At 44.8% G+C, this 288358-nt stretch overlaps 3 protein-coding genes across 19 annotated transcripts in view; 1 reads left to right on the top strand and 2 right to left on the bottom strand.

Annotated features, from left to right (window-relative positions):
- The window catches only part of PKMYT1 (protein kinase, membrane associated tyrosine/threonine 1), a 105883-nt gene extending 25179 nt beyond the window's left edge, over nucleotides 1–80704 (bottom strand). Inside the window, exons 1-5 of one of the 8 annotated variants that reach the window (XM_033946892.1) lie at nucleotides 80614–80704; nucleotides 46320–46770; nucleotides 45343–45833; nucleotides 7975–8081; nucleotides 1738–1910 (exon numbers count right to left, since the gene is read on the bottom strand). In XM_033946892.1, coding sequence (XP_033802783.1) covers nucleotides 1738–1910; nucleotides 7975–8081; nucleotides 45343–45833; nucleotides 46320–46676 — 1128 coding nt within the window. In that variant the 5' untranslated portion in view covers nucleotides 46677–46770; nucleotides 80614–80704. Of the gene's footprint in view, nucleotides 1–1737; nucleotides 1911–7974; nucleotides 8082–45342; nucleotides 45834–46319; nucleotides 46771–78671; nucleotides 78692–78857; nucleotides 78984–79537; nucleotides 79717–79744; nucleotides 79859–80350; nucleotides 80585–80613 lie in introns of those variants that run through there. The other 7 variants (XM_033946893.1, XM_033946890.1, XM_033946888.1 and 4 more) reach the window with 7 other exon arrangements.
- A 33708-nt stretch (nucleotides 80705–114412) lies between these two features.
- MEFV (MEFV innate immuity regulator, pyrin) lies at nucleotides 114413–239569 on the bottom strand. 6 transcript variants are annotated; one of them, XM_033947305.1, is made up of 10 exons: nucleotides 239470–239569; nucleotides 238647–238987; nucleotides 192334–192429; nucleotides 178591–178821; nucleotides 178319–178341; nucleotides 173872–173981; nucleotides 154119–154469; nucleotides 144122–144151; nucleotides 115268–115790; nucleotides 114413–114990 (listed from the first exon to the last, which is right to left on the bottom strand). In XM_033947305.1, the coding sequence occupies exons 1-10, from the start codon at nucleotides 239498–239500 to the stop codon at nucleotides 114984–114986; spliced, it is 1743 nt and encodes a 580-aa protein (XP_033803196.1). In that variant the 5' UTR covers nucleotides 239501–239569; the 3' UTR covers nucleotides 114413–114983. The 6 variants fall into 6 exon arrangements, with proteins under 6 accessions (XP_033803196.1, XP_033803195.1, XP_033803200.1 ...); XM_033947304.1 differs by lacking the exon at nucleotides 239470–239569 and having other exon boundaries at nucleotides 238647–239121; XM_033947309.1 differs by lacking the exons at nucleotides 238647–238987; nucleotides 239470–239569 and adding an exon at nucleotides 231257–231500.
- Nucleotides 239570–275557: 35988 nt separating this feature from the next.
- ELOB (elongin B) overlaps nucleotides 275558–288358 on the top strand; it is a 21436-nt gene continuing 8635 nt past the window's right edge. Inside the window, exons 1-3 of one of the 5 annotated variants that reach the window (XM_033945024.1) lie at nucleotides 275558–275694; nucleotides 281034–281168; nucleotides 281306–281414. In XM_033945024.1, the coding sequence (XP_033800915.1) occupies nucleotides 275692–275694; nucleotides 281034–281168; nucleotides 281306–281414 (247 nt within the window). In that variant the 5' untranslated portion in view covers nucleotides 275558–275691. The other 4 variants (XM_033945023.1, XM_033945022.1, XM_033945027.1 and 1 more) reach the window with 4 other exon arrangements.

Genomic DNA, 288358 nt, shown 5'->3' with positions numbered 1-288358 from the left:
ATTTGTTGCATAAATTTAGTGAAAGACAGCTTTTTGGTGGGAGAAGTAGCTCTAGCTGGAGAATGTTCGATGCAGGAGTCATCAGCTTCGGTAATAGATGGAGACGGATCAGGGTCAGAGTCTTCTTGCAATTAAGAGTCCTGCAACAGAGAAGGAGAATGGTGCTTGGACTGGTGCTGTTCCGGTATCGGGGTGTCAGAATGTTTTCTCTTTTGAGACACCTTCCCAGACTTGATGGGGCTCCTGTCAGAGTGCCTGGAAGAGGACATATGATGTTGAGCAGATGGGGAATGATGCTTGGAAAACTGATGCTTCAGTGCCAGAGAGGCAGAGCTGGATCAACGTGTCGAATCCCAGGGACGCACCGATGAAGCATCGATGGTGCCGGGGTTCCTGGCAGTGTGAAGCTCAGGCTGGATCGGTACTGGAAGAGTCTGTCAGGAGCCTCTAGTGAAATTGGTCCCCAAGCTCCTCTCGAAGCAAACCATCGAGCTTCTGCCTCAAAGTAAGCACCGGTACGTGGGGTCTTGTCGCCGGTATCATAAGTGCTGCAACACATTCCGGAGAGGATGACTCTGATGATGAAGCACCCCTCGATAATGGAACTGGTTGCCGTAGGGATTTGCGCTTGGTCAGAATGAATTGGCACGATGCCTTCATGACCTACGTCCCTGATGGGGAAGGGGATAGCTTCTTAGCCGGATTACTCAAGGGCGCGATGTGCTGCAACACCGGAGATGATGTTGGTGCCGAATCTTCGATGCCGGTGACTTCGATGTAGATGGTGTCGTCGGTGCATCTCCCTCCATGTTGACACCAACATGGAGACTTGGGGGTAATCGTCAGTGAGGACATGAAGTCTGCCAATCAAGTGGAGCAGGCTTCGTCCAAGGCAAGACAAATCATGGGCTGCATACGAAGGGGTTTCGTCAGTCGTAAGGCGGAAGTCATTATGCCATTGTATAGATCCATGGTGAGGCCCCACCTGGAATACTGTGTGCAATTCTGGAGGCCGCATTATCGCAAGGATGTGCTGAGACTGGAGTCGGTGCAAAGAATGGCCACCCGGATGGTCTCGGGACTCAAGGATCTACCATACGAAAAATGGCTTGACAAATTACAGCTATACTCGCTCGAGGAGCGCAGAGAGAGGGGGGACATGATTGAGACGTTCAAGTATCTTACGGGCCGCATCGAGGCGGAGGAAGATATCTTCTTTTTCAAGGGTCCCACGACAACAAGAGGGCATCCGTTGAAAATCAGGGGCGGGAAACTACGAGGTGACACCAGGAAATTCTTTTTCACTGAAAGAGTGGTTGATCGCTGGAATAGTCTTCCACTACAGGTGATTGAGGCCAGCAGCGTGCCTGATTTTAAGGCCAAATGGGATCGGCACATGGGATCTATTCACAGGGCAAAGGTAGGAGAGGGACATTAAGGTGGACAGACTAGATGGGCCGTGGGTCCTTATCTGCCGTCTATTTCTATGTTTCTATGTTTCAAAGAGTTTCTCTTGTTGAAGAATACGATTTTTGATGGTACGTTTTTGTAAGGAAGAGCAGTGCTTACAAGTTTGAACACAGTGTTTGGGACCCAAACACTGTAGGCACCAGCTATGAGGGTCATAAGAACATAAGAAAATAAAAATTGCCGCTGCTGGGTCCATCGTGTCCAGCAGTCTGCTCACGCGGCAGTCCTTAGGTCAAAGACCAGTGCCCTAACTGAGACTAGCCTTACCTGACAGACTGAGAGGGCCCTGTTGATTCCTGCCTGGCTGTTCAGTATGAAGCTACGCCACATAGCTACTCTGCGCAGGACTGGGGAGGACAGCAGGCTATCTACAGTTGCCCTCTTCTTGTGATCAGGTTCCAGCATCGCAGTGAGGACACTCAGCAGCTCTGGGGACAGGCCTTGAACAGCAAAACAAAGACAGAAAAAAATGGACATAAGGTTAAGGAAAGGTAATAAAATCAGCAATTTTTTCACAACATATCAATGAAATTGGGTCATCCATTTCTAGAAAATCTCTCAAGTCTCCAAGAAACACATCTGAATACTCCTTAATTCAGTCCTGTGAAACTCAGTATTGGACTCATGCAAATGTAACTGCATGTCAAACATACAACATGAGAAGTTTTAATGCAAGTTATTGACGTTAAATCAGAAATATAAATTACCTTTTGTACAGTGTAATTCTACTAGATAGCACAGTTACTTACCGTAACAGGTGTTATCCAGGGACAGCAGGCAGATATTCTTGACTGATGGGTGACGGCACCTACGGAGCCCCGGTACGGACAATTTTAGAGTGATTGCACTCTAAGAACTTGGAAAGTTCTAGCAGGCCGCACCGCGCACGCGCGAGTGCCCTCCCGCCCGACAGAGGCGCGCGGTCCCCAGTTAGGATAAGCCAGCTAAGAAGCCAACCCGGGGAGGTGGGTGGGACGCAAGAATATCTGCCTGCTGTCCCTGGATAACACCTGTTACGGTAAGTAACTGTGCTTTATCCCAGGACAAGCAGGCAGTATATTCTTGACTGATGGGTGACCTCCAAGCTAACAAAAAGAGGGATGGAGGGTAGGTTGGCCATTAGGAAAACAAATTTTGCAAAACAGGTTGGCCGAAGTGTCCATCCCGTCTGGAGAATGCATCCAGACAATAGTGAGATGTAAAAGTATGAACTGAGGACCAAGTAGCAGCCTTGCAGATTTCCTCAATGGAAGTGGAGCGGAGGAAAGCTACAGACGCTGCCATAGCTCTAACTTTGTGGCCCGTGACAGAACCTTCCAGTGTCAGGCCCGACTGAGCATAACAGAATGAAACGCAAGCAGCAAGCCAATTGGATAGAGTGCGTTTAGATACAGGATGACCCAACTTGTTAGAATCAAAGGACAAAAACAGTTGAGGAGATGATCTGTGAGGTTTAGTGCGTTCAAGATAGTAAGCCAAAGCACGTTTACAGTCCAAGGTATGCAAAGCCTGTTCACCTGGATGAGAATGAGGCTTTGGAAAAAATACAGGTAGGACAATGGACTGATTAAAATGAAAGTCAGACACAACCTTAGGGAGAAACTTTGGATGTGTACGGAGAACCACCTTATCATGGTGAAAATCAGTGAAAGGTGGATCGGCCACTAGTGCATGCAACTCACTGACCCTCCTGGCAGAAGTGAGAGCTATAAGGAAGACCACTTTCCAAGTAAGAAATCTGAAATGTGCTGTGGCCAAAGGTTCAAAAGGAGGCTTCATTAAAGCGGAAAGAACCACATTGAGATCCCAGACCACAGGAGGGGGCTTGAGAGGTGGTTTCACATTGAAAAGGCCCCTCATGAACCTAGAAACCAAAGGATGAGCCGAGAGGGGTTTTCCATGAATTGGCTCATGAAAGGCAGCAATGGCACTAAGATGAACTCTGATAGAAGTAGATTTGAGACCAGAGTCAGACAAGGAAAGAAGATAGTCCAACACCAGTCCCACTGCTAGAGATATGGGATTATGGTGATGTAAGAGGCACCAGGAAGAAAACCGAGACCACTTCTGTTGATAACACTGAAGCGTGGCCGGTTTCCTGGAAGCATCAATGATAGAACGGACAGGCTGAGAAAGGAGTGAGTGAGCCGAAGTCAGCCCGAGAGATACCAAGCTGTCAGGTGCAGAGACTGTAAGTTGGGATGCAGTAGGGTCTGCTGATGCTGAGTAAGCAGAGAAGGAAACAGTGGAAGAAGTATGGGTTCCCTGGAACTGAGTTGAAGTAGAAGGGAGAACCAATGTTGCCTGGGCCACCGTGGAGCGATGAGAATCATGGTGACTTGTTCCCTCCTGAGCTTGAACAATGTCCGCAGCATGAGCGGTAGAGGAGGAAATGCATATAGGAAGAGATTGGTCCAATCCAGGAGAAATGCATCGGGTGCCAGACGGTGAGGAGAGTAGAGTCTGGAGCAAAACAGGGGCAGCTGATGATTGCGAGGAGCTGCAAAAAGGTCCACTTGAGGAGTGCCCCATTGAGCGAAAATGGACTGGAGAGTCAAGGGGTCGAGAGTCTATTCGTGAGGTTGGAGAATTCTGCTGAGATTGTCTGCCAAGGAATTCTGCTCCCCTTGAATGTAGACAGCCTTCAGGAATAAATGACGAGCTGTCGCCCAAGACCAAATCCGTTGGGCTTCCTGACACAACAGGCGAGAGCCCGTCCCTCCCTGTTTGTTGATGTAGTACATTGCAACTTGATTGTTTGTGCAAATGAGTAGTACTTGAGGAAAGAGAAGATGTTGAAATGCCTTGAGGGCATAAAACATTGCTCGGAGTTCCAGGAAATTGATGTGGTGTTTCTTTTTCTGGGCAGTCCAAAACCCCTGAGTTTGGAATTTGTTCAAGTGAGCTCCCCAGGCATAAGGGGATGCGTCTGTGGTGGTCACAAAATGATGAGGAGGTAGATGGAACAGCAGACCTTGGGATAGATTTGAAGATGTCAACCACCAAAGAAGCGACTGTCGAAGAGACGAGGTCACAGATATGTGTTGTGAGCAAGGATCCGTCGCTTGTGACCACTGGGTTGCTAGAGTCCATTGAGGAGTACGCAGGTGGAGACGTGTGAAGGGGATGACATGTACTGTGGAAGCCATGTGCCCCAAGAGCACCATCATGTGATTGGCAGAGATGGTAATCTGTTGAAACACCTGCCGACAGAGATGAAGGAAGGTCTAAAGGCAGTTGGATGGAAGATACGCCCTCATCAGAACAGTGTCCAGAATGGCTCCAATGAATTGAAGTCGCTGGGTTGGAATGAGGTGCGACTTGGGTAGATTGATTTAGAAACCCAACAGTTGAAGGAAGTGAATGGTCTGGTTGGTGGCAAGCAGAACCGCCTGAGGAGAATGAGCCTTGATCAGCCAGTCGTCCAAATAAGGGAAGACTTGAAAATTGTGAGAGCGGAGATAGGCTGCTACCACAATCAGACACTTGGTGAATACCCTGGGCGAGGAGGCCAGACCGAAGGGTAGCACCTTGTACTGATAATGATTTTGATTGATGAGAAAGCGTAGATATTGCCTGGACGTCAGATGGATAGGAATATGTGTGTAAGCCTCTTTTAGATCGAGGGAGCATAGTCAGTCACCCTGAGTGAGAAGAGGGTAGAGGGTGGCAAGAGAGAGCATTTTGAACTTCTCCTTGACCAAACATTTGTTGAGATCTCTGAGATCTAATATAGGCCTGAGGTCTCCGGTCTTTTTGGGAACTAGAAAGTACCTAGAATAAAATCCCTGACCTCGCTGATCTTGAGGAACTTCTTCGATGGCATTGAGAAGAAGGAGGGATTGAACCTCTTGAGCGAGAAGGAGGGACTGAGACTTGTTGGAAGCAGACTCTTTTGGCAGGCCTAACAGCGGAGGAGTCTGAAAATTGAGGGAGTAGCCGTGGGCGATGATAGAGAGCACCCACTGGTCGGTGGTGATTACTGCCCATTGAGTCAGAAAAATGTTTAGTCGACCTCCTATGGGCTGTGGAAGAGGACATGAGGGAGGAAGACTGGCAATGCCCTGGAGAAGTGAGTCAAAAGGGCTGAGTCGGTTTAGGCTGAGCAACAGGCTTTATGGCAGGCGGCTGTTGTTGGCGAGCTTGTTGTTGCTGTTGCTGTTGCCTCCGAGGCTGAGGAGGATGAGGCTGAATTGGCCGAGCAGAAAAACGCCTCTGATATGACATCTGCTGTCTAAAAGGGCGAGGAGGAGGGGGTTTCTTTTTGTTTTTCAATAAGGTATCCCACCTCGTCTCATGGGCAGAAAGCTTCTGAGTGGTGGTATCCAGAGATTCACCAAACAGCTCATCACCCAGGCAGGGAGCATTGGCAAGGCGGTCCTGGTGGTTCACATCAAGGTCTGAGACGCGAAGCCATGCCAATCGTCTCATCGCTACAGACATAGCAGTAGCTCGGGATGTCAGTTCAAAAGTGTCATAGATGGAACGGACCATAAACTTCCTGAGCTGCAAGAGACTGGCAGTGCATTGGTGAAAAGCAGAAAGCTTGCGGTCAGGAATATATTTTTGAAAAGTGGCCATGTGCTCTGGCTTACTAGTAGGATCCTGCACCGATGGGTCAACCTCATCCGATGAAAAATCCTCCTCGGTACCGAGGGGATCATCGGAGTCATCCCATAAATCAGGGTCACATACCGATGGAAGACGGCCCTGAGATAGAGGAGTAGAGGATTCGGTATGCCTGGTTTTGCGTACCGATTTGCCTGAACGCATCGACACCGTACCCGGTGACTGTAAAGCGGGACGGGTGTCAGAGAGCGGTACCGGATCAGAGGCCGAGTGAGCCGTATGTCGAAGAGACTTTGGCTCTGCCGATAAAATAGGCATAGAGATGGAAGAGGCAGATTTAAGCGGTGCCGATAACGTCGATACCGACAACATAGGCTGGTCGACGATCGGTACCGCAGGCTCAGTGGGAACCGACACCGGAAGGTTCGGAGTTAGCAGAGCCGGGAGCAGGTGTTGTAATTGCTCCTTAAGCTGGACCTGAAGGATGGATGCTATACGCTCATCAAGAGACAGTCCTGATGGCACCGGTACCGCTTTTTTCTTGCTCAGTACCTGCGGTGCAGCTCGACGCTCAGGCGAAGTCGATGCCGATGAAGAGGCAGTGACTTCTATGGGAGCGGAGCGTTTGCGGGGCCGGCGCGCAGTCTGCAGGACTTGGCTCACTGCTTGTTCGACTGGCGGGCCAAGAACAGTAGGGGATGGCTTCTTAGCCGGCTTACCTACAGGGTGCGACACCGACGATAAATCTTGTGGTGTCGAAACCACCGGTGTTGATTTAGAGGAAGTTGCCGGAGTTGTTCGGAGTTAGCAGAGCCGGGAGCAGGTGTTGTAATTGCTCCTTAAGCTGGACCTGAAGGATGGATGCTATACGCTCATCCAGAGACGGTCCCGATGGCACCGGTACCGCTTTTTTCTTGCTCAGTACCTGCGGTGTAGCTCGACGCTCAGGCGAAGTCGATGCCGATGAAGAGGCAGTGACTTCTATGGGAGCGGAGCGTTTGTGGGGCCGGCGCGCAGTCTGCAGGACTTGGCTCACTGCTTGTTCAACTGGCGGGCCAAGAACAGTAGGGGATGGCTTCTTAGCCGGCTTACCTACAGGGTGCGACACCGACGATAAATCTTGTGGTGTCGAAACCACCGGTGTTGATTTAGAGGAAGTTGCCGGAGTCGATGCCGGTGGGACTTCCATAGCGGCACCGAAAAGAATCCGCTGTTGAATTTGTCGATTCTTCAAAGTTCTCTTTTGAAGAGAACTACAGCGGGTGCACGTTTCTGCTCTATGGTCCGGACCCAAACACTGAAGGCACCACTTGTGCGGGTCGGATAAAGAACTAGGGCGTGCACACCGCTGACACTTTTTAAAACCCGGTGAAGGGGGCATGAAGGGAAAAACGGCCGTAGCAAAATCGAAGCCCAAGGCTTCGATGGTACCAACAGGCCCTGCCAGGGCCGACCGAAAAAAGTAAAAAGAAATAGACTTTTTTTTTTAAAGAAAATAATAAAACGTGAAAAAATTCACGAGAAAAAATACGCGAGCGGGAAGGCGAAAAAAGAGTATCCAACAGCCGTTGGAAACACGCGTCTTCTTAGCTCCGCGGAAACTAAGAAACTGGGGACCGCGCGCCTTCGTCGGGCGGGAAGGCACTTGCGCACGCGCGGTGCGGCCTAGCTAGAACTTTCTAAGTTCTTAGAGTGCAATCACTCTAAAATTGTCCGTACCGGGGCTCCGTCTGTGCCGTCACCCATCAGTCAAGAATATGCTGCCTGCTTGTCCTGGGATAAAAAATGAACATACTGTATAGTACCCTATTTATCACAAGATTGTATAAAGTAAATCAAAAACTCAAAAATTATCTAAGCGATAAAACTACTTCACACCAACATTGTATCTCAAAAATACCACAAGCCTAGGCAAAGGATAGATGGGTTTCTTACTGGCAGTGAATTCAGGTGGCAGATACCCTTGACGGAGCTGCTGCCAACCTTCTCCACCCTTTGGCAATTCCATGTTACAGGCGATTTCTAGGATACTCATCCCCAGGCTATATGAATGACAGAGAAAACAAAGTTGCTTACCTATAAAAAGAGATTAGATTCTTACTTTGCTAATATCAAGTTTCAAGTTTAATAAGATTTGTTATCCACGCAGTATCATATATTTCAATGCGTATAACAATTTTCCAATGCATAAAAAATATAAAAAGGGTGGACAAAATATGACATTACATACAAATCATATAAGTTCTAATACAAAAAGGGTAAATAGGATGGACTACAGTCTTTTCTAGTAGATAGGTGTGTCATTATGGATGGACAGGTAATATCCTCATGCTCGCAAACCATGCAGAAGGAATCTACTTCAGCTTTTGAATCCTTCCTCCTTCACTAGAAGACTCTGCTGCCTCTTTTAGTTTGTACCAAAGCAGGCAACGGCCTCATATAGAAACACATGTGAAGGAGGGGTATGGGGAAGCTCCCCGAACTATAACTCTGTTCTGCTCTGCATTTATAACAAAACCAAAGGAAACTGCAGACGAACGTACAAGATGCAGGCTATGTTTATTATATAAGTTGTTAATTGCGGTTAATGTTACAACCTTTTTACAAACCAAGGGACCCGACATGGTCCGTGTTTCGGTTAACACGACTTCATCAGGAGTTCCTAGTTGACAAGGTATCAAAATAAACCGCAAACATACATGAGCCTGTGTAAAACGAGGGTGATCGCTGACCAGAAGTCATGTTTGTTTGCGGTAACAAAAATCATATGCACAAATACAAGATGTCCGGTGCTGTACTCGGAGAGAGCCCCCAGGAAAGAGACTTGGGAGTACTTGTAGACAATGAAACCGTCCCCGCAATGTGAGGTGGCAAAAAGGGCGAACAGAATGCTAGGAATGATTAAGAAGGGGATCACAAACAGATCAGAGAAGGTTATCATGGCTGCTGTAGCAGGCCATGGTGCGCCCCCACCTGGAATATTGCGTCCAACACTTCCTCACTGTAGATTGTGTTGGATTTTTTCTTTTGTTTTTCGTTCTGCATTTATAACAAACATGTTAAACATTGCCATAGGACAATCAAAACATTGAAGTAATCATATTGTACAGAAACATTTATGGAGCTCAAACATTACCCCAACGTGTTATAGCAATAGATTATTCTTCATACCCTAAAGGTCTTATTGACATTCAAATTTCATTTTAGAATCAAACTCTCTAATTGAGATAGTAGGTAGGCACAGGAGATAACTGACAGTGTGGGACTCCAGAATGACACACCTATCTACTAGAAAATATATTAGCAAGGTAAGAACCTAATCTCTTTTTCTAGTGCAACAGGTGCGTCATTTTGGACAGACAGCAACATACAAAGCAGTTCTAGGAATCTAGGGTGGGACTACTGCACTGGCCTATAACACTGAGGACTCTAAGGTGGAGTCCTCCTTTGCTGACACGAAGTCTTCTTTCCGACGTCGGAGAGAACGTTCTGGGCCAGCCAGGCAGCGATTGGCTGGCCCAGAATGTTCTCTCCGACGTCAGAATTGACGTCGGAAAGAAGACTTCCTGTCGGCTTTAGCAGCAGCAGCAATCTTGCCGGCCCTGCGCGGACCGGCAGAAATTTCCTGCGGACCAGCAGTTGAAGAACAGTGCCATACTTCTTTAGCTGCCCACAGTAAAGATTGAGATAACCTGGGAGGTTTTCGCTGCCAGATGAAACTGCGAAGCTCCTTCCCCAGCCCACGTAGCTCCCCTGGAGGCACTGGCAGCGTTTGAAAGAGGAACAGCAACCAGGGAAGCACATTCATCTTCATAATGGCTATCCTGCCCCACCAGGACAGCCATAGGCCATTCCAACGCTTTAGGTCAGATCTTATGCGGCGATAAATAGGCAGGTAATTCTCCTCATACAGCCAAGAAAGATCCCTAGAGATATAAATGCCCAAGTACTTGATTCCATGGGCAGCCCATCTAGAAGGGAAACGCCCCCTAAGCCCATCCACCTCCATTGGCGTCAGGGTCAAATTCAAAATTTCTGTCTTATCCAAATTTATCTTAATCCCCGAGACTTTCCCACAAGTTTCAAAGAGCTGTAATATATGTGGTATAGACCTCAGGCTGTCCTACATATAATAAAATATCTTCTGCAAAAAGCACTACACGATGTTCCTCCCCATTCTGCAAGAACCCAACCAGGTCGGGTTGATTTCGAATAGCCAAAGCCAAAGGTTCTATAGACATAACAAATAACAAAGGTGATAGCGAGCAGCCCTGTCTAGTCCCACGGTAGATGGAGAAAAAATCCGTATAGGATTGATTAATCCGCAGGCAAGCCCGTGGAAAGTCATACAGGGCTCGAACCCATGCTTTAAAGGTACCCCCCCCCCCCCAAATCCATATGGCCCATCACGTCCCAAAGGAACCCCCACAAGACCCGATCAAAGGCCTTTTCAGTGTCTACAGCCATCAGGACTGTTTGTTCAGGGCGGGATCCAGTCTCCCATAGCAAATTAAGGGTTCACCTAATGTTATCACTCACTTGTCTACGCTGTATAAACCCAGCTTGGTCCTGATGGATCAAGCAAGGCAATACCTTTCCCAACCGCGTGGCCAGAACCTTAGCCAGAATCTTAGCATCCAAATTTAGCAATGAAATAGGATGATAGGACCCATAAGTTCAAGGTCAAGGTTTATTAACATTTGATTTATCGCTAAATCTGTTTACAAAGCGATGTACATAAGTAAAACATAAAATATGGAAATACAAAATTAAAACTCAGTAACATAAGTTTAAGACAAGACAAACTTGAGATGGAGGGAAAGAAAGGGCAAAGATTACATCTGTTTTAGTTAGGAAAACAAATACGGGAAAAACATAAGGGAAAGGGTTTGGATGAAAAATTAAAATGCTAAGAAAAGAATATATAATATTAAGAATTAAAAGCGTCTTTAAAAAGGTGTGTTTTCAAAGATTTTTAAAAGAATGCAAATCTCTTTCAATTGTAATATATTGTGGAAGAGAATTCCACCATTGTGGGCCCATGACAGAAAACATGTCTGCTCTTCTTATTTCTATTGTTTTAAGGGAGGGTATGACTAATAAATTTTGGGAGGATGATCTTAGTGAGCGAATGGGATTGTAAGGAATTAACATTCTTGATATAAACTGAGGCTCATTATAAACTAAGCATTTAAATATAAGCAGCAATACTTTGTATAAAATACGGTGGCTTATAGGAAGCCAGTGAGCATCGATAAATAGGGGCGTAACGTGATCAAATTTCTTTGCATTATAAATCAATTTAATGGCGGTGTTTTGAATAATTTGAAGACGTCGTTTTTCTTTTTGAGAGATGTTAAGTAATAAAGAATTACAATAATCAATCTTTGTTATGACTAATGAATGGATCAGAATATTACGTGATTTAGGTTCCAAAAATTTGGTGATCGATCTTATTAGTCGAAGTTTGTAGAAACAAGATTTAACTATATTATTAATATGTTCATGGAAAATCAGTTTATCATCGATTATAACTCCCAAAATTTTTAGATTGTGAACAATCTCTATAGAATTATTATTTAGGATAAATGGGGTCCCTCCCCGGTTTCAAAAGTATTGCCACTCCAGCTTCACCCATCGTTTTCGGTAGATTACCCCCTTGTGGGATTCCATTAGCTACCCGGACCAATAGGGGCCCCAATTGTTCTGAAAATTGTTTATAATATCGACTAGTGTACCTGTCCAACCCCGGGGATTTGCCATTTTTCAATACCCTGATCACCCCCAGAACCTCGGACAACTTAATAGGTTCCTGCAGGAACTCTTGATTCGAGATTGACAGCTCAAGGAGCAGTAGCAGGAATCTAGTTTGAGCCACCTCATCCATCTGCCCAGGAGGACCATAGAGCTGGGAATAAAATTTCAAGAACTCCTGCTGAATCGCCGAGTCTGTAACCTTCGGCACTCCTCCTGCTGCACCCTGCATCCGAACTATAGTGGTCCGAGTCTGTTTGATCCGAATGTACCTAGCAAATTGTGCACTAGCCTTATTACTGTGTTCATAGATGTTAATTTGAAAACGTTCACACATTCGATCCGTTTCCGCCACTTGAAGCTGATAAAGTTCATCTTCCACCCACTGCAATTGGGCCAGTGTCTGAGCATCCCTCTGAACCTGGTGAACCGTTTCCAGTTGGAGCAAATGTTCACGTAACTGGAGGAAATTTTGGGTTCGCTGGCACTTGTATCTAGCCTCCCATTTAATAAGTTCCCCTCGAACCACCACTTTTAGTGCATCCCACAATGTAGCATCAGAGCAGTGGCGTACCTAGCATATGTGACACTCGGGGCCCATCATTTTTTGACACCTCCCCAACTATATGAAAAATATGATTTTTAGTAACAATCCACATATCGCATAAGAGTGTACCTAGGAAAAGGCAGCATCTTAAACACTGCAGTAAGCACTAGAACACCAACACATACATTGTAAAACTAAACAAGCCAGATCCCGCACAGTCAATTGATCCTGTAGTCAATGACAACTGAAAACTATGTTCTTTTCATACACACAGAACAGAGATACACTCTCGCCCAATATGGAATAATCACAAACTAAAAATAGAAATATGTAGACAAAAGTTAAACTGAACCGCCAAGAAACCAGACCCTGGATACAATGCAACACCACAAAAACAGTAACACATGTCCTCTAATACAGTGCAAAATATAAAGACAGTAGATGTAAATTTGAAAAAACTGATACATAACAATCACCACTTTACAAATTAACAAATAAAAATAAAACAAATAATGAGAAATAAAAAAATACATTTTATTGGACTAATCCCCGTAAGCTCGGTCCTCATCCCCACAAACCACCTGATTCCATCCACACAAGTCTTGAATTGTTTTATATTGAACTTATTATATTAAAGTATAAAAAGAAACAATATTCTGTACAATTGTCAATTTATAAATCAGCGTCTTCTCCCCACTCTCTCTTCCCCATTTCCCTTCAGCATCCTCAGCCCACTCTCTCTCCACTTTCCTTCAGCGCACGCACATAAAAACAAGCAAGTAATTTTATATCATTTTCATTCTATTCATTCATAGAAATTAAAGTCTAAATAATGCCAGTCACATAACAAAACATGATTTTACAAAAATAATTCCCTGCACATTCAAGCCTGCAAGGATTACTAGATGTCTTTCAGCAGCTCCCCTCCCTTACCTTTGTGGCCAAGTCAAAATGATCTACCAACAATAAAATTTTAAAAACACAAAGCACACTGTATGCAGAGAAAATGTTAATTATCATTTATATTCCGCGGGTTTTCAAAGAGGTCAAGGCAGATGACTTTATACAATGTCACCTCAGTAAAACTATACAAAAATAGACAAATATACCCCCTCCCTTTTTACTAAACTGGGATAGTGGTTTTTAGCGCAGAGAGCTGCGCTGAATGCCCCACGCTGCTCTCGACGCTCATAGGCTCCCTGCGCTAAAAACCGCTATTGCGGTTTAGTAAAAGGGGGCCATAGTGCAAAATATAGACAGCATATATAAATTCTCAAAACGGACACATTTTGATCACTAAATTGAAAATAAAATCATTTTTCCTACCTTTGGTAATTTTATCAGTCTCTGGTTGCACTTTATTCTTCTGACTGTGCATTCAATATTTCTTCCCTTCTTTCAGCCTCCTGTATGCTTCCTCTCCTCCAGACCTCATTCCCTTCCCAAACTTTTTCTTTGTTTCACCATGCCCCTTCTTTCTTTTTCTCTCTCCATACCCACTTTCTTTCTGTATGTCTGTCTTTCTCTCTCTCTCCGTGCCTCAATTCTCTCTTTGTTTCACCCTGCCCCCTTCTTTCTTTCTCTCTCTCTCTCTCCATGCCCTCTTTCATTCTGTATGTCTGTCTTCCTCTCTCTCTCTGTGCCCCATTTTTCTTTGTTTCACCCTGCACCCTTTCTTTCTTTCTGGCTCCCTTCCCCCCCTTTCTTTCTTTTTCCCTGCCTTCCCCTCCCCCATGCCACCACCATTGGAAAAATGCTGCCACCGCCGCTGGGGAATAGGCTGCCACTGCCGCCATCGGGAACAGGCCGGCGCCAAGTTCACCCTGCTTCTCTTCCCTGCGGGGCCGACCAACTCTCGCCGCCCGACGTCAATTCTAACGTCGGAGAGGACGTTCTGGGCCAGCCAGGCAGCGATTGGCTGGCCCAGAATGTCCTCTCCGACGTCAGAATTGACGTGGGCGGCGAGAATTGGTCAGCCCCACAGGGAAAAGCAGGGAGAACCCGGCGCCGGCCTGTTCCCGATGGCGGCGGTGGCACTCAAGTGGCTAAAGAGCTGCAGTTTGCTGGCCTAGGGAGAACACTGGAGGGTGGCCAGCTGTGCACCCCCTTGGGGCGTAAACCCGGGGCGGACCGCCCCCCCACCCACCCCCACCTTGGTATGCCGCTGTCTGTACCTCACTCCCTCCCTATGACCAAAAATTTTCCTTTCTTCCATTCCCCGTGTACACAACCATCTCTTTCCCTCCCTTCCTCTCTCCCAAGTCCATGCCTTCTGTGTCCAAAAACGCACTCCCTCCCCCACCTCTTTCCCTCCCTTCCTCCATCCTCTCTCCCAAGTTCATGCCTTCTGTGTCCAAAAACGCATTCCCTCCCCCACCTCTGCATCTCTTTCCTTCCCTTTCTCTCTCCCAAGTTCATGCCTTGTGTCCAAAAATACATTCCCTCCCCCACCTCAGCATCTCTTTCCCTCCCTTCCTCTCTCCCAAGTCCATGCCTTCTGTGTCCAAAAACGCACTCCCTCCCCCACCTCTGCATCTCTTTCTTTCCCTTCCTCTCTCCCAAGTCCATGCCTTCTGTGTCCAAAAACGCATTCTCTCCCCCACCTCTGCATCTCTTTCCTTCCCTTCCTCTCTCCCAAGTTCATGCCTTCTGTGTCCAAAAATACATTCCCTCCCCCACCTCAGCATCTCTTTCCCTCCCTTCCTCTCTCCCAAGTTCATGCCTTCTGTGTCCAAAAACGCATTCCCTCCCCCACCTCTGCATCTCTTTCCTTCCCTTCCTCTCTCCCAAGTTCATGCCTTCTGTGTCCAAAAATACATTCCCTCCCTCACCCCTCTTCCTCTCTTCCTACATCCTCTCTCCCAAGTTCATGCCTTGTGTCCAAAAATGCACTCCTTCCCCCTTTTGTGTTTCACGTTTGCCTCCTAGCCCTCATCTTAGCAACTTTCTCAGCCAAATACAACTCGAGCCGCGAAGCTCATCTTCTGTTCTTACCTGCCCTGCCGCGCACACATAGCCGACCGGAGGTCTTCCCCGATGTCAGCGCTAACAATGGAGGGAGGGCTTAAGCAAAGCCTGCCCTCTGACATCAGCGCTGACATCAGGGAAGACATCCGGTCGGCTCTGTGTGCGCGGCAGGGCAGGTAGGAACAGAAGACGAGCCTCGCAGCTCGAGTTGTATTTAACCCCGCGGGTCAACCGTCATTCCCGTTCAGCTCTCTCCGGCACCCCCTTGGGGCGTGCACCCGGGGCGGACCGCACCCCCCCCCCCCCCGCGGTACGCCACTGCATCAGAGACCTCCACATTATCATTCATATCCAAATATTCCCTCATAGTTCTTTCTACAGCCAGTGTTCTCCCTAGCGTGTTTTAGCCGGGCGCTGCGCACAGCTAATTTAGGTGAGCGCCTGGCTGTCATCTTGCAACCGCACCACCAGCATCAAAGCTGCACTCCAATCCTCTTCCCTGTCCTTACTCCAGGGATGTCCAACCCGCAGCCCGACAAGAAGTTTTGTGCGGCCCATCTTCTCTCTCCCTCCGGCGGGTAGTTTTCTGGCCGGCTCCCTTCTGCAGTCCACTGTGGGTGGCGTCGGCTCCTCGCGCGGCGATCTGTGGCTGTGTCAGAAGCGTTCCCTCTGACGTCAGAGAGAAGGCTTCCGAATCAGCCATGAATCGCGCACGAGGAGCCGACGCCACCCGCAGCCGACTGCAGAAGGCAGCCGGCCAGAAAACTACCGCTGGAGGGAGAGAGAAGCTGGGCCGCACAAAAAGCACAGTTACTTACCGTAACAGGTGTTATCCAGGGACAGCAGGCATATATTCTCACATGTGGGTGACGTCATCTACGGAGCCCCGATGCGGAAGCATTTTCAAGCAAACTTGATTGAAGATTTAAGTTTGCTCTGCTGCTCCACACATGCATGCCTTCCTGCTCCACTAGGGGGTGCATCCCCTCGTGGTCTCCAGTTCACTTAACTAGCCAAGAAGCCAACCTCGGGGAGGTGGGCGGGTTGTGAGAATATATGCCTGCTGTCCCTGGATAAAGCACAGTTACTTACCGTAACAGGTGTTATCCAGGGACAGCAGGCAGATATTCCCACATATGGGGTGACGTCACCGACGGAGCCCCGCAGCGGACAGCCTCGAAAGCAAACTTGCTTGAAGATCTCGAACTTTCGAGTGCCGCACCGCGCCTGCGCGCGTGCCTTCCCGCCCGAACTAGGGGGCGCATCTCCTGAGAGGATCCTCAGTTCAGATACCTAGCCAAGAAGCCAACCAGGGGAGGTGGGAGGGTTGTGGGAATATCTGCCTGCTGTCCCTGGATAACAACTGTTACGGTAAGTAACTGTGCTTTATCCCAGGACAAGCAGGCAGCATATTCCCACATATGGGTGACCTCCAAGCTAAGTAAAAAGGGATGGAGGGAAGTTGGCAATTTACGAAAAAAGATTTTGCAAAACAGATTGGCCAAAATGGCCATCCCTCCTGGATAAAGTATCCAGACAATAATGAGAGGTGAAAGTATGAACCGAGGACCAAGTGGCAGCCTTGCAGATTTCCTCAATAGGAGTTGAACGGAGGAAAGCTACAGATGCCGCCATAGCTCTAACTTTATGGCCCGTCACTCGACCTTGTAGAGGAAGACCAGCCTGAGCATAGCAGAAAGAAATGCAAGCAGCCATCCAGTTGGAGATGGTACGCTTCGATATAGGAAGACCCAACCTGTTTGGATCAAAGGATATGAAAAGTTGAGGAGACGTTCTGTGAAGCTGAGTGCGTTGCAGGTAGAAAGCCAAAGCACGTTTACAATCCAAAGTATGAAGAGCCGCCTCTCCTGGGTGAGAATGAGGCTTTGGAAAAAATACAGGTAGAACAATAGACTGATTGATGTGAAATTCTGAAACAACTTTAGGCAAGAATTTAGGATGAGTACGGAGAACAACCTTGTCATGGTGAAAAACAGTGAAAGGTGGATCAGCCACTAGCGCTTGTAACTCACTGACACGACGAGCAGAAGTGAGGGCGATCAGGAACACAGCTTTCCAAGTAAGATACTTGAGATGAGCTTTGTCAAGTGGTTCAAAAGGAGATTTCATAAGTTGAGCTAAAACAACATTGAGATCCCAAACCACAGGAGGTGGTTTAAGAGGAGGATGAAGATTGAGAAGTCCTTTCATAAAACGAGAAATCATAGGATGTGCAGAAAGGGATTTTCCATCCAAAGGCTGATGAAAAGCAGCTATAGCACTAAGATGGACTCGGATAGATGTAGTCTGAAGTCCAGATTGTGATAAATGAAGTAAATAGTCCAGAACTGAAGTCAATGAAGCAGATCTGGGTGGTAAATTATGTGTAGAACACCAAGCAGAGAATCTTGTCCACTTTTGACCATAACATTGCCTAGTGGATGGTTTTCTGGAAGCAAGTAAAATATCCTGTACAGACGGAGAGAATTGAGAAAAGTCTGTTAAAGAGAAAGGTACCAAGCTGTCAAATGTAGAGACTGTAGATTGGGATGAAGCAAAGATCCTTGATTCTGCGTGAGTAGAGAAGGAAATATTGGTAGAAGTAGAGGCTCCCTGGTGCTGAGTTGAAGTAGAAGGGAGAACCAAGGTTGCCTGGGCCACCGAGGAGCTATCAGAATCATGGTGGCATGGTCTGATTTCAACTTGACCAGAGTCTTGAGAATCAGAGGAAATGGAGGAAAAGCATAAAGGAACTGATTCCTCCAGTCCAGTAGAAACGCATCCGCTTCGAGACGTTGAGGAGTATAGATGCGGGAGCAAAATTGAGGCAGTTTGAAGTTGAGAGGGGACGCAAACAGATCTATCTGCGGAGTCCCCCAACGAGCAAAAATTTGGCGAAGAGTAGGAGAATTGAGTGTCCATTCGTGAGGTTGTAGAAGACGACTCAATTTGTCCGCCAAATAGTTGTGTTGACCCTGAATGTAAACTGCTCTGAGGAAGATGTTGTGGAGAATCGCCCACTGCCACAATTTCAGAGCTTCTTGACAGAGGGAGTGAGATCCCGTCCCTCCCTGTTTGTTTACATAATACATGGCTACTTGGTTGTCGGTACGTACTAGAATCACCATGTCGTGAAGAAGATGCTGAAAAGCTTTGAGAGCATAGAATATCGCTCTGAGTTCCAACAGATTTATAGGACACCTCCGGTCTGCTTGGGTCCAGAGCCCTTGAGTGCAAAGACCGTCCACATGGGCTCCCCATGCATACATTGACGAGTCGGTTGTGAGGACCTTCTGATGAGGAAGAGGGTAAAACAGTAAACCTCTTGAAAGATTCAAAGAGAGCATCCACCAACGGAGAGACTTCTTTAATGAAGGAGTGATGGAAATTAGTCGAGTTGGTGGATCCACTGATTGTTGCCATTGAGATGCCAGTGTCCATTGAGGAATGCGAAGATGAAGCCTGGCAAAAGGAACCACATGAACTGTAGAAGCCATGTGACCGAGCAGAACCATCATTTTCCTTGCTGGAACAGTGGAAAGTTGGAAGAATTGTTGAGAAATTTGAAGGAGTGCATCCTGACGTGGTTGTGGAAGGTATGCTCTCAAATTGATAGTGTCCAGAGTTGCTCCTATGAACTGGAGAGACTGAGAAGGAGTCAGTTGAGATTTGAGAAAATTGATGTGAAATCCCAGACTTTGAAGAAAAAGAATAGTCTGTTGGGTCGCTACAATAACCTCTGACAAAGAGGGAGCCTTGATGAGCCAGTCGTCTAGGTATGGAAATACTTGAAGACCCTGGTTGCGAAGAGCTGCAGCTACAACCACTAGGCATTTGGTGAAAACTCTGGGGGAAGAAGCCAGTCCGAAGGGGAGAACTCTGTACTGAAGATGAAGATTTCCTACTTGGAATCTGAGGTACTTGCGAAATGCTGGATGAATGGGGATATGAGTATAGGCCTCTTTGAGATCGAGGGAGCACATCCAATCCCCTTGATCCATCAAGGAATATAGAGTTGGCAGAGTGAGCATTCGAAATTTCTCTTTGACTAGATATTTGTTGAGAGCTCTGAGATCCAAAATCGGTCGCAAATCCCCCGTCTTTTTGGGAACTAGAAAATAACGGGAGTAAAATCCCGAGTTCCTTTGGGAGAGAGGAACTTCCTCCACTGCTCGCAGGAGAAGAAGAGCCCGAGCTTCTTGAAGAAGAAGAGGCAGATGCGACTGATTTGAAAGACACTCTCTTGGATGGCGATCTGGAGGCACCTGAAGGAGTCGAAGAGAGTATCCCTCTCGTATGATGGTAAGAACCCAGATATCTGATGTTATGAGCTCCCATTGGTGATAAAATGTGGACAGGCGACCCCCTATGGGGAGGGGAGAATTTGGAAACAGAGAAATTTGAATGCTCAGGTCGAGATTGTCAAAAAGACTGAGCAGGCTTGGTGGCAGCAGGAGTCTGAGACTTTTGTTGTCGTTGTTGTGGAGGAGGCCGACGAGCAGGAGGTCTAGAAAAAGCAGGAGTTGATTTCTGCGGATAGCGACGTGGAGTTTGTTTGAAACCTCTAGTTGGTACAGGTTTAGATTTTGGACGAATGAGGGAAGCAAAAGAGCGTTCATGTTCTGAAAGACGCTTTGTAGCTGCCTCAATAGAGTCATCGAATAATTCATTACCTTGACAAGGAAGATTAGCCAATCTATCCTGAAGGTTAGGATCCATGTCCACTATCCGTAACCATGCTAATCTACGCATGGCTACTGCAAATGCCGAGACTCTAGAAGAGAGTTCAAAGGCATCATAGGAAGCTTGTAGCATGAAAAGTCTCAACTGGGAAAGAGTCTTAAGGATATTTTTAAATTCTGATAGACGATTGGTAGAGATGTCCGGGTAAAAGGAAGACAAAATCTTTAAAAAATGATTGAAATAGGACGTAAAAATGTAATTATAATTCAGAACTCTATTTGCCATCATAGAATTCTGGTATAAACGTCGACTAAATTTATCCATGGTACGGCCTTCCCTACCAGGGGGAACTGAAGCGTAAATTTTGGAGGGATGTGCTTTCTTTAATGATGACTCTACCACTAGAGATTGATGAGAAAGTTGAGACTTTTCATATCCTTTAGATGGAACCGTTCTGTAACGAGATTCCAATTTAGATGGGATAGCAGTGATCGAATAAGGAGTTTCCATATTGCGAGTGAAGGTCTGTTGGAGAACAGGAGTCATCGGCAATCTGAGTGACTCTTTAGGAGGATGGGGAAGCTCCATATCCGCCAAGTATTCAGGAGTATATTTAGAGTCTGAATGAAGGTCTAGCTTGAGAGCTTAGCCCATATCAAAAATAAATTTGGCAAAAGAAACTGATTTTGGGTCAGATGATTCCTCAGGAGAGCCACTGCGAGATTTAGGTTGAACTGAGTAGGATGGAGAATTTTCTCTAGAGTATGTGGAAAGGTCCGATTCCATACGCATAGTGGCAGAAGAAGCTGTACTGTGAAGTGGAGTAAGAGAATGTTTCCTCTTCAGACTCCTGGATGGAGAAGTACCCGGTGTACGTGGCACAGAATGAGTCGAGGTGTGTGGAGAACTATCCCGACGGACTGGCTTCGATGGGGTTCTGGATCGAGAAGGGCTTCGAGTGGAGGCTCGATGTCGAGATCCCTGCTTCGTCTTCGAAGAACGAGACAAAGAAGCCTCGGTATCCAAGGTCGAAGACTCCCTCCGAAGCTTGGAGGCAACATGCTTCGACCGATGCTTCGGAGGAGGTGAGCCCGTAGACGACTCCGATGAAGAAATGTTCTTCGGTGTTCGGGATCGGCTTCGGGAGACTGGAAGCTCCGGTTGAGTAACAGGCTGGTCAGCCCGAGGCAAGGTCGAGGACGGGACCAGTTGAGCCACTAAAGAAGTAATCTGATTGGTAAGGATAGATTTTAACATTTCCTCCAGCATCGGCACCGAGACAGAAGATTCTGACCTCGTATGTGCAGCAGTACGCTCCGAAGAGGGCGACCTCGAAGGTGAGTATTCCCTTATCTTGGAGGTACGCTTTGAAAGTGGGCGCGCCGAGGACTCTGGTGGCTTTTTGGATACGGCACCTGAAAGGGAACTCGGAGACTTACCCCCCGTAGAAGGCTTCGTGGAAGACGTCGTCTTCGAGGCAACCAAAGTAGAAGAGGTCGAGGCCTTCGAGACCGAAACTCCAGCCGGAGTCTGGGTCGAGGCCTTCGAGACCACAGGTGTCGAGGTCGTCGGAGTCGAGGCCTTCGAGACCGGTGCAGCAGCCACGGTCGAGGCCGGCTCCGAAGATTGCTCCATACCGAAAAGTTGAAAAAATTGAGCACAACGCCGCCGAAAAGCTCGTGGAGTGAGGGTAAAGCAGCGATGACAATCTTCTGGGGAATGAGAAGAACCCAGGCACTGTAAACAACGGCAGTGGGGATCGGTGACCGAAATCACGCGATTACACTGTCGACAACGTTTAAACCCGGTAAGAGGCCGGGACATGGAAAAAATAAAGTCCGTGTCGAACGAAGGAGCCTAGGCCTAGGCCCAAAGCTCGACGGCCGAACTGAAAAGGAAAAAAGTATATACTTTTTTTTTTTTTTGAAACGAAAAAGAAAAGAATAAAGATAAAATGAACACAGCGACCGACTTTAAAATAAAAGAAAACAGCCGCGGTGATGAGAAGGCAATGCTGCAGAGAAAGAAAACGTGTCTTCTTGTCTCCGCGGAAATAAACGAACTGAGGATCCTCTCAGGAGATGCGCCCCCTAGTTCGGGCGGGAAGGCACGCGCGCAGGCGCGGTGCGGCACTCGAAAGTTCGAGATCTTCAAGCAAGTTTGCTTTCGAGGCTGTCCGCTGCGGGGCTCCGTCGGTGACGTCACCCCATATGTGGGAATATGCTGCCTGCTTGTCCTGGGATAACACCTGTTACGGTAAGTAACTGTGCTTTATCCCAGGACAAGCAGGCATGATATTCTCACATGTGGGTGACCTCCAAGCTAACTGAAAAGGGATGGAGGGAAGTTGGCAATTTAAGCAAATAGATTTCGCAATACCGATTGGCCGAACCGGCCATCGCTTCTGGACAGTGAGTCCAGACAGTAGTGGGAGGTGAAGGTATGAACCGAAGACCACGTGGCAGCCTTGCAGATTTCCTCAATAGGTGTGGACCTGAGGAATGCTACGGAGGCTGCCATCGCTCGGACCTTGTGTCCCGTTACTCGACCATGCAGCGCGAGACCAGCCTGAGCGTAGCAAAAGGAGATGCAATCGGCCAACCAGTTGGACAAGGTGCGTTTGGAAACTGGGTGACCTAACCGGTTTGGGTCGAAGGACAAAAACAGTTGTGGGACTTTCCGGTGTGACTGAGTGCGTTGGAGGTAAAAGGCCAACGCTCTCTTGCAGTCAAGAGTGTGGAGCGCCACTTCTCCGGGGTGAGAGTGGGGCTTGGGAAAAAACACAGGCAAGACAATGGACTGATTGAGATGAAAATCAGACACTACTTTAGGTAAGAACTTTGGATGGGTGCGGAGCACCACCTTGTCGTGATGGAATACCGTGAAGGGTGGGTCCGCTACCAGAGCTTGTAACTCACTAACCCGCCGGGCGGAAGTGAGCGCGAGCAGGAAAATCACCTTCCAAGTGAGGAATTTTGGATGGCATTTGTCTAGGGGCTCAAATGGAGGTTTCATTAGTTGAGCCAGAACCACGTTAAGGTCCCGGAGGGTGGACGTTCAGAAGACCCTTCATGAAGCGAGAGACTAAGGGATGGAGCGAGAGGGCTTTCCCTTCCAGGGGCTGATGAAAGGCCGCAATCACACTGAGGTGTACTCGAATGGAGTTGGTCTTTAGGCCGGAATGAGATAATTGAAGTAAATAGTCAAGGACCAGAGGGACGGGGACTGACACCGGGTCCTGGCTGTGGGAGGAGCACCAGGTTGAGAATCTGGTCCACTTTTGGGAGTAGCAGGTTCTCGTCGAGGTCTTTCTAGAGGCCTCCAATATCTCCTTGACTGATTGAGACACGGGGAGAGCAGTCAGGGGGAGAGAAACCAAGCATTCAGATGAAGAGATTGAAGATTGTGATGTAACAGCAAACCCTGACCCTGTGATAGTAGAGAGGGAAACAGAGGCAGAGGCAGTGGATCTCTGACACTGAGTTGAAGTAGAAGGGAAAACCACGGCTGGTGTGGCCAGCGAGGGGCAATCAGGATCAGGGTGGCTTGTACTGTTTTCAGGTGGACAAGCGTCCGCAGTATCAGAGGAAACGGCGGGAACGCGTACAGGAACCTTCCCTCCCAGTCGAGGAGGAAGGCGTCGGCCTCGAGCCGGTCCGGGGAGTATATCCGGGAGCAGAAGAGAGGCAGCTTGTGGTTGTGGGGGGATGCAAATAGATCTATTTGAGGCATCCCCCACTTTTCGAACACCTGTCGTAGGATCTGAGAGTGCAGTGACCACTCGTGTGGCTGGAGGAGGCGGCTGAGTCTGTCCGCCAGACAGTTTTGTTCTCCTTGTATGTACACCGCTCGAAGGAAGGTGTTGTTGGAGATTGCCCATTTCCAGAGGCGCAGGGCTTCCCGGCAAAGGGACCAAGACCCTGTTCCCCCTTGTTTGTTTACGTAATACATTGCTACTTGGTTGTCGGTTCGGATGAGAACCACTCGGTCATGGAGCAGATGTTGAAAAGCTACAGCTGCGAGATAGATGGCCCGAAGCTCTAGCACGTTGATGTGGCAGCGACGGTCTTCTGCTGACCACATCCCTTGAGTGCGTAGGCCGTCTAGATGGGCTCCCCAAGCGTACTCCGACGAGTCCGTGGTGAGTATCTTGCTGTGAGGTGGGGTGAGGAAGAGCAAACCTTTGGAAAGATTTGAAGAGTCGGCCCACCAGTGGAGCGATCGTTGCAAAGAAGGCGTCACTGTCGCGGGGCGGTCGATCGGGTCCCGATCTTGACGCCATTGAGAGGCCAAGGTCCATTGAGGAATTCTCAGATGGAGGCGGGCGAAGGGTGTGACGTGGACGGTGGAGGCCATGTGGCCCAGAAGAGTCATCATCTGCCGAGCTGATACCGAGGTCAGCAGGGAAAACCTTCGACTCAGACTTACTAACGCCTCTAGACGTGGAGGGGGGAGGAAGGAACGGAGGCGAACCGTGTCCAGCGTGGCCCCGATGAACTGCAGGGACTGGGAGGGGCGTAGTTGGGATTTTGGGAAGTTTATCTCGAACCCCAGACTTTGTAGGTAGGTAATAGTCTGTTGGGTCGCTGAGATAACCGCTTCCCTGGACGGGGCTTTGATCAGCCAGTCGTCCAGGTAGGGGAATACCTGGAGGCCCTGGGAGCGTAAGCTTGCTGCGACTACCACTAGGCACTTGGTGAAGACCCGAGGTGACGATGCTAGGCCGAAGGGGAGGACACGGTATTGTAGGTGCCAGTCCCCTACCTGAAAACGCAAGAACTTGCGGTGAGCGGGGTGCACTGGGACATGCGTGTACGCCTCCTTCAGATCGAGGGAGCAGAGCCAGTCGCCCTCGTCGATCAGGGGGTAGAGGGTCGGTAGGGAAAGCATCCAAAATTTTTCCCGTACCAGAAATTTGTTGAGGCGTCTCAAGTCTAGTATTGGGCGTAGGTCTCCCGTTTTTTTCGGTACCAGGAAGTAACGGGAGTAGAAGCCCTTCCCCCGTTGGTCGGGGGGAACCTCCTCCACTGCTCTCAGGCGAAGCAGGTCTCGAGCTTCGGAGAGGAGTAGGGGTAGCTGCGTCCGGTTGGGAGGGCAATTCCTTGGGGGGTTGTCCGGAGGAATGGCCCGAAAGTTGAGAGAGTATCCTGATGAGATCACGCCAAGGACCCATGCGTCCGACGTGACTTGTTCCCAGCGAGGGTAAAAGGCTTTGAGGCGACCCCCGATGGGAAGGAGGCCTGGGACTATGGTGGAGGGGGCCCGCCCCCTTCCGTGTATCCCGTAAAAAGGACGGGGATGGTTTGGTAGTCGCAGGCGGTTGGGACTTGGGCATGGCCCGGTGGTGGGCTTGCGGACGCCTGGGTGGAGGCCGCGAGAAGGCAGGGGTGGATTTTTGTGGGTAGCGGCGCGGAGGGGCCCTGTACGGCCTGGACTCGGGCGGTTTAGGCTTTTGCCGGACGAGGGAGGCGAACGAGCGTTCGTGTTCGGAGAGGCGTTTTGTAGCCGCCTCGATAGTGTCATCGAACAGTTCTTTTCCCACGCAGGGGAGGTTAGCCAACCGGTCCTGCAAGTTGGGGTCCATGTCGACCAGGCGCAGCCAAGCTAGTCGGCGCATGGCGATAGCAAAGGCTGCCTCTCTGGAGGAGAGTTCGAAGCCATCGTATGCCGCGTGGAATAGATGGAGGCGCAGGTTGGAGAGGGACTCTAAAAGCAGGCCAAACGCTCCTTGCCGGGAGGCCGATAGGTCAGTCTCAAAGGCTCTCAATAGTCCAATGAGGTGTTTGAGGTAGGATGTGAAGGTGAAAGTGTAGCTTTGCACCCTAGAGGCCATCATTGCATTTTGATATAGTCTCCTGCCGAACTTGTCCAGGGTTCGGCCTTCTCGGCCTGGGGGGACCGCAGCTGAGACCCGGGATGGGTGAGCCTTTTTCAAGGAGGATTCTACTAGCAGCGACTGGTGGGAGAGCTGTGGTTGTTCGAAATCCGGGTAGGGTACTGTGCGGTACTTGGCCTCCATTTTGGAGGGTACGGCTGTGACCATGTAGGGGGTCTCCAGGTTCCTGAAGAAGGCCTGTTGGAGTACCGGTTTAGGTGGTAAGCGAAGGGACTCTCTGGGCAGTGATGGCATATCCAGCTCCGCTAGGTACTCCTTAGAGTATCTGGAGTCGGACTGGAGGTCTACGTCCAAAGCGTGGCCCATGTCCTGGACAAAGCGAGTGAAGGATGGGCGGGATGTTCCCGGGGCCCCGTGTGGGGTCGGTGAACGAGACCTCCGTCGGGTGGAGAAGGATGGGGAGGCTTCCCTCGAGTATCTAGGTTCCTGCTCCAATCCACGCTCCGAGACCGGGGAAGCACTGTGAGAGTGTTCCGGGGTCGTCGACCTTCGGCGTCTCGAGGAGCCCCTCGGAGACGATGCCGGGGTTCGGGGTACCGATCGATGTCGAATCGGTGACCTCGACCCGGACTCCCTCGGAGAATACCTGCAACCTCGGGTCGGGGTCCCGGTCCGAGAGGGAGTTCGGAGGATGTGCGGGTTGGAGAGTGATAACTCAGCCACCCTTAGTGGTCCCGTACGAGGTGTAGGAGAACGGCCTCGTAGAGTTGGTGAACCTCGGGCCTTCTTGGAGGTACGGCAGTTCGAGGTTTCTGTCGTTTTAGCACGACGTTTTGCCCCGTGGCGGTCTGCGGAGGGAGAGCGTCTCGGACGCCTCGGCGAGGAGTCCGAGGAGGATGGGATGCGGCGAAGCTTGCGCACTTTTCCCCGAGGTTGCTCGATGCGAGGCTCAGGCTGGTCTGGCACCTGCGGGGTCGAGGTCGAGGTCCATTGTAACTGGGCCATTGCAGCGGACAGCTCCGACGAGATCATCGCTCGGAGTAGGTCCTGGAAGACGGGCACGGACAGCATCGAAGGCATGTCCACTGCCTCGGTGCACTCCACCGGGGGCGACCTCGTATCAGAGTATTCCCGTGTGGTGGAGGCACGGCCCGAAGGCTTGGAGGGCTTAGCCGAGGCTGTAAGCATGGGGCTTCCGCCATGCGTCGACGGTGTCCCCGAGGCTGGCTTCTTCGATGTTACGGAACCTGAAGAAGGAAGAGGGGACTTACCTGGGGCCGAGGCTTTCTGCTGTCCCGAGGGCTTCGGATTCGGGTCTCGGGGCGATGCCAAGGTATTCGGGGCCGAGGTCAAGGCCGGGGCCGACCTCGAGGCCGAGGTAGAGGGTTGGTCCGGAGCAAAAAGATCCGCCATGCGGGCTTTTCTTCGACAGAGGGCCCGGTTCTGGAAAGTAGCGCACTGAGGGCAGGAGTCGGTTGGATGAGCCGCCCCCAGGCAGAGGATGCGGGTCTGTGATGGAAAGAAGCCGATCACACCGGGTGCACTTTTTAAAGCCGGTCAAAGGCCGGGACATAGAATCGAAAGTAGCCGCGGCTCAAGTAGCCACACGGCCACGGGGACCCGGAAGACTCCGGGTCGTCAAAAACGAAGCAGGAATCAAGTTGAAAAGTAAAGAATTCGCGCACAGCGACTTAATCGAGAAAAAACAAGAAAAAATCGCGGTGCTAGAAGGCAGTTGGGGCAGAGCCTGAAAAACACGACTTCTAGGCTCAGCGGAAAATTTTTGAACTGGAGACCACGAGGGGATGCACCCCCTAGTGGAGTAGGAAGGCACGCATGCGTGGAGCAGCAGAGCAAACTTAAATCTTCAATCAAGTTTGCTTGAAAATGCTTCCGCATCGGGGCTCCGTAGATGAAGTCACCCACATGTGAGAATATCATGCCTGCTTGTCCTGGGATAACTCCTTGTCAGGCCACGGGTTGGACACCCCTGGAGTAGAGACAGGGAAGAGGATTGGTGCGCGGCTTGCAAAAAAAATGTGTCCCAAGAACCAAAGTGGTTGTAGGAGTCCTGAGACTGGAGTTTCTGAATTATTAATTGGTGAGTGTTTTGCGGTATTTCATATATGTGGTCTTGAATAAACTTAGAACTTTGTATAAGGGATTGAAACCTTCATACACAGTACAAAATGGGAACAGACCAAAATAACGACCCATTTCTTTAAATTTATTTCTAATTTCTGCACTGGCAGCTATGACTGTTTGAATGACAATCACTTTATCCAAAAGGAAGAAGACTAAAAATTATTCCCAGAGGATAGTTCCTCATGTAGAGGGATAAAAGTTCACTGCACACAGCTGGTGGAAATGCCCAAAACCATGTGCTCTAGAGCAGTATTCTTCAACCGCCAGTCTGTGGAACGGTGCCAGTCTGCAGAAATTTTCTGCCGGTTCACAGGGCTGGCACGTCCATCGGGCCCAAGACAGCGTTCTTCAGCCGCCAGTCCACGGTGCGATCAACGCGGCGTCTTCGGGCCAGCTTCCTGAGTGCTGCAGTGCACAAAGCCAAGGGAAAAGGCTCCTCCACGTGGCCTGCGCTTGAACCGGAAGCCTTCTACTTACCCCTGTTTCCTTATGTTTTTTCCCGTATTTGTTTTTCTATACATAACAGATGTAATCTTTCCCCTATTTTTCCTCCCAATTCAAGTTTGTCTTGTTTTAAAACTGTTGTTACTGAGTTTTAATTTGTATCTTTATATTTTATTCTTTTATTTATGTACATCGCTTTGTAAACAGATTTAGCGATAAATCAAATTAATAATAAACCTTGAACCTTTAAACCTTCTCTCTGACATCGCAACGTCAGAGGGAAGGCTTCCAGATAAGGCGTGGGATGTGAACGGACACGTATCAGAACTTTAGTAAGTGTCCTTAGGCATATGTTGTTTAAAGATGCAAAGGTAGGCCCTGTTTATCTTTCCCTTCTTTGAAGATGGTACAAGGACATCTATGTTTGTCTTTCTTTCTTTGACATGAATGTTTAAACAGAGTTGTAGTGAAGTGAATTCAATTGTTTTGTTAAGCCGTATTTACAGACAGATTTAGATTAGGGGCTCTGCTGGTTAAGGCTTTTTCTGACCCTCTGTGGACTTCAATCTCCAGATAGGAAAAATGCTGATGTGTTTAAAGTTTCATGTGACCTTCCATATATGGTTTGTATTTACGTCACATGCTGACACATGCTGGCAAACCTGATTCGTATAAAAGATGTGAAACTCATAATAAACTTTGGACATGTTTTGGAAGACGATTTCTGGTCTTTAAGATGTGTCCCCAGGTACCTGACTTACAAATGACAGAGACAGAGAAAGTATGGGGCAGGAATTGGGACCTGAATCCTTTTCAGTTGGGGGCTTGTCCGCGATGGGCAGATGATATCACCGGTATTTTGTGAGTATTTCTGAATTTTTTCTGTTCTTTAATACTCACTGGGTAGTGGTGACCTGTACCCACCCTTTATTTTAAGTTCAAGCTTTGGGTTCTATTATGGAGTTTTTTTGGGAAAAATCTAGGGGTACTTTCGGTAAGCACCCCTCGTAAATATAAGCAGCTGCCATTCTTTCGGGAAGAATGAAATTATTTATAGAACCCCCCTGCCCACTCTGTCATTTGTAAGGTTAAAACTTTTATAGAGTATAAGATTTTATTGTCTCTTATTACTGTACCTCGCTTATAAGGTAAGATAAGCGAATATTTTTGCATTGTTATATTGGGTTTTGTAATGAGTCATAAAGGCACTTACTCCTAGACAAATGAGACTTGTACGGCTGTGTGTGTGTATGACATTTTTCCTTCAGCTCACATCTTTCTATGTCACCAATGTTTAATACTGAGGTAGGACATGCTGTTATGTGGAATGAAGTGAAAGCGCTGTTTGAATCAGTCTAAGATCTTTCCCTTGTAGTTTGTACACAAGCACTATTTCTTGTCTTCCTTTTGATCCTAATTTTGTGCGTTTCTTCTACGGATGCTTCCTTTGTGTTCTGTGCTGGATCATAAACAAAAAGAAACAAGAAAAAGAAAAAATTCCGTTTTAGAGGTTTTCTTTTTTGTGCAGAGCAAAGCTAATCTGTTCTTTGCTTTCATTATCAGGGTCTGTGCATGAATGTTTTTGTCCCTTCCCCCAGACTTCTCTGTTTGGGCTTCCACTGACCCCCTATAGTGTTTCTTTGAAGTTACTCATTCTTGGTTTTATCAAGCAGTAAGGTGAGATTCCACTGCTTGTCTCTTGACTTTTCTCCGGCATTATCAAAACCACCATCTCTTTTTATAATACGCCCATCGCTCTTGTTGTCAAAGCTGATGGCATTCCCTGTTTCGTCCTAGATTTAGGGCTGTTAGTGTTTTGGTAATTCTCATTGCACTTATGTTTCTTCCACCATTCCATCGGCAGCCAATGATTTTTTTTCTGTCATTGTCCTAAAGAATGTTTTATTTTTAGTCCCTTTGGTGAGGCTGCTTTCACCTTTAAGCAACAGTATACCTAGTGTGGAATGTCCTTCGGGCTATTCTACAAGTCATGCACTGCCCCTCATGGTCCTATTCTCATTTTGTACAACTTTTTGTGTTCCATAATTCAGGAGACCTGTCAGGCTGATAGTTTGCACCTTTTATAATGGTTGTCTGTGTGTGGTCACAAGGTGTCACGAAATAAACTGCACTGGTGTAAATCTGAAGTGAAATACCTGGGTTTTGTCCTGTCTCATGGTCAGAGGAAAATCTGCACTTTCTGCATTGCTGCTATTCTGGGTCTGCCCCGCCCAGCTACCAAGAAAGACATGCTTCTTTTCTTGCTATGATTGGTCACTGCCGCCAATGGATCTCTGCTTGTTCCTTCTATGACCAGATTTTGAGACAGACCCTGGTTTCTGAAATGACTGCTCTTATCAGATGGACTTATGAAATGTTGGACATTTAAGATGTGCTTTGGTTTCTAGCTCAAGTTTGGGTTTTCCTGCTTATGCCCACATGTTTTATCTCTTTGTTTGGGACTATTGTAACACCATGAAGGGAGAACATGGCGGTAAATTACGCTCTGTTGCCTTTTTTTTATAGTCACTCCTGTTCAAGAAAGCCCTGGCTGCTTGTGCTATGGTGGTAGAGATGGTTACTTCTCTGACCCTAGGTCACCCCATTACCCTTCACACTCTTCACGATGTTCAAGCCCTTCTTTTAAATGGGCTTTTGGGTCTCATGGGTGAACAGGATTCTCTTCCTCTCTTTTTTCACAGCTTCCTCTGAATTTGATGCCTGGCGTTTGGCAGGTGCCCAAAGCCGCCCTTTTGGACGGACTTTGGTGCAAAGAGGGGAAACCCTGGATACCAGCTGCTAGCTCTTCCTTATTCATTGCCCAATATCATGGTATTGGTTATCGTAGTGCTCGCTCGACATTTTAACTTCTTGCTAGTGATATTTTCATTCTTGACCTTTTGCTCCTTGATACAGATATATATAGCTCAATAATTACAGCTGGCACGGTTGTGAATTGAAAATAAATTGGAAAATACAATTCCTTTCTATTGTTTTAGCTGAAATTAGGATGTCGCTAATTTAAAATGTTTTGTCCGGATTTATACATAGCCATCCCAGATCAGTTTTGGCACAGATATTTCTAATGTTTTCCACGGGTCCTCTTTATCACTGCAGAGATAGAGACGCTCCAAAGAGACATTAGCTTTATGCCTTTTTTCAAATATGAGATGGTTATGATATACATTATTTGTTGTTTTGGTTTTTTTTATATCAATGTGTTTATTTGCAGAGTTAAATTCAGCCCTGCACACTTGACAGATGGAGTAATAGCTCCACGCTTAAAACTTTATGTTTTGTCTGTTTCATGTCTACTTGTTTTAGTTTAGTGGGTACCCCAGGATACATAATATTGGCCATTTCTAGAGCTCTTTTTCCACTTCTTACTAGCCTAACTGCGCAATGTTCTTTTACTTATAGCTTTTATATTCTGAATATAGTTTAGTTAGGGGTTATAAGAAAAAGTTTTACTTTATGCAGCGTTTATTTCGTGGTGTTCCCTACATATGATCCATTCAGTATACATTTCTGAATACATTCAGTACATCAGTATGGTCTCTCTGAAGTGCATAATAGTTATATGCAGCACACAAAAACATATCTTTTTGGATTGTTCAATTAAGAACCTTAAGCAAGTGAGTATTGTCTCTCTTTTGCCATGGCTATGCTAAGTGAATGAATTGGTATTGTTACATGTTGCCACATTCAGTACAGGCAACATGGTTTCTCTTGTTTTCTATCTCTTATTTGGATCACATTGGAGTACAGCTGCTGAATGATATTTGGAATGCTTTCCAAGCATCTCTTTTCAAGTATCTCTTTCTGTATGCACAGACATCTGGCTGCTCTCCCTTTGAGGTTCTCACGGGATGACCTTTCTCCGCCCCATGGGTAGATTTTCCCTTGATACAGGAGGAATAGCTAATTGAAATATTAGGGCTTGTTCAAAGAAACGTGTCTTGCACTTATCCTTTTCTCTCCACAGATTCCTACCCATTTTTTTCCAGCCTGGTGATTATCCAGAAGCTTTCCAAGGATCGGAAGCAGACGGATTTCCCCTTTGGCCTTCCCACTACTGTGATCGCTGTGACCAGGCCCGCTGCACTCACTGAGGAGTTTCCTGTTTGGATCCACACAAGTCGCTTGAAGAGGGTTAACCTAAAACCCCAGAAGCAAGTCTTCCCTGCGCAGATTTCACCTCCTCCAGTGGAACAACATGATGATTTCATTGCAGCATTCTACCAACTTTATCATTCTCTTACTGGCACCGCTGCTGCTAGTTTTTCTCCCTGTATGGATCATTTCTAACTGGGTCTACAGGGATGATGTGTTCTGGGTCCACGACACTTTCTGCCCATACCCATCTGTAAATGACACTCCTGCTGTAAACAGCACCCCCGACACCTCTTTGCGAACACGATATCAAGCTGGACTACTCCCTCGCAAAGGCTGTCCTTCAATTGGAATCCAGAAAAGACCGATGCTACCCTTTGGTATAATTCCAGCAGTGTGCAAGTTGCCACCTTCTCCTTTGAGTATTGTGACATTGCGGACTGTTCATCAATTGATATCCCAAGGCTGTGCCATTGGTCCTCAGAGATTCCTAAAACTAAAGACATATATATATATATATGTTACTGACTCACGTTGGGGGGTTAAGTGTGCATTCTGGGGAGTGGTAGGGTGGAATATTGATACTGACTGGGTTTATAAACTAGAAAATACCCTGAAAAACAGTGAACCACTGTTATAGGAAAAGTGTTCCTGCACAAATTATTAAGCTTTCTCTTACTATTGACAACCCTAGACCTACTGATGAAGGTATGTACATTATGGACATGTGGTTTAAGGGTGGGTCTAGCTATCCGACCCATCAGTTTTCTTATGGGATCTATCTACCTCCACTCATCTTCTCCCGCCATTTTGTGGGGGCCCCAAAAAATACTAACCCACTGGCCCCTACATTCAATAAACTTACTGACATGATGGCTATTGCCAATCCCACTTTTGAAGATATTGTGGCTGTTAAGGTAGGGTTTTCAGAACCTAACCTTTGGTTAGAATGGATGAAATTCACTGCTGATCAACATAATAAGAGTAATTGTTACATATGTGCTCAAGCTAGACCCCATCTAGGAACCGTACCTCTGGACCTCCCTCCTGGTATCCAACCATGCTTTTTTGGGTTATTTACCTATCCCCTTTGTGCACTGCAGTGTTCTAAATACCCTTTGTTGCCAGGACAGCAAAAGCTTGATATTGCCGTTACCATCTATAAGGGCAATTACACATGTCATGTTTCTAATCTGACACAGGGTAGTTTTGTAGGTAATTTACCCCCAGGTTATTGTTCTGTCTTGGCTCATAGGTATGCCCCATTGTTGCTGCATCAGATTTGATATTTACTGGCTTTATGGAGACTTTTGGCTCCCTGTTAAGCTACCCAGCCAGTGGATAGGCCAGTGCACTTTAATTAAGGTTACCATGCTTCTGCATATTTTTCTGAAAGGCATCCTTCCTAATCACATGGTTTTTCCTTTTATTTGTCTTGATATAAATCTGATCACATGTATACATAAGATGCTATAGGGGTCCCAAGAGGGGTCCCAGATGACTTTAAGGCCCGAGCTCAGGTTAAGGCTGGGTTTGAGTTCCTTATTCCCTTTATTACTATTAATAAGAATGTTGATCGGATTAGTTAAAATTATTATAATCAGCAACGCTTTGTGAACTATTCTAGGGACGCCTTGCAAGGTATTACTGATCAATTAGGCTCCACTTCTCAGATGGTTCTCAAAATCATATGGCCCTAGATATGATTCTAGCTGAGAATTCTGTTAAATTCTCCTCAGTATTTTATGCTGTTGTACTTTTCTTTCTGACAATATAGGTCCTACTATGGACATTCAGAAATTAGCAGACCTCTTTGCTGAGTTCAAATGTAACTCTGATTTATCTAATTCTTGGGATCAGCACTTTAGTTGAATGAAGGGTTGGGAAAAAAAAACCTTTTTATTGTTATAATCTCTTATTATTTGCACTCTTATCTTGACTGCTCATGTACTGTGTTATTCGTATTACAGCTCCTAAAAAACCCCTCCTTGAGAGACATATCTAGAGTATCACTCCCTTCCAGCTCATGCTGTGTATTTGTGACGTCATTTACATGACGTAAGAGGGGAATTGAACGGACACGTATCAGAACTTTAGTAAGTGTCCTTAGGCATATGTTGTTTAAAGATGCAAAGGTAGGCCCTGTTTATCTTTCCCTTCTTTGAAGATGGTACAAGGACATCTATGTTTGTCTTTCTTTCTTTGACATGAATGTTTAAACAGAGTTGTAGTGAAGTGAATTCAATTGTTTTGTTAAGCCGTATTTACAGACAGATTTAGATTAGGGGCTCTGCTGGTTAAGGCTTTTTCTGACCCTCTGTGGACTTCAATCTCCAGATAGGAAAAATGCTGATGTGTTTAAAGTTTCATGTGACCTTCCATATATGGTTTGTATTTACGTCACATGCTGACACATGCTGGCAAACCTGATTCGTATAAAAGATGTGAAACTCATAATAAACTTTGGACATGTTTTGGAAGACGATTTCTGGTCTTTAAGATGTGTCCCCAGGTACCTGACTTACAAATGACAGAGACAGAGAAAGTATGGGGCAGGAATTGGGACCTGAATCCTTTTCAGGATGCATGCGAGGAGCTGCTGCCCACAGCTTTGTGCAATGCAGCACTCAGGGAGCCAGCCCGAAGATGCTGCATTGATCGCAAAGTGGACTGGCCCAAAGATAACACCGGGGGGCAGGCCAGAAGGCAAGGCACATGGAGGGAGAGAGACAACAACGGTAGGGGAAATGCTTTTATTTTTTTTAATTTAGTGATTGATTTGTCTGTTCAGGAAGAAATGCATTTGTTTCTTTTCCTCTGAGGTTGTACTGCTTGCAGAGCCTTGCATCTTAGGGTTTGTAAATATTAGTACTTTTAATTTTTGGTCCTGCATTTGCATGGGGTTATCTGTTTTATAGTAGGAATTAATGTTAAAAAGCATATGGTGTGCTTTGTGTGTTTTAATTTTGTGGTTAAGCATTATGTGCTGTTAATACAATTATATTGTATATTTATATGAAAAATGAATGGAACAAATGGTGTTACAATTAGTATTATTATGGGGGCGGGGTTTGGGGCAGAGATTGAGTGGAGATGGGCATGACTTATCCAAGTGTTCTTCAACTGCCGGTCCGTGGACTGGTGCCGGTGCCCAAATAATTATTTTATTTCTGCCGGTCCATAGGTGTCAAAAGGTTGAGGAACACTGCTCTAGAGATCCAGATCAATTGTAGATACATTTGATAACTCTTCAAAAGCATTCTAGAAATGGTCTAGTTCATTGTTCCTGCATAATCCTGATACCCTGCACAGAATTTATAGCATTGGTGTGGAGGAAGAGGGAAAGAGATATTTGAAGGGAGAACTGTTGGGAAGAGAAAGGAAGAAATGGTGGACCTGGGGAAGGGAGGCAGGCAGGCAGGGGGAGAGATGGGATAGGGTCAGTTGGGAAGAGAAAGGGAAGTTGGATCTTCGGATGGGAAGGAGGGAGAAATGTTAGGTATGTGGATGGAAGGCAGAGATGCAGCATCTCTCTTTTTCCCCCCTCCATTTCATTGTTCAGCATCAAAGGGGGAGGGAAGAAGAAAACAGAAAAGAGAGGGAGCAAAATGTTGGACCATGGAGATAGAGGAAGAGAGATGGACCCATGGGAGGGCAGGAGGGAAGAGAGCTGGATAAGAAGATGCTAGGCAGGAGATGGAAAGAAAGGGACAGGGAGTTACAACCTGACCAGTGGAGAGAGGGAGGGGATTCTGAAAGTGGTGAGCCATGTGGATGAGGTCAAAAGGGAGATGACAAGATGAGTGAGAGAGGAGTGAGTACAGTGGTAGAAATGTGGTAATGGGGAGTAGATAGAAGGAAATAGTCTGTGAAAGGAGTGAGATGGGAAATGGGAGAGCTAGGGACTGAGAGAAGATGGAGAATTGAGAGGTAGTTGAACATTTATAAAGAAGAAGGGTAAGAAAGAAGGCAAGATTTGAGTGGACAGAGGCAAAAAAGAGAAAAAGTTAAGAAGGCTGAAAGGGAAAAATCAATACATTGGAGACAGGCATAAGGAAAGAATGGAGCAGTATTGAGAGGAGAAAAACTGGACAGCAAACATTGGAAAGAGAATTGGTAGAAGATCGACAAAAAGCAGAAAGAGAAACTGGGACCAAGATGATGGAAAAACAAAACATCCAGACAATAAGGTAGAAAAAATTGTTTTATTATGAATTTATTAACTGGAATATGTTAGCTATGGGATATGTGCATCACAATTATTTTTGTATTCAGTGGCGTAGTCATATACAGCTGATTTGGAAGAGGGACTGGAGCCCAAAATTAGTGGAGGGGCACCAAAGTTTCTCCCTGCCTGAGTGCAATTTATAAATACTTGAGCTAGTGGGGATTCCCAAGCCCTGCCAACTGAAGACATCTTCCTCAAAATCTCCAAGCTTTGCAGCCAAAGGCAATATCCTCAAGCTGCCCCTGCTTTCATGCATACATGAAAACCAAGGGGGGGGGCAGGGAAGAGGCCCAAAAAAGCAGTAATATTTACCCTGATTAAACGATCCTCCACGTGCGCTGCTCACAGCTGATTCAGCATCCCCGCTCTGATGAGGCTCACCTCTGAAGAGGCTCACCATAGCTGTAATAGAAGTGAATGGGGGAACCAGGAACGCGCATCCCTGCTCATCAGAGTGGGGATGCGGAAGCCTGTGGCTGCTCCCACTGTCAGCAGTGTACGTGGAGGATCACTCAGTCAGGGTAAGAATTACTGCTTTTTTGGGTTCTTCTCCACAGTGTCCCTTTAATGAAGGTTTATTATTAGATACGTACATCTTCTATATTAGTGATTGCAAATTTGGGACCTGCTCAGCCTTTTTTTTTTTGCTCATCAGCTTGTGTTAGTGTTGGTGTTTGTGCGGCCCCAGGGAAGCCAAAAGGTTGGACACCTTCACCGTGAGCAGGGAGGGGTAACTTTCATAGCATTCCAGGTCGTGGGCCAACCCTCTTCCCCACTCCTACTCCTTCACTGTAAGCAGGGAGGGTTAATTTGCATAGCATCAAATTTGCACCAACATATATCCCCGTCCCGCCCCACCCGGCTATTTTTTCGTGCCACCCGGCTAGAAAAAATTTCTGGGGAGAACACTGACAGCTGCAACTACCTGTGGGAACTCAATAGAGACTCATTAAGTCTCCAATACCTGCGTCCCCCCTGGTCTAACATAGCTGTACAGGCTACCCAGACAGGAGCATAATCTGAGATATGCATCGTCTCTATTTCTGCCCGTTGTAACCCTCCCATCTGATTCCTATGAATCCATAACCCATCCAATCTAGTATATGTATTCTGGGCATGGTAGTAGAAGGTGAATGTCCTCTGGGAGCCATGAAGCAAGCGCCAACAGTCCACTAAGCTTAGCGCTTTAGCAGGGCTCTGTAATGATCTACGCCCTCCCCCCGAGTGATCTAAAATGGGATCCGGTGGGACATTTAAATCCCCTCCTAGGTATACTGCTCCATGTACAAAATTGCCCAATTCCGACTGAAGACCCCTAAAGAAGGCAGCCTGGGCAGAATTAGGTCCATAAATATTGATAATAGTCAGTTGACGACCCTGCAATATACCCTTCAAGGCCAAACACCTTCCTGCTTTATCCCTATAAATCTGTTCCACTTGCAGCCCCAAGCCTTTGCGCACCAAAATGGCCAACCCTCCCACTCTTTAAGTAGCTCCTTCTCCTTGATGTGTCCATATCAAGTCAAATTATGGTCTTTGAAGGAGACCGACATCTCTGGGTCTCAAATGGGTCTCTTGTAACAAGCAAATATCCCAGTTCATACGTTTTAAATCTCAAAAAACCATGCTCCTCTTGCCAGGACTATTCAGCCCATTTACATTCCAGGACCCTATGACAACCTCTGGGTCCTCCTTGCCACATCTCCCCTTGCCCACCTCTCATCGTCTGCCAGATCCCACTCCACCTCTACCCCCCTCCCCCCCACCCCCCTCCAAGTAGCTGATTCTGCGGACTTTGAATCAGCCAGGTTGAGAAAAATGAGTTATTTTGAAGAGGCTCATATACTTCCCAGTTTCTTTCTCTGCAATCTTTCAGTTCATCCATTCCCTCCCCCCCAGCGTCCATTCTGTACACTCATCTCACCAGACATACAAACACAGCAAAGCAAAGCACCAAAGCACTAAGCTAGTCGTTATTGCACACTGAGGTGTAGTGCTGAATCCTCAACAGAGCATATAACTATAAACCATGGAAAAACTACAACAGTAAGTATAACAGTGTAAACATTCTAAAACACAGCTGCATGGAGACAAATAAGATATTCCCCAATATGGGCAGTTATCAAGTAAAGACAGACGCAAATGAAGATGAAACAGTTCAGGTGCCCGATGTTGAAGGCTGGTTAAGCTCGGTCGGAACTCTCAAGCCCCTGCTAAACGACTCAGCAGTAGTGCCAGGGGAGCTCCGCTCTTGCTGGTCTACTGGCATTCAGCAGCCCAGTTCTTTCAAGGCCATCCAGGCATTTGCCTCAGTGTCCACTTTACGATGTTTCCCATTAACAGTGTATAACAATCCAAACGGAAAGAGCCATCTGTAACGGTATCCTTCAGCTCACAGCAGTTGAGTAACTTCCCGAAAAGAGCACCATTTTTGCAGGGTTGCAGTAGCCAGGTCCTGATACACCCCGACTGCTATCCCTTGCCAGATAAAGTTGGGACAGTGCCGGGCTGCTTGGAGAATCTGTTCTTTCACTAAAAAATCTCCAAAACAAGCGACTATATCTCTGTTCCCAGCCCCACGAGCTTGTCCCAAACTTCTATGAGCCCACTTGCAGGGCAATAGGACACCGATCTGCCCGCTCCTCCTCCGAAAGCAAATGGTTGCAAAATTTCTGCACCACTTCCCATGCATCTTTATACCGGTCGGTTTCAGGAATACCCTTAAAATGCAAATTATTGCATCTCAAGCGGTTCTCCAAGTCCTCAACTTGCCGCTTTAATTCATCAAACTGCGTCACTGCCGTGTCCATCGCAGTAGAAGTCTCCTGCAGAGAAGTTTCCACGTGGTCAAGCCGTCCCTCAGAAGTCGAAACTCTGCTGCCCAAATCGCTCACCTCTGCCCTTATCTCTGCTTGGGCTGCCTTAACATCTGAGCATAGACCCACCATTTCATCTTTAATTTCCCGGAACCATCGTTCAAGGTTCCTCTCCACCAGCCGCTCACCCGACAAAGAATTGGCCTGAAATGAGCGAGATCGCAGGCTGCTGCGCCATCTTGTGCGGAACCGTCGGGGAGCTATGAACCTGCGATCGGGTTTTCACACTCGCGGCGCCCGGGTACTGGAATTTGTCTAACTTTTTCTTGCTCGCCATACACTCAACGAATGTAGGCACCAGAGATGGGCTCGCACCTCGCAGTAGAAAGTGTTTATAAATCGAAATAGCTTGAGCCCCAACGGAGCTCAGAAATTAAGCAGCCATACTTCTTGATGACATCACTTCCCACCCAGATGAAGCTGTGTTTGCTGTGTTGAAGAAGACTCCCAGGTATTCCAGGCACTGGGATGGAATCAGTTGGCTCTTTCAGAAATTCACTATCCAGACCAGGCTCTGCAGAACCATAACCACGTGGGCAACCACTTGTTCTCCCTTCCAAGAATGACAGAGTTCCAATTAGCCAGTCATCTAGGTATGGGTGAACCTGCAAGCCCGCAACTTGCATAAATGGGCAACTAACATCGCCATCACCTTGGAGAAGGTGTTAGGAGCTGTCGCCAGCCCAAAGGGAAGAGTCATGAACTGGTAATGGTTTTCCAGGACATGAAATATCAGGAACTTAGGCCTCCGTCAAATCCAGGGAGGCCAGAAATCTTCCCATGCCGCCACCACTATGACTGATTGAACTGTCTCCATGCGAAAGCACAGCACTTTCAACGCTGCATTGACTTGTGTAAGAAACTTAGGACAAAATATCTGTAGGACTGTTCCTCAGCTACAAAGACTTGTGCTGTCTGGACCTAAGGAGAGACTAATCCTGGGAATTCAAGGCTTCACACAGTGTGTTCCCTGAATCCTGATCTGTCGGGATGTGGCGGCATGAGTGCGCATGCGCTAGATGGCGCGGAGTGAGGGGCCGGCAAAGGAGAGCAGGTACGGGATTCAGCCAGCCCCGGAAGGCAAGACCCCCCTTCCCCGCCACACCCAGACCTCGGCGGTCCCCGCCGGCAGAGAAGGAAAGACAGCTCGGTGGCGGGTTGGCGTGACAGCGCTAAGGTGGCTTGAAGCGCCGCCGCAGCTGTCGGAAAATGCAAGCTGTGGCAGCTTGAGGCGCCTGAAGGACGTGGCGGCTTGAGGCACCTGCAGGACGCGGCGGCTGTCGGTGGAGGGCAAGGGGGGAAGAGACACTGAAGGGAGAAAGACGAAGACATGCTGGATCTGCAAGGGGGAAGAGGAGGTGATGCAGAAGGGAAAAAGCTGGACTTAGAGGGGAGGAGGAGGTGAAGAGACACAGAAGAGAGAAACATTGGACCTCCAGAAGGAAAGAGGAGAAACAAAGAGGAGAACTCTTGGAGCAGCAGCAACAACGACAATGCAAGGGGAGGGGAGAGAAGGAGAAATGCTGGAACTGAGGGGGAGAAGGTGAGGAAAAAAAGAGAGGAAATGCTGGCCCCATGGGGCGGGAGGGGGTAGAGGCGACCTGGCTTGGCCACCGTTAGATCGGGCTACTAGGCTGGATGGTTTGACCCAGTCAGGCTGTTCTTTGACTACTGGCGCTTCTGGGCCGAGGACTGTGAAGCCTGGAGATGGGGGGAAGCGCCTTTGGTGTGGAAAGAGGGCGCCGGGAAGGTGAGTGTGGCCGTTAGTTCCTGTCGGAGTCGGACCTTAACGGCCCCGCCTGGCTTCTGAAGCGCGCTTTAACGGGCATTCTTTGACGTGCGCGCTCAGGACCCCCCTCTGGCCACAGCTCTGTAGGCGTGCCCAAAATCGGTCGGGAAACACATCAAAATCGCCGCCCGCACCAGCAACCCCTGGCGTCCGCCCCAGAGCGCAGCTCCGAAGGACAGACGGGGGGGGGGGGGGGGCGGGGCGACAGCGGGAAAGCACGCCGTGGCAGTTGTGCGCATGCGAAGGGGCTGCTCGAGCCATGGCCGGGAAGGCGAGGACACGGATGAGCGTGGCGCACGAGGTAAGAGTGACGTCCTGTTCCTAACAGCAAGTTCCCGCCAACACAGCACTTCTTAAAGAAAGACAGACAGGGGGAAGGGAGAGCGACAGAAAGACAGACAGTCAGGGGGCAAGGGAAAGAGACAGAAAGATAGACAGAAAGAAAGAAAGGGGGCAGGGAGAGAGACAAAAAGAAAGAAAGAAATGCCTAAGTCTCCACATCTATTCTAGCACCCGTTAATGTAACGGGCTAAAAAACTAGTGTGTGTGTGTGTGTATATATATATATATATATATATATATATATATACACACACGTACACATATTTTCTATAGATATATTTTATTGCTGGTTGTGCACTATCATTAGCACACATTACCTACTTAGGAGGTAGTAAGTGTTCCTGCATCAGCTCTACTTAAGAGGTGTTAACTGCTCCAGCATTAACTCTGCATTTAGCCAGTTAGCCAGTAAGTATAATGCGCTAGCTAGTTAATGCTTCCATGCCTATTCTATGCCCATGTCAAGTTACAAACCAACTCTGGACCCCCCTCAAAAGAGGAATGGTGGATGATTTGCCTATGCTACACAAACACCTCTGTTGTGCCCATATTTTTGTTTTAATGGCGAATAATGACAGTTTGACCCACTCAGGCTACAGCACAGGCACTATCTGAGAAGAAAAAATGAGATCAGAAAAGAACGCAATACCTCTCCAGGACCAGTACCCTCTTCCCCCCACAGAAAAAGAATCAGTTGCAGCAGACAGAACCTGGTCCCAATTCTCACCTATTCAATGGTCAGACTTCAACAAACTATATAATAAATACAGCCACGCAGCCTGCAACTTCAACCACTGCCCCCATACCTATTGAAAGCCTCAAGCACACTATTCCGCTCCCTGCTCCTACAATGGATACAATCTCTTCTCACAGATAGACATTTCCCACAAGACCTCAGCAAAATCATCATAACTCCGATACTAAAAGACCCCAAAGGAACAACGGACCAACCATCCAACTACAGACCCATAGTCTCAATCCCACTGTAGGTCAAGCTGATGGAAGGCCTAGTAGCCAAAACCTTAACCTCTTACCTGGAAAACCACAACTTACTCCACCCCACACAGTCTGGCTTCAGAACCAACTACAGCAGAGACCCTACTAGGAACACTAATGGACACAGCTAGACAACATCTCTGTACAGACAAGAAAATCATGCTCATACAACTAGACCTCTCTGCAGCTTTTGATCTGGTAGACCATAACATCCTCCTACAAACGCTAGACTCCATAGGAATCTCAGGCAAGGTTCTCTCATGGTTTAAAGGCTTCCTACAATCCAGAACCTACAGGGTTAAAACAAATAAAGAAAAATCAGAATTATGGTCCAACCTGTGCGGAGTTCCCCAAGGTTCATCTCTATCTCCCACACTATTCAACCTATACATAGCCTCCCTCAGCTCCTGCCTAGACGAACATGGAATAACCTCATACAGCTACGCAGATGACATCACCATTCTCCTCCCCCTCGACCACCCAGAACTCACCATGACAAGCACAATACACAGAATACTTGAAACAGTAGCAACATGGATGACTGAACACAAACTAAAACTAAACTCTGACAAAACAAATTTCATCCTCCTAGAAAACAACAAAATTTCAACCTTAACAAACCTAATAATACACTCGATCTCATACCCCATTCAACCCACACTAAAACTTCTTGGAGTACTGATTGACAGAGGCTGTACCATGCAACCTCAAATAAACAAAATAATAAAATCATCATTCATGACTATGAGAAACCTAAGACTAATCCGGAAATTCTTCGACAGGAAACAATTCCAACTTTTGGTACAATCTCTTATCCTTGGACTAATTGACTACTGCAACATACTATACCTTCCCTGCCCAGTGACCATGATAAAGCAATTACAAACAATACAAAATACAGCCTTAAGACTCATCTACTCATTGAAAATATATGACCACATCACAGAAGCATAACACGACTCACATTGGCTCCCAATACAAGCAAATTCTACTGCCTACTTTTCAAAGCTATTAATGGAGAAAGCCCATCCTACTGGAACAACTGACTAACTCAATCCACCTCAACCAGGCACAGAAGAACCCACTCACTATTCACACACCCACCAACCAAAAATGTCAAACGTAGAAAACTATATGACAATCTAATGGTCACCAAAGCAGCAAAACTAGACAGACAAATCACCAATCTGCTGTATTCGACCACAGACCACAAAACCTTCAAAAAAGAAACTAAAACGCTGCTCTTCAAAAAATACATAAAACCTACTTAACACGACCAGTTCCTTCCCAATCTCCACCTACTACACTTTCTACCCCTGTCAAATCTAAAATGTATCTAATTACCCAACAGGTATCACATCAAGTTCCCTTCAATTCTTATGTAATTCCTATGCAATTCTTATGACAATTCTTATGTAAAGTTACAATTCTTGTAACCTTCTGAGAAATCTTATGTAATCCGCCTTGAACTGCAAAGTAAAGGCGGAATAGAAATCACTAATGTAATGTCTATTAGAATCACCCCTTTTCAAGCATTGTCCCTATGTCTAGCATTCCTTCTATGCTCGTCTCAAGGCTCTCTCCTATCATTTCTTCCCATTGCCAGCATTGGTTCAGAGTCTGTCTCTACACTTAGGGCCTGTTTACAAAGCCGCGCTGAAGCCCATAGAGATTTAAAGGGCTTCGGGGCTGTTGCCCTGCGGCTTTGTAAAACAGGCCCTTAGTCCATATCTAGGATCTCTTCTCTATGATTCTGTGCCTGTGTGCAGGATCACCCATCGAGCCAGCATCTCTCTCACCCCTGTCCCCCCCACCCATCGAGCCACAATCTCTTTCACTCATGTCCCCCCACCCGTCGAGCTAGCATCTCTCTCACCCATGTCCTCCCACCTGTCGAGCCAGAATCTCTCTCACCCCTGTCCCCCCACCCGTCAAGCCAGAATTTCTCTCACCCCTGTCCTCTACTTGTTGAGCTGTATTTCTTACTCATTTCCCCCTCCGACCCAGCAACTCACTATCACTTGTTCCCCCAAGCTAGCACTTCACTCTCTCTCCTATCCTCCTCCAGCTAGCACTTCTCTCCCCCATCCTCCCAGTTACCCTGAACCAGCACCTCACTCTCTCCCAATCCTCCCCAATCCACCATATCTCCCCCTCAAGACAGCATTTCTTGTTTTCCCCTATCCCAAAGCCAGCATCTCTGAAAGTCCCTCTTTCTAAGGCTCCCCTGTGAACCTCAGCAATGCTGATGTTCATAGGTAAAATGCACCAGCTCTGTAAGCTTCCCTGTAAGCTTCTGTAAGTTTCCACCCTCTATGTCACTTCCTCTTTCTTCAGAGATGGGACTGTAGAAGAGGAAAGCCTGCAGAGCTGGCAGCGATTCTTACAGATGCAGGAGAGGAAGAGAGGGACTGCTGCTGAGACCAAATTCTGCACAGAAATAAGTGATTCTGAGTGCCTGGTGAATTCTGCACAATTCTGCATTGCACAGTTGTGCAGAATTCCATCAGAATAATATTCAAGCTTAACAATGCTTAATTATTTAGCCCATGTATATACAGCCCTATTCCATGTAAATCTCACCTGAAAACATCGGCAGCTTTTGTGTATTCTCCATCAAGGAGCTCAGGAGCCATGTACCGGGGGTCCCCCTCCTGTGCATCACTCAGGCTACCGCAGCCCAACTCCAACATCAGCCCAAAATCACCAAGTTTACAGGTACTGTGAGAGGACAGGAAGATGTTGGCAGGCTTAATGTCCATGTGCAACAAGTGGCGCTGATGCAGGTGATGCAGACCACGCAGCAGGTCACAGAGGAATGCCCACACCTTGCTCTCAGGTAGGGGCCCATACTCCTCACAATGCTGCTGCAAGCTTGCCTCACAGAGCTCTGTTTGGATGTACAGCCTTCGTTTCTCCTCCCAGGCCTGTACAAAGCGTACAAGGTTTGGGTGACAACCCACCCGTTCATGCTTCTGCACTTCTGCTAACTTACGCTGTCGGTCTGATTCACCCCTGAAGTGTTCCATAGAGCGCTTAACTGCATAAAGTCGGCCGTCTTCCCGGCTTCTGACCTAGAAATGTAGAATAAACAAATTACACTATATTTTAAGAACTGTTATGCGATAATTCCTATACTAATGTCTGTTCCCTAATGAGTGCTGGATAAAGAATAATATGAGAGACTATGAATAAGAGCTCCCTAATCAAACCTAGAGGTAGAAAGAGGAGGTGCATGACAGATGATTCAAGAATGAGTAATCTGAACAGCTATAGGAAATAGCTCCTTGACAAGAGCCAAGTAGAACAGAAAACACAACGAAATTATGCAAAACTATGATGAAAGAATAAGATGGGACCCATAAGGCCTCAAAATTGGACAGAGCAAGGAAAGAAATCTCAAGTGATGAGAGGAAGGAATGGTGCATACAGATTCTTTAAATGAGGGCTCAATATTGACAGAGAACATAAGACAGAAGCTGTGCACAAAATGTCTATTTAATGAGAGTAACAGAGCACAATAGATTCCAAACAGAAGCCAGATAGCATCTTCTCCTTACCTTATAAACCTCCCCAAAGGAGCCTCGGCCTAGCTTGCAAATTCTCTGGAAACACTGCTCAAAGAACAGCTCCCTCCTGCTCTCATCATAGAGTCGGCTATGCAGTGGCTGTTGCTCTGGACTACGGAAGGATACGCTCTGTGGCCGAGGCTGACTCCAAGACTGGTAGCGATGTGGGAAGATGCGACTGATAGGTGGGACACTCTTGGCTGGTGGGCGTGGAGGCAGTGTATAACAGAAGGGACGCCCTTGCCGTTTCCTTGAGAAACTGCACTCTGCATCCTTGAAAAAGGCTGGCACAGGAATTGGGGTACGACTGAGAGGAGAATCCCCCATGGCATCCTGGGGTAATGGCATGGTGGGCCTTGCACACCCTAACAACAGTTGACAAGAGACTCATTCAGTTCCATCCTGGCTTTAAGTATCTTCCACCATAAGCTCTGGAAATTCTCTATATCAAATGAAAAAAAGGCATAAAAAGCACAGTCACCATAAATATTTATTTAGATTTATATTCCATCCTCCAAGAAAGTTTAGAAGGAAAAATTATGTTCTTACCTGTTAATTTTCTTTCCTTTAGACGCAGCAGATGAATCCAGAGACCAATGGGATAGCACACATCTACCAGCAGGTGGAGATAGAGAAACTGACTAACAGGTGGTCCTATGGGCTGCCACACCTCCTGCATCTTCAGTATTGCTCCTTGCCCAAGCATCGGTAACCATCAATATGCTTAGCATGTAAAAAACTTATTTCCCATAACAAATTTCAAAAAGTAATAATACAGAATACAACTATCAAGAATAACAGACTTCGAAAGTTGCAAAAGAAAAAACCGACAGTCAATATCCAGAAAGGGTGGGGCTCTGGATTCATCTGCTGCGTCTAAAGGAAAGAAAATTAACAGGTAAGAACATAATTTTCCTTCCTTAGCAACAGCAGCAGATGAATCCAGAGACCAATGTGATGTAGCAAAGCAATCCTCAATCTGGATGGGAAGCAAACACTGCCTCCGCAACAACCGAAGCACTAAACGCTGCCTCCACATGCGCCCCCACATCCACCGGTAATGCTGAGATAAAGTATTCTTGGAAGACCAAGTAGCCGCATGACAAAACTCCTCCAAGGAAAAAATCCTGTGGACTATGTCCAAGTAGCTAAGAAGCCAGAAACCATGCTACTTCTCCCCTGGATGTTTTATTTTCTTTTTTTTTCTGTCTTTTCTGATTTTTTCATTAACATACAGATTTTACATATTATAACCTCAACACCCCTCTCTATACATATTTATACATTAATTACATATTTACAACTTATTACATGCTACTTACATTTTTTTGTTTTTTGTTACCTTTTTTCCTCCGTTTTCTGCCATTTTTTTTCCCTCTTGTTTCCTCTCCTGCTCATACCTTAAATATGCATATGAATTATGGATATGTTCCACACTTCCATGGGATTCGCCAGTCTGTTAATCTGAGAACAGACTCCACCTTTTGTTCAACACCCCAAGAGAAAACCGTGTCCGCCAAAGTTTCATGTGAAAACACCAATGAGCGTGGAGTGCGCATAGTCCCTGTTCGGGTGTCAATTGAGCATGGATAATGAGACACCAGCGCACTCATAAAGCTGCAGTTGCCAATTAAGCTGCTAGCTTTCACTCAAGGTGTGCAAAATAACAAAAACATGGAAATGACGCATAACACAAAGTTTACCAAAATAATTATTTATTGCTTTTATTTTTCCATCATGGACCTCAAAAGGCTAGTTGCGTTAGCGGGAGGTCGTTATTTTTATTTATTTATTTAGATTTTTATCCCGTCCTCCCAATAGCTCAGAACGGTTTACAAATGAACATACACAGTGCGGAGTAACTAGACATATAAGTGGTACAACAGGTTTAGTGATTGGATTTATAGTTTTTGGAGAGAATTAAATACAGGGAGATTAAGCAGAGAGAGAGAAGGGGGAAATACAGTAGTTTAATTAAGGAAAGTTATAAGCGTATAGGTGCAATTTGTTAGTGGGTAGAGTAAGAGAGGGTCATACTGGAATTTCGGGAAGGAGATAGGAGAGTGGAGGGTGGGGCCTAAGGGGGGGAGAGACAGAGGAGATCTTTAATTGAAGAGGAGGGTCTTTACCGATTTACGGAATGTTAATAATGAGTTCTGTTGTCTAAGTTGGGGGGGAAGTTGGTTCCAGAGGTGTGGAATGAAGTGGCTGTAGGATCGTTTGTGGGCAGTTTCTGTGAGCAGGGATCTTCCGGGGGGGACGCATAGGCGTATCTCTGACTTTGAGCGGAGGGTGCGAGTGGGGTTGTAGATGGGAAGTTTGGATTTTATGTAGGAGGGGGTGGTGGAGTAGATTCTCTTGTGGGCAATTGTCAGGGCTTTGAAAGTACAGCGTTGGCTAATTGGGAGCCAGTGTTCAGCATGGAGTGCCGGGGAGATGGAATCGCGGTAGTTGAGGTTGTGTAGGAGGCGGATGGCTGCATTTTGGACCCGTTGGAGGCGTTTGATATTATTTTTGGTTAGTCCGTTAAATAGCGAGTTACAATAATCCATTCTGGAGAGGACATATGCGTATAGGAGTTGGGCGAGGTCTGGTGTGGAGATGTAGGGTTTGATCCTTTTCAGTTGGCGAAGGTAGTAGAAGGAGGTGGAGACTATTTGGGATATGTGGTTGGATAAGGATAGGTGTCCGTCTAGGGTTACTCCCAGGCTGCGAACTTGATCTGCTGCCGTTAGTCGAGTGGAATCCCATGTTAGTGTAGGTCGTAGGTATTTGGTGTTTTTGTTTCTGATCCATAGGAGTTCGGTTTTGGAGGCGTTAAGTTGAAGCTTGTTGTTTGACATCCAAGTTTTCATGTCAGTGAGGCAGAGTTCGAGGTTAGCAATTTGGGATGGCCGGTTTTCGCCTAAGGGAAGGAGCAGCTGGATGTCATCTGCATAAGAGTGGATTTTGATTTTATATTTTTGCGCTATGTCGATGACGGGTTTGATGTAGAGATTGAATAGGAGGGGGGATAGAAGGGCGCCTTGAGGAACGCCATATTTGATAGGCTTAGGGTTAGATTTATGTGTCCCTAGTAGGACTGTTTGGGTCCTTTGGTGAAGGAAGGAGGTGATCCATTGGAGGGCTGTGTCTTTGATTCCGAGGTCGTGGAGCCTAGATGTGAGTAGGTGGTGGTCAACTGTGTCGAAGGCAGCGCTAAGGTCAAGTAGGACTAGTAGGGCGTCGTTGCCTTTGTCCAGTATTGACCAGCTGTCGTCGATGATATCAATGAGAACTGATTCTGTGCTGTGGCCCTTACGGAAGCCGGATTGGACTGGGGATAGGGCAGCTTGTTCTTCAATGAAAGGGTGTAGGCGGTGGAGTACAATTCGTTCAAGGGGTTTGGAGACAATTGGGAGGTTGGAGACTGGGCGATAGTTGCCAGGTTCATTAGGATCAAGGGAGGGTTTTTTGAGAGTGGGCTTGATAATAGCAGATTTCCAGGTGAGGGGGACAGTTCCAGTAGTTAGAGAGGTGTTAATGATGGGGAGGATGGATTCTGCCATGGCGTCTCCGGCAGCCAGCAGGAGGCTGGATGGGCAGGGGTCGAGGATGGTGTTGGAGGGTTTGAGTTCTCTCAGGGTTTCGAGGACCTCCGCATGAGTAGCTAGATGAAATTGGGAGAGAGTGGCGGAAGGAGGGGTATATGGAGTTGGTTGGATCTGAGTAGGAGTGGGTTTGGTGTTGAGGTCGAGGTTAGTTTGGATGTTTTGTACTTTGGACTGGAAGAAGTCCGAGAGAGTTTCGCTATCGAGTTCTGTTTGGTTGATTTGATTATTCCTTTGGGCGTTGGTGAAGAGATGGTTGGTGAGGGTGAATAGTTGTTTTGATCTGGAAGGGGCTTGTTGTAGGAGACGAGAGTAGTAGGTCTTTTTTGCTTCTAGTTGCCAAAATGCTTGCCTTCTGATAACGATCTCAACCCGATACTTCGAAGCTCCCCAATATATACCTTCAGTCCAGTTTGACATCATTGGCCATCAGCCAATCAACTAACGGAGGCTGTACTTAAATTTGGACAAAGAAAATTCCTTTACATGTTTAAAAGTTTCAGAAATCATATTTGTTTGTTTACATTCATCCTTGAATATACATTAATATTTTATAACATATCCAATATTCTTTTTGTCTTTTTAAAAACTTATTTCAGACAGTTTGTCTATGTATCAGGCAAGCTGCTGAAATGTTCTCAGCCTTATCTTGGAGGAGGGGTACTCCCTCCTCCTGCTTTGAACAACTGACAGTTTCAAATTACACTGATACTTACACAGAAGCCTTTCTAAGAGTGGGCTTCATGTGCCCCCCTTTCTATGCTAGAGACTGCTACAGGTCTCTGATTCTAACTTAACCATTTCCAGATGCTATGTTCAGGATTTTTCCTTAGTGTTCTTTATATAAACCATTTCATTTTTAGTACATCTTCTTTCATATATATTTTCCATACATCCATCCACACTTGCTTGGGGCCCCACATCCATACCATGTATTTCATTCATATTTAATGCATGTTATATCTCAGATTGGGATACGTAATCTAATATGCTCTTCCTAACCAGCCTAAGGCACATCTGGTATCAATTAGACCATGAGGGAAGCTCAAGGCTGGCAAAAACCTGAACAAAGACTAGGGATATAGGCTGAACACAAAATGGAGTAAAGCCAAGCAGAAGACATAGACAAACAGAGATGGAGTTCATGTATATCCTGATTTCTTCTATGATCTAGCTTAATAGCAAAGTACATAAAAAGAATATTATTATGCTTTTCCTTAATATTAATCTGTAGTGTGTTTTTCTGGCCTTGGCTACATCCATATTCAGATTTTTATTCACCAACTTTTCATACACTTCTATTGGGCGTGGCCTTAACTAACATATGCTTGTATCTAACTAGTTACCCAGAATCATACGAAAAGCAGGCGCTTTTGTAGAAAACTCCACAAAATACTGCACCATCATGTCCTGACGCCCATTCCATTACCGTCCCATAGACATCGTCCCCTACTGGCCATGAGCCACTATTCCTCAGTAACCGCCATTGCTTTGGCTGAATGGTCATGAAGTTCTTCCACCAAGTAAGCGTAAAGAATGTCCTCCTGGACCCTTCAAGTGATGGAGGCTTTGGATGCTGCCATACGTTAGTCGCATCCCTTGAAAAAGAGGTGATCTAAATGACTAAAAGTCGTTAGAAACCTACAGATGCGGAGAATGCTATGCACTTTTACAAAATGCGGTGATGAAAAGCTTACCTCCCCATTCCTCCTCCCAGGAAGAAGGAAGGAAAAGTGAGAGCGGCATAAAAGAAAGGATGATACCACCTTAGAAAGAAATTGTGGTATCAGAAATAAGAATCCCCGCTGCACAAGGCCTGCAACCCAGAAAACCACTGAGCTGAAGCCATGGCCACAAGAAACATCGTGTTCAACGTCACAGCCTTTTAGAGTCTCAAAAGACAAGGTTGAAACGAAGCCTTCTGTAAACTGCGAATAAGTATCTTAAGACTGTACTCTGGACAGGGCTTCTTAAGAGGTGTACAAATATACTGTACTCCTTTTAGGAACTGAACTACTTGAAGCTGAGAAGTAAGCGAAGAGCGAGATACCTAGCCCTTGTAACAAGCTAAGATTGCCACTTGAAGCTGAAGGGAATTGAATGCTAAGCCCTTGGCAATACGCTTGTGCCAAAAAAGAAAGAATATAAATCATAGAACTCTGGAAGGGTGTCAATGTTGAGAAGTACCCAAGAAAAGAAAAGCCTCCAAACGGAAGAATAAGCCACAGGTGAAGACGTCTGTATCGCATGGAGAAGAGAAGAAATAACCTGCTTCGCATAAACCTTACACATCAGCCATGACTTTTCAAAAGCTAAGTCATAATACCAAAATAGGACGAATATCCATGTTGGTTGGACCCTAGGCGAGTAAATCTGGAGATACCAGGAATCTCAACAGTTCGGCCATCGAAAGACTCATCAAATCCGCATAGCAAGGATGGCACAGCCAATCCGGAGATTCTCTAATTACTGTGCACTGAAAGCGAGCTTGAAATGGCAAATCCATCCAATCATCAGCCAGGGGAAAACACTTAAAAGAGAAACCAGAGGCGAGAAAGAAGCAACGCTGACTGCCACTACCCCCTCTGACTGCCACTCCCTGCGTCTGCTGAAGAAGCTAGGAAGCTTTGAATTTCGAGATGAGGCCATGAGGTCTAATTCTAGGAGATCTCATCTTTATACAAAGAGTTGAACGCCTGAGCAAATAGTTCTCAATTTCCAGGATGTAGAAGATTTCACTATTACTAACGTTTACACTTTCTAGAGCAGTGGTCTCAAACTCAAACACTTTGCAGGGCCACATTTTGAATTTGTAGGTACTTGGAGGGCCTCAGAAAAAAATAGAATTCAGGAGCTAGTTGCGTAGCGACCATCACCTGCTGGGAGATAGCGCATACTGAAGATGCAGGAGGTGTGCCAGCCAATAGGACCATCTGTTAATCAGTTTCTCTATCTCCACCTGCTGGTAGATGTGTGCTATCCCATTGGTCTCTGGATTCATCTGCTGCTGTTGCTAAGGAATGGGTTACAAGTTAACATGCATATTTTTGGGAACAAGGTGGAACATAGCAACATCATGGAGGGCGAGGTACACATATCTCACAGGAAATCTTAAGTTTCATATTCATTAGCACACTAGAACATACAATTTACTAAAATTCACTTAAATCTGGGCTTATTACATGGTAACCCAGAATTTTACCACACACACAGCTTTTTGAGAGAATTTTTAAAATATATTTTATAATATGCCAACTGTTTTGATTTTTTTTTCACAGTTCTTCTCTTATCCAGTGAATATTGTCTCAAAATAAGACATTTAACTAATTTACAGTTCTTGACTATAAATTCAACACAAAAAAGACTTTTGAATTCACCTATAATAGAGGAAGTCAGTTGGACAATAAGGAGAAAAGGAGATTACAGATTATTCAGAACATTGCCGTAAAATTAGTTTATAATGCAAAAAAGTATGACCATGTCTCACCTCTTTTGAAGGATGCACACTGGTTACCCATTGGGCATAGGATCATGTTTAAAATAATGTTTCTTATTTTTAAAACATTAGCTTTTAATGAACCGCAGTTCATATCTAAGTTATTAATTCCATACAAGCCAAAACGCTCGTTAAGATCATCGGAACAGAGTCTCCTTTCAGTACCATCTTTAAAGGTTATTGGAACCAGAAGACTAGATATTTTTACAGTTATGGGCCCTCAATGGTGGAATATGTTACCACAGTATATTAGATCTGAACCTGATTCTGTTAAATTCAAATCACTTTTAAAGACTTATTTATTTAAAGATGCCTATGATTTTTAACACAGCTTTTTTAATTCTTTTTTACATTGTGCTCTGGTTTTATAAATACCCTCCCTATTGTTCTTTCCTTTTTTTTAACAATACCCTATTATTGTAACTTTTTCCCCTCTCTCCCTAAACTCATGTATGTATCATTTGTATCTTGTATTTTTGAATTATCTTGTAAGTTTCTTATATTAAAATTGTAACATGTACATCGCCTAGAATTAATAATAGGCGATTCATCAAAAACTGAATAAACTTGAACTTGAACTTGGACAATCTCTCAGTGTACAATTCATAAGGCGCCTGGTGTATATAGCACAGTTACTTACTGTAACAGATGTTATCCAAGGACAGTAGGCAGATATTCTCACATGTGGGTGATGTCATCCACGGAGCCCTGGTATGAACACTTTAAAAGTGCATTGCTACTTCAAGAAATTTAAGAAAGTTTGCAATAGCCCGCACCGCACATGTACGAGTGCTTTCCCTCTCGACGTAGGCATGTGGCTCCTCAGTTCAGTAAGCCAGCTAATAAGCCAACCAGGGGAGATGGGTGGGTTGTGAGACTATCTGCCTGCTGTCCCTGGATAACACCTGTTATGGTAAGTAACTGTGCTTTATCCCAGGACAAGCAGGCAGCATATTATCACATGTGGCTGACCTGCAAGCTAATCAGAATGGGATGGTGGGAGTGTTGGCCTTTTAGGAAAATAAATTTTGTAATACTGACTGGCCAAAGTGCCCATCCCGTCTGGAAAAAGATTCCAGACAATAATGTGAGGTGAACGTATGAACCGAGGACCAAGTAGCAGCTTTGCAAATTTCATCAATCGGAGCTGAGAGAAGAAAAGCTACTGAAGCTGCCATAGCTTGAACTTTATGGGCTGTGAACTGCCTCTCCAGTTGCAGCCCAGCCTGAGCACAACAGAACAATATGTAGGAAGCCAATCAGTTGGAAATTGTTCTCTTGGAAACAGGATGCCCCAACTTGTTAGGATCAAAGGAGACAAAAAGTTGAGGAGTTGTTCTATGTGGCTTTGCTCTGTTGAGATAATAGGCCAAAGCCCGCTTGCAATCCAGAGTGTGATGAGCCGTTTCTCCTGGATGAGAATGAGGTTTAGTAAAGGGGGGGGGGGGGGGGTTAAAGAGATAGATTAAAAATTAACTCCTCCCTGGACTAAATCACTCTATTACTCTATCTGGTACAACCCAAATATATTAATAGATTTTAAAAAATGATTTCTTCATTTTTTAAAAATCTATTAATATATTTGGGTTGTACCAGATATTTGGCAATCTTCTAATATATGGGACTTAAATGACCTTCTCATAAAACAAATCCTATAAATAATATCAATCCTACATGAAAATCATTTGCTGAACTACAATCTATTTTTAACCTCCTTGATACTCAATTTTATAAATTAATTCAATTACATTTGCTAAAAAAGTTAACACAGAAATTAAAAGGCTCAAACGCTTTTCCTTCATTGTTTATTGTAAATGATTTATGGCTAAGGTCATTTAGGATTTCAATTTTACAAGTTAATGAAGTCTTTACTTTCTGAAAATCTAACGGATTACAACATAAATGGAAGGAAGATTTACAATCCAATTTATCTAATAGTGACAGGGAAAAATTTTGGAATGTAACCTTTTCATCAAGGTCAGCAACTATTACACAAAAAAATGTTTTATATAGCTCATAAATCATGTTGGATACCAATTAAGTCACATTATATCAATCCATCATTTTCTCATTCCTGTTGGTCTTGTAAAAATTGCTTTAGATACAAAAAAAACCATGTTTGAATGTAAATCTGTTCGCTGACACTGGAAAGAAATATGGAATAGTTTGCTCAATATTTAATTTGACAAGCAGACATACAGATATATTATCTTGCAATCTGTATGTTTCAAACTTATCCTAACTCAGCAACAATGCCTGTTGTTCTCTTTGTTATCCATTGCTTTAAAAAAATGATCTTAAACTCTTGGAAAGATTTTATCCAAATTAAACTAAATTCCACCATTGCATATAGTGTAACATATCAACATGAAACTTACTTAACCAAAAAATCCTTACTTAACAAAAAAATCCTTATTACATTCCAAAAACACTGATATTGACTAATTAGAATCTTCTTCCATGAACATCACTTCGCCATGCTGACACAGATGCTTTTACTGTATTATCCCAACTTGACAACTGTAACTCTCTCTTTCCTGGCTTCAACTCAATTCTTATGCACAAATTGCAATTGATCCAAAACACAGTACTGAGATTAATATTTAAATGAAAAAATATGATTCCATCCCACCTTATAAAAGCAAATTACACTGGTTATCAATCAGTGCTCGAATCATCTTTAAACTATCATCCGCTATAATAAAACCCTTAGCGCGCATGCGCACTTCAAACTCTGTGCGTCCATGCCACTGCATGCGTAGTACAGTAGAACCACCCAGCAGGGAAGCGGGGCTGAAGGAGAGAAGACGCAGGAAGTAACCGCCAAGCAGGGAAGCATCCGCTGAGGTGGCCCGAGGGTGTGAAAGTAACAGCATTATATGCCGGGAAGGGGAGAGGCAGAGATGGCCAGAAGGAAAAATTATGTTCTTACCTGTTAATTTTATTTCCCTTAGACGCAGCAGATGAATCCAGAGACCAATGGGATAGCACACATCTACCAGCAGGCAGAGATAGAGAAACTGATTAACAGGTGGTCCCATTGGCTGGCACTCCTCCTGTATCTCCAGTATAGCTCCTTGCCCAAGCATCCGTAAACATCAATAGGCATAGCATGGAAAAAAAAAACTTCTTTCCCATAACAAATCTCAAAAGGCAATAATACAGAATACAACCCTCAATAATAACAAACTTCGAAAGTTGCAAAAGAAAAAAACGACAGACAATATCCAGAAAGGGTGGGGCTCTGAATTCATCTGCTGCGTCTAAGGGAAAGAAAATTAACAGGTAAGAACATAATTTTTCCTTCCCTAGCAACAGCAGCAGATGAATCCAGAGACCAATGGGATGTAGCAAAGCAATTCTCAATCTGGGTGGGAAGCAAACACCGCCTCCGCAACAACCGACTCACTAAACGCATCTACTGCATGCGCCCCCACATCCAACCAGTAATGCTGAGAGAAAGCACTCTTGGAAGACCAAGTAGCCGTGAGACAAAACTCCTCCAAGGAAAAAAACCTCTGGACCGAGTCCAAGAAGTAGCTATCACTCTGATGGAATGTCATGAAGTTCTTTCGCCAACCACTTCCCTGCCATCAAGCAAGCGTACAGAATGTCCTCCTGGACCCATCAAGCGATGGAGGCTTTGGACACTGCCATATGTTTGAGGCGTCCCTTGAAGAATACAAAAAGGTGATCTAAACAACTAAAAGTCATTAGAAACCTTGCTCGCGGAGAACGCTACGCACTTTCAAAAAATGCAGTGAATAAAAGCACGTCTACCCATTTCTCCTCCCAGGAAGAAGGAAGGAAAAGTGAGCGTGTCATAAAAGAAAGGATGACACCTCCTTAGAAAGAATTGTGGTACCATCCAAACTGATACCCCAGATTTTGGAAATCAGAAATAGGAATCCCCGCTGAACAAGGCCTGCAACTCGGAAAACTGCAGAGCCGAAACCATGGCCACAAGAAACCCCGTGTTCAACGACACAAGGAGGAAATGAAGCCTTCGGTAAACTGCAAAGAAGTACCTGAAGATTGTACTCCAGACAGGGCTTTCTAAGAGGTGTACAAATATACTGTACTCCGTTTAGGAACTGAACTACATGAAGCTGAGAAGTAATCGAAGAGCAATATACCTAGCCCTTGTAACAAGCTAAGAATGGCACTTGAAGCTGAAGGGAATTGAACGCTAAGCCCTCGGCAATACACCTGTGCCAAAAAGGAACTCTGGAAGGGTGCAAATGTTGAGAAGTATCCAAGAAAGTAAAAACCTCCACAGGTGAAGACGTCTGTAGCGCCTGGATAAGAGAAGAAATAACCTGCTTCGCATAACCTTACACATCAGTCATGACTTCTCAAAAGCTAGGTCGTAATACCAAAGTAGTACGAATATCCATGTTGATCAGACCCTAGGTGAGCAAATCCGGAAATACCAGGAAACTTAGTCCGGCTGTCGAAATCCGCATCAGATCCGCATAGCAAGGATGGCACAGCCAAGCCAGAGATTCTACAAATACTGTGCCCGGAAAGCGAGCTTGAGATGGCAAATCCAAGCCATCATCAGCCAGGGGAAAACAATGAAAAAAAAGAGAAACCAGAGGTGAGAAAGAAGCCACGCTGTTACCCCCTCTAACTCCCACTCTCTGTGCCCGCCGAAGAAGCTAGGAAGCATTGAATTGTGAGACGAGGCCATGAGGTCTAGTTCCAGGCGATCTCACTTCCATAAAAAGAGCTGGAACGCCTGAGCCAAAATTCCCAATAACCAGGATGTAGAAGATTTCACTATTACTAACGTTTACACTTTCTAGAGCAGTGGTCTCAAACTCAAACCCTTTGCAGGGCCACATTTTGGATTTGTAGGTACTTGGAGGGCCTCAGAAAAAAAATAGTTAATGTCTTATTAAAGCAATAACAATTTTGCAGAGGTAAAACTCATTATAGTTTATAAATCTTTCCTTTTGGCTAAGTCTTAATAATAATATTGTCATTTATAGCTATAGAGACATATGATCAAGAAACTGTTTTATTTTACTTTTGTGATTATGATAAACTTACCGAGGGCCTCAAAATAGTACCTGATGGGCCGCATGTGACCCCCGGGCTGCGAGTTTGAGACCATTGTTCTAGAGCGTACACAGTGCTGTACACTGTAACATACAATAAATAGGCCATGCTCAGATTTCACGGAGAGAAAGTCTATCCAAACTCTTTTCCTGACCCTTAAAATGATCTGCCAACAGAAGAGGAAGATGAGGGTCCACCTATTGAAGTAGAACAACAACTGTACCTGGCAACTGAGTACATCACCTACTGCCCAAGCTGTAGAGAAATACCCCCATCATAATACTGACTGAAAGGACCCTCAGCGGCATTCCGGAAGAATGGTCTGAAGCTCCAGAAAGGTAGCCTGACCATGCTCAAGAGTAGAAGAATGAACAAGTATTGAGTCGCCTCTTAAGACCAGACTTCTGGAGCTGAGGATGAAAGGCACCGAGCCCCCCAACCCAACAGCCCGGGATGTTTGGTGGCCATGAGCTAATCCAGCAAAGACCGAGGCATGCCTTTGAAAAGAGAAATCTCACTGAGCCACCAAATCATACAGAGCGATGCATGAGGAGCCTACCAAATAATTGGAGCCTCGAGATACTGGGAACCACCAGAACAAAAGCGACTGCTGTAGCGTTATAATGGGAAAGCAAGCCGAAGTTCCCAGTGGAGTCAGCAACATGGATCCTATAACCTGTACAGAATCCCATACTCTGGGTCATGGTGACCAAAGAAGAATGCAAACCTGAGACTGTGACCCATCGCCCTAGTCTCTGGGACGAAACACTTTTCTCTCCTATATGAATAAAAACATCTCCCCGATATACCTATAAATAGTACAGGAGAAAAGAGCGCTGTGCAAATTTGAAGATTCACGTCCAAAGAACTGAGGAAAAGAAACCAGAAGAACGGCCCACAGTGCCGGAAAAAATATGTCCCATCTCATGCGTGCTGCTATAAACCAGCACCTGCACAATCAGCTGCACATAGCCGTGACAAACACCGATGAAAGAGAGCCTCAGAATAAACAGGACTACTACTGCTACACTGAAACCCAACAATGAGAACAAGTGCGAGCATGAAATCGCACCGCTACTGCCGCGCTGTAACCAACAAGGAAACCAAGCGCTTGCATGCAAAGGGCGGGAAGTCCCGGCTCCCTCCACGGATTTCTAGTCATAAAACTTAGCCTCAATAAAATATCCATTCCTTAAACATACGTTGACCGAACCCACATTACTAAGACTCCCAAATAGAACCTGAAGTTCAACCAACATTAAAAAACAGAGACATACTCACAAGCTTGTTGTTAGGGCCGGTTGAAGCCAGTTAAAGCTGGTTGAGCAGCAGTAAGAGCAGAATATAGCAACTGTGGTCTCTCTTTTTTTTTTTTTTTTACAGAGAAGAGAAAGAAGAAAAAAATTGAGACCCAGTCAGACCCTCTAGCAATGGAGGGAGGGTGAGGCAGGGACCTGGGGGGGGGGGGGTCCAGGTGTAACCCCTAAAGCCGGCACCGTTCAGCCGGACACTCCTGTCTCACTGAAGAGAAAATCTCAACAGAAGAAACAGAATGGCAGTCTCACTGAAGAGAAACCTCAACAAGAGAAAATAAAGTTCCAGTCACAGCCAGAATTCAGGAGCTAGTTGAATAGCGACCATTTCCTGCTGGGAGATAGAGAATACTGGAGTTACAGGAGGAGTGCCAACCGATGGGACCACCTGTTAATCAGGTTATCTCCCCCTGCTGGTAGATGTGTGCTATCCCATTGGTCTCTGGATTCATCTGCTGCTGTTGCTAGGGAAGCAAAATCTCACTCCCTTGACGGAGGGGACAGGAAAGGGAAAGATGGTAAAAGGAGGACGATGAGATTGGAGAGCTCCGCAGAGGCAGGAGGTGCTGGATTCGAGTGGAAGGAGTAGGAGAAGGGAGAGATGTTGGAGTCAAGTGAGGAAAGAAGAGAGAGAGAGAGAGAGAGACTCAGGGATGGTGTAAGGGAGAGAGCGATGTCAGATTTGGGAGCTGGATGAGAAGGACAGAGGGGCTACAAGAGGGACAGGAAGAGATGGTAGGGGATAGGGAGAGATAGACTTCAGGGAGGATGGAGAAGGCAGGAGAGAGACATCTTTGGGTAAGGATGGAGGGGACAGGAAAGGGAAAGATGGCAAAAGGGTGAAACAGGATCAGAGAGAAATGGTAGAGGGTGTGAAAGGGGGAAGGGAGAGATGGAAATGGTAGGACCGCTGCTGCTTTGGGGAAATGAGGGAGGAGGGGTTGGTACGTCAGGACAGCTTCTGGCGCCTCGGGTAGGTAATGGGGGTTCAGGAGACCAGATGGAGGGGCACGGGTGGGGTTAGGGTATAGGTGGGGCTATTCTAATAACTGTTACTGTAACAAATGTAACATAGTAAATGACAGCAGATAAAAGACCTGAGCAGTCCATCCAGTCTGCCCAATAGTCACACTCAATATACATTCATGGCTAAAAGCACAGTTACTTACCGTAACAGGTGTTATCCAGGGACAGCAGGCATATATTCTCACACATGGGTGACGTCATCTACGGAGCCCCAGCGCGGACAGCTTTTCAAGCAAACTTGATTGAAGTTTCAAGTTTGCACACTGCACCACGCATGTGCTAGCCTTCTTGCCCACTAGAGGGCGCATCCCCACCTCGTGGTCCTCAGTTCCATAGCAAGCAAAGAAGCCATCCCCGGGGAGGTGGGCGGGTTGTGAGAATATATGCCTGCTGTCCCTGGATAACACCTGTTACGGTAAGTAACTGTGCTTTATCCCAGGACAAGCAGGCATGATATTCTCACACATGGGTGACCTCCAAGCCAACCAAAAAAGGGCCGGTGGGAGGATGGCAATTCATGAAAACAGGTTACGTAACACCGACTGGCCAAACCGGCCGTCGCTTCTGGACAAAGTGTCCAGACAGTAGTGGGAGGTGAACGTATGAACCGAAGACCAAGTGGCAGCTTTACATATGTCCTCCATAGGAGTGGATCGGAGGAAAGCAACCGAAGCTGCCATCGCTCGGACCTTATGCCCCGTGACTCGACCCGAGAGCGGGAGACCAGCCTGAGCGTAGCAAAAGGAAATACAAGCAGCTAACCAGTTGGACAAGGTGCGCTTGGAAACAGGATGTCCCACCCGATTAGGATCAAAGGACAAAAACAATTGAGGAACCTTCCGATGAGACTTAGTACGTTGGAGATAAAAAGCCAACGCCCTCTTACAGTCAAGCGTGTGAAGCGCCGCCTCACCAGGATGAGAGTGGGGCTTCGGGAAAAATACCGGAAGAACAATGGACTGATTGAGGTGGAAATCAGACACAACCTTAGGCAAAAATTTAGGATGGGTGCGGAGAACCACCTTGTCATGATGGAACACCGTGAAAGGGGGATCCGCAACCAAAGCCTTCAGCTCGCTTATCCGACGAGCGGAGGTAAGCGCAATCAAAAAGACCACTTTCCAAGTGAGAAACTTAAGGAGAGATTTGTCTATGGGCTCAAAAGGCGGCTTCATCAGTTGAGCCAAGACCACATTAAGATCCCACACTACAGGAGGAGGTTTCAGAGGAGGATGGACATTCACAAGACCCCTCATGAAACGAGAAACCAGAGGATGTAAAGAGAGGGGACGACCCTCGAGATGTTGATGGAATGCTGCGATAGCGCTAAGATGTACTCGAATGGAAGTCGTCTTCAGACCAGAATTCGACAGATGCAACAGATATTCCAGCACCGAAGACACGGGCACCGAACTCGGGTCCAGGTGGTTCGAGAAGCACCAGGATGAAAATCTGGTCCACTTCTGGGAATAACAAAGTCTAGTCGAGACCTTCCGCGAGGCCTCCAGAATTTCCCGTACTGACTGAGAAACAGGAACCGAAGTCAAGGGGAAAGGAACCAAGCCGTCAGATGTAAAGACTGAAGATTGGGATGCAACAGCGAACCCTGACTCTGAGACAGCAGAGAGGGAAAGACAGGCAGAAGCAGAGGTTCCCGGACACTGAGTTGAAGCAGCAGGGAAAACCAGTGCTGTCTGGGCCAACGAGGCGCAATGAGAATCATAGTGGCTCCGGTTAATTTGAGATGCACCAGCATTCTCAAGATCAGGGGAAACGGAGGGAACGCATAAAGGAACCTCCCTTCCCAGTCGAGAAGAAATGCATCGGCCTCGAGGCGTTCCCGGGAAAACATCCGAGAACAGTAGAGCGGTAGTTTGTGAGTCTCGGGTGAGGCAAACAGATCCACCTGAGGAGTCCCCCAACGGTCGAAGACCTCGCGTAGAACCCGGGAGTTCAGCGACCACTCGTGCGGCTGGAGAAGACGACTGAGCTTGTCTGCCAGACAATTCATCTCTCCCTGAATGTAAACCGCACGCAAGAAAATGTTCTGAGAGACTGCCCAAGTCCACAGGCGCAGGGCTTCCTGGCACAGAGGCCAAGAGCCCGTGCCCCCTTGTTTGTTTACATAATACATGGCCACTTGGTTGTCCGTCCTGACGAGCACTATTTGATTGCGCAGGAGATGCCCGAAAGCTCGAGCAGCCAGGTAAATAGCACGCAGCTCCAACACATTGATGTGACACCGACGGTCCGCGGCCGACCATAGGCCCTGTGTGCGAAGACCGTCGACATGTGCCCCCCACGCATACTCCGAAGAGTCCGTGGTCAGGACTGTGCGATGCGGAGGAACGCGAAAGAGCAAACCCCCGGAAAGATTGGAAGAGTTGGTCCACCAACGGAGCGAGCGTCTCAAAGAAGGAGTCACCGTTATTAGACGAGACACCGGGTCGCGATCCTGGCGCCACTGCGAGGCCAACGTCCACTGAGGGAGCCTCAGATGCAAGCGGGCGAACGGAGTCACCTGGACCGTCGAAGCCATGTGACCCAGAAGCACCATCATGCGCTGAGCCGACACGACAGGCCTCAGCGAGATCTGCCGACCCAAGCGCAGCAGAGCCTCCAACCGAGGAGTTGGGAGGAACGCTCGGAGGAGAACCGTGTCCAGCACGGCTCCTATAAACTGCAGCGACTGAGTCGGGCACAATTGAGACTTGGGAAAGTTCACTTCGAACCCTAGACCCTGAAGAAGTGAAATAGTCTGTTGGGTCGCTGAAATAACTCCCTCCCTGGTCGGGGCTTTGATGAGCCAATCGTCCAGATAGGGAAAGACCTGCAACCCCCGGGAGCGCAGGGCAGCCGCGGCCACCACCATGCACTTCGTGAACACCCGAGGGGACGAAGCCAGGCCGAAAGGGAGGACCCGGTACTGAAGGTGCCACTCCCCCACTTGAAATCTCAAGAATTTGCGAAAGTCGGGATGCACCGGAACATGGGTATACGCTTCCTTCAAGTCCAGGGAGCACATCCAATCCCCCTCCTCCAGGAGGGGATACAGAATCGGAAGCGATAACATACGGAACTTCTCCCGGACCAGGAACTTGTTGAGCTTCCGAAGGTCCAAAATGGGACGCAAGTCCCCGGTCTTTTTTGGGACCAAAAAGTAACGGGAGTAAAACCCCCGACCCCTCTGGTCGCAAGGAACCAGTTCGACTGCTCGGAGGCTCAACAAGGACCTGGCTTCCTCCTGGAGAAGGGCCAACTGGCTCCGATTGGGCGGGCAAGCCCCGGGAGGCATGTCCGGAGGCTGCCTGGAGAAGTTGAGCGAATAGCCCTCTGAGATGGTCCGGAGCACCCATGCGTCTGACGTAACTTCCGTCCAAGCTCGGGCAAAAGCCGAGAGTCGACCCCCGATGGGAAGGGAATGTGGCAGAGTTGCGGTGAGGGCCCGCCCCCAACCGCTCATCCCGTCAAAAGGACGGTGCGGGCTTGGACGCAGCCTGCGTAGCGGGCTTGGAGGGACCTCCCCTACCCTGCTGGGGTGGTCGTCGGGGCGGAGGCCTAGAAAAGGCTGGTGTCGTCTTCTGAGGATACCGCCTCGGAGGCTGCCGAAAAGGCCTTTGTTGCGAGGCCCTAGGCTTGGGGCGGACAAGGGACGCAAGCGAACGCTCCTGATCAGACAGCCTCTTAGTCGCCGCCTCCAAGGAGTCGTCGAACAACTCCGACCCCACGCAGGGCAAATTTGCCAATCGCTCCTGCAGGTTGGAGTCCATCTCGAGGGTACGCAGCCACGCCAGGCGACGCATCGCCACCGCGCAGGCCGATACCCTCGAGGCGAGCTCAAAGGCGTCGAATACCGCATGAAAGAGGTAGAGGCGCAGCTGTGAAAGGTTCGACATAAAGGTGGCGAACCTGTCCTTGTGCGAAGCCGGGATCACCCCCTGGAATTCAGGCATGTCCTTGACCATAGACCTTAAATAGGACGAGTATGAAAAGGCATAATTAAGGACCCGCGTCGCCATGAGTGAATTAGCATAGAGGCGACGGCCAAACTTATCGAGGGTCCTACCTTCCCTCCCAGGGGGGACCGCAGCAGACACCCGAGAGGGTTGCGACCTCTTAAGGGCCGACTCCACCAGGATTGATTGGTGCGAGAGTTGCCCCTTCTCGAACCCCTTAGGCGGAATTGTCCGGTATTTCGCCTCCATCTTGGTGGGCACGACCGTGACTGTAAGAGGAGCCTCCAAGTTTTTCAGCAAGGTCTGATGTAAGACCTTGTTCAGCGGGAGGCGAGGAGATTCCCTCTGGGGAGTGGGAAGGTCCTGCTCCTCCAAATATTCCTTGGAATGGTGGGAACCCGCCGATAAGTCCACCCCTAACGCCCCCGCCATGTCATGGACGAACTTCGTAAAAGACGAAGTTCTGGCGGGAGGAGAAGGAGTCCTAGATCTCCCCGCCGAGGCAAAGGGAGAAGCCTCGCGGGAGTACCTCGGCTCCCTGGCAGATCCCGAACCCCACGAGGCACGGTCCCGTGACCTCGAGGGGGTCGGGGACCCAGCCCGCTGGAACGAGCCCCTGGGGGAACCCCCCGGGGTGCGGGGAATCGAGGTCCGTCCCTTCCGCCCCGTCGAGGAGGCACGGGAACCCTCTCTGCACGGGGACCGAAAAAGTTTTGGATTATCCATTCGGAGCTCCTCGACTCGCAAGGACTCGCCCTCGGGAGGCGATGAGCGCCCGCGTCCGCGAGGCGAGACCCGAGACCGCTTGGCTCTCCTCGATCGGCGCCTCGCCCGAGGCCTACCCGAAGGCGAGGAGCCCCGCGAGGACCTCGAGGACGAGGTAGAGGAGATCCGCCGCACTCGGCGCAGCTTGTCCTTGGGCCTGACGCTACGCTCAGGCTGTCCCATCGAGGCCCGGTCCGAGGCCAAAGCCGAGGTCGAGGCGGCAGGCGCCTCGGCGGCCGAAGCCCCGGTACCCGAGGCCGAGGTCGCCAACTGCGGGGCAGTCGAGGCCGAGGCAGTCGAGGCCGAAGCCTGCTGCAGGTGCTCAATGGCCCCGGACAGCTCCGAGGCGATCAAAGCCCGGAGCAAGTCCTGAAACACAGGGATGGACATACCCTGGGGCAGCACCTGTCGATGCTCCACAGAGGGCGACCTCGGTCTCGAGTATTCCCTCGGGGCTATCGATTTAGACACCCTGGGCTGGGCGGAGGCAGACCCAACCGCCGATGAGGCGCCCGAGGGTGGCTTCTTGGATCCAGGAGCTGAGGAGGGAAGTGGAGACTTACCCGAGGCCTTGCTGGACGAGGCAACCTGCTTCGAGGGCACCGAGGGTCGAGGCGAGGCAGGAGGGCCCGATGTCGAGGTCGAGGCCGAGGTCGAGGCCGGGGCCGAAGCCGAGGCCGAGCTCGAGGCCATCCCCGTCGGGACGTCGGGAGAAAAAAGTTCCGCCATGCGGGCAATGCGACGCGTGAGAGCCCTTTTTTGAAAGGTCCCACACTTCAAACAGGAGTCGGTCGGGTGATGGGGCCCCAAGCACCGCAGACAACGCCTGTGGGGATCTGTGATCGACAACAGCCGGTCACAAGTGCCGCACTTTTTGAATCCCGTAACGGGCCGGGACATAGGCCCAAAAAGGGGCCGGGAACGAACGAGGTTCCTCGGCCGTGGCTACCGGGAGCCCCCGGAGCGCAAAAAATATAACACGTTTTTTTTTTTTTTTTTTTTTGAAAATCAAAGAAAAGCAAATAAAAGAAGAGAAAAAACGCAGCGACCGCGTCAAAAAAACCTACACAGCCGCGGCGACAGAAGGCAAAAGAGCACTAAAAAATCCACAGGGCTTCTGGCTCCGCGGATGAATTAGAACTGAGGACCACGAGGTGGGGATGCGCCCTCTAGTGGGCAAGAAGGCTAGCACATGCGTGGTGCAGTGTGCAAACTTGAAACTTCAATCAAGTTTGCTTGAAAAGCTGTCCGCGCTGGGGCTCCGTAGATGACGTCACCCATGTGTGAGAATATCATGCCTGCTTGTCCTGGGATAAGAAACATTATACACCTTACCTGATAATGTTCATTCCTGTAGTCATAGCAGATGAATCCAGACGAGTGGGTTAAGTCCACCTACCAGCAGGCGGAGATAGAGAGCACAGAGTTGAGCTCTGGCACATATGTAATGCGTCTGCTCACTGGAATTCCAGTATTCCTCAAAACAAGAGTAGGATCAATTGAATATGCCACTTAACTGAGGACACCCTCCTCACAGCAGTTGAATCCACATGAATGTTGGCCACCACCGAGTCAACGCCTATGAGGCAAAAGAATAGAGAACGCAACAAAAAGGTTGGGACTCTGGATTCATCTGCTGTGACTAAAGCAGTGTATTGCAAATCGTGTGCGATTCCAGGTGTGCCAGCGCCAGTTGACTACTTGCAGGACATGACTCTCACAGCAAGAGGCAAGTCCAGTAGGCAGTCAGCCGGTGCCGATGACTCTCCTCTTCGCCGGCATCTCTCCTTCTCTCCCTGCAGCTCCCCTCTTCCAGAATTCTCCACCAGCGAAGTGAAAGGTTCAGGGTCGCAGCCAGAGGGCCTCCGTGCATGCGCGTGATATCATCGCACTTCCAGATGCCTTCTGGCCGCGGCAATGGATTTAGTGTGCCACGGCGCTGAAAAGTTTGAGAGACATTGGCCTAAAGGAACTAACATTATCAGGTAAGATGTATAATGTTTCTTTCCTTGTCATCAGCAGCAGATGAATCCAGACGAGTGGGATGTAACAAAGCAATCCATAGTAGAGTGGGACTGAGAGCAGTGCAGAGAAAGAATGAGACTAAAACCCGGACTCAGAACCCCAGAAAAGGGAAAGGATGGGCTAAGAGAAATTCATGGCCACCATATTCTGCAAGGGAGTACGCCAACTCCAGGCTACAACAGAGGAAAGGAACTGAGGTCAAGAAGAAGAAGAGCACCTAGACCACCAACCAGCAAGGTCATGTCGGAGAAGCCAAGGTGCATGCACTCGCATTCTACAGAAGGAAAGATGAGAGCGGGAGAAGGGAGCTCAACCTGATAAAGGAGCTCAACAGCCTGACATAATATAAGAACATAAGAATTGCTGCTGCTGGGTCAGACCAGTGGTCCATCACGCCCAGCAGTCCGCTTACATGGCGGCCCCCAGGTCAAAGACCAATGCTGTATATGAGTCCAACCTCACCTGACAGGAAGATGTGAGAAGAGAACAACCAACGCCGCACTGCGCATCAGAAGTTGGTGGCCCACAAAGCAGGCATGCAGCGTAGCAGGATATCTTGGAAGATGGAGCTGCACTAAGTTGGCATCCAAAGCGGCGAGCCATACCCAAAGATGGATATGCATGAAGTGGGCATCCAAAGTAGCAGTGGACGTGCTAGGCAAGCATCCAAAGTGGCTGGTGACAACCAAAGCCACTCTAGGCAGGCATCCAAAGCGTCAGTAGACAAGCCAGGCAGGCATCCAAAGATGGAGACAAGTACGGCAGGCATCCAAAGTGGCAGTCCACATCCAAAGATGGAGACAAGTCGGGCAGGCATCCAAAGCGGTAGTCCACATCCAAAGATGGAGACAAGTTGGGCAAGCATCCAAAGCGGCAGTCCACATCGAAAGGTGGAGACAAGTCATGCAGGAATCAACAGTGGCAGTCTACATCCGAAGATGGAGACCCAAGAGGCAGTAAAAGACGCAAAATACACTGAAGGGCAACCTTGTACCAATTGGAAAGAGAAGCCTCGTTCTGCATCCAAAGATGTTGGTGATCCCAAGAACGATGTGTAGATGAGCTAAGTCATAGACCGCCTGCCAAGCACAACTGCCAAGAACTGACGCAAGCCTGCAGAGCCAAAAGAGGCTACTATACTACTATTATTTATTTATCTATTGCTACCACACAAGTCTCTACCCGTTTGGGTTTTTAGGTTTGTTTTTAAGTCTCCACACAGCGACCCGCACATGACCCAGCATGTGTTGCGGAGGGGGAGTGCCCCAGCAGCCTCACTCAGCCCCTTGGTATGGCTCACATCAGCTGGCATAGTGAACAGTTTCTGCATTTGCCCCAATGCTAGAGAGGTCCAGACACGTGGTGCGCATCCGTGCCAAAAACAAACCCCCAATAGAGGGAAATGCGGCAGCTGAAAGGAAGACCAGAAAGATGGCTGCCACCACCAGAACAAAAAAAGGCGCCAGACCAAAGCGAACCCTCAAAAAAAAAAAAAAAAAGCCAGCCTGCACCACTGACCAGGGCAGGAATGAACAAAATGACTGCAGCCGTCCAGAGCCTGACCTTGTAACACTGTGACAAAGGTCCCACCCCCACAGCAAAAAGGCAGCCCAGAGGCACAAAAGCAGTGCTCAGAAAGGGACTGCCAGAAAATAGAGGGAAAAGAAATAAGAGAAACAGGTACTCACTGTTCTTTTAGTCTTTTTTGTTTTTTTCTGAAAAAAAAAAAAAAGACATGCCATACTCATTGTCGCTATGTCGTCATTTGCCCTCAAGACGCTGCACTCCCTCTGGGTGTAAATGTGATCAATTTGGGGGGGTTTATGTAAGTGAGGAGGGAGTAAGGAATGCAGGCCATAGGAAAGGACATGGGGCACCAGGGACAGGTAGGGAACTAGGACCACCAGCTATACCCAAAAACAGACATCCAGAAGGCCTGATCCCTCAGCTCAATGGAGATAGCAGAGCTAAAACAGGAGCTGAGCTTCAGCTGAAGTTGGGCCTGGACACTTTTATAGGCCAGGTTGAGCAGGAAAAGAAACCAGGGAGCAGGACCATCCATCCACCTGAGGAGATAGAGAATATTGGAGCTCCAGTGAGCAGACCATCACATATATGCCAGAGCTCAATTCTGTGCTCTCTATCTCTGCCTGCTGGTAGGTGGACTTAACCCACTCATCTGGATTCATCTGCTGATAACAATGGAATTGTCTTTTCTTTAATATTTCTGGGAAATAGACCATAGAAGTCCACCTAGTACTGTCTTTAGGTTCCCACACCTAGAGTTGCCACTGAAGTCCACTCCAGCCTCTCCTAACCATCCTGTCACTGAAGCTTCTTCTATCAAAGCCCTCCCCAGCTCATCTTAAACCAAATTACCATATATGGGACACAGACCGTACAGGATTGCTCAGGGCTTAGTTTGTTTTATACCATTCATTTTCTAATTAAAGATCCTCAGTGTTCATCCCATTCCTTTTAGAAAATTCCATCACTGTTTTCATCTCCACCACCTTCCTCGGGAGGGCATTCCAGGCATCTATAGGTACCACCCTCTTCATGAAAAAGAATTTCCTAACATTACTCCTAAGCCTGCCACCCTGCAACCTCCATTCATGCCCTCTAGTTTTATCATATTCTTTTCTCTTGAAAAGATTTGTTCTTATATTAATATATTTCAAGTATTTCAACATCCGTATCATATCTCTTCTATCCCTCCTCTCCTCTAGAGTATATATATTCAGGCATCCAATCTCTTCTTGTACGTCTTTTGGCACAAGCCCCATACCATTTTAGTCACTTTTCTCTAGACCACTTCAAATCTTTTTATATGCTTAGCCAGATAAGGCCTCTAAAACTGAACACAGTATCTCCAAGGTGGAACCTCACCAATGACCTTTACAGGAGTATCAAAACCTCCTTTCTTCTGCTGGTTATACCTCTTGCTATACAGTCCAGTATCCTTCTGGCTACATCCAGTGCCTTGTCACACTGTTTTGTTAACTTTAGATCTTCAGAAACTATCACTACAAGGTCCATTAGGATCCACAAGAATCTAAGTGTCATTGTTGAGGATACGTTGAAATCCTCAGCTCAGTGTGTGGCAGCTGCTAATAAAGCAAATAAAAAGTTAGGAATCAGGAAAGGAATGTAAAACAAAGATAAAAATATTATAATGTCTTTGTATCACTCTATGGTGCAGCCACACTTTGAATACTGTGTGCAATTCTGTTCGCCACATCTCAAAACAGATATAGCGGAATTAGAAAATGTACAAAGAAGGGCAACAAAAATGGTAAAAGGGACAAGATGACTTCCCTATGAGGAAAAGCTAAAGCGGCTAGGGCTTTCTTAAGTCTGGAGAAAGAGATGGCTCAGGGGAGATATGATAGAGATCTATAAAATCTACTGCTTATTCCTGCATTTTGTATTTCATTGTCGCACCACAGTAGCCAAGTGTGCAAAAATGTCCCTAGTTGCATTCTCCTGTGGAATATACAGCCTTCCAGTATTCAAACTTTTCTAGTCAGGCCCAGGTGCAAACTTCAGGTTAAAAATTTAAATTTTCCTTAACTGTAATTGTGTTGTAGCTCACATTTCATTGTTCATATACTTTATCTGTAAGAAGAAAATTTAGATTTTGTAAATTCTTTTAAAGCTTGATCTTGGAAATCACTGTAGGGTCAATATTCCAGCGATTCCGGCGGCGAGAGGAGGCTCCGCCCACCCCACCGCGTCAGCGTAGCGGCATTGCCCGGGCTCCCCCTTAAGAGGAAGGGAGCCGCGGCGCGAGGGCTACACTGAGCCGTGTAGCAGTGGCGAAGAGGCAGGGGAGCCGGCGAGAGGAGCAGGAGGGCAGGAGAACCGGTGCAAGAGGGAGGAGAACCGGCGATTCCAGCGGCGGGTAGCGGCGAGAGGAGGCTCCGCCCACCCCACCGCGTCAGTGTAGCGTCATCGCCCGGGCTCCCCCTTAAGAGGAAGGGAGCCAATGGCGCTCAGCCGTTCGGCGCGCAACGAAGGCGAGCGGCAAAGGCGCTCGCCTTTGCGAAGGAGCCTTGAGGAGACCAGGCAGCCCAGCAGCAAACCTAAGTTTCAAATTATTTTTAAATTTTCAAATTTTTTTCTTTCTTTTAAAAAAACCTAACTAAAAACAAACAAACAAAAAAAAAAAGTACTTTCTCCTCTTCTCATTCTTCTCTTATATTCTCATACTATCTCTCATACTCTTACATTTACTCTCTCTCATTTACTCTCTCTCATTTTGTTATGGCAGGGCGGACAAGGAGTGTGAAGCCTACAAGCAAGAGTGGCAACCCCTGCACTGAGGTGATCCGGGAGTTGAACTCAGCCTACGCGCAGACAGAGGAGAACACAGCCCCGGGAATGGACGTCTCCGTGCAGACCGAGGCCATCCCACAGCAGTACATTACGGCCTCTACACAGACGGAGGAGGTCGATCAGAGGGATGAAGACATCATGCAGGAACTAAGAAACCTCAGGGAGGAGGTGAAACGTCTGAGAGGCATTAGAGAGGATGAGGCCTACATCGATGGGATAGTGCAGGAACTATCTCAAGTCACAGAACGGACCCGTGACGGATCTCCCATGATGACTCCAGGGCCGCCGACAAAGAAACCAACTGTTGCAGTTCAGGAGATGGATGGAGACACTGACTCCTGGCAGTTAGTGACCTCCTCCACAGGTAAACGTAGGAGACCCCCACCCCAATTTACAATATACTCACCTTCTCTCTCTTTCTCTCAACAGGGCAGCTCCACATCAACTCCACAGCTGAGCCTAAAGAACAGATTCCAGGTCTTGCAGGAAGAGACTACCGACGGGGAGATGGACCAGGATCAACGCATATCTCCAACTCCAGGGACGATGGATCGACACCCCCAAAAGAAGCGTAGAGTAATAACCATTGGGGACTCCATGTTGAGAGGCACTGAGGGACCAATATGCAGACCGGATATGCAGTCGAGGGAGGTCTGCTGTCTACCCGGAGCCAGAATAAAAGATGTGACCACTTGTCTCGATAGACTTCTCAGGCCCCAGGACCACTTCCCCATGCTGCTCATCCACGTCGGAACGAATGACACTGCCAAGAACACCCTGGAGGACATAGCTAGAGACTTCGGAGCTCTGGGAAAGAGGCTGAAGCAGACAGGAGCACAGGTAGTATTCTCTTCCATTCTTCCTGTTAGGGGCAGAGGAAGGGACAGGGACGAACGCATCCTGAAGACGAATGAGTGGCTACAACGATGGTGCCAGGAGATGAACTTCGGATTCCTGAATCACGGAGAGACACTGCAGGGACTACAGGGACCAGACGGACTCCACCTGACCAACAGAGGTAAGAATGTCTTCAGACAGAGACTAGCCCGTCTACTTCGAAGGGCTTTAAACTAGGTAAGTCGGGGGTGGGTACCCACTTTTACACCGGAGCAGTAAGTAACTATCCTGATGTGGAGAACCAACACTATGCTTCTAAGTCTGAGGTAAGTACTCTTATTTCAAAAGAATCGCTAGGAGACACCTTGACTCAAATGGGGGGCTCACTACAGGAGGTTAGTAAACAGAAAGAGTGGAGAGCTATGTATGTTAACGCACACAGCCTAGGGAATAAATTTCTACAACTAGAAACAGAAATAGTTAATGCAGATCTAGACATAGTAGCAATATCCGAAACATGGTTCACAGACTCTCATGGGTGGGATATAACTATACCAGGGTACAACCTGATTCGACAAGACAGAGAGGGTAAGTTAGGAGGTGGGGTAGCACTATACATCAAAGAAAACATTAAGACAACCAGGATCACGGATGTCAAGTATACTGGGGAATCTACCTGGGTAAACCTGGCCAGAGGCAGAGAAAAATGCCTGTACCTTGGTGTGATATACAGACCTCCAAGACAATCAGAGGACAAGGACGCAGAACTAATTGAAGACATTGAGAATATCACCTTACGGGGGGAGGCTGTACTATTAGGAGACTTCAACATGTCTGATGTAGACTGGAACACACTATCAGCGACAACTTGTGATAGCAGGAGGATATTAACGTCCATGAAGGGAGTACGGCTCAAACAAATGGTACTAGAGCCCACTAGGGCCCAGGCCATCCTGGACCTGGTACTTACGAACGGGGAAAGCGTCTCAGAGGTCTCGGTGGGAGAGACGCTAGCCACCAGTGACCATAACACGGTATGGTTTAACCTTAAGAAAGGCTTCCCTAGATCACAAACAAAAACAAGGGTACTCAATTTCCGGGGCACTGACTTCGCACGCATGGGAGATTTCGTCTATCAGACGCTGCAGGTTCAAGAAGTAACTACTAATGTGGAGGCTATGTGGTCAACCTTGAAATCGATCCTTCATGAGGCAACTATCCGCTACATAAAATCGGTAACCAAACAACAAAGAAAAAAGAAACCCCAATGGTTCACAGATGAGGTATCGTGCCTCGTCAAGGAGAAGAAAAGAGCATTTCTCTCATACAAACGCACGGGGGAAAAAGAAGCAAACATTGAATACAGGAAAAAGTCTGCAGCGGTCAAAACAGCAGTCAGGGAGGCCAAAATTCGTATGGAAGAAATTCTAGCAAAGAACATTAAGAAAGGGGACAAATCCTTCTTCAGATACATTAGCGACAGGAAAAAGAACGCAAACGGGATAGTACGCCTTAGAACACCAGACGGGAATTATGTAGAAACAGACTCCGATAAAGCCAAACTACTGAATGATTACTTCTGTTCAGTCTTTACCTGCGAAGCACCAGGGCACGGGCCTCGGCTAGCAGCAAAGCAAAGCATGGAAGACCCATTTCAGAAGTTTGAGTTCACACCAGCTGATGTTTACAAAGAAATGTCAAGACTCAAGGTGAACAAAGCCATGGGACCGGACAATCTGCACCCAAGAGTGCTCAGAGAGCTATGCGATGTTTTGGCGGAACCATTAGCAATACTCTTCAATCTCTCCCTAAGTACGGGGAGAGTCCCCCTGGACTGGAAAACTGCCAACGTGGTTCCTCTGCACAAAAAGGGTTGCAGAGCGGAGGCCGCAAATTACAGACCAGTAAGTCTCACATCAATGGTGTGTAAACTCATGGAAACTCTACTTAAAGGGAAATTAGACACGATATTGGATGAGGGGAATCTGAGGGATCCCTGTCAACATGGATTCAATAGGGGCAGGTCATGCCAGTCCAATCTCATCAGCTTCTTTGATTGGGTGACAGGAAAGCTGGACTCGGGAGAGTCTCTGGACATAGAAACATAGAAAGATGACGGCAGAAAAGGGCCAAGGCCCATCAAGTCTGCCCACTATAGACCCTCCCCTTAAGATTAGCTAGTGTTTTGCCCTGACCCTCTTAGGGATCCCACATGGGCGTCCCATTTATTCTTAAAATCTGGCACGCTGCTTGCCTCGATCACCTGCACTGGAAGCCCGTTCCACCGATCAATCACTCGCTCCGTGAAGAAATACTTCCTGGTGTCGCCGTGAAACTTTCCGCCCCTGAGTTTGAGCGGGTGCCCTCTTGTGGTTGAGGGGCCTCTAAGAAGGAAGATGTCATCTTCCACTTCTATACGTCCGGTGATGTATTTAAACGTCTCAATCATGTCTCCCCTCTCCCTGCGCTCCTCTAGAGTGTAGAGCTGCAAATTGTCTAGTCTTGCTTCGTACGGGAGACCTTTAAGCCCTGAGACCATTCTGGTGGCCATTCTTTGGACCGACTCGACCCTCTGCACGTCTTTGCGGTAGTGTGGCCTCCAGAATTGCACGCAGTATTCCAGATGAGGTCTCACCATGGCCCTGTACAATGGCATAATGACAGCAGGCTTTCTGCTGACAAAACTTCTACGGATGCAACCCAGCATCTGCCTTGCCTTTGAGGAAGCCTTCTCCACCTGATTGGCAGATTTCATGTCTGCACTAATGATTACTCCCAAATCTCGTTCCGCTGAAGTCCTGGTCAAGGTCTCCCCGTTCAATGTATAAGTTCTGCACGGGTTTCTGTTACCTAGGTGCATGACCTTACATTTTCCAGCATTGAAGCCCAGCTGCCAGGTTGAGGACCAGCATTCCAATGTGCGCAGGTCCTGCGCCATACTATCTTGTAAATTGTCCTCGCTTACCATATTACATAGTTTGGCGTCGTCGGCGAATAATGTTACTTTACCTTGAAGCCCTTGAGTCAGATCTCCTATGAATATGTTGAAGAGGAGCGGACCCAAGACCGAGCCCTGAGGCACCCCACTGGTCACCTCCGATGTCCCAGAGAAAGTACCGTTAACCATCACCCTCTGACGTCTGCCACTCAGCCAATCTCTGACCCATGCCGTCAGAGTCTCTCCCAACCCCATTGATTTCATCTTGTTTAACAGTCTGCGGTGTGGGACGCTGTCAAAAGCTTTACTGAAGTATATTTGGTATACTTTACATAGTATACTTGGATTTCAGTAAAGCTTTTGACAGTGTCCCACACCGTAGACTATTAAACAAGATGAAATCGATGGGGTTAGGTGAGAAACTAACGGCGTGGGTCAACGATTGGCTGAGTGGAAGACTTCAGAAAGTGGTGGTCAATGGCACCCTCTCTGTGACATCGGAGGTGACTAGTGGAGTGCCGCAGGGCTCAGTCCTGGGACTATCCCTTTTTAACATATTCATAAGGGACTTGACCCGAGGGCTTCAGGGTAAAGTAGCGCTGTTCGCCGACGACGCCAAACTGTGTAATATAGTGGGTGGAAGCAATCCCACAGATGGTATGACGCAGGATCTGATCAAGTTGGAAAAATGGTCCACGACATGGCAGCTGAGCTTCAACGCTAAGAAGTGTAAGGTCACGCATCTCGGCAGCAGAAATCCATGCAGAACATACACCTTGAATGGAGAAACACTAGCTAGGACTTCAGAAGAACGGGACTTGGGAGTGATCATCAGTGCAGACATGAAGGCTACCAAACAAGTGGAGAAGGCCTCATCCAAGGCGAGGCAAATGATGGGATGGATCAATAGAAGCTTCGTCAGCCGCAAACCTGAAGTCATAATGCCACTATATAGAACCATGGTGAGACCTCATCTAGAGTACTGTGTGCAATTCTGGAGGCCACATTACCGTAAAGATGTGCTTCGAGCTGAGTCAGTCCAGCGAATGGCCACTAGGAAGGTCTCTGGACTCAAGGGTCTCTCATACGAGGAAAGACTGGGCAAATTGCAGCTGTACTCTCTAGAGGAGCGCAGGGAAAGGGGTGACATGATTGAGACTTTTAAGTACGTCACAGGTCGTGTCGAGGTGGAAAACGATATATTCCTTCCCAAGGGACCCTCAGTCACAAGGGGGCACCCGCTCAAACTCAGAGGAGGGAAATTTAGTGGTGACATCAGGAAGTATTTCTTCACAGAAAGAGTGGTAGATCACTGGAACAAACTTCCGACGCAGGCAATCAAGGCCACAAGCGTGCTCGACTTTAAGAATAAATGGGACATCCACGTGGGATCCTTACGTGGGTCGAGCAGCACTCAGACTTAATGGGGTGGGTCAGTAGAGTGGGCAGACTTGATGGGCTGTAGCCCTTTTCTGCCATCACCTTTCTATGTTTCTATTCAAAAGGTTTGCCTAATTAACATTTGAAGTTAGCCAGATGGATCTCCAAGTTCTGAATTTCCAAGCCTGATCAGCGACTAAGGACTCATTTTACAAAGCCACGCTAGGGCCTTAATGCACGCAATAGCATGCGCTAAATTGCCACGTACGCTAGCTGCAACCGCCTTCTTTTGAGCATATTGGTATATTTCCAGCTAGCGCGCGCTAATCTGGTGCGTGCGATAAAACCGCTTGCACGGCTTTGTAAAAGGAGTCCTAAATTTTGTATACCTAACTTGTAGGCACAGAATTTCACCACATGAAACAATAGTAAGGCTGGAGGTATTCTTAGGGTACGGCTACACTTTTAAGTATTCAACAATATCACATCACTGCTGGTTTGATAAAGTTATGCTCCTGTGTAGTTGGGGTGAAAAGTTATTCAGACAACTTTACCCACATTTATTCAGTGACACAATTATACACATTAATTTGGCTGAATATTCAAACAACATAAAAAAAACCCCCAAAGCTAACACTTATTTGAGTTGTACCACTATGGGTCCCTTTTACAAAGCTGCAGTAGCAATGCAGTCGCAGTTATCACACACAAGCCTATAGGAATTGAATGGGTTAAAGTGAATTTACCATGGCAGCAATGCTACTATGTTTTTGTAAAAGGGGTTCTATATTATTCAAGGTGTAGGACCTCGGAAGCGACTCGCTTCATATGGGACAATATTCCCACAGCTTGCTTGCATCATCATTGGTCCAATACCAGCCTCACAAATTTTCTTCAAACATGTCAAAATTTCTAATAGATTTTTTTTGTAAATTTTCTTGTAAAGTTATAAATAATCCATTGTAATTTTACAAGAAAATTTACAAAAAAAAAAAATCTATTAGAAATTTTGTCATGTTTGAAGAAAATTTGTAAGGCTGGTGTTGGACCAATGATGATGCAAGCAAGCTGTGGGAATATTGTCCCATATGAAGCGAGTCGCTTCCGAGGTCCTACACCTTGAATAATACAGTGGTACAACTCGAATAAGTGTTAGTGCTGGGGATTTTTTAAATGTTATTTGACTGGGTATCCCTGTTATATAAAAGTTGATCTATTAATTTGAATATTCAAATAGCCATAACGTTTTCCAGATATGCAATAGGAATTTCATGGTGTGCACCAAGGAGCACCATCAAATAGCCGCTACCATTCAACTGCTTTTTAATAACTAAGGGCTCCTTTTACTAAGGTGCACTAGCATTTTTAGCACATGCAGGATTTTAGCGCGCGCTAAACCCACGCTATACTTCTAGAACTAACGCCAGCTCAATGCTGGCGTTAAGGTATAGCGTGCACTATTCCGCATGTTAAAGCCCTAATGCACCTTTGTAAAAGGAGCCCTAAATATAAATGACCCCTTCATTTGATCCTTGTATGCAATTCTGTCTGTGATTACAATTTCATTTATCACTTTTAAGCAGTAAACCTTTCTGTCTCAACTTTCCCAACTCACCAAAAATAATTAAGTTAAAATAGAATCTTTGGGGGAGAGTAGGCTCTTCCCCCAGTTTCCTTGTTTATTTCTTGAAAAGCACCTATCATCATCATTCTGTTCAGGTTAATCAATTAAAGGAATAGTGAGTTGATTGCAGTGATAAGAAAATCCCTTGCACAATCTTATTACTGTACTCATACATACTTCAGCTTACTGTACAGACTCTCTCTCTAAGAACAGGACAAGGAGCACTCAGCCAAGCAGATAGCTCAACAGTTGATAGGAGCTCCCCCTGTAATTTTGGCAACAGCAACTGGACCATACTTTTCCCTGCAGGGGAATTTTTTTTTTTACTATAGTATAAAAACATCTAACATAATAAATATCCTACTTTAAAAGACAGTTTAATTCTTCTGATTTACCTGTGACTGAAACACTCACTTTCTCATTAGTCTCACTAACTACAAGTTGTCAAAATTTCAAACAAAACCCAAGATACCAGGTGCTAGTCTGTGGTCTTGGAAGCAACCACTGTTGCTCCACTGAGCAGAGAAGAGGGGCTAAATAAGAAAGGAGGGGGGGAAGCAAAACAAGTCAAACAAAACAAAATATAACTTCAAGTAAAAGGGAAAAAATGTGAGAAAGTCAATAAAAAAATTCAGACAGAATTAAGTTACACAGAAAAGCAGATTTTAATTCTGCTTCCTATGGATCTATAGTTAGGTTTTCTAAACACCACCCCTTCCCCCTCTGCCTACTACCGCCACCCAAAAAAATGGCATCCTCAACTTATTGCTTCCATATTTAGTCAAAAGATCTATTCTATAAAAAGTTTGATACTAGTCCATCTCAAGTAAGTCTATCAGCTTGCAAAGCCTGCTTGCCTCCCAGTCATTCCGCTCAGGACAACTACTACAGCAAAGATGTCACATAGATAAGTCGACTGCTCTCAAATTCTCACACGCCGAGCACCCCTCTTCGCGCGCTTTGAAAACACCAACTTCTCCCCATAGTTTCAAACTCTCTCTTCCGCTTTTTCCCGACCATGACCCAGCACCTCTCCCTGAATCTCAAAATCCCCGCCATCCTACCTTCAAACTCATTCCCAAGATCACCAGCTCCACCCCTTCTGACTCAACTTCTCTCCCTCGACCGCGCTCAGTCCGACTGGAGAAACAGGAAGTTGCGTCAGAGGGGTAGATCGGATGATAGAGAAGGAAAGTTGCAGCCTGTAGGCGACTTCAAGAACGAGTGAGAAGGTAGAATGGGGATGCAGGGACAGGAAGCTTGAGAATGAGGTGGCATACTGGGCTGGAGATTGGGATTTGAGAGAAAGGGAGAGCGTCTTGTGTTCGTCGTTCTATGGTGGAAGAGCGCAGGATCTTCCTTAGAAATCTGTAAGGAAGTGGTCGTCACTCATTTTTAATTTGGACAGTTTTGAGTCTGAAGGAGAGCTGACAAGGGGCCACAACACCACATTCAAACTTTCTTCCCTACCGAAACATCTGGCCTCAATTACATAGCAGAAAACAGGAAAAAAAACCTTTTCTAAAGCAAACTAAAAGAACTAATGTACACAAACGAAACCCTAAGAGGCCAGACTATGCATACAGTACACAAGACAAATAGAAAGAAATGCATTTCTTCCTGAACAGACCCAAAATATAAAGACAACTGATGTTATGTTCAATCTATACCCGTGAACCAGATCTTGCAGAAATCCACACTTTTTCTTCTGAGAGACACAAGATCTCCCTGCAGTTTAAATTTCTGAAAACAAACCATGCAGAAGTTTTTCTGATTTGCTCTGCTTCTTTTTCTTTTTTTCATTTAAAGTTCTTTTTTTTAAGTGCCTTTGGTATGGTAAGACCTCCTTTGGAGGGGTTCTCAGCCTGGGAAAGGAAGCAGTTCCGTGGAGCAGGACGGAAGCTTCCTGTGGGGCAAGCCTGCTGTGTGTCACCTTTCGGGCTCGAGGTCAGCCCCCCTGGGTGCTTGCCTTCTGACCTTGTCAGAGGCTTAAGCCATCCATTGGGGTATTGGCGCAGGCTGCGTTTTCCCGCCCCTGGTTGTGTGGAGAGGTTCCTAGGGGGCAGTGGTTTCAGTCGGGATCCATCCAACTGACAGCCTAAAGATCCCGAAGACAGGACTATCTGGAGAAATTCTGAGGCAGAAATTCCTTTCCCTTCATTCAGCTGCAGTGAAAAGAGCTGACAGGCATGGCACTTAAGAGATTGAGTATACACTTCCAATTATATTCTATGGAAGAATCGGGGCTGGTCTGAAAACAGCATTTGGGGCAGTTTCTTGGGGTAGGGTTCAGGTCTCCCACCTCCAAAACCCCAAATCGGTGTTTTAAAAAATTTTTCCTACGCTTTTTTTTGGGCCGTTTTTGGCATGAAGTTGCTGGCAGCAGCCATCTTGGATTGTATCGATCTTTTTTTTCAAAGTTTTATTTCTACCTCAAAACTCCTCGATTTTTTTTAAAAAATCAGATCGGAAAGGATGGACTCCTACGCTCCTAATCTGTTGAATACATGTTTGGATTGCACCGGTTTGCTGGCTGATGAGCGCTGTTCCGCAGTGCACATAGGGAGGGGTTAGGAGCATTGGACCTCGCCTCTTCCAGGTCTTCTAGGGCTGGGGAGCTGACAAGAGTGTGGCACAGTGGTTAAAGCTACAGCCTCAGCACCCTGAGGTGGTGAGTTCAACCCCACCTGCTCCTTGAGACTCTGGGTAAGTCATTTAATCCCCCCATTGCCCCAGATACATTAGATAAATTGTGAGCCTGCCTGGATAGATAGGGAAAAATGCTCAAGTACCTGAATAAATTAATGTAAACCGTTCTGATCTCCCCTTGGAGAATGGTATAGAAAATAGAATGAATAAAAAGAACATGAGTCCGGGATATGGACCGGAAGTCCCACACAAAGTCCATTTCTGGCGGGGATGCCAAACAGTGCCAGGACATGGACTCTAGTCTGCCCCAGCTCCTGTGGAGAGCTATACTACTGATTCAACACTGCTGGTGGGCGTCGCCTGTTTCCAAACTGGTCATTTCATTGCTAGAGGTCCTTATTCAGAACCCCTCTAGCCTGGCTCATACAGATTCAGACTACCTTATTGGTACATGGACTCTATGCCTCTTTTGTCGCCAGATGCTGTTTCCACCTGAATGATGACATTACCCACTGTGGACTGGTACAGCAGGATACCTCAGATAGTCCTGATCCTGGTAAGGATCCCTCCATTTGCCAGCTCTTCAAGACCTTTTTTCCTGCACATCCGGCTCACTGTCCTGGTCACGGAAATGGGACACTCCTGAAATCTCTTTTCCGCTGATTAAAGCTATATGTAAGCTTTATCCTATAGCACCCAAGTTTCTACAGCTTTTGGAGAAGCCTAAGGTGGATTTGGCAGTGGCTCAAGTCACTAGGCACATAGCTGTCCCTAGTGATGGGGGAGTGATGCTGAAAGATTCCCAGGATCGTAGGGTGGACATTATCTTAAGCTTTTTGATGTTGCTTCCTCGGGCATCTATGAGGCTGCGGCAGCCTCATTTGCGGTGCGTACCTGTCATACAAGAGTGTGCTGCATACCCTCAGCGAAGGAGGATGCTTGTCCCCAACTTGTGCTGGAGGGTGTGGATTATGTGACAGATGCCTTCTATGACCTCATCAGAATTCTAGGCAAGGTTTCAATTTATGCGGTGTTGGCACGCTGGATGCTTTGGATGCGTCACTGGGCTGGAGACAGCCTCTAAGGTGACTCTGAGCAGACTTTCTTTTAAAGGACAGATGCTTTTTGGCAAAGAGCTGGATGACCTCATGGCTAGCATGGCAGATTACTGTCCTAAGTCTCTCCCAGACAGCAAGCCTTAACATCCTGCTGGGGAGGAGTCACAGTAATTTGCATCCCTCATGCAGATTTCGCCAGAGTTCTATGAGTTCCTCAGCCCAGAGATACTCCCAGGGGCACAGGCAAACAGTACAGAAACAACTGCAGACGTCTGCAGGCGTTGGGATCTCATCCCAGCTCTGCTGCTAAGAAGTCCAGCGCTGCCCCCTTCATTTCGGGGGCCGGTTGTCGGCATTTAACAGGACTGGGCACAAATTTCCTCGGATCAATGGGTATTGAACATCATTCGGGAGGGGCACAAGATAGGAGGTTGTGATAGGACAGAGTACGCTCCGGGGTTTCAAGGAAGGACTGGATAAATTCCTGAAAGGGATAGGGGACTGAGGGATACAGATAGGGATAGATAAAGGTTAGGAAAGGGTATAGATAGAAGGATAAAGGGGATCAAAGGGTTAGACAAGGATCACCTTACAGGTCATGGACCTGATGGGCCGCCGCAGGAGCGGACTGCTGGGCGCGATGGACCTTTTGGTCTGACCCAGCGGAGGCAATTTCTTATGTTCTTAAGATAGACTTCTTTTGCCTTCCCCCAGATTTGTTTCTGGACTCTCCTGCTGGGCAGCCAGAGAAGAGATCCAAGGTCCAAGCTACCCTACAGCGTTTCTTGGCCATGCGAGCGGCAGAGCCCATTCCATGCATCGTGCAAAAGAAGGATCAGAGGACTTCAGGCCCATTCTGGATCTAAAGTTGATGAATGCATTCGGTCATCACATATGTAAACTTGGGAGAGTTTATGGCATCCCTGGATCTGACAGAGAATTATCTTCATTTTCCAGTTTTCCTGGGGCATCAGAGGTACTTGAGGTTTCACCTGCTCCAGCGGCATTTCCAGTTCACAGCCCTTCCTTTTTGGCTAGCAACGGCTCCCTGCACCTTCACCAAAGTGATAGTGTGGTGGTGGCGCACCTCCGCAGGCTGGGAGTTCAAATCCATCCCTATCTGGAAGACTGGATGATGCAGGCTCCATTCCAGTTGTAGTGCGAGCAATAGGTGGAGACAGTGGTGTGTCTTCTACAACACGTGGGCTGGATTGTCAACTTCAAGAAGAGCCAGCTAATGCCTTCACAAACACTGGAATATCTGGGAGTTCAGTTCAACACTGTACAGGGTCATGTTTTTCTTCCCGAACCACACAGACAGAAGCTCCAGGAGCAGATCCTGGATCGCTTGGCGCTCTCAGTTCCCACAGACTGGCATTACCTACAGGTGTTGGGTTCAATGGCAGCCTCCCTGGAGATGGTGCCCTGGGCCAGAGTGCACATGCGGCCTCTACAGGAATCTCCTTTCTCTGTGGTCGCCTCAGTGTCACCACCTTCGGATGCAGCTCCCTTGGACGGAAAATTCTCGCAGCAGCCTACGCTGCTGGATCCAGGGAGAAGCTCTCTGATAGGGCAAGCCTCTTCACATCTCAAAGTGGATTACCCTGATGATCGATGCCAGCCTTGCCAGCTGGGGTGCTCATGTGGGGACCGCTCCATCCAAGGTCAATGAACTCTTCATCAAAAGGGTTGGTCAGCCAACCATCTGAAACTTTGAGCAATAAGGCTGGCATTGAGGGTTCTACAAAACACTCTGCAAGAAAAAGCAGTAAGAGTGTTTTTCGACAATGCCACAGTGGTGGTGCATGTAAATTGACAGAGAGGCATCTGACGTGCTCACTTGAGTCGGGAGGCTGGGATGCTGTTCCAGTGGGTGGAAGCGCATCTTCAAGCTCTCCACAGTGCATGTGGCTAGAGTGGACAACATGCAGGCGGACTCTTGTCACCAAATCCTAGACCTGGAAGAGTGAGCTCTCGCAGAGAGCATTTTGTCTCGTATGTTGCAGGGGCATGCCCCAGATGGACTTGATAATTTCAGCAAGGAACTTGAAAGTCAAGCGCTTTTTCAACTGGAAGACAGAGCCAGAAAATTTGGGGCTAGACACATTGGTTCAGCCCTGGCCAGCTGAAGAACTTCTTTATGTCTACCCCCTTGGCGGGCCGGAAAATTTGCAGGATAGTGACTCATCCTCGATTGGTGATCCTTGTGGCTTCAGACTGGCCTTGCCATCTATGGTATGCGGATCTGGTCCGTCTTCAGCTCAGGTTTCCTCCTCATTGTGACCTGCTCAGTCAGGGTCCATTGCCCATGGGGAATCCCCAGCGCTTTGGTCTTACGGCATGGAACTTGAGCGCTCGGCCTTGATTCAAAGGGCTACTCTGATGTACTCATTGCTACTCTCTTGAAGGCAAGGTAGACCAACCTCTAAAGCATATATCACCCGTTGGATTCGCAAGGCTGTCAACTTGCATTAGCTGTGGCAAGCAGCCGCCGGTTTCTCTCAAAGCTGACTCGACAATAACTGTTGCAGCATCATGGGCGGATCTCAAACAATTTATCCAAGGGAATGGAGACTTGTATACTGCCTTTTTGTTGCTTTGGCTTTTCAAAGCTGACATTCAAAGGGGGGGGGGGCACTGGAGGATTAAGTGACTTGCCCAGGGTCACTGGGATTAGATCTCGCAACCTCTGGGTGCAGAGGCAGCAGTTCAACCAGTGAGCCACAGCTCTTCCTCCAACTATGGAGACTACTTGGTCTTCTCTTCATACCTTTACAAGATTTTACTGACTAGATGTGACGGCTCAATCTGATGCTGCCTTTGGGGCCTTGGTGCTGCAGCAGGCTCTTCTGTCCCTCCCTAGATGTTGCCATTGCTTTGGTACATCACCTGTTGTACAGAATCTGGAGGGGGCGTAAAAGAATACTTAGGTTCTTACCTTTGTTAATCTTTCTGTTAGTTCCCAGAGGATTCTGTATGACCCGCCCTTTAACTACTCAGTTTCACCTGCCTTTCTGCCTCGGCCATTTCTCCTTACACGCCAAAGTTTCTTCCATCCAGCAGATAGGCCCTGTGGGGAAGTTCCTCTTCATATGTGAGTACATATCTTTACAAATGGCAAGATTCCAGTTTGTGCTCATTGCATGCAGCAGGTTCCACGTTGTTCCTACGTACTTGCCTGTGTTGCATGTTGGTGTAAGAATATAATAACCTTAGTGGGTCAGACCAAAGGTCCATCATGCCCAGTAGCCCGTTCTCACAGTAGCCAATTCAGGTCACTAGTACCTGGCTTCCCCCGTGTCTTTCTCAGTAACAGACCATAGACTTTTCCTCCAGAAAATTGTCCAAACCTTTCATAAAACCAGCTATGCTATCCGCTCTTACCACAACCTTTGGCAATGCGTTCCAGAGTTTAACTATTCTGAAAATCAATCCACTTGTACTCGTTCTATTCTGCTCAGGATTTTATAGACTTCAATCACATCGCCCCTCAGCTGTCTTTTTTCCAAGCTGAAGAGCCCTAACCTTTTTTATTCTTTCCTCATATGAGAGGAGTTCCATCCCCTTAATCATCTTGGTCACTCTTTGAACCTTTTCTAGTGCCGCTATATCTTTCTTGAGATAAGGAGACCAGAACTGAATGCAATATTCCAGGTAAGGTCGCATCATGGAGCGCTACAGAGGCATTATAACATTTAGTCTTGTTAACCATCCCTTTTAAAATAATTCCTAGCATCTTGTTTATTAATTGTATTTTTTTTTTATCTCTTTCAGAGCAGAAGATAAACGTCTTATATTTGTGAGGATGTTCCCCATGCCTCCTTGATTTATTTGCCTTTTTCCAGTTGGTTGGTTAGCTTTTGGACTGAACTGCAGGGCTCTGTTTCTCAGTTAAGTGGGAGAAGCACATGATGAAAAAGTGGATTTCTATAAGACCCAGTTCGTGGGTACAGATTGAACATCTGTCATACAGAATCCTCCAGATTAACAAAGGGCTCCTTTTATTAAACTATGGTAGAGCTTTTTACTGTAGGCCAGCGAGGTAAATGTTCCGCTACTTGTTCCATTCCTATAAGCGTTGGAGCATTTACCTCGCTGGCCTGCAGTAAAAAGCTCTACTACAGTTTAGTAAAAGCCAGTGAAAAGTAAGAACCTAATCAATCTTCCATTTCAATCACAATCAAAAATAAAAAACATTTTTCCTACCTTCGTTATCTAGTGACTTTATTTTTCTGATCATCTTATTCCCTCTGTCTGTGCTCTAGTCTGTTTCCAAGGCCTCCTTACGCATTTCTGTTTCTTTCCTTCTTCACTTTTTGTGCTACATCTATCTTTGGCATTGAGTTTTCATATTCAGCTTTCTTCAATTTTTCTACCTCCATCTCAAATCTATCTTTCCCTCTCCATCCATGTGTACCAACTCCTCCTTTTTTTTCATTCCTTTCTATCCATGTCCCCCCTCAAATCCTCTTCTTCCTGCCCCCTCCCTTAATTTCCACACCTACCAAATGTTCTCCCATCCAGCACCTGCTCCAGGGAGCCCCCTTGGGCTATGATGTCCTCTTGTCCCCACTTGGTTCTGAAGCCTTACTACTAAACATTTCTACAGCACTAAAAGATTTCCTAAAGCATCTTCTGTGCATGTCGCATGTTATACACATGAAATAACTTTTATAAAATTATGTGGTCATATATGTACCTGTAAGTGAGGCAAAAAGTTTATGCATACTTTTTTGTTTGTTTGAAATAGTTTTTATTGGTTAGAAAAAATGAACATACAGAACAAGCAATCATGGCACAGATGGAAGATGGAGAGAAAATACAAATTGAACAGGCTAGTGAGAGGGAGGTCAAGACCCCACGTTCCCCTCCAAGACCAGTCCCCATCAACAGAAAAACACAAAACTAGTGTCAGAGAACAAGGAAAAAGCGAACTGTTCAATATTTTCTGTTTTTGACAAATAAGAAAAGAAAATCCCCCAAACAGCACCCGCCCACACACACACATCTAATCCCCCAGGCCAACCCCCCCCCCCCCCCACCTGAGTGATTGGGAAGTAAAATGAAGCTATCATAAGGAGCATACCTCCCAAAGTGACTGATACAACCGGTGGGAAGAGGATGCCACCCCCACCCCCCTCGCACTACAAAGTTCCCAGCGAGCCACTTACGCAAGGGACAGCTTCCATCCCAGCACCTCAGGAGCAATCTCATCCATTCACAGCTGGAGCACTCCCCATTTAGCTACCAACAGGGCAGTGTAGAGGAAACGCCAGTGCTCCGTCCCCAAGCTCTGGTCCAGCACCTCCCCCTCAAAGCCCAATATAAGGAGCAGATAAGACCACTGGAAAGGCATCCCCACTATTTTAACCAGGAAATCCAACTCTCCATTCCAGTAAGTACCCAGCAGCAAACATTCAACTAGCATATTCAGTAAGGTCCCTTTCATACGCTTACACTTAACACACTCATCTGAGTCCCAGAGACCCGCCCGCACTCCTCTGATCCTGGCCAAACAAATGGCAAATGTGCTTTAACATAGAAAAATGCAAGGTCATGCATATAGGGAAAAGAAACCCGAGGTTCAGCTACAAAATGGGGGGAACATTGCTGGGGGAGAGTAATCTTGAAAAGGGGTGTACTGGTGGACACAACAATGAAATCATCAGCACAATGTGCAGCGGCCTCAAAGCTAACAGAATGTTGGGCATCATTAAGAAGGGAATTACAACCAGGACGAAGGAAGTCATCATGCCACTGTATCGTGCAATGGTGCGCCAGCATCTGGAGTACTGCGTCCAATATTGGTCGTCGTACCTCAAGAAAGATATGGTGATACTTGAGAAGGTCCAGAGAAGAGCTACGAAAATGATAATTGGTATGGAGCACTGTTCATACACTGACAGGCTGGACAAGCTGGGGCTCTTCTCCCTGGAAAAGAGGAGGCTTAGGGGTGACATGATAGAAACTTTCAAGATCATGAAGGGCATGGAGAAGATAGACAAGGATAGATTCTTCAAACTACGGGGGACCACAAACACAAGAGGGCACTCGGAGAAACTGGAAGGGGACAAGTTTAGAACCAATGCCAGGAGGTTCTTCTTCACACAGAGGGTTGTGGACACATGAAACGCGCTCCCGGAGGAAGTGGTCGGGCAAAGTATGCTATGGGGATTCAAAGAAGGATTGGGTGGATTCCTGAAGGATAGGAGGATTGAGGGATACAGATAGGGGTAGATATCAGCATGGAAAGAGTATAGATAAAAGCAAGGGGGTTATAGGGCTAAATCATGATAACCTGACAGGTCATGGACCTGATGGGCTGCAGCGGGTGCGGACTGCTGGGCACGATGGACCTTTGGTCTGACCCAGCGGAGGCAAATTCTTATGTTCTTAATGCGTGCGGTGTAATAGCTTGAACTGTAATTCTTGCAATTGAGCATTCCTAGCCCCTCTAGTGATGTTGGAAAAATAAGCAACCAGGACTTCAACACAAATGGGTTCCCCCAACTCCGAGGTCCACTTGGAGGCCAGAGTGTGTAACTGAGAATCTTCCCTCTCCTCCCAGGCCAGCCCATATCAGGTAGACAGGGAATTCAGAGAAGAGGGGAGGGAGAGAAAAAGTTGATCTACCTTTAAAAAACTGGAGCCCAAAGGGTTCCTCAAAATAGTGTCACAGTTGGAGGTTGGCAAAGAAGGGCATACCAAGTAAAGACTAGCGACGGCGGAGATCGTCATAAGAAGGGAACACCAGGGCACTCGGGGATGGTGGGCAGATATGTCCCAGGCAAAAGCCAGTACCAAAACGCGCTTCCACGCCATGAGCCCCACCCACCCCCGAGTGAAACTCAGGGTTACCACAAATGTACTGGAAGGCCCAATTGCCCTGCCCCCGTCCAACTCTCTGCCTCCACCATAGCAGGGCCCGCCTCAAAGGGTCCAGCCATACCAAATTACAGCCCACCCTAGGTCTCCGCCACCGAGGGAGATCCAAACACGTCAACGCACTGTAGTTAGCCACCCACAAGTTGAAGAATCCCGTAGGGGCAAACTGAGAACTGGAGGTGGAAAGCTCATGTACCCAGCGCATCAAGGCAGCCACATTATATAACTGGAGATCCAGCAATGCCAGTCCCCCCTGGACCCGGCTCTGAGTGATCCTCCAGTAACCCATACTTGCCCATCGGTTGCACCAGATAAATGAACCAATGAAGGATTTATAGGCCCTTTCATCCGCCCCCTTGAGCCAAAGTGGGATCATCTGCAAGGGGTACAATATTTTCGGTAACAGGACCATTTTGACTAAGGCAACCCTGCCGAAATGAACAAAGGGAGCTCCCCCCAACGGAGGCAAAAATTGCGAAGCTGGGTAAGTTTATGCACGATATTACGCAGATACACACAGGCCCAATCCGCACTAAGGAAAATCTCTAAGTATTTAAGCTCTCCCGTGGCCCACCGAAAAGGAAAAGCAGGCAGGAGGCGCAGGGCTTCAGATTTGCTAAAATTAATACAGATGCCTGAGAAGGACCCATATGGGCAATAAGATTAGTTAAAAGAGGGATGGAGACCCAGGCAGTTCCCCATCCCCCCACCCCCTCCACATTCGTACACCCCACGCAATCGCCCCACACATAACCCAACACATGAGAAATACACGTAGCATCCAGCATACAATCCCCCCTCCCATCCCATGCTTAGCCCACCCCACCACCCCCACATTAAGAAAACAGCCAACAAAAAGCCCACCCCATCCCCCTCCCGCCCAAAAAAGAAAACCCTTAGTTGCACCCACTTCCGTCCCCCAAGAACAAGGCATCCCAAGGGCTACCATAGAGGCCAGACTAAAATGGCAAGGAGCAAATATGAATAGAGCAAAAGAAGAAAACCAAGACCACGAAAGTCATACAGAGCGCACAGGGCACATAACCCCCCTCTCCATCCAGAAAAGCACAAAGATGGGCTACACCAAGGCAGGTCACGTCCCACAAGAAATTGGGAGTCAAAGGTGCATAAGCAGCGGACACCCAGGTCCCAGAACATCCCCGCTCGTTGGGAAAAGAAACAGGAGGCAGTGGAGAGGTCCATTCCCCAAGCAGATGGTAGATAGGTACCAGACAGTCCAGAGATGGCAAAATTCTGGAATCCAGATAGTACAACTGGGCACCGTAGCCCAAGAAAGATAGCAGGACAAACCCGATTCCCAAGAGCTCTCAGCAGCAAGAAATGCCTCCAACCGGCCAAGGCAGTTACCCAAACACGGTCCAGGATTAAGGAGCCGGTACAAGAGGAGTCAGAGCCCAAACGTAGGCCTGAAGATCCTCCACGTTATTGCACATTTTCGGGTCTCCAGCCTCCATAATGCGCACCTGGGCAGGGAACTGAACAACAAATTGGAGGCCCCGTTTGCAGAGCTCAGAGCAGTAGGGCACCAAGGCACACCGCCGCGCAGCCACCTTCGCAGAGTAGTCGTTGAATAGGAGTACCTTTGTGCCGTTATGCTCCAGCAGGCCCTTCCTTCGATACAGCGACATCAGCTGAGCTTTGTCTGCAAAACTGAGAATCCGGGTGATGACAGGCTGGGGCCGACCTTCCCCCTCTCTTCGGAGGCCCAAGCGATGGACACGTTCCACTATGATCCGTATGCCCGTAGGGGAAAAGCCCAAGGCCCTGGGGAGCCAAACCTCCACAAGCTCCTGCAGCTCAGCCTCTTTGATGGTCTCTGCCAGCCACACCAGCCAAATGTTATTTCGGCGGCTGCGATTCTTCTAATCCTCAAGGCGCTTGTGCATAGTCGCGCAGTGTGCCTCGAGCCTGAAGCTGCGCCTCCATAGCGGACAAGTGATCCTCCTGCGCAGCAGTTCTAGTCTCCGCAGTTTGAAGATGCTGGCCATGGCGCTCTAGGCAATCCCGGATATCATCCACCGTGGTCTGAAGCTTGGTAAGCTGCTCGTCGATCGCCGCCGAGATGTTCTTTGGAAGCTCTTTGACGGCATCCTCTTGCAGCAGCACTTTTGGTGGGAAAGAAGAAGTGGACACCATATTAGGTGCCCCGTGCAATCGCTGAGCCCTGGCCAGTCGCAGGGTCTTAATGGGCATAACGTGGCCAAAATCTGTCAAAATGAATCGCGGCTCAGCCCGCTGCACCCCGAAGGTATCAGGCACAACTCGGTGGTGATTAGGAGCAGGAACAAGGAAAATGAAGGGCAAATGAATGAAAAATTGGGCGCGAGAGGGTCGGAGCCAAAGCCAGGAGCCGCCGCTTAGCTCTGCATCATCACATGACCCCCCATTCATACTTTTAAGAAGTTTGCCTGTAGGTGTTTTTCAGATCTACAGAATTCTGTGCAAATTCAAAATTGTGCACACAAAATTAGCAAATTCTAAAAGTTTGTCAAAATTTAAACAATATTTTTGCTAATTAACCATATTCCATAGAAACATGATGGCAGATAAAGGCCAAATGGCCCATCTAGTCTGCCCATCAGCAGTAACCATTATCTCTTTCCCTCTTTTTCTTCTCTTTTTTCCCTCTTTTTCTTCTAAATGGCATCATGTCTGCTCCTTGGAAACCGACCTATTCTCTTCAACATCTACATGTCTTCCCTGAAAATCTTCCATCAATCTTCCCTTGAAACAATCTACACTTATGCTGACGACATCCTTATCCTTCTCGAGACAGACTCGAACCTTACCAACCTCTCTGAGAACTAAACTCCAATCCTGGTCTCTCTCTGTTCAAATGAAACTGAACGAGTCCAAAACAAAACTTCTCTGGCTCGGTCCAAAATTAGCACAGTTGCCCACCCTCTTCGCACTGCCCTCTGGCGCCAAGCTGCAGCTTGAGTTCTCAAGCAAAGTTGCTAGGCATCATCACCGACTCTTCTCTTTCCTTTACCGACCACCTCAACTCCCTGGTAAAATCATGCTTTTTCAGCCTCCACATGCTGAGAAAAGTGGGATCCTGCTTCCGCCAGCATTTTGCCGTCCTTGTTCAATCCATCATCCTTTCCAAACTAGATTACTGCAATTCCATCTACCTTAGTCTAACCAAAAAGAGTCTTCATAGACTTCAGCTAATTCAGAACACTGCGGCCAAATTGATCTTTGCAAAACATAAATTTGACCATGTCTCCCCACTTTTGTCCAAACTCCACTGGCTCCCAATAATCGCCAGGGTTCATTTTAAATGTTCCTGCCTAGCTTTTAAAATCCTACATGGCATCCTCCCTCCTCTAATCCCTCTATCTTGGAACTCCCCGAGTCCCAACAATACCAGGCCCACCCAAAAACTTAAACTTTCCTTCCCCTCACTAAAAGGTATCCTCTATGCGGGAAAACTGGGAAAATCTTTCTTCTTCAGAATTACAGGGCTTTGGAATAACCTTACTACCCCACTGCGGACTCAGGTCTCCTTCCAACTATTCCGTAAGCACCTGAAAACCAGTCTTTTCACAAAAACGTAACGCTCTCCTCCCCCCTATTCTCAATCCACCAAACTCAATGTGCTATTCTTTTCCTTTATTAAGCTCTTGTAAACCGTGCCGAGCTCTATATTCATGGAGAGGATGCGGTATATAAGCTTAAGGTTTAGTTTAGTTTAGTTTACCTTTGTTGTCTGGATGTTTTATTTTTCCATCATGTTGGTTCCAGTAGCTGATATCCATTTGTCTTTTCTACTCTCTCCTGCCTCTTCTCTCACTACACCTGCCTCAGATATATTGATCATTCCTTTTTTTTTTATAATTGAAAAGTTTTATTGGAGTATAAGAAGTTGCAACAAAATGAACAGCAAAACCAGAAAGGCATGACACAACAACATACAATCTGCCCATCAGGCAGTCTCTAATCACAACTGGTAATTGCAGAACAAAGAACCGTGACATACACCAGAAAATGCACAGCAAACTGTCCCCCCTCCTTATTTCCCTTAAACAATAAGCTCCCTCCGAACTCCCCTCTCTCCCTCCACCTTCCTCCCAGAAGCTATGAACCTGACTCCCGTAAGAGAAAGCTCCTCCAAATTCAGCCATAGGTATGTCGTTTACCATGTCGAAGAGCAGTAAGCTGATACATATGCTGCCAATGCCTCAGCCTCTGTACCACCATACTCCACAGGTGAGCACCACAGGTTGGTTCCAACGGGCCGCTATGACAATGCGCATAGCCGTAAGGACCGACTTACAAAAGCTAGACTCCCCATGTCTCAGATCCAACATATGCCAGGATAATAGCACATGGCAACAAGAGGTTAGAATAGGGTTGCTCAGTATCCTAGAGAGTCCCTGAAAAGCACAGTCCCAAAATCCTTGTATCCGTGGACATTGCCACCAGATATGCAGGTAAGTCCCCACTTCCCCACGCCTTCTCCAGCATAGACCTTCCCCTCCCCTTCCCATCTTAGCCAGTAAAAGTATAGTACCACCGAAGGAGTACCTTATAGCCATTCTCCACTATCAAAGCAGCAATGCCCAAAGAGGACGTCTCCCGCCAAATAAGATCCCACTGCTCTGATGTGATAGCACGGCCCCAATCTACCTCCCAGGCTGTCATATAAGGGATCCCCTGTGACCCCCTAGTATTTAAATACTTATAGATTTCCAAAAGGGCTCCCTTAGTGAAGGCCCCACCAAGTTCTCAAAAGGGGATTTTCCTTGAAGTAGCCCCCTTAACAATCCTGAAGATTGTAAATAATGAGACACCTGCAGATAAGGGAAAAGATCCCTTGGGGACAAGCCATACTTCGCTTGGAGTTCGGGAAAGGGCCTGATCCTCCCCAAGGCTACATCACAGAATTGACTAGCACAAACCAAACCTTTAGATTACCACACCTCAAAAACCTTCCCACTACACCTAGGGGTACACTCCAGATTAAATCGAAATGAGGCAAACCAGGAATAAATCCTACTTTGTAACAAACAGCTCCATACCACACGCCACACTCACAAAGTCATCACCACAGACAAGAAAGCTCCCAGAACCCTATTCCCCAAAGGAACCCACAAAAGATGCATCAGGGGAACCCTCCCCATCGAGGTTTGCTCAATCCCCACCCAAGGTTTAGGATCCTGAGCCTGCCATTCAATAATAGCCTGTAACCGGGAAGCTTGATAGTACTTGACAAGGCATGAAACCGCCAACCCAACTTCATGTCTACCTAAGTAAAGAACATGCCTCCCTACCCGAGGACAGCGCCCAACCCAAACAAAGCAGAGAATACTACGTTGCAATCCTTCCAAAACAGGACAACTCACCCACAAAGGTAGAACTTGGAAGAGAAAAAACAAGCGGGGTAGGACTATCAATCCGCCCTAACCAAGAAAAATACATCACACCCCCAGCTATCCAAGTCCATTTTAATCCTTCAAAATAATGGAGGATAATTCAGGCCTTAGAGGTTAGTACCCGGGGGACCAAACAAGACTCTTAGATACTGCATGGAGGTCTGAACCCACTGAAATGGAAAACTGCCATAAACGTGCAATAATATTACATTACATTAGTGATTTCTATTCCGCCATTACCTTGCGGTTCAAGGCGGATTACATCCAAACTAAAACAAAATTACATTCAAAATTTGAAGGAATAGAATAAGCGATGACATAGAATTTTTAAGGTAATATATATTGGGTAAAGAGTTACCAAAGGAAAGTGGATGTCTAGGAGATAAGAATAGGGTGAAATTATGGGTTTTAGATAACGTTTGGTAGATAAAAGAGTAACAGAGTATCCCCCCAAAAATTCACATTCAATAACTGTGACTTGTCAACATTCACCTTAAAACTCGTCCAACTCTGCTAATAAGAGAGGTAGAGAGGTCTCCGGGTCCTGCACCCTAAAAAGCAAGTCATCTGCAAAGAGACTCACTTTATATTCCCCCCAAGTGATACAAATGCCCTTCACCAACGGATTGCCACGTACTTGCTGCGCCACAGATTCGATAACCAGAGCAAATAGAAGAGTCGAGAGGGGACACCCCTTCCACATCCCTTGAAACAGAGGAAAGGTATTGGAATACCCCCCAATTACATTCACCATGTAAGTGTACAAGATCTGAATCTACTCTTGCATCCTGGGCCCCAATCTGATAGACTCCTAAAATTGAAATAAAAAGGTCCAAGAGACCCTATCGAAGGCCTTCTCTGAGTCAATAGAGAGGAATGCCTTGTCATGGGGACCAGTATGTGCCTTCTCCAACAAATTATACACCCTCCTGATATTATCTCCTACCTGTCTGTCGTCCCACCACAAACCCGGACTGGTCTGGATGAATCAAGCAGGGGACCCAGCTCATTAGCCTATCTGCCAGCACTCTGGTAAAATCTTGGTATCCACCCCTAAGAGGGAAATCGGACAATGTGAAGCACAATGTGAGGGATTTTTCCCAGCTTTAGCCAGAACCGTCACCCCTGCCAGCCTCATAAAGAAAGGAAGTTGAATACCTTCTTCCAGGGAATTCAAAAACCGCAGAAGAAAATCTTGATAGCGTTGTAGTATTTAACGGTGAAGCCATCAAAGCCCAGTGATTTCCCTATCTTCATGGAGCAAAATGCTCGCTTCACTTCTATCAATGTAATAGGGCGGTCAAGCCGGATTGCATCGCCCTCCTCAATCCGCAGCAATGGAAATGGCTGCAGATACTATTCCCTATCCTGTCTGGACCCCTCCCCCTCCGAAGTATAAAGCTACGTATAAAATTCCACAAAGCGGTCCCTAATCTCCTCTTCCTGTCTCAAGACGGCCCTCTAAGACGCCTATATAGAAGATATTATTTTGTGATTGATGGACTTTCAGCCTATATGCCACAAGTCTGCTAGCTTTGTTAGAGAACTCAAAATATTTGTGCTGCAACAGTTGGAGGTTGAAGCGCAAATGCTCCAATTCAAAAGATTGTAAATCCCTGCGAGCACCCTGCAGCTTCTGCTCCACCTCTTTATTCCAAGGCTGCCACTTATGCATATTGATCATTCCTTTTTAACTCTTTCTGCCTCTTTCTTATCCTTCTCTTTTTTACTTTTCAGCTATCAGATTTCAATCTTTTCTCCCATTTCTCCTTCTCATTCCTTCCTCAGCCCTCCATTCCCTTTCATCTTCAGTGTCCTCCATTACCATATTTCTACCCTCTCTTATATCAATCCTCTTATCTTTCCTTGCCACCCTCTCAGGGTTCTACCATTATCAGTGTCTTCCTTCCTCTACCCTTATAGCCCAGCATCTGCGCTCTCTTCTTTCCCTCCCCACCCTCATAGCCTGATATCTCTCTATCTCTTCCCTGCTTCACTTTCTCCCATGGTCCAGCATTTCTCCCACTCTCTTCCCCCAATCCCGTTTCCAGGCATTTCTCCATTCTGCTCCTGGATCCAACATCTCCCTCCTCCCCTTCCACATCCTGTGTATCTCTTCCTCTCTCTCAACTCCCATGTCTAACACCTCTCTCTCTCTCCATTCCTTGTGCCCTATGTCTAATCTCTGTATCCCCCTCCTTGCACCATCTCTCCCCTCCATCATGTGTAATTTCATCCTCTCCCCTCATAATGCATGTCCCCCTTGCCTCCCCTTGTGCCAGCATCTTTCCTTCCTCTCAATCCCTTGTACAATAACCTCTGGAATCTATAACATAGGGTTGTGTAACCTTTGTAGCCTTCAACTGTAGGGAACTTCAAAACCAATTTACAGCCCCTCCTCCTGTGTCCATCTCCTGTTACACTTACCTGGAACCTGAGTTTCATTTCCTACATCCTTAGTAGTAGATACTTATCTGCTCATGTTTTATTTATTTATTTTTTTGTAAAGTTCTAGTCTTTTGATTTGTTACTGGCGTTGGTCTTGCCCTGGTGCTGCGGATTCGCCCTGTGGGGACATCCTTCAGTGGGAGATTGCAGACTTTTACATTTCATGTTCTCTGCTTCTGTGGGGTTCCAAGCCGCTGCAGTAAGCCCCCTGGACAGCCTGCAGGTCAGATTTGGTCTCCAGGTTCAGAAGCCATCTCACCCCAGGTTCATCCGTTAAGAGGTAGAGTGCAGGCTGAGCGGTTCCGTGGAGGCGCATCTGAAATCGGGACTGGAGCGCATGTCTTCCCTAATTGTCCTGAGGGATCCTGGTAATCATTGTCTGAAGTGACAGGGAAGGTGAGGTGGTCAGAAGACCTGAAATCCAGTTTTCTCAGCTCCTGAGGTATTGATCTTGCATGCTCTGTGTTTTAGCTTGCCTGCTGTTTGATTCTGTGTACCACATGCCACTGTGAGTCTGAGTGCTTGCTGGTTTGGCGATTTGGGGGGATCCTGAAAAGGGGTGTTTAGGTGGTTTCCCTGCATGCCCTAGCCCCCCCCCCCCCACCTGTAAAATCACCTTTTTCCCAGGTTTCCTGTGTTTTTCCCGGGCCATTTTAGGGCAAAATTAGCATCCGTGGCAGCCATCTTGGATTTTCTTTAAAACTTTTAAAAGTATATTTTTGGCCTTAGGAGCTTTGTTTTTGCTCCAAACTTCACAGATGGCCTCCTCAGTACAGGATGGCATGGATTCATGCCATAATTGTGGCGGATGGCTGTTGGATTTGCAGCCATATATCATGTGCGCCGCAGCCCTTGAGGGGGGCGAAGCGTGTGCAAATCTCATGCTTTCCTCCGCCGGAGAGGCCCTGCTTACCTCCACTTCGACCGGAGATGCGTTTGAAGCGTACGGTGTGCCTAAGAAGGGTACAGAGGGCGCTTCCATGAAATGCAAGCGGAGCTCCAATAAAAAGTCTTATAAATCTGCTAAGCACTCTAAAACTGATGCACACAGAGCGGTGCTTGCCGCTGGTGAATATTTTCCCCCAGAATTTGTGAATATGATGTAAAGTGCTTAAAACATGGATGTAGTTTATTATTCATCATTGAAAAATAAAGTAGGATCCTACCAGTACAGGGGCATCCTTCAAAAAATGACAAAAAAGGAAAAAGACTTTGGAGCCTAAACATCCATCAAGATTTATTAATCCTATAGATCAAAAAACATATGGCCTTAGACACAACCTTTGTGATATATCTTATCATCTGCCCCAGCAATAAGTTTTATGTAGGAATGACATCAAGAGATCTTAAAACCAGGATGCAGGAGCATAAATCAAATTTGAAACATGAGAGATGTTCTGAAGTTATAGTTGAACATTATAAGATGATGAGACATCAATTTAAGGATTTACGCTGCCTTGTTATAGATGTAGAGCCTAAGTCCATCAGAGGAGGAGATAGTATCAACTGTCTCAAGCAATGGGAATCTCAATGGATTTGTAGGGTCCAAAGCATGTACCCGAGAGGACTCAATACTATGCTAGATTGGACGGTTTTTATCTAAATCTTGTTTTGTTGGATTTTCTCGGTCAGTGAGCCTTTTTCCTTTTTTGTCATTTTTTGAAGGATGTCCCTGTACTGGTAGGATCCTTCTTTATTTTTCAATGATGAAACTACAACCATGTTTTAAGCACTTTATTTAATGGAACTACTATCGCATATATATCAATAAAACATAAAACATATCTGAAAAGTTTGGATATAGTAAGAATTAAATAGAACACTTAAGGGAAGAGCTTGCATGCGTTATTGTTTTCTTGGAGGTACAACTAATAACCAATCAGAGTACTTCATTTTTAGTAAGATTTAAATGCCATTTTGGAATGTAACTTTTGTGATCCTAGCTGATCAACTGAATGCGTGTAGTAAGTTCTTTGCTGTACAATTTTAAATGGATTGTAGATTTTACCTGAACGGGTTAAAACATCTCTTATCATCACTAATAATAAAACCCTAAGCACGCATGCGCACTCTTACCTGCGTGATCCGTGCTCTGTAGCTCCGTGACTTCGCATGCGCAGTAGGAGTCAGCGGTGGTTTCTTCTACACATGCGGAAGCACCTTAAGCAGGAACGCACGGAGGCGACTCCCCCCTCCCGCCCTCACTCCGTCTAACACAGTGTTTTTCAACCTTTTTACACCCATGGACCAGCAGAAATAAAATAATTTTTCTATGGATCAGCAAACTACTAGGACTAAAATTTAAAAATCCCATTTCCGCCCCATCTCCATGAGCTCGGTCCCTGCAAATCATCTGATTCCATCCACACAAGCCTCAGTTATGATTTTATATTGAATGTATTTTATTAAAGTATAAAAAGAAACAATATTCTGTACAATTGTCATTTTATAAATACAAATAATACAGAGCAAGGATCAACAAAACCCCTGTCTCCCCTCCTCTTCACATATATTACATTACATTACATTACATTACATTAGGGATTTCTATTCCGCCATTACCTTGCGGTTCAAGGCGGATTACAAAAGGTTAGTTTAAGGACAGAATTACAATGAATAAAGAATTACAGAGTTACAGAATAACAGAATTATATGAATTGTAGAGAATAGCTAGAGAGGTAATATGAAGATCTTGAGGGCTTTTAGTGGTCGTGTTGTTATTTCTGTCTTAGGAATTTCTTGAAAAGTGTGGTTTTTATTTCTTTTCTGAACGTCTTATAGTCTGGGGTGGTCATCAGAAGGTTGGAGATTTGGTTATCTAGTCTTGCAGCTTGTGTGGCTAGGAGGCCGTCATGTAGTTTTGTTCTTTTCACTTCTTTGGATGGGGGGGGTATGAATGGGGAGTGCGTTTTTCTGTGTCTGGTGCTGGTTGCTTGGATGAGGCGATTGTTCAGGTATGATGGACTGTCTCCGTGTAGTGTTTTAAATAATATGCAGTAGAATTTGAATTGGATTCTTTCTTGGATTGGGAGCCAGTGTGAGTTGATGTAGGCTTCGGTGATGTGGTCGTGTTTTTTCAATGAATAGACGAGTCTTAAGGCTGTATTTTGGATTGTTTGGAGTTGTCTTATCGTAGTTGCTGGACATGGGAGGAAGAGAATGTTACAGTAGTCCAGTATTCCTAGTATTAGGGATTGTACTATAAGTAGGAATTGTGTGCTTTCAAAGAATTTTCGGACTTGTCTCAGGTTTCTCATGATTGCGAATGATTTTTGAGTTGTTTTGTTTATTTGTGGCTGCATTGTGCAGCATCTGTCTATGGTCATGCCTAGTAGTTTTATGGTTGTTTGGATGGGATATTTGGTTGCGTTTATGTCTAGGATGGTTGTGGTTTGGATCCTGTCGTTTTCTAGGAGGATGAATTTGGTTTTGTCTTGGTTGAGTTTAAGTTTGTGATTTTCCATCCAGGTTGTGACTGCTTCCAGTGTTTGGTGAAGTTCCTCTGTCATGGTAGGTTTGGAGTGATCGTATGGGATGAGGATGGTGATGTCATCCGCATAGCTGTAGGATGTTATGCCTAGATTATCCAGATGGGTTCCTAGAGAGGCAGTGTATAGATTGAAGAGGGTGGGGGATAGTGGGGATCCTTGTGGTACGCCGCATGGGTTTGACCAGGATTCTGATTTTTCTTTGTTTGATTTTACACTGTAGGTTCTGAGTTTTAGGAATCCTTTGAACCAGGAGTATACTTTGTCTGAGATGCCTATTGCATCTAGTATCTGTAGAAGGATGTTGTGGTCTACCAGGTCGAATGCTGCCGATAGGTCCAGTTGTATAAGTAGTATTTTTTTCCCTATACTAAGTTGTTGTCTGACGGTATCCATGAGGGAGCCTAGTAATGTCTCTGTGCTGAAATTTGTTCTGAATCCTGATTGCATGGGGTGTAGTAGGTTGTGGTCCTCTATGTAATTGGTGAGGAGTTTGGCTACTAGGCCTTCTGTAATTTTGACATATAGCGGAATTGAGGCTATAGGTCTATTGTTGGAAGGGAGGTTTTGTGGTGCCTTTGGGTCTTTTTGGATTGGTGTGATGACAATTTCGCTGAGGTTGTCAGGGAATGTGCCCTCTGTGAGCGTGAATTGGATCCATTGTAGAATTATGGTGCGGAACTTTATACTAGAGGTGGTAAGGAGATATGAGGGGCAGTGGTTGAGGTCACAGGAGGCATGGCTGTATTTTTTGTATAATTTGTTAAATTCTGGCCATTTTAGGTTTGGGAATTGAGACCAAGTTCTGTCTGCTGCGACTGCCTCTTTTCCTGTGGAGTGGATTGTGATTGGATTTTGGTTGGATGGGTTGAGTATGAGTGTGGCTCTGGTGTTGGTGATTTTATTCTTGAAATGTTCTGCTAAGATGGTGGGTGATGGTGGAGGTGTGTTGGTGGTGGTAATATATGGTTTGGTGTCTGTTAATTCTTTTAGTATTTGGAAAATTTTTTTGGAATCTTGTGTTTCTGTGCCTATGAGCTTGGTGTAGTAACTTTTCCTCTTGTCTTTTAGTAGATTTTTGTATTGTTTGTTGATTTTTTTCCAGTCGGTTTTTGTTTGTTCTTGATTCTTTTTTCTCCATTTTCTTTCTAATCTTCTGCACTGTCTTTTGAGTTGGAGTAATTCATTATCAAACCATTGGTCTGATTTCCTTCTGATTCTGGTTTTGGTTTGTAGGGGTGCCAGATTATCAAGTGTGTTGGTGGATACATTTTCCCAGTGGGAGATGAAATTTTTTGGGTCGCAGTCTTGGATGGTTTCGTCTATCTTTGACCAGAAGATGGTTGGGTCGATATGTTTGCGTGAGGTATATCCTCTCTACTATCAAGAAAACTGAACAAGCCAAATTATTATTGAATGCTACACAGAAATATCATGCTAACAGAATACTGCAGTCACACATGACAGAAATAGTTTTAGGGGAGTGCAACTAGGGCAACTCCCCCCTGATCAGAGAGCGCCCTAAGCCAGCTGGAAACTAAAGAAGCACTGCCTGGGCTTTGCAGTCCCCAGTTATGTCTAACACCAGCTCTAGCAGGATATATATTTCAAATCTGATATATTCTAATCACAAAATAGAAATAAAATTATTTTTTTCTACCTTTTGTTGTCTCTGGTTTCTGCTTTCATCTTCTTTTCACTCTTCCTTCCAGCGTCTGCCCTCTCTGTCTCTTAATCCAGCATCTGCCCCTTCCATCCACTGTATGTCCTCTCCCCCTTCCATATGGTATCTGTCCTCTTTCTATGCCCCTCTCCCCTTTCCATCCAGCCTGCGCCCCCTCTCTCCTTTTTACGATTCATTCACTCTCTTCATTTTTATCTCTCCTACACCAGATCTACCATCGTTGTCCCTCTCTGCTTATTTTTCTGCTGACCCCTTCCCATCATCAATCTCTCTACTTTCTCATGCCTGTCTCTCCCCTTCCCCTCCTCTAATCTCCCTGCCAGATGATTCCTTCCTTTTTTCCTTCTCCCTTCCCTCCTCCTCCTGTCTAGCAGTAACTCTCTTCCCTTCCTCCCCTCCCAGCAGTATCTCTCCTTCTCCTTCCCTCCAAGTCCAGTAGCAGCTGTCCCTTTTTTTCCCTTGCCCAGCAGCTTCCCAGGCTCCTTTCCCTCCTCCCCTCCCAGCAGCATCTCTCCTTCTCCTTCCCTCCAGGTCCAGTAGCAGCTGTCCCTTTTTTTCCCTTGCCCAGCAGCTTCCCAGATTCCTTTCCCTCCTCCCCTCCCAACAGCATCTCTCCTTCTCCCTCTCCAGTAGCAGCTGTCCCTTTTTCCCCTTGTCCAGCAGTGGCTTTCTCCCCTCCCAGCAGCTCTCCTTACTTCCCAGTGCAGCAATTCAGGAAGGCAGCCTCGGGTCCTTTGTTGGGTCGCGCCGCCTCTGAGGAAAGAGAAAGTTGCATCATCAGAGGCAGTCGCGACTCAGCAAAAGCCCCAAGGCTGCCTTCTTGAATCGCTGTGCTGGGAAGTAAAGGAGAGCTGCAGAGAGGGGAGAAGGCCACTGTCGGAGGCTCCTCATGATCTCTCCGGCCCAGCGCGGACCAGATGAAAATAACTCGTTGATCTTGCCGGCCCTGCATGGACCAGCAGGAAATTGAAGTTAGTCAATCTCACCGGCCCTGCATGGACTGGCAGAAATTTCCTGCGGACCAGCACTGGTCCGCGGACCGGTGGTTGAAGAACAGTGGTTTAACACAGCATGGCCCGCGGTCTGGCCAGCTCCCTTACAGTCCCTTGCCGAAGTTATTTTTAAGTTCAAAGCCGCCGCCACGGCTCCTCTCACGAGCCGCACCTGCGTCGGAAGCCTCTATAACATCACGTCAGAGAAGGCTTCCGACGCAGGTGTGGCTCGTGAGAGGAACTGCCGCGGCAGCTTTAAACTCAAAATAACTTCAGTAAGGGAGCCGGCCAGAAACAAACAGAAATGCTGCACAGGGAAGTGCGGTGGGGGGAGGGAAATGTTGCACAGGGAAATGGAGTGCAAAAAAGACCAAATTTAAATGAAAAGAAATATGAGCAGAAAAGACAAGCTCTTACCATCTTCACTTGTAGGAAGATGCTTTTCTTCTGGAATGGACGAATCTCTTCCTCTATGCATTTCCTCCATTCCCTCTCATTCTCAAGACTCTGGTCAAGCCGAAGAACAATCATGCCACCATGATTCTGATTGCTCCTCGGTGGCCGAGACAACCTTGGTACTCCCTTCTATTTCAACTCAGCAGCAGGAAGCCATACCTTCTACCAGTTTTTCCTTCTCTGCTTACAAAGAGCCAAGGATCTCTGCTTCATCCCAACCTGCAGTCTCTACACCTGACAGCTTGGTACCTCTCAACATGACAGTGTATATGGAGCCGCAATATGTAAACAGGCACCATATAGCTTTATAAGATTAGAGATTTAAAAAGAGTACAGAGAATAGTTAGTGTTTTAGAGAGAAGTGACTAAGGAATACACTAACAATTAGTTAAGATTTATCAAGAGATATTTTAGAGGCTTCTAGGAAACTTACCATTAGACAATGCTATCACCAAAAATGGACTAGATTTTCTATCTGTGTTTTTCTCATGATAAGGAGCCTCAACATTCCTCCTTATCTTCTGTTTTGGATTACCTTTTGCATTTATCCATTTCTGGCCTCAAGTCTACATCGATCCAAGTCCATCTCAGTGCAATTGCTGCTTTCTATCAGCCTATTGAAGGGAAACCCCTCTCTGCTCATCCGGTGGTTTCCAGATTCATGAAAGGACTTTTCAATGTCAAACCTCCTCTCAAACCACCTCCTGTGGTTTGGGATCTCAATGTTGTCCTTGCTCAACTGATGAAGCCTCTATTTGAACCAATTGACAAGGCTCATCTGAAGTATCTCACTTGGAAAGTGGTGTTTCTCATTGCCCTCACTTCTGCTCGATGAGTCAGTAAGCTGCAAGCTTTAGTTGCTGATCCACCTTTCACGGTGTTCCATCATGACAATGTGGTTCTTCTTACTCATCTTAAATTCCTCCCTAAAGTGGTTTTGGAATTTCATCTCAACCAATCCATTGTCCTTCCAGTGTTCTTTCCAAAGCCTCATTCTCATCCTGGAGAAGTAGCTCTTCATACTCTGGACTGTAAACGTGCTTTGGCCTTCTATTTGGAACGCACCAAACCACACAGAACTGCTCCTCAACTTTTTGTCTCCTTCGATCCAAATAAGTTGGGACATCCTATTTCTAAGTGTACTATCTCCAACTGGATGGCTGCTTGTATCTCATTCTGCTATGCCCAGGCTGGATTACCCCTAAACAGTAAAGTCACAGCCCATAAAGGCAGAGCAATGGCAGCTTCAGTAGCTTGCCTCAGATCTACACCTATTGAGGAAATATGCAAGGCTGCTACTTGGTCCTCAGTTCATACTTTCACTTCTCACTATTGTCTGGATGTTTTCTCTAGATGAGATGGACAGTTTGGCCAAACAGTATTAAAAAATTTATTCTCCTAAATTGCCAACACTCCCACCATCCCATTCTGGTTAGCTTGGAGGTCACCCATATGTGATAATATGCTGCCTGCTTGTCCAGGGATAAAGCACAGTTACTTACCGTAACAGGTGTTATCCCAGGACAAGCAGGCAGCATATTCTTGACTGATGGGTGACGGCACCAACGGAGCCCCGGTACGGACAATTTTAGAGTGATTGCACTCTTAAGAACTTGGAAAGTTCTAGCAGGCCGCACCGCGAACGCGCGAGTGCCTTCCCGCCCGACGGAGGCGCGTGGTCCCCAGTTTCTTAGTTTCCGCGGAGCTAAGAAGACGCGTTCTTTTCAACGGCCGTTGAAAAGTACTTTTTTCGCCTTCCCGCTCGCGAAAATTCTGTGAGGAAGAGTTTCTTCCTTCTTTTGTTTACCTTTTATTCAGTTTTTCTTTCGTTAAAAAAAAAAAAATCTTTATTCTTTTTTCTCGGGTTCGCCCCGGCGGGGCCTGTTGCCATTATCGAGGCCTCAGCCTTCGATTTGGCAGAGGCCGTCTTCACTTTCATGCATCCTCAGCCAGGGTTTAAGAAGTGCCAGCGGTGTGTACGGCCCATTTCTTTGACCGACCCGCACACCTGGTGTTTGCAGTGCCTGGGTCCGGATCATAGGGCTTCCACCTGCACCCGTTGTGCAACTTTAAAGAAAAGAACATTGAAGAATAGACTCATTCAACAAAAATTACTTTTCGGTGCCAACATGGCTGATTCTGCGGCATCGACCCCGGCGTCGGCTCCTTCGCAATTGGCACCCACTTCTTCGACGCCACACAACACCGCGCCGGCGTCGCACCAGTCAGGTAAGCCGGCTAAGAAGCCTTCCCTACTGGAGCACCCTCCGGTCGCTGTGGCAGCGAGTCCAGTCCTGCTGACCACGAGGCGCCCGCGCAAACGCTCCGCCCCTATAGAGGTGACTGCCTCGTCCTCGGGCTCCTCATCCTCTGGGCATCGAGCGGCACCACAGGTACCGCAGAAAAAGAAAGCGATACTGGTGCCTTCGCTGGACGAGCGAATTGCGGCTGTCCTTCAGGTGCAACTTAAACAGCAGTTACAGCAACTCCTTCCTGCTCTATTGGCACCGAACCTTCCAGTCCCGGTCCGGTCTGAGCCACCGGTACCGACAGTGGAGCAGCCTATATTGTCTGCGTCCACTCTATCGGTACCGGTCCATTCAGCCTCCTCGGTATCCATGCCTGTTCTGGCGCTGGAACCGAGAGCTTCACATCAGGCTGTCCAAACTTCGGCACCGGTACAAACTTTAACCTCTCCTGGTACCGCTACCTTGAGGTCGGGTAAGTCACTACGTAAATCCCAACACCTTGAACTTTCGACACCGGAGTCTCGAGATCGAAGTTTCCAAATCAGAGATCCTGATCTGTGGGGTGACTCCGAAGAGCCTCTTCTCTCTGAAGGTGAATGTTCTTCTGGTGATGAGGATCCTTTAGTTCAAGATCCATCCTCTAAACCAGACTCTGCCTCTTTCACCTCTTTTTTGAAAGAAATGTGTGAGTCTCTTTCTATTCCCTTGGAGGCTGAGTCCAAGAAATCCAAAGCGTTCCTTGATGCACTGGACTTTGACCAGCCTCCAAGGGAATTTCTTAAGTTACCCCTCCATGATATTTTGAGGGAGACTTTTTATAAAAATCTTGAGACTCCTTTGACTATTCCAGGAGCTCCTCGTAAATTGGACTCCTTATACAAAGTTATCCCCATACCTGGTTTCGATAAACCTCAGCTCCCGCACGAATCTCTATTGGTGGAGTCTACTCTAAAAAAGTCTGCGGGAGCTAGTGTGTACGCCTCAGTCCCTCCTGGCAGAGAAGGGAAGGCCATGGACAAATTTGGTAAGAGGTTATACCAAAATGCTATGTTGGCTAACCAGTCCGGTAATTATGCTTTTCATTTCTCTTTTTATTTAAAGCATCTCATTCAAAATAAGGCTTCTTTTGAAAAATATCTACCTGACCGTAAAAGATCTGCTTTTCACCAATGTTCTTCCTCTCTTCTCCAGCTTCGGAAGTTCATGGTCCGTTCTATTTACGATACATTTGAATTAACCTCCAGAGCCACGGCCATGTCTGTTGCCATGCGTCGTTTGGCATGGCTCAGAGTATCAGAGCTTGATGTTAACCATCAGGATCGCCTGGCTAATGCCCCGTGTCTCGGAGATGAACTTTTTGGTGACTCTATGGACTCCACCACCCAAAAGTTGTCCGCCCATGAGACTCGCTGGGACACTCTTCTAAAAACCAAGAAGAAGACTCCACCTGTCCGGCCTTTTCGGCAGCAATTGGCCTATCAACGCCGTTATGTGGCTCGACCTTTACCACCAGCTCCTCAACAGCCTAGGCATCAGCGCCAGCAACAACGGCAACCACCTCGGACACAACAGCAGCAATAGGTGAAACCTCCTCCACAACAGAAGTCTACACAACCCTTTTGACTTCGTTCTCCAGGGCATAGCCAGTGTTTTACCATCCGCCCATCTTCCTCAACCCATAGGAGGACGTCTTTCTCTATTCATCAGCCGTTGGGAGATCATCACCTCGGATCAGTGGGTCCTCAACATCATCCGCCACAGCTACTCTCTCAACTTTCAGACTCTTCCTGCCCAAAGACTGCCAAAAGAGTCTGCTTTGAACACTCCTCAGTCTTCCCTCCTTCTTCAGGAGGTTCAATCCCTCCTTCTTCTGAACGCCATAGAGGAAGTTCCTCTAGATCAGAAGGGGCAGGGATTCTACTCCCGTTACTTTCTGGTTCCCAAAAAAACAGGAGATCTCAGACCCATTTTAGATCTTCGCGATCTCAACAAATGCTTGGTCAAAGAAAAATTCAGGATGCTTTCCCTGGCCACTCTTTACCCTCTTCTCAATCAAGGCGACTGGCTATGCTCCCTTGATCTCAAAGAGGCATATACTCACATCCAGGTCAATCTGGCCTCCAGACAGTTCCTCCGCTTCATGATCAATCACTGTCATTACCAGTACAAGGTGTTACCCTTCGGCCTTCCTCCTCTCCCAGAGTATTCACCAAATGTCTGATTGTGGTGGCTGCTTTTCTACGCTCTCATCATCTTCAGGTCTTCCCTTACCTGGACGACTGGTTAATCAAAGCCACTACCTCTCAGGCAGTGCTCCTTGCCACCAACCAGACCATCCTTTTCCTACAACTTCTGGGGTTCGAGATCAATCTACCCAAATCACATCTCATCCCTACTCAGAGACTTCAATTCATAGGAGCTGTCCTGGACACAGTCCTTATGAGAGCGTTCCTGCCGTCCAACCGTCTTCAGACTCTTCAATTTATATGTCAGCAGGTGCTTCCACAATGCTCCATCTCTGCCAAGCAAATGATGATACTCTTGGGTCACATGGTCTCGACAGTTCATGTCACCCCCTTCGCACGTCTTCACCTGTGCACTCCTCAATGGACCCTAGCTACCCAGTGGTCACAAGCGACGGATCCTTGCTCACGACACATATTTGTAACATCGTCTCTTCTTCAATCTCTACAATGGTGGTTGATATCCTCAAATCTCTCCAGGGGTCTTCTGTTCCATCTACCTCCTCATCAACTAGTCATCACCACCGACGCCTCCCCTTATGCCTGGGGAGCTCATTTGAACGAGTTTCAAACTCAGGGCCTTTGGACGGTCCAGTAAAAGAAGCATCACATCAATTTCCTGGAACTCAGAGCGATGTTTTATGCCCTCAAGGCTTTCCAACATCTTCTCTTTCCTCAAGTTCTACTACTGTGCACAGACAATCAAGTTGCAATGTACTACATCAACAAACAGGATGGGACAGGCTCTCGCCTCTTGTGTCAGGAGGCCCAGAAGATTTGGTCTTGGGCGACAGATCACCACTTATTCCTAAAGGCTATCTACATTCAGAGAGAGCAGAATTCCTTAGCGGACAATCTCAGCAGAATTCTCCAGCCCCACGAATGGACTCTCGATCCTTTGACTCTCCAGTCCATTTTCGTTCAATGGGGCACTCCTCAGATAGACCTCTTTGCAGCTCCTCACAATCATCAGCTGCCCCTCTTCTGCTCCAGACTCTACTCTCCTCACCGTCTGGCAGCGGATGCATTTCTCCTGGATTGGTCCAATCTGTTTCTGTATGTTTTCCCTCCTCTACCTCTCATGTTACGAATCTTGTTCAAGCTCAAGAGGGAACAAGCCACCATGATTCTCATCGCCCCACGGTGGCCCAGACAGCATTGGTTCTCCCTTCTACTTCAACTCAGTTCCAGGGAGCCCATTCTTCTTCCTCTATTTCCTTCTCTGCTTACACAGCATCAGGAGACCCTTCTGCATCCCAACCTCCAGTCTCTGCACCTGACAGCTTGGTATCTCTCGGGCTGATCTCAACTGATTCTCTTCTGTCGCAGCCCGTTCGTTCTATTCTGGATGCTTCCAGGAAACCGGCCACTCTTCAATGCTTCCATCAGAAGTGGACACGGTTTTCTTTTTAGTGTCTTCTTCATCATCATAATCCCACTTCGCTTGCAGTGGAGACCTTATTAGATTATCTTCTTTCTTTGTCTGACGCTGGTCTCAAGTCTACTTCCATCAGAGTCCACCTCAGTGCTATTGCGGCTTTTCATGAGCCAGTTCATGGGAAACTTCTCTCAGCTCATCCTTTGGTTTCCAGATTCATGCGGGGTCTTTTCAATGTGAAACCACCTCTTAAAGCCCCTCCTGTAGTCTGGGATCTCAATGTGGTTCTTTCCGCCTTAATGAAGCCTCCGTTTGAACCTTTGGCTACAGCTCCTTTCAAGTTTCTCACTTGGAAAGTGGTCTTCCTTATTGCTCTTACCTCTGCCAGGAGGGTCAGTGAGCTGCATGCACTAGTTGCTGATCCACCTTTTACAGTCTTTCATCATGACAAGGTGGTTCTACATACACATCCAAAGTTTCTCCCTAAGGTTGTCTCGGAATTTCATCTCAACCAATCGATTGTCCTGCCTGTATTCTTCCCGAAATCTCATTCTCATCCTGGAGAACAGGCTTTACATACTTTGGACTGTAAACGGGCTTTAGCTTACCATCTAGAGCGTACTAAGCCCCACAGATCAACTTCACAACTCTTTCTGTCCTTTGATCCGAATAAATTGGGACGCCCCGTTTCTAAACGTACTTTGTCCAATTGGCTTGCAGCGTGCATTTCATTCTGTTATGCTCAGACTGACACTGGAAGGTTCTGTCACGGCCCATAGAGTTCGAGCTATGGCAGCATCTGTAGCTTTCCTCCGTTCCACTCCTATTGAGGAAATCTGCAAGGCTGCTACTTGGTCCTCAGTTCATACTTTCACATCTCATTATTGTCTGGATGCTTTCTCCAGACGGGATGGACACTTCGGCCAGTCTGTTTTTCAAAATTTATTTTCCTAATGGCCAACCTTCCCTTCATCCCTCTTTTTGTTAGCTTGGAGGTCACCCATCAGTCAAGAATATGCTGCCTGCTTGTCCTGGGATAAAGCACAGTTACTTACCGTAACAGGTGTTATCCAGGGACAGCAGGCAGATATTCTTGCGTCCCACCCACCTCCCCGGGTTGGCTGGCTTATCCTAACTGGGGACCGCGCGCCTCCGTCGGGTGGGAAGGCATTCGCGCATGCGCGGTGCGGCCTGCTAGAACTTTCCAAGTTCTTAGAGTGCAATCACTCTAAAATTGTCCGTACTGGGGCTCCGTCGGTGCCGTCACCCATCAGTCAAGAATATCTGCCTGCTGTCCCTGGATAACACCTGTTACGGTAAGTAACTGCTTTATCCAGGGACAGCAAGCAGCTATTCTCACAACCCACCCATGACCCATGAGATTGGGTGAATCAAATACCACATTACAGGCTTGGTGCAGTAAAGACATACTTCAGCAAAGACATAGATACAGTGATAAAGTTGCTAGGTTGGAGGGAAACCTCAGGTCTCAGTTTGCAGCTAGCTATTTTGATTTAGCTTGCAAATCACCATGGGACTATCCTCATTGGTTAAAGCCTCCCCCTGCCATTTAGTTTATAACTTTTAACGTTTTAATTTTAAATCTCTCTTTAAATCTATAGGTAGTACAATATAGTACTTAGCTTTCATCTAGACTTTTGCCCTTAATGTAAAGAACATGCACTTTACATTAAGGATAAAAGTCCAGATGGGTTATTTGGTAAAGTTTATTTCTATTTCTGATGTGGTTGGAGTTTTGTCTTTTTCAAGTAGTAGGAATTTGTTTTGTTTGTGGTTTCTAATGTCTTTTGCAGTTTTTGTTATGATGGGGAGTTGGGTGGTTGAAAGGAAGGAGTAGCTGTATAATGTAATGCCTAAATGGTCTAGGCTGGTACTGAAGGAGGCAAGAAAGAGGTGACCCTTGAGGTATGCTGCAGAGGTTGGGTCAGGATTCAGATTTTTCTGTTTGTCTTGACTCTGTAGGTTCTAGATTACAGGAATCCCTGGAACCATATGTGTACCCTACCCATGATTCCTGTGGCTTCCAGTATTTGTAATAGGTCAAATGCTGGGGAAAGATCAAGTTGTATGTCTAGAATCCTCTTGCCTTTACTTAGGTACTGTCGGGCTGTGTCCAGGAGAGATCCTGTCTCTGTGCTGTAGTTGGTCCTGAACCCAGATTGTGAGGGATGAAGCAGGCAGTGGTCTTCTAGGTAGTCTGTGAGGTATTGTGCCACTAGGACTTCTATTAGTTTGATGTACAATGGTATTGAGGCTATGGGTCTATAGTTGGAAGGAAGATCTGTTGCATCCTTTGGGTCTTTTATGATTGGGGTGATGATAATTTCACTGAGTTCTTGCGGGAATTGGCCCTCTGTGAGCAGTGATTGTATCCTTTGCATGAGGTGAATTCGGAATTTTGGAGTAGAGGTTTTTAACAGGTAAGGAGGGCAGTTGTTAAGGTCACAGGCTGCTTGGCTATATATTTTTTTATAGTTGGCTCAGGTCTGGCCATTGTATTGTTGGAAAGTTTGTCCATGTCCTGTCTGCTACAACTGACTCTTCTAGTGTAGGGTGTATTGTTACCTCGTCCAGGAGACTTAGGGTGCCATTGAAAGAGGTCCTGGCAGTTGTGATCTTCTTTTTGAAGAATTCTGCTAGTTGGGTGGAGGAGGTGCCGGTGGTGGTCAGGTAGGATTTTGTGTCTGTGAGCTCTCTACTAGTTCCAATAGTTTTTTTATGCTTGAAGTAGAAGGCTTTCCACTTCTCCTTTAATTTAACCTTGTATTGTTTTATTAGGCTTCTCCATGCTATTTTTATGTGCTCCTGCTTCTTCTTTCTCCATTCTTTTTCAAGTTGTCTGCATTGTCGTTTGAGTAGGAGTAGTTCACTGTCGAACCACTTGTCGGCTTGCCTGCCACTTCTGTTCTTTGTATGTATTGGGGCCAATTCGTCCAGAATAACTTCACTTAGCGAGCACCATTGTGATATAAATTCTTTGGGATTGCAGACTTTGATCATGGAATCAGCTTTGTCCTAGAAAATGGGGGGGGGGGGGGGGATCAATAATTTGATGTGATTTGTAGATTGATTTGTGGGTCTCTTTGATTTTGCCATGTGCCCAGTTGATGTTGAAGGTGTACATATAGTGGTCTGCTCAGAGAGAGCAGAGCCTTGTCCCATTGGAGATGTGTATTTCAGGTGAGATGGGTTGTTGGGTCATGTAGGCTGCTATGTCAAGTTGGTGACCTTTCTCGTGTGTGGCTTGGGAGTCTAGTGTCTGGTAGGATAGAGCTTTGAGAAATGAGAGGAGGTTTTCTACTTGTTTGAAGGAGTGGTCATCAAGGTGACGGTTTAGATCTCCTAGGATCAGGTTGTGTGCTCTCTCAGGGTTTCCGCAGCTGGCATTGTGCTTGTTGTAGGTTTTTGGGTCTCGCTGCATCTTTGTCAGGTAGAAACCAACATTTCAGGCATCATGCTATGGCTTTCTTCAGGGTATGCGCTGAAGTCTGCAGTGTGACTTTGGAAATAGTGGATTCACTAACTCAGGGCAAGTCCACCAATTTGAATTTTGGCGGGAAAGTCAGTTGGTCAGAAATTTGAATTTTGTTGTGAAATTGGTGGAATGAAGATGAGTGAAGATCTCTGGTTTTGAAGATCAGTAGCATATATGAAGTGAGATTGTTATAGTAAGCCCTATGATTAAGATTTACAGTATACTAATTCTGCAGGCAAGGCATAAACTCTTTTCACATCCACAGCACCACCTCCAACTCATGCTCTAAGCAACTGTTCAATTCATTTCTCTGGCATCTTTTTGTTTATAAAACAATATACTAGAAAAACGAGTGGTTACCAGATTATCAAATCAAACATTCAGAACCACCAATAAAATCAGAAATGACACTGAAGATATTTTATCTTTAATGGGTTACAAGCCTCAGGTTGTGGAGCTTTATACCCACTTTGGATTTTCTTATGAAGAAATTCCTCTTCACTTGCTCCTGTTCACATCACTGGCTTGAACCCGCCCTACCTACCTTTTACTAATTTTTTATTTTATTTTACTTTATTTAATCTCATATTGCTACAGTGAAATTTATCCAAAAACTCTCTCTACTTCATTATTTAAAAACTTACTAAAGGCTTTAAATACTTTTTACTACAAATCATTAACCTAACAGCTTATTTCAGATAGCAGAACTGGCAGAGTAGTGTAAAAATTTAGATAAAAAATTTCATTTATACTTATCTTGAAAAGTACACCAATGTTTTAAAGTGCACTCGTGCTTTAAAGTGCTTTAGTCCATACTCATGATCTGTACCATTTTAAAGTGCTTTAATTTCTGCTGAAACAGTTGCTCATTTTACTTTCTTTTATCCATCCGACGTGGCCTGCGTTTCGCAGGGCAAACAGCACTCCCCCTGCGTCAGGAAAAAGTTTATAGCAACACTGAAAGAACAAATCAAATCTAAATTACCAAATTATCTACTTACAAACAAAGGTTACATTCCTAAAATATCTTTTTAAAGATTTTTATCTTTCATAGGCAATGTTGATACTCCTGCCGGTTCTGAATAACACACGAACATGGCGTTACGTATTTTAAAACAGGATGACATGGCGTCATCCTCATTTACATACCCAAATCCAATTGGCAAAAAAACCGTGTGTATAAAGTTAAAAATACTATACGGGTAATTTAGAATAAATACAGGAGCAGGTGAAGAGGAATTTCTTCATAAGAAAACCCAAAGTGGGTATGAAGCTCCACAACCTGAAGCTTATAACCCATTAAAGATAAAATATCTTCAGTGTCATTTCTGATTTTACCGGTGGTTCTGAATGTTTGATTCTTTTTGTTTACCCATCTCTTTCAATAAGACAAGAAAATTGTTGTAGGCTTTTATGTTAACATGAACTTCCTAACTCACGCCACAGAAAAGCAAGCTAACCTTTAACTCTACCTCAGACTTAGGATCACTCTACAACTAGGTTTAATAGCCCATGCCTTCATTATCATTAGATTAAAATGGGAAGTCTATCCAAACCTTTATACAGTTTTCATGTGTACTTAACTCTTTTGTACATAGGGCAGCCATAATTGCACAGAACCTAATCTAAATTGTACATTAAGCCTCCCACACTTTATTATATTACTCTTTGGTGTGGACTGGCATACACATGATGACTTTGAGAGCCCAATCTGCACTGTTCATTGATGAAAAGCATGGTTTATAATGTTGCCTCTTTTCTTCGGTTCAAATGTCTCATGACACCATCATTTTCCTGTGTGGATCAGCACAACAGGGCCCAGGGAGGTCACTCCAATTCACCTTCCCGAAGAATAGACATATATACAGATTTGCTAAATCAATCACTAAAAAAAACAAAAACAAAAAAAAAAAATCAAGATTTTTACATTATTCCAATCTTCCTAAATTATGTCAGTTTTGAATCAGATAATTATAAATGTTTTTATTAGTTCACTGGCATATGTAGAAGTAACCTTTTTCATTAACAAATAAAAGAAATTATCCAATACTAGTGTGACAGTAATTTATTCTAACATGATTAGCAAAAATCTTAAAAGGTCCCTTGCTCATTATTTTGAGCAAGAGGGACTACAGGTGATCATTGGAGGTTGTTCTCATTACCTGTTTCTGACTTCTCGAATTCGCAAAGTTCCATAATTGTAACCAGGACAGAAGAAAGGTTGTAGTTTCCACTTGAAGGTGTCAATAAAGGTGTAGAGATGAGTGCTAGTATTTGCATTGAAAAATGAGACCTTTCCTGCCTGATAGTCCAGGAGAATCCCCACTGTCTGAGGTCTTGCATTTAGATGGAGTCGAGTCACAGGGGAAGTGAGGGCCCTATATTCATCTCCATGCTTCAGTCTCATTACCCAATATCCCTGTTCAGGTGCGAGTGTGATCCGTCCCTTTCTACTCACAGAATCCTTACACACCCCCAACTCCCAGACAGTCAGTTCTCCTACCTCCACTTCCCAGTAATGTCTCCCTGAGGTTAAACCCTCAAACCCCAAAACACAAAGAGAATAATCAAATCTCTGGCTGCTGTCTGGTACATCCTGCTTTCTGTCTCCACATCTGACATTTTTCCGATCCGCAGACAGGATGAGCCATGGATGAGCAGTTTCAGGATCTAAAGTCACATCCACTGTAGGAGAAAACAAATTAACAACAAATATGAGTAAACACTTCTCATATACCTCTCTCTACTTCTTATTGATTGGCTTCTCAATCACACTCAATTATTCTATGGAAGTAAGTCGGCTATTGGCTATCAATCACTTGGCTTATAGTTCCAGTAATTCCATTGCCCATCTAGTTTTCAATGATCCCCAACTGATTGATTTTCCTTACTCCATTTTTGAATAAGATAATGAAAAAGGAGGATGTAAAATAGTTAATCCAGTCCCAGGCTACTCCTAACACAGAACACTATAGCTCTTCTGTATCCATACCAGGACTGTTTTTAGGTAATGTAAAGAGATTACTGTATTATCCCAGGACAAGCAGGCAGCATATTCTTGACTGATGGGTGACGGCACCGACGGAGCCCCGGTACGGACAATTTTAGAGTGATTGCACTCTAAGAACTTGGAAAGTTCTAGCAGGCCGCACCGCGCACGCGCGAATGCCTTCCCGCCCAACGGAGGCGCGCGGTCCCCAGTTTCTTAGTTTCCGCGGAGCTAAGAAGACGCGTTCTTTTCAATGGCTGTTGAAAATATTTTTTTGTATCGCCTTCCCGCTCGCGAAAATCCTGTGAGGAAATATTATTTCCTTTTTCTATTCTTATTTTATTGTTTAAAAAAAAAAACTCCTTTTTTTATTTCAATTTCGCCCCGGCGGGGCCTGTTGCCACCATCGAGGCCTCGGCCTTCGATTTGGCAGAAGCCGTTTTTACTTTCATGCCCCCCCAGCCAGGGTTTAAGAAGTGCCAGCGGTGTGCACGGCCCATTTCTCTGACCGACCCGCACAACTGGTGCTTACAGTGCCTGGGTCCAGATCATAGGGCTTCCACCTGCACCCGCTGTGCCACATTGAAAAAACGAACTTTGAAAAACCGTCAAATTCAACAACGGTTACTTTTCGGTGCCGATATGTATGACCCTGCGGCATCGACACCGACATCGGCCCCGTCTCAGTCGGCACCCACCTCTTCGACACCGTGCGACACTGTGCCGGCGTCGCAACAGTCAGGTAAGCCGGCTATGAAGCCTTCTCCGCTGGAGCGCCCTCCGGTCTCTGTGGCAGCGAGCCCAGTCCTGCCAACCACGTGGCGCCCGCGGAAGTGCTCCGCCCCTATTGAGGTGAGTCCCTCGACCTCGGGCTCCTCATCCTCTGGGCGTCGAGCGGCACCGCAGGTACCGCAGAAGAAAAAAGCGGTACCGGTGCTTTCGCTGGACGAGCGAATTGCGGCCGTCCTCTAGGTGCAGCTTAAAGAGCAGTTGCAACAGCTACTTCCTGCTCTATTGGCACCGAACCTTCCAGTCCCGGTCCGGTCTGAGCCCCCGGTACCGACGGTGGGGCAGACTCTATTGTCCGCTTCCACCCTATCGGTACCAGTTCATTCGGCTTCCTCAGTCTCCATGCCAGTTCTGGCACCGGAGCCGAGAGCGCTGCATCAGGCTGTTCAAACTTCAGCACCGATACAGCCTTTAACTTCTCCTGGTACCGCTTCCTTGAGGTCGGGTAAGTCGGTACGTAAATCCCGGCACCTTGAACCTTCCACACCGGAGTCTCGGGATTGCAGTTCCCAAATTAGGGACCCTGATCTGTGGGTTGACTCCGAAGAGCATCTTCTCTCTGAGGGTGAGTGTTCATCGGCTGATGAGGATCCTTCTGTTCCAGATCCATCCTCTAAGCCAGATTCTGCCTCTTTCACTTCTTTCTTGAAAGAGATGTGTGAGTCTCTTTCTATTCCCTTGGAGGCTGAGTCCAAGAAATCCAAAGCGTTCCTTGATGCACTGGACTTTGACCAGCCTCCAAAGGAATTTCTCAAATTACCCCTCCATGATATTTTGAGAGAAACCTTTTATAAAAATCTTGAGACTCCTTTGACTATCCCAGGAGCTCCGCGTAAATTGGATTCCTTATACAAGGTCATCCCCATTCCTGGCTTTGATAAGCCGCAGCTTCCACACGAGTCTCTTTTGGTGGAATCTACGCTTAAAAAGTCTGCAGGAGCTAGTGTGTACGCCTCAGTCCCTCCTGGCAGAGAAGGAAAGGCCATGGATAAATTTGACAAAAGACTATACCAGAATGCTATGTTGGCTAACAGGTCAGGGAATTATGCTTTTCATTTTTCCTTTTACCTCAAGCATCTCATCCACAATTTGGCTTCCTTTGAGAAATACTTCCCTGATCACAAGAGACCTGCTTTTCGCCAGTGTTCTTCCTCTCTTCTCCAGCTTCGTAAGTTCCTGGTCCGTTCAATCTATGACACGTTCGAATTTACCACCAGAGCCACGGCCATGTCTGTTGCCATGCGTCGTCTAGCTTGGCTCAGAGTGTCGGAGCTTGATGTCAACCATCAAGATCGCCTGGCTAATGCTCCATGCCTGGGGGATGAACTTTTTGGTGATTCCATGGACCCTACCACCCAAAAACTATCCGCCCATGAGACTCGATGGGATACTCTTCTGAAAACCAAAAAGAAGACTCCACCTACCCGGCCTTTTCGGCAACAATCAGCCTATCAACGCCGCTATGTGGCTCACCCTTTACCACCAGCTCCTCAACAGCCTAGGCGTCAGCGTCAGCAACAACGACAAACCCCTAGGCCACCACAGCAGCAACAAGTAAAGCCCCCTCCACAACAGAAGTCTACCCAACCCTTTTGACTTCGTTCTACCATCTGCCCACCTTCCTCAACCCATAGGAGGACGTCTTGGTTTCTTCATCAGCTGTTGGGAGATCATCACCTCAGATCAATGGGTCCTCAACATCATCCGCCACGGCTACTCTCTCAACTTTCAGACTCTTCCTGCCCAAAGTCTGCCAAGAGAGTCTGCTTTGAACACTCCTCAGTCTTCCCTCCTTCTTCAGGAGGTTCAATCCCTCCTCCTTCTGAACGCAATAGAGGAAGTTCCTCTAGATCGGGGGTCGGCAACCTGCGGCTCCAGAGCCGCATGCGGCTCTTTTCCACCTTTGCTGCGGCTCCGGTAGTGTGTCACGCAGGCATGCAGATTAAGTCCAGCGTCGCGGCGGGAAATAGCCATGCTGAGCAGTGAGCTCAGCACATACACAGATGAAAGCTTTGCTTGCTGATTGGTCCGGCGGCCCCGCCCCGCCGTGCCGCCGGACCAATCAGCAAGCAAGGCTTTCATCTGTGTAGTGCTGAGCTCACTGCTCAGCATGGCTATTTCCCGCCGCGATGCTGGACTTGTAAGGTGCCTGAAAAAGAAATCATCCTGGCCGGGGTCGGTGTCATGCTCCGGAGATCTACAGCCTTCCTATCTCCCTCTCCCTTCTACCTGCTTCCGGCCACATCCCCTGCTCCGCGGCTCTCTTCGGCAACTCAGCAGCAGCGATCGACACAAGCTTCTGACGTCGGGGCCTACCCTCTGCGAGTCCCGCTTGTTTCAACTTCCTTTTTCCACAAAGGCGGGACTCGTAGAGGGAAGGCCTCGATGTCGGCAGCTTGTCTTGATCACTGCTGCTGACGAGTTGCTGAAGAGAGCCGCGGAGCAGGGGGGTGTTGCCAGGTGCAGGTAGAAGGGAGAGGGCCAGATGCAGGACTCGTGGGTGAGGGAGGAGAAGAGAGAGAGAGGGGAGGGAAACAAAAGGAAATATTTCATACTGGGCTGGGCCGGAGTGGAGGGAGGGTGGAAAGATTCTAGCTACAGGGTGCAGTAACAAAGGAAAAGGGGGGAAAGCTGAAAATGGAGATAGTGACACAAAGAAGAGAAAGGGTAAGCAGGACCTACTGAATAAGGATAGAGATACAGAGGGGACATGAAGAGGAGGTGAAATAGAGACATAGAAGTAATGCTGAAAAAGTGTGTGGGGGGAGATAAAGACATTGAAAGGGCAAATGGTGAACATGGCGTAAAGATAAGGACAGAGACAAATGAAGATTCTGAAAAAGTGGTGAGATAGGGATATAGGTGAGATGGACACAAAGAAGGGTGATGCTGGAAAATAGGTGGAATGGTAATTCTGACAGACACAGAAGGGAAATGCTGGATCAAGGAGAGATGGGGCTCAGGCTGGATGGAATGAGGAGAAATGCTTTGTTGGCCCGGAACTTCCTCTCCTACGTCAGAATTGACGTCAGGGAGCGGAATGCTGGTCAGCGCAACACTTCTGCAGGGAAAGCTTGGGACGGCGGTGGCTTGGGGGCTGTTCCCCGATTGCGGTGGCAGCAAACCGAGTGGCTTGGGGGACGGCACGGAGACAGAAAGAAGGGGGAACAGGGAGACAGAAAGAAAAAGTTGGGGGAGAGAATGAGGTCTGGAGGAGAGGAAACATACAGGAGGCTGAAAGAAAGGAAGAAAGATTGGATGCACAGTCAGAAGAAGAAAGTGCAACCAGAGACTCATGAAATCACCAAATAGCAAAGGTAGGAAAAATGATTTTATTTTCAATTTAGTGATCCTGTATATAGCATTAAGATAAGAAACAATATATGCAGCGTTAGATTTGTTTTATAATGGTTTTGCGGCTCCAAGTTTTTTTTTCTTTTCGAAAACGGGTCCAAGTGGCTCTTTATGTCTTAAAGGTTGCAGACCCCTGCTCTAGATCAAAAGGGGCAGGTATTCTACTCCCGTTACTTTCTCGTCCCCAAAAAAACAGGGGATCTCAGACCCATTTTAGATCTTCGCGATCTCAACAAATGCTTGGTCAAAGAAAAATTCAGAATGCTTTCTCTGGCCACTCTTTACCCTCTTCTCTCTCAAGGCGACTGGCTATGCTCCCTCGATCTCAAAGAGGCATACACTCACATTCCGGTCAATCTGGCGTCCAGACAGTACCTCCGCTTCATGATCAATCACTGTCATTACCAATACAAGGTGTTACCCTTCGGTCTCGCCTCCTCCCCCAGAGTGTTCACCAAATGTCTGATCGTGGTCGCTGCTTTTCTATGCTCTCATCACCTTCAGGTCTTTCCTTACCTGGATGACTGGTTAATCAAGGCCACTTCCTCTCAGGCAGCACTCCTTGCCACCAACCAGACCATCCTGTTTCTCCAACTTCTAGGGTTCGAGATCAATCTACCCAAATCTCATCTCATCCCCACTCAGAGACTTCAATTCATTGTTGCAGTCTTGGACACAGTCCTCATGAGAGAGTTCCTGCCATCCAACCGTCTTCAAACTCTATGTCAGCAGGTGCTCCACAACGCTCTATCCCTGCCAAGCAAATGATGATACTCTTGGGTCACATGGCCTCGACAGTTTATGTCACACCCTTTGCACGTCTTCACCTGCGCACTTCTCAATGGACCCTAGCTACCCAGTGGTCCCAAGCGACGGATCCTTGCTCACGACACATATTTGTGACATCATCTCTTCGTCAGTCTCTACAATGGTGGTTGATATCCTCGAATCTTTCCAGAGGTTTTCTGTTCCATCTACCTCCTCATCAACTAGTCATCACCACCGACGCCTCCCTTTATGCCCGGGGAGCTCATTTGAACGAGTTCTAAACTCAAGGCCTTTGGACAGCCCAGGAAAAGAAACATCACATCAATTTCCTGGCACTCAGAGCGATGTTTTATGCTCTCAAGGCTTTCCAACATCTCCTCTTCCCTCAAGTTCTACTACTGTGCACAGACAATCAAGTTGCAATGTACTACATCAACAAACAGGGTGGGACAGGCTCTCGCCTCTTGTGTCAGGAAGCCCAAATGATTTGGTCTTGGGCGACAAATCACCACTTATTCCTGAAGGCTGTCTACATTCAGGGAGAGCAGAATTCCTTAGCGGACAATCTCAGCAGAATTCTCCAGCCTCACGAGTAGACTCTCGATCCTTTGACTCTCCAGTCCATTTTCGCTCAATGGGGCACTCCTCAAGTAGACCTCTTTGCAGCTCTTCACAATCATCAGCTGCCCCTCTTCTGCTCCAGACTCTACTCTCCTCACCGTCTGGCAGCGGATGCGTTTCTTCTGGATTGGTCCAATCTATTCCTGTATGCTTTTCTTCCTCTCCCTCTCATGTTACGAACCTTGTTCAAGCTCAAGAGAGACCAAGCCACCATGATTCTAATTGCTCCACGGTGGCCCAGGCAACATTGGTTCTCCCTTCTACTTCAACTCAGTTCCAGGGAGCCTGTTCTTCCATTGTTTCCTTCTCTGCTTACACAGCATCAGGAGACCCTTCTGCATCCCAACCTCCAGTCTCTGCACCTGACAGCTTGATAACTCTCGGGCTGATCTCAACTGATTCTCTTCTGTCGCAGCCCGTTCATTCTATTCTGGATGCTTCCAGGAAACCGGCCACCCTGCAATGTTACCATCAGAAGTGGACACGGTTTTCTTCTTGGTGTCTTCTTCATCATCATGATCCCACTTCCCTTGCAGTGGAGACCTTGTTGGATTATCTTCTTTCTTTGTCTGACGCTGGTCTCAAGTCTACTTCCATCAGAGTCCACCTCAGTGCTATTTCTGCTTTTCATGAGCCAGTTCATGGGAAACTTCTCTCAGCTCATCCTTTGCTTTCTAGTTTCATGCGGGGTCTTTTCAATGTGAAACCACCTCTTAAGCCCCCTCCTGTAGTCTGGGATCTCAATGTGGTTCTTTCCGCCTTAATGAAGCCTCCGTTTGAACCTTTGGCTACAGCTCCTTTCAAGTTTCTCACTTGGAAAGTGGTCTTCCTTATTGCCCTCACCTCTGCCAGGAGGGTCAGTGAGTTGCATGCACTAGTTGCTGATCCACCTTTTACAGTCTTTCATCATGACAAGGTGGTTCTACGTACACATCCAAAGTTTCTCCCTAAGGTTGTCTCTGAATTTCATCTCAACCAATCGATTGTTCTGCCTGTGTTCTTTGCGAAACCTCATTCTCATTCTGCAGAACAGGCTTTACATACTTTGGACTGTAAGCGGGCTTTAGCTTACTATTTGGAGCGTACTAAGCCCCACAGATCAACTCCCCAACTTTTTCTGTCCTTTGATCCGAATAAATTAGGACATCCTGTTTCTAAACGTACGTTGTCCAATTGGCTTGTTGCGTGCATTTCTTTCTGTTATGCTCAGTCCGGACTGACACTGGAAGGTTCTGTCACGGCCCATAGAGTTCGAGCTATGGCAGCATCTGTAGCTTTCCTCCGTTCGACTCCTATTGAGGAAATCTGCAAGGCTGCTACTTGGTCCTCAGTTCATACTTTTACATCTCATTATTGTCTGGATGCTTTCTCCAGACGGGATGGACATTTCGGCCAATCTGTTTTACAAAATTTGTTTTCCTAATGGCCAACCTTCCCTCCATCCCTCTTTTTGTTAGCTTGGAGGTCACCCATCAGTCAAGAATATGCTGCCTGTTTGTCCTGGGATAAAGCACAGTTACTTACTGTAACAGGTGTTATCCAGGGACAGCAGGCAGATATTCTTGCGTCCCACCATCCTCCCCGGGTTGGCTTCTTAGCTGGCTTATCTTAACTGGGGACCGTGCGCCTCCGTCGGGCGGGAAGGCACTCGCGCGTGCGCGGTGCGGCCTGCTAGAACTTTCCAAGTTCTTAGAGTGCAATCACTCTAAAATTGTCCGTACCGGGGCTTCGTCGGTGCCGTCACCCATCAGTCAAGAATATCTGCCTGCTGTCCCTGGATAACACCTGTTACGGTAAGTAACTGTGCTTTATCTTGTGTATAATGCACCCTTATTTTCCATCCAAAGAAATGTCAAACTCTGGGTGCGTATTATACATAGGTGTTGAATTAACGTTTGCAATTTATTCATCGTCCGACTGAAAGAGTGCATCAATGTCTACATCATTATTTGATGTCGCAATGTGATCAGCATAAAACAGATCGTCATTGTCTCCATCATTATCGCCATCAGCTTCGTCTGTTGCATTAGCGGACTCGACATTCTGAGGTTGAGCATCTCTCCATACCAAATCATCCTGACATCCATCCATTGCATTTGATATGCAACATTTCAAAAGTCCGTTTATGATAAGTTTAGTATCTAGATTGCGCCACACTTCCTATATCCATTCTGTTACTTCCAAGATTGTCGGTGATCACATACGCCCACCCGCTGTAAATTAATGGGTACTAGAGAATGACACAGGGAAAAAATTTGTCACTGCCCCATCCCCGCAACCACCGACCCTGTCACCGCCCCATCCCCATAACCACTGTCCCCGCAGCATCCGTACAAGCCTCAGTACTGCAATATTTAGCTTATTACTTCCTTATAAATCAAAGTTCTGGCTGCTGAACTAGAGAAATAGATGTTGGTAGCTGGCAGGGCTTTGTTTATAAATTTTTATCAACACAACTAATATACTATTTTATCCTAAAGCTAAAAAAATAAAATAAATATAAAATTTTTTTCTACCTTTGTTGTCTGGTTTCTGCTTTCCTCATCTTCTCCTCATTCATTTCCTTCCATCCAATGTCTGCCTTCTCTGTCTCTTCCATATGCTCTGTTACTGTGCCATTGGTCTTCCACCCATCTTCTTCCCTCCGCTCCCCCCATAGTGTGGAATCTCTCTCTTCCCCATTTCCCTTCAGCGTCTGTTCCTCCACACCCCACCTTCCCCAGTTCCCTTCAGCGTCAGTGCCTCCGCACCCCACCTTCCCCAGTTCCCTTCAGTGTCTGTGCCTCCGTGCCCCCCCTTCCCCAGTTCCCTTCAGTATCTGTGCCTCCGTATCCCCCTTTCCCCAGTTCCCTTCAGTGTCTGTTCCTCCCCACCCCACCTTCCCCAGTTCTCTTCAGCGTCTGTTCCTCCCCACCCCACCTTCCCTTAGGTCCCTTCAGCGTCTGTTCTTCTACCCCACCTTTCCTCCCTTTCTCCCTCTCTGCTCCTTACCTTTGCGGCAGGCAATTTCTCTAAATGTGCTTCCTACCAGCAGCTAGAGCATTGAAATCACGTGTGGCTGTAGGAAAGGTCATCTCTGATGCAACTTCCGGTTGCATCAGAGATGACCTTTACGGCAGCTACACGCGATTTCAACGCTCCAGCTGCTGATAGGAAGCATATTTAGAGAAATTACCTGCCACCAAGGTAAGTAGCAGGGAGGGAGATGCTCAGGTGGTAATCAGGCTCAGGCGGCAGTGATCAGGAGGAAAGGAGATGCTTGGGTGGCAGTGATTGGGCGGCAGCAGCTATCAGTATGGAGGAAGGGAGCGTGATCGGTGACCGCGTGTTTCCTCCCTTCACTGTGAAGACAAGGCCATTTGCCACTCCACGGGGTGGTGAATGGCCTTCCTGTACCCGAGGCGACCAATCCTTTTCGCTCCCCCATTTAGGCGGGATACCCGCGGCTAGCCGTGGGTAATAGCCACCGTGTCATTCTCTAATGGGTACCATCAACAAGCCATGCATTCCATTTGCGCTTCAACGCATCTTTCATTGGCTTGTTAACCGAGACAGCAAGCAATTACAGAAGTTTTCTCATGCCTCCAGGGATGATACACAGATCCGTCTTCTCTTTTTCCAACCCTTTATTACAGGCATTCGATGCCCTCGAAATGCATCCACTACCAGGAGCAAACGCTTGCTTATAAGTCCACCAGGATGTTTTCCCCAGATGGTTTTAAGCCAATCCATCATGATATTTCATCCATCCCTTTGGATGAACTCGTACAACAATTCCTCTGGGAAACTGAACTCCTTTCGGAAGCGTCTTCCTTTTGGATATCACATATGGTAAGAGCTTGGTAACATCAGCCATGCAAAATAGCATAACCTTAAACCGAGATTTCTCGTGGCCGTTGTTGCCAATGAAATTGTTTTGGCCCCCTTTATGTTTAATGTCTGCTAGTATGGATTGTCAAAGGTAAGAGGGGTCTGATCTGCATTTCCAATGAGGAACAGGTCATAGTCATGCCATTTTCTAATTTTAATAACAAATTTCTGAAATTCGAGAAGTTTGGCATCTAAATCTTCTAGTAACTTCTGTCCGATGGTTGTTTGACATCTAACAGATAAATTGTGGTGTTTCATGAATTTCCTTCCCCATCCGTAAGATGCTTTGAAAGTACCCGTAATCATATTTGGCATGGTTTTGGCCATACTCAAGGCCTTTAGACATAGCTCCGTTATATCTACAGCGCTACCCTGTAGCCGACGTTCCCTTACCCACTTAATTAATGGCAACTCTAGTTCAGGGTAGGCTGCACTTTTCCCACGATCTGCTTGTTTTGAACAGGGCATTCCTTGAAGCTTGGTTTTATCTTTGCGCCTTAGTTGAATGTTCGCCCAACTACCCCAAATTCACAGCCAGCTTCTCTTCAGCATAACAAACAATTCTCAGTTTTTCTGCTGCCGTATATGAGCAATGTGGTTTACCGGTACCCATTCTAAAGGCTTAATCCTAAAGTGTACCGTAATTAAAATTTTGTGGTAAACACTGGTATAGAACACTTTGAAACTTTTAGGAAATTTAGAAGTAATGCGCTATTCAAGAAAAGCACGTCCAGCTTTCCCCAACTCTAGTGGTCCCACTTCCGGCAAATCGTTGTTGTATTTCCTCTTTTACTGCTACCGTACTTCTTTTATTATATACAGTATATGACTTGACCAGAAAATATCTACAGTGTTCCGAATTTAAATTCCCTATCCAGTAATCGTAGCATTTGCCAAAGATTTAACATACCGGTATATAGCTTATGCTGTGCCACATTTACATTACAGGGACATCGACAATTATGCCAGCACATTATACATAGGTATACAGTTTTTTGTATTATGTTATTTTTAAAAAGTTGGGATGCACATTATACATGAGATAATACGGTAGGTTCTTACCTAATATATTTTCTAGTAGATAGGTGTGTCATTCTGGACGATAGGATATTCCCCCATGCTAGTGAGCTTTACAGAAAGAATCCATTCAAGGTTTTCAACTCTTCCTCTTTCTCCAGGGGGCTCTGCTGCCTTCTCCATTTTGTACCAAAGCAGGCGATAGCTCTATATAGGAACACATAAGGATGACATAATGGGTCAATTTGACAAATTGAACAGTAGCGAATCACCTGGACCGGATGGTATATATCCGGGCGTACTGATAGATTTGAAAAATAAACTTGCAGAGCTATTGTTAGTAATTTGTCATTTTTCTTTAAAATCCAGCATAGTACTAGAAGATGCCAATTTTTAAAAAGGGTTTCAGAGGTGATCCAGGAAATTATAGACTGGTGAGTTTGACATCAGTGCGGGCAAAATGATTATTATAAAGAACAAAATGACATCCAGTCTGCCCATCCGCAGTAGTCATCTCTTCCTCTCTAAGGGATCCCAAATGCTTATCCCAGGCTTTCTTGAATTCAGATACACTCTCTGTCTCCACCACCTCTTCCAGGAGATTGTGCCATGCATCTACCACCCTTTCTGTAAAAAAGTATTTCCACCAGCAGTTCAGTCGGCAACACAATTCACGATAAAATTTCTTCCTCCTAGGGTTCAAAGTCAACTTCCTAAAGTTGCAACTTCAACATGCTCAACTACTTCTTTTCATAGGAGCCCTGTTAGATACCGTTCACCTAAGGGAGTTTCTACCCCAACAAAGACAAGACACTTTGCTTCATCTTTACGCACAAGTCCTACTCTGCAATTCATCTCAGTGAGACAGATGATTTGTCTCATGGGTCATATGGCCTCCACAGTTCATGTTACCCCCTTTGCTAGACTCCACCTCTAGCATCTCTAGTGGAATCTAGCATCTCAACAGTCCCAATCTCTTGATCCCTTATCTCGAAAGATCAAAGTCACCTCACTTCTTCGTCAATCCCATTCCATATCTTTCCAGGGGTCTGCTGTTTCACATTCCTCCATATCAGAAAGTACTCACCATGGACGCATCCATGTATGCTTGGGGAATTCATCTAGATGGTCTCAGGACACAAGATCTGTGGTCTGTGCATGAGAAGACATTCCACATCAATCTGTTAGAACTCCAGGCAATTTGGAATGCTCTAAGAAATTTTCAAGAGAATCTTTCCACCCAGATACTCCTTGTTCGCACAGACAATCAAGTAGCGATGTAAAACATCAACAAACGAGGCGGAAAAGGCTCTCTCCTTCTTTGTCAAAAGGCAGAATGCATATGGAACTGGGCAATAGCTCAAAACATAGTTCTCAAAGCCGTCTATGTACAAGGAAAGCTGAATACTCTAGCCCAGTGTTCTTCAACCACCAGTCCCCAGAAATTTCCTGCCGGTTCACAGGGCCAGCACGTGCATCAGGCCCAAAACAGTGAACTACCCTGTCGCCCAACTCACAAACGATCCCAGAGTAGACATGTACTGGAACAACTTCTCAATCCCTACCTGGAATCGCTTCAGCAAACTCTTCTCAAAATACGTCGATTCATACTGCAGACTTGACAGCTGCCCACCAAACGTCATGAAAGCCGCCCCAGTCCCCTTCAAGCCTCGTTATATGATTGGCTCTCCTCCCTATTACTGTCGGGTACATTTCCCGAAGAGTTGGGTCACATACTGATCACACCTATTGTAAAAACCCCCAAGGAATCCATCAAGCTGACATCCAACTACAGGCCCATCACAAACATTCCCTTCTTTGTAAAGCTGATGGAAGGCCTGGTAAACCAGGATTTAGTATTTTACCTGGACAAATTCAACATTCTTCACGACAACCAATCAGGCTTTCGATCCGGGTTCAGCACAGAAACGGTTATTGCCTCACTACTGGACTCCCTCCTGAACCTATTCTGCCAAGGCTCCAGTGCACTAATCCTTCAACTAGACTTAAGCAGCGCCTTTGACTTATTCGATCACACCATCCTAATTGATTGCTTGGAGACAATTAGTCTCTCAGGCAAAGTACTAAAATGGTTCCGAGGCTTCTTGACTAAACGAATGTACCGAGTCTATAGCGACAATTCCCAATCTTCCAGCTGGGTTAACCCATGCGGTGTCCCACAGGGTTCCCCCCTATCCCCCACTCTGTTCAACATCTACCTAGCCCCACTGGCAAATCTACTGCAAAAAGCAAAAATCAAATTCTACATCTATGCCGACGATATCATTATACTTGCCTCTAACAAACCTTACCCCTGAGACGAAGACTCATCTAGCACTAACTCTAAAACAAATCGAAACATGGATGACAGAGTTCAAGCTGAAGCTCAACCCCGAAAAAAACAAATTCTTCCTGGCAAGCCCAAATGACAAAATCAAAGATACTACAATAATCCTGAATGGACAGAACTTCCCTATTGTCGATACCATAAAAATCCTAAGAGTGACACTGGACCGCTATCTCACCCTAGATACGCATTCAGAGCTTTTAATCAGAAAGGGCTTCTCGACACTATGGAAACTTAGAACCATCAGAAAATACTTCGACTCAACATCATTCCGCCTACTGGTGCAATCCTCCATCCTAACCCTACTTGACTATTGCAATATCATTTATCTGGGGTCACTCAAGAAAACCGTTCAAAAACTCCGAATCATACAAAACCCAGCGGTGCGACTGATTTTCGGACTAAAGAAATGGGACCACATAACCTCCTACTACCAAAAACTCCACTGGTTGCCCCTGGAGGCAAGAGTATTGTTCAAATTCGCATGTCTCTGTTTCAAATCCACTCTCGGTTTGGCCCCTCTGTACCTGGTCTCCCACTTCAAACTAGACCGCTCCACCAGGTCTACACGCAGAATACGCATGTTCAGCAACCCTATAATAAAATCCTGCCGATATAAAAGATTCCTTGACAGAACGCTTGCCTTCCAAGCAAGCCTACAGAACGACTGGCTAAGCAGCACCATCATGCACTCCTCATCCTACCTCAACTTCAGAAAACTAATCAAAACCAACCTTTTCAACCGATTCGTGACCAGGAATGCCTAAAGTCTTCACTGCTTCCCCACACTGTACGACCTACCCTTCTTTGTAAATCTCCTCAATCTACTTCCCCTTGACCAGATCTCCCAAAGCCTTCACTGCTTACCCCTCTGTACGACCTGCTCCCCATTGTCTCACTCTTATTGTAAACCCGTCCCTACAATGTTACCTTATTCTCTACAAACAGCCATGTACTCAAAGACTTCATTACTTCTTTTCCACTGTATGTCCAGCTCTTCTATATTGCACTGCATTGTATTGTACTCAAAGACTTCATTGTTTTTTGCTGTATGTCCAGCTCTTCTTTATTGTAAACCGCCTCGAACTACCTTAGCTTTGGCGGTATATAAACAATAAATTATTATTATTATTCTTCAATCGCCGGTCCACGGTGCGTTATCTTCGAGCCAGCTCCCTCTTCCTCACTGATTCAGTGCACAAAGCCACAGGCAGTGGCTCCTACGGGCATCCTGCGCCTAAACCGGAAGCCTTCTCTCTGATGTTGCAACATCAGAGGGAAGGCTTCCAGATGAGGCGCAAGGAGCTGCTGCCCGTAGCTTTGTGCACTGCATCAGTGAGGAAGAGGGAGCCAGCCTGAAAATAATACTGGGGGCGGCATAAAATGGCCAGGCGGGAACAGGCCAGAAGGTAAGGCATAGCATGGAGAGAGGGAGACAACAAAGATAGGGGGAATGATTTTATTTTTGAATTTAGTGATTGAATTATGTCAATTTTGAGAATTTACATCTGCTGTCAGTGTGCTTTGTGTAGTTTAATTTTGTGGTTAACCAATATGTGTTGTTAATAAGATTATATTGTGTATCTGTGAAAAAAGAAAGGAAAAAATAGTGTTACAATTAGTACTATTATGAGGGCGGGGTCTGGGGTGGAGATTGGGTAGAGATGGGCGGGGTCTGGTCCACGACTTAGCCGTGTTCTTCAACTGCCGGTCCACGGACTAATGCTGGTCCACAGACTAATTCTTTTATTTCTGCCGGTCCATAGGTGTAAAAAGGTTGAAATACACTGCTCTAGCCAACAAACTAAGCAGGTTTCTTCAGCCACTCGAGTGGACACTCAACTCCAAAGTCTTACATCGCATCTTCTTACTATGGGGGACTCTTCAAATAGACCTGTTTGCATCTCCCCAGTCACAAATTGCCTCGATTCTGCTCGCAACAGTACTATCCTCATTGTCTCGAGGTAAATGCATTTCTTCTGGATTGGACAAACAAATTCTTCTATGCATTTCCACCAATCCCTCTAATTCTCAAGACTTTAGTTAAGCTTAAGAATGAGTCTGCCACCATGATCCTGACAGCTTCTTGGTGGCCTCGACAGCCTTTGTTTTCCCTTCTACTTCAGCTGTCTTCCTCTTGTGTCCTGTAGTGTCATAGTTTTAAAATATGTGTTTTTTTACCCTGTTTTTATTATTATTTGTAAATCGCATTGGAATATGTTACTGCGATATCAAATTTTTAAATAAACTTGAAAATGACTGCCAAGGATCCAATTCCTTTGCAAACCTTTCCATCTCTGCTCACTCAAGAGTCAAGGCTCTCTGTTACAACCCACCTGCAATCTCTGCTAAGAGCTTGGTACCTCTTGGATCTGACTCCAACAGATCTCAATCTTTCTGACTCAGTACAAGCCATTATAGATGCTTCAAGAAACCCTTCTGCTCAGCAGTGCTATCAACAGAAGTGGACTTGTTCAGTTCGTGGTGTACCCTCCATCACCAAGATGCTTCCTCCTCGTCTTTCTTTTTAGTGTTGGACTACCTTCTCCATTTATCTAATTCTTGGCTAAAAACCACTTTGGTCAGCGTTCACCTCAGTGCTATTAGTGCTTTTCATCTTCCTGTCAACCAAAAATCTCTGGCCTCTCATCTGCTTGTTTCCAGGTTTATGAAAGGACTTTTCAAATCCAAACATCCAGTCAAACTGCCTCCAGTTGTCTGGGACTTTCTCACCAGTTTGATGAAGCCACTTGAACCTCTGGCATCTATTCATCTTAAGTTTCTCACCTGGAAAGTGATCTTCTTGATTTGGATCACTTCTGCTCATCGAGTGAGTGAACTTCAAACATTAGTCTCTAAGCCATCGTACACAGTATTTCATCATGATAAGGTGGTTCTCCGGACTCATCCTAAATTCTTTCCAAAAGTAGTCTCGGAATTTCACCTTAATCCATTGTGCTTCCAGTCTTCTTCCCAAAGCCTCATTCTCATCCTGGGGAAACAGCTGTTCATATATTGGACTGTAAGCGTGTCTTGGCTTACTACATACAATGGACAAAGCCACATAGGATTTCACCTCATAGAAACATGATGGCAGATAAGGGCCAAATGGCCCATATAGAATGCCCATCCACAGTAACCATTATCTCTTTCTCTTTCTGAGCGATCCCACGTGTCTATCCCAGGCCCTCTTGAATAATTCAGACACAGTCTCTGTTTCCACCACCTCTTCCGGGAGACTGTTCCATGCATCTACCACCCTTTCCGTAAAAAAATAATTCCTCAGATTACTCCAGAGCCTATCACCTCTTACTTAATCCTATGCCCTCTCATTGCAGTTTCCTTTCATATCATATCTCCCCTCTCCCGCCTTTCCTCCAAAGTATACAGATTGAGATCTTTAAGTCTGTCCCCATACGCCTTATCATGAAGACCACACACCATTATAGTAGCCTTCCTCTGGACCGACTCCATCCTTTTTATATATTTTTGAAGGTGCGGCCTTCAGAATTGTACACAATATTCTAAATGAGGTCTCACCAGAGTCTTATACAGAGGCATCAATACCTCCTTTTTCCTACTGGCCATACCTCTCCCTATGCAACCTAGCATCCTTCTAGCTTTCGCCATCACCTTTTCAACCTGTTTGACCACCTTAAGATCATCACATACAATCACACCCAAGTCCCACTCTTCCATCATGCACATAAGTTCTTCACCCCCTAAACTGTACCGTTCCCTCTGGTTTTTGAAGCCCAAATGCATTTCTTGGCATTAAATTTTAGCTAAATAAACTAGACTAACCCAAGTGGTGTATACGATCAGAATCACACACTATAAACAGTTATTGTAGGTTCTCATATTTTCAATTATTTATCTTTTTAATTTGTTTTAAACTTTTTTTTATCAAATTCTTATGCACTACTCCATTCAACTGAAAAAAGTGACTGGTACATTACTTAACTCAAAGCAGTGCTTAATCTTAGAAAATGCCGACGCGGCCAGCGTTTCGCGGAGCTGTGTTTTTGTCCGCTGCTTCAGGGCCAAAGTTTAGGCATTCCAGGCTTATTTCATGCCTCTTGAAGAAAACACTTCGCAACACACTCGGCTCCTTCAAGGCACATTCGCAGCTGTAAACTGTAGGTCCTACAGTTTACAGCTGCGAATGTTATTCATGTTATTCACACAATCCGGCGTGTCTACTCTATTGCAGATTTTGATATCATCCGCAAATAGGCAAATCTTACCCGATGAGCTAAGAACGCTAATAGAGATTGGTTACTTACCCAATCAGAGAATAAAGATGTAGATAGGAGTATGGTATGTGTTATGCCATATTCAAAACAAGCATTACAAATCAGGAAAGTAATTCAGCAACATTGGAATATATTAACATTACATCTGGGATTACAGGACCTCCCAAGATTTGCATACACAAGAAGCAAAAATTTGTCAGCCTGGAGATGGGAAGAGAAAAATGCACCTGGTTTGAACAAGCTTTCTGGATGTTGTTTTTGGTCTTGCTTCTTCTCCTTTCTTCCTATTAGAGAGTGATGGCTTTCAATGATTGTTCCTACTCTGGGCTGGACAGATCTTTTCTCATGTCCCTCAAAGGGAAAAAATGGAGGTTGTGACGGTGAGGCAGGCTGCTCGGCAATACAACCTCAAAGCTACCAGGGGAAAAGAACTTAGCCACAGGGAAAGAGACACAGACAACTGTAAACCTGCTGCCTCAGCTTACAGAACTTAGCAGTGGCCTGCGGGGAGATACAGAGACAGTTGCGAAGCTGCTGGAGGATGAACAACCCCAGCCCAGCACAGATGAAAACCAAAAAGCCCGTGACTTACGCGCCACCAAAGACTGCTTGTGTGGTGCTGAAGGTGGCTGACTGCGGCTGTGCAGGACTCCAGGTAGGAATTGGATTGGTGGTGATGGGACAGGCGAAAGGCCTGAGCTAAGATTGGGTGGACCTCGGCAGTCCTCTTCGACATCGATTAAAATCATAGCAGCACACCGGCAGGTCCCCCTGAAGTCTTTTGAGCTCAATGCATGTGGCTACTAGCAGTAGTCTTGCAAGGCTCCATGGCAGCCCACAAAGACTGCTGCTGGAAGTCTCAGCAGCCATTTTAATCACGGAAAGAACATGGGCAAGAGCGAGTTGGGTGAAGTCAGACTCTGAAAAGTAGTTACTTATTTTTCAGAGTTGTCACAGGTAGTAAAATGAGAAAGATATCATCTGAGAAATATGGTTGGAAAGCGACAGGTTGCAGTCAAGAAGTATTCCTAGGTTGCGCGCTTGGTATTTTGCAATTGTGGTAGTCAAGTCCCAGTGCAGCAAGGGACGGGTGCGGTTGCAGCGTTCTTTGTGCATCCAAAGGAGTTCTGTTTTGGAGGCATTTATTTGTAATTTGTTGATTGTCATCCAGTTTTTGATTTCAGAGAGACAGTTTAGGAGTTTCGCAATCTAGGCTTCACAGGCTTCTTTTAGTGGTAGGTACAGTTGTATGTCATCCGTGAAGGAGTGAATCTGTATTTGATATTTGCGGGCTATGTCTAGGCAAGTTTAACATAGAGATTGAATAATAGGTGGGACAGCTGAGCCCCCTGCGGAACACTGTATTTGATCAGTTTTGGTTCTGATAGTGCGTCGTTGAGCAGAACGCTTTGGGATCTGTTATTCGGGAAGGAGGTGAACCATGGTAGCGCAATGTCTCGGATCCCAATTTTAGAGAGCCATGCAATGAGGAGAGGATGATCAATAGTGCTGAACATCGAGCTGAGATCCAGCAGCACCAGAAGGACATCATTACCCTTATCCATGAGTTTCCAGCAGTCTTCAATTATGTCAAGAATGATGGTTTCAGTACTATGCAATTTCCTGAATCCCGATTGGAAGGTGGATAGGGCTCCTTGTTCATCGATGAAGGAGTGTAATTGGTTTAACACTGTTTTTTCCAGGATCTTGGAGATGAATGTAGGTTGGAGACAGGTCTGAAGTTGCTGGGCATGTTAGGGTCAAGCGTTAGTTTTTTCAAGATCGGTCTGATGACCGCTGACTTTGTAACCGGTACTGTGGTCTACTCGGGACTCAACAGCACCCCTCAGTGGTTACAAGAAATAATAGCACTTGCGTGTGACCCGGACTGGAGTCACCCTGCAGGCTTGGACTGACACCAATAGAAAATCAAAAACCACAATGTTCCAAAAAGATTCTAAATCAGAATGCCTCAGGTTTATTCTTTCCAAACATAAAAAATCAGGAAAATCATGAATCCCAACAAACAGGTAAATAAACCATAAATCTTCAAGCAGTCCAAAATCAAAAGAAAGAGCAACAAAACAGTTCAAATATAAAGTTCAGCTGCTTTCCTTATTTCACCCCTCTGAGGTTTAGTCTCACCTCAGAACTCAAGGCAACCTGCTCCCAAACAGGTTATACAGTGTAGTACAAAATAGAGTTCAAGTCACTGGATTCACTGTACACAGTGCTCCTATAGTGAAGCCTCTGGCAGCCCTACACTAAACTGCCAGGCAAAGGAGAGTGTCACAGGTTTGCATTCACTTAGCTACCATATAGCCTACAAAAATGCCCTCCCAGGTAACAGCAAACCTCTCCCAAAACTGACACCTTCAGCTTCAAAAACAAAACAAAAGAAAAACAAAGCAAAATCCCAAAAGGAACAGTTTCAGCACACAGTCACTTTCAATCACAAGGAGCTGAAAACACACTCACTGTTTCTGCCAATTAGGACTTGCAGCTGATGGAAAGACCAACCTCCATGGCTTCTTCACAAGGACTCATTTCCTCAGGTAGGTTGTCAAGTTCCATGGGAAGATCAGCATCAAAATAGACTTCCTCCAGCATTTCTCCGGCCTCCTGCACCTCCATAGGTGAGGTTGTATCGTCCCTGCTTGGCCCGAGGAGACTCTCAGGGAGGAAAGGTCTGAACCTTCTCCCTAGCCTGCCTGTCTGCTTGCTCTCAGCTGCTGGTTTTTGTACTCCAGGGGCACGCCCTATTCTACCTGAGTCAGCAGACCTGCCTGGGGCTCTTGGGCTCCTCCTGTGATGACCTAGATAGTGCTCATCCAGGAGATCCTGGGAGATTTCAGGCTCCCCCTGGTGGTTAACCTGAAAATCATCCCTAGAACAATCCTTGTCCATTCCCTTCCGGGTTTTCTTTTGTGTCTTAGCAGGAACTTTATCTGGAACCAGGTCGGGCACGATGCCTGTCTGGTTACAACTTCCAGTTTGTGGGCATTACGCCTGTTTGTAGAGATGTGATGATGAAAGGAAGGATGGAGTCTACAAAAGCATCTTTCACCACCACTAGGAGGCGTGGTGGATAGGGGATCCAGGTTGGAGCCGGAGGGGTGAATAGTGTCTATTATCTTGGCGATGTTGTTGCAGGAGATAGTTATAGAGCAACTGCAACATATACCATACTAGCAGTAATTTCTACGAGTTGCACAACTACTTAGGAAAGACAGCATTACAGTGGGTGCTAGAACACTGATTAGAAAACTAACAAGTCAGATTAGTACAGATTAATTGTGCAGTCAATGCTAATAGAAAGCTATGTCTCTCTCACATATGCAGAACACAGACACTTCAAAAAATCCATCAAGTCCTCATTAACAGAGAAGTTATTACACACTAAATTAAAAAAAAAAGCATGAAGAAACAAGGATTATCTCTCCTATTACTAATATAAACTGACTTTTTCAAAGCTAAGATAGAGGTTTTTACTGCAGGCCGGCAAGATAAATGCTCTGACACTCATAGAATTCTCTCTCTCTCCCCCTCCATCCCACTTCCATCCATTTTCCTGTCCTCTTACCTCCATGCTACTGCTACTCTCTTGAAACAGCAGCAATGGTAGCAAATTGAAATCCAGCCATCGTGGGACCTTCTTGGGGCAGAGCTGGCAGCTGTGGGTACCCACAGCTGCCAGCTCTGCCCCAGAACTAGAAGTGATATCAGAAGGGGCGGACTAGCAGCTACGAGTAGGTGCAGGAAGGTCCCACGATGGCTAGGTTTCAGTTTCCTGCTTCTGCTCCTGGTTTAGGAAAGCAGTGGCTACAGTGCAGAGCCAGAGGTCTCAATGTGCCAGCTTCCTTGCAGCTTAGGAGGGAAGAGTGCCTACTGCCCACCCTCAAAGCACCTAGTTAGAGAACTGACCCCTTAATGCACAATTACTGCAAAGAGTCACTACAATGCAAAGATTAGAATGAATTCTCTTTAGCGTTGATATGATCACACAATCAATGGCCATCATCAAGCCTTATACTCTGATGCTTACACACCAATTTTGGAGCCATTTTCAATTTGCAATAACCATGCATAAAATAATTTATTAAAAATATGCTAAGCATATGGAAACAAGAAAGCGGCAACACTCTATAGTATTCTATGAGAACTTGAAAGAGAAGAGGCAATCTCCTTTGATGATATTTGGACTGAAGCATTGAATCTAAAACCTGAAGTAAAGCACAGTTACTTACCGTAACAGGTGTTATCCAGGGACAGCAGGCATATATTCTCACATGTGGGTGACGTCATCTACGGAGCCCCGATGCGGAAGCATTTTCAAGCAAACTTGATTGAAGATTTAAGTTTGCTCTGCTGCTCCACGCATGCGTGCCTTCCTGCTCCACTAGGGGGTGCATCCCCTCGTGGTCTCCAGTTCACTTAACTAGCCAAGAAGCCAACCTCGGGGAGGTGGGTGGGTTGTGAGAATATATGCCTGCTGTCCCTGGATAACACCTGTTACGGTAAGTAACTGTGCTTTATCCCAGGACAAGCAGGCATGATATTCTCACATGTGGGTGACCTCCAAGCTTACTGAAGAGGGATGGAGGGAAGTTGGCAATTTAAGCAAATAGATTTCGCAATACCGATTGGCCGAACCGGCCATCGCTTCTGGACAGGGAGTCCAGACAGTAGTGGAAGGTGAAGGTATGAACCGAAGACCACGTGGCAGCCTTGCAGATTTCCTCGATAGGTGTGGACCTGAGGAAGGCTACGGAGGCTGCCATCGCTCGGACTTTGTGTCCCGTTACTCGACCATGCAGCGCGAGACCAGTCTGAGCGTAGCAAAAGGAGATGCAATCGGCCAACCAGTTGGATAAGGTGCGTTTGGAAACTGGGTGGCCTAACCGGTTTGGGTCGAAGGACAGAAACAGTTGTGGGACTTTCCGGTGTGGCTGAGTGCGTTGGAGGTAAAAGGCCAACGCTCTTTTGCAGTCAAGAGTGTGGAGCGCCACTTCTCCTGGGTGAGAGTGGGGCTTGGGAAAAAACACGGGTAAGACGATGGACTGATTTAGATGGAAATCAGACACTACTTTAGGTAGGAACTTTGGATGGGTGCGGAGTACCACCTTGTCGTGATGGAATACCGTGAAGGGTGGGTCCGCTACCAGCGCTTGTAGCTCACTAACCCGCCGTGCGGACGTGAGCGCGAGTAAGAAAATTACCTTCCAAGTGAGGAATTTTGGATGGCATTTGTCTAATGGCTCAAATGGAGGTTTCATTAGTTGAGCCAGAACCACGTTAAGGTCCCAAACCACCGGGGGAGGTTTGAGAGGGGGGTGGACGTTTAGCAGACCCTTCATGAAGCGAGTGACTAAGGGATGGAGCGAGAGGGCTTTCCCTTCCAGGGGCTGATGAAAGGCCGCAATTGCACTGAGGTGTACTCGAATGGAGTTGGTCTTTAGGCCGGAATGAGATAGTTGAAGTAGGTAGTCAAGGACCAGGGGGACGGGGACCGACACCGGGTCCTGGCTGTGGGAGGAGCACCAGGTTGAGAATCTGGTCCACTTTTGTGAGTAGCAGGTTCTCGTTGAGGTTTTTCTGGAGGCCTCCAATATCTCCTTGACTGATTGAGACACGGGGAGAGCAGTCAGGGGGAGAGAAACCAAGCATTCAGATGAAGAGACTGAAGATTGGGATGTAACAGTGAACCCTGACCCTGTGACAGTAGAGAGGGAAACAGAGGCAGAGGCAGTGGATCTCTGACACTGAGTTGAAGTAGCAGGGAAAACCACGGCTGGCGTGGCCAGCGAGGGGCAATCAGGATCAGGGTGGCTTGTACTGTTTTCAGGTGGACAAGCGTCCGCAGTATCAGAGGAAACAGCGGGAACGCGTACAAGAACCTTCCCTCCCAGTTGAGGAGGAAGGCGTCGGCCTCGAGCCGGTCCGGGGAGTATATCCGGGAGCAGAAGAGAGGTAGCTTGTGATTGTGAGGGGACGCGAACAGGTCTATTTGAGGCGTCCCCCACCGTTCGAACACTCCTCGTAGTGCCTGAGAGTGTAGTGACCACTCGTGTGGCTGGAGGAGGCGGCTGAGTCTGTCCGCCAGGCAGTTTTGTTCTCCTTGTATGTATACCGCCCGAAGGAAGGTGTTGTTGGAGATTGCCCATTTCCAGAGGCGCAGGGCTTCCCGACAAAGGGGCCAAGACCCTGTGCCCCCTTGTTTGTTTATGTAGTACATCGCTACCTGGTTGTCGGTTCGTATGAGAACCACTCGGTTGCGGAGCAGATGTTGAAAGGCTACAGTTGCGAGGTAGATGGCCCGAAGTTCTAGCACGTTGATGTGGCAGTGACGGTCTTGTGCTGACCACATTCCTTGGGTGCGTAGGCCGTCCAGATGGGTTCCCCAAGCGTACTCCGACGAGTCCGTGGTGAGTACCTTGCTGTGGGGTGGGGTGAGGAAGAGCAAACCTTTGGAAAGATTTGAAGAGTCGGCCCACCAGCGGAGCGATCGTTGCAATGAAGGAGTCACTGTCACGGAGCGGTCGATCGGGTCCCGGTCTTGACGCCATTGAGACGCCAGGGTCCATTGAGGGATTCTCAGATGGAGGCGGGCGAAGGGTGTGACATGGACGGTGGAGGCCATGTGGCCCAGGAGGGTCATCATCTGTCGAGCTGATACTGAGGTCAGCCGAGAGATCCTTCGGCTCAGACTTACTAACGCCTCCAGGCGCGGAGGGGGGAGGAAGGAACGGAGGCGAACCGTGTCCAGCGTGGCCCCGATGAACTGTAGGGACTGCGAGGGGCGTAGTTGAGATTTTGGGAAGTTTATTTCGAACCCCAGACTTTGTAGGTAGGTAATAGTCTGTTGGGTCGCTGAGATAACCCCTTCCTTGGACGGGGCTTTGATTAGCCAGTCGTCCAGGTAGGGGAATACCTGGAGGCCCTGGGAACGTAAGGTTGCTGCTACCACCACGAGGCACTTGGTGAAGACCCGAGGTGATGATGCTAGTCCGAAGGGGAGGACTCGGTATTGTAGGTGCCAGTCCCCTACCTGGAAACGCAAGAACTTGCGGTGAGCGGGGTGCACTGGGACATGTGTGTACGCCTCCTTGAGATCGAGGGAGCAGAGCCAGTCGCCCTCGTCGATCAGGGGGTAGAGTGTTGGTAGTGAGAGCATCCGAAACTTTTCCCGTACCAGGAATTTGTTGAGGCGTCTCAAGTCTAGTATTGGGCGTAGGTCTCCCGTTTTTTTCGGTACCAGGAAGTAACGGGAGTAGAAGCCCTTCCCCCGTTGGTCGGGGGGGACCTTCTCCACTGCTCTCAGGCGGAGCAGGTCTCGAGCCTCGGAGAGGAGTAGAGGTAGCTGAGTCCGGTTGGGAGGGCAATTCCTTGGTGGATTGTCTGGGGGAATGGCCCGAAAGTTGAGAGAGTACCCTGATGAGATCACGCCAAGGACCCATGCGTCCGACGTGATTTGTTCCCAGCGAGGGTAAAAGGCTTTGAGTCGACCCCCGATGGGAAGGAGGCCTGGGACTATGGCGGAGGGGGCCCGCCCCCTTCCGCGTGTCCCGTCAAAAGGACGGGGATGGTTTGGTGTTCGCGGGTGGTTGAGACTTGGGCATGGCCCTGTGGTGGGTTTGCGGACGTCTGGGTGGGGGCCGCGAGAAAGCAGGGGTGGACTTTTGTGGGTAGCGGCGCGGAGGGGCCCTGTATGGCCTGGACGCTGGCGGTTTGGGCTTTTGCCGGACAAGGGAGGCAAACGAGCGTTCATGTTCGGAGAGGCGTTTTGTCGCCGCCTCGATAGTGTCATCGAACAATTCCTTTCCCACGCAGGGGAGGTTAGCCAACCTGTAAGTTGGGGTCCTGTAAGTTGGGGTCCATGTCGACCAGGCGCAGCCAAGCTAGTCGGCGCATGGCGATAGCGAAGGCTGCTTCTCTGGAGGAGAGTTCGAAGCCATCGTAGGCCGCGTGGAATAGATGAAGGCGCAGGTTGGAGAGGGACTCTAAGAGCAGGCCGAACGTTCCCTGTCGGGAGGCCGGTAGGTCAATCTCAAAGGCTCTCAATAGTCCAATGAGGTGTTTGAGGTATGATGTGAAGGTGAAAGTGTAGCTTTGCACCCTAGAGGCCATCATTGCGTTTTGGTATAGCCTCCTGCCGAACTTGTCCAGGGTTCGGCCTTCTCGGCCTGGGGGGACCGCTGCTGAGACCCGGGACGGGTGAGCCTTTTTCAAGGAGGATTCTACTAGCAGCGATTGGTGGGAGAGCTGTGGTTGCTCGAATCCCGGGTAAGGTACTGTGCGGTACTTGGCCTCCATTTTGGAGGGTACGGCCGTGACCATGTAGGGGGTCTCCAGGTTCCTGAAGAAGGCCTGTTGGAGTACCGGGTTAGGTGGTAAGCGAAGGGACTCTCTGGGCAGTGATGGCATATCCAGCTCCGCCAGGTATTCCTTAGAGTATCTGGAGTCGGACTGGAGGTCTAAGTCCAATGCGTGGCCCATGTCTTGGACAAAGCGAGTGAAGGATGGGCGAGATGTCCCCGGGGCCCCGTGCGGGGTCGGGGAACGAGACCTTCGTCGGTTGGAGAAGGATAAGGAGGCTTCCCTCGAGTATCGAGGTTCATGCTCTGATCCATGCTCCGAGATTGGGGAAGCACTGTGAGAGTGTTCCGGGGTTGTCGATCTTCGGCGTCTCGAGGAGCCCCTCGGAGACGATGCCGGGGTTAGGGGTACCGATCGATGTCGGATTGGTGACCTTGATCCGGATTCCCTCGGAGAATGCGTCCGAGGGGGAGTTCGGAGGATGCGCGGGTTGGAGAGTGATAACTCAGCCACCCTTAGTGGTCCCGTACGAGGTGTGGGAGAACGGCCTCGTAGAGTTGGTGAACCTCGTGCCCTCTTGGAGGTACGGCGGTTCGAGGTTTCTGTAGTTCTAACCCGACGTTTTGCCCCTCTGCGGTCTGCGGAGGGGGAACGTCTCGGGCGTCTCGGCGAGGAGTCCGAGGAGGATGGGATGCGGCGAGGGTTGCGCACCTTTCCTCGAGGTTGTTCGGTGTGAGGCTCAGGCTGGTCTGGCACATTCGAGGTCGAGGCCGATTGAAACTGGGCCATTGCAGCGGACAGCTCCGACGTGATCATCGCTCGGAGTAGGTCCTGGAAGACGGGCACGGACAGCATTGACGGCATGTCCACTGCCTCGGTGCGCTCCACCGGGGGCGACCTCGTATTAGAGTATTCCCGTGTGGTGGAGGCACGGCCCGAAGGCTTGGAGGGCTTAGGCGGGGCTGTAAGCATGGGGCTTCCGCCATGCGTCGCCGCTGTCCCCGAGGTTGGCTTCTTCGCTGTTACAGAACCTGAAGAGGGAAGAGGGGACTTACCCGGAGCCGAGGCTTTTTGTTGTCCCGAGGACTTCGGGGTCGAGTCTCGAGGCGATGCTGAGGTTTCCGGGGCCGAGGTCAAGGCCGGGGCCGAGGCCGGGGCCGACCTCGAGGCCGAGGTGGAGGGTTGGTCCGGGGTGAAGAGATCCGCCATGCGGGCTTTTCTTCGGCGGAGGGCCCGGTTTTGGAAAATAGCGCACTGGGGGCAGGAGTCGGTTGGATGAGCCGCCCCCAGACAGAGGATGCACCGGCGATGCGGATCTGTGAGAGAAAGAAGCCGCTCGCACCGGGTGCACTTTTTAAATCCGGTCAGAGGCCGGGACATTAAATCGAAAGTAGCCGCGGCTCGATTAGCCACGCGGCCACGGGGACCCGGAAGCCTCCGGGTCGTCGAAAACGAAGCAGGAATCAAGTAAAAGAGTAAAGAATTCGCGCACAGCGACTTAATCGTGAAAAAACAAGAAAAAATCGCGGTGCTAGAAGGCAGTTGGGGCAGAGCCTGAAAAACACGTCTTCTAGGCTCGCGGAAAATTTTGAACTGGAGACCACGAGGGGATGCACCCCCTAGTGGAGCAGGAAGGCACGCATGCGTGGAGCAGCAGAGCAAACTTAAATCTTCAATCAAGTTTGCTTGAAAATGCTTCCGCATCGGGGCTCCGTAGATGACGTCACCCACATGTGAGAATATCATGCCTGCTTGTCCTGGGATAATAAATTGGTCTTCTTCAGCCTGACCTACTATGTCAGCATCTATTTGTCAATGTACGTACTTCATTATGCATAAGGCCTGCCAGTCTCCTACTAAAATAGCCAAGTGTTTACATTCATCCTCTGCAGAGCTTTGTTGGTCTTGCCTTCAGCAACCTGGAACTTTCCTACATCTCCTTTTTGCATGTCCTAATCTTCAAATTTACTGATTGGACATATGGACAAGAATTCTCTCTATAATTCACTTGAACAACAATCTGCCTATGTCTTATAAATCCATCATACTGTGTTCTTCAAACCCAGATATCTCTATACTACCACCATTCAAAAATATTTTTGATATTATGGTTGCTTTAGCTACTCATCATATTCTCTACAATTGAAAAGAAAACTCTAAACAACTTCTATGAATGGTGGAATCATCTTTGCACCATCAGAAAATACGAAGAAATAATAGCATTTAAACAAAATAACATCTCCAGCTTTACTAGGACTTGGGCTCCTCTTGATGCATTCCGTAAGGCTTTAAAAGTCAACTTCATCTGACTCCTTATATCTCTGATCTATGAGTTTGCAGCTTAACAATGTATTGATATTGTTTTCTGTATTTATCATTTTGCTGTATATTTCTTGAAAACTTTCAATAAAATGTTGATACTAAAAAAAAATATGCTAGACACACTATTCTTGAAATCATTATGAGGATTGTGCAACAAATGTATTTTGATACTGAAGAGTCTCTTCATATTTTATACTCCTTTACATGACCCTGTCATGTTATATAGGAAACAAATCCATTGAGAGGGCACTTGAGAAAATTATCTCAAGTGTCCTCTCTAGGTGTCTGTATTGTGGGGCTACACTTGGAAAGAATCAGCAGATCATTCTGGACATTATGCAGTTAGTTAATTATCAAATTCAATTACCTGCATATCTGCCATATTCCATCCACAATTCTAAAAACAAAGAGAAAACAGCAATCAGAAAGGAGGGATAAATAATGCAGTTGAAGCAGGCCATTCAATAAGGGTTCCCTGATTGGCAAAATTTAAAGGATCAGTATAGCTTGCCGGGTCTATGCTTCCGGACAGATTTGCTAGGGCATCAGGCAGCCAAGTGGTATAAATTAATATCTGAATTTTTGAATAAGAAACCAAAAACTGGTCTTAAAGACATTTGGAGCATTGAGATAAAGCAGCAGATTTCTGCGTCTGTGGCCACAAATTTGGACTGGGAGGATGAGATGTACAGTGTCAGCATCTATGAGACAAACATGTTTTTTTTTTTGTTGCATAGTTTTTGGACCCCTGTTAGATTACAAAAGCTAGATAGTTCAAAATCTAATAGATGTTGGCACTATCATCTGGACGTAGGGACACTGGATCATCTGTTGTTCTATTGCCCTTTGATACTCAAATTTTGGAAGTTTGTATGGGGACATATTCATTTGATTTTGGAGAGTGCGGTTCTGCTGTTGTATGAAGCGGTAATCTGTGGGATGTTGTTATTTCCTACTCCTCCAGTAGATAGACATACGAGCAGATTACTGGGTATAATGACTGGGGTAGCCATGCAAATGGTCACTAAAAATTGGAAGAATTTTGATGATTAAATTTCACTTTTTGGAATTCATTATGTTTGTGTTATAAGTACGAAAAATGAATTCTGAACAAGCAGGAAATAATTTACTATTTGCACTGATGTGGGGTCCATTGACCAATTTTATCAATTCTAATTAAATGGTTTATTTCCCTATTTCTGGTTTGATTTGCACATCCGGTGGGGAGGATATTAAATTAGGATTTGCTTATTAATTACAAGTATATATGTATTGTTGTATGGTTTTATTGAATACTTTGGAATCAGAGTGGGTGGGAGGGGGGTGGAAATGTTTTCTCATGTATTTATGGATGGATGTTAGTGATGTTTTTCAAATTATTTGTATGTATTCTTTTATGCACTGTTTTTAGATTGAATAATTAATAAAATATTTAAATAAAAAAATAACGTAAAGAAAAAAAAAGTCTACGGATAACAGTGTGAACCATTTCAAATACGTACATTTGCCTTAATATACAAAACGAAAGCATACACATTCACTTTGAACCTCTGCATTTGACTTTGTGCAAAACACACAGATGAAAATATACACATTTCTGGGACACTTCCAGCATACATAGCTAAAAGAAAGCAAGTTGTGAAACATCACATATTCTTTTATGACCAAAGGAGGGTGCTTTCATTGTCAATTTAATGGCTTTGAAAAAAGCCTTAGAATTGTCACTGGTCCCTATTTACTGATTCCCATCCCAGAAGCTGAACCTGGACTGACTTTATACTTTGTTACCCTTTTTAAAGCTGATGCATATATATTAGGATAAAATCAGTCTTAATCTGATAAGAATTTGTGGTAACTGCATTATTCATCGTGAAAGCAGGACTTTAGAACAAGATTACCTCCTCTAGTTTCCTTGTGGTCATTTCTATAAAACTGTACTCTCACATACTGAGATACCACTGTTCATTGAACAATAGGGTTGGACCCTGACTCCAAGTCATAAAGAACAGGTTAACCCAGGCCTGCTTTTACTGTATGGTATGCATTAACCTATAGAACCTGATATCCAGAAGGACTTCAATGTGCAAGAGAATCTCCTGGTAGTGCAGCTGAATATCTCCTCTGACTGTCGCACCACTGTCCAGGGGGATTGGGGAACTCCCAGAAGTTATGCAGACACTAGCAATATTTAGAACTACTTAAATAGCAGTCCTAACTTTGCCTGGTTTAATTCTGCAGGTATAGCAATGAATATAATTTAAATCAATTTGGTTTTAGATCAAATCATTGTACTGAGATTTCTGATTTCTTTATTGGACTCAATAAGAAAAGGATTTGACAAAATTGATTGATTTCTTCTAGTCACCTTAGATATACAGTATTGGCAGCAAACGATACTGCTGACCATGGAATCTTAATTAGTCAATTAGAATCCATATGTCTGAGCAGATCAGTACTTCAATGGTTTAACTCCTACTTAAAGAACAAAAAATATTTGTAATACAAAAGATGGTTTAAGTTCAGTTACGCTCAATTGTCCTATTTTATTATTAATGTTGATGTATGTCCTCTTTAATTATGAGTGTTCTGATTGCTAGCCGCCAACTGTGGAGATTGTGTAGGTTAGAAAGTGCTGTAAACAGATAAATACTCAGCCGCATAACTTCCGGGTGCCACCACTCAAGTGGGCTAAAGCTTGGCAGTTAAGCTTTAATGCAAAGAAATGCAGAGTGGATTTCTGCACCCAAAATGCATCAAAGGAGCTATATACAGTACAATAGGAGGAGAGAAGCTGATATGCATAGCACAGAAGAGGAATATTGGGGTAATAGTGTCTGAGGGCCAGGTGCACTAAAGTCAGCAATCATCTAACAATACTCACTAACCAGTTCTGACTGGTTTAGCAACGATCAAATTTACCAACCAGATGCAGAAAATGGCTCACTATGTAGTTTTCCAGATGATCGCTCATTCTCTGATCTGACCATGCAAATAAGCACATTAATATTACATTACATTACATTAGGGATTTCTATTCCGCCATTACCTTGCGGTTCAAGGCGGATTACAAAAGGTTAATTTAAAAAAAAAAACAGAGTTACAATGATTAGCAAGAGAGGTAAGTTGTAGATCTTATAAACATTTAGCGGGTTGTTGAGGGTGAGGTGGTTTGTAAAAGAGTTAATAGGTGGTCATAGTGGAAGTTCTTTTGTTATTATTAGTGCAGTAATGGGTAGATCAAATGTCAGTTTTAGAGTTACTAAACGGTCGTGATGTTATTGCTGCTTCAGGAATTTCTTGAAGAGTGTGGTTTTTATTTCTTTTCTGAACGTCCTATAGTCTGGGGTGGTCATCAAGAGGTTGGAGATCTATAAACTATGTAAACTAGCAGAGTGACTGATGCTCTGACATGGCTTCCCAATGCACAAAAAAAGTGATCACTCTTCACGATCCAAAAAAAGCACTTCCTCCCTCCCGATGCTGCTGCTCGACACTGATGCTGGTCCTCCGTCCTCAAGGTAGCTGGCCTATGAAGTTGCATCCTGTTGGGATCGCAAAGAGGAAATTGGCTAGGTTGGTAGGAATGCCCCAACAAAAGTGAGTCAAGGTTACCTTATGGCTCCAGAAAAAGGATGATGGATTGAGACATTCGCATCCATTGAAAACCTCTGTTCACCATTTTTTAGTAGACATCATAAAAGAATTGAACTTGGAGGTTCAGCCCTCCACATCTCAATGTACCATCATAAGTCATTCTAATACTCTGACATCCTTCTTTCCTTCACATCCAGACATCTCTGCTCTGGTTACTGAGCACTGGGAGACTTCTGAAAGTTTCTTTAAGCTAAAACAATGGCTAAGCTTTATCCTATGACACCAGATTTTCAGCAGCTTTTTGAACCATTGCCCGTTGTATCGGGCAATGGTGCGCCCGCACCTGGAGTACTGTGTTCAGTATTGGTCACCGCACCTTAAGAAGGATATGGCAATACTTGAGAGGGTCCAGAGGAGAGCGACACGAATGATTAAGGGCATGGAAAACCTTTCATACACAGAAAGACTGGAGAAGCTGGAGCTCTTCTCCCTGGAAAAGCGGAGACTCAGAGGAGACATGATAGAGACCTACAAGATCATGAAGGGCATAGAGAGAGTGGAGAGAGACAGATTCTTCAAACTTTCAAAACATAAAAGAACAAGAGGGCATTCGGAAAAATTGGAAGGGGATAGATTCAAAACAAATGCTAGGAAGTTTTTCTTTACTCAGCGGGTGGTGGACACTTGGAATGCGCTTCCAGAGGATGTAATAGGGCAGAGTACGGTACTGGGGTTTAAGAAAGGATTGGACAATTTCCTGTTGGAAAAGGGGATAGAGGGGTATAGATAGAGGATTATTATGCAGGTCCTGGACCTGTTGGGCCGCCGCATGAGCGGACTGCTGGGCACGATGAACCTCAGGTCTGACCCGGCAGAGGCATTGCTTATGTATCTTATGTATCTTATGTAACAGCCAAAGGTGGATTTGGTGGTGGCTCAGGTGACCAAGCGTACTGCTTTCCCAAGTGAATGCTGAGTGATGCTAAAAGATTCTCAGGACTGCTGGGTGGATTTGGTCTTAAAGAAGTTTTTTGAAGTGCTTCTTTTGCAGCACGTGTTTGCCACATGAGGTTGCATTGAGATCCTTTTAAGGAGGACAACGCCTGACCCCAGCTGGTCCTTGACGGGTCACTGATGCCTTATATAACCTTATTAGGATTCTAGGCAAAGCTTGCAAAACGCTCTGGATTTGCCACTGAGCTGGTGACTCTGCCTCTTAGGCAACTCTCAGGAGACTCTCTTTTAAGGGTCAAATACTTTTTGGCATAGGGTTAGATGACCTTATGGCCAGTGTTTCAGACCGCCGTCCTAAATCCCTCCTAGATAGCAGGTCCAGACAGGCCCCGGGAGGAGGTTGCAGTAATTTTCGTCCCTCTCACAGATTTTGCCAAGCTTATACAGACTCATCCAACCAAAAGTATTCCCAGAGCTACAGATAACACTAAAACAACCTTAGACGCCAGCAGGCTTCGGATTCTCGCACCAGCACTGCCTCTAAGAAGTCCCAATGATGTCAGGACTTCCGCCATGCCTCCTTGTATCGGAGGCCAATTTTCTAGAGTTCCTCCAGGAGTGGGAGCCATTCTCTTTAGACCAATTGGTGCTGGACATCATTTGGGAGGGACACAAGATAGACTTCTTTCACATCCCTCCAGATTTGGTTTTTGACTTTCCTGTGGGGAGGCCGGAAAAAGCACTGAAGATTGAAGTGACTCTGCAGTGTTTCTTGGATATTCAGGCTGTAGAACCCGTTCCTTAAAGCAAATTGGGCTCCAGCAGATACTCTTTATACTTCATCATGCCAAAGAAAGACTCAGAAGGCTGGAGATCCATCCTGGATCTCAAATCGGTCAATGCCTTCCTGTGGGTCCCGCACTTTCGCATGGAAATTGCGCGTTCAGTCATAGCAGCAGTTCTTCTGGGAGAATTTCTGGCTTTGCTGGATTTAACAAAGGCTTATCTGCATATGCCTATTTTCCCAGGATACTGGAAGAACCAGAGTTTTCACATTCTTCAGCAGCATTTCCAGTTTATAGCTCTGCCCTTCGGGCTGGTGATGGTCCCCCACACCTTCAAGGGTCACAAAGGAGGTCACTGTGGCCGTTTTGATTCCTAAGGCCAAAGCCTCAAACTGTATCTTATTGTATGGTATGCATTAACCTATAGAACCTGATATCCAGAAGGACTTCAATGTGCAAGAGAATCTCCTGGTAGTGCAGCTGAATATCTCCTCTGACTATCACATCACTGTCCAGGGAGATTGGGGAACTCCCAGAAGTTATGCAGGCACTAGCAACATTTATAACTACTTAACTAGCAGTCCTAACCTTGCCTGGTTTAGTTCTGCAGGTACAGCAATGAATATACTCTGCGATCCTACATATTCTTTAACACCACACCTCCCTCGCTTGAGAGGGAAGTGCACTTTGTAACTTGTGCTACCAAAGAATCCACCTTGGGCTGAGTGAACAGTTGGATACAGCCAAGCCATATTCCTGGAAACTTTAAGGGGCCCTTCAGGAGCATCCCAATGCTCCATAACCAATATATTAATATCAGGATACCACAGAAATGTAGAAAACTAGGCTCTTACTCCACTCATAATAGAGAAGGAAGAAGAATGGACCTTCTGGGAGTCCGAGTTTAACTCCCGAAGAGAATCTGAAATCATATCCAACAGAGCCAAGGGTTTGAATAGATGGAGAATCACGAGATCATCCCCAGATCAAGGGTCAGCATAAGGTCTCATACCTGACTGCGACCCTGCATCCCCTGACAGGGAGGGCATACCCCGAGACATCAGTGACATAGTAAGAGACCCATCCTCATCTTCCTCAGAAAAGTCCCCTAGAGCCTGGCCAACTGCAGCCAATGAGGTAGATGCACTCTGGGAGCCCCTGCCCTCTTGTGTGCTGTCAGAAACACTGACAGACTTCCCTCGGAAGGTTAGTTGCCCTGAAAGGCTCTCCACATCAAATTAATAAATTCTGGAAAAAATGCCATACTAGGCAGTGCTTAGTCTCCTATGGAGAAAACATAGAACATAGAAAACATAGAAGATGACGGCAGAAAATGGCTACAGCCCATCAAGTCTGCCCACTCTGCTTACCCACCCCCTGTCTAAGCCCTAATGACCCAGTTTCCTTATCTTGACCCTCACAGGGATCCCATATAGGTATCCCATTTATTCTTAAAGTCTGGCACGCTGATTGCCTCGACCACCTGCACTGGAAGCTTGTTCCAATGATCAACCACTCTCTATGAAGAAATACTTTCTGGTGTCACCATGAAATTTTCCTCCCCTGAGTTTGAGCGGGTGTCCTCTTGTGGCCGAGGGTCCCTTGAGAAAGAAAATATCATCTTCCACTTCGACACGTCCCGTGAGATACTTATATGTTTCGATCATGTCTCCCCTCTCCCTACGTTCCTCGAGAGTGTAGAGCTGAAATTTGTTCATTCTCTCTTCATACGAGAGACTCTTGAGTCCCGAGATCATCCTGGTGGCCGTACGCTGAACCGATTCAATTCTGCGCACATCTTTACTGTAATGTGGCCTCCAGAACTGCACACAGTATTCCAGATGAGGTCTCACCATGGCCCTGTACAACGGCATAATGACTTCAGGCTTTCGGCTGACAAAACTTCTATTGATACAACCCAATATCTACCTTGCCTTAGATGAAGCCTTCTCCACTTGATTGGCAGTTTTCATGTCTGCACTGATGATTACTCCCAAATTTCGTTCTGCTGAAGTCCTAGTTAAAGTTTCTCCGTTCAAGCAGTACATCCTGCATGGATTTCTGCTTCCGAGGTGCATGACCTTACATTTCTTAGCATTGAAGCCTAGCTGCCATGTTGAGGACCATCTTTCTAATGTAAGCAGGTCCTGCACCATATAATTCTGTAAACCACATTCACTTACTATATTACATAATTTGGCATCATCGGTGAATAGTGTTATTTTACCTTGAAGCCCTTGAGTCAGATCCCCTATGAATATGTTGAAAAGGAGTGGACCCAGCTTATGCCTCTTGGGCACTGCGGACTCCATACTCCTGTGCTTAGGACTGCCATTCCAGGACCCTGAAAGGAATATAACCCCAACCAACAGGCTTCCCGGCTGTTCTTTGGCCCTAGAGATCAAAGGGGTGGCCGCTCCTGTACTCCTTCATGTGCTTTGCGGCACATGGTTCTAGCACAAACCTGGCATGAATTAGGATCAAAAGAGCCTGAAGACTCCATCCCTATCAGTTGTGAGGCAAAACTAGGTGATTTGAAGCTTCTGGAGAACGTTGGAATTTGGGGCAGAAGGCTCAAACAGGGTCTCCCCAGAGGTGGAAGGCACCACATCCGTGCAAACTTCACCCCCCTCGCGGGCCACAGCGCACGTGGAGCATGGCTGCGCATCTGATAGCCATCCTCCACAAACGAGGCATGAATCTGTTCCATCCCGACCTGAGGAGGCCACCTGTGAAGTTTGGAGCAAAAACAAAGCTCCTAACTATAAAAAATATAGTTTTATTCAAATCAGGAAAAATCCAAGATAGCTGCCGTGAGTGCTGATTTTGCATTAAAATAGCCCAGGAAGGAACAGGAATCCCTAAAAAAACCAGCGATTTGGGGATTTTAGAGGTGGGGAGAGGTAGGGCATGCAGGGAAACCACCCCAAACTCCTTTTTAATACTCCTCAAAATTGCTAAAACATGCTGTCAGTCCATTACTCACTGTTCCATTGTGCTGTATGAGAGAAGCTGCAGGCAATGCTGGAACAGCAAGTAGGGAGATCTAAAGCCTTAGGAAGATGGAAAGCTGGATCTAAAATCTTCTGGCTGCCCCACCGTACCAACCACCACGGCCGGTGACCTCCACCACCCTCATATATGTCACGCAAGCACCTGGCGGAGGCATGCAGTCCAGCTCCGAACCCGGTCGTGCCTCAATGGAACCACTCTGCCTCTGCTACACCCACTAGCAGACAAACCTGGGGTAAGCTAGCTCCTGATCCCGGAATCCCGATCTGACTTGCAGGCTGTCCAGGGGGCTTACTGTAGAGCAGAGGACCTCCCCCCCCCCCCGAAACAGACATTTTCCAACAATTCGCGATCTCCCACTACAAGGATGTCCCCGCAGGGAACCTCCACAGCATGAGGGCAAACCCATGAAGGAAAATACTGAAAACTATCAAAAGAAACACGAGCAGAAGAGATAAAGCTCCTACAGGCTGGCTTGTAGGAAAGCAAGACTGGTGTCCAAGAGGCATGCTCCAGGTTATGCTATCAGAGGGAGGAGTTAAGACTTCAATCATCTGAGGCTTCCTACAGTGCTTGGTAGCAGGGGATGCATAACATACTAGTCCCAGAATAAAGGGGGATTGTACAAAAATATTGTTTTTCACATAAAGCACTACTTCACCCCTTTGGTCTTCCCTATCCTTCCTAAAAATATTATAGCCTGGTATTGTGTGCCCCATGTGGTACAGAAGCAAACACAAGTAGAGACAGCAGAGATTATCAACTGGATCGTTAATTAATTTCTGAGAGTATACGACTGATTCAACATGGCCAGTGTTTTGGCACCAAGTGCCTTCCTTTTCAACCATGTGGTAAGGACTCAGGAAGTTAGGACTGACAAATATCTGGCCTTTATTTTTTCCCCCTAAAGTAGTTAGCAGTTGCTTCCATTTTAACTTGCAACAATCTGTATGTAGAATCCAGCAAATAGAAACGCAGTGGAGATAGAGGACTGGAAGGAAGATGATGATTTGGAGGGAATTATGTGCTGTAGAAGTTACATGTATGCATATGGCAAGAGGTAGAACAGAAATTAACATCATCCAAATAATGCCACAATAGATTTATATGAGAAGTAGTTCTAATCATTGTAGCATAGAGATTAAGGAAATCAACCTTTCAAACTACCTTTCACTTACTTCTCTTGTCCTGATCACAGACATATAAAATCCCTACATACTCATATGCACAGACACCTCTGCTTACTGATAAGAACATAAGAATAGCCTTACTGGGTCAGACCAATCGTCCATCAAGCCCAGTAGCCAATCCAGGTCACTAGTACCTGGCCAAAACCTAAGGTGTAGCAATATTCCATGCTACCAATCCAGGGCAAGCAGTGGCTTTCCCCCTGTCTTTGTCAATAACAGAATATGGACTTTTCCTCCAGGAACTTGTCCAAACCTTTCTTAAAACCTGCTACGCTATCCACTCTTACCACAACCTCTGGCAATGCATTCCAGAGTTTAACTATTCTCTGAGTGAAAAAAATTTCCTCCTATTGGTTTTAAAAGTATTTCCCTGTAACTTCGAGTGTCCCTTAGACTTTGTAAATTTTGACGGGAGTGAAAAATCGATCCACTTGTACCCGTTCTACTCCACTCAGGATTTTGTAGACTTCAATCATATTTCCCCTCAGCCGTCTCTTTTCCAAGCTGAAGAGCCCTAACCGTTTTAGCCTTTCCTCATACAACTCTACCCTCTCATATGGCACAAGGCTCGAATAATGCACACATGCATAGAGGTTAGAAAGAACTCAATGAGATTCTGTGCATACTTTATCCACCTGATTATGTGGTTAGATTGCTTTGAAAATTTATCTTAAATGTTTTCTATATTTTGGGTACGATGGTTTTCTAGTTGACAAACATACTGAATTTTGCTCTTCTAGAACCTATACAGCTACATGCAATGCACAAGCTCTTTTTTAGCAGTTTTACTGAATAAATGTTCATCAATAAGCATAAGATAATGGCATACCTGAAGGATAACATCTCAAAGTAATCAGCTGTGGGACTAATGGAGTACTTTTTATTGCAGCTACCTGGGCTTGGACATTTGTCTGTAAATGTTGAGGGAGGCATTGTGGCACTTTCTGGTTCACTGTTGGAATTGAAGGAGTCACTACTAACAGGATTTTGCCTCCCAACTGAGGTTGCAAAGTCTCTTTTGTCAAAGTTGCATTTGGAGCAGGTATCAATGTACGAGTCATGGGGACAAGTTGCTCTGAAGCAGGATGCTCTACTGGAATTTGACTTTGCACAACAGGGCTTATTTGAATATCCTTTTTGTTTAGAATCGAGACATTCACAGTTGAAGTCTGAGGTGATTCTGCAAAAGATATAGAAAATAATTCTGAAAATTAGGTAAACCCTTTCATCCAAGCTTACTCTTGCAAACTGCATTTTCTGATTCAAAATACTCGTGTTTCTATACAGAATTCTGGTGCAAGAACATAAGAATTGCTACTTCTGGGTCAGACCAGTGGTCCATCATGCCCAGCAGTCCGCTCACGCGGCGGCCCTCTGGTCAAAGACCAGCACCCTAACCGAGACTAGCCCTACCAGCGCCCGTTCTTGTTCAGCAGGAATTTGTCTAATTTTGTCTTGAATCCCTGTCGGGTTTTTAGGATTTCCCCAATGAGTATGCATGAGATCAATTTGCATGCACTGCTTTCATTGTATGCTAATAGATCTCACGCATATACATTGGGGAAATCCTGAAAACCCGACTGGTTTGCGGCCCTCGATGAGGGACTTTGACACCCCTGCACTAGTGTCTGATTTTATTACTCTTGTTGACAAAGAAAATACATTTAACACAAAAAAGAATATATTTACATAGAAACATAATGGCAGATAACGACCAAATGGCCCATCCAATCTGCCCATCCACAGTAACATTATTTCTTCCTCTCTCCAAGAGATCCCACGTGACTATCCCAGGCTTTCTTGAAATCAGACACAGTCTCTGTCTCCACCACTTCTGCCGGGAGACTGTTCCACACATCTACCACCCTTTCTGTAAAAAAGAATTTCCTTAGATTACTCCTGAGCCTATCACCTCTTAACTTCATCCTATGCCCTCTCATTCCAGAGCTTCTTTTCAAATGAAAGAGACTCGACTCATGCACATTTACATCACGTAGGTATTTAAACGACTCTATCATATCTCCCGCCTTTCCTCCACAGATTGAGATCTTTTAAGTCTGTCCCCATACACCTTATGATGAAGACCATGCACCATTTTAGTAGTCTTCCTCTGGACCGACTCCATCCTTTTTATATATTTTTGAAGGTGCGGCCTCCAAAATTGTACACAATATTCTAAATAAGGTCTCACCAGAGTTTTATATAAGGGAATCACTACCTTCTTTTTCCTCTAGCCATACCTCTCCCTATGTACCCTAGCATTCTTCTAGTTTTTGCAGTCACTTTTTCAAACCTGCTTGGCCACCTTAAGATCATCACATACAAACACACCCAAATCCTGCTCTTCTATCATGCACCTAAGTAGTTCAATCCCTAAACTAAGGGTGTCCAACCTTTTGGCTTTCCTGGGCCACAATGGCCGAAAAAAGTTTTTCTGGCTGTCTGCGCCTTTGAGCAAACGCTGCAGCAAGACGGAGGAGGGAGCTGGCAAGATGGTAAACACCCGGGGGTAGCAGAGGAAAACACTGCATCGCCCTCGACCCTCAAGCGGGGCCGCACAAAATACTTCACGGGGCCACGGGTTGGACATCCATGCCCTAAACTGTACCATTCCCTCGGGTTTTTGAAACCCAACCCAAATGCATGACCTTGCATTTTTTAGCATTAAATTTTAGCTGCCAAAATTCAGACCATTCTTCAAGCTTCACCCAAGAACAGAACCTTGAGGCACACCACCGGTAACATCTCTTTCCTCAGAGCGATCTCCATTGATCACTACCTTCTGTCGCCTTCCACTTAACCAGTTCCTGAACCAGTGCGCCACTTTGGGACCCATCCTAAGTGCACTCAGTTTATTTATTAGACTTCTTTGTGAAACACTGTCAAAGGCTTTGCTAAAATCTAAATACACCACATCTAGTGCACTCCCTCTATCCAATTCTCTGGTCACACAGTCAAAGAAATTGACAAGATCTAACTCTAGTGAATCCATGTTGTCTCTGGTCCTGTGATCCACAGGATTCCGGAAATTTCACCATTCTCTGTTTTAAAATCTTTTCCATTAATTTGCTTACCACAGAAGTCAGACTTACATAAGAACATAAGAACTGCCATCTCCGGATCAGACCCATGGTCCGGCGATCCGCACACGCGGAGGCCCAGTCAGGTATACACCTGATGTAGTTTTAGTCACGCATATCCCTCTATGCCTCTCGTAAGGAGATGTGCATCTAATTTGCCTTTGAATCCTAGCACAGTGGATTCCTTAATAACCTCCTTTGGGAGAGCATTCCAGGCGTCTACCACTCGCTGTGTAAAGCAGAACTTCCTGGCATTTGTCCTGGACTTGTCCCCCCTTAGCTTCAAACCATGTCCTCTTGTCCGTGTCGCGTTGGACAATGTAAATAATTTATTTTCCTCCTCTATTTTATCGATGCCTTTCAGCATTTTGAACGTCTCGATCATGTCCCCTCGCAGCCTCCTCTTCTCAAAGGAGAACAGTCCCAGTTTCTTGAGTCGTTCCTCATATTCCAAGTTCTCCATACCTCTTATTAGCTTCGTTGCTCGTCTCTGCACCCTCTCAAGCAGTTTTATATCCTTCTTTAGGTTGGGAGACCAATGTTGGACACAGTATTCCAAGTGTGGTCTGACCATTGCTCTATAAAGCGGCATTATGACTTTCTCCGATCTACTCGTGATTCCTTTCTTTATCATGCCCAACATTCTGTTTGCTTTCTTTGCCGCTGCCGCGCATTGTGCCGACGGCTTCAGGGTCCTATCTATCAGTACACCCAGGTCCTTTTCTTGTTTGCTCTTACCCAGAGTTGCGCCTGACATTCTATACTCGTGTTCCTTATTCTTACTACCTAAATGCATTACTTTGCATTTCTCCACGTTGAACTACATCTGCCATTGCTCTGCCCATTTCTCTAACTGATACAAGTCGCTCTGGAGTTCCTCGCTATCCTCCTGCAATCTGATTGCCCGGCATAGCTTTGTGTCGTCTGCAAATTTAATGATCTCACTGGATACTCCTTCTTCCAGGTCATTGATGTAAATATTAAATAGGATCGGCCCAAGAACCGAGCCCTGGGGCACACCACTAGTCACTTTCTCCCAGTCTGAGAACTTCCCATTTATGCCCACTCTCTGCTTTCTGTTTTCCAGCCATTTGCCTATCCACCTGTGTATATCTCCCTCTATACCATGGCTTTGTAGTTTCCTGAGAAGTCTTTCATGTGGAACTTTGTCGAACGCCTTCTGGAAGTCCAAATATATTATGTCCACCGGCATTCCACTATCAATTTGCTTGTTCACGGTCTCAAAAAATTGAAGTAAATTCGTTAAACATGATTTCCCTTTCCTGAACCCATGTTGACTGGGTTTCATCAAGTCGTGTGTATCTAGGTGCCGGACTATGCTATCCTTGATCAGTGCTTCAACCATCTTTCCAGGGACAGACGTAAGGCTCACAGGTCTGTAGTTGCCCGGTTCCCCTCTCGATCCTTTTTTGAAAATTGGCGTGACGTTTGCTATCTTCCAGTCTTCTGGTATCTGTCCAGTTCTGATTGTCAGATTGGCAAGTTTTTGCAATAGCTCTCCGATTTCAACCTTCAATTCCTTTAAAACTCTCGGATGAATTCCATCCGGTCCAGGGGATTTGTCACTTTTAAGTTTGTCGATCTGGTAGTATATCTGGTCCAACTCCACTTCAACTGTGGTGAGGCTGTCTTCTATTACTCCACTAAACACTTTCACTGCTTCTGGTATTTTTCGGTATCCTCCTCCGTAAAGACGGACGCAAAGAAGGAATTTAGTTTGTCTGCAATTTGTTTATTCTCTTTGATGTACCCTTTTCTTCCCTGGTCGTCCAGGGGTCCCACCGCCTCTTTTGTGGGTTTTTTCCCTTTCACGTATCTAAAGAAGGGTTTGAAGTTTTTGGCCTCTTGCGCTATTTTTTCCTCATAGTCCTTTTTGGCATCCCTCACCGCCTTGTGACATTTCTTCTGATCATCTTTATGTTTTTTCCATGCTTCGGTTGTTTTCATGTGTTTCCATTTTTTGAAAGAGTCCTTCTTTTCTTTTATGGCTTACCTCACCTGTCTGGTAAGCCATGCCGGTTCTCCCTTACCTTTTGTTCTCCCCTCTTTGGAGATCCTCGGAATGTGGAGATTTTGTGCTTCTGTGATAGTATTTTTCAGTAGGGACCATGCCTGGTCTACCGTTTCAAGTTTGTCCACCTTTTTCTTGAGTCGTTTTTTCACCATGGCTCTCATGTGATCGTATTTGCCCTTTTTAAAGTTTAAGGTTTTGGTTAGGGTTTTGGCATGTTTTCTATTCCCGATGTCAAGCTTAAATCTGATCACATTGTGATCGCTCATCCCCAGCGGTACCGTAACTTCTACTTCTTTTGTCGGACCCGTGAGGCCATTTAGTACCAAGTCCAGGGTGGCGTTGCCTCTTGTCGGCTCTTTTACCATTACTAGCCTGTAATTCCCTACTTTTTCCTTACTTCCACCTTTGTGTAGAGCAGGGGTGTCAAAGTCGGTCCTTGAGGGCTGCAATCCAGTCAGGTTTTCAAGATTTCTCCAATGAATATGCATGAGATCTATTTGTATGCACTGCTTTCATTGTATGCTAATAGATCTCATGCATATTCATTGAGGGAAATCCTGAAAACCTGGCTGGATTGCGGCCCTTGAGGACTGACTTTGACACCTGTGGTGTAGAGAGACCACATCTGCCCTTCTCCAGTCCTCCAGCCATTCCCAACTCTAGAGACTCATTGAAAAGATCAGTCAGTGGAGCCACCAGAACTTCCCCAAGTTCCTTCAGCACCCTGAAATATACACCATCCAGCCCCATCGCTTTGTTTACTTTATTTTAGCTAGCTCCTCAAGGACACAACCCTCTGAAAATTAATCAGGGTCTACCACTCCTCCATCCCTATTCATGTTTGTCTTCTGTGGTCCCGCTCCCAGTGCTTCAGCCGTGAACACAGAAGAGAAATATTTGTTAAGCAATTCGGTCTTTTCTTTATCAGCTTCTACATATATCTCCCCTTCACCTTTGAATTTCACAATGCCACTTTTGCACTTCTTCCTATCACTAATATATCTAAAAAATATCTTGTCTCCCCATTTTACCGTGTCAGCTATTTTTTCTTCAATTTGCATCTTTGCTTTCCTGACTACATAACCAGCCTCTTAACTTTTCCAGATATTTTAGCCTGTCTTTCTCTTTCTGTTCTCTTTTGTAGTTTATGAAAGCTAACCTCTTATTCCTTAACTTCTCAGCTACTACTTTTGAGAACCAAAGTGGCCTTCTTTTCCTCTTACTTTTACTTACTTGCCTCACAAAAAGGTTTGTCGCTCTTACAATTACTCCTTTCAGTTTTGCTCATTGCATTTCTACTCCTTCCAGACATTCCCATCCAGACAACAATTCTTTGACATAATCCCCCATCCGAACAAAGTTAGGTTTTTTTGAAATCTAGAAAACACAGTTACTTACCGTAACAGGTGTTATCCAGGGACAGCAGACAGATATTCTCACATGTGGGTGACATCATCCACGTCATCCTCAGTTCAGATAGCCAGCTAAGAAGCCAACCAGGGGAGGTGGGTGGGTTGTGAGAATATCTGCCTGCTGTCCCTGGATAATACCTGTTATGGTAAGTAACTGTGCTTTATCCCAGGACACGCAGACAGCATATTCTCACATGTGGGTGACCTTCAAGCTAACCAAAAATGAGATGGTGGGAGAGTTGGCCTTTAAGAAAATTAATTTTGTAGTACTGCTTAATGTTATAATTGATTAATTAAACATGAAACTGAGCATTAATAATATATCATCTCATTTGTAATTAATAATTTTTTAGCAGGCTAGATAATATTATTTTCAATGAAAATTCATAACAGTTAAGGGAAAGATTTATAAACTATAAAGAGTTTTACCTCATGCAAAATTGTCATTTCTTTAATAAGACATTAACTATTTTTTCTACGGCCCTCCAAGTACCTACAAATCCAAATGTGGCCCTGCAAAGGGTTTGAGTTTGAGACCACTGGTTTAGGGGTAAAGAACTTTTGTGCACAAAAGAGGAGCAGGACTTGGGTGTGATAGTATATGATGATCTTAAGGTGACCAAACAGGTTGAAAAGGCGATGGCAAAAGCTAGAAGGATGCTAGGGTCCAAAAGAGAGAAGTTGGTCAGTAGGGAAAAATGAGGTATTGATGCCCCTGTATAAGATTCTGGTGAGACCTCATTTAGAACATTGTGTACAATTCTGAAGACTGCACCTTCTAAAATATATAAACAGGATGGAGGAGGTCCAGAGGAAGGCTACTAAAATGGTCAGTGGTCTTCTTCTTAAAGTGTATGGGGAAAGACTTAAAGATCTCAATATGTATACTTTAGAAGAAAGGCAGGAGAGGGAAGATATGATAGAGTTGTTTAAATATCTATATGGAAAAGTGCACATGAGGTGAGTCTCTTTCACTTGAAAGGAAACTTCAGAATGAGAGAGCATAAGATGAAGTTAAGAGGTGATATGATAGGCTCAGGAATAATTAAGGAAATACTTTTTTTACAGAAAGAGTGGTAGATGCATGGAATAGTCTCCCAGTAGAGGTGGTGGAGACAAAGTCTATGTCCGAATTCAAAAAAATGTGGGACAGTCATGTGGGATTTCTTAGGGAGAGGGGGACCTAGTGGATGCTGCGTGCGGATGGGCAGACTGGATGGGCTATTTGGCCTTTATCTTCCATCTTGTTTCTATGTTCTCTGTAATGGCCCCTGTTTAGTGAAATAATTTACCAGGAAACTTCATATGGAAAATAATGTGCAGAAATTTAAGAAAGCATTAACAACCTGACTTTACTTCCTGATTTAATAGCTAGATTAAAAAGTAATTGGGCATTGGTTCAATCTGTGGAGAGTATTTTTGGAGTAGGTCATAAGTTTTTGATTTTATGAGTGTGGGGGTTTGTTTGTTTTTTGCTTAGATCAGTCTGGTATTGTGTAGCGGTATATAAGAATTTTTTTAATAACAAACTAGTGAGAGCCCTGTGCCTGAATCTGAGCCATTCCATGCATTAAAGAGGGACACTGGAGAGAGGAAAGCAGATGAACTGGTGAGCTAGTCCTGAGGCTTTTACATTTTGATCCTGGTAGCTGACTGCCTCTTTTGGGGGAGGAAGGAAGAGAGAAGAGGAGCACTCTGGTTGGGTGCTAGTTAGAAGGAGGAAGAGAACAGCTTGGCTGTCTGACTGCTTGAGTGCTAGACAAATGGAATTGTGACATTGAGAGAGCAAGTAGGCTATCTGATTGAGGAAGGGGAGGCAGGGATGGCTGGCTGGCTGGCTGACTGGTTTGGAAGCAGCAGATTAGTTGGGAGAGAGCTGGCAATATGACTAGTGAGGACACAAATTGAGAATGTATGAGAGTGAGTGGGGTGGGGAGAACGCATAGGGTGACAAATTGAGTGGCCTATTGCCCTATGTTACGACTTCTGTTTTTTTTCTACATTTTCTATATTCTACATCTGTTTATGGAGCCTAAGAGAAGCTCTCAATTGCCACCGCTCGTTGACTTTGTGAAAGTACTGCCACTGCAACTGCCAGAAGTAGCAGTTCCAACCTTAGGCTCTACAGATTGATAAAGTAAAATCCCCAAAACCAAGACCTATAGTTATGATGACACTCCTAGCTAGGGTAATTCTGCCCTAAAGCCTTAAAAGATTTGATTTTCTTACTGTAGCTTTGATTTTTTTTTTTTTTTTTTTTTACTGTAGCTGAAATTAGTTGTCAGCCTCTAGGAAAACTCTCATATCTCAGTATATGTCTGGTAGAATTGGGTATTCTTATATTTAAAAATGGAACAATTACTTTCTATAATTTATGTTCAAGCCATTTCATTCCCCCATAAATGGAAGAAATGGGATTCTTATTTGTCTAAAAGATGACATAGGTCTGTTATTGACCATTCTTTAAACTCCATTTTTTTTTACAGCTCAACTGATAGTTTATAACAGTTTTTGTCTGTGTTCTTTGTATTTTCTTCTGTTTATTGATACTTTAAAGCATTTTACTTTACTTGAAAATCTTTAATAAAGATATATGGGGGGAAACTCCTGCATATTTAAGAAATAAAATTTTTTTCTCTATTGTATTTTAATTTATTGTGGCTCAAGAATAGTGATTATATATTGTGTTATCGTGACAAAAAAATAGTTGTAGAATTTTGCTAATTTTTTATTTTTGTGCAGATTTCCACCAGAAGTAATATCTGGATAATTTAAAAAATCTACTCCAATATACCATTTACATTTTTGGCCAGACAAATTAATTTGTGGCTAAAATTTAAGCATTTATATATGGGAGGAATTAGAAGTAAGCCTGACATGGAAGAAAATGTTAGACAATTAAATCAAACTACTTATATTGCTGGTCTAAATTAACAAAATAAAATATCTACTTAAACTGTGATATTCAGCAACACTAATCTAATCTAATCTAATCCTTAGGTTTGTATACCGCATCATCTCCATGTTCGTAGAGCTCGACGCGGTTTACAGTAGGAGAAATAGGAAGGAACTACAACAGAGGGTTAGAGGTAGAAGTGTGAAGAAAATTTAGAGGACTTGGGATGCCAAGATATAAGAGTTTCCTTGATTCCTAAGTTGGAGGGAGACTTACATTTTTTGAGAAAAGCCAGGTTTTCAGATGTTTGCGGAAAACTTGGAGAGAGCTCAAGTTCCGAAGAGGGGAGGTAAGGTTGTTCCAGAGCTCAGTGATTTTGAAGTGAAGGGAGGTCCCTAGCTTTCCTGTGTGGGAAATGCCTTTTAGCGAGGGGAAGGATAGTTTTAATTGTGGGAGGATCTGGTGGTATTAGGGTTTGAGGAATTCCAAGAAAGAGGGATAAAGGGAGGAAGGATACCATATAGGATTTTGAAAGTTAAACAGGCGCATTTATAGTGGACCCTGGTGATTATCGGAAGCCAGTGGAGCTTGGCCAGGAGCGGGGAGACATGGTCAAATTTACTTTTAGCGAAGATGAGCTTGGCCGCGGCATTCTGAATCCGTTGGAGTCTGTGGAGGTTTTTCTTAGTTAGGCTTAAGTAGATAGAGTTGCAATAGTCCAATCTGGAGAGGATGATGGATTGGACAAGGAGGGTAAAATGTTACACCAATGTAACTGACTGGCACAACCTGGTAAGCACAGCAGAAGGTGCCAACTTTTGAGGGATGCCAAAAGCCACTATAAAAAATGTTTACCCTGTTGCACCAGGTTACTCTCCACGCCCTCTGCAGGTGTGAGATCTCTCCAGTTACCTTCTTCCTCCAACTTTTCCCTGGCCTTGCACAGTCCAACATCTCTGTATTATATTCTGAGAAATGTTATGTATTAGTATTAACATATTTTATGTGTGTATGTTGTAAACCACTTATATTTGTAGATTTGCAGTATATAAGAAATTTTTAAAAAATTAAAAATCTCTCTTGTACCTACCTCCCTTGAATCCAGCACCTTTTTTTCTCTCTCTCTCTCTGCTCCTGCCGCCGAAGTCAGAACTTCTCTCTCTTTGCCTCTTCCTCCCCTCTACTGCAGCCTGACACCTCTCTATTTAGAGATGCCTTTAACATTTAATACACTGCTTGTTAATAATTGCTGAGTCATTACGTCCCTTTACCTACTGTTATTTCCATTATTCTACCCCAAATGATAATTGTAACTTTTATCCTTTCCTTCCTAGCTATATGTTTGTTTAAGTTAATTGTTTATTACTAAATTGTGAACCTCTCTTTAATTTTATTATATTTTTGTTATGTACATCGCTTAGTGATTATAATAGGCGATTAATCAAATTCTGTTAATAAACTTGAAACTCTCTCTCCCTCTTCTCTTGTCTAAGTTTCTGCATCCTGAGAAGGGGGGGAAGAGATATGCTGGCATGGAAGGGCAAGGAGGAAGAGAGATGCTAGCATCAGGAAAGGCAAGGAAGTTTAGAGGTATTGGCATGGGGAGCAAGGAGGTTTAAAGATGCTGGTATCGGGGGGAGAAGGAGAGAGAGGTACTGGCATTAGAGGGGTAAGGAGAAAGAGGGGTGCTAGAATTGACGGGAGAGGGACTACAGGGTGAAAGAAAGGGAGAATTAGGATAAAATCAAATGAGCAGCTATAAAGGGGAAAAAAGTAAAACACAGAAAATTAGCATAATAACATCATATATAATGGCAGATAAAGACCTCAAGGTCCATCCAGTCTACCCAACAAGATAAACTCATTTTCAAGGCACAGACCATAAAAGTCTGCCTGGCACTGGCCTATGCGTTCAGCCACAATCAAGGCACAGACAGTAGAAGTCTGCCCAGCACTGGCTTTGCTTCTCAATTACCGGTGCTGCCATCTAAATCACTTCTACGTTTGTTTGATTCCATGCCTTCCATATAAGATTCCTTTTTAATCCCACACTATTTGCTTAAATTCTGTTACCATTTTCATTTTCACCACCTCCTACAAAAAGGCATTCCAGGAATCTACCACCCTCTCTCTATGAAAAAGCACTTCCTGATGTTATTCTTGAGCTGATCCCCTGCAATCTAAATTCAGGTCCTTTGGTTCTACCACATTCCTTCCTCTGAAAAAAGTTTGTATATTAATACTTCTCAAATATTTGTATGTCTGTCTTAACACCCTATCTCTCCTTCCTCCAGAGTGTATACCTTCAAGTCAATTAGTGTCTCTTCATACTTCTTGTGGTGCAAACCAAAAACCATTTTTTTTCACTTTTCTCCGAACTACAAGTTTTTCTACATCCTTAGCAAGATGTGATCTCCAAAGCTAAACACAGTTCTCCAAGTATGACCTCACCAATGATTTGTACAGGGGCATCAATACCTCCTTTCTTCTACTGGTTATACCCCTCTTTTTGCAGCCTAGAAACCTTCTGGCCATAGCTACTGCCACGTTGATTGTTTCATCACCTTGTAACATAATAACATAGTAGATGACGGCAGATAAAGACCCGAATGGTCCATCCAGTCTGCCCAACCTTACCCATTCTTTAAATTACTGATTTAAATTTTCCTTCTTCTTAGCTATTGTTGGGCCAGAACCCAAAGCTCTGCCCAGTACTGTGTTTAGGTTCCATCTACTGAAGTCTCCATCAAGCTCACTCCAGCCCATCTAAATCATCCAAGCCATTGAAGCCCTCCCCAGCCCATCCTCAATCAAACGACCATATACGGATATAAACTGTGCAAGTCTGCCCAATACTGGCCTTAATTTTTTCTGATTTGAGATCCACTGTGTTCATCTCACTTTTTTGAACTCTGTCACCGTTTTCCTCTCCACCATCTCCCTCGGGAGCGCATTACAGGCATCCACCACCCTCTCCGTACAGAAGAATGACACAAAGCTAGCTTGAGATCCTCAGACACCATCATTCCTGAACTGTGCTCATCAATCTCTCTTCTCCTATCTGATATATCGCCTTTGAATTTCTATACCCCAGAGCATCACTCTGCACTTCTTTGCATTAAATTTTAACTGCCAGACATTTGTCCATTCTTCTAATTTTTTGAGATCTCTTTTCATGGTTTCTACTCCCTCCCTCTACTCATCCACAAAAAGGCAAACTTTTCCTTCTAACCCCTTTAGCAATATCGCTCACAAATATATTAAACAGAATTGGCCCCAGTATTGACCCCTGAGGCACTCCACTACTCACTTTTCTTTTCTATGAGCAAATTCCATTACCACTAGAAAATGACACAGGGACAAATTTTCCCCATTCCCATAGTTCCGCTCTTTCCCCATCCCATCTCTGCAAGCTTTGTCCCTGTCCCATTCCTGTAAGCTCTTTTCTCAACTGCACAAGCCTCAAACACTTTAAAATCATAAGTGTTCGAGGCTTGTGCGGTTTAGGCAGAGCTTGCAGGAATAGGACAGGGGATGGGATGAGGATATTGAGATCCAGCAAGGATGGGGACAAATTTGTCCCCATGTCATTGTCTAATTTACCACCACCCTCTTGTCACCTGTCAGTCAACCAGTTTCCAATCCAGTTCACAACTCTGGATCCTAGGTTCAGTTTTTCAGCATATTCAAGAGCAAGCATATTGGCTAGAAGGCTCTCCTGCCCATACTGATGTTCTGATTGCTGCTCTAAGCTAACAGGCCCACAGCAGTGGGAGGCAGCGGAAACAGCAGAAGGGAGGGACATAAAAGAAGGTTTGAGGAAAAATACTGAATGGGTGGGAGGAAGTAAACAAAACAAGGAAAATGTTGGGATGTAATGTAATGTAATGTAATGTAATTTATTTCTTATATACCGCTACATCCGTTAGGTTCTAAGCGGTTTACAGAAAATATACATTAAGATTAGAAATAAGAAAGGTACTTGAAAAATTCCCTTACTGTCCCGAAGGCTCACAATCTAACTAAAGTACCTGGAGGGTAATAGAGAAGTGAAAAGTAGAGTTAGAGGAAAAATAAAAATAAAATAAAGACTTCCGGTCGGCTGTGTGCGGCAGGGCAGGTAGGGAGAAGGCAATGGCGTACGAAAGAGGGGGGAGGGGGCGGTCCGCCCCGGAGAATGTGCACAGCCGGTCAGGTCCCCCGATCGACCGACAACAGGCCCGGCCGACAAATCTCCCTGTCCTGTAGCCGCGAATCTAAATGACCTCTTACAGCAGCTTCACTACTCCAGCTGCTGTAAGAAGGTAATTTAGATTCGCGGCTACAGGACAGGGAGATTTGTCCGACCGGGCCTGTTCTGTTGTCGGTCCGGTGCAAAAGCGCCACAAAGGTGGAGGCAGGGAGGGAGGAAAGGTGGAGTGGAGAAGAAAAGACGCTTAAGGGGGGAGAAGGCCGCTGAAAGCACTGGGGAAGACAAAGGGGTGGAAAAGAACGCTGAAAGGACATGGGGTAAACGGGAGGAGGGGGGAAGGACCCTGAAAGCACTGGGGAAGACAAAGAGGTGGAGAATGCCACTGAAAGGACATGGGGAAAACAGGGGGGGAGAAGGCCGCTGAAAGGACATGGGGAAGATGGTGGGGGAGAAGGACACTGAAAGGAAATGGGGAAGAGGGAATGGGAAGAAGACGCTGGCAGGGAAGAAGGCAGAGGTGCCAGACTATGGGGGGAGCGGAGGGAAAAAGATGGGTGCCAGACCAATTTGGGAGGGGGAGAAAGGGAGAGGCACAGTAACAGAGCAAATGGAAGATACAGAGAGAAGAGAGGCAGTGGATGGAAGGAATTGAATGAGAACATGAAGAAAGCAGAAACCAGGCAATAAAGGTAGGAAAAAAATTCTTTTTTTTTTTTTATTTTTTTGCTTAAGGATAAAGTAGTATATTAGTTGTGTTGATAAAAATTTATAAACATTAGAGGCTCTGGTAGAAACCCGTTTACAAAGTATGTATTCTTCCCAATTAATATTTCCAAATTAATAAAGTCTTTTTGCTTATTTTTAAATGGGTTTCTACCAGAGCCTTTAATTCAGTAGCATAATTAAATGAAATAACTATTTCTGTAGTTTATAGGGACGGGCGGGGACGTAGGGGATTTCGCGGAGACGTAGGGGACGGAGGGGATTCCTTGCGGGGACGGGTGGGGACGGAGGGATTCCTCACGGGGACGGGTGGGGACGGGTGGGAGTCCTCACGGGGACGGGTGGGGACGGGTGGGACTTTGGCGGGGATGGGTGGGATTTCTGTCCCCGCGCAACTCTCTAACAGAGAGCAGAGCTGCCTATCCTGAGGAACATGAGCCCGACCAGGAGATGAAACCCAGGCTAGCGCCACAGCCTAGTAAGAGAGTTAGCTCCCTTAGGAGATTTAATCAGTTTCCCTATAGCAATCTCCCCAGTGACCTAGGAGGGAGCCAGACAGCACTCAAATCTGTGCCCCAGCCACCTAAGATAGGGAAGGACCATAACTCTTTTAAACAGCTCTCAAAGTCAGTGAGGCAGACAGTACACGAGGACCTGGCCGATAGGACTCTCCTGGCCAGGCAAAGGTCAGACCTTGGTCAGGAACCCATGGAATGTGAAGGTTCCACAGCCCAGGATTCAACAGAGCTAATGGTTCCAGAGGAAAGCATGGACACTGCTGAATGGGAAATGCCTGAAGCTGAATGTGTGGAATCCATGGACATGAGTTTGGCAGTCTCTCACCAATGATTGAAGTTGTTGTTTTCCTTTGGGAATATCTTGTTGGGACAATTTTCTAAGGTTAATTGCATTATCTTTGGGACATTGCTGTGAACAAGGCTGCCCTGTGAACTTCTAAAAGCTAAGTTACTCAGCATTTCATATTCTGCTCTTTTCACTGGTTTTCAGCATTATATCTGCTTAATTTCTCTTCTCATCCCTATTTCTTAATAAAAAAAAAAAAGCACAAAAAAATAAACCCTTCTCTTTCCTCTGTTAAATCTTATTTCCTCTTTCCCTTTCCCTTCATAGGAATAAGGGTAAGACTTATAGTCCCACCAACCCCAGGGACCACTATTCATATATAGAGACCCATATAATCAGAACTACTCAAATCAAGTCACTTCACAACCAATCAAGATGACCTTTATTCTATGCAATCACTGTGGTGCTTTAATTCCAAGACATACTATTTGGAGGCTTAAGGCTTGTCCCATCTGTCTTCAACTTGCCAGTATTGAGGAGGAGCTCTGCAAACTTAAACAGGAATTGAATACAATTAAAGCAGCTTCCATCACTCCACAAAATCATACCAACTTACCACCTCTACCTCAAAGAATAAAACAGCCCAGGAATAAATGGGTCACAGTAGGCTCAAGAAGACTGCGACATGTAACACAGAAACATCCACCTTCACTAATATTACCTCTACAGAATTCCTTCGCTCCACTAGTGGACTGCGATACTCAAGAAAACAGAAGGGAGGTGGGACTGGAACCAATGAAGGTAACTCAAGAGAACAAGCGCACCCTAAGTACAAATAAAAAAGCCAAAACAGAAAACTATTACTGTTGGGGGATTCCATCATCAGAGGCATTAACCTTGGAACACAGGGCGAGGAGACCAAAATAGTGAAATGTCTTCCAGGATCCTCAGCTACCAGGAGTTCCAGGCAAATACTGACTATAATTAAGGAAGAAACTAAGGATTTTAACACTGATGTTGTTATCCATCTGGGAACAAATGACCTGGCCAGCAACTCCACACTTGCAGCACAGAAAGCTTTTCGGGAGCTTGGTGAGGGCGTGAAACCTTTTGTAAAGACTTTAGCTTTTTCTGAAATACTGCCTGCATATGGAAAGGGAGAGCAAAGAGTGAAAAACACAGAGGACTTTAATAGATGGCTCAGAGCCTGGTGTCATCAAGAAGGCTTCAGGTACATAGGAGGATGGGGAAATACATGGAAGGACAAGAAGCTATATTGCACTGATGGGCTACATATTACTACCGCAGGAAAAAGAAACCTTGCAGAGAAATTTAGACAATATTTTTCTAGGCATTTAAACTAGAAGGTGGGGGTGGTGTATGTACGAAGGACAATTATAGAGACCACCCCCGGCAAAAGAAAAGATGTGATAGTAGTAAAGGCTGCAACATAAGCAATATCAGCAACTCATTTCTTAGTATTGCAACGGAAAGTGAAACGACACAAAAATCCATACGAAAAAGGAGATTATCGCTGAAAAATAGCTGGAAAGCGATGACCACAAATGCTCGCAGTCTAAGCAACAAAATTCATGATCTGCAAGCCCTGATGTTAGAGGCAGATCTAGATATTGTTGCTATCACAGAGACATGGTTCAGTGAATCACATGGATGGGATGCAAACATACCGGGATATAATCTTTTTAGGAAGGACAGAGATGGTCATAAAGGTGGAGGAATAGCTCTCTATGTAAAGATCAATATCTAAGCAACCGAAATGCAAGGGACCTGGGGAGAGGAAGAAGCGATATGGATTGCTCTGAAAAGAGAAGATGGAACTTCTATCTACGTGGGTTTAGTCTATAGACCTCCGACTCAATCGCAGCAAATTGATAAGGATCTGATTGTGGATATCCAAAAGTTTGGAAGGAAAGAGGAGGTTCTGCTGTTGGGAGATTTCAACCTGCCGGATGCGGACTGGAATGTTCCGTCTGCGGAATCGGAAAGAAGTAGGGAGATTGTGGATGCCTTTCAAGAGGCTCTGCTCAGACAAATGGTGACGGAACCCACAAGGGAAAAAGCGATATTGGATCTGGTCCTCACAAATGGAGAGAGTATCTCTAATGTTCGAGTAGGTGCTCATCTGGGTAGTAGCGATCATCAAACGGTTTGGTTTGATATAACGGCTAAAGTGGAGAGTGGCCGCACGATACTTAAAGTCCTAGATTTCAAACGTACGGACTTTAATGCAATGGGAAAGTACCTGAAGAAAGAGCTGTTAGGATGGGAGGACATAAGAGAAGTGGAAAGACAGTGGTCTAAGCTGAAAGGAGCGATAAAAATGGCTACGGATCTTTATGTGAAGAAAATCAATAAAAACAAGAGAAAAAGGAAGCCGATATGGTTCTCCAACCTAGTGGCTGAGAAAATAAAGGCGAAAGAGTTGGCGTTCATGAAATACAAAAAAACCCAAGAAGAGGAGAGCAGAAAGGACTACAGGGTGAAACTGAAAGAAGCCAAGAGAGAGATACGTTTGGCGAAGGCACAGGCGGAAGAACAAATGGCTAAAAATGTAAAAAAGGGAGATAAAAATTTTTTCAGATATATTAGTGAAAGGAGGAAGATAAAAAATGGAATTGCTAGGCTAAAAGATGCTGGGAACAAATATGTGGAGAGTGATGAGGAGAAAGCAAATGTGCTAAACAAATACTTCTGTTCTGTGTTCACAGAAGAAAATCCTGGAGAAGGACCGAGATTGTCTGGCAAAGTTACACGAGAAAATGGAGTAGATTCTGCGCCGTTCACGGAGGAGGGTGTTTATGAGCAACTTGAAAAACTGAAGGTGGACAAAGCGATGGGACCAGACGGGATCCATCCCAGGATACTAAGGGAGCTCAGAGAGGTTCTGGCGAGTCCTATTAAAGACTTGTTCAACAAATCTCTGGAGACGGGAGTGATTCCTGGGGATTGGAGGAGAACGGATGTGGTCCCTATGCATAAAAGTGGTCACAGGGATGAAGCAGGAAACTACAGGCCGGTGAGCCTCACTTCAGTTATTGGAAAAGTAATGGAAGTGTTGCTGAAAGAAAGGATAGTGTACTTCCTTGAATCTAATGGGTTACAGGATCCGAGGCAACATGGCTTTACAAAAGGTAAATCGTGCCAAACGAACCTGATTGAATTTTTTGATTGGGTGACCAGAGAGCTGGATCGAGGACATATGCTAGATGTAATTTACTTGGATTTCAGCAAAGCCTTTGATACAGTTCCTCATAGGAGGCTGTTGAACAAATTTGAAGGGCTGAAGTTAGGACCCAAAGTGGTGAACTGGGTCAGAAACTGGCTGTCGGACAGACGCCAGAGGGTGGTGGTTAATGGAAGTCGCTCGAAGGAAGGAAAGGTGACTAGTGGAGTCCCTCAGGGTTCGGTGCTGGGGCCAATCCTGTTCAATATGTATGTGAGTGACATTGCTGAAGGGTTAGAAGGAAAAGTGTGCCTTTTTGCAGATGATACCAAGATTTGTAACAGAGTAGACACCGAAGAGGGAGTGGAAAATATGAAAAAGGATCTGCAAAAGTTAGAGGAATGGTCTAATGCCTGGCAACTAAAATTCAATGCAAAGAAATGCAGAGTAATGCATTTGGGGATTAATAATAGGAAGGAACCGTATATGCTGGGAGGAGAGAAGCTCATATGCACGGACGGGGAGAGGGACCTTGGGGTGATAGTGTCCGAAGATCTAAAGGCGAAAAAACAGTGTGACAAGGCAGTGGCTGCTGCCAGAAGGATGCTGGGCTGTATAAAGAGAGGCGTGGTCAGTAGAAGGAAGAAGATGTTGATGCCCCTGTACAGGTCATTGGTGAGGCCCCACTTGGAGTATTGTGTTCAGTTTTGGAGACCGTATCTGGCGAAAAACGTAAGAAGACTCGAGGCGGTCCAGAGGAGGGCGACGAAAATGATAGGAGGCTTGCGCCAGAAGACGTATGAGGAGAGACTGGAAGCCCTGAATATGTATACCCTAGAGGAAAGGAGAGACAGGGGAGATATGATTCAGATGTTCAAATACTTGAAGGGTATTAACGTAGAACAAAATCTTTTCCAGAGAAAGGAAAATGGTAAAACTAGAGGACATAATTTGAGGTTGAGGGGTGGTAGATTCAGGGACAATGTTAGTAAATTCTACTTTACGGAGAGGGTAGTGGATGCCTGGAATGCGCTCCCAAGAGAGGTGGTGGAGAGTAAAACTGTGACTGAGTTCAAAGAAGCGTGGGATGAAGACAGAAGATTTAGAATCAGAAAATAATATTAAATATTGAACTAGGCCAGTTACTGGGCAGACTTGCACGGTCTGTGTCTGTGTATGGCCGTTTGGTGGAGTTTGGGCAGGGGAGGGCTTCAATGGCTGGGAGGGTGTAGATGGGCTGGAGTAAGTCTTAACAGAGATTTTGGCAGTTGGAACCCAAGCACAGTACCGGGTAAAGCTTTGGATTCTTGCCCAGAAATAGCTAAGAAGAAAAATTTTAAAAAATTAAAAAAAAAAAAAAATTTAAATTGAATCAGGTTGGGCAGACTGGATGGACCATACGGGTCTTTATCTGCCGTCATCTACTATGTTACTATGTATCTGGAGCTAGTTAGGACAAGACTGAAGGAATGGTTACCATGGAAACCCCCTAGAGGCCCAGAGTTGGCAAAGGTCAGCTAGTTTTGACCTCCAGCATAGGAATTGGGTTTTTTTTTTCCTTTTCTTGTGTGTCAGTAAAATTTGAAGCTGTCAGTTTTCTCCAAAGCATGAGAGAGGCTGGTTTGATTTAAACTTTTTGAGAATTACAAAGTGTCTATTGGGTATGCTATAATGTGTTGCACATTCAGAAACTGATGTAAAAAAAGATGTGATTTGTAAAACTTTTCCTATGTTAAAAGGAATTTTATTTGTTCAAACCTAAGGACAGCCTCTGTTGGCTAATTGGTTGACAGGTGTGATGTCATACTAGGCATTGCAAAGGTATATAAGTGGACCTTGTGGGAGCGGTTCTTTGAGATCATATTTGCCAGGAGAAATGTACATTGAGATGCCTGGCTTTATATTTTCTTGCACAAATGCCTAATGAACGATGTTCCTGATAAAGCTAATAAAAATAACTGATTTGAAAATATTTGTGTAATTGTCATTATTCTCGGGCAACTAAGGGTAGGGTTTGGCAAGTTACTCTGTTCACTGTTTAACTTACTGAGAATCTCTAAGAATGATTAGATTGTTTTGTTTTATATTTTGTATGTAATGCTGTTTTTGTGTGTGTTTTTTACCATATTTTGTATGTTACTCTGTTCCTCTCCTAGATTTGTGGATAGGCAGGTTATAAATAATTTTAAATAAAATAAATAAATAAATCATTTAGGACAAACAAAGCAATTAACAGAAAAAGATAACATTTTTTACCTCCAAATTTTGTAATCAATTTCTTCAGTTGCTCAGGGTAGCGCAATTGGAAACCCATTTTTAAATCAGTACAAACAGCCTTTGGTTCTGGAAACTCCATATTCTGATACCTACAGGTAAGAAATTCACTGGGATTATTTTCAGAAATGTTCACCTCCCAAGAGATAGAGATGGAACAGGAGGATAGAATGATATATACCTGCCTGGGTTTATTCTGGGAAATGTTGACTCCTATAGGATAAGGCCAATTCTGTGGCTAGGGTTACAAATTTCAGTTTGTTTGTGTGGCACCTTCACATAAATGTGAACATGTACTCCTGGATCTGTTCCGGGGCATAGGATCAAGAGGAAAACACTAAGTTTGGTTTTGCCATTTGAAAAAAAAAATCAGTATTATCTAGGTTAATGTTGTCAGGAGTAAGTAGTTTACACATTTTTTTTTTTAAACATGAATCTTCATCTATTTAAAGAAAGGGACTTTATTACCATATATATTTAGAACATAAGAACTGCTATACAGGGACAGACTAAAGGTCCATCAAGCCCAGTATCCTGTTTCCAAAAGTGACCAACCCAGGTCCTAAGTACCTAGCTAGATCTCAAGGAGTAAAACAGATTTTATGCTGCTTATCCTAGGAATAAGCAGCAGATTTCCCCAAGTCATCTCAATAATGGCCTTTGGAAATTATCCAAGCCTTTTTTCAACTTCGCTAAGCTAAGTGATTTCACCAAATTCTCTGTCAATGAACTCCAGAGTTTAATTACACGTTGTGTGAAGAAATATTTTCTCTGGTTTGTTTTAAATCTATATTATTTTCAAAATTTATACACTGCCTAACTAAGCAGTTTACTTTAAACAGTAATATAGCTATTCTACATCAAAGAATTCAGTATTTCATGTCCTGAGTACCAGAATAAGTTACCAGAGGAATTAAGAATGGAAACCAATGTGCCATATTTTCACAAGAAACTAAAGACCTTTTTCTCTTAATCTGATAATATTGTATTTATTCATGATTGTTAATTTTGTTGGGTTAATTTTATATTTTGTGTAATTAAATTTTTTTATCTTTGACTTACGGTAATTTCTTTTTCATATTTTAATATCTTTTTAAATTTGTATACCATTTTGAATGGCTATGGTTCAGTAAAATGGTATATAAAATCTAATACAAAGTTCTTACAGTATACTTCTCTCTGACTTCTGGCTAACGGTTGTGTTTTTCTCCAAAACTACATATTACCAGCACCATCCTGCCCAATTGGTTAGTTCACTTAGTACAGTATATTCATGCCCCCACCCCAAAATCAGGGTTCTAATTCATTTCAAGATCTTTCCCGTTACTGCCTACTGGTTTATAAGTGAATCGAGGGAAAGCAAAAATCCATCATGCCCACCTAAAGTGAAAGGCTTTGCATTCAGGGGAAAATGTTATAAGTGAATTGAGCATGTAGAATCCCCATCATATACATGCATAAGAATGGGTACTAGGAAAGCATGGCACTACTTTTATATGATATACAGTATATGTAAGCATTCCTAAGGACAGAAAACGAATGAAGCGGAGGCAGAATTGGCAGTTCTCCCCCTGACACTCTTTGTGACCTTGGGCAAACAACTGCATCCTCCACTGCCTCAGTATGACAGACCATAAACCCATCTAAGCAGGGAAATAATGCATGTACTTGAATGTAACTTGTCTTAAGCTCAGACTTGGAAAAGGTAAAAAAGAAATCTAAAATCCAAATCCAAAATACACTCATAATTGCCATTTCTTTTTTTTCTTTTATAAGTTTATTTATTTGTTATAACCAATAACAACTTCAGGCAATTTCACAAAATATCAAAGAAAATATTACAAATAAAATCATAATTGCCATTTCTTACCAGTACAAATATGAACAAAATTACTTCTGCCTTGAAGAAAACATTAACTAAGGGGTCTAAGATGATTCAGCGTGATTATTTCAGCACTGAATCTAGAAGTTCTACTCATATGGGGGGTGATGCTCCCCACCCAACGGCTCACATAGGCTGATGGGCAATGGACATAACCAATGTGCATGCAGTGAGCCGGAGTATCAGAGGCAGAGAAGTCAATATGCGAGGCTGTAGGGAGGGCTCAGCTGCTCCCAGGGAGGTAGTCCTATGCTATCTGCAGCAAGGGGGGGCCAGAGAATGTGCCGCCCGGATGCAGGTGGGGCTGGCAGGCTCTTCCATATTTTTATGCACTTCTGAGCTCACCATGCCCTGGGCCAAGAAGGAGAAGCTACTGGTTGCCAGCCCACCTGACCCACCACCATCTCTCTGGCTTGCTCGGGATTCTGTATCTAGGACGATTCATCATGGCCGTTTCAGCACGGCTTTGATGAAACATCCCATGATGAATCATAGAAACATGATGGCAAATAAAGGCCAAATAGCCCTTCTGATCTGCCCATCCACAGTAACCATTATCTCTTTCAAGTTTCAAGTTTCAAGTTTCAAGTTTAATATTTATTTGTTTAATCGCCTTTTCAATATTCAAGGCGATTTACATATTAATAAAGTTACACAATAAAATAGTTAAAAACTGACAAGACTAGACAATAACTGTACGAACTGGGAACAAAAGGAAGGACGGGAAAGAAGTTACAATGTAATTAAGCAAAGTGGGGAACCAATTAAGGAAAACATGAAAAGGATGGGATAAAAATAGTTGAATATATGAAGAGAAGAGAAATAGAAGTAAATGAAATTGAATAATGTTAAAAAGAGAACTATAAATCAGATGACAAATGCGTCGTTAAATAAAAAAGTTTTCAGTTTGATTTTAAATTTGTCTAAATTAAGTTCCTCACGTAAATAGATGGGAAGAGAATTCCAAGTTTGGGGAGCCGTTACTGAGAAAATATACTGACGGCGAGTATTTATTGTTTTTAATGATGGAATCGTTAATAAATGCTGTTGGTCTGATCTTAGAGTTCTATTGGAAGAATAAGGAATTAATAGTCTATGGATGAAGGCCGGAGTTTTAAACAGAAGAGATTTAAATGTGAGCAGACAAAGTTTGTAAGTTATTCTGTGAGCTACTGTATACTTTGGAGGAAAGGCGGGAGAGGGGAGATATGATAGAGATGTTTAAATACATCTGTGGCGTAAATGCACACAAGTCGAGTCTTTCATTTGAAAGGAAGCTCTGGAATGAGAGGGCATAGAATGAAGTTAAGAGGTGATAGGCTCAAGAGTAATCTAAGGAAATATTTTTTTACATAAAGGGTGGTAGATATGTGGAACAATCTCCCGTAGGAAGTAGTAGAGACAGAGACTGTCTGAATTGAAGAAGGTGTGGGATAGGCACATGGGATCTCTCAGATTACATTCATTATCTATGTTTTTAGCTTTCAAATTTATGAATATGAGAAATTACAGAGTTCTTTTAAGAAAGTATGAGAATAGGAGAGTTATTGTAATTCCCTGCTTCACAAGGCATGCAGTATAATCTTAAATTATTTGCATCTCTCTGCTCTTGATATATTATTATTACTATTAATGTCTGGTTTTCATTCACCAAAAGGTATAGTACAGGAGGGAGGGGAAATATGAAGAAAAAATAAAAACAGTGGTGGGCATGAGTGAGGTGGGGGTAATGTATGATAGAAAAAAATTACCCATCAGCTTTGTTGACTGTTTATAACTATGGTTTAATAGATACTTTTTTCTTTTAAAAATATTAAAATTTAAAAATTTTATTATTTATTATTTTATTATTTAAAAATTTTAAAAATATAAAAATTACCCATCAGCTTTGTTGACTGTTTATAACTATGGTTTAATAGATACTTTTTTCTTTTAAAAATATTATGTGAGATCTATAGCACAAAGTGTGCCATTTATGCTTTACAAGCACAGTAAAACCTTGGTTTGCGAGCATAATTCATTCCAGAAGCACTCGCATATCAAAGCAAATTTCCCCATAGGAAATAATGGAAACTAGACGATTCGTTCCACAGCCCAAAAACTTTAATACAAAATACTATATGTACTTATATGCAAGACCTTGCTCATTTAGAACAGTCACTAACTCCCGGAGTATCAGAGAGAGAAGAACCATCAGTTCAATTGTGAAGATGTGATGGTATATATTGTATGTACTCTTATTGCAAGACTTTGCTTGTTTAGAACAGTCACTACACTCTTGCAGTGTCAGAGAGAGAAGAAACATCAGCTAAGTTGTGCTGTGTGTACTGTAAGTACTTGTATTGCAAGACATTGCTTGTATATCAAATTAAAATTTAATAAAATGTTTTGCTTGTCTTGCAAAACACTTGCAAACAAAGTTACTTGCAATCCAAGGAAAAGGAGTTACATAACACTTCCCAGTGAATAGAAAAGAAGCAGATTCTATAGTGGCATACAAGGTTGCTATTTCATACAGAAAGAACTTAATTCAGAACAGAACTGTACCTTCTTAAGGTGTCCTTCACATCCTAGAAGAGAAATGAGACAAAAATAATCTATGGAATGTAAGTAAAATTATGAGCAAATAACATAAGGCTAATTTTGTAACAGACTGCATAAATTTGCAGGTCATTATGCACTTAAGTTACATCAATTTTCAAAGCAAACTTACGTATGCTAAATTTGTTTTGAAATACACACACATTTATTTGTTATTATCAGTTCTCATGACAGACATACGTATATAACTGCCTTAAGAATACATTTATAGATGTCACCTTCAGTAACTCAGCAAATGGCTGCTGAGTTTTTGTCTCTATCTCCAAGATCAACTGCATGAGGGAGGAACATTGTTCTTCTAGCTGGGTCACATTTTCCCTGATTCTCTGAAGAATCATCATCTTTTTCTCTTCAAGTTTGGAGAGAAGGATCTGCTTCTCCTTATTCAGAAACTGATGTAACTCCTCAAACTCAGACACAAGTTTCTGTCTCTTGATCTGTATCTCATTCTGGATTAAACAAAGATAAATAAATGTCAGTAACATTGCAGTGGGTTTGTGGCAGAGAGCTCTAGATACAAGTTGTCTGTAGGGAAAAGGAAATCTTTTCTGCTATCATTAGAGAATTCACAATCAGAAATGGTATCATAGGACTCTCAGAAGTCATTGAAAAGTGACAAATCACATAATGGGATTGCATTAGATGTAGGGATGAAAGTCTACTTTCCAAGACTGAAATGTAACTGATTAAAATAAGGGCCCCTGGCCTCCTGAAATTCTTCTGCTACAGTAAGGACAGTAAAATTTTGCCCTAGTTTCAGAATTGTCTAATCCTGGTAGAATTGCAGTGGCTGGGTATATATATACATGAGTGGCAGTGGTGGTGTCAGCACAGCTTTGCTCTCTATCCTCCCATAATCACTTTACTGTTTGGTGTTATGCTTTATACGTGTGTTTCAAATCAATAGCAGGAAAGAAAGGATGCTACCATGTTGGTGCAAAGGTAGTGGGCATTCTAGGCAAACCTTCAGGCTTAACCCCTCCTCCCCAAATTAACAATCAAGCCCCTAAACTACAGCCTACCAAAAAGATTTTGACAATTAAACTTAAACATGATCATCAAACAAAAATCCTACAAAATGCAAGTTAAAGTATGCTCTGATCATTCTTTGAGTTTGTGTGGCTGTCAAAACCTACTATTATACTTTGATTGAAGAAGTTCTTTGTTGCCCCAAAGAAGCTGCTTCTCTACGTGACCACCTAGTCTTGCTTAATCGTTGAGTCAGTCCTGAAGCCACTTGAGGTTTTGCCACTACGAGGGGCCACTGAAAAGTTCTCAGCCCAATCACACTTAGTTCAGCAATTTTCTATTTTTTTCATTACATATTTTTCCGATGGAACAAAAACAGTGGAAACATCACTGGACTAAATGTATAGCCTTGACAAAGATTGCCCCAACTTTGTTGGTTGGGCTGAGAACTTTTTTCAGTGGCCCCTCGTATTATCTTCCAAACTTCAAGCCAAGATGAAAAAAGTAATAATATCATGGAGAAGAGAGATGAGAAGAGTGAGTGAGGTGACTGGCAGTGGCAGCCACTTAGGGGAAGAAGGCCAAGAAACTGATAGACTTAAGAGGGTAGAAAGTGTGCAGAGAAAATGATTTGACAGATATACTAAAGCAAATTAAGGAAATGCTGGTGAAATGTGAGTGTAAAAGTGACAGAGGGAATGGGAAAGAGAGTGGTTTGGAGATGGCAGGAGAGAAGGAAAGAGATCGAAGGGCTTATCTGGTGTGAGTAAGGGGTTGCAGAAGGAACAAGGTTTAAGTGATACAAGAAGTGCTCAGCCTGGGGGAGGGGGCAGAAATGAGTGAAAGAAGGTGTGTATACATGGACTCATTTTCCTTCCTTCTCCTAATCCTGGACACTTAACACCCTGCTTTCAAATAGTCTCATAAAAATATAAAATGTGATATCCCCCTGTTCCACAATAATTGTTAAAAATAACTAGCCCAAGAACAGAACCTAGAGGCACACTACTGGTAATATCCCTTTCCTCAGAGTGATCTCCATTGATCACTACCCTCTGTCGCCTTCCACTCAACCAGTTCTTGACCCAGCCCGTCACTTTGGGACCCAGCCCGGGGGCACTCAGTTTATTTATTAGACGTCTATGTGGAACACTTATCAAAGGCTTTGCTAAAATCTAAATACACCACATCTAGCACATTCCCTCTAGCCGATTCTATGGTCACCCAGTCAAAGAAATTGATCAGATTTGTCTGACAAGACCTATATCTAGTGAATCCAGGTTGTAAAGGTGACTGCAAAAGCTAGAAGGATGTGAGGGTGCATAGGAAGAGGTATGGCCAGTAGTTTCAAGTTTATTAAGCTTTTATATACCGCCTATCAAGGTTATCTAAGCGGTTTTACAATAGGATAAAGGAGGTAATGATGCGCCTGTATGGCCTTTAGAAATCAGACCATGTAAGCCCGTATTATAAAAAAAAACTACACTGGCTGCTGGTGGAAGCAAGGGTCATTTTTAAGTTTGCTTGCCTTTGCTTCAAAACCATGACAGGTTCATCCCCAATCTATCTGTCTCACCAATTCAAATTCCCAGGCACAACTAATACACGCAGTACCTACTTGTTTGCTTTTCCATCCCTAAAGGGGTGTACCTACAAGAGATACCTCGATAGAACATTATCATTCCAAGCAGGCAAATGGAACAAATGTTTAACGAACTTCATCTCAAACGTACTTTCGTACCAAACGTTTAGGAAGTCAATCAAAACTTATCTCTTTGACAAATTTCTCTGACCCCACTCCAACATTGATGTACTTCCAAAACACTTCCAGATAAACTTAACATGCCAATGTAACTTTGAAAGTTCTCTGTAATGTCGCTGTCTGTATACAGTCTCTTCCCCTGTAAACCGCTTTGAACTGTTTGTGGTATAGCGGTATATAAAAATAAAGTTATTATTATTATTATTTAGAATATTGTGTACAATTCTGGAGACCGCACCTTCAAAAAGATAGAAAAAGGATGGAGTCGGTCCAGAGGAAGGCTACTAAAATGGCGCATATTCTTCATCATAAGGCATATGGGGACAAACGTAAAAGATCTCAATATGTATACTTTGGAGAAAAGGCAGGAGAGGGGAGATATGACAGAGAATAACATGGGAACAAATTTTTCCCCGTCCCCGCAGGAACTCAATTTCCCCATCCCATCCCTGTGAATTTTGTCGCTGTCCCTGTCCTATTCCTGTAAGCTCTGCCTTAACTGTACAAACCTCGAATACTTATGATTTTAAAGTGTTTGAGGACAGAGCTTGAAGGAATGGTACAGGGCAAAAAAAAAAACTCAGGGGGACGGGACCGAAAAATGAGTTCCAATGGGGAAAAATTTGTCCCCGTATCATTCTCTAATAGAGATGTTTAAATATCTACGTGATGTAAATACGCATGAGTCAAGTCTCTTTCATTTGAATGGAAACTTTGGAATGAGAAGGCATAGGATGAAGTTAAGAGGTGATACACTCAGGAGTAATCTAAGGAAATACTTTTTTACAGAAAGGGTGATAGATGCGTGGAACAGTCTCACAGATGAGGTGTGTCTGAATTCAAGGAAGCATGGGATAGTTCACGTGAGATCTCTTAGAGAGAGGAAGAGATAAAGGCTATTACGGATGGGCAGACTGGATGCGCCATTTGGCTTTTATCTGCCTTCATTTTCTACATCTCAGTGAGCTCACAATTTATCTAATGTATCTGGGCAATGGGATACCAAGTGGCCTGCTCAGGGTCACAGAGGACAATGTAGGCCTGAACCCACTATCACAGGATTCCGAGGCTCTCAAACATTGTATGATATAAAATAGCAAGCCAACCATTGTCCGATAGAGATGCAAACATAGCTAAAGTATGGTAAAACATGGTATGGCGAGACATAGCATGGTGAGCGTAGAATGGCAGAACATAGCACAGCAGGCATAGTATTACAAGCACGACTGGCAAAGTGAAACACAACATGGCAAAAATGGTAAAACAAACGTGAATTTCATGGAAGACATGGTAAAGTAAACACTTCAATAAGAGGAAATTTTTTTCACTCAGAGAATAGTTAAGAGCGGATAGCGTAGCTGGTTTTAAGAAAGATTTGGACAAGTTCTGGGAGGAAAAGTCCATAGTCTGTTATTGAAAAAGACATGGGGGAAGCCACTGCTTGCCCTGAATCGGTAGCATGGAATATTGCTACTCCTTGGGTTTTGGCCAAGTATTAGTGACCTGGATTGGCCACCATGAGAACGGGCTAGATAGACCATTGGTTTGACCCAATAAGGCTATTCTTCTTAACATGGTATGAGAGATTGTAGAATGGTAAACATATTACAGCAACCATAGTTTGTTAAATATGGGGTATAGTAAAGTATAGTCTAGTGTATTAGGACAAAGATGGTGAACAGTATGACAAGGTGTGGAAGAACATTGAGAGAGTAAACATGGTATGGTCTGGCATGGGGCAAAGAACACAGCATTAGAGACTCGAGGATTGGACACTTTGTCAGCAGGTTAGGGGAATTTGGATAGGCATACTCTAATAGAGGGTCAGGGATCAAGGTGAGTTTTTATTATCTTCCTGAAGCTCAGTAAAACTTCTAATGATCCTATGTGGGTAGGTAATTTGTTCTAAAAGCGCAGAAGGTAGTGCAAGTAAGATCTATTTCAGGCGTTCTCAAGGTGCTTTTCATCTTGTGAGCGGAGTGGTCGATTCGGGGCATAGGGCGGAAGTTTGATGGTCATATAGGCCGGTACCATGTCTTGGAAGAGTTTGTAGGCCATTACTAGGCCTTTGAAAATACATTATTTGTCAATCAGCAGCCAGTGGGCAGTGTGTAATGCCGGAGTGATTGAGTCTCATATGTGGAGATTTTCAGGAGTCGGATGGTGGCATTTTGCATTCGTTGAAGTCAATGGATGCTTTCTGCCATGAGGTTGTTTAGGACTGCATTGCAGTAATCCATATGGGAGAGGACTACAGGTGTAGAGTATCTGAGAGAATTCTGGCTCCGAGAAGTAATGTTTAATTTTCTGAAGCTGCCAGAGGTAGTAAAACGAGGCAGATATTACTTAGGAGATGTGGTCGGAGGAGTGAAAGGCCGCTGTCAAGTATCATCTCTAGGCTGTGTACTTTGTCTTTGGTCGTCAGGGTGGTTGAGTCTCAAGAGATTGACAGGCGGGTGAGTTCAGGGTCATCTCTCCATATCCAGAGAAGTTTGTTTTTTGCCGTGTTCCAGCAGTCATTTTGACTCCACATTAACAATGAAGGATTAGGTACTGCTTTCTTCTACTTGAGGGTGCTTAGAAAATTAAAAACTATGTTATCATATTATGATTTTCACATAGTAGTTCAAGCAGCGAGTCTTCAGAAATTGGATTACTGCAATGATTTATATCTGGGGATAGCATCCTCAAGATGTAGAGTCTTGCAACTTATCCAAAATACAGCCACATGGTTAATATTTGGAGGGAGCAGATTTGAACATGCAATGCCACTATTAAAACGGCTCCACTGACTACCAGTAAAATATTGTGTCACTTATAAAGTTCTGGTGTTGATATTTAAGATGGTGCATTTTGAGATCCCATGGTACTTGACACAGATGTTAAAAGTATACAAGCCATCAAGATCCTTGAGATCAGAAGGGATGTTACGATTAGTTAGGAGCTGACAACTGTACATTATGAGAAAATTAGACTTCCATTATCTTAGTGGCAGGAGTATTGTTATGAAACAATTTGACAGGACTTCTTTGGTTGTTACCTGATTTACATAAATTTAAGAAGGTCTTGAAGACAACTTTATGTCAAGCTAATGGAAGGCCTCGTAGCCAAACTCCTAAACTTATACTTAGAAAACCACAACTTACTCCACCCAACACAGTCTGGCTTCAGAACCAACCACAGCACTGAGACCCTACTAGGCTCACTCATGGACACCGCTAGACAATCCCCCAGCATAGGCAAAAAAAATGCTGATTATCCAACTAGATCTCTCCGCAGCCTTTGACCTGGTAGACCATGACATCCTTCTACAAATACTAGACTCAATAGGAATCAGTGGTAAGGTACTATCATGGTTTAAAGGATTCCTTCAATCCAGAACTTACAGAGTTAAAACAAACAAAGAAAAATCTGAGTCATGGTCCAACCCCTGCGGAGTACCCCAAGGATCACCTCTATCTCCCACACTCTTCAATCTATACATTGCCTCCCTCGGCTCCTACCTAGACAAACAAGGCCTAACCTCCTACAGCTATGCAGACATTACCATTCTCCTCCCTTTCGATAAACCAGAACCCTCCATGGCAGACACAATACAAAGAACACTTGAAACAGTAGCAGCATGGATGAAAGACCACAAACTAAAACTAAATCCTGACAAAACAAACTTCAGCCTAAGCAATATTATGGGTTGAAGCAAATTTCCTATCTAGGTGAAAGAATATATATTTTTCCAGATGTTTCTAAGTGTACTCATGCTAGGATAAAGGAATTTCTAGTCTATCGGGATAAAGTACACTCCTTAGGTGCTTTTTTTTAACTGATATTTCCATGCAAATGTTTTATTTTATATCAGAGGGTTAGATATATATTTTATGATCTAGTTCAGCTTCATTTCTTTCTAGAGGGTAAGGGGATTTCATTTGCAGCCTAGGCGAAAAGTGTAAGATTCAAGTCAGTTAGAAAATTGAAGGAATTGCTCAATTTCTATGGTTTAGTAAATCTTATTTTCCTTTCTTAATTTCCTCTCCCTAGAGGATTAATATCACTGCACCCCATTTAGTTTGAGGACTAGTTTGATGAACTAGCCCCACTACAAACCAAAACTAGAATCAGCAGAAGTTCAGATCAATGATTTGACAATGAACTACTCCTACTTAAAAGACAATGCAGACAATTAGAAAGAAAATGGAGAAAAACTAATCTAGATCACAAGAAAACCACCTGGAAAAAAAACTAAAAACAATACAAAATACAACTAAAGGACAAGAGAAAAACACATTACACTAATCTAATAGGCACAGAAACCCAAGATACCAAAAAACTATTCCAAATATTAAAAGACCTAACGGACACCAAACCCTTACATGACCACTAACAATACCCCACCCCCCTCAGCCACCCTCTTAGCAGAACACTTCAAGAACAAAATTACAATTGCCAGAGCCACCCTCAATTGTTCCCCATCCCACCTAAACAAACTCACAATTCTTCCCACAGATAAAGAATCAACTGCAGCTGACAGAACATGGTCTCAATTCCCCAACATATAATGGTCTGAATTCAATAAACTCTACAAAAAGTACAGCCACGCATCCTGTGACCTTAACCACTGCCCATCATATCTCCTTACAACCGCCAGCACAAAATTCCATACTCTACTTCTGCAATGGATACAAACCATGCTCACTGACGGCCTTTTCCCAACTGACCTGAGCGAAATCATCATCACCCCAATCCAAAAATATCCAAAAGGACCAACAGACCTACCATCCAACTAAAGACCCATTGCCTCAATACCTCTATATGTCAAACTGACAGAAGGACTAGTAGCCAAACACCTCACCAACTATCTAGATGACCATAATATACTTCACCCCACGCAATCTGGCTTCAGATCCAACTTCAGCACAGAGACATTACTAGGCTCCCTCTTTGACACAGCTAGACAACACCTCAGCACAGGAAAAAAATTGCTTCTCATACAACTAGACCTTACCGCAGCATTTGACCTGGTAGACCATAACATCCTACTGCAAATTTTGGATGCAATAGGCATCTCAGATAAAGTGTACTCTTGGTTTGAAGGCTTCCTAAAATCCAGAACATACAGAGTAAAATCAGATAAAGCAAAATCTGAACCTTGGTCCAATCCTTGCGGCGTACCACAAGGATCCCCACTATCCCCTACTCTCTTCAACCTATACACTGCATCTCTCGGAACATACCTAGATAATCTAGGCATCACCACCTACAGTTATGCAGATGACATTACTATTCTCATACCTTTTGATCAACCAAAGACCGTCATGACAAACACACTACACTGAACACTAGAAACAGTAGCAACCTGGATGAAAGATCACAAACTGAAACTCACAGACAAAACTAAATTCATCCTCCTCGAAAATAACAAAGTCCCAACCATAACCAATATAGAAATTAACACAATCAACTATCCCATTGAAACTACCATAAAACTACTAGGAATGACTATAGACCGATGCTGCACCATGCAACCACAAATAAATAAAACAATACAGAAATCCTTCGCAGTGATGAGAAACCTAAGACAAGTCAGGAAATTCTTCGAAAAAACACAATTCCAGCTTATAGTACAATCCCTAATCCTAAATCTACTAGATTACTGCAACATCCTCTACCTCCCCTGCCCTGCTACAATGACTAAACAACCACAAACAATCCAAAATACAGCTCTGAGACTCATCTACTCATTGAGAAAACACAACCATATTACAGAAGCATACATCAACTCACATTGGCTACCAATCCAAGAAAGAATATTATTTAAATTCTACTGTATGTTATTTAAAGCCTTAAACGGAGACAGCCCAACCTACCTGAACAACCGCCTCATCCAAACCACCTCAATCAGACATAGAAAAACACACACCCCTCGATCAAAGAAGTAAAACGGAAAAAACTATACGATGGCCTCCTAGCCACTCAAGCAGCTAAACTAGATAACCAAATCTCCAATCTACTGATAATGACACCAGACTACAAGATGTTCAGAAAAGAAATAAAAACTATACTCCAAGAAATTCTTGAAACAGCCATAATTTCAGAAAAGAAATAAAGACTACATTCTTCAAGAAATTCCTGAAACAGCCCTAACTTCAAACTTACCGTCCTTCCCCCCTCCCTCTTCCCACCACACATAAACTACATACTCATTACCTCTCTAGAAAGGACAAATGTTCTTCCATTGTAACCCTCCGTTTTTTATCTCTTTTGTAATCCGCCTTGAACCGCAAGGTAATGGCGGAATAGAAATCTCTAATGTAATATATATTATATTTTCCTTTTTATCCATATTGTATAATATCCATATTGTATAACTTTAATCCCCAATGGGGAAATTGGGAGTATCATATTCTGTATATTTCTTTCAAAGTATATGCTTTGTATTTAATTTGAAAATTATAAATATAAAACAAAAAAAAAACCCAACTTCATCCTACTCGAAAATAACAAAACCCCAACCGTAACAAACCTAGTCATAAACTCTATAACATAACCCATTCAACCCACTTTAAAACTCCTGGGAGTGCTGATAGACAGAGACTGTACAATGCAGCCACAAATCAACAAAACAATAAAAAAAACTCATTTGTAGTCATGAGAAACCTAAGGCAAGTTCGAAAATTCTTCGATAGAAAACAATTCCAACTCATAGTACAATCTCTAATCCTAGGTCTAATAGATTACTGCAACATACTAAATCTCCCCTGCCCAGCAACCATGATAAAACAACTACAAACAATACAAAACACAGCCCTAAGACTTATCTACTAAGAACATAAGAACATAAGAAGTTGCCTCCGCTGAGGCAGACCAGAGGTCCATCTTGGCCAGCGGTCCACTCCCGCGGCGACCCATCAGGCCTATTGCCTGAAACAGTGGTCCCTAACTAATTTTGTAATTTATCTCTAATCCTCTAATCCTATCCCTATAACCTACCTCTACTCCTATCTGTACCCCTCAATCCCTTTGTCCTCCAGGTACCTATCCAAACCTTCTTTGAATCCCTGTAGCGTACTCCTGCTTATCACATCCTCCGGTAGCGCGTTCCATGTATCCACCACCCTCTGGGTGAAAAAGAACTTCCTGGCGTTTGTTCTAAACCTTTCCCCTTTCAATTTCTCCGAGTGTGCCCTTGTACTTGTGGTTCCCCATAATTTGAAAAATCTGTCCCTGTCTACTTTTTCTATGCCCTTCATGATCTTGAAGATTTCTATCATGTCTCCTCTAAGTCTCCGCTTTTCCAGGGAGAAGAAATTCGACCACATCACAGAGGCATACCATGACTCACACTGGCTCCCAATACAAGCGAGAGTACTCTTCAAATTCTACTGCCTACTATTTAAAGCCATAAACGGAGACAGCCCAGCCTATTGGAACAATAGACTAATTCAATCCACCTCAACCAGACACAGGTGAACCCACACACCATTCACACACCCTCCAACCAAAAACGTCAAACAAAAAAACTATACAATACTTGAGCTGCAACACTGGACCACCAAATCTACCATTTATTTTAGATAATGTTCATCTAAAATTGGTAAAATCTCTAAAAATACTAGGCATCAGTATTGATGATAGTCTCTCCTACCATGAACATATAAGTAGCACTGTCAGATCCTGTTTTTATAGACTACGTATAATCAGATCAATTGCAAAGTTTTTAGAACCAAAATCACTTAACATATTGATTCATTTGTTGGTTATTTCGAAAATTGACTACTGTAATTCTCTATTAATAAATGTTATCCAAAAAGAAAAGAGGCATCTTCAGATAGTTCAAAATACTGCCATTAAATTGATACATAATTGCAAAAAATTTGATCATGTCACTCCACTTCTTATTGAATCACACTGGTTACCTGTCACTCACCGTATCACTTTTAAAATCTTACTTTTAGTTTTTAAAACCCTATCTTCTAACGAACCCCAATTTATTGATAAACTACTTATTCCCTGTTGTTCATCACGCTCTTTAAGGTCCATTAATCAAAAACTTTTAGCAGTTCCTTCATTGAAAGTTATCGGAACCCGTCGTCATGAAATTTTTTCTGTGATAGCCCCACAATATCTTACCCCAGCATTTAAGAGAAGAAAATGACTTGAATCATTTTAAACGCTCTCTGAAGAGCTTCCTTTTTAAAGATGCTTTTAATGTATAATCACATCAAACGATTATCTTCTTTTTTTTTTTAATTTATTCCCCCTTCCCATTGTTCTTCCCATTCATGTCTTCTTTTCTAATACATACTATTGTAGTTCTGCCTTCCTTTCCTTATGTAGCTGTTAGTTTGTATGTCAATTTGTCAAATCTATGTAACTTATGAAAATTAGTATATGTGTATACCTTTTTTTTTTTATTATGTAAATCGCTTAGTAAATTAAATAAGCGATTCAATAAGTTAAAATAAAACTTTAAACTTGAGAGGGTTTCACTGTCCAGGTTGATTTGTTGATTTTCTTTTTCCTTGCAAGGTTGTAAGATTTTGTCAGTGTGAAGAGGTTCTTTGATCAATTTGGAGCTTTCTGTAGGAGATTGGTATACTGTAGTAAGGTTTTTTGTTTGTTTGTTTTTGCATCATGGATGGATAATTTGTATTCTTCTAGCATTTTTTTTTCGATAGGCTTTGTCCTTTTTGTCTTTGGATTTGCACCAGTTTCTTTCAGCTTTTCATAGTATTTTTTCCTGAGGTCATCTGTGAACCAGCGGGAGGAGAAGCTGCAATTGTCAGGTTTTATAACTTTGGTTTCTTCTAGGTTTTCATACAAGATCTTTATTTGTGCATACCAGTTTGACGCAGCTTCTTCAATGGATACTGGTTCCAGTCCTGTTGTTTGGGCTATTTCCAAGATGCCGAATGATAGTTTTTCTGGGTCGACCAAATTAGAGTTGAATATCTTCTTGAGTGAGATGGTGGTGTCCTTGGTCTGGGGTTCTGTAACTGACGTCACAAGACTGAATGTGATATGGTGGTGGTCAGATCAGGGTACTGGTTCAGAGCTGTAGTGTTGGATGTATGGGTTGTATACCCTAGAGGAAAGGAGAGACAGGGGAGATATGATTCAGACGTTCAAATACTTAAAGGGTATTAACGTAGAACAAAATCTTTTCCAGAGAAAGGAAAATGGTAAAACCAGAGGACATAATTTGAGGTTGAGGGGTGGTAGATTCAGGGGCAATGTTAGGAAATTCTACTTTACGGAGAGGGTGGTGGATGCCTGGAATGCGCTCCCGAGAGAGGTGGTGGAGAGTAAAACTGTGACTGAGTTCAAAGAAGCGTGGGATGAACACAGAAGATTTAGAATCAGAAAATAATATTAAATATTGAACTAGGCCAGTTACTGGGCAGACTTGCACGGTCTGTGTCTGTATATGGCCGTTTGGTGGAGGATGGGCTGGGGAGGGCTTCAATGGCTGGGAGGGTGTAGATGGGCTGGAGTAAGTCTTAACAGAGATTTTGGCAGTTGGAACTCAAGCACAGTACCGGATAAAGCTTTGGATTCTCGCCCAGAAATAGCTAAGAAGAAAAAAAAAAAATTTAAATTGAATCAGGTTGGGCAGACTGGATGGACCATTCGGGTCTTTATCTGCCGTCATCTACTATGTTACTATGTTACTATGTCTTCTTGTGTGAAGTCTAGGTCAAGGGTATGGCCTCTTTGTGTGTGTGGTTGAGGAGATGATCTGGTGGAAACTTAGGTCTGATGTTGTTGTTTATTTATTTATTTTAAAAATTTATAAACTGCTTAAAATCTAGGTGGTGAACAGAAAGAGTTCTTCTAGAAGCTGGCCTATACTTTATCAAGGAGCAGTTTTCAAAAGTAAGTGTCTCTGGTAGAGAAGCAAGGTAGCAAGGATACCCTTGTGACCCCTTCCCTCCCTCTACTCCAAGAATACCTTTCTCCCCTCCTCTGTAGTATGATCCTTCCTCTTTGCTGATATCCCTTCTCCATCTCCAGAAGAAATCATTCATCACTCTGTATCCTCGCTATATATGTAACTATCTTTGCATAGTAATCCACTTAACCGCATTATACAGTCTCTTGCATCGTATCTTGCTCTATAAATCTCTCGCACTGTATTTTCACCGTATAAATATCTCCGCTGTATATGTACAGTCTCTTGCATTGTAAATCTGCATTGTATCTTCGCTGTATAAACACCTATGCTGAATATGTACAGTCCCCTGCATTGTAAACTGCTCTCAACTACATAGTACATTCCCTTGCATTGTATCTTCGCTGTGTATGTACAGTCTCTTGCATTGTAAACCGCTCTGAACTGTTTGTGGTATTGCGGTATACAAAAATAAAGTTGTTGTTATTATTATTATTACTTCCCTCCGACAATTCTCCTACCCCTCATGCTCTGTTTAGCACTGTTTACTAAGATCTTTTATACCCCCCCCCCCCCAAATAACCTCTAAATTAAGCCAAACAACACAAGAAATGCCATGGATAATTTAATTAACATTTTACTTTATATAAATAAACATTCACTATGCAGATTCATTGATGACTGTTGCCAAAATGTGAAAATTCTGCTTGAGAATTTGTAAATTTTTGATGCAGAAAAACTTTTAAAAAAATCAGGGAAACCATGAAAGGGATTTAATATACCACCTTTCTGTAGTTACAATCAAAACAGTTTACATGTAATATACAGGTACTGTACTTATTTTATACCTGCAGCAATGGAGGGTTAAGTAACTTGTACAGAGTCACAAGCAGGTCTATGGAATCGGCGTTGGAGTCGGAAACATTTTAGGTACCTGGAGTCGGAATCGTAGGTACCAGAAACTGAGGAGTCGGAGAAATGGTCCCAAAGATGGTAGCAGGCATAATCATTTATCTACAGACGCCACAGCCATGGTCACAAGGAGCTATAGTGCAAATTGAACTCAGGACCCCTGGTTCTCAGACCACTACACTAACTATTAGGCTTTGGATAAAACATATGAGTACAAATGTATTCCTCTTTGCTAAAGGAAATGCATAGAAATATACTGATTGTTGTTTTCAAGTTTCAATTTTTATACCACTTATTAATTGCTCTCAGCCAAAATGGAATCAAGAACAGTTTTTATGATCTGTGTAATAAGGCAGATTAAATCTTATTGCTGTTATTGATCTTATTCAGGGAACTGATGTAATGAGAGGGAACAAAGGAAGACACACCCACCATCAGTTCTTCTGCTTTCTTCTCTTCATGAGACTTAAATTTTACAAGGTCTTCCAGATTTTTTCTCAGAGGCTCCAGGCACATTTTAAATTTGTTCTGTGAATATTAAAATATATTTGGGTTGAATTTCAGCATCATTTTTAAGAAATAAAATTGTCCCACTTAAGTCTAAAATTTTAAACAGGTCACGTAGGTTAGGAGGTTAAGAAGACAACTACTTTTAGCCTGTGTATCTTTATAACATACTAGCACCAATCGCCTAGATTGCAGGTGCAACAGTACACCTGCTGTCAAGCAGTCATAAATATACACATGATTAATACAATGGTATAGCCTTGGGTGGGCAGCTGGTCCTGCCAGCTGAAGTACTATTCAAAGGCATCCAAAAGTCTGCTGCCCAGCTCAGTAGTTGGTGGCAGCCCCCTAAATTGCTGATGCAGGTGCTCATATGTGCCCAGTTTTCATGCATGTTACTCTAATAAATACATCCCCCACCCTAAAAAAATGATTACAGAAAACCACTTTAGTCAACTTCCTACCAGGGTATACAATTCATAATTTAAAAATCAAACCCTTTTTTGCTTATAAAATCATTTGATCAAGGTTGTCTTCCCTATATATAAAATATCTCAAAGACGATGTTTCTGTATTACAATTATACATAGTTTCCATGTTCGATTTTATCTTGTTTTGTAAACAGATAATTGAAATAAAGTTTTTCATATATAACTTCCACATCTGTAATAACCTTCAAGGTTAGAAAGCACTTTTTTGAGAAAGGAAGACTGAGGAAATGAGTACTTTCAGATTACATCCTCTGTTAACAGTTGGGAGATGGGATTTGATATACCACTTTTTCTGCGGTTGTTTATTAGCAAAACAGTCAATATTCTGTACCATCTGCTAAAAAGAGATTAAGTTCTTACCTTGACAGTATCTTTGACAGTAGATAGGGATGGAATGCCAAACCATAGGGCTGTCCATGCCTGCTCGCAAGCATTCTGCAGAAGATGTCAATCACAGCTTTTCAGCTCCTCCTCTTTCAGTTCATACCAAAGCCAGCAACAGCCCTACAGAAGACGACAGGATAAGGAGGTGTTGGAGTTTTGGCCAGTGCTCTAATAATTACTTGTAATAAAATGCTCAGGTGTCTAGGGGGCACTGCAACAAATAATAAATCCCAGAGAACAACGTTTTGCTTTCCAATTCGCTTATAGGCAATGACCACACTGTCCTGAAAGCAATTATCTTTATTAGGTGGTTATCCCTACAGAAAACACACTTGCCCCTTTGTACAGGAAAGGCACAACTTAATTACATGCATGCATAGGTGAATATTCATAAATGAACACAATAACACTGAAAAATGTACACTAATTATAATACTGTAATAGACTATGCAAAGAGGTTACTAAGAGCAAAGAACACAACTAGCAATTTACCACTGAACTAAGCACCAAGCCATGTGAACACATAAGGCCAGAAAGAATGGCGTAAATCTATCTAACTCCAGCCCTTTAGGAAGGAATATCGGCTCACTGTCATAAGTGGCGGCTTTCACCATTTGATGCTTCCCTCAACTGGCAGGGAGCTGGGGCCTGCTCTATCGTGGGTTGTCAGACTGAATAAGACCCTCTGCTGGTTTAGTCCTGAGCAGGATGCAAACCAGATTAAACAGCTGTAAGTCTTTTGATGACCAGAGATGCAGCCACTCTCTGGAAGGGTACAATCTCAGACTGGGTCTTCCCCCTAGTGCAGGGAAATACAAGGAGACTGATTCAGGGCAGCCAAGGTATTCACCCGAGTCTCTTCTCTCAGCTGGCTTAGTCTCTTCCCATCAATGCCAATCTTCTCTCCTGCACACACTTGAAGTTATCTTTTAAACACCTCTCCCAACCAACTCTCCGAGACTGCTCAAAACCTTTCTTCTTATCCTTTTCCCTCTACCAAAAAGCTATCTTTAACCAATAATCTCCTTGTTACCAGGCAGTTTTTCCTCACATACCGAAGTGTCCTGCATTTCTGCAAGGTCCAATGTCATCATAAATTGTCCTGGAGATAATAATAATTTTATTTTATATACTGCCATACCCAAAAAGTTCTAGGCGGTTCACAACAGTTAATTGTAATACAAACAATGCAAATCATTGAGAATCAACAAATTATGTGCATACAATATAGGAAAAATGCATACATGCCATATAAAAAGGGTACAACAATCTTAAAGAATAAAAAAGTTATAATGATAAAATATGTTAAGAACCCAGCCTGTTAAATAATTGAGGTTTTATCTGCTTTCTAAAATCAAGATAAGAGGCATCAAGCACAATTTTGGCAAGCCATGAATTCAATTTTATAACCTTTTATAATGACATAATTTTAATGAGGGAAAAGCAAACAAGTGTATTCTTCGAGAGCTCTTATTGTTATAACTCAAAGTAAAGTGGGGGTTGAGATAATTTGGCAACATACCAAATACTGTTTTGTAGCAGATGCATAAGAACTTGAACAGAACTCTGGATTCCAATGACAGCCAATGTAGCTTTTGGTAGAAAGGGGTAACATGTTGCATATATCTGGGCACCTTTAAGAAAATTATCAGGAAATTGAGGATGGTTCTGAATATGGCCGTCCGTCTTATTTTCGGCCTGAAGGGGTCTCAAAGTCCCTCCTTGAGGGCTGCAATCCAGTCGGGTTTTCAGGATTTCCTCAATGAATATGCATGAGATCTATGTGCATGCACTGCTTTCAATGCATATTCATTGGGGAAATCCTGAAAACCCAACTGGATTGCGGCCCTCAAGGAGAGATTTTGAGATCCCTGCACTAACGTATCCCGAATGGCACTCCGAAGCTTCAGCTTCCTGGATTCCGGTAGGAACACCTGGTTCCTGCCCGTGTGGAACCGGACTCCCAGGTACTCCAAGTCCTGCGTCCGCTTGAGCTGACTCTTCTTGAGATTGATCACCCTGTCATGACTTTCCAATAAATGTACCACCTGGAGAACCACCTTGCGGCATTCCTCCAGCGAGGGAGCTCTGATCAGCCAGTCGTCGAGGTATGGATGAACTAGCACCACCATGACTTTGGTGAAGGATCTGGGCGCCGATGCCAATCCGAAGGCAGCGCCGCAAACTGAAGTGTCTCTCCAGAATGTGGAATCTCAGCAACCTCCTGTGGTCCGGAAAGATCGGGATGTGGAGGGACACTTCCGTGAGATCCAAGGAAGCCAAAAACTCCCCAGGCGCCACTGCCACCACAACGGAACGCACTGTTTCCATTCGGAAACGTGGAACCCACAGGAAGGCATTCACTGCCTTCAGGTCCAGAATTGGTCTGCAATCTTTGGAGTCTTTCTTTGGCACAATGAAGTATATTGACTATCTCCTGAAGCCCAAGTCTCCGCTTGGAATGGGCTCTATGGCCGCCACATCCAGCAACCTGCCCTACCGTGGCTCGCACCTTGCTGGCTCTGTATGGATTTCTGTCCGGAGAAGACAGGAAGAAGTCCAGCAAAAGTTGGAAAAACTGCAGTCGAAGGCCCTTCCTGAGCACCTCGAGGACCCACTGGTCCAAAGTTATCTTCTGCCATTCAGGAAGGAAGGCTGAAAGTCACTCCCCGATGCGGGGGGAAGGCATCATAATTTTCTCTTGGGAAGGACAGGAGGATGGGAGTTGGAAGACTGTTGGCGCATTGCACCTCCAAAGTGAGGTCTGGAGGGAACTCCGTAATGCTGTCCCATCGCCGGGGGCCTGGAGTATTGCGAAGTGTGCTGGTAGGGCTGAAAATTCGGCCATCCCATACCTCTGGTTAGATTAGGCTTAGAGCCAGGGGTACCTTAGGCTTTCAGTCCTGAACACTGGCCATAAGGTCATCCAGACCCTGGCCAAACAAGAACAAATCTTTAAAAGGTAACCTGCTTAGTGTAGCCTTAGAGGAAGAATCACTCGACCACTGGCGAATCCATAGCATTCGCCAGGCGGACACAGAATAAGCTCCCAGCTTAACAAAAACTTTCAAGATGTCATACAGTGCGTCTGCCAAATAATTCACCCCGGAAACCAGGAAGTCGAGTTCACGAATGACATCCTCCTCAGTATCCTGGCAGAGCTTGGTGTGACATGCCTGGGCCAGGAAGGAAGTGACCGCTGCAGCTCGCACTCCCGCAACAGAATCAAAAAGATGCTTGAGAACAAAATCCACTCTTCTGTCCTGAACACCCTTCAGAACAATTCCTCCGTCCGAGGTTTAAAGAGGTACGCTTAGTGACCTGAGCCACAGCCGAATCCATCTTTGGTGGGACTAATAATAATAATGATAATAAACTTTATTCTTTTATACCGTCACACCATTTAGTTCTAGGCGGTTCACATTCAAGAGAGATTGAACAGTTCAGTGATAATACATTCTTAGAGAATACAGAGTATAATTGACTAAGCACTTGGGAACTCAGACGCCATGGGATATAACTTTGCCATGGCCCTAGCACACTTCAGGGAATCCTCAGGAACTCCTAGACTTCCAAGAGCATTTCCGCCAAATCTGTATTGTCCGGAAATGCAGCAGATAGCGGGGGCTTAGAGCTCATGACTGAACATTCTGCCTGAACTGCTTGGTCTGAATCAAGTTTCAGTGTCTGCAATAACTCTGAAATAAGGTCGAGTAGGCGGCTAGACTTGACGAGCCTGAGCACTGCCTGGTCATCCCTCGGGTCCCAGAATCCACAGTTCTGGGTATCCTCGAGATCCGCCAGATTTGCCATGTCTGCGGAGGCTGCTGAGGAAACATGCAATTGCAAAGACACAGAAACCAAAGCAGAAACAGAAGCAATGGCGGGCACCTGCTGCCGGCTTTCTGGAGCCCCAGCAAAGTGACAAATTGACATGCTGGACTCCAAAGGCAGAACAGACCTCTGTACTGGAGTCTGAGTGGGAAAGACATCATATCCACAAATTCCGGAGGAAAATAGTCACTGGCGGCAAGAGCTGGTCTGCGGGACTCAGATTTGGAATGCTTAGAATATTTATGAGACTTTTCGCTGGAACTGTGCTTGTGTTTAGCGGAAGCGCCCTCCACGCCCAATTTAGGCATCCCGGACACAGCGATAGCATCTCCGGTGGAATCGGAGAAAGGTAGGGCCTCTCCGGAGTGAAGTGCGGGATCCACGCACAGTTCATATGCCTCGTGGGCCGCGGCTCACGTGATACATGGCTGCGAATCCGCCAACCAGACATCCACCACATTTACGGCATGAATCCCCCCAAAATTGCCAAACTCAAGAGGCACACAGACACCACTTCAAAGACATGTACTGCAATGCATTTCAATGGCAGCCATCTATACACAGTCAAGCACAGGAAGTCAGGAGGACCTCAGGAGCTGATAAAACTGGATTTTCAGGTCTTCTGACCGCCTCACCTTCCCTGTCACCTCAGATCACGACCACCAGGATCTCTCAGGGGATTTAGGGAAGACACGCGGTCTGATCCCGGCGTACCTCCATGGAACTGCAGCAGCCTGCGCTCTACCCCTTTGCGGACAAACCCGGGGAGAGATGGCTTCCGATCTATGGAAACCCGATCTGATCTGCAAACTGTCTAAGGGGCTTACTTCAGGTTCTGCTAACAGGGCACCCCCAGAAGCAGATAATTTTTAAGTAAAAGTCTGTGATCTCTCGCCAAAAGATCACTCTCCCCGAGTGAATCCGCAGTACTTGGGCAATACCTGCGGCACAGAACAAAATAAAAGACTAGGAATTGAGAAAAAAATTCACGAGCAGAAGAAACTATAAGTCAGCAGCTAGGCTGCAGAAACAAACTGAGCTGGGAGGGGAGTGTCTGGAGAGGTGACTTAGGAGAGGGGGATGGATTTATTTGTAAATTCTGCAGCCAAGACTAGAATAGATGTACGACATCTAAGGTGAAGCTTCCAGAGGTTATTGTCCAAGAACTTGGCTTTCCATCAGTTAAGAGAATCAAAACTATATTCAACTTTTGCAAATCTTTTGCTTTTCTATTTTCAAAAATTTGGAATGCACTTCCTTTGGAGATTACGGTAGGTTACTCATTTAACAACTTTTCGAAAAATGTTAAAAACTTATCTATTTCAAAAATCTCTGGTTGATTCTTCTGTTCTAAGATAATTTTTGGAGTAGAATTATCTTATTCTCTAGCTGAATTTGCTTTTTGTGCTTTCAATGGCGTGGGGGGGTATAGAGTGAGCATCCTTCTCTTCAATGAGTAGAAACTGCGGCCAGGTTTTGTGTGGGGTATCCTTCCTCCCTTTATAGACACGCCCTTTTTCAGTGGGTGTGCTTGGTCAGTCTTACTGATAAGAGATAGGGATGGGATTGGGGAGAGAGGAAGGGAGAGTATTGAGGGGTGTTGATTTTTTTTTTTGTTTGCCTGCTTTCTTTTTTTATTTTTGTTTCCTCTCTCCAGGGCTTTTATAGCAGTATGTTCTGATTTGGATTGATGGGTGAGATCCACTTTATGTACATTAATGTGCGAGGTTTGAATGTTTCCACTAAGCGACAATTTTTGTTTTGGGAGGCCCTTAGGTTGGAAAGTGGATGTGTTGTTTATTCAAGAAACGCATCTGTTTTCTTGCCATGAACATGTGTGCTTTATCATAAAAAATTTCTACATTTATCTTTGGCTTCTAATTGCAAACAGCATAAATGCAAAGGGGTGAAAATTTTGTGGTCCAAACAATTGCCTTGGCAGCTGATATCTCAGACCCAAGATAAGGAGGGGCGTTACATATTGCAATTTAATAATTGCAAATACATTTTATTGAATCTGTATATGCCAAATGGCCAGGGGGCTTTTTTAGATAAAGTCTCCCATATTTTGGCAGAAGGCACATTGCTAATCGGGAGGGGGGAGTTTAATCTTACATTAAACCCTAGTCTTGCCACTTTAGATCTAGTCGATCCCTGGAAACTTTTACACACCACAGAAAGGGATTACATTCATTGCTCCAGAGCACACAACACCCAATCTAGAATAGACTATATTCTTACCACGAGAGGGGCCTTTCTGAATGTAGATGCAGCAATGATAGGCCCGGCTGTAATTTCTGATCATGCGTTGATTTGGATTGATGTGAATGTGGGTTTTAGTATGAGTGGTCCAGTACGCTGGCGTTTTCCTAGTTATTTATTTTCTGATGACCATTTCAAAACTTATTTAGTATCCAAGTGGGAAGAATTTCTTGAATTCAATGATCAGCACTGCAATAATCTGATGCTGTTTTGGAACACTGCTAAGGTAGTGCTCAGAGGAGATTGTATAGCTTATGTTGTAGCTCGAAAAGGACTTAGCAATAGCCAAACGCCATTATACACAAGACCCGACACGAACTAATAGGGAACGCTTAATTTCGGTGGAATCGACTCTTAATTCCTATATACATGAGCATACAGTCAAAATGCTTTTATATCAAAAATATCGTTACCACTGCTACGGCAATCGTGCTGTGAAGTTGTTGGAACGGCTGACTTCCAAGGCCCGGGGACATCGATATGTGTTGGGATTGAGGGATGATATGGGACGTTTGAAACATTCTATTGCTAATATTGCTCAGACTTTTCAACCTCATTTTCAGAAGATATATGGTCGCCAGGACTCGGGAGCTGTGCCCCTTATTAGGGACTATCTAGCAGATTCCGGTTTATTACCGCTCTCTGACCCAGATGTAGAATATCTTAATGAACCCATTACCCCTAAAGAATTGCAAAACGCAATCCAACGCCAAAGAAATTTTTCTGCTCCAGGGCCAGACAGCTTTACAGCAGAATTCTATAAGCTTTTATCAATTCAGCTTGGTCCCTTTTTACGGGACTACTATTCTCAGGCCATACAGGAAGAACACTTTCCCATAGAAGCAAATGAGGCATTAATTAATCTGATATTGAAACCAGGAAAGGAGAGCACTGCTCCCGAGTCCCATCGTCCCATTTCTCTTTTAAATGTGGATATTAAAATTATTTCTAAAATATTAGCCGATAGACTAGCCATTCTTCTCCCTAATATTATTGCACCGGCACAGGTAGGTTTTGTGAAAGGTAGACAGGCGGTGCATAATGTGCGCAAGGCCCTGTTATCACTAGCACATACGCAATCTCATAATATCCCAATGATGCTGCTTAGTCTAGACGCCACCCTAGCTTTCGATCAAGTCAATTGGACTTATTTATTTGAGGTGTTGGAATTTATGGGAATGACAGGTTGGTATGCCAAAGCAATACACACGTTGTACTCGACTCCGAGGGCGAGATTGCTTGTTAATGAGATTATTACAGATCCTATTCTAATTGAAAGAGGTACCCGACAGGGGTGCCCTTTGTCTCCGCTCCTATTTTTGTTGTATTTGGAACCATTCCTTCGGACAGTGTCTCTGGACCCCGACATAGTGGGAGTGGACTTTGGGGACCACACTATAAAAGTGTTAGCTTTTGCAGATGATTTATTATTAACCCTGACCAACCCCGCTCATTCTATTGCTCATCTTCTGCAGGCGCTACGGGAATTTAGATTCTACTCGGGCTTTACTTTAAATTATCAGAAATCTATAGCTTTAGCTAGTCCGGCGACCCTACAGCAGACATGGGTGGGAGAGTTTCCTTTTACATGGGCGACGACATCGATTCAATATTTGGGAATTTGGATTCCCAGAAATCTCAAGACTCTTTATGACAGTAATATTACTTCACTGATGCAAGACACTTTACAAAACCTACACAACTGGTCCTCTTTCCCACTCTCAGTAGCGGGGCGGGAAGCCCTTTTTAATATGGTACTCTTTCCCAAATGGTTATATCGTTTTCAGGTGCTCCCATTGCTCCAATCCTATACTCATAATGCACGTTTAACCAAAGGTTTACAATGTTTCCTCTGGGGTGGTAAACGACCCCGCATGCAATTTCTTAGGATATGCTTACCTAGGGATAGGGGGGGTTATGGTTTATTGAATGTCCATTGGTACGCTATGGCATGCCAGATGAGACATACAGTGGTACCTCGGTTTACGAGTGTTTTGCAAGACGAGCAAATCATTTGCAAAATCGGTGCCTCGGAAACCGAACATGGCTCGATTTACGAGCACCCCCCCCCCCGGCAATCCGGCACCCCCCTTGCGATCCGGCACCCCCCCGCCACGACCCCCCCCCCCCGACACAATTGGGCACCCCCTGCCGCTTCTTACCCTCATCTGGGCACTCTTGAAAATCGGCCTTCTCCTCTGCTGGGCCTTGAGCATCTGAGCATGCTCAAGGTTTGCGAGTTCACATTTTAACATGAACGTGAACTCGCAGGCCTTGAGCATGCTCAGATGCTCAAGGCCCAGCAGAGGAGGAGGCCGATTTTCAAGAGTGCCCAGATGAGGGTAAGAAGCGGCAGGGGGGTGCCCAATTGTGTCGGGGGGGGGATGTCGGATCGTGGCGGGGGGTGCCCAATCGTGGCGGGGGGGGTCGGATCGTGGCGGGGGGGTGCCCAATCGTGGCGGGGGGCGGATCATGGCGGGGGGGTGCCTGATCACGGGGGGGGGCTTTCGAGGGGAGCAATGCCGGTTCTCGGGGGGGGAATGCATCAAAGCGAGTTTCCATTATTTCCTATGGGGAAACTTGCTTTGATAAACGAGCATTTTGGATTACGAGCATGCTCCTGGAACGGATTATGCTCGTAATCCAAGGTACCACTGTATTAATGATTGGTTTAGGGGGACATCTGATTTCACTGCTACTCCGTTGGAGTTATCCTTGTTGACTCCGTACCATGTAAGCTATTTCTTGCATGCGGCGGACCCACAGATATGTCCGTTGGTGTCTCCCTACCCGATATTTGTGCCGGCACGGCACACCTGGAAGTGGGTCTGTAAAACTGCAAAGTTGTCTTCTGGGATTTCCTTATATTTACCTATCCAGGGCAATGGAGCTTTTCAGCCTGGACTGCAAAATACATCCTTCCAGAGGTGGAGTACGCTGGGATTACAATATCTTTTTCACTTGTTTCTGGAAGAGGGGAGAATAGCCACCTTTGCGGAATTACGACAGTCATTTGATTTACAGCCTACTGACTTTTTTGCTTATTATCAGATCCAACATTACGCTCAATCTCTACCTGGGGAACACCTTACCGAAGATATTCGGGATGTCCTCTCGAAACTCTTCAGCCTTTCTGCACAACAGAGGATTCCTCTTCGTTTTCACATTGTGGGGATCCGGGACTGTCAACCTGGCTCAAATTTGGACATCTTAGCGACAGCATGGGCAGAGGACTTGCAATGCACTCTAACGGACCAGCAGCTGCAGCGGGTTTTGAAACAAATTCAGAAGGTTTCTCCTAATATTACTCATTGGGAAATGCAATTGAAGATAGTCTTGAGACTCTATATTCCACCGGAACGCGCAGCTCGGATGGAGATTACTGCGTCTCATTCCTGCCTGAAATGTGATCAGGCTCATGCTTCCTTGGGACATATGCTCTGGACCTGCCCCAAAATTCTACAGTTTTGGAGACATTTAGGACATTACATTACGATGCTATGGGGGAGGCGATGACTCCCGCAACCAAGAGCACTTTTCGGATACTACATTATAGCATCGCCCAAACCTAAGGGTATGGCTTTCGTAACCAGAGTGCTATTGATGGGGAAAAAAGCAATACTTACTAACTGGCTGTCCCGCCTCCCCCGTCTTATGTAGAGTGGCGATCCTGATGATAATCCATGCTACACTGGAACGGAGACTGGTGGGAGACTTGGATCGTGGACTAGGTCGGCGATTCAGTCACACCTGGGAATGTTTCTGGCAGGATCTCACTCCACATGCCCGCAGCAGATTATTGAACCTCTAAGTTTGACTCTTGCTCTCAGTTTTTGTTGTGGCACTGGCCTCCTGGGGTGGGGAGGGATAGTGGGGGTGGAGGGGGGGTTTGATTGAAGTTCTGTTTTAGTGATAACTCCACCACCTCAATCCGCTATGCACAACAGGATCGGCGTAGATTGTATCATTTTCTCGACCAGTGGGGTGTAATAGATATCTGGTAGTGGTTTAACCCCGGCGTTAAGGATTACACCTTTTTTTCGCCTAAACATACCTCACACTCTAGAATTGACATGTGGTTTAGTTTCTCACAGCTTTTAGGTCAAATTCAAAAGGTGAACATTCATCCTAATACATGGACTGACCATAGAAACATAGAAGATGATGGCAGAAAAGGGCCATAGCCCATCAAGTCTGCCCACTCCAATGACTTGATTTTAACCTCCTAGAGATCCCACATGTGTATCCCATTTCCTCTTAAAATCCAGCACGTTGCTGGCCTCAATCACCTGACGTGGAAGATCATTCCAATGATTAACCACCCGTTCGGTGAAGAAATACTTCCTGGTGTCACCGTGAAATTTCCCCTGATTTTCAGCAGATGCCCTCTTGTGGCCGAGGGACCTTTAAGAAAGAAAATATCATCCTCCACCTCAATACGGCCCGTGATATATTTAAACGTCTCTATCATGTCTCCTCTCTCTCTACGTTCCTCAAATGAGTATAGCTGCAATTTATTCAGCCTTTCCTCATATGGGAGATCTTTGAGTCCTGAGACCATCCTGGTGGCCATTCGTTGAACCGACTCAACTCTCAACACATCTTTTTGGTAATGTGGCCTCCAGAATTGTACAGAATATTCCAGATGAGGCCTCACCATGGATCTGTACAACGGCATTATAACTTTGGGCTTCCTGCTGATAAAACTTCTACGGATACAACCCATCATTTGTCTTGTCTTCGATGAAGCCTTCTCCACTTGATTGGCAGTCTTCATGTCTTCGCTAATGATCACCCCCAAATCACGTTCTGCCTTAGTCCTAACTAAGGTTTCACCATTTAGTGTGTAAGTTCTGCACAGATTCCTGCTGCCAAGGTGCATGACCTTACATTTTTTAACATTGAAGCTCAGCTGCCAAGTCGAGGACCAATGTTCCAATAGAAGTAGGTCCTGCATCATACTGTCTGGAAAAGTGCTCTTACTTACTATGTTGCATAGTTTGGCGTCATCGGCGAATAATGTGATTTTACCCTGAAGCCCCTGAGTCAGATCTCCTACGAATATGTTGAAAAGGATCGGGCCCAAGACTGAGCCCTGCGGCACTCCACTGGTCACCTCCGACGTTTTTGAAGGGGCACCATTCACCACCACTCTCTGAAGTCTACCGTTTAGCCAATCATTGACCCATGCAGTTAGTGTTTCTCCCAGTCCCAGTCCCATTGCTCAATAGTCTGCGGTGTGGGACGCTATCAAAAGCTTTACTAAAGTCCAAGTACACGACGTCTAGGGACTCTCCCACATCCAGCTTCCTTGTTACCCAGTCAAAGAAGCTAATTATATTGGATTGGCAGGACCTTCCCTTGGTAATCCATGTTGGCGGGGATCCCGTAGATTCTTCTCGTCCAGGATCGTATCTAATTTATGCTTAATTAGTGTTTCCATGAGTTTACTCACTATGGATGTGAGACTCACTGGTTTGTAATTCTCAGCCTCTGTCCTGCAGCCCTTTCTGTGGAGTGGGATGACATTAGCTGTTTTCCAGTCCAAGGGGACTCTTCCCATACTCAAGGAAAGATTGAAGAGCACGGATAACGGCTCTGCCAGGACATCACACAGCTCTCTAAGCACCCTGGGGTGTAGATTGTCCGGTCCCATGGCTTTGTTCACTTTGAGTCTTGATAGTTCGCAGAAGACGCTGCTGGGTGTAAACTCGAAATTCCAAAACGGGTCTTCTGAGCTTTGCCTTGCTTGCAACTATGGACCGGACCCCGGCGCCTCGCAGGTAAAGACTGGCCTCGCAGGTAAAGACTGAGCAGAAGTATTTGTTTAGTAGCTCGGCTTTATCGGAATCTGATTCTGCATAAGTCCCATCTGCTTTCTTAAGGCGTACTATCCCATCTGTGTTTCTTTTCCTATCACTGATGTACCTGAAGAAGGATTGGCGTCATCGGCGAATAATGTGATTTTACCCTGAAGCCCCTGAGTCAGATCTCCTACGAATATGTTGAAAAGGATCGGGCCCAAGACTGAGCCCTGAGGCACTCCACTGGTCACCTCCGACGTTTTTGAAGGGGCACCGTTCACCACCACTCTCTGAAGTCTACCGTTTAGCCAATCTCCCTTACTTTTCAACATCTTTCTTTCACCGCTATTAAGCCTAAGTCAGGGGTGTCCAATGTCGGTCCTCGAGGGCCGCAATCCAGTCGGGTTTTCAGGATTTCCCCAATAAATATGCATGAGATCTATTTGCATGCACTGCTTTCAATGCATATTCATTGGGGAAATCCTGAAAACCCGAATGGATTGCGGCCCTCGAGGACCGACATTGGACACCTCTGGCCTAAGTCAATCAATAGGCTTTACTGTATATGCTTACGCCGACGACATCCAATTAACTCATCCTTTTAACCCCGAAAATCCCAACAAAATATCTATAATTTATTAGAAAAAATAAAAAATTGGCTCACGCAAAACAGACTAGCCTTAAACATAACAAAAACTAAGGCATTATTTTTCCCAATGAAACAGGGACTAGAACTATCGGCCCCATTTTTAATAGATAATACAATTATAACTTTAGTATCATCACTAAAGATACTAGGGGTCATCATCGATGACAAATTTTCCTATCAAGAACACATTAGTAATACAGTTAAATGTTGCTTCTACCGTTTGCGTTTGATTCGCTCCATGTCCAAATTCCTAGAACCCAAATCTTTAAATATTTTGATACATTCTCTTGTCATCGCTAAGCTTGACTATTGCAATTCCCTATTGTTAAACATTACGCAAAAGGAAAAAAAACACTTACAAATAATCCAGAACACTGCAATTAAAATTATTCATAATGGAAAAAAATATGACCATGTAACTCCTTTTCTTATAGATTCGCACTGGCTTCCCATTAATCAACGCGTAACATATAAAATATTGCTTCTAGTATTTAAAACATTATCCACCAACGAACCTCAATTTATCGACCGACTACTAATTCCATACAACACGACTCGTTCTCTTCGTTCCACAACTCAAGGGTTGCTTATGGTTCCTTCTTTAAAAGTTATTGGAACCAGACGTCATGATATTTTCTCAGTAATGGCCCCTCTTACCTGGAATTCCCTTCCTTTATATATAAGAGAAACAAAAGACCTCAAAATATTCAAAACCCATTTAAAAACTTTTCTTTTTAAAGCTTCTTTTAATCTTTAAACAAAATTTTTCCTAATAATTTTACCCCAAACCTCATGTTTTTCCCTTACTTGGCTTTTCCTTTCTTCTCATCTGAAGAACAACAATTTTGTAACTTTTACCCTCCTTTTTTCCTTTCCACATGTGCCTGAGTATGTTTGTTTTGTCAGTTTGTTTTTTCCCCTTTTTTTAAAAACTGTACAATTTATATTTTATTGTTAATCGCTTAGTATGTAATAAGCGATTCATCAAACTTGATTAAACTTGAAACTTGATTTATCCCCTTTCTTAACGTCCTTAGCTAGATTATCTTCTATTCGAAGCTTGGCCTCTCTGACTGCCGTTTTGACAGCTTTGGACCTGGCCAGATAGTCTTCTTTTGCCTCTCCTCTTCCTGATTGTTTGTAGGAAACAAATGCTTTTTTCTTTTTTTTTAATGAGGTCCGAGATTTCTGTAGTGAACCACTGGGGTCTGTTATTTCTCCGTCGTTTCCTTACTGTTTTTATTTAGCGATTTGTTGCTTCATGTAGGGTAGATTTCAGGTTTGACCTCATAGCCTCTACATTATTGGTTTCAGCTTGGTCTTGCAGCGCCCAACGGACAAAATCTCCCATGCGTTTGAAGTCAGTGCCCTGAAAGTTGAGGACCTTTGTTGTTGTGTTTGATCTGGTGAAACCTTTCCTAAGGTTGAACCAAACCATGTTATGGTCACTGAAGGCCAGCGTCTCACCTACCGAAACTTCCGATACGCTTTCTCCGTTGGTGAGTACCAGGTCCAGTATCGCCTGGTCCCTAGTGGGCTCCAATACCAATTGTTTGAGCCGTCCACCCTTTATGGAGGTTAACAACCTTCTGCTGCCGCTGGTTGTTGCGGAAAGTGCGTTCCAATCTGCATCGGGCATATTGAAGTCCCCTAACGGTACTGTGTCCCCACGCAAAGTGATGTTTTCTATGACTTCGATTAATTCCATATCCTTGTCTTCTTGTTGTCTTGGTGGTCTGTATACCACACCAAGATACAGGCATTTTTCGTTTCCTCTAGCCAGGTTCACCCATAGGGATTCCCCGGTGTACTTGACATCTGTGATTATGGTAGTTTTGATGTCTTCTCTAGTGCATAGAGCTACCCCTTCTCCTAACTTGCCCTCCCTGTCTCGATGAAGTAAGTTGTAACCCGGTATAACCATATCCCACCCGTGTGAGTCCGTGAACCAAGTCTCGGATATCGACACTACGTCTAAGTCAGTGTTCATTATTTCCGTCTCTAAATCCAGAATTTTATTGCCCAAACTGTGTGCATTGACATACATAGCCCTCCATACCTTATATTTACTAAGACCCTGTGCAGAGTTTCCTGCCTGAGTTAGTGTGACCCCTAATGTATTGTTTTCAGTGTGTGTACTTACCTCATACTCAGAGTGGCGACTCACCTCCTCAGGATAGTTACTTACTGCTCCGGAGTGTGAGTGGGTACCCTCCCCCTACTTACCTAGTTTAAAGCCCTTTGAAGTAGGCGGGTTAGTTGATGTCTGAAGACGTTCTTACCTCTTCTAGTCAGGTGGAGTCCGTCTGGTCCCTGAAGTCCCTGCAGTGCCTCTCCATGGTCTAGAAATCCAAAGTTCATCTCCTTGCACCATCCGTGTAGCTACTCGTTAGTCCACTGGATATGCTCTTCCCAGGCTCTACCCTTGCCTCTTACTGGGAGGATCAATGAGAAGACCACCTGCGCTCCCAACCGCCTCAGCTTCTCACCCAGGGCTCCAAAGTCTTTGGGTATGTTCTCCGGGGTGTTCCTGGCAGTGTTGTTCGTCCCGACGTGGATGAGAAGCATGGGGAAGTGGTCCTGGGGTTTGAGAAGTCTATCCAGACAGGTGATGACATCCCAGATTCTGGCTCCAGGCAGACAGCAAACTTCCCTTGATTGCATATCCGGTCTGCAGATTGGTCCCTCGGTGCCCCTCTGCATGGAGTCCCCAATAACTACCACCCTGCGCTTCTTTGGGGGGGAGCCGTTTAGTCGTCCCTGGAATTGGAGTCATGTGTTGGACATCTTCCTGTACCTCATCGGCAGTCCCTTCCTGTAAGATCTGGAATCTGTTCCTCAGGGTGATTTGTGGGGTTGATGTAAAACTGCCCTGTTTGAGAGAAAAGGAAGAAGAAGAAGAAACTGAGAAAGGGGGGGTCTTCTGTGCTTGCCTGTGGAGGAGGTTACCAGCTGCCAGGAATCGGAGTCCCCAGCCATTTCCTGTACCCCAATCATTGGTTTCAAAGCTGAGGGTTTAGGTGTCACGAGGATGGACTTGTCAGGTGCCTGCTCGGTGATTCGGGACAGCTCCTGGACGACTCCAGGATGAAGGCCTCATCCTCTCTGATGCTTCTCAGGCGCCTCACCTCCTCCCTTAGGCTCATCAGTTCCTGTAAGATGTCTCCTTCCAGCTGTCCAACGTCCTCTGTCTGTGTAGAGACTGTAGTGTACTGCTGGGGGGGGATAGCCTCGGTCTGCACACAGGCCTCTGTCCACCGTCCAGGGTCATCCTCCGTCTGTATGTAGGCCGTGGTCATCCCCTGGATCCCTTCGGCGACTGGAATGCTGGTCTTTATTGTAGTCCTGGTGCTTCTTGTTCTCCCTGCCATTTTCAAGTTATTTAGGTATGCCTGCTTGTTAGTAGAGAACTGCACGGAAACGGGGACGACGGGAATCCCGCGGGGATCCCGCGGGTTCCCCCTTCGGATCCCGGGGATCCCGTGGGGACGCCCCCTAGGGTCGCGGGGATCCCGTGGGGATGCCCCCTAGGGTCGCAGGGATCCCATGGGGATGCCCCTCGTGCTCTTGGGGATCCCGCGGGGTTCAATGCGAGGCTCATCTGATTTTCCTACCTGCCCTGCTGCGAGGCTCCTCTTCCATTTCCTGCCTGCCCTGCTGTAGCACACATAGCCAATCGGAAGTCTTCCCCAATGTCAGCGCTGACGTCGGAGGGAGGGCTTAAGCAAAGCCCTCCCTTCCTCCGACGTCAGCGCTGACATCGGGAAGACTTCCGGTCGGCTTTGTGTGACAGGACAGGTAGGGAAAAGGCAGTGGCGTACCAAAGGGGGGGGCAGTCCGCCCCGGGTGCAGCCATGGGGGGAGAGTGTGCCCAGCAGGTCAGGTCCCCTTACCTTTGTGGCGCTTTCCCCGACTGACAGACAACAGGCCCAGCAGACAAACCTCCCTGCCCTATAGCCGCGAATCTAAATTACCTTCTTACAGCAGCTTCAATACTCCAGCTGCTATAAGAAGGTAATTTAGATTCGCGGCTACAGGGCAGGGAGGTTTGTCGGACTGGGCCTGTTCTGTTGTCAGTCAGCGGGGAAGAACCACAAAGGTAAGGGGCAGGGAGGGAGAAAGGGAGGAAAGGTGGAGTGGAGAAGAAAAGACGCTTAAGGGAAAAGGGTAAAACTGAGGGGGGAGAAGGACGCTGAAAGCACTGGGGAAGACAAAGGGGTGGAGAAGGACGCTGAAAGGACATGGGGAAGACGGGAGGGGGGAGAAGGACGCTGAAAGCACATGGGGATGACAGAGGGGGGAGAAAGACACTGAAAGGACATGGGGAAGATGGGAGGGGGGGAGAAGGACGCTGAAAGCACATGGGGAAGACAGGGGGAAAAGGACGCTGAAAGCACATGGGGAAGACAAAGGGGGGACAAGGACACTGAAAGGACATGGGGAAGACAAAGGGGGGGAGAAGGACACTGAAAGGACATGGGGAAGACGGGGGGGAGAAGGACGCTGAAAGGACATGGGGAAGACAGGGGGGACGAAGGACGCTGAAAGGACATGGGGAAGACAGAGGGGGGAGAAGGACACTGAAAGCACATGGGGAAGACAGAGGGGGGGAGAAGGATGCTGACAGGACATGGGGATGATTGGGGGGAGAAGGATGCTGAAAGGAAATGGGGAAGAGAGAGTGGGGAGAAGACGCTGGCAGGGAAGAAGACAGAGATGCCAGACTATGGGGGGAGCGGAGGGAAGAAGATGGGTGCCAGACCAATTTGGAAGGGGGGAGAAAGGGAGAGGCACAGTAACAGAGCAAATGGAAGATGCAGAGAGAAGAGAGACAGTGGATGGAAGGAATTGAATGAGAACATGAGGAAAGCAGAAACCAGGCAACAAAGGTAGGAAAAAAATTCTTTTTTTTTTTTTTTTTGCTTCAGGATAAAGTAGTATATTAGTTGTGTTGATAAAAATTTATAAACATTAGAGGCTCTGGTAGAAACCCGTTTACAAAGTATGTATTCTTCCCAATTAATATTTCCAAATTAATAAAGTCTTTTTGCTTATTTTTAAATGGGTTTCTACCAGAGCCTTTAATTCAGTAGCATAATTAACTGAAATAACTATTTCTGAAGTTTACAGGGATGGGCGGGGACGGAGGGGATTCCTCGCGGGGACGGGCGGGGACAGAGGGATTCCTCGCGGGGACGGGTGGGGACTGGTGGGAGTCCTCACGGGGATGGAGGGGGGGTCGGGTGGGACTTTGGCGGGGACGGGTGGGATTTCTGTCCCCGCGCAACTCTCTACTTGTTAGTTAGTTGAAAAAGTCTGCCTGTTAGTTTGAGAGTTTGAGAGAAAAGTCTGCCTGTTTGAGAGCTTGAAAGAAAAGTCTGCCTGTTTGAGAGTTTGAAAGAGAAGTCTGCTTGTTAGTTAGTTAGTTTGAGAGTTTGAAGGGTTAGGGTGTCTGAGAAGGTCTGCCTGCTATGTAATTAGAAAGGATATATAATTAGAGATATATAGTTAGAGAGGATTGCCCACTTGTTAGTGAGCTAGAAAGATCTGCTTGTTAGGAGGATTAAAAGATAGATGGAAAGTTTAAGATATACTTTGAGAAAGTCTGTCTCTATTGGTTGTCTGTGGTCTTGCTTTCTGTTTGTTGTCCCCCTGTGAGTTGTGACTCTGCTGGTACTGCTGTGTTTGTGGTTGAGTGTTCGTTCGGGGTGTGTGGTGTGTGGTGTTCAAGAAGTGCTCCCTGATGTGTGGCTAGGTAACTGAACTGGTTACTTATGATTTGGGACTCTCTATAGGGCGGCTTAGCTCCCTGGCTCCTTCGCTAAGGCGAGCGCCTTTGCCGCTCGCCTTCGCCGTACGCCAAATGGCTGCGCGCCGTTAGCTCCCCCCCTTTTAAGGGAGAATCCGGGCGCTCTGATGCTACTGGTGACTCATAGGGGGTGGGCGGAGCTTCCTCTCGCCGCTACCCACTCTGCCTGCCTTCGCCTGCTTTCTCTCCCTCGCATCCTCCTCACACTCTCCTTCACTGTCTCCTCGCTCTCTCTGCTCTCCCGCTGGTGCCTGATTGGGCCTGCTGCCTCCCCGACTCGGCCTGAAGCAAGTGCCCTGGCGCTGCGGTTCTCCTCATTTTAAGGGGGAGTCCGGGCGCTCTGATGCTACTGGTGACTCATAGGGGGTGGGCGGAGCTTCCTCTCGCCGCTACCCACTCTGCCTGCCTTCGCCTGCTTTCTCTCCCTCGCGTCCTCCTCACACTCTCCTTCACTGTCTCCTCGCTCTCTCTGCTCTCCCGCTGGTGCCTGATTGGGCCTGCTGCCTCCCCGACTCGGCCTGAAGCAAGTGCCCTGGCGCTGCGGTTCTCCTCATTTTAAGGGGGAGTCCGGGCGCTCTGACGCTACTGGTGACTCGTAGGGGTGGGTGGAGCTTCCTCTCGCCGCTACCCCACTCTGCCTGCCTTCGCCTGCTTTCTCTCCCTCGCGTCCTCCTCGCACTCTCCTTCACTGTCTCCTCGCTCTCTCTGCTCTCCCGCTGGTGCCTGCTTTTGCCTGCTGCCTCCCCGACTCGGCCTGAAGCAAGTGCCCATGCGGCTATTATTTTCATGCTAACTGTAGGCAGTCGGGAATCTAGATGTAGGCATTCGAATCTCTTCTTAGGGAGCCAGCATGTTTCACAGCTGGAATCCCAGCTTCGGAATTTTTTAGAGCTTAATGATACCTCCAGAATATCAGCCTTCACACTTTGGGAAACCTTAAAAGTAGTCATGAGAAGGTACCTCATTGCTTTGCAAGCGCACGTTGCACGGACTAAACAAGAAGCTGAATTGAGCCCGAGGACGCAAGTGTCCTCCTTAAATTGGGCTTGTAAAGGCCCGGAGGGTACTTACTCCCAAGCTGCAAGCCCAGTTACATAAAACCACTTTACAATTGCATGAACTGGAATTAGTGGATATTGCAGAACTCAATAGAGTGAAACAGGAGCATTTTAGGACTAGCTGATTACTGGCTCACAAATTGAAAAAACATCAAGCTCGACATTGTATTACTGCACTTTTAAATTAAGCTGGAACTCTCCTCACTAATGAGAGTGAGATACAGTGCAAGTTTTCTTCTTTTACCAGCACTTATATACACCCGAATCACCTCCTAATGGAGAAGAGATTGCCTCATTTCTCTACACAATAGAGTTACCTATGATTTCGGGCTCTGATAATGAGGTGTTTTCCATTGCAAATGCAAACAGTGTCTCACTTCCGGCTCACCACACAATTGTTTCCCACGTACTCACCTTTATAGGACCCCCAGGGACCCCTGAAGAAGACTTTTTGTCTAAACATGGACCATGTTGGGTCCTGTATCCCTAGCGGACTAGGTCCTTTAAGGCTCTTATGTGGATGATTTACTTTTATGTGGATGGAATTATTTTATGTGGATGATTTTAGTGTACCTTTGGAACTTTGATACTTTCAAATAAAGACCATTTAGGAACATCGTCACTCCACAGAGTTGTTTTTTTGTTTTGATTTCTCTGGATTTTCTTCTTTGTGGATATTTTGGGGTCAATTCCTTTTGTTTTTTGCTTGTTTTCTCAACCTATAACATATCAAGAAGTGCAAGAGGCCATAACTGCTCTCTCTCTTTCTAAATGCACCAGGCATGGATACACCAATCATTTCTATAAAACTTTTGAGAAATGGCTGACCCCCATCCTGGTCAGGGTGTATAATAGCATTGAGGAGCAGACGGAACTGTCACGGTCCTGGCAGCTTGCAGCAGTGTCTCTTCTGCCTAAGACAGGCAGGGACCCACAGTTGTATGGTTCTTATTGCCCTATTTCATTGCTAGGATCTGACTATAAAATCTATACCAAGATTTTAGCTGCTAGATTACAGGGGGTCTTGCCCCAAATTCTGCACCCTGACCAGACAGGGTTTATTATAGGAAGGAAGACTTTGGATAACATCCGGAGGGACTTACATCTTATTGATATTGCACATCAGCACCAGAGAAGGCCTTTGAAAATCAACACCCATTATACAGAGTCCTTTGTGCTTTTTTGGGGAACTCGACAGGGTTGTGCCATCACCACTATTTTTTGGCTGTCTTTAGAGCCATTAGCCCATCTTATTCGCACTTCTTCCAATATATCGGGCATTTCATTGGGAGGTCATAACCATCAGGTATTGCTCTTTTCGCATGATATTTTAATGACACTAAGCAACCCGAAATGCTCTTTGAATAGTTTGCTTGATTTGTTAGCTCATTATGGCTCAATGTCCAGATTTAAAATTAATATGAATAAATTGGAGATTCTTAATGTTGCATTATCAGATTGAGAGTCGCAACAACTGAAGTCTGAATTTTCCTTTACTTCGGCAACAAAGTATATTTGCTATCTGGGGGTTAATTTGACTTGATCTGCTCAGGACCTTTATAAATATAATTTCCCAGATAAGCTTAAGGATCGATGGGAGGGGATGAGTATTTCTTGGCTAGGCAGAATTAATGCTATCAAGATAGTGGTTTTACATAAATTCATTTATTTGTTTATGGCACTTCCCATCAACATATCTAAAAGTTTCTTTTTTGTTTTAAACAGAAAATTATTTTCATACATCTGGAAGAAGAAACCTCCTTGGGTTAGGCAGGCAATGTTATATCAATCTAAGACTAGGAGAGGAATGGGTCTCTTGCATTTTGCTCTTTATCACCAAGCGGCACAGTTACAGATTGTGGCTGAATGGATACAAGGAATTTCCAAATTTTGGTTATCCTTGGAGCAACAGTTGTTGGAGATGATTCCTCTCTGGGCACTGCCATGGTTACAGTTAGATAGATTGTGCCACTAAACTAAACTAAACCTTGGGTTTGTATACCGCACCATCTCCATGGTCTTGGAGCTCGGCACGGTTTACAGGAATTGTAATGAGAAAGGAACTCCAGGAAAGGGCTAGATGAAGATCGGAGGAGAGAGGGAAGTTAGAGGGCTAGGATGTCAGATGAGGAGGGAGTGTTAGATTTTTGAGAAAAGCTAGGTTTTCAGATGTTTACGGAAGGGTTGAAGAGCATTCAGGTTCCGAAGAGGGGAGGTAAGGTTGTTCCAGAGCTCGGTGAGTCTGAAGAGGAGGGAAGTCCCCAGTGTTCCTGGGAGGGAAATGCCTTTTAATGAGGGGAAGGATAATTTTGATTTTTGGGTGAGTCTGGTGGTATTAGGATTTGAGGAGTTCCAAGAAAGCGGAATTAATGGTGGAAGGATGCCGTGGAGGATCTTGAAAGTTAGGCAGATGCATTTGAAGTGGACTCTGGAAGTTATCGGAAGCCAGTGAAGCTTGAAAAGGAGCGGTGAGACGTGATCGAATTTACTTTTTGCAAAGATGAGCTTGGCTGCGGCATTTTGAATCCGTTGGAGTCTGTGAAGGTTTTTCTTCGTTAGGCTTATGAAGATAGAATTGCAATAGTCCAGTCTGGAGAGGATGATGGATTGGACGAGAACGGCAAAATGTTTTTGGTGGAAACAGGATCTTACTTTCCTCAGCATGTGAAGGCTGAAATAACATTTTTTTTATCAGGGAGTTGAAGTGGTCATTGAAGGACAATGTAGAATCGATGATGACGCCCAGGACCTTGCTGGAGAATTCGAGCTGCAGAGTGGAGCCAGAGGACAGTGGGATTGAGGTGGGTAGCTGAACTAATTTTGGGCCGAGCCAAAGAAGTTTTGTCTTGGATTCATTCAATTTCATTTGGACGGTGTGGGCCCAAGATTGGAGGTTCGAGATACAAGAGGATATGTTCTCTGAGAGATTAGTGAGGTTGGAGTCGGTCTCGAGAAGGACAAGGATGTCATCAGCATAGGTGTAAATTGTTTCCACTGGCTACTTGGATTTGTTATCATACAAAGCTGTTCCCTGAGCGGTGTTATTTTCTTCATTCATTTACCGGATTTTCCTCCAAATCAACAGGATAGGACCTTTTTTTTACTGGGCTAAGCGATCTTTAAAAACACTAGATCAAGTATGGGTGGAGGGAAAAATTCTCTCTTTTGAAGATTTGAATGCTAAATATGGAATCCCAGTTTAGGATCTCTTTTCCTATCACCAGTTTAGCTGTTTCATTAAACATAAGGGGAGGTAGGAATTAGAGCTTTCGGAGACCATGATAGAAAAAGCTTTGCGAACTGGCATTGGTAAAGGGGGCATTAGTAAATTATAATCAAGCTCTATTGATACAGCAGAACCCTCAGGTTTTTATAGCTCGCTGGAACGATGCTTGGAACATCAATACTGTGCAGTGTTGGACCGGGATCTTTTCCCATCTGTTCAGTCTAGCTCTCTGCTTCTTTGGTGGAGAATGGTTTCAAATTGTATTATCAATGGTATCTTACTACAGTCCACTTGCATAAAATGTTCCCTAAAGGTTCTGATCTATGTTGGAGGTTGTGTGGGGCTCGGGGGACTTTTTGTCATATTTGGTGGGAGTGTCCAAAAATACAATCTTTCTGGACTGAGGTTCTAAAATGTGTTAATACCATTTTGGACTCTACATATCCCATGACTGCAGTTTTTTGTCTTCTACATCAGTGACCTGCTGAGATGCCAAAGCCAGCTCATCAATTTTCTGCCTCCTTTTTTGTGGCAGCAAAGGTGACATTGGCTCGAAGTTGGAAATAGCCTTCTACTCCTTCACTGGACAGTGTGCTTCTTAAATTAAATTATGTCTGTTTAATGTCCAAGCTGACAGCATTTCAACATGGATGATTTGTTAACTATCATAAGGTTTGGGATGCATATGAATCTTGGTGTAGCTGATAGGTTAAACAGGTTCTTCTCGTCGGTCTTCACGAGCGAGGACACATCCAATGTACCAGAACCCGAGGAGATCATAAGTGGGGATCAAGATGAAAAACTGGAGCAAATAGAGGTAAGTCATGAGGATGTCCTCCAACAGATAGATAGATTGAAAAGCGACAAATCACCGGGCCCGGACGGAATCCACCCAAGGGTAGTAAAAGAACTGAGGAACGAAATAGCGGAAACACTCCGACAAATTTGCAATCTATCCTTGAAAACTGAGGAGATACCAGAGGACTGGAAACTAGCAAATGTCACACCTATCTTGAGGAGTAGTGGCTCGTGGCCAGTAGGGGGTGATGTTTATGGGACGGTAATGGAATGGATATGATAGTGCAGTATTTTTGTGGAGTTTTTCTACAAAAGTGCCTGTTTTTCGTATGATTCTGGGTACTTCTAGTTAGATACAAGCATATGTGTTAGTTAAGGCCACGCCCAATGGAAGCGTACGAAAAAACTGGTGAATAAAAATCTAAATATAAAATGTAGCTAAAGCCAGAAAAACACATGCAGATTAATATAAGGGAAAGAATGGTGTTCTTTTTATGTACTTTGATGTTAGGCTAGATCATGGAGGAAATCATAAGGGTTACATGGAATCCATCTTGGTTCTCTGTCTTTATCTATATCTTCTCAGTCTTGGAATCCATTTTGTGTTCCAAGTCTTTGTTCTCAGCATGGTGGTGTTAATTAATACCACTTGTGCTTGCTTAGACTGGTTAGGAATAGTAACATGTCCCAAACTGAGATATAACAGGAATTAAATATAGTTTTGAATGAAAATTATGTATGGAAGGCTTGGCCAAGCAAGTATAAATGAAGCAAATATGACTGGAGTGTGTGTATGACTGTGTATTGAACAAAAGAATGGGTTTTGAAAAACATAATATATATATTTGCAACCTAAAGAAATCCTAAAGCAACATCTGGAAGTAATTAAGTCAGAGACTCCTGCTCTAACATAGGAAGCTCAGGGGAAGGCAGCCCCTCCTCCTCCAGGCTAAGGCTATGTAATTTGAACCTGTCAATTTAGGGAGAGTTTTTTCCTTTAAGGCTGAGAACTTTTCAGCACTGTGTGTGGAGCTGACAAGCAGGCTGAGAACTTTTCAGCACCCTGTATCCTACTGCAGCACACACTGTATGTATCCCGTATTTAGCCCTTCCCCCTCCTAAACCGTTTATGTAAACGAGTATGTCCCCACGATTGCCTTGTTATGTTCTTCTTTTTTCGAATCGCACTGTATGTAATTCATCTATCTGTTGTGAACCGCCTTGAACTCCCTGGGTATGGCGGTATACAAAATAAAATATTATTATTATTATTATTATTATTATTAATAATTGTAAATTCTCTGAAATAAGTTTTAAGAATGATAAAGGAATATTGGAAATGTTATGAATATAAGAAATCAAAAGTAATTTTCTAAAACTTTGTCTAACTTTGAAACGTAGAGGAATTTTCTTTGTCTAACTTTTAAGACCACCCGTGTTACTTGTTATTGGTTGTCATACTGATGATGTCACTGAGCCAAAAGTATATAATAGAATGACCTGAGATATTAAGCTGAGTTCGTTATTAGAAGGCCAGCATTTGGTAATTATAACGATCTCCCATTAGCGCAACTGTTAATGCAAAGTCTTTTGATCTCATAATGGAAAAATAGAAACAATAACTCAATAAAGCTTAATTATAAGTTTTAAAACCTTGCGCTGGTGTCATTTTGCATGTTTTATTATTTTTCAAACCATGAGCTTTCAAGAAAGCGTCGATGTCCCTTGCTCAATCTTTAAAAAGGGATCGAGGGGTGACCCCGGGAACTACAGGCCGGTGAGCTTGACTTCGGTTCCGGGTAAGATGATGGAAGCACCGATAAAGGACAGCATCTGTGAACACATAGAAAGAAATGGACAATTGAAAACAAGCCAACATGGCTTCTTTAAGGGAAGATCGTGCCAAACAAACCTACTGCATTTCTTTGAAGGGATAAACAGCCAGATGGACAAAGGGGACTCCATAGACATCATTTATCTCGACTTCCAAAAAGCCTTTAACAAGGTACCCCATGAGCGGCTACTTAGGAAGCTGTGGAACCACGGGGTGGGAGGGGATGTACACAGATGGATCAGACACTGGTTTGCAGGCAGAAAGCAAAGGGTTGGAGTGAAGGGCCAATGCTCGGACTGGCAGAGGGTCACAAGCGGTGTTCCGCAGGGGTCGGTGCTGGGACCGCTGCTGTTCAATATATTTATAAACGACTTGGAAACAGGGACGAAGTGTGAAATTATAAAATTTGCGGATGACACCAAACTCTGCAGCGGAGTGCACAGGACCACAGAGGAGTGCGAAGACCTGCAAAGGGACCTAAGCAAACTGGAAGAGTGGGCAAATAAATGGCAAATGCGCTTTAACATAGAGAAATGCAAGGTCATGCATATAGGGAAAAGGAACCCGATGTTCAGCTACAAAATGGGGGGTGCATTGCTGGGGGAAAGTAATCTTGAAAAAGACTTGGGTGTGCTGGTGGATACAACAATTAAATCATCGGCACAATGTGCAGCGGCCTCAAAGAAAGCAAACAGAATGCTGGGCATCATTAAGAAGGGTATCACAACCAGGACGAAGGAAGTCATCATGCCGCTGTATCATGCGATGGTGCGCCCGCATCTGGAATACTGTGTCCAATATTGGTTGCCATACCTCAAGAAGGACATGGCGATACTTGAGAGGGTCCAGAGAAGAGCAACGAAAATGATAAAAAGTATGGAAGACTGTTCATACGCTGACAGGCTGGACAAGCTGGGGCTCTTCTCCCTGGAGAAGAGGAGACTTAGAGGAGACATGATAGAAACTTTCAAGATCATGAAGGGCATAGAGAAGGTAGACAAGGATAGATTCTTCAGACTACGGGGAACCACAAGCACAAGAGGGCACTCGGAGAAACTGGAAGGGGACAGGTTTAGAACCAATGCCAGGAGGTTTTTCTTCAGAGAGTTGTGGACACATGGAACGCGCTTCTGGAGGAGGTGATCAGGCAGAGTACACTACGGGGATTCAAAGAGGGATTGGATAGATTCCTGAAGGATAGGGGGATTGAGGGGTACAGAGAGAAGTAGATAGGGTATAGAAAGAGTATAGATAGAGAAATAAGGGGGCTATAGGGCTAAATCAAGAAAACCTGACAGGTCATGGGCCTGATGGGCCACCGCGGGTGTGGACTGCTGGGCGCGATGGACCTCTGGTCTGACCCTACGGAGGTAACTTCTTATGTTCTTATGTTCTTTCTTGAATTGTCTGTCTTTTATGTTCCTTTGCATTTATTTGATTTTTAATATCACCCTTTTCTTTTTTGCTTTCTTGTTCATATACTTATTGCCCTGGAGTGAGGATTAGGAGGGGATGGGAGGGGGGTTCATTTTCTTTATGATTCTCCCCCTTTTTTACTCTCTTTGGCTTTTAGTTACTTGGTAATTAGGGGTTCCATTAGCTTCTCTTGAGAGAGGAGGAGATAATTTATTGTGTTTTTGTTTTTCTTGATGTATTCATTGACATATCACAGTTTTGTACAATGGCTTCGTTCTGTTTTTGTAATGGTTTTTATTCTTGCATTTCTAATGCATAAATAAAAAAATAAAATAAAATGTCCTTTCCATTTACTTTTCCATCGTTGCCTAGCAGTCAAAAACAAATGTGGCTTTTCACACTCAAAACATGTTTCATTACCCTCAAAGCAATACGAGAGAAATCCTCATAACCACCAATAATAACCAGCCCTCCCTGCTTAGGTTATTCAGACTCACAATGAAGGATTTCAATAGCTGCACAACCTGGATTTAGGGTTCTTAAAACTGTACCATTCATGTGCCTCTATTGCACCGTCATTCTCCTGAGACACTAACCAATGAAGTTGTTTTCTTTTTTCTTTCTGTTATTTAAGAAAATGATGACATTGAAGTCTATGGGGGTTAATGACAATGACTAATACAAATGAAGTCTACCTATACATTGAAATGTGTAGTTTATAGAAGGCATAACACCTATGATGTGTTATGAATTATCCTACCAAATCCTCCAGAGTTCAAGGTGGGTTACAACAGCATTGTCACTAAACAGAGATAAGCATACAATGCAAGATAGGAGTTTAATCTGATTCTAACAAAGGGCCGGATGCAGAAAGCTGCAACACCACAGTAAAAAAAAATACCATGATGGGAGCAATTTTTGTTTTACTGGTGATGTTCAGCACAATAGCATGCAAATTATATGCATGCTATTCTGCCGGAGCAGCACCAGTAACAGGGGTAGGAATTATGCCTGGCGCCTGCTCAGAAGAAAAATCCCTAGTCTTAGCTCCTCCTGCCTGCCTGCAGCTGCCGCTCTCCCCTCTGTCCAGCTGATGGCCGCTCCAGAGCCGTGATCAGTTGACAGCTGGAAGAGTGGAGAAAGGCGACTGCGGGCTTACCCCTGCCAGCTCTGGAGCCCCAGCTGATTGGGGCTTTCCCTGCCAGCAGAGCTGCGATCAGCTGATCGGGGCTTCTCCTGCCAGCTCCGGTGCAAATCGCAGGGTAACCCCCAATCAGCTGATCACGCCTGAAATCCCCGGTAGGCTAGTGGGCTGGGGCAGGTCTGTCCCCTCAAGGACCCAGGCCTGCCCTGCCTCCCCCCTCCCAAAAAGCTGTAATAGTCCCCCGACACCAACTTGCTGGCAGGAGGGATGCCCACTCCCTCCTGCTGGCAGACCCATCTCTTTAAAATGGGGGGCCTTCCCCTTCCTAGTGCCTCCTGGAATGCACTTAGAGGGGCCTAAGGCCCTGATTGGCCAATCAGTGCTCAGGCACTGACAGAAAAGTAAGGCTATAGCAGCTCAGACCCTGCCATTAAAGTTTGTTCGGCAAACAGCTGCTATTTTTGCTGTGCATTACAGAGTGCTCATTATAATACTAATGAATTCCTCGAAATGAATTTGCATAGGATTCTCGGTGGCTGCTGAAGTTTTCAAGGACACAAGATCACTTTGTCATTAAAGGATTTATCAGTAAAGTGGGTTCTCTAATGAAGCCAGTCTGGCGAAACGCGTCAGAACCCAGAGGAATTAAGACACCTTTTTGGAGATGAGTACAAATTGTTGATATTTATAAAGTTTGGATCGTTTATTGACCACTCAAGTGATTAAAATGCAATGATTGAACAAAAAAGGCACAGCTTATGGGGTATAACTCCGCATGTAATCTTTTTACCATCAATTGGTCCTGAGTACTTTTAAACTAAAACTTAAGTTTTATAAACTGGATCTTCAACCAAAAGGAGCTCAACTCGGTTAACAGTGAAGAAAGAAAGTGGTGTTGCAACTAGCAGTGGGCGATTTAAATTTTTGTAGTCTTTTTAAAACCTACCAGGGCCTGAAATAACCACAGCTCTCAAGTGAACTTCACATTTTGGGGAGCAACTATAGAAAAGGCTCTCATCCTGTTACTCATGAGAAAATCTTGCACACACACACACACACACACAAAAGTTACATTCTGTGCCCAATAGGGTCCATATTCAGCACAATTTAAATAGGCAGAAGAGGCTCCTGCCTGCTTAAACTATGCCTAGCATCTTGGTCACAGAAATTCAGCAGCATTTAACTGAGCAATGCTGCTAAATATCAGCTCTTACTGCCAAAGCACTGCCCAATTAGTGCCAGATTAGACAGTGGGTGGAGTTGGAGAGGAGCTAGCAGTTATGCGAGCACCAGCTCTATCCAGTGCCCATACAGCTATGTGGATAACAGGACCACGCATAAAGGCAGTCCTATCTTAGCCTCTGTTGCCCATTTAAACCACACTGAATATCAACCTCACTGTCTAGAGAATTTAACTTTTTTTTGCACAAGACTTCCTAGGAGTAACCAGGGAGAGAGATGTTCTATAGTGGTTCTCCAAATATGGATTTCCCTCCCTTGAAAGCTATGATTATGGGCACTATATATCAGTCAGTATCCACATAATTTCAGGGCTGAAATCAGATCTTGGATATTCAATGCTGGAGCCCAGATATGGCCCAGCATTGAATACCTGGGTTTAATTCTGCCTGTGGCTGTCAGTGGCTTTAAAACTGCCAACCACCATGGACTGAATACCGGGCAGAATACTTAAATTCTGCAAAACTCTGTACATTCTAAGATTTCTTCTAATATTCCCCTAGGCTTGAAATCTCCCCCTAGCTTTTTGCCCTTCTTCTTTTAGCCTCTTCACCCACCCCACCCTCCTTTGCCTTTTCCAAACCCACGCCAGTGCTGTGGTAAACAAAAATGACTTTTCCTCTTTCTGTTAGGTCCTAGCTCACGCTCAATGTCTAACACCAGCCCTCGCAGGATACACATTTCTTTTTTTTTTTAATCTTTATTAAATTTTCAAGGCTAATACAAAGTGCATAAAATTATACATACATTAATAATCAGAATCAGCACTTACAATCCATCAGTAACAATACAAAATGAATTACCCCCCTTCCAGTACATTCAATCAAAGAATAAAACAAAGGAGATAACCTCCCCACCCCACCCTTCCCTGGATGTGTGTATAAATCTAAAGGAAATTAAAGGTCAGGATACACATTTCAAATTTGACATACAGTGAACCCTCGATTTTCCAGACCTCGGTTATCCAGACTTCGGATCTGGTGGACCTCATAACCGTCACCATGCACTTCCGGGCAAGAAGGTTGAGCATGCGCACTATCTCTCAAACAGCCGTTTCTGGCAGCGAATTAAGAAAAAGCTAAAACCTGAGTATAAAACAGTCATGGATAAAAAACACAAACTTGAGTATAAAACAAAGTTGGATCTCATCAAGAAAGTGGAATTGGGCATTATCTGTAGCATGAGTTTGTGAGGAATATGGTGTCAAAAAGCAAATGGTATCGGACATTCGCAAAGCAAAAGAAAAGCTGAAAAAAAATTTGCTTTGTCCAACGATGTGGATTCTAACACTTGACCGAGAAAAAATCTTAAAATGGCACAAGAATCTTCACTGGAAGAGGCTGTAATAAAGTGTTAGATTCAGCAACGTTCCTGTGGTGTAAATGTGCGGGGAGTTGAATTGCAATCTGCAGCACAGACATTAGCTAAACACATGAACATTGAAATAAAAATTAGTGATGTGTGGTTGTGGAGATTTCACAAGAGACATGGAATCATGAATAAATGGACTTACGGCGTAGCGTTGAGTGTGTGCCGACAGAAATATCAAATTTATAATGTGGATGAGATCGGTTTGTTCTGGCATTCACTGCCAGAAAATACACAAGCTTCTAAAACAGAAAGAACTGTTTCCCGCAGCAAATTAAGCAAAGAATGAATCTCCACCCTACTTTGTGCGAACGCTGATGGTTCTCATAAATTAGAACCAGTGATTGTTGGCAAATCATGTTGCCCAAGAGTGTTGAAAGACTGCATGAATAAATTACCCGCAATTTATTACAATTCTAAAAAATGCTTGGTTTACATCAAGTATTTTTACAGCATGGTTTTTTGAACATTTTGTGCCAGAAGTTAAGAGGGTCCAAGTGGAAAAATTATCCATACCAGCAGAAAACATCAAAGCACTGTTAATACTTGACAATGTAGCAAAACAAAAAAAAATGGGGAGACCCAATGATCCACAGTGAAAACAATCCACCGATAAAAACAAAAACTGTGCATACAGATGTTCTGGAGATAATACTTGACAATGCACCAGCACATCCATCTGAAAAAATTTTGTATGATTAGGATGGGAAAAAAATGCATGTTTCTTCCAAAAACTACAACATTTATTCTCCAGCCTATGGACCAGAGAGTTATTTTGGCAACTAAGAGAATATAAAAGAAAAATTTTTTGCAAGAAGTTATGGTGGTGTTGGAAGGGAACACACTTTGCAAAATCTTAAAAAATATATCATCAAATCGGCTATATATAATTTTGCAGCCACTTGGAAGGTGGTGAAGTGTGAAACATTAGTGAACGGGTGGAATAAACTTCTAAATAACATTGAGAATGAAATGCAGCTCAATGGATTTGAAGTTGAAAATTTTTACACAACAATGAAAAATGCAGGAGAAAATAACAGAAGAAGCTCTACTAGAATGACTGGAAGAAGACGAGGGTGATCCTGGTTATCAAATTATGACGGAGAGTGAGATAGCTGAAGAAGTTATGACAGATGACAGATGACGAGATTGATGAAGAAGAGCCTACAATAAAAATAATGAAACTAAGTCAAGTATGAAGTCATCTAGATGACTTGGTTTCGTTTATTGACTCGTTGTCAGAACCTGAGTTGCAACAATATTATTCTCATTTCCGAAATTTCAGAGAAATTATAATTAATAAACAACAATGTTCCAAAAGGCAAGTGACATTAGAAACTTTTTTTTCGGCCAATTTGTTTATAAATAAAAGTATACTTTTGCAACATATATTGTCTTTGTCATGGTTTATTGTGTCTTTTTGCATCTATTTAGCATGCATTTGGATTTTCCAGACACTCGCATATAACGGACACCCCCTCCCCCTGAGCAGTCCGTTAAATCGAAGGTTAACTGTATTGTATAGAACAAAAATATGACTGAGAGCTAAAACAAGAAAACAAAGGGATGCAAGGATAAAACCTCAAAATGAAACACAAAGGTCTTGTTTGTTTTTAGCCCAGTTCTTCCTCTTGAGAAAGATTTCATCGAAACACGGCCTGTGTTGAGGAGTCAGAAGACTGGCTGCCCTTTTGTGGCGTTATATCGTTGTCTGGGAAGATTTCATTCAGGAAAAGTGTGAAAACCTTTTCATCTTCACGGATTTGACATACTTTTTGATGATTTAACTTATGACATTTTTTAATTATTGCACGTTTGCACTGACATTTGCACTTTATGGTGTGCCTGTTGGATTGGAATTTACCTTCTGGTTTTTGTTTTCCGATTCTCCTTTGCTGGATAGCCTTCACATTTTCTTTGTGAACTTTTGCCAAGGAGGAGCTTGAACCTTTAAAGATAAGTGATTTATGAATTTTTGATTGAACTCTTGATTGAACTTTTGAGTGTTCTTTGTGGCTCTCCTAGCTACGATTTTTATCTTTGCTCATATATGGTACATTCCATTTGTCTGTGTTGTCTTTATGTTTGTTTGTTGATAGGGGTTTGTTGCTTTATAAATTGATTGTGATATTGTCATAATTTATTGTTTAATTAATAAAGATGTACAACGTTTAATAGATATTGAATTGAGTACATTATTCTGATATTATATTTTGGGGATTCTTTGTGTTTCATTTTAACTGTATTGCAATCACAAAATAGAAAATACAATTATTTTTTACCTTGTGTTGTCTGGTCATTTTATTATTCAAATCATGTTGGTCCCAGGCTCCGGTTTCTGTTTGACTTCTGTTAACTCACTAACCAGGGCCTCCTGCTCATTTGATGTTTACTTCTTTCTCTATGCTCACCTTTCATCTTCCATCTCTGTACCTTCTCTTCCACTGCCATATCACCATATCCAAAATTTCTGTTTCTTTCCCACCATCTACCATCACTCTCTCTCTTTCTCTCTCTGCCTTGTGCCCTGGGTCAAACCTCTCTAGTCCCTTCCATGCAGCATCTCTCCCCTCCCCTCCATTATCATGTGCAACATTTCTTTCTCTCCCCATGCACCATCTCTCTTTCCATGCCCTCCATCTTATGTCCAACTTTTCTTCCTCTCTCTGCTCCATGCATGCCTCCCTCCCCTCCACTATATGCAGGATTTCTTCCTCTCACCCCTTTCTACCTCTGTTGTAGCTCTCCCATCCCTCTGTGCAGCAGCTTTCCATCACTGCCTCCCTCCTTCCTGTGCAGCAGCTTTCCATTCCTCCTTTCACCCTCGTGCAGCTTTCCATCCCTTCCATCCCATTCCCCTTGTGCAGCAGCTTTCCATCTCTCCCATACCATACCATCCCCCTTGTGCAGCAGCTTTCCATCTATCCCATCATATCCCCTCTCGTGCAGCAGCTTTCCAACCCTCCCTCCCCCCTTGTGCAGCTGCTTTCCATCCCTCCCTCCCATCCCTCTGTGCAGCATTCCATCCCTCCCTCCCATCCCCCTGTGCATCTGCTTTCCATCCCTCCCTCCCCCTTGTGCAACAGCTTTTCATCCCTCCCTCCCATCCCCGTGTACAACAGCTTTCCATCCCTCTCATCCATCCCTCTGAGCAGCTTTCCATCTCTCCCATCCCATCCCCTTGTGCATAAGCTTTCCATCCCTCCCATCATATCCCCCTCGTGCAGCAGCTTTCCATCCCTCCCTTCCCCCATCGTACAGCAGCTTTCCAACCCTCCCTCCCCCCTTGTGCAGCAGCTTTCTATCCCTCCCTCCCATTCCCCTGTGCAGCTTTCCATCTCTCCCTCCCACCCCCCTGTGCAGCAGTCTTTCATCCCTCCCTCCCATCCCCCTGTGCAGCTCCTTTCCATCTCTTCCTTCCCTCCCATCCCCCGGTGCAGCAGCTTTGCATCCCTCTCTCCCATTCTCCTGTGTAACAGCTTTCCATCCCTCCCTCCCCACCCTCTGTGCAGCACTTTCCATCCCTCCCTCCCCCCTTGGGCAGCAGCTTTCCATCCCTCCCATCATATCCCCCTCATGCAGCAGCTTTCCATCTCTCCCTCCTCGTGCAGCTTTCCAACCCTCCCTCCTTTCCCCCTGTGCAGCACCTTTCCATCTCTCCCTCCCATCTCCCTGGGCAGCAGCTTTCCATCCCTTCTATCGCCCTGTGCAGCACATCCAAACCAACCCTCTCCACCGTGAGATCCGACATACCTTCAGGCCTCCCAAAGCAGCAACAGCAGTGGCCGGCGGGCAGAGGCAGTACGGTGAACAGGCAGCTTCTGGCCTGCCCTGCCAGTGTTTCCCTCTGCCGCATCATGATGCGGCAGAGGGAAGGCCCTAGTGGGACAGGCCAGGAGCAGCCTGTTCAGAATGCTGCCTCTGCTCACCGATCACCGCCATTGCTGCCGCTGTTTAGGACACAGAGATATGTCAGGACTTGCTGATCGGTAAATCCAATTTTTTTAGAAAACAAATCGATTTGAATTGATTCACCAAAGTGAATTGGTGAATCAATTCAAATTGGCAAATCAGGCAGCACTAGTGGATACTGCCCCCAGTTTCCTCTGTTCCCCATCCCCCATGTTTTCTCTCTCCAGCTCCCAGCCAAGAACTCCAGATTTGTCTCACCTCAAACACAACTCTTCCCCTCCTTTATGGCACACACCTAGCTTACTCTGCCTCAGGTGCATTACCAGACACCCAATTTTGAGCCCCAAGTGCATGGGCATAGAAACTCCACCCCCCAGTATCTCTTAATTTCACTCCCCCAACCCTCCCTCCCAGTGTCTTTTAAATCCTTCAGTGCAGGGCCAACAGCAAGCAGTGACTTATATTGGTTTATTGCGCCAGCACCGAGTCTTCCCTCCAATACAACTTCTTGGTTTCACAAACAGGAAGTTGCATCAAAGGGAAGGCTCAGGACCAGCATGAGCAGCTGGTCCAGCACTGAAGGATTTACATAAAAGGTACTAGAAAATTGGGGGAAGAAGTTAAGAGACGCTTCTTCAGCTAACAGGCTTGGGTATTTGCTAACTACAAACAACTTGAGTCACTGCTGAGTGGATCTGTGCCAAACGCCACCGCTCTGCCCACCACGCTCTGGTACACCTAGAAACATAATGACAGATAAGGCCAAATGGCCTATCTAGTCTGCCCATCTGCAGTAACCATTATCTCTTTCTCTCTCTGAGAGATCCCACATGCAAGCCCTGATATTAGAGGCAGATCTAGATATTGTTGCTATCACAGAGACATGGTTCAGTGAATCACATGGATGGGATGCAAACATACCGGGATATAATCTTTTTAGGAAGGACAGAGATGGTCATAAAGGTGGAGGAGTAGCTCTCTATGTAAAGATCAATATCCAAGCGACCGAAATGCAAGGGACCTGTGGAGAGGAAGAAGCGATATGGATTGCTCTGAAAAGAGAAGATGGAACTTCTATCTACGTGGGTGTAGTCTACAGACTTCCGACTCAATCGCAGCAAATTGATTAAGGATCTGATTGTGGATATCCAAAAGTTTGGAAGGAAAGAGGAGGTTCTGCTGTTGGGAGATTTCAACCTGCCGGATGCGGACTGGAATGTTCCGTCTGCGGAATCGGAAAGAAGTAGGGAGATTGTGGATGCCTTTCAAGAGGCTCTGCTCAGACAAATGGTGATGGAACCCACAAGGGAAAAAGCGATATTGGATCTGGTCCTCACAAATGGAGAGAGTATCTCTAATGTTCGAGTGGGTGCTCACCTGGATAGTAGCGATCATCAAATGGTTTGGTTTGATATAACGGCTAAAGTGGAGAGCGGCCGCACGATACTTAAAGTCCTAGATTTCAAACGTACAGACTTTAATGCAATGGGAAAGTACCTGAAGAAAGAGCTGTTAGGATGGGAGGACATAAGAGAAGTGGAAAGACAGTGGTCTAAGCTGAAAGGAGCGATAAAAATGGCTACGGACCTTTATGTGAAGAAAATCAATAAAAACAAGAGAAAAAGGAAGCCGCTATGGTTCTCCAACCTAGTGGCTGAGAAAATAAAGGCAAAAGAGTTGGCGTTCATGAAATATAAAAAAAACCAAGAAGAGGAGAGCAGAAAGGATTACAGGGTGAAACTGAAAGAAGCCAAGAGAGAGATACGTTTGGCGAAGGCACAGGCGGAAGAACAAATGGCTAAAAATGTAAAAAATGGAGATAAAAATTTTTTCAGATATATTAGTGAAAGGAGGAAGATAAAAAATGGAATTGCTAGGCTAAAAGATGCTGGGAACAAATATATGGAGAGTGATGAGGAGAAAGCAAATGTGCTAAATAAATACTTCTGTTCTGTGTTCACAGAAGAAAATCCTGGAGAAGGACCGAGATTGTCTGGCAAAGTTACACGAGAAAATGGAGTAGATTCTGCGCCGTTCACGGAGGAGGGTGTTTATGAGCAACTTGAAAAATTGAAGGTGGACAAAGCGATGGGACCAGACGGGATCCATCCCAGGATACTAAGGGAGCTCAGAGAGGTTCTGGCGAGTCCTATTAAAGACTTGTTCAACAAATCTCTGGAGACGGGAGTGATTCCTGGGGATTGGAGGAGAGCGGATGTGGTCCCTATTCATAAAAGTGGTCACAGGGATGAAGCAGGAAACTACAGGCCGGTGAGCCTCACTTCAGTTGTTGGAAAAATAATGGAAGTGTTGCTGAAAGAAAGGATAGTGTACTTCCTTGAATCTAATGGGTTACAGGATCCGAGGCAACATGGCTTTACAAAAGGTAAATCGTGCCAAACGAACCTGATTGAATTTTTTGATTGGGTGACCAGAGAGCTGGATCGAGGACATATGCTAGATGTAATTTACTTGGATTTCAGCAAAGCCTTTGATACAGTTCCTCATAGGAGGCTGTTGAACAAACTTGAAGGGCTGAAGTTAGGACCCAAAGTGGTGAACTGGGTCAGAAACTGGCTGTCGGACAGACGCCAGAGGGTGGTGGTTAATGGAAGTCGCTCGAAGGAAGGAAAGGTGACTAGTGGAGTCCCTCAGGGTTCGGTGCTGGGGCCAATCCTGTTCAATATGTATGTGAGTGACATTGCTGAAGGGTTAGAAGGAAAAGTGTGCCTTTTTGCAGATGATACCAAGATTTGTAACAGAGTAGACACCGAAGAGGGAGTGGAAAATATGAAAAAGGATCTGCAAAAGTTAGAGGAATGGTCTAATGCCTGGCAACTAAAATTCAATGCAAAGAAATGCAGAGTAATGCATTTGGGGATTAATAATAGGAAGGAACCGTATATTGTGGGACCGGGATCCTGGCGAGGCCTAGTAACTTCCCAGAATCCCAGTCTTGGCGCGAGCGTAACCGTGGTGGATCACAGCGGCCTGGTGCCTCCCATAAACTGCACACCACACTGGCCGGGTTTTGTCCAAATATATTACTTTTATTTATCCACAAGGAAAGTTTCAAACAAAACAAAGGTAAAAATTTGGCATTCAAAGTAAAAACCCAAAACATTCCATTTTTCTCTTGTTCTGCTTTCTTTCTCTCATGTGCCAGTTCTTTTCACTGCACCCTCAGTGCTGGCCAATTCAAGTTCACCAATTAAGAACATAAAATACAGTTCAGGTTAGGTATTATTTCCCCAAGCAGTGCTAGAACCGTACCAGCCTTGGTAATAGTTAGGCTACCTGGTTCCAGGCACTAATTAGGCTTCTGGTAGATTTGAGTGGCAGTTCCCTTTTCCTAGGAGCAGAGGGACTTGTGCTCCCACAGGAGTGGCCACTGTACCACTCATCTAACACAAAAGTAAATTCAGCAGCTTCCAGCCCAGCTTGACACACGGATTCAAAATCCTTTACAAAACATGAAACCCAAAAAGGAAGAAACAAAAAAAAAAACCCTTTCACCAAGGAAAAAGGACATTCAGGCTTTCCTAAACCTATTCCCATTCCATAGGGTGTTCTTCCTCAGAAGACATAGCATTATTCTCTAACCAGTCCATGTCACAAACCTCAGATAGTGTTTCAAGGTTTTGCATTTCCTTATCCTGGTGAGAACTTCCCAAGGCTGGCCAAAAGTTAGCTGTTTTAGCTGGGTTCCTTCTCAGCTTCCCCTGAGCTTCCATTCCCAGCTGTCCCTTCTCTCTCACTGACGAGGGAGCTTCAGAAAAAGGGAGACTCGGCACATAACCACGCCCCCTCACAGCAGCTTTAGCTAATTCCTTAAAGAGCCCTGTCCTTCCCGTTCCAGCCTGAGCTCTGTGAGTTTTTAAAGGGACCCCTCTTAACCCTGTGCTCAGGATTTTCCCTATACTCAGGATATTTCTTCTCCTTAGTCCCTGGCACATTATCAATGCTTCCCTGCTCTTTTCCCTGGGCTTTATTAGGACTAGCCAGATCCCTGTCACAATATGCTGGGAGGAGAGAAGCTGATATGCACGGATGGGGAGAGGGACCTTGGGGTGATAGTGTCCGAAGATCTAAAGGCGAAAAAACAATGTGACAAGGCAGTGGCTGCTGCCAGAAGGATGCTGGGCTGCATAAAGAGAGGCGTAGTCAGTAGAAGGAAGAAGGTGTTGATGCCCCTGTACAGGTCATTGGTGAGGCCCCACTTGGAGTATTGTGTTCAGTTTTGGAGACCATATCTGGCGAAAGACGTAAGAAGACTTGAGGCGGTCCAGAGGAGGGCGACGAAAATGATAGGAGGCTTGCGCCAGAAGATGTATGAGGAGAGACTGGAAGCCTAGAGGAAAGGAGAGACAGGGGAGATATGATTCAGACGTTCAAATACTTGAAGGGTATTAACGTAGAACAAAATCTTTTCCAGAGAAAGGAAAATGGTAAAACCAGAGGACATAATTTGAGGTTGAGGGGTGGTAGATTCAGGGGCAATGTTAGGAAATTCTACTTTACGGAGAGGGTAGTGGATGCCTGGAATGCGCTCCCGAGAGAGGTGGTGGAGAGTAAAACTGTGACTGAGTTCAAAGAAGCGTGGGATAAAGACAGAAGATTTAGAATCAGAAAATAATATTAAATATTGAACTAGGCCAGTTACTGGGCAGACTTGAACGGTCTGTGTCGGTGTATGGCCGTTTGATGAAGGATGGGCAGGGGAGGGCTTCAATGGCTGGGAGGGTGTAGATGGGCTGGAGTAAGTCTTAACAGAGATTTTGGCAGTTGGAACCCAAGCACAGTACCGGGTAAAGCTTTGGATTCTTGCCCAGAAATAGCTAAGAAGAAAAATTTAAAAAAAATAAAATAAAATAAAAAATTTTTAAATTGAATCAGGTTGGGCAGACTGGATGGACTATTCGGGTCTTTATCTGCCGTCATCTACTATGTTACTATGTTACTATGTTAGGCTCTCTTGAATTCAGATACAGTCTCTGTTTCCACCACCTCTTCTGGGAGACTGTTCTGTAAATAAGTATTTCCTCAGATTACTCCGGAGCCTATCACCTCTTAACTTCATCCTATGCCCTCTCATTGCAGAGTTTCCTTTCAAATAAAAAGAGACATTTACATTACGTAGGTATTTAAACATCTCTATCATATCTCCCATCTCTCACCTTTCCTCCATAGTATACAGATTGAGATCTTTTTTAAGTCTGTCCCCATACGCTTTATCACAAAGACCACACACCATTTTAGTAGCCTTCCTCTGGACCGACTCCATCCTCTTTATATCTTTTTGACAATGCGGCCTCCAGAATTATACACAATATTATAAATGAGGTCTCACCAGAGTCTTATACAGAGCCATCAATACCTCCTTTTTCCTACTGGCCATACCTCTCCCTATGCAACCTAGCATCCTTCTAGCTTTCGCCGTCACCTTTACAACCTGTTTGGCCACCTTAAGATCATCACATTCAATCACACCCAAATCCCGCTCTTCCGTCGTACACATAAGTTCTTCACCCCCTAAACTTGGGTTTTTGTAGCCCAAATGCATGACCTTGCATTTCTTAACATTAAATTTTAGCTGCCAAATTTCAGACCATTATTCAAGCTTCGCTAAGTCTTTCTTCATGTTATTCACACCATCCAGCGTGTCTATTCTATTGCAGATTTTGGTATCATCCGCAAAGAGGCAAATCTTACCCGACAACCCTTCAGCAATATCATTTATAAAAACGTTAAAAAGAACAGGCCCAAGAACAGAACCTTGAGGCAAACCTCTGGTAACATCCCTTTCCTCAGAGCGATCTCTATTGATCACTACCTTCTATTGCCTTCCACTCAACTCAGCCCAAAACTTTGGGACCCATCCCAAGGGCACTCATTTTATTTATTAGACATCTGTGTGGTTAACTGTCAAAGGCTTTGCTAAAATCTAAATACACCACATCTAGCGCACATCCTCTATCCAATTCTCTGGTCTCCCAGTCAAAGAAACTGTCAGACCATCAGATTTGTCTGACAAGACCTACCTCTAGTGAATCCATGTGTCCGGTCTTGTAATTCACAGGATTCCAGAAACTTCACCATAAAGATGATCAAAAGAAATGTCACAAGGCGGTGAGGGATGCCAAAAAGGACTATGAGGAAAAAATAGCGCAAGAAGCCAAAAACTTCAAACCCTTCTTTAGATACGTGAAAGGGAAAAAACCCGCAAAAGAGGCGGTGGGACCCCTGGACGACCAGGGAAGGAAAGGGTACATCAAGGAAGATAAACAAATTGCTGACAAACTAAATTCCTTCTTTGCATCCGTCTTTACGGAGGAGGATACCGCTAAAATACCAGAAGCAGTGAAAGTGTTTAGTGGAGTAATAGAAGACAGCCTCACCACAGTTGAAGTGGAGTTGGACCAGATATACTACCAGATAGACAAACTTAAAAGTGACAAATCCCCTGGACCGGATGGAATTCACCCGAGAGTTTTAAAGGAATTGAAGGTTGAAATCGGAGAGCTATTGCAGAAACTTGCCAATCTGACAATCAGAACTGGACAGATACCAGAAGACTGGAAGATAGCGAATGTCACGCCAATTTTCAAAAAAGGATCGAGAGGGGAACCGGGCAACTACAGACCTGTGAGTCTTACGTCTGTCCCTGGAAAGATGGTTGAAGCACTGATCAAGGATAGCATAGTCCGGCACCTAGATACACACGACTTGATGAAACCCAGTCAACATGGGTTCAGGAAAGGGAAATCATGTTTGACGAATTTACTTCAATTTTTCGAGACCGTGAACAAGCAAATTGATAGTGGAATGCCGGTGGACATAATATATTTGGACTTCCAGAAAGCATTCGACAAAGTTCCACATGAAAGGCTTCTCAGGAAACTACAAAGCCATGGAATAGAGGGAGATATACAAAGGTGGATAGGCAAATGGTTGGAAAACAGAAAGCAGAGAGTGGGCATAAATGGAAAGTTCTCAGACTGGGAGAAAGTGACTAGTGGTGTGCCCCAGGGCTCCGTGCTTGGGCCGATCCTATTTAATATTTATATCAATGACCTGGAAGACGGAATATCCAGTGAGATCATTAAGTTTGCAGACGACACAAAGCTATGCCGGGCAATCAGATCGCAGGAGGATAGCGAGGAACTCCAGAGCGACTTGTATCAGTTAGAGAAATGGGCAGATCAATGGCAGATGAAGTTCAACGTGGAGAAATGCAAAGTAATGCATTTAGGTAGTAAGAATAAGGAATACGAGTATAGAATGTCAGGCGCAACTCTGGGTAAGAGCGAACAAGAAAAGGACCTGGGTGTACTGATAGATAGGACCCTGAAGCCGTCGGCACAATGCGCGGCAGCGGCAAAGAAAGCAAACAGAATGTTAGGCATGATAAAGAAAGGAATCACGAGTAGATCGGAGAAAGTCATAATACCGCTTTATAGAGCAATGGTCAGACCACACTTGGAATACTGTGTCCAACATTGGTCTCCCAACCTAAAGAAGGATATAAAACTGTTAGAGAGGGTGCAGAAACGAGCAACGAAGTTAATAAGAGGTATGGAGAACTTGGAATATGAGGAACGACTCAAGAAACTAGGACTGTTCTCCCTTGAGAAGAGAAGGCTGCGAGGGGACATGATCGAGACGTTCAAAATGCTGAAAGGCATCGATAAAATAGAGCAGGAAAATAAATTATTTACATTGTCCAACGCGACACGGACAAGAGGACATGGTTTGAAGCTAAGGGGGGACAAGTCCAGGACAAATGTCAGGAAGTTCTGTTTTACACAGCGAGTGGTAGACGCCTGGAATGCTCTCCCAAAGGAGGTTATCAAGGAATCCACTGTGCTGGGATTCAAAGGCAAATTAGATGCACATCTCCTTATGAGAGGCATAGAGGGATATGGGTGACTAAAACTACATCAGGTGTATACCTGACTGGGCCTCCGCGTGTGCGGATCGCCGGACTTGATGGACCATGGGTCTGATCCGGAGATGGCAGTTCTTATGTTCTCTGTTTTAAAAGCGTTTCCATTAATTTGCTTACCACAGAAGTCAGACTTACCAACCTGTAATTCCCTTCTTCTTCCTTACTTCCACCTTTGTGTAAAGCAGACATGTCAAACTCTGGCCCGCGGGCCAAATTTGGCCCACAGGGTACTAAAATTTAGCCCGCCAAACAATTCCTGCCATTGCCGAGATTTGGCCCGCCATTCCTTCCCTCCCTCCATCAGGTGCAGCACAATGTTAAAAGGAGCTGCATTGAAATCGGAGCCCTGCTGCCACCGTAGCAGGTTCCCTCTGCCGTGGTCCCGTACGTCAGAGGGGCGGGACTGAGGCAGAGGGAACGTGCTACGGCAGCACTCGATTTTGACGCGGCTCCTTCTAACATTGGCGGAGCTGCGCTGCGCTGCACCTGATGAAGGGAGGGAAGGAACAGTAGTTGTGCGCTGTTGGGCCCCTCTTTGGCCCTCTCCTGCCTCAGTATCTGCATGTTGTGGATGCTCCCTCCTGTCTCAGAATGCTGGGGGGTGGTGCCTGTCTTCAGCTGCTGGGATGGAGCGAGGGAATAATAAAGAAGGGGCCCTGGCAAGCGAGTTATCAGAAGACAACCAGAGCCTGGGACCCCAACACGATCTGAATAATGACCAGACAACAAAAAGTAGAAAAAATAATTTTATTTTGTCAGATTTGAAATGTGTATCCTGCCAGAGCTGGTGTTAGACAGCAAGTGTGAACTAGGACCTAAAAGAGAGAAGAAAAGTCTTTTTTAATTTATTTTATTTACATCACAGAGCCGGTGTGGGGTTGGAGCAGTTGTAACCCTATAGTTCTATTAAGACTAAGGGGTCCTTTTATTAAGGTGCGTATTTAGCGTACCTTAATAAAAGGACCCCTAAGTATCTTAATAAAAAACTTTGGCCCGCGACTTAGCCTATGTTTTAGATTTTGGCCCCTTATGTGATTGAGTTTGACACCCCTGGTGCAGAGGGACCACATCCACCCTTCTCCAGTCCTCCGGTACCACTCCCAACTCTAGAGACTCGTTGAAAAGGTCAGTCAGCGGAGCTACCAGAACTTCCCTATGTTCCTTCAGCACTCTCGGATGTACACCATCCGGCCCCATCGCTTTGTCTACCTTTATTTTAGCTAGCTCCTCACGAACACCTCCTCCGCTTTCTCTCCTACCATCCTTATGGCACACTTTTATTCAGCTTTCTCCAGCCTCCTTCCCCCCCAATCACATGGCAAAATAAGTCATTGAATAGGAGTTGCAGATCAAGCTGCATCATCCTCTTCTACCAGCCTGATCTCAACTATTCATACTCATTTGAACTAAGCAGAATTCTGTAGAGCCAAAATCAGGCCTAAGACAGCATGAGCAGGAAAAGGACGCAGACCAATACAAAACCATTCACCTTCTGAACCATTACTGCTTTTGCTTTCTTCTGCAGACATTAGTACTTATGCCAAATTCTGCACAGTAAGTGCAGAATTTTGAACAAATTCTCTATTGTGCAATTTGCACAGACTCACTTCCCCCAAGAGTCCAAACTAACTTCAGCTGCTGAGGGGACTTAGCAACAGGGTTTGGGACACACCTCAGTTTAAAGACTGGTTAAAAATGCTCTGCAGTGGTCTCCAACATTCTGCCCCTGAAGTCTTCCATTGCGGCCCTCAAACAGTTGGCTAAAATGCTCCTCAAATCTTGTAAATGCATTAATTTCAATCTTTCCCACTTAATATAATAACTGCAAACAATTTAAGAGTGTTACTCAGGTATCTAATTTGCTACTGTTGATAATCCAAAATAAAGCAAATTTTTAAAAACAAATCCTTGAAGTGTTGTAGAATCAATATTAGTATTAATTTTTAATGCTTAGCACCCAGTCTGAATGAGCAGGTCAAGGTGTTTACAAAATTACGTAGTAGTATGTATAAGCTTGAAATCTTTTGGTGGCCCTCAGACCCTTCTCCTATTCACAATGTAGCCCTTTACATAAAAAAAAGGGTTGGCGACCACTGCTTTAAACTGTCAAATATTTCAACAAAGGCAAGACCCAAGAGCAGTAAGGAGGGGAGTTCTTTCTTGCTCTCTCTCTCTCAGACATCATACAGCAGAATGAGCCTCCTGTTTAAAAGAGGTATTTAGAGCATTCAGAATTTGCCACCCTAAGCAGCTGCCTGTCTGAATCTGGGCCAGAATCGTGCATACATTTAAACACTAGGAACAACAAGCCTTTTAACCTGTTGTTGTTAGGTGCCATCCACTCCTGCTCAAGTCCTAGCAACTTGATGGATTGCGGATCTAAAAAGAAATCGGTTTTGTGCTACTCTGGAAAGGTCCTCCAGCGTCATCCCCATGGTTATTTTCAATGTGTACTCTAACAAAACAGGAAGTCAAAGAAGCTTTTGCTAAACCAGCATATATTTTCGTCCCTTTACCCTTGTATTCCTATACAAGTTTGGCTGTTTTTGCTTCAAGGTACTCTATGGCTTAGCCCCTAAATACATAACAGATCTTTTCTCTTTCTCAACCTGAACTTCGTTTCTCCACTGGTTAGAGGTTGTAAATTTAAAAGTCATCATCAACATCTTCTCGCACATCAAGCAGCATTATGGGGTAAAGACCTTGAACAATTGCTTGTGCCTACTACCTATGGAGAATTCAGGAAACGCCTGAAAACACATCTATTCCTGAAATACTTAGGAAACCAACCTATTCAATCTTAGTCCTTAACAACCGAGCGCAAGAACCACCTGTCGCTAAATCTGTACTTTGTTTGTTCACTCAATCTGTAACATTTCTAATCATTATAAACCCCATAGAACTTCACGGTCCTGCGGTATATAAACTGTTATTATTATTATTATTTATTATTATAAGAGATCTGTGACCCAGCTACATTGTGATACACACCTCTGTACTCCTGCACAACCTTTTCTGTGGGGATCACCAGGTCACACTACAATAATAATTTAAAACCAAACCTTATATAGCTGTGCAGCCTCCTCTATAGGCATCACAGTGTGAGATCTGTGATTCTGGGACTCACTGCTACAATCATCAATCATTTTCTTATCCTCATCATTCAAAAGTTTAAAATTTTCTTCATGTTCCTCACACAGATTTCCTCCTTTTTGTCTTTCTTTCTTTGGACAAAACTTTTTCATGATTTGTGTGATGTTTTCCATCTGCTCGTTAGCTCTGAGGCTCGTTTTCTGAGACGTTTTCTTGCACTGAGGGCAGGAGAAGTTTGTAGCTATCCCCTCCCAGCTCTGAGTGATACAGGAGCGACAGAAGTTATCACCACATTCTAAAGTCACCGGATCTGTAAAATAATCCAAACAAAGGAAACATGAAGCTTCTTCCCTAAGCCTCTTGGCATGGCTTACAGCAGCCATACTTTCTTGCAGGAAATAAAGGAAGGTTTCCCTTTGCTCTTTCATTTGCTGACTGCTACTGAGTTTGAAAATAAGGGAGTGATTTTCTGGGACAAACTATACTAGTAATTTGCAGACAGCGCCATCTGGGAACCTCCTGGCCTGAGAAACAGCAGCTTCAACAGCTAAATAACTTTACTCTTCAGAACATTTGGTAGAAAGGGGGGGGAAATTGTGCAATTTTGACAAAAAAGCATGGTCTTTACGTTTAATTTAATTTATCTACCATGCAGAAAAAAAAGTATTATTTCTCAAAGACCCAGGATCTTTTAGGATTTATGGCTTAATATGATAAGAATGCACTATAAATTCAGAGCTGCCAAGTTACCTATTCCAGGAGGGAGACTGACAGTCCTGGTTTCAAACTTACATCCCAAAACAGTGTAGTATTTATAGTCCATGATTTTATCTATTGAAATCAGTGTTGCTGGAACTCTTGGAGGGAGGTTGCTGTAGGTGGAGCGTCTCACCTCTGCTGTCCACCCCATCTTCCAGCCTGCAATGACGTCTCCTCACAGCTCGTTTCTGGGGTGATTTTTTTTTTTTTTTTTTCTGTTTTGTTTTAAATTCTTTATTGATTTTTAATCTAAAACAGTGTCATACAAATGAAAGAACAGTAGGTATTACACACATTACACTAATTTATGTACAGATATCATTCAAGAATTTCAGTTTCATACATATAACAATAACACAATATAACCTATAATATATATAAAATACAAATGAAGTATATAGTTACCCAGGTATCACTATCTATATTTACTCCCCTCCATCCCACCTCCCACCCCCCTGGATGTGTAAAGATAAATGAACCAAAGGAAAGATATGGTAATTCTACATTATTATGTTTTTACAAATTTAGTCAATGGGCTCCAAACTTTATTAAATATTTCACTAAATCCCTTACACTCTGCATTAATTTGTTCATATCTGTAAGTAGTGCACACATTCACTCACCAAAAAGTGTAACTTATTCTATCATGATTCTTCCAGTTACTTGTAATCAATTGAATGACTATTCCTGTCAGAATCATAAATAAACACTCTTATATTTATCTAGAGTGGGTTTCACATGTAATATCGTTCCACAAATTATAGCCTCATATGATAGTGGAACATTTGAATCTAAAACTAAATTTATTTGTCCCCAAATTGACTTCCAAAATATAAATATAAATGGGCAAAAATATAGCAAATGATCCAAAGTCCCTATATCAATATGACAATGCCAGCATCTATTGGATTTAGAGCTATCTAATTTATTTAATCTAACTGGGGTCCAGAAAATCCTATGATACAAAAATAACCATGTTTATCTCTTAGATGCTGACTTTGTACATCTCAACCTCCAAGTCCAAATTCGTGGCCAGCGAGACACAGAAATATACTGTTTTATCTTGATGCTCCAGATGTCTCTAAGACTATTTTTTGGCTTTTTATTCAAAAATCCAGAAATCAATTTATACCACTGGGCAGCCTGATGTCCTATTAGATCAGTTTGGTAGCAAAGGATTTGCAAGCTAAAATAAGTTTTTAAATTTTTCCACTCTGAACCCACTCTGAATAGCCTGCTTCAACTGCAACCACCTATATTGTTGAGATTTTAAAATTCCAAATGACTGTTGCAATTGTGAAAAATCAAGCAGATTTCCATTAGATATAACATCATCTAATGTCCGAATTCCTGCTTGCATCCAATTCTTCCAAGCGATCCCAGCACCGCCTATTTGAATCTTGGAGTTTAACCATAAGGACTGCAAAGTAGATTTCATTATGGGGACCTCTGTTAATTTATCAATAAATTTAATTGTTTTCCATGTGTCCAATAAAATCACATTATCCTTAGCATAATTGGGTATTTTAATAGTTTTGTAAACCAGAAGCCCTTATTGACAACAGGTCTAGGGAAGGATGCGAATAAGATTTCGGCATGTTCACGAAAGATGTCTTCTTCCTCACGTGTTTACAGGTATGCAGGAAATACATCTCAGAATTCAACAGTAAAAAATAAAATCTACAATACGTAGTCAAGGTAAAATAATAAAATTGTGCGGAGGAGGCAGGCAAGGAAACCATGGTTGTTTTCCATGAGTAAACACGTGGGTGGGTACATTGCTATCGATTTGGCATCTATACAGTGAGGAGAAACCTGTTCTATTCTGGTTGTGGGAAGAGAAACTTTTTACTGGTCTTGAAGTATATGTTGTTAACTGAAGGCTGGGCAATAAGGTGACAGAGCTACTAAGGCAGTGTTTTTCAACAGATGTTGCCTGGTGTGCCGCAGGGCCGCCGGGCCCGGAGCTGACAGGGGGCCCGAGGCAGGGGCACCAGTAGCTCGCCAAGGCAAAGTGAGTCGATCACCCAGGACTCACTTTGTCTTGGCGATCTAATCTATCGAGCTGATAAGTCTTCTTCTCCCCGACGTCAATTCTGCAGTCGGAGAGGAAGTTTGGGCCAGCCAATCGCTGCCTGGCTGGGCGGAACTTCCTCTCAGATTGCAGAATTGACGTCAGGGAGAGCATGCGTCGGCGTCGGCTTTGGGGCCTGTTATCCATTGGTGGGTCCTGTTCCCCGATGGCAGCGGCAGTGGCAGTGGCTTGGGGAACGGCAGGGAGAAAGAAAGAAAGGGGGCAGGCAGGGAAACAGAAGGAAAGAAGAGAAACAGAAAAAAAGAGAGAAAGGTCAGGGAGAGAGGAAGAAAAAGTTGGGGGAGGGAATGAGGTGTGGAGGAGAGAAAGCATACAGGCTGATAGAAGGGAAGAAAGATTGGATGCACAGTCAGAAGAAGAAAGTGCAACCAGAAATCACCAGACAAGGTAGGAAAAATGATTTTATTTTAAATTTAGCAAAGTGGAGGCAGTATTACCACAGTTTTCAAAGGAATTTGCCCAAATAACTTAATAGTTAACTGGGTAAATTCCCAGAGATGAAAACTTCCCTTCACTTACTATGCACAGTTCTGAATTTATATCTGCTGTTTATATTTTACAATATGGTCACCTTTTACTAAACCGCAATAGTGGTTTTTAGCGCAGGGAGCCTATGAGCGTCAAGAGCAGCGCTGGACATTCAGCGCAGCTCCCTGCGCTAAAAACTGCTATTGTGGTTTAATAAAAAGGATGGAGGGTATATTTGTCTATTTTTGTATGCTATAAAAACCAAATACAGAGAGAGACTGAGAGCTGTTGACGAAGAGCTACGTGTGTGTCTTTCTTCGATTCCAGCCAGAATATCAGCTTTGTGTTCAGCCAAACAGGCCCAGGTTTCGCACTGAATAAAGTATTTTATAATTTTTATAATTTTTATTTCGTAATAAAGTAATTATAAAATACTTTCTTTGTGTTTATTTGATTCCTATTCAAGAGAATTACTTTATATATAGTCAATATAGGCAGAGAGTTAAATTTTTTAACATTTTCTAATGGTGGTGTGCCTCGTGATTTTTTTCATGAAACAAGTGTGCCTTTGCCCAAAAAAGGTTGAAAAACACTGTACTAAGGTACCAGAGTTGGGCAAGTTACTTTGTAACAAATGAGTTCCTCTGGGAGGATGAGGTATAAAGGCATCCATGAGCTACTGAGGTGCCAGCATCTGTGACTCAAGGACACTACTGCTGCCTGCCAAGCTTGGCAAAAGGGATCCCCGACTAACTGCAGAGGAAGTCCTCAGCTGAAAGCTTGGGGTCCTCATCAGCTGAATATTTCTATTTTATATTTACATTAAAGGATCTGGTAGAAACCCATTTACAAAGTATGTATTCTTCCCAATTAATATTTCCAAATTAATAAAGTGTCTTTGCTTATTTGTAAAAGGGTCTCTACTAGAGCCTTTAATTCAGTAGCATAATTAAATGAAATAACTGTTTCTGAAGTTTATAGGGACGGGTGGGGATGGAGGGATTCCTCGCAGGGACGGAGGGATTCCTCACGAGGACAGGTGGGATTTTGGCAGGGACTGGTGGGATCGGGTGGGATTTCTGTCCCCGTGCAACTCTCTACTATGAGCCCTTTCCATACGTATATAAAAGTGTTCAAATATATTGTAAAGCAGTAATACTATCTGAAATGTCTATATTAATATCCAAGTTTACAATGCTTCTCAACTGCCTCACTCTATGTCGATCAACTATAACCCATATATATGTATAAACAACCCAATCTGTAACTCCTCTAGTACGTTCCACTCCATGTATGTTAACTTGTAACGAAACAACAAGCCAAGCAGTCCACCACAGAATCCAACATGAAACAAAAGAAGATCGGCAAATTCAAGATTCAAATCAGGTTTATTCAAGGTGCTTCCAAGATCCATGCCTGATGCATTTCGCCAAACAAGGCTAGTAAACGTTAACAGAAAACCATGTCTTTCATACACACAGAACATAGATACACCCTCACCCAGTATGGAATAAGTAATCACAAACTAAAAATAGAAATATGTACATAAAGGTTAAATTGAACTGCCAAGACGCCAAACTGCATACAGTGAAACACCACAGAAACAATGACACATAACCCCCTAATACTCTGCAAAATATAATATAGCAGATGTAAATTTGAAGAAACTGACACATTTTGATCACTATTGAAAATAAAATCATTTTTCCTACCTTTGTTGTCTGGTGATGTCATGAATCTCTGGTTGCACTTCCTTCTGACTGTGCATCCTTTCTTTCTTCCTCCTGCATGCTTCTTCTCCTCAAGACCTCATCCCAACCAACATCTCTCTCTGTCCCTCCATGAGTCCAATTTTTTCTTCCTCTCTCCCTGCCTGCCCCCTACCACCCAACATACTCCATTCCCTCCTTCAACTTTAACTTTTTTCTTCCTCTCTCCCTGCCCCTTCCCCTTTATTTTTTCTTTCTCTCTCTCCCTGCACCTCCCTTTCTTTCTCTCCCTGCCCCCTCTTTCTTTCTTTCATTCTCTCTCCCTGCCCCTTTCTTTCTTTCTTTCAGGTTTTCTTTCTTTCTTTCTTCCTGTCCCCTTCCCTTTCTTTATCTCTCTCCGCCCCGTCCCCCACAGCCACCGCTGCTGCTGATGATTTCGCCAAGCCACCGCCTGCTTCCCCATAGTGACGGGCCCAGAAGCCTTCCCGCCCGATGTCAATTCTGACATTGGAGAGGAAGTTCCGGGCCAGCCAATCGCTGCCTGGTTGGCCCAGAACTTCCTCTATGATGTCAGAATTGACATCGGGGGGGGGAGAAGGTTTGTGGGCCCGCCGCATCAGGGAAGCAGGGAGAAAGCAGATGACCATTGCGGCCCAAAACAGAAGGCAATTGCCCAGGGCAGCTGCTCTTCTTGCTCCCACCTAACGCCAGCCCTGCCTTCCAATACAGCTGAGAAGGGGGAAAGATGAGGAGTTCTGGCCAGCAGGAGAGGGAAACTGAACAGTACAGGGGAGGAGGCATGGCAAGAGATTGCTTCTCCCCCACAGCCAAAATTGTCCTTTTCAGAGGGGCCCCGACATGGCAGCTGTTCTCACAAGCTGCCGGCGGCTGCCCTGAAGTTTTCCCTCGGCTACAATTTCCCATTTCCGACAGGGCAGATCGCAGCAGAGGGAAAGCTTCGGGGCAGCCGCCAGCAGCTTGTGAGAACAGCTGCCATGTTGGGACCCCTCTGAAAAGGACAATTTAAGAGTTTAACAAAGAAGTTCGGATCTGTTGGGCCCAGGGCAGGTGCCGGCCCTGGGAGCCCCCTGACAATATCAGGCCCTAGGCACGTGTCTCCTGGGCCTACCCTTTAATCCAGCCCTGGATATGGGTAGCAAGTTTGTGATGCTGCTCACATTGGGAAAATTAAAGAGGTATGAGGGAATAGGCATGCACAGTCAAGGCAAGAGGGTTGGGAAGAAGCGGGGGTGAAGAATAGGGTGATAAGGGGCCCACTCACCCTCACTATGCCACTGTGATTCTGTCTCACGCTTGCGCATGCATGCAACATTATCACACCACATCATATCTGCATACGCACATGCTCAGACACAGCCCTGCCTATGCACATTCTCAGACACAGTCCTGAGCTCAGGGAAGAAGAGACAAGGTTCATGTAGAGGTGGAAGTGGGGGGTCTGGGGTGGAATGGGATGTGACTGTGTCACAGAACAGGGCAGGGACGCATGTCCTTTCTTTTTTAAAGAGGAAATCTGGTAACCCTAGATAAGCAATTTGCTACTTTTTCTCCCTTCCTCCCCCCATTCCAACTACTGTTGTAAATAAGAAATCAGCCATTTCAGTCCAAGAGGCAGTTGGTTGTTCCCACTGAATGTGGTCAGCTACCTGGATCAATAAAAGCATAAGTCAAAGGTTTCCTTTCTAGTTTTTGTGTTTCTCCAAGGCTACAGTCTTCCAGCAGCACCCAGAATAATAATAATAATTTTATTTTTTATATACCGCCTAACCAGAAATGGTTCTAGACGGTTCACAACAAATGAAAACTGATCATACAGCGAAGAATACAATTTAAAATGGAAGAACATCAGATAATAAAACATAAGAAATACATAAAATTTTAAAAAGATGACAGAATACAATTAGGATACAAATTTTATCAAATAATTGGGTCTTCAATAATTTTCTAAAATCAAGATAGGAGGAAGCTCCTAGCATAATTTTTCCAAACCAACCATTCAATTTAGCAGCCTGAAAAGAGAGAGTTCTCTCAAGAAATCTTTTATGTGTAAATGTTTTTTTATTAAGTTTCAGTGCGCAAGCAAACAACTTCAGCAAAACAAAGCAATACACTTACAAATTTTGCACAGGTAATATCAGAACCCCCCCCCCAAACTCCCCCCATCCTTCCAAACAGAAACAAAAGAGATCCCGAGGACAGGAAACAAAACAATACTCATATTACAAGTTCAATGGTCGACTTCTAGCAATAGGCATAAGACTCTGTCAAAAGCGCTCCCAAATCAAACAGAATCTGCGCCCAGGGCCAGTGTCCAGGTCTGAAAAGTGCCAGCGCTCCACAGAAGCATGCAGGATCATCAATGATCTCCAATGACCGAAAGTTGGGGGTTCACTGGCCAGCCACTGAGACAAAATTGTTTCTTGCCAAGTAACATCACTCAAGCCACAAAAGCTGAAAATCCTTTGGGTTTGGGAGAAGCAATAGTATAAAATCCAAATAGTGCTCTGGGAGTCGGAGTCCACCATCTACCCCAGAGGGAGGTGGTGTAGTGACCCAGTCGCTGCCAGAATTGTAGAATACACGGGCATGACCAAAACATATGTCCCAGCGAAGCGTGTGCTTAAGTACATTTTGGGCAGTGATGTACCTGGGTGATGCCCATCCGACATGCTCGCGTAGGTGAAATATATAGGCGAAGGATAAACTTAAGCTTCAATTCCCAGTGTAGAACATTGGAGGATATTTTCCTCAGACTTTTCACCACTTGCTGTACCTGGCAGGTGGTCAGCTCACATTGAAGGTCATCTGCCCAAGTCGCTGGCAATATGGTAAAATTGGGACCTGGTTGACAGTCTCTAATGCCCACATGGTGAAAATGGAGAGGAATCAGTTGTGCAGACAGACTAAACATATCCGAAAGTGCCTCCTGACAGGTGTCCGTCAAATGACAGGCTAGTAGGGAACAAACATAATGTCTAGCTTGTAAATATGCAAAAACATCTATGCCTGAAAGTCCAAATGTAAGGAAGCATACAAAGCCATTTGACACCCTTCAGTGTACATTTGAAAAATGAACTGCAAACCAGATGTGGCCCACCTTTGAAAAGGAATAGATTGCATACCCAGTAAAAAATCCCCATTTCCCTGAAGTGGGAGAAAAGGAGAAATCATAGGTGACATTTTCAAACAACCATACATACACCCAACGCCATGTCCGTCTCGTAGGGGCAAATATGGAAAGTATGCCACTATGAAGCAGAGGGCCGGAGCTGAAGTATGTAGGAAATAACTAACATGATAAGGGGATAACAATGACAATTCTAGTTCAGTAATAGAGAAATAAAAAGTATTCCAAAACCAATCATTGATATGCTGCATTTGGCAGGCCATCGCGTACCAATGAATGTTTAACAATCCATAACCCCCCTATCTCTGGGAAGACAGAGCCTAGCAAGAGTCATTCAAGGTTTCCCCCCCCCCCCCCTCCCAACACATCGTTGTAGCCCTCTAGTAAGTTGAACCCTATGGGCAGGTGACAATAAAAGGGGAAGAACCTGAAAGCGGTATAGCCATTCAGGGAAAATTACCATATTATACAGGGACATTCGTCCTGCTATCGACAGGGGAAAAGTTTTCCAAAGTTGGAGGAGTTGCAAGGAATCCTTCACCAAAGGCGTAATGTTGCAGGCATATAATGTAGAAAGATCATGAGGTAACCACACCCCCAAGTATTTAATAGAGGTCTGTGCCCAAGAAAACGGAAAGTCATCTTCCCAAGTGTCTTGTATTGTAGCGGGAATGGCCAAGAAATCTTTTATAACAACATAATGTAACAGAAGGAAATGTAAAAAAACAAGCTCTATGTGTGAACTTATTTGAGTGGTTCAAAGAAAAATGGGAAACAAAGTAGCCAGGTGACAAGCCAAAGATTGATTTATAACAAATACAAGCAAACTTAAACAAAACTCTGGCCTCAATTGGCAACCAATGAAGTTTCTGATAATATGGCGTAATATGCTCCCATTTTTTTCAAACCAAAAATCAATCGAACTGCAGCGTTATAGGCACCCAGATAGATATTACAATAGTCAAGAATACTTAAAACAGATGACTGCACTAACATGCGAAATGAAGCTTCATCAAAATATTTCTTAATGGTGAGAAGTTTCCAAAGCACCATTAAGAAATACATTCAAGCATCACACAGTTCTCAGTGTGTTTGCTCTATGTGGTGCCTATACTCTTGCACTGAGCTCATTTTCATTCTGACTATAATACAAGTATTATGAGATTCAAATCACACCCTTCAGAGGGTTTGCTTTTAAAACTTCACTAGTGGTCTAGTGGTAGAGTTGCTGCCTCGGTACCCTAACGCTGTAGGATCAAATATTAGCTCTTCTCTTTGTGACCCTGGGCAAGTCACTTAATCCTCCAGTGCCTCAGGTATAAAATAAGTACCTGTATACTGTATATGTAAACTGCTTTGAATATGTAACCACAAAAAAAGCAGTTTACAAGTCCCATTCCCCTTTTAATCAAATTCCATTTGGTATCACATCTACTCCTGTAAAAGTACCAAATTACAGTTTCTGAAATGAGATTTTAGGCCAGTCTTGGATCTCTGATTACTAGGGGCATTGCTATAATAGAGTGAGTCCTGCAAAGAGCCCTGGGCTACCTGTGAGATATAGTTCATTGTATTGCTATAGTGATTAATAGTAGTACTTTCTTTCTAAAGCCATTTGTTGCCTTGCTTCTCTCCCTCAAGTTCCATTCTGTCCATTGCTGTGGAAAGTAAAGCTAAGGGTCCATGCCGCCTCATAGAGGAATCACACTGAGGGGACAGGTGTTAGATTGAGGAGATGGAGCATCTTCATGAAGAAGCTAGACTAAGGAGGTGAAGTGCCAGAATAATTTAATGAAACACAGTGTACTGGCCATTTTACCTTCAGAAAGAAGAGCACCAGCACAGATCTTTCCCCCTCCGTATAGGCCCCACTTGGTGGACACATTGGACACTGGTGAGACCTCATTTAGAATATTGTGTTCAATTCTGGAGGCCACATCTTCAAAAAGATATAAAAAGGATGGCATCGGTCCTGAGGAAGGCTACTAAAATGGTGCATGGTCTTTGTCATAAGGTGTATGGGGACAGACTTAAAGATCTCAATCTGTATACTTTGGAGGAAAGGTGGGAGAGTGGAGATATGATAGAGACATTTAAATGCCTACGTGATGTAAATGCACATGAGTCGAGTCTCTTTCATTTGAAAGGAAGCTCTGGAATGAGGGCATAGGATGAAGCTAAGAGGTGATAGGCTCAGGAGTAATCTATGGAAATTCTTTTTTACAGAAAGGGTGGTAGATACGTGGAAAAGTCTCCCGGTAGAGGTGGCAGAGACAGAGACGGTGTCTGATTTCAAGAAATCCTAGGATAGTCACGTGGGATCTCTTAGAGGAAGAGATAGTGGTTACTGCGGACGGGCAGACTGGATGGGCCATTTGGCCTTTATCTGCCATCATGTTTCTATGTTTCTATATCATGCATTGTAAATTAAAATAAATACATACATGCTCCCAATATCCAAACATCTTGCAACAGGCACATTGTTGTCTTAAACTGTTTTAATTCTTATAGTTTGTTGTAAACTGGCCAATGGAGAAAGCCAATACACCCAGTACTCACTCTTGAAAGTTAGCCCTGAGAAAAGGAAAGCTTTGGAAAGTGCAGAGATGCCAGATCTCACTGATTAAGAGTGTCTCACTGTCATTTGATGGCTCTCTCATTCTCAAATTCTTTGAGCCTGTGGAACATGTAGACAAACATGATTTAATGAGGCAGAGTCAGCATGGGTTCAGCCAAGGGAGATCTTGCCTCACCAATTTGTTTAGCTTCTTTGAAGGTGTGCGTGTGAATACACATATGGATAAAGGTGAGCTGGTTGATATAGTGTATCTAGATTTTCAGAAAGCTTTTGATAAACTTCCTCATGAGAGACTCCTGAGAAAATTAAACAGTCATGGGATAGGAGGCAAAGTTCAGTTGTGGATTAGGAATTGGTTATCAGACAGAAAACAGAGGGTAGGGTTAAATGGTAATTTTTCTCAGTGGAGAAGAGTAAACTGGAGTGCCACAGGGATCTGTACCGGTGCTATTTAACTTATTTATAAACAATCTGGAAACTGGAACAAGTGAGGTGATTAAATTTGTAGATGATACTAAACTGTTCAAAGTTGTTAAAACGCATGAAGATTGTGAAACATTGCAGGCAGACCTTAGGAAATTGGAAGACTGGGCGTCCAAGTGGCAGATGAAATTTAATGTGGATAAATGCAAAGTGATGCACATTGGGAAGAATAACCCAAATCACAGTTAGCAGATGTTAGGGTCCATCTTGGGGGTTAATGCCCAAGAAAGGGATATGGATGTCATTATAGACAATACGATGAAACCTTCCGCCCAATGTATGGTGGCAGCCAAAAAAGCAAACACAATGCTGGGAATTATTTAAAATTGGATGGTTAACAAGACCAAAGATATTGTAATGCCTCCGTATCGCTCCATGGTGTGACCTTACCTGGAGTATTGCGTTCAATTCTGGTCTCCTTATCTCAAGAAATATATAGCAGCACTAGAAAAGGTTCAAAGAAGAGCGACCAAGATGATAAAGGGGATGGAACTCCTCTCGTATGAGGAAAGACTAAAAAAGTTGGGGTTCTTCAACTTGGAAAAGAGAAGGCTGAGGGGAGATATGATTGAAGTCTACAAAATCCTGAGTGGAGTAGAACGGGTACAAGTGGATCGATTTTTCACTCCGTCAAAAATTACAAAGACTAGGGGACTGTCGATTAAATTGAAGGGGAATATAAAACCAATAGGAGTGATGACTCTTGATTGCTAAGTGCTGGTCACGGAGGTTTTCGATGGTCTGGTCTGCTTTATTTGGTATAATGATGTTCGTCATTGAGGCATCTTGTATGCCTTTTGCAATTTTAAATTTGGACGTATGACAGGGTTGACCAGTATCTTGGCCTTTAATGACATTCGTCGTTGATGTGACGTGTATGTCATATGCAATTTGATTTTTATATATATGTATTTAGTTTGTTATAATGTTTTCTTGATATGATTTGTACGATAAATGTTATGTTTTATTTTGTATGTTAACATGTAACTCACCCTGGATAAGGGCTGGCGATAAATAAACAAACAATAAGAGGAAATATTTTTTCACTCCGAGAATAGTTAAGCTCTGGAACACATTGCCAGAGAATGTGGTAAAAGCAGATAGCGTAGCTGGTTTTAAGAAAGGTTTGGACAAATTCCTGGAGGAAAAGTCATGGGGAAAGCCTCTGCTTGCCCTGGATCGGTAGCATGGAATGTTGCTATTTTTGGGTTTTGGCCCGTTACTAGTGACCTGGATTGGCCACTGTGAGAATAGGCTACTGGGCTTGATGGACCATTGTCTGACCCAGTAAAGCTATTCTTATGTCTCCATGAGAGGCAAGCCTAAGAGAAGAAAAACCACCAGAAGGAAGAAATCTGAGCAAACCTTTCTGTGAGTGAACTGATTCCTCATGCCCCATCCCTTTTCCTTGAATGTGCAAGTACATATGCACTGAAACCTACACGTATATATTTTTAGTCACTGTTTTAGAACATAGTAACATAATAAATCACGGCAGATAAAGACCTGAATGGTCCATCCAGTATGCCCAACCATACATGTTCCATAAATTAATCATTTAATTTTAAATGGTCCTTTTTCTTAGATATTTCAACATCTGAATCACATCTCCCCTGTCCCTCCTTTATTCTAGGGCAGGGGTGTCCAACCGGTGGCCCACAGGCCGCATACGGCCCCAAGAAGTATTTTGTGCGGCCCCGCTCACTCTCGAGGGTGATGCGGTGTTTTCTGTCTTGCTGGCGCCCTCCTCCATCTTTCTGCAGCGTTTGCTGAAAGCTGCAGGCAGTGGATTCTATGTGCCTCTTGCGGCTGACCCAGAAGTGTTCCCTCTGACGTCGCGACGTCAGAGGGAACGCTTCCAGATCAGCCGCAGGAGGCACATGGAAGCCGCTGCTCACGGCTTTCAGCGAATGCTGCAGGAAGATGAAGGAGAGCGCCGGCAAGACAGAAAACATTGAATCACCGAGGCATCCGGCAAGACGGTAAACACCCTTGAGCGTGAGCGGGGCCGCATGCATCTTGCAGAGAGAAGCCCATCCAGTGGTTTCTAGTCCCGAAGGGCGGCGCGGAGTTCATTCATTCTCCACACCACCTTCCCTCCTTCTGTACAGCTCATTGATTTGATGGATCTTCAGGGACTAACCCCTCTCTTCTCCAGTCTCATAACGATCCAAGCTCTTCCCCTGTGCTAAAATAATCTTTAAAATCAACGGGCTTAGGAACTGGGAGTTACAGACACCAGCAGCAGTAGCCCTTCAAGAGAAGGCAGAGAGGACTGGGGGCAGCAGTGAAGGAGACAGAATGAAGGGAAAGATAGAGGGGAGCATGAGCCATAAGATGGAAGAATGGAGGAAGTGAAGAAAAGAAATGCAGAGGTGAAGGAGATAATAGAAAGGGAGAATTGGGTATCTGAGAGAGGGAAAGAGATAGTGTAATTGGGGAGAGAGAAGGGGGAGAACATACTGGGCCGAGGAAGCCTCCTGGACTTTTTTTTTTAAGTACAGAAGGGGAGGGTATTAAAAGAAGTGCTAGATTGGATGTGTGGAGAGAGCTTATGGGGCCAGAAACAGATGACAGAGAGATGGTGGGCAATAGTCTGAAGGGAGAAAGGTTGGACCTGGGGTGGTATGGAGGAAGAGGGAAAGAGATACTTGAAGGGAGAACTGTTGGGAAGAGAAAGGGAGAAATGGTGGACCTGGGGAAAGCAGGCAGGCAGGGGGAGAGATGGGATGGGGCAGTTGGAAAGAGAAAGGGAGAGAAGTTGGATTTAGGGATGGAAGGGAGGGAGGGAGAAATGTTAGGCCTCTGGATGGAAGGCAGAGAGATGCAGCATCTCTCTTTTTCCCCCCTCTATTTCATTGTTCAGCATCAAGGAGGGGGAGGGAAGAATAAAAACAGAAAAGAGAGGGAGCAAAATGTTGAACCATGGGGATAGAGGAGCAGAGATGGACCCATGGGAGGGCAGGAAGGAAGAGAGCGGGGAAGATGCTAGGAGATGGAAAGAAAAGGACAGGGAATTATAGCCTGACCAGAGGAGAGATGGAGGGGGATTCTTAAAGTGGTGAGCCAGATGGATGAGGTCAAAAGGGAGATGACAAGATGAGTGACAGAGCAGTGAGTACAGTGGTAGATATGTGGTAATGGGGAGTAGACAGCAAGAAATAGGAGGCTGGGAAAGGAGTGAGATGGGAAATGGGAGAGTTAGGAACTGAGAGAAGATGGATAATTAAGAGGTTGCTGAACATTTAAAAAGAAGAAGGATGAGAAAGAAGGCAAGATTTGAGTGGACAGAGGCAAAAAAGAAAAGAAAAAGTTAAGAAAGCTGAAAAGGAAAAATCAATACATTGGAGACAGGCATAAGAAGGAAATGGAATGAGAGAATAGGAGAAAAAAATGGACAGCAGACAATGGAAAGAGAATTAGTTGAAGACAGACAAAAAGCAGAAAGAGAAACTGGGACAAAGATGATGGAAAAACAAAACATCCCGACAAGGTAGAAAAAAATTGTTTTATTTTGAATTTATTAACTGGAATATGTTAGCTTTGGAATATATGCATCACTATTTTTGTATTCAGTGGAGTAGTCATATACAGCTGATTTGGGGGAGGGACTGGAGCCCATAATTAGTGGATGGGCACCAAAGTTTCTCCCTGCCTGAGTGCTAGTTATAAATACTTGAGCTAGTGGGGATTCCCAAGCCCTGCCAACTAGAGACATCTTCCTCCAGTCTTGCAACCCAAAATCTCCAAGCTTTGCAGCCAATGGCAATATCCTCAAGCTGCCACTGCTTTCATGCATGCATGAATGCCAAGGGGGAGGGCAAGGAGGAGGGAAGGCAGCAGCTTTGCAATATTGCTGCCAGCTGCAGAACTTGGGAAGTTGGAGGGGGAGGAGGTGGTTGTCAGTTGGTGAGGCTTGGGGATCCCTACTAGCTACAGCAGGGGAGATATTCATTTTGAGGGAGCCTAAGCTCAAAGTGGGAGGCTAAAAAAGCAGTAATATTTACCCTGATTAAACGATCTTCCACGTGCGCTGCTGACAGCTGATTCAGCATCCCCGCTTTGATAAGGCTCACCTCTGAAGAGGCTCACCGTAGCTGTAATAGAAGTGAATGGGAAAACCAGGAGCGTACATCCCTGCTCATCAGAGTGGGGATGCGGAAGCCTGTGGCTGCTCCCACTGTCAGCGGTACACGTGGAGGATTACTTAGTCAGGGTAAGCATTACTGCCTTTTTGGGTTCCTTTCCACAGTGTCCCTTTAATGAAGATTTATTATTAGATAAGTACATCTTCTATATTAGTGATTGCAAATTTGGAACCTGCTCAACCTTTTTTTTTTTGCTCATTGGCTAGTGTTAGTGTTTGTGCGGCCCCAGAAAAAAATTTTTCGGCCAAAGCGCCCAGGGAAACCAAAAGGTTGGACACCCCTGCTCTAGGGTATACAAATTCAGGGCTTCCAGTCTCTTCTCATATGCTACAATTTGTAAAAGGGGGAGGGGTGTTAGTTGTTAATTCTGTTGGTGTTGCTAGGAAATTTGTTATTTTAAACAATTTTTTCAAGTCTGGTTTTTCTTTTCCTACTTGTTTGGAGGATTGCTTCGTTTGAGCTTTATCTTTCTTCTCCATAATATTCTACCTTCTTTTTTATTTTAGTGTCATTTTCTTTCCAGAGTCCTACATTCCTGTTTCAGAGAAATAAGATCATCTTAAAACCAAGAGGTTCCTCTTCTGTTTGATATTTTTTCTATTTGGGGGTGATTTAATTTAGCACTGCCTTGACAGTGTGTCACATATGCAAGCATTGTCCATAAGGTGTGTCCTGAATGAAGAAAAGTTGAAAATACTGCCCTAAGGTCAGGAGGGATAGGAGTGATTTGATTAATGTGACCATTTATTTTTTCATCAAAAGGGGACATCTATTAATTGTCAGTCCCACCCCCAATCCCGCCCTAGCCCCGCCACACTCCTGCCCTAGCCCCTCCCCCCAATCCCGCCCCCAATTTCTTCCATTCATTTTTCATGTACACATAATATCTTATTAATTCATAATGGTAACCAAAAAATTCTAAAAAAACTACAAAGTACAGTATACGCAGAGAAAATGTTAATTATCATTTATATTTGGGGGGGTTTCAAAGATGTCAAGACAGATGACTTTAAAATATGCAATGTCACCTCAGTAATTTTAGAAAAATAGACAAATATAGTATAAAATATAGACGTCAGAATAGACTTCTGGAAGAAGGCTTCTGGGCGGCGATTAGCAGTAGCAGCAGCAGCAGGGAGGTAACGACAGCAGCAGCAGTGACGGCAGACCGGGGGGGGGGAGTTAATCGGGCCTGGAGGGAAGCTTTTTTTTTTTTTTGCTTGGCAGGAAGGGACAGGAAGCAATTGCCTGTCCCGTTGTCCCTGCGCACAGCTTCGGGATGCAGTCCCTGAAAACGGGACATTTTGGCGTCCCGAAGCTGTGTGGGGAGACAATGAGACAGGGGATCCAAAAACAGGACTGTCCTGTTCAAAACGGGACATATGGTCACCTTAGATATGATGCACATATTTAAGTTTTTGAAAGATATTCATATGCAAACAAACCTTTTCTAGAGATGGGAAAGAGGCAGAACTAGAGAATATGAGGAGAAACATCAGGAAATAGAGACAAAAGCAGTAATTGAAAAAAAAAAAAATAGATGGGATAAACACAAAGGATTCCTATATGGAAAAAAAATGGAAGCAAAACAAATGGCGTGCTTAGACAGCAACTCCAGCAATTAGGAAATAAGGCCAGGTTTCTCTGGTCTATGCCCTGATTATGGCTAGACAGATTTGGATGGGCTGGAGTAGGCTTCAATGGCAACTCCAGTACTCAGGGCCAGTTTTAGACATGCTGGGTCCCAGGGCAGAAATTAAGAAGGGGGCCCCTGATTCCCTCTCCTCTCTGCACCTTCCCCCGATATCCCTACCTCTCATTACTACCACACATAAAACAACTTTAAATTACTTCTTTACACATAAAACACAAACAGACTTTTACCAAATAAAGAACAAGGGATCACAAATAGAAATAGAAATTGAACTGGGAACCCCAAGAAATTAAACTCAACAAGTATTACAACAATGGAGAAATAAAAACAGATATACACGTCTTTCTGTATTGAACACACAGGAATCCCAGGTATAGGTTCACTAAAAACTAGTCACCTCCCTTGCTGTGGCTGGTGAGGATCCCAAAACCTTGCCAGTTGAAGACCACCTTCTCTGATCTGGCAGACAGAAATCTCCAAGCTCTGTAACTAGTGCCAGTGTCCCTGAGCTATCACCAGCTGCGGAGCTTGAAATGTTCTGGCCACCAGACTAGAGGAAGAGGTCTTCAACTGACAGGGCTTTGGGCAGGAGGCATGGGACATGGCAGGAAAAAAATGTAGTGCCCACCAACTATGGGCTCAGGGCATTGCCCACCCTCACCCCTCAGCTCCTCGTCAGCTGTCTGGTAAGCCAATGAATACTATAAATATATCTGTGATGTACATATCACAAAGCTAACATTTCCAGTTAATACATAAGAACATAAGAATAGCCTTACTGGGTCAGACCAATGGTCCATCAAGCCCAGTAGCCTGTTCTCATGGTGGCCAATCCAGGTCATTAGTACCTGGCCAAAATCCAAGGTGTAGCAATATACAATACAGGGCAAGCAGTAGCTTCTCCCTTGTCTTTCTCAATAACAGACTATGGATTTTTCCTCCAGAAACTTGTCCAAATCTTTCTTAAAACCAGCTACACTATCCGCTCTTACCACATCCTCTAACAACACGTTCCAGAGCTTAACTATTCTCTGAGTGAAAAAAAATTTCCTCCTATTAGTTTTAAAAGTATTTCCATATAACTTCATCGAGTGTCCCCTAGTCTTTGTAATTTTTGACGGAGCGAAAAATTGATCCACTTGTACCCATTCTACTCCACTCAGGATTTTGTAGACTTCAATCATATCTCCCCTCAGCCGTCTCTTTTCCAAGCTGAACAGCTCTAACCGTTTTAGTCTTTCCTCATACGAGAGGAGTTCCATCCCCTTGGATCGCTCTTTTCCATCCCCTTGGATCCATCCATCTTGGTTGCTCTTTTTTGAACCTTTTCTAGTGCCACTATATCTTTCTTGAGATAAGGAGACCAGAATTGAATGTAATACTCCAAATGAGGTCGCACCATGGAGCAATACAGGAGCATTATGACATTCTTAGACTTGTTAATCATCCCTTTTTTAATAATTCCCAGCATCCTGTTTGCTTTATTGCCGCCGCCACACATTGTATTGTCTACAATGACACCCAGATCCTTTTCTTGGGTGCTAACCCCCAAGGTGGACCCTAGCATCCGGTAACTGTGATTCAGGTTATTCTTCCCAATGTGTATCACTTTGCATTTGTCCACATTAAATTTCATCTGCCACTTGGACGCCCAGTCTTCCAATTTCCTAAGGTCCGCCTGCAATTTTTCACAATCCGCATGCGTTTTAACACCTTTGAACAGTTTAGTGTCATCTGCAAATTTAATCACCTCACTCATCGTTCCAATTTCCAGATAATTTATAAATAAGTTAAATAGGTCCCAATACAGACCCCTGCGGCACTCCACGGTTTACTCTCCTCCATTGAGAAAAATGACCATTTAACCCTACCCGATAACCAATTCCTAATCCACAACTGAATTTTGCCACCTATCCCATGACACTTCAATTTTCTCAGGAGCCTTTGTTTTCTGCAAATTTTATTTTTCCATCATGTTGGTCCCATTTTGTCTCTTCTGCTTTCCTGTGTCTTCTAATAATTCACTTTCCAGTGGTTGCTGTCTATATGTCTTTTCTCCTGTCTTGTTTCATTCCCTCACTACTCCTGTCTTTGATATACTGTTCTTTCCTTTTTAGCTCTTCCTGCCTTTTTTTATATCTCTCCATGCACTAAAATTTCACCCTTGTCTCTCTTTTTACTTTTCGGTTCTTACCAGCTTTTATTTTCCATTTCTCATGCTCTAAATCTCCCATTTCCCATCTCATGCCTTCCCCAGTCTCCTATTCTCTTATATCTTTCATCTATACCACTATACTTATTATCCTCCTCTTACTCATTTCCTTGCCACCCCTTCAGTCTCTCCCATGAGTCCACAATTTCCATTATATCCCCTCTCTCCATTCTTATAACTCAGCATCTCCTATCCATCTCCCCCTCAAGTCTGACATCTCCCTGCCCTTTTTCCTCTACCATTTTCCTGTGAAATTTATCTTTCCTCCTGTCTCCCCCCCCCCCCCACCCAACAGTCCATCATCTCACATCCTCTCTCTTCTCTCCATGGTCCAACATTGCTCCCTTTCCTGATGTTCTTCCCCACACTTGCTCCATGATCTAGTATCACTGTCCCGCATTTCTCCTTCTTTCCCTTCTTCTCATCCCCTACTCCAACATAGTTCTTGTTCTTCCCAACTGTCCTTCCACACACAGCACAGAATACAAGTCGGTCGGAGGCATTGTCTGAGGCTAGCTTCGAGCCCTTTCATTATGCATCTATGCTGATGACATCACAGTAACTCCCTTGATTACATGTCTAATGATTGGTGGATACAAAGTTACATGCTTTTACATCATGATTACCCTCACCTCAGCATGTAGTCAATGCCTGTGTTTCTGCACGTGATCAATGCCTGTTTGCTGAAGTCTTTTTCCATATAAGAACTACCTAAATAAGATAAAGGTTAATTTGTGACAGGGAAGGGGGAGAAGGAATGATTCAGCATTCTTTCACTGGGGCTAGAAATGTCAGTGTGCTGAACATTACCCTGTTTCAGAATGGCGTCTCTACATTCCCTCTTTCCTTACTATTTTTAAGAGCCTTATAGAAGTAAGGCAAATCTGATCGGGATAATTTGCGATATCGACCATGACATGGACTTATGCATAAAGCAAGCAAAGAAGGCAGGCACAGAACAAAACAACAGAGAGCAATCAAGAGGCTGATCCCAATGAGTAGATACTGCAAAATGACCCGGATCCATTGGCCAGATGGTAGCCGGGACCATAAAGCTTTCCACCACTCTGGTAAGATATCTTGACCCATATTAGAGGCCAGATCATGTAGTTGCTGAATTTGTTCTTTTATACTGTTGCTGTTATCGGTTAGATTGAAGCAGCACATATTTTTAATGGTTTCGCAACTGTGATGATGTAATAATAACAAATAATCTATGGCTGCTCTGTTGTCTAACACAGCTGTACGTATTTCATCTTGTTCTTGATATAACAAGCTAAGGGTGTGTGAGGTATGATTGATGTTTTTTGCTAGTGCACAAGCCAATCAAGCTAAAATTTTATGATTATATAATGCTAACCCAGGTACTCCAAGTAAAGAAACTGCCAAAGAGACATATTCTGCTTTTGATAGCAAGTTGACATTACTATCACCCTGGTCATTTAATACATAACTATCAGAGGTTATAGAGGCAGAGCGGCTCATAATCGAAAGAGAAAAATGTCCAAAAACCGGCCTAAGTCGGCACTTGGACGAACATTTCTCTAAATCGTCCAAGTGCTGATTTAGACGTATTTCTAAACGACCTAGGCCTTCATAGTGCCGCTGAACGACCAAAGCTAAACGGGGCGTTTTGGGAGGCGTGTCGAGGGCGGGAGTTGGGTGGGACGTGGGCCAGCTTAGACTCAGTTGTACAGCATGTATAACCGAAAGTTTTACAACAGAGCCTAGACGGAACTTGGACTTTGTGACTTAGACCATGTAAAACATGGTCTAAGACACAAAAACCCACCTAAAGTCACCAGATAAGCACTGCAAACACATAAAACAGACCCCCACACACTACCCCAGTGATCACCAACCCCTCCAACCCCCATAAAAATTTTTATCATAACTTTAAAATTCAGCCTCCAGCCCATCATCACTGGCCACCTGGCATAGGAAAGCCTAGTCGGCCAGCACAGAGGCAGCTTAAGTCATCTTGGGGATGGGTTAAGGACTCATGGAGAGGACGACCCATGCCCATAAGCCCCTGTAATCACTGCATTGACACTTAAACATGTGCATTCCCCTATACACCCTCAAAACCCTTTTGTACTGGCATAAAAATGGCTCCTGCAGCCATAAGGGCTATTGGGGTGGTAGATAAGTGGGTCTAGGGGATTCTGGAGATGGTTTGGGGAGCTCACCATAACCTATAAGGGAGCTGTAGGGAGGAGAAGACATGGCACCCTTTTTGTGAAGTTCACAGCAGTGCCCTGTAAGGTACCCCATTATTTAGGTGGCATGTCTGGGTGTGCAGTCCATCACTTTGCAGACCCCTTCCACATCCAACAAGGCTTGTTCTAGGCGTTTTGGACTTGGATGGAAAGTTGGACGAAAATGTGGTATAAAGATAGACGATTTAGGGGCTTGGACGATCAGATCGGCAGGACGTATAATTAGACGATTTTCAAAACGAAAAAAAAGTTGGACGTATCTCAAAAATGTGTCTTAAGCTGTTTTTTTACTTTGGACGACTTGCGAGATGGACGTAAATGGACTTAGACATCTCTTTCGATTATGCCCCTCAGAGCGTTTTTCTTTAGTAATCCTGTAATTAATAAATTGCTTTTTATTTACCAAGGCTGCTACTAATCTACTAAGGCAGCATTGTGTGTTGTGTGATAAATTAGCTGGATTATAATTCCATGTTCGCTTTCCACATGTCCAAAACCATCCTGAAGGAAGGGCAAGGTGAGCATTAATATATAAAATATTTACAAAATGCGAACAGTTCCATAAAGCTAGTCCACTGTTAATGCAATTTCTAGTACAATTTTTTACCTTAGCACATGACAGATTTTTATGATTTGCTTCAATGGGGGTATAAATGGTCATGGCATCCCAGGGTAATTTTCGGGCTACTTTTCCCCATGATGTAAACATGGTATATGATACTTCATCTTCAGTCATAAAATTGGTTAGTTGGGAAATATTTCCTATTCCCCCTGGCGCTTTACATACTGGAATTAAACAAGAACCTAACAAAGTGTGTGCATCAGTGCTCTGCAGTAAGCAGAAATTGTTGTTTCCTGAGATATCTGCTATTTTTCCCAAATGTTATATTGCATTCTTTGCTCCCATGATTTCCCAGCAGAAGGAAAAGGAAGACTAAGAAAAGTTAACAAGCAGATAACAATCATTAAAGAGTTATAAGTCAATTGTGCAAATATAGCAGCAGTAAAGTTTTCAGGTATCGTTTCTTTATCAGTTTGTCTCAAGGTGAGAACAGCTTGATCACTTAAGCTTTTAATTTGTCCCCAAGTCACAGGAGCAGTTTTTGGATAATGCTTTCTTTTCCGGTCATCTTGCTGGGGTATGGGAACTTGTTGAGGTTGTCGTAGGATAAAATCAAATTCAGGAATGGGGTTCTGCAGATGCTGATGCCACGACATTTCCTTCTTCTTCTGTAGTTTCAAAGATAGGAACAGGAGGAGTGTCCGCAGAGGCTCGTGCAGGTCGTATGTGTCTACTAGGCACCCAGACAGGACTTGTACGAGTTAAAACAGCAGCATAACCCCATCCCCAGGTTATCAAGGAAACAGGGCCATGCCAGACAGGATTAGGCAACAGTTTATATTTCACCAAAGGTTGTGGTAATGGAACGGCCCTTTGATGGTGTTTATCATGTGCAGAGTACTCTGAAAAATAGTTCAAATAGTTAATGGTTAATAGTGAATAAAACAATGGATAAAGACATTTGAACCTGTCTCAAATTAGGAACAGCATATTTCACTGGTTTCTGTTTTAATAAATATGATTTTAATGTATGATTTGCACGTTCTACAATGGTTGTCCTGTAGAATTATAAGGCAAACCATGAATCAATTGGATATCCCATTGTAAGCAAAATTCAGAAAAAGCATTGGAAGAATATGCAGCACCATTATCTGTTTTTAAAGTTTTTGGTTTTCCCATAACCGCAATACATTGCAACATATGATTAATTACTTGATTAGTTGTTTCTCCAGTTTGTGATGTCACCCAAACATAACCAGAATAGGTGCCAATAGTAACGTGTAGATATTTCCATCAATTTACCAAAATACAATTAATATACAAATCTTAATTTATGCCCAATCAATGAGGAGTCTATTAATTCTTGTAATAACATGATTCAGAAATAGCTTACCTTAATTGTAGTTATCTTGGAAGGCATTCCATATCTGGGGACAGTTCATTCAGTGGCATTGTAATCACTTATCCACTTTTTTCTGTAATAATTTTTTCATTCACAAATAAAAGACGTGAAATACTACAACTATTAAATTGTAAATTCATTAATATCTAAAGGAGAAAAGTAAACTTTCCATTTACATGAATAAACTACTATCACTGCAGAAGGTTCCTATCCTAAAGAGCTTACCTGTCAAAAATAAGTTTAACCTAAGACCAGTGGCGTACCTAGGGGGGGGGCGGGGGGGGGCGGGCCGCCCCGGGTACCAGCCCTGAGGGGGTGTTCCCGGCCTTGCCGCTCAGTCCCCCCCCACGCCCGAAGGACCGCTCGCCCCACTGACCTTCCAGCACACCTATGAAGCAGCCCGCAGCAGGATCGCGACGTCAGCAATCCCTCAGCTGCTTGGGCGCTGCTTCCTGCGCCGCGGTCCCGTCCCTCCTCTGACGTCAGAGGAGGGGGCGGGACCGCGGCGCAGGAAGCAGCGCCCAAGCAGCTGAGGGATTGCTGACGTCGCGATCCTGCTGCGGGCTGCTTCATAGGTGTGCTGGAAGGTCAGTGGGGCGAGCGGTCCTTCGGGCGTGGGGGGGGCAGTAGCTTAAGGTAGCCCGGCGCAGGAAGCAGCTCCTAAGCAGCGCAAAGATAGCTGACGTCGCGATCCTGCTGCGGCTGCTTCATAGGTAGTGCGGGGAGGCCAGGGGGGCGAATGGTCCTTCGGGGTGGGTCGGGGCATCAGGCCTTCAGGGTGGGGCGGGCGGGCGGGCAGGCAGACTTTCAAGGGGGAGGGGGGTGACAGGCAGGCAGGCCTTCAAGGGGGGGTGCAGGTCGTCGGGGGGGGTGCAGACCTTCAAGGGGGTGCAGGCCTTCAAGGGGGGGACAGGCAGGCAGGCCTTCAAGGGGGGGACAGGCCTACAAGGGGGGGGGACAGGCCTACAAGGGGGTGCAGGCCTACAAGGGGGGGGACAGGCCTTCAAGGGGGGACAGGCCTTCAGGGGGGGTGCATGCCTTCAGGGGGGGGACAGACCTTCGGGTGGGGGGTACAATCCTTCGGGGAGGGTGCAGGCCTTCAGGGGTGGGGTTTAGGCGTTCAGAGGGGGACAGACCTTCGGGTGGGAGGTAAAGTCCTTCGGGGGGTGCAGGTCTTCAGGGGTGGGGTGTAGCCCTTCTGAGGGGGGACAGACCTTCGGGGGAGGGGGGGTCCTGGTGTAAAAGTACACAGAGGGAGAGAGGGAGGGGGGGGTTCAAAGATACGTGCATATGCCAGACTTTGGGGGTTAGAAATAATGGGTCTAAAAACAGAGGAGTGGGAGAGAGATGGTGCATAATGGGATTTAGGGAGGGAAGGAACAGAAAGGGAGAGAACTTGGAAACAGGGGATGGTGTGGAGGGGGGATAGAGATACTGGATAGGAGGATAGTTGGGAACAGAAAGGGAGAGATGGTGGATCCTGGGGTGGTGGGGAGTTGAGAAAAGGTGAATCTGTGGATGGAGACAAAAAAAAGGAAAGATGCCAGATCTCCGGGAGAGGGAAGGGAAACGGAAGGGGAGAACAGAGATGGCAGACGGATGGTTAGCACGGAGAAAGGAGACCCTGGCAAGCAAGACAACAAGAGCCTGGGACCAACAAGATTTGAATATTGATCAGAGAACAAAAGGTAGAAAAAATAATTTTATTTTCTGTTTTGTGATTACAATATGTTAGATTTGAAAAGTGTACATGAGACAGCTTGAAATGGGAACTTTTCTATTTTTGTGAATGGCAAGGCTGAGTTCAGTTAAAATATATGCTTTATAAGAAAATATAATAATGTGTTTTATAAAGTTTATAAGCATTGCTGGCATACTCGGTGAGGTGTTCCTAGTGTTGGTGGTGGTGGTAGCATGTCAGTGTGTTGAGAGGAAGAGGTAGTCTGGGAAATTCTGCTGAGCAAACTCTGGGCCCATTTCCACCCCCAGTTAGTCCACTCCACTCAACTGGTTCACACACTGAGTGGGTCTTTGGGTGTTATTTCTGGGTAGTTGTTTTAGAATCTCTTCCAGTGGTTTGTCAGTATCTCCTTCTGGTCCAAGGAAGGAAACTTTGTCAACCTTAGCATTGACCTTCAGAATATGTTTGTAACAGCGCTGCTTGTGTGGCATTAGGCTATGTAGTGATCGAAAGAAAAAAACAGACCTTTGCACATTTTTGCACTATATGGTGGGTGTATGAGGAGATTCATTTCCTGCACAGTTAAGTCCATGTGAAGTTACCTTGTGCTGTATTTGACATCTAGCAAGGTCTCTGTTTGGAAGGAAAGATCTAAGCTTAAAAATGAAGTGGCCAGAAGTTATGTTAAAAGTAGATAGCGTAGCTGGTTTTAAGAAAGGTTTGGACAAATTTCTGGAGGAAAAGTCCATTGTCTGTTATTAAGACATGGGGGAAGCGTCTGCTTGCCCTGGATTGGTGCACTCAGCAGCAACAAATACTAGTTTTGGCTGGCTCTTTCCCCGCATTTCTCCTCTCTTCCCCACGATTTAATATCCAGTTCAGGCAGTAAGTAAATGCATCGGCAGGGGGGGTCTGGTAAGTCTTGGGGGCTGGGGATGGAAGGTGAGAATCAGTTCTGTAGGCTATCAGAAATTTGCTTAATTATCTACTCACACAGAAAAGCAGTAAAGTCAATAGGTTCTCTGAGTGGGAACAACCTGTTTGATCTTGCACTCTTGTGATTGACCAATTGTTTATCACTGTTTAATTTATCACATTGATTAATTTGAGCACACCTGAGGTGTCCTATGATGGTGTGCACTGCAGGCAGAGGAGCCTTATTGTGTAAAGCACTGGAGAATTCTCTCCTCTCGCTTACCTCTCACGCTGAGGACACCCTGCTTCAGTATAATCATTTATATGATTTATCTTATAAACATTATTACGTGGTCTTTTCCTCAAGTGCTGAGACATCAGGTTGTTCCCACTTGGAGAACCTATTGACTTTTACTGCTTTTCTGTGTGGCTTTAACATTTTTGCTATTCAGTATACCTAAACTATTATTCAGTAGAAAAAATATGGTTTGTTCAATCAAATCCTGTGTGGACATTGGACTTCTATGAGTGAATGTTCTGCTTGATTGAACAAACTAAATTTTTTCTACTGAATAATAGTCTAGGTACAATGAAAGTAAATAGCAAAAATGTTTGAGTAGATAATTAAGGAAATCTTTTTCATATTGCTTGCTTATGGACTGGGAAAAAAGACTGTTCAAGCAAATGTCTCCAGAACTGCTTTAATGGAAAAATGTGATTTTTTTTTTTAAGTACTTTGTGAAATTTATTGTTGTTGTGAAATTTATTGTTATACTTTGTTTAAACTTAAAAAGCGGTGTCATTAACAGTGAATCTAATCGAAAAATCGATTCAACAGGGTGAATCGAATCGAATGAAATATTTTTCTCTGAATCGGGCAGCACTATTGGCTACCATGAGAATGGGCTACTGGGCATGATGGACCATTGGTGTGACCCAGTTAGGCTATTCTTATGTTATGTTCTCATCTGTAGGGGCCTTTGTTTTCACTTCTTATTTTAATGTATTTTTTTCCTGGGAACTTATCAGTGTTTTTTTATAATGGGAACAAAAATGGAAGAGAATTAATGTGTGTGGAATGGGGGGGTAACTAATTTCTTCAGCTAAATAATTCAATCCACTTCAAACAGACATAGGAGAACTCACGCACCATTCACACACCCTCCAACCAAAAACGTCAAAAGAAAAAAACTGTTCGACAACCTCCTAGCCATTCGAGCTGCAACACTTGACCCCCAACTCTACAACCTATTGACCTCGACCACAAACTACAAAACCTTAAAAAAAGAAATAAAAACCCTTCTATTCAAAAAACACATAAAACCAAACTAACATAATCAGAACTGTCCCAAGCATCACCTGCAACTACTCCATATGTACTTCTGATGTCATGACAATTCCGACATAATTTATGTTATGTTATGTTTGGAATAATGGTTACATAAATGAGGTTCAATAAAAGAAAATTTTCACTGCCTGTTTCTATTCTGACCATTTATTCCATTTCATGGTTATTGCAAAAAAAAAATAAAAAAAATTTTTCCATGGGGGGGGGGGGGGGGTGTCAAAAAATGATGGGCCCCGGGTGCCACATACCCTAGGTACGCCACTGCCTAAGACTCTACTCAGTGTCAGCCCTGCCATACAGTTGATAATTGTCAGCACGTTCTCTTGGCTTAACCAGAGTGAGCAAAAGCTATGGAAGATTACATCCATCATATCTAATCTTGGACAAACCTAGATTACATCAAAGTTATCAGTATTTAAGAGTAGCAAATAAAAGACCTGGGCAGAAGCCTGTCAACAGACTTGATAAGATGTGCTAAGGTCAGGTAGTTAGGGAAGAAAATGACCCTAGCTATAGTGTCAGAGTGAATCTAGAAATTTAACAGTGACTCCAATTTGAGGGACAATTCACACCCCACATCTTAGTTACCAGTATTTCAACCAATTTACAAAAATATAATTTATTGTTGTTATTTTCTGAACCAAGTCTCAAATTTATGAAATAGGGGCATACCAAATTAAGAGTGCCCAGGATTTGTTGAAGTTCAACATATGTGATGGTAGAATGAAGTTTTAAAGTAATAATGGTGGGAGCTGCATACGATTGTAGTAATCTGTGACCCAAATAGATATAAGGATACTGCTTCTGAATTTTTTCAGGTGCAATGCACAATCCATAATGTTTTAAATGTGTGGTCAATTCAGAAATCCATTCTGTTTTTATTTTTGGTGCTGCTATTAAGATATCATCCATATAATGTTATATTAAGGCTTCAAAGGAGTATTTGCTCTGAAACTTTGTAATGCTTGAGAAACATATATCTGACACAGAGTGGGACTGTTTAACATCTCTTGTGGCAATATTGTCCACTGATACCTCTGAGTTGGTTGACAATGATTAAGAACAGGCACAGTGAACGCAAATTTTTCTTTATCATCTGGATGTAGAGGAATGGTAAAAAAACAATCTTTACCAAATCTATTACCAAAACCTCCCATTTTATCAGGATTATGTTAGGATTTGGAATTCCACATTGTAAAGGGGCCCATTGGTTGAATGCATTGATTTATTTTCCTAAGATCATGTAGTAATCGCCATTTACCTGATTTTTTTCTTTATTACACATACTGGAGAATTCCATGGGCTTGTTGTAGGCTCTATGGCCCTGATTCTGTATAGGACGCCCGGGAGAGGTGTCCTATTCAGAATCGGGCCTACACTAAACCCCGATTCTGTAACCGGCGTCCATGGTACATTTCGACAAGGCGAGCCTGCTGGCTGGACGGGCAAGACCCGTCTGGCCAACAAGAAAAGGTTAGTTTGGTGGGGGGGAGGTTTGGGGGCTGTTAGCGTGGGGGGGTGCGGAGGGGGTGCGTCTTCTGGCAGGAGGGATTGGGCACCCTCCTGCCGGTGATCGGTAGTGTCGGGGGGGGGGGGGCGGCAGGAGGGTTTGGGCACCCTCCTGCCAGCGATCGGTAGTGTCAGGGGGGGGGGGGCGGGCGGTAGTGTCGGGGGATACCAGGGGCAGTGCTGTCCTATTTCTTGTACTAAACATTGTAACTGTGAATCAGATACCTCTTTATCTGTATGTCTCAGAATATACTTGAATTCTTTCACATGAGCATGCTATAAATCTGACAGTGAATTTCCCATACTTACTCGATAGGATCCCTTAGGATGAGGTGCACCAAGTCTTATCATCAGACGGAGCAAGCAGGATGAAGGATCCCTGTTCAAGGCACCACTTGTAGGGATAAAACATAGCACACAGGATACGAGTCGGGCAGAGGCATTGCCTGAGGCTAGCTCCGAGCCCTTTTATTATGCATCTATGCTCTTGACATCACATTAACTCCCTTGATTACATGTCTAATGATTGGTGGATACAAAGTTACATTCTTTTACATCGTGATTACCCTCACCTCAGCACATAGTCAATGCCTGTGTTTCTGCATGTAGTCAATACCTGTTTGCCGAAGTCCTTTTCCATATAAGGACTACTTAAGATAAGGGATAATTTGTGACAAGGAAGGGGGAGAGGGAATAATTCAGCATTCTTTCACAGGGCCTAGAAATGTCAGTGTGCTGAACATTACCCTGTTTCAGAATGGCGTCCCTACACAGTATCTCCCCCTCCCAAGGTCTGTCTTCCTACCTGCCATCTTCTTCCCCCGCTGGAGGTTAAATTTTAAAGGTGTGAGTACGATTTTTATGGGGTTGGGGGGATCGGTGATCACTGGGGTAGTGTGTGGGTGTCTGTATTATGTGTTTGCTGTGCTCATCTGGTGACTTTAGATGTTTTTTTGTGACTTAGACCATGTTTTATATGGTCTAAGTCACAACGTCCAAGTTCTGTTGATCCTGTGCTGTATAACTTTTGATTATACATGCAGTACGACTAAGTCTAAGCCGACCCACGTCCCACCCAACTCCCGCCCTTGACACTCCTCCTAAAATGCCTGTTTAGCTATGGTCGTTCAGCAGCACTATGAAGGCCTAAGTCGTTTAGAAATACATCCAAACCCATTTTTATTATCGGCACTTGGACGTATTTTGACAATGTTCATCCAAGTGCCGACTTAGGCCGGTTTGGAGACGATTTTCTCTTTCGATTATGAGCCCCATAGCTTCCAGGTCAGCACTACACAAGGCTGCCTTGAAAGAGCTGATGCCATAGAACAGCCAGTGTAAAAGTCGATAGGAAGGTGTCACGTGATCGAACATTTTCAGTCCACAGAGTAGTCTGATCGCTGAATTTTGAACTAGTTGCAATCGTCGCGTATACTTCTGGGGGAGTGCCAAGTAGGCATTGTTACAATAATCTAGTTGACTCAGTATAAGGGATTGTACCAGAATACGGAATGATGAGCCATCGAAGTAAGCTCTGATGGACCGAAGCTTCCAAAGGGTGTGAAAGAGTTTTCTAATCAAGGAGTCTACCTGGTTTTTCATGGTCAGGTTCTGGTCCAGTGTTACTCCCAATATCTTCATAGTGGATTGAATGGGATATATAAGGTTATTGATGCACATTGGTGCTTTAGTATCAAGTGGGTATGGTGATGCTATGAAAAATTTTGTTTTCTCTGGGTTTAGTTTTAGTCTGAATTCAGTCATCCATTGCTCCATCCGATTTAGTACTTCTGTTGTTTTGGGGGTGACTTCTGAGACAGAGTTGATGAATGCGATAATTATTGTAAAGTCGTCAGCGTAGCTAAATAGTTTTATCCCTAGTTGGGACAGTTGTGCACCCAATGAGGACATGTAGACATTGAAGAGCAGAGGGGATAGTGGTGATCCTTGTGGCATGCCAGATGGATTGCTCCATGTGTTTGAGAGATCGTGATTAAAACGGACTTGGTAGGTGTGTGAAAAAAGGAAACCTCGGAACCAGTTCAGTACTTCTCCTTTGATTCCGATTGCGTCTAGGCATTGTAGCAGTTTTCCATGGTCCACCAGATCAAAGGCAGAACTCATGTCAAATTGCATGATTAGGGTGTTGAGGCCCTTGCTGAATAAGTAACGCAAATTGTCCAGAATGGCTGCAATTACTGTTTCAGTGCTAAATAGAGGCCTAAAACCAGATTGAGTCTCGTGAAGAAGAGAGAATTGGTCAAGATATTCCATTAGTTGGGTGTGTACCAATCCTTCCATGATTTTTACCATAAATGGAATAGATGCTACTGGTCTATAGTTGGTTATTGATGTTGCCGGTTCTTTACAGATTTTTGGGATTGGGGTTATTATAATATGACCATTATTGGTGAGGAATTTTCCATTGGTTAGATAATTCAACAGGGATAATTTAAAGCCTAGTGGAGCTGCTTTCATAATTTCTTGGGGACATGAGTCCAGGACACAGTGTGATTTAGAGTATTTGTTATATAATTTGATGTAGTTATTCCAATCTGGATTGTGGAAGGAACTCCAGATCATGTCCACTGGTATTTCATTTCTTGATATAACAGTTGATTGATATTCGTATGTATCAATGGTTGAGTAGTTATTTCTTAGGTTTTTGATTTTTGAGTCAAAATGTTGTGTTAGTTCATTTGCTGAGGGTAGTTTGGTATTATGCATGGGTTGAGTGTGGCGTGTGGTGTCAAATAAGTTTGTAACTATGTTGAACAGTTCTTTTGTGTTCGTTCCTTTTGAGCTAATATTAGCTAAGATGATTTTGGATGAGTAAAAAGTTTTACGCTGGATCTCCAGTTGTTTCGGTCTGACAGTTTTCCCGTTTTTCCCAGATTCTTTTTAATCGTCTTACTGATTGTTTCATTGTTAGTAGTTCGACATCAAACCATTTATTATATTTGTTTGAGCAACTTTTACTCTTTCGTATAAGGGCGATTTTTATCTAAGATGGAAGTGCTAGTTTTCATCCAGTGAGCATAGAAGTTAGCTTCTTCTTCTATCTTCGCTTGTGAATCATATTGTGACCAATATTCCTCTGGATTGATATGGCCCCTTGTGAGGTGTTCTCTTTTTGTCCATGGGCATGTCTTAGATTTTAACCGGGTCCAGGTTAGATTGAAGTAATAAGTGAAATGGTCGGACCAGATATCATGACACCAAGTACCGTTCGAAAGGGAGATGGGAGGATTTATGATTTCCTTTATAGACATCGCTACCATATCTAGATGATGGCCTTTTTCATGCGTTTGAGTGGGTGAAGGGAGATTGTAATTGAGTAAAGAAAGAAAGTTTTTTGTACTTGTTATATAATTTGATATAATTATTCCATTCTAAATCTTGAACAGTGGTCCAAATCATATCTGCTGGTATTACATTTCTTTGTACGTTTACTATTTGATGTTCATGTATGTCATTTGTTGAACAGTTATTTTTTAGGTTTTTAATTTTTGAATCGAAATGCTGTGCTAGGTCATTTGCAGAAGGTAGCTTAATATTATGCATGGGTTTAGTGTAGCATAAATTGTCAAATAAGGTTGTGACTAAACTAGGTTGAACAGTTCTTTTGTATTGATTCCTTTTGGGCTAGTATTAGATGAGTTAATTTTGGATGAGTAAAAAGCTTTACGTTTGTCTTTTATCAATTGTTTGTAGATTTTTATGTTGGATATCCAGTTGTTCCGGTCTGACAATTTTCCCGTTTTCTTCCAGATCCTTTCCAATCGTCTTACTGCTTGTTTCATTTTTAAGAATTCAGTGTCAAACCATTTATATTTATTAGAGCAGCTTTTACTATTTCGTTTAGGGGTGATTTCTTCTAAAATGGATACACTTGTTTTCATCCAGTGATCCCAGAAATCAACCTCTTCTCCTATCTTTGCTCGTAGTTCGTATTGTGACCAATATTCCTCAGGGTTGATATAGCCCCTTGTGAGATGTTCTTTTGTATCCTTGGATGTGTTTTGGATTTTAGATGAGTCCAGACCCCTATGGTCTGCATTTCCCCCTCTCTCTGTCATCCCCTGGGCTAACTTAAAATAGTTCCAAGGGAATCTGCGGTCCAGGCATCTTTTCCACTGGTTGGTCTATCTCCCTCCATTTGCCTCACCTTCACAATCATAAGGTCATAAGAGTTGCCATAATACTGTAGGACAGACACAAAGTCCATCAAGCCCAGTATCCTGTTTCCAAAACTGGCCCTCCCAGGTTACAAGTACCTGGCAAGATCCCAAGGAATAAAACATATTATGTACTGCTTATCCTAAGAATAAGCAGTGGATTTCCCCAAGACCATCTTAATAAAGGTTTATGGACCTTTGTTTTAGGAAATTATCCATACTTTTTTAAACCCTGCTGATCTAACTGCTTTCACCACATTCTCCAAAAAACAAATTCCAGAGTTTAATTATGCATTGATGTTTACATATTTAAAAGGTGTAAAATTTTAAGTAAACTCACAATAAATTTTGAATGCATAACAACATTAACATTTTTAAAAATATGTAAGGCGCACCAGAAAGTAGCATTTTCATTAAAAACTTCAAAGCTATTGTAAATGAGATGATGTCAAGATATACATGTGTTGACGATCCGTCGCCTGAGACCACTGGGAAGCAAGAATCCACTGAGGAATGCAAAAATGTAGTCCTACCCGTGGTAGAACCTGAACAGTAGAAAACCTTGTGGCTCACAAAAAACCCTCATGTGTCTGGCAAAGATGGTTGAAAAGGAAGCAACTGCTGACACAGATGGATGAGAGTCTGAACACGATCTGGAGGAAGAAACGCTCTCATGAGAGTGGTGGCTAGGATTTCCCCAATGAATTACAGACATAATTACGGGGAATGAAATTTCAAAGCCTAGACCAGAAGAATAGAGATGGCTGAGAGATTGCTCAGACCACCTCCTGAGAAGAAACAGCCTTGATGAACCAGACGTTCAGAAAAAGAAAAAACCTGAAGGCTGTGTAATTGAAGAGATGCGGCCAACACAATCAGACACGTCGTGAAGACTCTGGGAGAAGATGCCAGACTGAAAAGAAGAACTCTGTACTGGTAATGGCAACAACTGTTAGGAACTGGGATATGTGAAGGTTTCCTTGAGATCCAGGAAGCATAGCTAGTAGGTCTGAATGAGGAGAAACGAGTAAAATACCTCCTGACCAGAAAATTGATGAGAGCTCTGAGATCCAGGAAAAATCTCAGCCCTCCAGTGTACTTGGAAATCAAGTAGAAAATGGGATAAGAATCCCTGCCTCCACAAATCGAAGAAGACCCTTCAATGGCAATCAGCAAAAGAAAAAAGGGAGGACTATGCCTGACCCAAAACAGACTCTCTTAGAAAAAAGGTCTGAGAGCATGATGAAAACATTGAGTATAGAAAACCTGCCCTATGAAGAAACCCCAGAGAACTAAGGTGATGAACTCTTAGCAATGCACGAGGAACTGAAGACAGTCTCCGAATGTAGTACTTGAGTAAGCCCTAAATATAGGGAAAAAGTAACTACAAATCATCATTGAGATTGAAATGAAGGTGAAGACAGCTAGTTGGTCTTGACCAGAGAGTCTCACTTGGTCTAATAAAAAAGACAACTGCTGAATAGGCATGTCCCAACAGGATCATGGAAACACCAAAAAGGTCGTCCCCCAAACAAGGCGTATTTACTAGCCTGTCCTGGTGGGCAATCATGAAAAACACAGGCATTGTATGTGTAAGCAGAGAAAAGTGACATAGAAAATGTATGCCAAATAAAGTGGTTACTTAACCAGTAAGGCAGCATAGGAATCTGGGAGGTCGATTAACCAATCAATCCCTAGTCTAGCCCACTCTGCCCAGAAAGACAGAGGCCTACACATTAGCCTGTAGAGTGAACTCCCCCAGAAGGGATGTATTGAAATAGCCTTAGTGTTTGGAAATGTATAACAAAAAATCCTTGAGTAGTTAACTATAGGTCAAGGAAAATAAACCCCTTAGCAAAGGAACAACTTTGCTAAAGGAACTTCCAAAGGAATAGCACAAAGTGTAGATATTCCCCTAAGGAATCGTGAGAAAAGAAAATCTTAATCCTACTGAAGTGGAGAGAGAAGCATGTGGTAATAAACCCACCGCTTCAGAGATATGGGGTCTTGATTTTTTTAAAAACCCTCCTCTCAGAGATTCAATCCCAATTATACAGAATCGAAGTCAGGGAGTCAGTGTCGAAGGCTGAAGACACTGTAAAGACTGCAAGGCCTTCCCATATCGAATCGACACCTGCAACGATAAAGAAGACTAGTGTTGCTTTATACGCAGAAGCCTCCTGTAAAAGTGTTATCGGTATCAAAAACTAATACCGGAATGGCACCCGAAGTCGACAGTAAGAACTAAAAATACAGTTGAACATGACAGTGTTGACATGAAGGAAATCTGCTAAAGAGGAAAACACCGGTACCGCAGGCTGCATCGCCGATACCATCGGTGTGCGGGAAAAATTTTAGCAGCGAAAGAAAAAACACTGGTACCATGAGTCTAAGAACCGGTACCCTCAGTGTCACTTGACGCTTCCAAGATGAGTCTGCCTGTACCAAGGCATTCATCGATAGCGAAGCGGAGTCAGAAAGAAAAAACACCGGTACCATTGGTCTATAAACCGGTACCATCGGTGTCGCTTCATGCTTCCAAGATGAGTATGCCCATATAAAGGTACTCATCGATAGCGAAGCAGAGCTGAAAAGAAAAAACACCGGTACCCTTGGCCTATGAACCGGTACCATAGGTGTCAGAGAAGGGGCTGAGTGAGGTTGGCAGGACTGACTGCTACAATGACCAAGGTCAGCAGGATTAGACTCAATGCTACAATGACCTAAAGCCCAAAAGAAAAAGGTGCAAGCCAACTTATCTAGAGATCGGGCCCGTCAATGTCGGTGCAGGGCTGGAAGAGCGGTGCTGGATTACTGATGCCGGCAGGTGCCGGACTCCTGTGGCGCCTTGAAAAATGAAAATATGCTGGTGAACAGAAGAGCAGGGGAAGAAGAAAATAGCAAGGCCGAGAACCCGACATTGCTAGAACCACAGAAGGATGTCTGTGAAGACAATTTCCCCAGCAAAGCAACCCATGCTGATGGAAATGTAGCAGGAAAAACCTGCATGGAAAAACAGTCATAAGGTGGAGAGAAAACAGTATGGCGACCACAAGGCCTCACCAAGCCTAACCGACGACGGTATAAGAAAAAATAAAGAAACTAAAAATATTTGGGGTTTTTTAAAAACTAAAAATGAAAGAAAAGAAAAAACTGACTAAAAAGTCAGAAAACCGCAAGAGCAGGAAGGCAGCAAAAATAAAATTTTTCAACAGCTGTTGAAACGCAACCTCTTACCTCCGCGGAAACTAAGAAACTGAGGGACCGCGCGCCTACGTAAGGCGGGAGGGCACTCGTGCATGCGTGGTGCCGGTCATCGTGAACTTTCTAAAGTTCTTAAAGTGGCAATGCACTTAAAGTGGTCCATACCGGGGCTCCGTCGGTGACGTCACCCATCAGTGAGAATATGCTGCCTGCTTGTCCTGGGATAGGGTTACCATATGGCTACAGAAAAAAGAGGATCGATTAAGACATCCGGGTTTTGCTTCCTTTGAAAGCAATGAAAGTAAGGAGGACAACAAGATTGAGACATCTGGGGTTTTACTTCCATTGAAATCAATGGAAGTAAAGCCCGGATGTCTCAATCCGTCCTCCTTTTTCTGGAATATGGTAACCCTAGATTAGCATAGCTGCCTTCTAGGAAGATCTGGTATAGGTAACTTATTGAAAAATCAGACCCCACAGTTTAACTTCGTTTGCATTGCTTTTCCAAATCATTAACCTCTCTCTTTCTGGTTACAACGTTCTCACGCTCAATAAGATAAACAGTAGGAACTCTGCCTTTTCCTAGATGGGAGGCAACCCCACCCTCCGTAGCAACCGTCACACGTGAGTTCCCGTAGTGCGTACAAGGAAAAGGGGAGGGGTTTGCTTGGATCGAGCGGTCGCACGGAATCTCCGGCGTCGCATCTTCTTTCTCTGTGCATCTTTTCATTTCGTGGCGACAATGGTGAGTTACTATTAGTCGGAGAAAATGGGTAAGATATTTGGACGGAAGGGAGCACTAAGGAGGATATAAAATATAATTTAAAAAGGGAGGGTTAAGTTCATTTGACCTTCTCAAAATGGTGGCTGCTGACGCCCGCGCGACGTATTCTGGGATTGTGTGGCAGGCCGTGAGACGAACCCCCTCCCCCCTCAACATGTTGCTTTACAGCGCTTGTGGCTCCAGTTTCATACATAGCGCGGTATATGGTGTCTCGCAGTTGTTAAAAAGAGAACGTTAGTCTCTTTGAAGGAGAAAATCTTTAGAGATCATAATTAGCTGTTACTTGCAAACCTGACCTTCCTAAGATGGCGCATGCTGCTGAATTTCTTGGGACAGCTTTATTTTGGTACTAATTTTTTGGGGAGAGATAGGCTAATAAAATGATCTTTATGAACGTCATAAAGTGGCGTGAGCTATGTTGCTACGCACCTAGTCTTTGTATCTAAATCTATACACTTATTTCTCATTCATTTTCTTAGGTTAGAAACTTTGGAAATCGATTTAATGCTCGTGGTTTCTTTTTCTTTTTTTCTTTTTTTCACCACTGTTCTAAGATGGCGCCTGTATATGGCTTGTTGGGCAGGGTGGTTTTGTATTACATAAATGTTTGAGGCCCGTGGAGATAGCAGCTGTTGTATGCGTTCTTTGTGTAAAGCTTTATACTGTTACGCTGCATGCCGGAAGACGTAGTTGCTGAGTGCCACTTCCCTTGATGGCAGTGAGTTATGTAGGGATAATGCACTGGGAGAGGAGTCAGAGGAACACTTCTGAACGCAGTTTTTCTAAGGAATAGAGGGTACAGGAGATAAGATGGTGAGTAACCACTAGAAAATGTAACCGTTCCCTTGAAAAAGATAAAAACTGATGCTCTAGGAGGGAAAGTAGAGAGGGATCATTTAAGCTGGGGAAATATTGGGGGAGTTTAAATCCTAAAACGAATGTGGAAAATAGGGGTAAAGGACTGAATCTGAAGAAGAGTCAAATCCAGAGTGTATTGGAAAGATAACAAAAGTCTAGGAGTAGAACAAGAGGAGGATCCTGAGCCTAAAAGGGGCAGAAGTATTACATTACATTAGTGACTTCTATTCCGCCTTACCTTGCAGTTCAAGGCAGATTACATAAGAATTGTTATGATCTTAATACATAAGATTATAAAAGAGCATGTTCTAATTATCTAAGGAGAGGATTGGTAAAGCCGGTGGAGATTGGGACTTTATTGGTAAAGTTATATTGGTTTTATGTGTTTTTTGAAGAGTAAGGTTTTGTTTCTTTTTTGAAAGTTTTTTTTAATCTGTGGTTGAAGTCAGCAGATTGGTGAGTTGTTGGTCCAGTTTTGCTGCTCTGGTGGCCAGAAGGTTGTCATATATTTTTTTTTCGTTTGACATTTTTGGTTGGCGGGTGCGTGAATATTGTGTGGGTTCTCCTGTGTCTGATTGAGGTGGAGTGAGTTAGTCAATTGTTCCAGTAGGAAGGGCTGTTTCCGTTTATAGCTTCGAATAGTAGGTGAAGGAATTTGAAGTGTATTCTGGCTTGTATTGGGAGCCAGTGTGAGTCGTGGTAGGCCTCCGTGATGTGGTCGTATTTTTTCAAAGAGTAGATAAAGTCTTAGGGCTGTGTTTTGTATTGTTTGGAGTTGTTTCATCTTTGTTGTTGGGCAGGGGAGATATAGTATGTTGCAGTAGTTTATTAGGCCTAGGATTAGTGATTGAACCACAAGTTGGAATTGTTTTCTTTTGAAGAATTTTCGGACTTGTCTAAAGTTTCTTATAGTGACGAATGAAGTTTTTATTATTTTGTTGATTTGTGGTTGCATTGTACAGCCTCTGTCTATCAGCACTCCGAGGAGTTTTAGTGTGGGTTGAATGGGGTATGAGATCGAGTTAATTTCTACTTTTGTCAAGGTTGGAGTTTTGCAGGTTTCAAGAAGGATAAAGTTTGTTTTGTCCAGGTTAAGTTTTAGTTTGTGTTCTTTCATCCATGTTGCTACTGTTTCAAGTGTTCAGTGTATTGTGCTATCATGGATGGTTCAAGTTGGTCGAAGGGGAGGAGTATGGTGATGTCATCTGCGTAGCTGTAAGAGATAATGCCTAGTTTATCTAGATCGGAGCTTAGGGAGGCAATGTATAAGTTGAAAAGTGTGGGAGATAGGGGAGATCCTTGTGGTACTCCACATGGGTTGGACCAAGGCTCCGATTTTTCTTTGTTTGGTTTGACTCTGAGTTCTAGATTGTAGGAATCCTTTAAACCATGTTAGAACTTTTCCTGTAATTCCTATTGCATCTAGAGTTTGTATGAATATGTCGTGGTCTACTAGATCAAAGGCTGCAGAGAGGTCTAGTTGTATGATCATCATTTTTTTTCCAGTGCAGAGGTGTTGTCTCGTGATGTCCATGAGAGTTCCTAGTAGGGTCTCTGTGCTGTAGTTGGTTCTGAATCTGGATTGTATGGGGTGGAGTAAGTTGTGGTGATCTAGGTATATGTTTAGGGCTTTAGCTACTAGGCCTTCCATTATTTTGACGTATAGTGGGATTGAGGCTATAGGTCTATAGTTAGATGGTATGGGACAAGTAAGTGAGAAGCATAAGAGGGGTGGGGACAGGAAGAAATCCATGTTGAGGGGAGAAATGAGACAAGACCAAAGGGTTTAGGATGAAGAGAGACTTGAATTAAGGGGGTAGGAAGGAAGATAAAGGTCCAGTATCTGTATTAAATGACTTAACAGTGTTGTTTTGTAATACATAGATCTTGAATCTTAAGGGTATTTTGTAGTTTGGGGGTGGGTAGCCTTTATACACAAAAGGATTGCATGAATGTCAGTACTATCCCTAGCAGTCCACACACACATTATAAATGTTCAAATATAATTCTTTGCTAATAAAACTGTGTGAAGGCTAAATAAGTATAAATTTACCAGAATGGTATGTTAACTTATACACACAATGGAGTCGTGAGGACAAGATGTCAGAAATCCAGCCAAGGATGTATAGTTAAAAAATTCACTTTATTGATGACATATTCATACACCCTTGGCTGGATTTCTGACTTCTTGTCCTCACGACTCACTGTTGTGTGTTCCTGTCTCATCGTTGAGGCCATTCTTTGGCTTCTGATTAAATGTTACAAGGCAGCGAAGGTTTCCAAAAAGGTCTACGAGGAGAAAATAGCGCAAGAGGCCAAAAATTTCAAGCCCTTTTTTAGATACGTAAAACGGAAAAAAAAACGCACGGGAGGCGGTGGGACCGCTGGATGACCTGGGAGGAAAAGGGTGCGTCAAGGATGACAAATAAATTGCAGACAGACTGAATTCCTTCTTTGCGTCTGTCTTTACAAAGGAAGACACCGCAGCAATACCTGACACAATGAAAGTGTTCAAGGGAGTCGTACAGGAAAGCCTCACCACAGTAGAAGTGGACTTGGACTAGATTTACCACCAGATCGACAAACTTAAAAGTGATAAATCTCCTGGACCGGACGGAATTCATTGAGAGTCCTAAAAGAACTGAAATTTGAAATCGGAGAACTATTGCAAAAACTTGCCAACCTGTCAATCAAAACAGGACAGATACCGGACGACTGGAAGATAGCGAACATCACGCTGATATTTAAAAAAGGATCGAGAGGAGTGCCAGGCAACTACAGACCTGTAAGTCTCACGTCTGTCCCTGGAAAGATGGTTGAGGCGCTGATCAAAGATAGCATAGTCCGGCACCTAGACACACGACCTGATGAGAGCCAGTCAACATGGCTTCGGGAAAGGGAAATCATGTTTGACGAACCTACTTCAATTTTTTGAGACAGTAAACAGACAAATTGATAGTGGAGAACCAGTGGATATTGTATACTTGGACTTTCAGAAAGCGTTCAACAAGGTTCCACATGTAAGACTTCTCAGGAAATTACAAGGCCATGGAATAGAGGGAGATATACTAAGATGGATAGGCCAATGGCTAGAGAACAGAAAACAGAGAGTGGGCATAAATGGGAAATTCTCAGAATGGGAAAAAGTGACTAGCGGTGTACCCCAGGGCTCTGTACTTGGACCCATCTTATTTAATATTTTTATAAATGACCTGGAAGAAGGAACATCCAGTGAAATCGTCAAGTTTGCAGACGACACAAAGCTATGCCAGGCAATCAGATCACAGAAGGACAGCGAGGAACTCCAGAGCGACTTGAATCAATTGGAGAAGTGGGCAGATAAATGGCAGATGAATTTTAATGTGGAAAAATGCAAAGTGATGCATTTAGGCAGAAAAAATAAAGATCACAAGTATAGTATGTCAGGTGTAACTCTGGGAAAGACCAAACAGGAAAAAGACCTGGGTGTACTGATGGATAGGACCCTGAAACCGTCGGCGCAATGTGTGGCACCAGTGAAGAAAGCAAATAGAATGCTAGGCATGATAAAGAAGGGAATTAACGAGTAGATCAGAGAAAGTTATAATACTGCTCTACAGAGCCATGGTCAGACCACACCTGGAATACTGTGTCCAGCATTGGTCTCCATACCTAAAGAAGGATATAAAACTGCTAGAGAGGGTGCAGAGACGAGCAACGAAGCTAATGAAAGGAATGGAGAACCTGGACTACGAGGAACAACTTAGGAGACTGGGGTTGTTCTCCCTTGAGAAGAGGAGACTGCGAGGGGATCTAATCGAGACTTTCAAAATACTGAAAGGATTCGACAAAATGGAGCAGGGAAAGCAGTTATTTACAATGTCCAGTGTGACACGGACAAGAGGACATAGACTGAAGCTGAGGGGAGATAGGTCCAGGATGAATATCAGGAAGTTCTGTTTCACGCAGCAAGTGGTGGACACCTAGAATGTTCTCCCAGCGGAAGTAATTGCAGAATCCACCATTCTAGGATTTAAGGGTAAACTAGATGCACATCTCCTTAAGAGTGGCATAGAGTGATACGGGTAAGGGTAAATTAGATGCACATCTCCCTTGAGAAGCATACAGTAATATGGGGACTAAAACTATGCCAGGGTACACCTGGCGGGGCCTCCGCGTGTGCAGATCACCGGACTTGATGGACCCAGAGTCTGATCCGGAGATGGAAATGCTTATGTTCTTATGTTCACGTATATGCCTGTCTTTCCACACAGTTACTAAGGCTGTTAAGTCATCTCCTTTGTCTTATCCTTCAATGGTTCCACTGATGCAAAACATTGGTTAATGATATTTGTGTAGTCTGTTCTGTGTGTAGTCTTGTGAGCCACATAATTCAATGTTGGGCTGCAGGTTGCCCACCCCTGCTGTAGCTGGTATCTCTCCTTTTTTGTTTTCTGCTCCAGGATGTATTTTTGATGATCCGTCGCCAGAAGACGACAATTTTCACTGATGCTAAGGAGTCTACCACTGTGTATGAATTGAAAAGGATTGTGGAGGGGATCCTGAAAAGGTCTCCTGAGGAACAGAGACTATATAAGGTAAGAAAGTCAGGGAGTGCTGGGGGAGGAAGGGTGAATACTAAGGGGACACCCCCACCCATTTTAGGAACAGATGGAAGGGATACTGAAGCACTGAGACGAGCTTATTTTTGTGTTTCACATTTTACCTCCTGTAGGAAGACCAGTTGCTAGATGATAGCAAGACCCTTGGAGACTGTGGCTTCACCAGCCAAACAGCACGGCCTCAAGCCCCAGCTACTGTCGGTTTGGCCTTCAGATCCTCTGGTGAGTGCCCAAATGAGATTCATTCAGTGTTGCATACAAGTAATATGCTTTTCTTATGTGGCTTTTTTGGTATTTCACTAAGCTGGTACAGTAGAATCTCAGCTATCCGTCATCCACGGGGTTTGGTGGATACTGGATAACTGATTTTTTTTTCTGGTTAATTGAGAGTATGTTAGAAACCTGAGTTTGTTAGAAACCTTGTCCAATAGTCTCAATTTCTCCCTTCCGCCCTGAAGCATCAGAGCGGCAGCGGTCCTGAGCCACAAAACCCTCCTCCCTCCCTCGAAGTGGCAGAAGCAGGTGGTGGTCCTGAGCCCCTCCCTCTCTCTTCCTTACCTGAAACGCAGTGGTCAGCAGGATGCAGCCTCAAAACAGGCTGCTCGCTGACAGTCCCAGCAGGGGTTTTCCTCTGGTTCATCGGAAGTGATGTGTCAGAGGAAAGGCTCTGCTGGGACTGGCCACGAGCAGCCTGTTTTGAGGCTGCTTCTGCTGATCGCTGCGCTTCAGGTAAGGAAGAGAGAAAGGGAGGGAGCGAGGGAATTTGTGGCTTAGGACTGCCGTCTGTTTCTGCCATTAAGGAGCTTGAGGGAGGAAGGCTTTATGGCTTAGGACCTTTACTGCACTTGTGCTTCAAGGGAGGGGGTTCTTAGCTGCTTGTGGGAAGAGGGTTTGTGACCCAGGACCACTGCCGCAGATGCTTTAAGGGACCTTTTTTTTTTTTTTGGCCGGTTGGATGAGACTCAACTGTATTTATGTGAAAATTTATTAGTAGCTTTAGTGATGCTGGTCTAAGATGGTCCTAGCTCATGAATGGACAGAGGGCCAACCTTTCATACAAGAGCCACAAAACAAAAATATACAGTAGCGGAGAACCTGACCATTTGAGGAGTTTGCAAGGAGGAAATAAGAAATACTGACCCCCCCTCCCCAATAAAAAATACAAGAAAGTACCAACTTCCACAATACCTACAAGTAGTCTCTCACAGGAATCCTTTGAAAATGCTGCCTTAATATTTAGCCACCCAAAGCAGAATTCTGTTACATGTACTCGGGAGTCTGTATGTTAGGTGATCAATCCATTCCTGCAAACCAGGTTTTGTAGAAGTGTGATACTTAGCTTTCAGCACCTCCCACATTACCAGTGGAGTGGAGTGCCTCCTTCTGCAAGCAAACTGGGTGGAGGTGTTTCTGATCTCCTCTGCTTGGTTTTTCTTCTTTTCAGCTTTGTGGTTTTTTTTCCTGAGGCTTTGATGCCCTGAGACCCCATATTTGGGGATTCTCTGCCTGGGAAAGGACGCAGGTTTGGAGCCGGATTGCTGCTTGAAGGGCAAACCTTTGGGTGGTCCTGGAGGGCCAACCTGTTTGCTACTTCAGGGCGCGAGGCCTGTTCTCATGGGAGCCAGCTCGCCTTCTGAATTTTTCAGTGGCTTGAGCGCAGACTGTGGGCATCCTGAGTAAGAACCCTTGGTGTACCAGGGAACTGGCTGTGTAATTTGCCCCCCTCCTTCCCCATTACACTTCAAGGTCTTGTGTGGGTAGAGGTCTCAGACAGGGTTGGTCCAAATGGCAGCCCGAAGATTTCCTGGTTTGAAGTTGCTATTGGAAGTTTCTAAGGCAGAAAGTCCTTTCCATCTCTTTCAGCTGCAGATAAAGCTGACAGATGGACAATTTTCACAGAACTGTTAAGTATAGCCCATTACTTCTTATGGAATAATCAGGGGGGGGTTCCAAAAACCTCATCATTTAGGGTTTCTGGAAACAGGGTTCAGACCCCCCCCCCCTCCAAAACTCCTATTTCATTTTTTTGTTTTCCAATAGTCTCCACAGGCTTTTTGGCACAATTTTTCTGGTGGCAGCCATCTTGGATTTTAAACAATTTTTTTCTGATGTGTCTGTCTGCCTCAAAACCCTCAATTTTTACAAAAATCGACAGGAATGGCTCCTCCAGGGTGTGTTAACACTATTTAATGTGAAATTTGCTGGCAGAGGAGCGTCCATGTTCTGCGTGACTGCAGCACGCACAAGGGAGGGGTAGGAGTGTGGAACTTAGTTCCATCTGTGTCTTCCGGGGCTGAGGGTAATGCGAAGAGGGTGGGCAGGTGTTCTAATTTTGGGCCGAGCCAGAGTAATTTTGTTTTTGATTCATTTAGTTTCATCTGTACCGAGAGGGACCAGGAGCAGAGTCTCATTATGCAGGCTGTAATGTTTTCGTGGAGGTTGGTGAGGTTCTGGTCTGTCTCAAGGAGGACAAGGATGTCATCCGTGTATGTGTAGATTGTTTCAAGGGGGGATAGTTGAAGGAGTTTCAGGGAGGACATATAGATGTTAAAGAGAATAAGGGATATGGGTGATCCCTAAGGGACACCGCAAGATGGTATCCAAGGAACGGACATGGTGCCATTTGTGTTGACGGTGTAGGAGCGAGAGCATAAGAAGTTTGAGAATCACTTTAGGACGGTGGAGTCAATTTCTATCTCGGAAAGTTGGTAAAGTAGTATGTTGTGGTGGACGACATCGAAAGCAGCAGAAAGATCGAATTGTAATAGGACAGCAAATTTGTTACGCAAATGTAGTTGTTGCACCTTTGAAATTAGGGAAACTAAGGAGGGATTTGGTGCTGAAGCTGGGTCTGAAGCCATATTGGTAGGGATGGAGAATGGAGAATCTCTCGAGGTAGGAAGAGAGGTGGGTAGCAACTATGACTTCTAGAAGTTTAGTAAGTAGAGGGATATTTGCTATGGGGTGGTAGTTAGATGGTAAGGAAGGGTCGAGATCGGCTTTTTTCAGAATAGGTGACAAGGCTATGTGTCCCATTTCTGTGGAGAACAGGCCTGATAATAAAGCAGAATTAATAAGTCTAGTAAGGGAGGAGATGGCCTGCGCAGGAATGTTTTCGTAAAGGTGGGAGGGAAAAGGATCAAGGATGCATTTGCAGGATTTCAGTTTGAGACAGTTTAGAGATCTGGGGATCAGATACGGGTTCAAAGGTAGTCCAGGATCTATCAGTGGGGATAGGGTTGGAGTAGTTGGGAGGTAGAGAGTTGTAAGAGACTACTGGGGGGAAAGAACTCCTTATGGTGGAAATCTTTTCATTGAAAAATTTGGCTAAGTCGTTTGCGGATGGGGGGGGGGGGGAAGGGGGAAAAGTGAAGTTATTTTTTGAGGTTAGGTTTCGCCAGATGTTGAACAGTGTACTATTTTGATTTTTTGATCTGGTGATTTTATCTCCATAGAAATTCTTTCTTGCTTTTTTTAATACTGTGTTATAGACCTTAATGGTGTCTCTCCAGGATTGTCTGTCTGAGGGGGATTTCGATTTTTTTTCATTTACGTTCAAGGGCTCGACATTTCTGCTTTAATTCCCTGTGGTATGGAAGATACCAGTGAGCCTTGTGGGAGTGGGAGATAGGTTTTGTCGATAAAGGGCAAGAGCGCGGTAGGTAGACATAATGATAGGCGGGATATCAAATGCTTAATAAACTTGAAACTGGACTGGGGAAGAGATGCTGGCCTAGCAGAGGGAGTGGAGAGATGCCAGACTACAGAAGATGGGGGGTGGGAGGGGAGGTCAGGGTTGCAGGAGGAAGAGAAGAGAGGTGCAGACCATGAGGAAGGACAGGGACCCAAAAGAAATGCTGGCTTTGAAGGGAGTACAGATAGACAGGTAATAGTGGACATAGAGAAGAAATGTCAAACAAGAGACCCTGGAGAGAGTTAAGGGAACACCCCCTCCCCCACTCCCCCCCCCCCAGAAAAGCAAATGTGACATTAGGACAAGCAACGTTCAGACTACAAGCTAAATAAAATGCTCTTTTTTTTTTTTTTCTGAATCTATTATAAACATCTGCTTTTGGAAATATGCATCCTCCCTGGCTCTGACATTGCAATTCACACCCATCAATGGTACTTGGAACCATTTACTAGCTGTGGTTCAAAATCTGCATTTCTTTCACTTCTCTCCTCAGCCCCTTCCAGTACTAGTTGTAAATCAACCGATAGCCTACTGTCAGGTGCTGCAGTTAGCAAGTCCACCTTTAGGCTTTAAATTTGTTTTTCTCATTTAATTATTCCTGTGTCTGGTTTTAATCTACTTGTGGTGTTTTTATATAGTTTAGATAAGGGTTTTGGAATTGGAATCTGAAGCAGTTTTGGGTGGAGTCAGTTTATAAGGCACTAACTGACTCGGCTTCAACATATAAATTTACTGTAGCCATGGGTGAACATTATGCACTGGGTAAGGAATAGAGTGTAAGTTCACCCTGACTGCTAATGTGTAAACGTTTTGCAGTGTGTCATATATCAACAGTGTGGGTACAATCCTTAAACTCTAGGTCTTCTTGTGATAAAGAGTGTCGAGAGTATATTACAGAAATTTTGATCAGTGACAGTAGTTTAAAATTATCACTGCTGTTTCCAGTCTTTGGCATTGAGACTGTTAAGGATTTGTGACAGTTGGGTTTGGCTTTTGTGAAACTGACAGCCTCCATGTTTCATGTGGGCTGGAAGTTTCTAGAAGCTCAGCTTACTGAGAAACTAAGACAGTTCTTGGTCTCCCTGGAGGATGGTATTAAAAATGACCTCATATCAGAAAAGATTTAAGATCTGTTCATGAGGTTTTAAGAAAGGTTTGGACAAGTTCCTGGAGGAAAAGTCTATAGTCTGTTATTGAGACGTACATGGGGGAATTGCCCTGGATTAGTATCATGGAATATTGCTACTCCTTGGGTTTTGGCCAGGTACTAGTGACCTGGATTGGCCACCGTGAGAATGGGATACTGGGCTTGATGGACCATTGGTCTGATCCAGTAAGGCTATTCTTATGTTCTTATGACTTTGGGGAGATCTCCTGTTCTGAATCACCAAGGTCCAGCCATCTAGGAGGATCTTTATGCATTTGGAACCATCTGAGGTGCCAGATAAGAGGAAAGACTGTAAATAGTTGGATGCTGTTCAAAAGACTGGAGTTTATTCATGAAAGTACCCTTTCTAAGATTAGAGTTCAGTTGGTGTTTAAAACCTTTGGTATGGTCTGTCATTTCTTGGACGAGAGAGAGACTGTGTGGAGTATGCTTGCTGTTGCTTGCCAGCATAAAGTTGGTCCCTGCCCAAAGCCTGAAGTGAAACAAGAACTTTGTGTGACCCCCCCCCCCCCCCTTCTCAACAGCCGGATAAGCAGGGGGCTTACATTACCATATTATAATCTATATCTATATTTATTTCTTTGTCCTGTTTACCAGTAGTTTGTCCAGAACCAAAATTTGAAAGCCTAATATCTGAGGCGAAGATTTGGTGTAATAATAATAATAATAACTTTATTCTTGTATACCGCAATACCATGGAAGTTCAATGCAGTTAACAATAGAAGAGACTGTACATTTACAGCGATAATACATATTACAGTATTGATACATATTACAGTGTTGTTACATTTACAGAGATGTTACATAAATAGCAGTAATAAAAAGGCATATACTAAAGAAGAGACTGTACGTATACAGCGATGTTACATGTTATAGCGGTGATACATTTACAGTGATGTTAAATGTGAGGCAATGAAAAGGCAGGGCAATTAGATAAAACAGAGATTGAGAAAGAGAGGCCATAGTGGCTTGGGAGGGGGGCGTAGTCAGAGGGAATGGAGGCATGTCGAGGTCAGGAGGGTGCAGGGAAGGAGGGAAGGTAGCGTTAGCGGAATTTGTCGAAGAGGTAGGTTTTTAGTGACTTCCTGAACAGGTGGTAGGGCGGGGAGTTGGAGATGAGGGCGGTAAGGCAATTGTTCCATTTGCCCGCTTGGAATGCTAGGGTTCTATCAATGAATCTCTTGTAGAGGCAGCCTTTTAGAGAGGGAAAGGTGAATAGGTGGGCGTTTCGTGTGCGAGTGGGGCCTGCTATTTCAAGGTGCTCAGACAAGTAGATTGGGGAAGATCCTGTTAGAGTTTTGAAACAGAGGCAGGCGAACTTAAAGATGATCCTTGCCTCTACTGGAAGCCAATGGAGTTTGGTGTAGTAGGGGCTAACATGGTTGTATTTTTTGAGATCATAGATGAGGCGGACGGCCGCATTTTGGACTGTTCTAAGACGTTTGATGGTATTTTTATAGGATCCCAGGTAAATAATGTTGCAGTAGTCTAATATGCTTAATACCAGAGATTGAACGAGTAGACGGAAGGCTTGGTGGTCGAAGTAGCGTTTGATGGTGCGCAGTTTCCAGAAGGTACAGAAACATTTTTTCACCTGGGCACTGGTATGGTCATCGAAGGTTAGGGTGCGGTCCAGGATGACTCCAAGGATTTTTATGGTGGGTAAGATAGGGTAATCTAGCCCATTCAATCTGAGGGAAGTGTTTGTTAATTTGTGGTTGGGACTCGCTAGGAAGATTTTGGTTTTTTCAGAGTTCAATTTTAATTTGAGTTTTGAGGTCCACAGTTCTAACTTGGTGAGGATAGATGCGATGAGTTTTTCCGTTTCTAGAGTGAGTGAGGTAATGGGAACAATGATGGTGATGTCATCTGCATATATGAACAATTTTAGGTTAGAGTTTGCTAGGCTTCGTGCCAGAGGGGTCAAGTAAATATTGAATAGGGAGGGGGATAGGGGAGAGCCTTGTGGGACTCCATAAGGGTTACGCCAGTGGTGGGAGAAGGCTCCATTACTGTGGACCTGGTAGGTACGGTTGGTTAGGAAGCCTGTGAACCAATCTATTACCTGTCCGGAGATGCCGATGGAGTCAAGGCAGTTGAGCATAATGTCGTGGTCGACCAGGTCGAAGGCACTACTCAGATCGAATTGAAGTATCAGGGCGCTTTTACCCAGTGAGAACAGGTGGAGGAGATAATTTATCAGGGCAGCTAGGACGGTTTCGGTGCTATGATTTGGGCGGAAACCGGACTGGGAGTCATGAAGAATATTGAACTTGTCGAGGTAATTCGTAAGGTTGTTGTTGA

Source organism: Geotrypetes seraphini, chromosome 5 (assembly GCF_902459505.1).
Source record: "Geotrypetes seraphini chromosome 5, aGeoSer1.1, whole genome shotgun sequence".
Taxonomy (NCBI): domain Eukaryota; kingdom Metazoa; phylum Chordata; class Amphibia; order Gymnophiona; family Dermophiidae; genus Geotrypetes; species Geotrypetes seraphini.
This window is presented reverse-complemented; position numbering and strand designations above follow the sequence as displayed.

Coding starts and splice junctions, on each gene's coding strand:
- MEFV (XM_033947304.1), bottom strand. CDS start 239,105: ATGAAAGAGCAAAGGGAAACCTTCCTTTATTTCCTGCAAGAAAGTATG. Junction 192,430..238,646: donor AGGCTGCACAGCTATATAAG/GTTTGGTTTTAA, acceptor TAATATTCACAG/AACAAATTTAAAATGTGCCT. Junction 178,822..192,333: donor AGAAAGCAGAAGAACTGATG/GTGGGTGTGTCT, acceptor TGTTTAATCCAG/AATGAGATACAGATCAAGAG.